Raw genomic sequence first — 288358 nt, forward strand, 5'->3', positions numbered from 1 at the left:
AAGGCACCTATTGTTCAGCCTTGATTGCCTCTGCAGGCCTACAGCAAGGGGAAAAAAAATCCTTGAAGGATATGGGAGTCTAAGTAAACTGCACACATAGGGGAAAAAATAAAAATGAAGCCAAACTCCAACAGAGCTTCCATTTATCATCTACTAAGTGATCAGGGATTACAGAGTAAAAACCATTTATGATTCTGCATTCTTTTTAATGTAATTTTCTGTGCTCCTTTTTATGGTACCTATGTTCTCATAGATGTTGATAAAGCTGAAATTTTAATTTGCCCTACCTCACTATCAACAAATTCACAGAGTGATTACAATTAAATGTGTCTTCAATAATATAAAATACTTTAGACCAAGAGCTTATACTAACAACAATAAGAGAAATAATAGCTTTCATTTTTTCCTTCATTTAGACATGTCCCACATTTAGATTTTTTGTTCCTATCTTGCTTCTGCAAGTTCTTTTCTTTTGCCTTGGAGGAATATGCTGATTTTTATTTTATTCCTAACTCAATTTTATTCCTAACTCAATTTCTCTTTGCAAGAAAAGATTTAGTCACACACAAAAAAGTATTAAAACTTTCAAAGTCTGAATATAGAACATACTGAATCCTTCAGGAGAAAATAAACATGGTGTCTTTTTTTTTTCCTAAAATAGTTCTCATCTAACCTGTTTACCAGCTGAGAAATAAAAGATCTTGGTATTTAAACTTGAAAGTTTTTCATTTCTTTATCCCATCACTTTTTCATCTTTATAAACAGAAGTCTATAATTACTATACTAACAAAGAATACAGCTGAACTATATACAGGTTAAACCATTCTAAATAAAGTAGAGAATAATAAATAATAGAATAGTCAAAGGAGCTAGCATAATAAACACATAAAGAGCAACACCACATCCTAATGTAAGATGTGTCCCATTTCTAAGTCTTTTAAACTTTCTGAGTAAAAAAGACCATAAAGAGCATAAGCTAACAACCTATTTTCATGGAAACTAGAGAGATCAGATAGTCCAGTCTCTCAGCTAAATTTAAAATCTCCATGAATCACAATAATGACAGTGGTGGAGACAGTAGTTGTCTTCGTAGCATCAACAATAACCATTCATCAAACGATTTACAATGTGCCAGGCACAATGCTGACTGCCATACGCAAGCACCTTATCACATCTAATCCACACGACAGTGTGGACGAATGATTATTATCCCCACTACAAATGAACGAACAGGTACATTTCTGGCTGGTGGTGGGCAAGCGTCTGCTAGAGCATTTTTACTATTAGAACCTGATATGGCAGCCTTTTCTGTTTTAAAACATTTCTGATTGAAAACTTTTACCTCGTGTGGAGCCCAGCTGGTGTCATGAAGCCTCCAGTCATTCATCTTAGTGCTATTTTATGAAAATAAATAAGTCCAATATTTCCTCCAAGTGACAACTCTTCAGATCTTTTAACACTGCCACCATGATGTCATTTGCACTAACTGATCTGGTTTGGTGTCACTGCAGCTAGATTTATTACCAAAGTTAGTCTAACCAACTTAGCCCTCTCTTGAAAACAGTTTTGAGCCAAATTCAGCGACAAAACTAGCGTCTAACCAGGAGAACTATAGAGAATGCTGCAGCCCTTACCCTTCATTACAGCCAATTATCTCTAATGCTGGTCTTTTTCCAGTTTATGACTCTGGTCCTTATGACAAACCCCATCTTAATTTTGTTCCACTCTGAATCTTTGAGTGATCTCTAATAAGAAATGTAAGGCATTAGCAAATGCTCGAAAGCAAATAACTTAAGGTATCATTCTTGTACCCTTTAAATAGTATCTTGCTGGCATTACTCACTGTATTCTAAAATAATTAGAACTGAAGGTACAAATAATTAATATTTATTAACATTATTAGATAGTGAGCCTTGGCTGGTGTGGCTCAGCGAGTGCTGGCCTGCAAACCAGAGGGTCGCAGTTGGATTCCCATTCTAGGGCACATTCCTGGGTCGTGGGCCGGGTCATGAGAGGCAACCACATATTGATGTTTCTCACCGTCCTGTACCCTCTCTAAAAATAAATAAAATAAAATCTAAAAAAAGAAGAAAAGAATAGTGAGCCATGCACTTCACTTATATTAACTCTCTTAATTCTGGCAACAATCCTATGATATGAGTATGGTTATTATCACCATTTTAATAATGAAGAAACTGAGGCACAGAAAGAAGTTGGCTAATTTGCCCCAAATCCTATGCAGTTCTGTAGGAGCTGGAAGACAAATCCAAGAAATCTGGTTTTAGAACTTTTCATCACTACATCATGCCGCTTTCCAGTAGATACTGAACTCTTCCTGGGCTGGGGTCTAGGTGTTTTCTATAGCATGGCGCGTTTCAGCAATTTGCCAGAGAAAAGATCTATCTGGTGCAGCCAAGTGCTTTTCCTGGGCCACACCACTCTCTCTTTTGTGAACTCCCACATCTGTGTATTGTGCTTGTAAGGGTGGCCACGAGGTGAGCTGGGAGCAAGGAGACTTTGACTCAGTGTTCAGAAATAAGGAACATCGGCTGACCAACAAAAGACTCAGCATGAATCAGGCCTTCATGAGAAGTGAACAAAGGGAGATGCCACTGCTTGTAGTGGAGGCGAAGGTGAAGGTTATGATATATGCTACTGTGGCCACCACTGCCACATACACCAATGCTCTGAAATGAAGACCCCATTGGTCAGCTGTATCTGTATTAGGTTCAATCAGTATCTTTTCAGGTCTATTTGCTGTCAGTTCTACTCAGGAGATTAGGTCTGCTTTGTGGACTCGTTGTCCTGGATATGAAAATACAAAAAGCCAGTTTTGCTTGGAGTGGAGCCCACTTGAGCTCTAGAGCCAAGTTCCAAGCCCACAACTAGAGCTAGTAGAGTTGTATAAACTAGACACGTTTAACCTTATGGCCTTTCTTATCTAATCTGTGAGGAAAGAATATGAGAAGATGAAATCTGCCTTTCACATTCAACACAGTTATGGAACTTAAAGAAAAATGACTCTTTACAAGGATTTTTCTATTCACTATAGATTGAAAAATGAAAAATACAGCCACTTTTAAGATATCTCACCTTCAAGTGCAATTTTATTCACACTCAATTGTCACAAATTGTAATAACAATCTGTCTGAATAGTTATAACTCAAATAAAGAACGCTATCTATTTTGACCAACATAATTATAACTGGATGAGTGGTTCAGTCATCTCAATGGAAAGTTTATAGTGAGCTTTCCCACATACAGGCAATTTTAATATAAACCATTTTCTCAACTTAACTAAGCAGTGGAGGTACTTATTTCAGGATGGAATGAATCTTCCAGGTCTTGGCCCTGTCTTTCTTCGTTGGCTCCCTCGTAACTATTTGCAGCCTTGTGTTGGTTGCCTTTCCCCCACTCCCACACAACCCAACTCCTGCAATACAAATCTTTCTTCTACATCAGACTCCATCTGGCAAGCTAGACCACTGATTCAGGCTTCTTTTCCTGACTTAAAAACATCATTTCTCAGTCTTTCTGTCCCTAACTCCCTATGCCGTGATAGGGAAACATGAGGAACGTTTATCCTCCCATTATTTTTTTTAAAGCAAAACATGTCTAACTATCATGCACACACATGCACACACCCTAAATCCCACAATCTTTTCAAGTTTCCAACAGGATAATTTCTGTTTTGAAACAATACAAATAAATCTTCATTTTGGAAAGAGATGGGAACAATTTATCCACATATATCTTTGCTGCTGGTAAAAGAAGATAAAGCATACTGAGAAGTCACAAACATTTTCCATCCTTGTCATGTAATAACTCCAAGTAGGCCCAAAAAAGAGGCATTTTCACCAAACACATCGATGATGTAGCCTGGGCTACATGTGATCTTGTGATATTTTTTCATTCAATATATTATTTTTCCAAATAGCACCTCTCCACAAATTTTAGCAGCCAAGGGCCCACAAAATATTCCTAAGCATTTCAGTAGTTGGTTTCTTACCCAATATATACAAAGCTTATTTGTTAGCATTTCACCATCTGAAAAAAACAGAATAGAACAAATTCTCTGACCTGTGGGAAAGAATTAGGTTCATGAAAACGTGTTAAAATAAATCCACAAGCTTCTATGGGAGAAGGCACGCAGTAGTGGAAAATGCCGACATTCACCTTGGCTTCTCCCTTCTCTGTTGTATGCAACTTTCTTTGGAAATGGAACCTGCTCTGTTCAGTTATCCAGAAACAGTGTTTTGACCCTTTTCCAAAGTACAGAGGAATGATGGAGGTACTAACTAAGAAAACCATCTGCCATTGCTACATAATCTTGAGACAAAGCAGGACATCTGCCTAATGCTGTGCAGATCGTGCACAAAAGTAGCCAGCCAAGGGAGCAAGTAGTGCTAAAATCTACCTTTTCTTTTTTCAAGTAAACCAGCCCTTTGTTAGCATTGAGACTGCACCATAACAGTTTCCAGTAAATGTGCTGAACTGCAATGAAATGACAGAAGAAGGTGAGGTTCAGGTACGTGAATGGCAGGTTCTTATTTCTTCCACTAATTCTTGTAGTCCCACTTGGCAGAGAAGGCCTGGATCTGGCTGACCTTCAGGTCCAGCATCCTCCTGGTCTGCTTGGCCACCCACTCCTCCTCATAGGTGTGTGGGATGGGGCCACACACGGAGCGCTTTTCCCAGATCAGAATGAGGGCAGTGGAGCCCCTGAAAAGCACGGCAGCACTCACAACTGTCACTCATTCCTTCTCCTGTTCATTTCAGCGAAGCTCTCGTTGAACTTGATGTGATACAATTCAGCCTTTCCATTAATCCATAGACTGCTCCAAGGGTTCGTTCTCCTCTTTCCAGGATTTCTGGCTGACAGAAAGGGTTCTTGACGTGGGCCACATCAGGTAAGGGACAGTTGCGTCGATCCATGGAGAGTCAAGTCCTCACTCCTCACAATACTCCCGTGTGCTCGTATACACACCGAGGTGGAAGTTGCTCACTTGCCAATTAGGCCACACACTCTGGTAGTTGACATTCTGCCACGGCTGCGGACGCCCCCACTGCAGTCTGCAGTGCGCACCACGACTGCCCTCTATACGCTGGCGCTAAAACCAATTTTAATTCAGCTGGACAAACCCTTTACATTCAGGTTGTGACTGCTGAAAGGAGGGGCCTTTTACCAATTTGTGCAGAGCCACTCATGGGCTAGTGCTTACTCTAGAGACAAGGACCATACCTGCCTCATCCACCGCCACATCCTCAGCATTTTCAATACACAACAGCAACATAATAATTATTGGGGGAATGAATGGAGAGGAGAAAAAGAAAGAATTCTCTATGTGAAGTACCAATAAGTGTAACACTCTAGCAGATAATCTGAGAGTATTCCTTTCTTTGGTGTTACAATGTGCACTGTTGGACCTGGAAAGTCAGAGAGAAAACAAAAATGAGAGTCATACATTACTTTGGGGGTTTTATTTGTAGATCAAAAAAAATCATGACAAACGCAAATTGTATTGAAGTAAATTAATATATAACTTAATTTTTATCATCCTGACACCTTACCAGCCTAGCCAAAAATATTTTACTCCAAGAATATATGACTCTTAATAATTAAAAACGGAGAACATTTTAATATAGCGACCTATCACATAAACTTGTAAGACTGCAGTGCGCTCCATCGAAGTACCACTGCGTGATTTCTACCTGTAACCCAGTACTGAGAGAAGTAGTATGATTTCTCAGTTGGGGAGAAAAACACAACTTCTGTAAACCTATACTTACTGTATTAGTTTCCTGTGGCTGTTGCAAAAAATTACCACAAACTTAGTGGTTTAAAATAACATAAATTTATTCTCTCAAAGATCCAGAGGCCAGAAGTCCAAATTCAAGGTGCCAGAGGACCACACTGTCATTGGGGGCTCTGAAAAGAATCCATTCCCTACCTCTTTCAGCTTTGGGGCGAGGTTGGCATTTTGGCGTATGGCTGGGTCTCTCTCTGGTCTGCCTTCACATTGCCTTGTCCTCGGTGTGCGCATCTTCACCTCTGTCTGTTTTCAGTCTCCCTGCACCTCTCTCTTGTGTGATTGCATTCAGGCCCACTGGATAATTTAGGATAAACTCAAGATCCTTACCTTAATCACAACCTTTTGCCATATAATGTAACATTCAAGCATTTGGGGATTATGATGTAAATTTATGTTTGGGGATGCCATTTTTCTGCCTACTATTTTATCTGAATAGTGCTTATATTCTTAGTTTGTGTGGTTATATAAATAGAGTACAGTAGTTTCAGGAACTCTCTTGAAACAGCAAAGATTCCTTACTTAAAACACTAGAATTTGCCCTGGCTGGTGTGGCTCAGTGGACTGAGTGCTGACCTGGGAACCAAGGGCTCACTATTTCAATTCCCAGTCAGGGCACATGCCTGGGTTGCCAGCCAAGGTCCCCAGTGTGGGGTGTGTGACAGGCAACCACACATTGATGTTTCTCTCCCTCTTTGTCTCCCTCCCTTTCCCTTTCTCTAAAATAAATAAAATATTTTAATTAATTAATTAAAACACCAGAATTTTTTCATTCAAAATCTGAATCCTAATTCAATTACAATGCTTAAAAAAGATGCTTCACTTACATATAGTATAGTGAATCTCCTATACAAATTCTGAACTAGATAATTTTTTTACAATTCTAAAATATTTTCTTTATAGATATTATGATAAACTACTGTATTACATAATTATTTTTCAGCCGATGATGACAAAATACTAGGTAAATACACATCTGACAAACCACCCCTTGCTAGTTGTCAAATTCAGCTCACATCTCAGAAAAGTTTAATGAACTAAACCAACTAGTACTTTGCTACTGCCAAAATGGTATATCCGATTACAGTTTTATCAAATAACAGTGATGGTAAAATCTAGTCACTATATTGACAACTACAGTGTAATGCTTTAACAGGGGTGTCAAACTCATTTTCACTGGGGGCCTATCAGCCTTGGGGATGCCTTCAAATGGGCCGAATGTAATTTAGGACTGTATAAAAGTAACTACTCCTTAACTAGGGGCAAGGAGCTCGGCGCTGCCACCAGGTAGAAACAAGGTGCCAGGAGGGATAAAACAAGGTAGAGGGACACATTTGGCCCGAGTGCCTTGTGTTTGCCAGCTGTGCTTTAGAATGTCTAGAATAAAGTTAAGTGAGATATTAGGGATAAAACGAAAGGAGATGTGTTAGCTATCCACACAGGTTTAAAAGGAGCTAATCACGTAATATCTATATCTTCACACCCTGCAAGGTCATTGTTCATTGTTTTCAGTGCACCCAGAGTTGAATAGGTTCCCGAGTGCCGATCTTGGCGAGCTGAACTCACCAGAGGCTGACTCGTGAATGAAGCAATACGTTTACTAACAATATGAAATACTATGCATTTTCAAGTGACCATACATTCATTAACAATATGAAATACTATGTATTTTCATGGACCAGATTTATTATTCAGGGGTTGAGATTTTCCAAATCAAAATATCTAGAAGACTGACATAATGAGAAAGTAGCTTTGTAAGAAAGCAATGCAAAGCGAGTTTGGAATGGTATTTTATCTAAATCATGGATGATGTCATGCACACAATAACAGTTTCCACAGATGGCTAATCTCCTGTGACTTGAGTTTTACTTGCTTTACATTCAGAAAGTGGCCTTATTTCCAAGTTTTAGGGGCTTCTCACTTTGCTCCAGTGTACTGACTGTACATTGATTAGTTGGGTTGCAGTTGAATAACTGGGTTGGGGCTCTCTCATGCAAGTGTTGTGGCAGCTTTAACAGTAATTCTTGAGTGGCTACAGCAAGTAAGCAGATTCCACTTAAAGTTGACATGAAAGCTAAAATCACCCCCAGCTAATCCCAATAAATAGCGTTGATGTAAAGTAAATCTCTTACCTTAACATTGATTCCTTCCATCAATACAATCTTTAAAAAAAATGAGGCTAAATCTATACTGACAACAAATATCTTTGTTGAGGTGCAGGAAATGTGTAGACAATGCAGTAAGGAGTCCTCATGCTGAACCAGACATAAATCAAAAGATTCCCAAATGGAAGAAAGAATTATTTGTTTGTTTGTTTGTTTTCAAAAGGAATTACAAAATTCTGTGGTTGACTTTTGTAAGAATAAGAATAAAGAGGCTATCCTTGTCATATGGTCTTAGTTCAGTTCACAGAATTGTTCTTGCTCCACTTTCCTTTCTCACTGGACATAATATAGTTTTCCTTTTCATGATTTTAAAAAATATCTTTAGGACATTGGGCTAATGCTAGTCCAACGAAAGACAGACATTGTCCAATGGCATAGAGGCCATTCTCTTACTTGTTCACAAAATATTTTTAAATGGAATTAAATTTAAAAAATACAAAGTATTATTTCCCACTGGTACTGTAACTTTGAAATTTTAAGAAAAAAATAATTCCAGAATCTAGCAAAAAGACACACATGCTGAGTTCATTCATTCATTCATTCATTAAGCAAATATTTATTGTGTGCTAGGCAATTTGCTAGGTCGTAGGGATATAATAATATATAAAAATATATAGCCCCTGCCTTCATGAAGTTTATATTGTAATAAAGCACTAAATTCAAATTCTAGCAGATAAAAATATATGTCCTAGTCATATTTTGAGACTGTTTTTACAATAAATAGCACAGTGTCAATGAATGTTACCTGTAAGTAGCCTGGATCTTGGTATATGACATAGAGAAGGCAAGATGAAGTAAATATTTGAGGACTGTCATGTAGAAGTAGATTATTTGCTAAAGGCAGAAATAGATAGATTGCAAAATGTTACATTTTGACTCCCCATAAAATAATTAAAAACTAGAATTGCTCAAGAGCAGAGATCTCCAAGTAAAAGATAGACCATCTATGAAAAAACTCCAGAAAAACTGAGTGTGTTGGATGGAAGACTGCCTCATTGATTGACAAAGTATTTTCTAGTTTCACCACACTAGGGTTGGTTTTGTGAATAAAACAACAAAAGAAAACAGTTACTTAAGAAAACCCTTCATTTTTCAGATTGACTGTCTACAATATAAACATATATCATCTATCAGAAAATACCTTAACTCCACTTTCCATAGATTAATACAGTGTGCATTAACTCAGTGTTAAGGCTTTTAAAAATGGTTTCAAAATGCTTTTCAGGCTCAGGTTTCTGCATGAATTAATCTTCAACAAAGAATTGTTTAAATCAAAGAGGAAGAATTTTTCTTAATGTACCATTTCACTAAAATACTGAAATTCAACTTAATTCGATTTTCATTTATCACCAACCTATTCTTCACCATATATTATTTTTAGTAATAAATTGAAATATTTTTCCAAAAAGAACATGCAGACCTTGTTTTCCATGGCCACACAACCCTTATGTCTCAAGGCTTAAGATTATATTTCAGTAAAAGTATTTTCATTCTCTGACAGTTTTGGTTCAATATTCTGTCACATTCCATAATTGTCAACATATTCCTAATGGTCATTCCTACTGTTCTATGTTTAAGCAAAGGTGATTTACATCACTGAGCAGGGCTGACCTCGGTGACTAACATTATATTGCAGATGAGTATTGCAGCTTCCAGCCTAGGTTCTTCAATCACTCGTCAGGGAGCCAGCCATCATGTCCGGAGAGCACTCACCCAGCCCTGTGGATGTACAGGTGGGAAAGAACTGAGGCCTCCTACTGACGATTAGAACTAACGTGTCAGCCTCTTGACTGAGTCACCTGGGAAGTGAATGTGCCAGCCCTAATGAATGCTTCAGATGCCTGCATGCTAGCTGACATATTGACCACAATCTGAATGACAGAGCCAGAGCCAAAATCCTGAAACTGAGCCACTATTGACTTCTTGTCTGGGAAAAACTTTAGGAGACAAATAAATGTTTGTTGTTATTTTAAGTCACTAACTTTTGGGGAGATTTGTCCTATAGCAATATAGAACTGATACACGGCCTAGCCTATATCCCACATATATTTATGCCATCATTATTATTGAGAACATATATGCGGTCTGTCCAGAAAAAGTCCAACCATTGGTAATATAGCAAAACTGGAATGCACATGCATGAACAATGATGACTTCACTGTACTAGTCAGGTGGGGGTAGTAGATACCTTTGAGTGAGCATGTGTACTGGGTGGCTGTCACATTCAAAATGACTGAGCAAGTAGAGCAACAAATCTGTGTCAAATTTTGTGTAAAGCTTGAACATTCCTCCGTGGAAACTATTCAGATGATTCAGAAGGCTGTGGCTATGGGCAACTGGTGATTGGCAGCAGCATCACAACACACCCCCTCATGCATCACTTCTCGTGTAGAGTTTTTTGGAGAAACATCTAATCACCCAGGTGACTCAGCTCCCCCTACAGGCCAGATTTGGTGCGCTGCAATTTCTGGCTTTGCCCAAAACTAAAATCACCTTTGAAAGGAAAGAGCATCAATGAGATTCAGGAAAATATGACAGGCAGCTGATTGTGATTGGGAAAATTGTGTGAGGTCCCAAGGTACCCACTTTGAAGGGGAATGAGACATCATTGTCCTACGTACAATGTTTCTTGTATCTTGTATTTTCTTCAATAACTGCCTCAATTTTTCATATTACTTGGCTGAATATTTTTGGACAGAAATATTTCTGGACAGAACTCATTGTATTGCTCACTTTTTAAAGTTTAGTTTATGGTGTTTTTGTTCCAGTTATTGATTTTACTTTTTTATTTACTTTTTTCTTATGAAATCTAAATATTTTGAGGATTAATTGCCTAAGACAATGTTCATGATACAATGAACAAACTCTCAATACAATATGAATTACTCCATAACATGAATGTTAAGTTATGTCAAAGTGGTGGGATAGTACATCATTTTCTTATATATATAACAGTTAATTATTGCTGAATAACAAACACCCCCTAATTCAGTGCTGAAAACTATACAACTGTTTAACTGCTAACAGTTCTGCAGTATGGACTGGGCACAGTTGGGAAGCTACTGTCTGCTCCGTATGGTATTAACTGAGCTCACACATGCATAGGCTGTCCGCTTAAAGCTTGACAGGGGCTGAAGGATCCAATGTGGTTCCATCCGTATGTCGCAGGCCTATGCTGATACAGCTAGAATGGCGCAGGTCAGGCTGACTTTCTCTCTTTGTAGTCTTTCTAAGAAGGACCTCTCTTTCCATAAGACTTCTCATTCTCAAATAAATGAATCAGCATTCCTTATTTGGTGTCTCAGAGCAGAAAGAAAATGCTGCAAGGCTTCTTAAAGTCTAGACCTAAAACCTACACAACCCCATTTTCATCACATTCTATTAGACCAAACAAATCATAAAGTCAGCCCAGATTCAGCGAGAGAAGGCTACACAGGACTTGAACTCATGTACACATGGTTCACTGGTGACGTTTTGTAATGAATTACCACACATAATGTCTGTATTTTCCAATACTATATTTAAAAATAAAAATACAGAATTTTTATTTTAATAAAATAATAACTTTAAAATTCTGATAAATTTTTCTAAATTAATAACTATGCCTTTAAATTAATTTCTTAATAGAGAGTCAGTTGTAAACCTGGTTTCAAGGGAAATGTCTCTGACCTTCACTGTCTCATCTGGGAGCATAGGTTGATAAATGCTTTGGGTTAATGGAAACATTTAATTATTGTTCTTACAACAATCATGTTTAATAGGTATACATGATGCCTATTTTAATTTTTTTAATCCTGACCCAAGGACATTGTTTCATTGCTTTTAGAGACACAGGAAAGCAGAGAGGACGTGTGCATGAGAGAGGGGGAGGGGGAGAGCAACACGGATTGGATGCCTTCTTCTACACACCCTAACCAGGGATTGAACCTTCGACCTAGACAAGTGCCCTGACCAAGAATTGAACCCATAATCTTTCAGTCTAAGGGATGATTCTCCAACCAACTAAGCATACCAGCCAGGGCATGATGCCTATTTTAAGAACTTCCAGGAATAGAAGTCTTCAATCACTATTTTTATAGACTTCATTTTGTCTGCAATATTTACAAATGGTTACAAGCACAGTGGTTAGGGTAGGAATCTTAATTTTGAAGTAATACACACTGTTATATTTCAAGAAAGAGAGATGAAAGAAAGAAGAAAGAAGGAAAGGAAGGGAGGAAGGGAGGAAGGAAGGGAGAGAGGGAGGGAGGGGGGAGCCTCATGAAAAGTACAAGTCTTCAGGGGAAATAGGGATTTTTAAATCAATTAACTTTTATTTGAAAACTTATAAGGCAACACCCTAACTTAGGCACCATGAGGAATGCAAACAATAATCAGAAAGAGCTGATGAGTCCTAAAAGATTGCCACATAATAGCTTTGTAAAACATTTTGTTGACATAAAAATTATAAATATAACAATCAAATTTAGCAAATTCTGTTCTTCTTAAATAATAAGACTAGTGGACCCATGAGACATGGCCTTGGCAACAAAAAAATATGCTGGTCCCACCAGTTGTAATGGATATAATAATAGTACCAACTCTTGGAACAGCAGTGAGACTCACGAGCTGCCCTCTTCTCTTTTCCTTTCCTAGCAACAGGCCATTAACACTGTGCCTTTCCTGTGGACCAGAAGCAGCAATCCGAGTTGTAAATTTGGTTTCAGTAGGATAAGTATCCCAGAAAGCCAGCATAGTAAACGAGCACAACAACATCCAGCTTCAAGTCTGTTCACTTACCCTACACCATACACCAACCTACCACAAGATGACTGAAGTCAGCATGATATAATCAAGAAAGAGTCCTAGCAGAACTTTACATCAGAAATGAAGCATAAGGAGTTTATACTTTTTTTTCATTATAGAATGGTAGGAATTAAAAAGCTTAGAATAAAGTAATTATTATAAATGTTATAACAACAATGGTAGCCACATTTATTGAATTCCTGTATGTATCATTTATTGTACTAGGCACTATAACTACATTATCAGTAAGAATTCTGTGAGAAGCAACTTATTATTACAACACATGCTGCTTTATATATGAGGCTACGATATGTATAACTTGCCCAAGGTCGTACAGATTGTAAGTTGTAGAGTTGGGATTCTAACCCAGTTTGCCTGAGACGAAATCTCTTTCCCTTTATGCTATATAATGCCTTCTTAATTTAAATAGATAAGTCTCTTCTTTTCGTTTTCATTACAGTTTACATTCAATATTAGTTTGTATTAGTTTTGGGTATACAGCATAGTGCTTAGATAATCATACACTTTACAAAGTGTTCCTCCCAATATTTCTAGTACCCACCTGACACCATACATAGTTATTACAATATTATTGACTACATTTCCCTATGCTGTACTTTACACCCCACAACTATTCTGTAACTATCAATTTGTACTTCTTAATCCCTTCACCTTTTTCACCCAGTCCCCCAACACCCCTCCCCTCTGGTAACTGTCAGTCTCTTCTCTGTATCTTTGATTCAGTTTCAATTTGTTTATTTTGTTCTTTACATCCTATATAGTAATTCACTTGATACAAAGGACTATTCTAAACATTATTAGAATGTCAGTGACTCAAACTGACATTCTAACTTATTTTACTGGTTTCTTGGGCATATATACATTGCTTTTGTCAACCTGAAAACTTCACTACATTTTAGAGAGGTTACAACAGAAACTAGTTACCTAAATGTTTTCTATCTCCTATTTCTTGGTCATCATCAGTATTGTGTTTTATAACAACTGCTCTTATAAGACAAAAGAGTTCAATTAATATTTATTTATTGCATAAATTCTATCTTCAGATTTTTAGTAAAAAGTATCAACTTAAAGTACCATGTAAATATTAGTGATCATTACAATTACTTCAGTTAAAAAGTATCAAATAATTATGAGGTTTCGTGAGGTGCAAAAAAATTTTTTTTCACATCTAAAGATTTTTGAACCTTAATTTCAAGCCTGTTACAAATAATTTTGAGTTGCACATTGCAGGGGTTTATCTATACATTATCCTTCTATCTTTTTAATAAAATTACAAGAATCAAATATATTCAAACCCCAAATACATTTGAAATTATCAGCTTATAATGTTTTCTTATTGTATTTAAACTGTCTTTTTCTTAAACTGCTTTAATTATAGATTTACATATCTTATTGACTGGGTCTGAGGAGTAGTGAGTTCAGGAGATAAACCTGCTAGAAATTACCTTTAAAATTACTAAAACCTGGTGAAGGAGTAACTACAAGGACAAATTTCCAGGTCACAGAATTGATTTGACTGAAATGTTAGAGGACATCTACTCCTAGGTATCCAATTAATTAAATAAATGTAAAGACTAGCACTTGATATGTCAAGGGCACAAAGTTGAGGGGTGCAGTAGTAGCCTGTAGGGGCTGAGTCCTCTTTTTTTCTAGCCCCCTTTATTTCTGGGAGTCCATTACATCCCAGTTTTTTTTTCTGAGTTTGTCTCAGTTTTCTTCATTCAGCATATGCGTATTTCCAAGTCTTTTCTTGATAATGATTTTATTTCCCCGTCTCCCTTCTCTTGGCAACAGCTGACCTGGCTGCCAGCCCAAAACATGGTAAATGACAAATCACTACCAGATGAATCTGCAAGTTTTACACAGAGTACTTCCTCCAGGTTTGCAACAGTTTGAGGCCCAATGAAATTACTGGAATGACTCCGAATCACAGCGAGATCCATTTTTTCGTGGAAATCCTTGGTTCTGCTAGAAAACAAAGCACTAATGAAGAGTCCCATTAACTTTCAAAATAAGAAAATAGAAAATAAGTTGTGACAGGCCATTAAAAATTGTAACAGTGGCTAGAAAAAGTTATTAAATAATATCATGATAAATTCTTAGCTTTTAAATTATTTTTCTAGCAGTTTGTTCTTAATTTAAAAATTATTATTAAAAATTATGTGTGGTAATTTTTTATTGAAATATTAGGAATTAAACTCCTTGAAGGAAAAAAATTATACAATCTCATCACTGAAATGTTTAACTATGTCTCTTTTTTTAGTTTTGTTAAAGTTTTAATATTTCTCACCATACAGTATTGGTATATGATATGTTAATCAACAAATAATAATGTTTTACTGCTTAAAACTTCACTATTGGGTTTATAGACAGGTTTTTGAGAGTATGCTTGCAATAGCTTTTCTAGGATCTAATGAATTGAAATATAAACAAAAACAAAAAAATTTAGTCTACCACTGAATCTACACATTTAAATCACAAAAAGAAAAATCTTAGTAACTTTTCTGGATATTTATAATATGTAATGTTTCATCTCTTGGGAGACTTAAGAATCTATCTTTTTCAGTCTCCAACTGTAATTATCAAATTTAAAAATCTTACTGTATCCCACATGCTACATGGCCTGTTCTGAACAACAGTTGGAAAACCACTCCCTCGATATTTGTTGTAGAATGTGGGGGGAATAGTTTAGGCATATTGGATGGTTATAAACACAAGTAAAAATGTACAATGTCTATCAAATTAAAACTGAAGATTGGTAAAATGCTTTGTAAAAGAATGTTTTAAAGTTATAAATTAAATTGTTGGGCTTTAAAATAATGCCTAATTTGCCCTGTACTTTGCAGATCTCATTTATTCTCAGATTTAATGATGCTTACACAGGCTTAGCCTTCGGCAAATCTCAAGAAACCAAATTTCTCTGTAATTCCCTTCCCACTGAAGTATCCTCATTTAATTTTGGTGCAGTGAGATCTTGCAATCAGAATACTTAGGCTTTAAATTCTTTGACCTCTACTAACTATGCAAATTTAAGAATGTTACTAAGCAGGACCCTTAGTTTGCATACCTGGAAAAGTGAAGATTTGGTAATAGTCTTTTGATGATGGCTTATCTAAGGAGGATTATTTTAGGATCAAAGCAAAGCAAAATTATATATAGATAAAATGTTCTTTTAAACTATGGAACACTCCATAAGACAAGAAGTGTTTTTCTAAGACTGCGGTCTCTGGCCTAGCAATATTGATGCTGCGTCCTCTCTTCCATTTTCATTTCCCTTTGATGGGAATCTGTCCAAAATACCATCCTCCTAAGTCTGAGGATTCAATTCAATTATGTGATAAGAAACCTAGAGCACTACCTGAGAAATATAAGTGCATTTCCTGGGCTTTCTAAGAGCAATGTTCCCACTACATTGTCTAACTTATTAGTAAGTTTCCCCCTTGGAAGTAAGGCTTTGGAAGGGGAATGGTAAAGCACTACTTACAGAAGTTTTTTGCAAACTGACCACTTCCACACTTTCCCGGAAACTGCAACCCAGACAAGGCAGATGTGAATTTGAAGAGAACACCTTTTTCCCACAGCAGAAACACATGCAGGGTAATTACTGACATTAAAAGTAAGCAAATAAAATAAATAAAAAGTTACATAAAGTGAAACTATAAAGGTTATCCTTTTATCAGTAGAAGAAAGAAATCTAAAATTACTATGCAACATCCATTCTACCCACATCTCCCCTATCCTCCCCCAAAAGTACTGTTTGGCTGTGACACTGACTTCTCAAAGTTATTTGTTTTCTAGGTAAAAGTCTAAAGGAGTTTCAGGGTTTATCAAGGTTACCATTTCTTTAATGTTTACTTTTGATGAACAAGCCAAGTACTATGCTAACGATGGAAACATTAACCCCTTATCCACAATCTTCTGTATCCATTGGAGGGAGTGGGGTACATTGGGGGGATGAGCATTTTTTCTAAAATGGCAAACTTTCTCTTTTTTTGGAACTTTGCCCAACATACTAGTGTCAAGAGAATTTAACTATATTGTTTTATGGGGTTCATAAGAAAAAAATAAAAGTAAAACAATGCGAGCATTTTAAATTAGTTAGGAAGCTGGCTAGAGCACCATTCTTTTCTGTCATTATTGATTACTACCAGTTTTAAACTGCAAATTTGCAATGAATGCCCTGGTCCTCACAAATGCATGACGGAGATACACTCCCTTGGACCTTCCCAATTTGCAGAGTTGTCTTTGCAGCTTCTCCCTGTCTTCCCCTGTGTCCTGAAGCCACAGCTTGGGTAAGCGCCACCCAAAGCTCACACTGAATTCCAGGCAAAATGTCATAACCAGCCCAACTTCCCCTCTAGTACAGAGTACTACAGTAAATGGGTATAATAAAGCAGCATTGTCCACAGGCTCTGAGAGTTTAAGGTTGATGACCTCACAAAACAAAATCTCAGTGAGTTGAAGATGGAAGTAAAAGTAACTTCAAAGGGTCACATCTAAACGACACCTTCCTGTCTCGGGGAATTGCTTGATGCAGATGAGAGACAAGGAAAGCTTGTCAAACCTCATTGACCGTAGGTAATGGTACAGGGTAATTTCTTCTGATAATGTCACCCAAAAAGGAAATCCTACAGACTAAACCGATTAAGGCCTCAAGGGAAAGATCATATGAACAAAATTAATTTTTTTTGTTTTGTTTTCTGCTTTTGGGGGTCATGGAGAGGAGGAAGGGGTTGTGGATGGCATTTCTTAAATTGATTCTGGACTTTTTTTTTTAGAGAGACAAAGAAAATGCAACTAAATTTGAAAAAAAATTGCTGTGATATGTAACAACAGATGTGTCTTCTGCATGTTCCCGCATTAGATGTTTATGAACTCTTAAATCCTCAGTTCCCCACATCAGAGACCACGTCACTTTTCAAAAAGAATGGTTAGTTCTTTAAAAAGAAACAAAGTTGATATTGGTAACTTTACGGTTGTTTAAATCCTATTATACAGTTTTGAGATGAGATAGGAAGATATGGCTCGGTATCAGCTGACCTAATTTTATGTGAATATATATTTAATAGGAAGACATGTTTATAGCATGCATTTATTCATCTATAAACAGTGACTATAAAAAGAAATAAGCAGGAACATTTAATTCTAGTACTTTCAAATTAATATGCCTGATGTGAGTAAATGTCTTATATTTTTTATGGTATTGTATTTTTTAATATATCCTCATACATATTTTTATTTAAAATGGATGTTTTAAATGAAGACAAAAAGTTTTTAAATTATTTTATTTCCTCCTTTTGTTCAATTTTCCATTTTAAATGAATTTTTTTAAAAGCATGAGCATTTTAGTTTTTTATAATGACCACTGATGTATTTTGAAATACATGTGTATATTAATGGAATGTGCTTGACATCCCAAGATAATAACTTCTGATGATTCTAGCCACAGGGAGGTGAACAGGCTGTGAAATGTCGATCTTGCCAGCCATCCATGGTATGTTATACGGGTATTCTTTGTTAGAACATCTAAATTTTTCATGCTGTAACTAGTTAGCTAGTTACTAGGTAGCTAGTGGGTCAGGTGAGTCTATCTTCCTATTTACCACATTATCCTGCATTGTTTAAAAATAGGCTTGGCTATACCTTTTTTCTCACTCACTTTGACCCTACTGTAAGCACCACCGCTAATATCCCCAGGTGCTTTCTGAGGGCAGTGGAACAGCTACCTTCTACACCTTCCCCCATGAGACTGCACTTTTCTGCAAAATCAGACTCATGTATAACAGGCATGACTATTCCAAAAGTTATCCATGATGCTCTGGAACTTTGATTTACCGAGAAGCATGGAACCACGCAGTCAAGCACTTGCTAGCTTTCATGATTTGGTTTCCCACTTTCTTTTGAGTATATTTTTGAACAGTTTGACTCAGGTATCAAAATTCTAGTTGACCACTGATTATTTGTTACTAAAGAAATTACATGCTTTTATAAGAAAACCTCCCTAATTTAGGTTAAGAGAATAAATTTCTCTCCACTGCTAAACGGCTGGTTTGGAACTAAAAGTGGTTATTACTTTAAATTATTACTTTTCACACAGTGGAATACCACTTGGTCATAAAAAAAGAAGAAAATTCTACCCTTTGCGACAGTATGGATGGAACTGGAGGACATTATGCTAAGTGAAATAAGCCAGTCAGAGAAAGACAAATTCCATGTAATTTCACTCATATGGAATCTAATGCACAAACTGAACTAACAAGGGAAATGGGGACAGATTCACAGATGGAGAGCAGGATGACAGCTAGTGCGGGGGTGAGGGGGTGGAGGGATGGAGCAAAATGGAAAAAGGGCTCATGGACACAGACAACAGGGTGGTGACTGCTGCTGGGGAGAGAGTATAAGGGGACTAAAGATAATGGAAAAATACAGTAAAGATTAAATAAAAAATAAAACAAAAAATTATTGTCAAGTTATTACTTAAGTTATAAGTAATATATATTATTATTTAAGTAATTATTTTAAGGCTAACAAATTTCACCAAGAAGATATTTTTAAAATTTTGCTTATTAAAAATTCCAACTACTATGCTTGTTTCCCTGATTGAAAAAACAATTTGAGAAACATGTTGAAAATTTTTGGAAAAAGTAAAATCATTTAAAGAAGAAAAAAATCACCAACATTCTACACATTTCAATTCCAGTTTTCTCTCCTTATATTATTTTGCATATAGTTGAGATCACATGTTTATTTAATTATGATATATCATAAATTTCTTTCATTTGAAAATCTCTTCATAAAAATAACTTCATTACTATGTAATATTCTATTCTAGAAATATATTATATCTTTTTTGATATATTTATTGATTATGCTATTACAGTTGTCCCATTTCCACCCCTTCACTCAATTCCATCCTGCCCACCCCCTCCCTCCCACATTCCCCCCCTATAGTTCATGTCCATGGGTCATACTTAGAAGTTCTTTGGCTTCTACATTTCCTACACTATTCTTACCTTCCCCCTGTCTATTTTCCACCTATCATTTATGCTGTTTATTCTCTGTACCTTTCCCCCCTCTCTCCCCCTCCCAATCCCCTATTGATAACCCTCCATGTGATCTCCATTTCTGTGGTTCTGTTTCTGTTCTAGTTGTTTGCTTAGTTTTCTTTTGTTTTGGTTTTAGGTGTGGTTGTTAATAACTGTGAATTTGCTGTCATTTTTACCGTTCATATTTTTTATCTTCTTTTTCTTAGATAAGTCCCTTTAACATTTCATATAATAAGGGCTTGGTGATGATGAACTCCTTTAATTTGACCTTATCTGAGAAGCACCTTATCTGCCCTTCCATTCTAAATGATAGCTTTGCTGGATACAGTAATCTTGGATGTAGGCCCTTGCCTTTCATGACTTGGAGTACTTCTTGCCAGTCCCTTCTTGCCTGTAAGGTCTTTTTTGAGAAATCAGCTGACAGTCTTATGGGAACCCCTTTGTAGGTAACTATGTCCTTTTCTCTCGCTGCTTTTAAAATTCTCTCCTTCTGTTTAATCTTGGGTAATGTAATGATGATGTACCTTGGTGTGTTCCTCCTTGGGCCCAGCTTCTTTGGGACTCTCTGAGCTTCCTGGACTTCCCGGAAGTCTATTTCCTTTGCCACACTGGGGAAGTTCTTCATTATTTGTTCAAATAAGTTTTCAATTTTTTGTTCTTCCTCTTCTCCTTCTGGCACCCCTATAATTCGGATGTTGGAATGTTTCAAGATGTCCTGGAGGTTCCTAAGCCTCTCCTCATTTTTCCAAATTCTTGTTTCTTCATTCTTTTCTGGTTGGATGTTTCTTTCTTCCTTCTGGTCCACACCGTTGATTTGAGTCCCAGTTTCCTTCCCATCACTATTGGTTCCCTGTACATTTTCCTTTGTTTCTCTAATTTGCCTATTTTGGATATCCTGGCTCACTCCAAATAGCTTACTATTAAAACCAACAGAAAAGTTTGCAGTCCTTTGCATAAATTTGGGTGAACATTTAAGATTATTTCCTCAGGGTAGATCTCTGGACTTGTCGTTTCTGAGGCAAAGTGTATGGATGTTTTTTTAAGGCTGCACTTCTCTAATTTAAAAGTAAGATAATGCTCTTTGATCAGTAGAAGTAAATTAGAAAGCAGTAAGAAAAAATACCCATACCTTTTGTCCTTGTGCAACCACTTTCTGTCACACTTCCTTCGAGTCTTTTCTCTTTCATTGTAACATATATGAAATTATTCTGTATGTATACTTTTGTATCCAGTCCTTCTCATCTAGGATATCAGGAGCATTTTCATATGGCATTAAGAAAATTTATACTTATTATTAATGACTGCATTAAGTTCTATCATTTGAGCAAAGCATAGTTTATCTAACTCTATTCCTAAGAATTTAGATCGTTTACAACTTTTCTTGGTTTAAAAAAAAAGCTATGTCAAACATCTCTGAGTACAAATCTTAGTGAGAATTTTATATTATTTCCTTTGCATAGATTACAAAAAAAGGAGGGAGGCTATTGGATTAAAAACACTTTATAATACTTCTTGCTACATATCGTTAAAAGCTGAACAACTTGTTACTCCTAGCAAGAGTATAGATGACTTTTGCCCTCACCAGCATTATATATCTTTTAGGGTTTGCTAATCTGACTTGAGTATGAGTAATCTCATTAGCCTATTATTTGTATTTTTTCAGAGACTATTGAGGTTGACACTTTTCATGTTTTTTAACCATTTGTAGTTTCCATTTTATGAAATAGTCATGTTTTTTGTCCATTTACTTTTGGGATTTTGTATATTTTTTACTGAATTGTATGAGCCTTTATAAAACAAATTTGTGATTTGTCACACTTATTGAAAATTTATTTCATCCTATTGGATAATTTTTTGTTTAAATAATACACAAAACAAATTTTATTTAACATATTATATTTTATATGTAAATGGTACATCAAAACATTCCCTGAAATATTTTAAATGTTACTAAAATAATATGTGAATTATTCATGAGTATTCTCACTTAAGGAAGGCTAACTTCCATTTACATGATCATCAACTCTAAATTAGCAGGGTTTAAATTAATGAGGCTGTTCTGAAAGCAGACTCAGTGCACTACCTATCTTTTGTCATTCAAAGGCCTAGAGGTGATTAGAAAATGATAATGGTAATTTACGTGGGCTTTCCCACACAGGGAAGCCTGTCAATGCACAAAGACACCACCAGATCCAGACACTCCTGCAGGGATTTCTCCTGCAGCTATCCAACCCCAGAGTGTTTCTGGAACACATGAAACAGTGTGTAACATCACCTTCAGGTCCTCCATGGCAGCCTCAACTATGCAAGAATGAAATAAGTAAATAAATTTTCACATAATGTCTTTTCTTAAGTGGAGAAAAATCCAAACAAATTCGAAAAATTCATTTGTTATTGCATTAATAGTAAGAAATAGATTTTAGAAAATACTATTGAATTCATTCAAGATTATAAAAGAAAGTTATTGTTTTAATCATAATATTAAGACAATATATAGGCATTTGTCATGATTCAACAGAATTTCCAGTGGCAGATTGTCTTACTAATTCCACAAAGTCTTTTTGAATACTTTTATTTAATTACATTATATATATTTTAAATTATTTTGTAAATTATGAAAAGTTAATCAAATTAAACTTTATTCATGGTATATTTGAAGGTATAGAAAATTTTGAGTAAAAAACACATTTTAAAATCTACTTGGGAAGAGTTCACATCATTCATTTTATAAATTAAATGTACTGATTTCAATTTATTAGAAACCAAGGTGGCCAATGAAGAATAAAAAGTTCTACATAAGCAGCTCCACTACCCCCAAATGTTTTTCTCTTGAAGTTGAACCAAGCATAACATTAGAATGCATTAGGTAAAACCTTGTCAAAACAATCCAGATTATTTTCAGAAATAAAATAATTCAAAATTATTTAGATCATTTTCCTGGTTGAAAAAATATGATGCAAATTGAAGTTAATTCAGATATTCTCTATCAATAATAAATTGGAGGTAAGGGAGTGGGAAAGGTCACACACATGTAATCTAGTTTCAAGATGTGGCTCTTCCTAATTTCTGCATAAAAAAATTGAAAAATCTTCCATGACGTTCTTCACAAACATGCTCATACATTAACATTTTACTGGCTGAAAGCAGAGCCATTTTTCATTAACAATGAAATTAACAATATACATTTTAAGAACCTACATTTTTTCCATAGAATCTAACAAAGTGAAGAAACAACCTTTAATCATTCAAAATATAGCCCAGTCTGCATGTGAGATATTGTGTGGGCTATTTTATTTGTATGTTTAATATTTTAATTTTACAATGAACATATATACCAATTTGTAGTTAAAAAAATAGAAAAATTGTAATTAGCCTCAAGACATTTTTCTGATTTACCTTCATGGGGAAAAAAGTTTGCTTACCATAGCACTAGATATTTATACTTACTAGGGAGGAGAATGTTAGTAGTCTTAAAAATAATGCCATGAGGTTATCATATGTACTATTAAAATTAATCAAATCAAACAGTATATAAATAGCACATATTCTGGTTCACAAATGTACTTTTTTTAAAAGAACAATTACTATAAGTAGATGTCCGTGCACGGCTTTCTTCTCAAGCATTTCTGCATCCCCTAAGTACTTCACAATCACTCCTGTTCTTTTGTTATATAAGTCAGACTGAAAAAATCCACCTCGATTCACATACATACACTGAGCTTTGTGTCAAATGGTTTGGACATCAGGAAACTGCTAGAACCATGCCTTTGACGAAACAGATGGAATGCAGCTAAGAAAATAAAAAGTAAAGTTTCCAACTCTGAATGCACTGTTACTTTGTCTAAACATACCTCATTATCTCAAATTATAAAATGTAAAAATATATCTAGTGCTGGCATACCTTATGAAATGCAAAAGAAAACAAAATAACCGATGTTCTTCATTGTAGTGTCTTTGTAGTTTGATTGAACACATCAATTATTTCGAAATGCCTTTGTCAAATTTTTGGTATGTTTTTTTTTTTTCTTTGACATTGGCTTTGAACATTTTGGAGCAGATTCATTTTTCATTTGTGGTCAAACAGAGGAATTCATATAAAATTAATGCTTAAATTGTAACCCTAAATTTTAATGCCAAGGTATTTATAATAACCTGTAATTATAATTAATGAATATGCATTTTAATATTCTGTTAACCAGACACAAATATAATTAACGAAGGATTATAAATATTAACTATATTTATTATTCCCCCATATTTAAATATTGTGTAATATTACACAATTTAAGGATAATTATTTAAGTATGTTGGTTATGAGGTATGAAACTGCCTATTCTAATAGTGTTTACAATATAAACTAGTATATTAATATTTATTTTACTCTAAGAAAAGTTTAAATTTAGAAGCATTATTTTCTTAATACAAAAACCATTTAATATGTAATTTATCAGGACAAAAATAAACTTATAATTCTACAAAGTCTTTGTTTCTTTTTTAAATTTCATTTTAATAATAATTTCAACAGTCTATACAGAAAACACCGAAAGAAGTATGTCAAAATTTTTAAAGTGGTTGTTTTAATATCATTTTTCCCAGAAAACATTTTCCTTTGCTAATTTGGTAACAGAAGTTAATCTTTGCTGCTTTACTACTGTATTTCCCTTAACCATAATAGCAGCTTAACATGGAGAATCACTATGCTAGTAAAACAACAAAAAAACCTGAAATTCCTTGATATTTTACCTTGAATAAAGTCTCACTTTCCAAAGTCTTTATCAAAAATAAAGAATAAAATTGTACTTAGAACTAAGAGTCTTTTAAAGTCCACCTTATTTACATTCTAATTCTGATTACTTTTATACACTCATGGATAATAAGTTCAAGATATTACTGACCAATCTTCTTAAAACATATTTGCCTCAAAGCGGTTGTTTCCAAATCATTTCTCCCAAATTGAATAAATATCAACTCTATTTGTATAATTTACAAATGAAATTTTGGTTATTCCCCCTGTCATTTTACTCATTCATAAATCTTTACTTGGCATACCTCTTTGATAATTTAAGGCAATATGTTTTATCAACAGTATTATTTCAAACATTTTATTGTTTTCCAAGGATAAGAGTAAGAAAGAAATGCCCTAAAATTAGAGATAGTTTACTTGCAATTTAAATCTTGATTTGACTTTTGGTTTGGTGTTCTCCTAAAACAAAAATAAGGCACATGTACAATAGATAAATAGTAAAGCAGCTAAAAATAAGTGATGTTTGAATATTAAGGGTATTTTAATTTTATTTATTTTTATTTCTTTAATTTTTATATATATTATTGATTGTGCTGTTACAGTAGTCTCAATTTTCTCCCCTTTGCCCCCCTCCACCCAGTACACCCTAAACCCTCCAGCAATCACCCGATGTCCATGGATCATGCATATAAGTTCTTTGGCTTCTCCATTTCCTATACTGTTCCTAGCATCCCCCTGACTATTCTGTACCTAGCAATTTATACTTCTTAATCCTTGTACCTTTTCCCCCATATTCCCCCTTCTCACTCCCAGATGATAATCCTCCAAATGATCTCCATATCTCTGATTCTGTTTCTGTTCTGCCTGTTTGCTTAGTTTGTTTCTTAGATTCAGTTGTTGATAGTTGTGAAATTATTTCCATTTTAATGTTCATCATTTTGATCTTTTTCTTTTTCTTAAATAAATCCCTTTAACATTTCATATAATGGCCTGGTAACAATAAACTCCTTTAGCTTTACCTTGTCTGGAAAGCACTTTATCTGCCCTTCCATTCTAAATGATGGTTTTGCTGAATAGAGTAATCTAGGTTGTAGGTCCTTGCTTTTCACCACCTTGAAAACTTCTTGCCAGCCCCTCCTAGCCTGCAAAGTTTATTTTGAGAAATTGCTGACAATCTTATGGAAACTCCTCTGTAGGTTACTCTCTGCTTTTCTCTCGCTGATTTTAAGATTCTCTCTTTATCTCTAACCTGTGGCATTTTCATTATGACGTGTCTCGGTGTGGTCCTCTTTGTGCCCATCTTGTTTCAGACTCTCTTTGCTTCCTGGACTTGTGTGTCTATTTCCTCTACCAAATTCAGGAAGTTTTTTTTTTTCATTATATTTTTTAAGAAGTTTGCAATTTCTTGCTCTTTCTCTTCTCCTTCTAGCACCCTTATGATTCAAATGTTGGTACATTTGAAGTTGTCCCAGAAGCTCCTTAGCCTATCCTTATTTTTTGGGATTCTTTTTCCTTTGTGCTGTTGTGGTTGAATGCTTTTTTCTTCCTTATGTTCCAAATTATTGATCTGATTCTCAGCTTCATCCACTCCTCTGTTGATTCCCTGTAAATTTTTCTTTATTTCACTTTGTGTAACCTTCATTTTTGTCTGGGTCTTTTTTTATGTTGTTGAAGTACCCAATGAGTTCCTTGAGCATCCTAATAACCTGTGTTTTAAACTCTGTGTCTGATAGGTTCCTTATCTCCATTTTTGTTTAGTTCTTTTTCTGGAGTTTTGTTCTGTTCTTTCATTTGGGCCATATCTCTGTCTCCTTGTTTTTGGCAGCCTCCCTGTGTTCGTTTCTATGTATCAGGTAAAGCTGCTTTGACTCCCTTAGTAGTATGGCCTATTGTAGAAAAGTGCACCTGTGAGTTGGGATAGGGCAGAGCCTTAGGTAATCACTAGGTCAGGACAACCTGTGTGAACCAGGTTGACAGAGTCTCAGATATAGTGTCACTGCTCCATGCCTCTTATAAGGCAGGGCTGAGAAAAGGGACTAAGGCCATTGCCTGGCCTCTGGGGTTTTGTCCAGGAGGAAGCTGTCCCCTGACACTCACCCTGATGCCAGACACTTCAGTTTTTCCCCATGTGCCACTGGTGCCGTTCCAGCTGAGGACCTGGTGCTGGAGCCCAGAGGGAGTAAGTCTGTGTAAGTCCTTAGTCCATTGCAGGCCCTTTAAAAGAAGACACCTGAGAACCCTCCAGTTTCTTCTTTGCCCCAACCCCCACTGGTTTTTACAGCCAGATGTTATAGGTACTTATCTTCCTGACACTGGAATCCAGGGCTGGGTGGTCTGGTGTGGGACTGGGATCCTTTGCTCCCAAGATATCCCTCCCGATTTTTTTCCACCACATGTAGGCATAGGACCACCTGTTTTGTGTATCTGTGTTTCTGCCCCTCTTACCTGTCTGGATGAATGTGACTTCTTTAATTCTTTGGTTGTGGAACTTCCATACAGTTTGATTTTTCTGATGATTCTAGGTGGTAGTGGTTTTGTATTTTAGTTGAAATTTTTGCTATTGTTGTGTGAGGAGGTGAGCCACATTTACTTAAGTCTCCATCTTGACCAGAAGTTATATTTTTATTTTTGAAAAGATTTTATTTACTTTTAGAGAGAGAGGAAGGGAGGGAGAAAGAAAAGTAGAGAAACATTAATGTGTTGATCACATCAATTGGTTGCTGACCACATGCCCCCTACTGGGGACCTGGCCCACAACCTAGGCATGTGCCCTGCCTGGGAATTGAACTGGTGACCTTTCGGTTCACTCAATCCACTGAGCCACCCCAGCCAGGGCAAGGGTATTTTTATTTTATCTGCCCTGTCTCCCAGATGCCAAGAAATTTTTACCAAAGACAAAATGCTGATTAAACTATAATACTCTAGGTGGATCTAACAGTACCATTGGCTGAATGACACTTTACCCATTATATTTCCATTGAATCTAAAAGGAATGGACTAGTTAGTTAACTGTGAACATTTAAGATGTGTCAAATATAGTATTTAATTATAAATTGCTAGATTTGTAATAAAGCATTATCCTATACTTAAAGTTTTACTAGAAGGAAACAGGAAAAGATACTAGAGATCTAACCTAAAAGGATCAGCAATGGACATGTTTAACATTGCACATGCTACGTTTTAACAGCTTTCTTTAAAAACCACCAGTATTCTGGAAAGTCTCTGGAATTACCTACATATATGCCTTTGTTCAGTTACCTATTGCCAGCACAAAGGCTGACCGTCAGAGGGCCTAAGAGGCTGCCAACTGGTCAACCTTATTGAGCAAATTGTGAAAAGAAATTGAGTACCCATGCCCCCCCCCCAAGTGCCATGTAAGCCCAGGAGAGCCCTGCCCTGTAACTTGTGTGCTCTAGAACTCAGTTCCCATGCCGGAGAAATACAGACTCTCCCACTTAATCTCACCATCAAAAACTTTTTTAAATGAATGAATGCATCAGAGTGATATTGGTTAATAAAATTATATGGGTTTCAGGAGTGTAATTCTGTAATACATCATCTGTATATTACATTGTGTGTTCACCACCCCAAGCCAAGTCTCCTTCCATCACCATTTAACCCTGTACCCTCTCCTACCTCCCCTCGCCCTCCTTTTCCTCTGGTCATCACCACACTGCTGTCTCTCTATGAGATTACAAACTTGTAAAACCAGAGTCGAAGCCAAAGAGAGGCAAACACCTGAAGATAGACATTCATTTTAAAGTTTTAAAAATGTACCCTCCCACAATGACCAAAACAGTGAGAAAAGTCTAGATTAGGGATGAATGGAATATGCATATATAATAGAAAGTTTCAACTAGCAGAGTTGAAACATGACTTATTCTAATTTTCTGACTGACAGGTATTAGCAATATATATATACCCTGGATTTCATCATTTCCAAAAGCTCTCAACTTGAGGTTTTTAATTCCCTCTTGGTTCTAGATAGGGAAGGTGTATATTTTAAGGAGCATTAACAGAAATAACCAGGAATTGAACTGGCAGCCTTTTGCTTTGCAGGGCAGTGCCCAATCAGCTGAACCACAGCGGCCAGGGTTCTTTTGCTTTTCCATAATCTGATTTGCTTACTTTGAGATTTTGGAGAATTCACCTCTGTCTACTTTCAGGGTTGAATTAAATTCTATATCCTTAACTACCAAACTTAGGGACCTTGAAGAAAAGAAGCAATGAAGTACTCTAAAGTTTATTTTGAAGGATGTAAAAAATTCGTTTGGAGAGAAAAGTTGAAAGAGTTATATTATGCTACATTAGAGAACTAGTTCATAAATATTTTTACACTGATATCTATTCCCATCTATGAGAAAAATTATTTGTAGAATACGTTTTTTAATGTCTTTGTCAGCCGTCTGCCGGTAAGAATCAAGGGATCGGGAAGGGCTGCGTCTGTTCTGTCCATCAGTGTGTCCCCAGTGCCCGTCACAGCACTCGGCACAGAGCTGGGGCTCAGTAAGTATCTCTTTAGTGAATATCCACAGGCTATCTTTTCCATTCTCTTGCTGTCGGAAGAAAGAGTGTACTGCTGCTCTGCTTTTCACGTAGGTTTTCTACACTCTATGTGTTTTTAAAAATTAGTTCTATCTACTGACTCTCCTTGGGAGAAGAAGAACCTTAGTGCCATAGCTGTTTCCTTCCCACAGAAGGCTTTCGGACTTTACCTTCCTAAAGACCTGGCTGTCAGAGAAGAGCAACAGTTGGGGCAAATTTAGGGGGAGAAATGTAACTAACATCTGCAGGAATGTAATAGTTCAGGCAGTGCCTGTCCCATTTGCCATTCCACCAGGACTTCCCAATGTGGTTTCTCTTAGGAAGTCTTTTTAGAGATCATATTATGGTATACACTCTTTAGAAAGTCCCCAGCAGTTCTGAATCCCTAGGCTGCACACTATCTACCAAAGTCAAGTCATTTGACTTTAGATATGAATTATGATGGAAGCCACTATGAGACTTCCTCATTATGGTCCCAAAGTGCTTATGAGCCTGTATCACTGTGGCTTCTTGTTTGTTTAAATGTTTGTTAGTTTGCATTAAGAATGTTTCCTACAATTCATGCTTTCAGAATTCATCTGGTTACCTAAGATTGTTTCTATTGCTTTACATTTTAAAAGCATCTCTGATGCTTTATCTCATTTGATCGTCACGACTCTCCACGTTAATCAAAGAGGCATTATCTTCATTTTCTAAACTTTAAACCAGCAAGCACAGAATGGCCACAAGGCCAGTAAGTAGCAGGCTTTTAACTCTAAGCTCAGTTTTTTGTTGTTTCTTCTTTTTAAGAAGAAGACAATGTTGGGATCTCAAACTGACAATCTTTATTAGTGTCTTGACACTCAAGTTTTGAAAACCAAAATTAATTTGAATGTGCATAAGCAAGGTGTGTCACAGGCCTACCACTCTCTGCTGTATTTTATCGGGCCCCTTGCCACATTCTTATCGTTATTATTTTCATCGAGATCCCATCAAAAACGACAGCAACTCATGCATGCATGAGTTCATTCATTTGTTCATTAAACACAGTGCAGCCAGTATTTGAGACACTAGGAATCTCAAGCTGCATGAGACATGGTCACTGCTCCCAAAAAGGGTCTAAGCTAGCGAGGAAGTCAGGTAAGTCCTTCAGGACAGCCAGGTAGCAGACAGAGGGTGTACAGAGTGCCAGCCAAATACTAAGGTTAAGTATGTACATCAGAATGAGGGATCAGCGCACGGAGATCATCGTTGTTGGGCTATTATGTCTCTATTACTCTTCTCACTCTGGTTTTCAAATGGCCTTCCAGAGTGCAGCTTTCAGGGTTTTAATTCTGAGTTCTTACTGACATTCTGTAATATGGAATAAAAACTATAACTTAGCTTCAGGGTAAGCTCAAATCATTACAAATTTGTGTTAAAATTGGTATTCATGTTTTGGAGGAGAGCCTAAGGCTACAATTCTACAACAGATTTAATATTTTTTTCAATTAGATCTTCAATATATAATGAAAACATAGATTAGAGAGATACCTAATTTTGATCAATAAAGAAAATTACAGCCTGTATTACAACTAGATTCAAGCCACTTCAGAGTTTTATTTATGTATACCATGCGTTGTAAGGAAACATGCTCTTATATCAAATGCAGGGAAGGCAAAAAGCTACATAACCAAAATTTACCTAAAAGGAACATATCTAGTTTTCTATGTATTATCAAATACTTACTAAGCCTCTGGATCTAGAAAACCAGAATTATATTTTTTAATTATTTGCTGATTTGTTAAAGGGGCTCTGGCTCAACTACAACATGAAAACAGCTTAGATTTCACAAGTCTTGGAGTTTTTACCAAAAACCCTAATTCAGTCAAAGGTTGTAGTCATGTGGTAGTTTTGTATTCGAGTCCTTACAGCATTAGCTTCAAGAATCAGTAGGTACAGGAAAAGAGCTAATAAATGTGCTCATTGTTCTTTGTTATACACCTTAACCCACTCTCATGATATCATTTAGGGCGCTCTTGGTTGAACCAAAAAAATCTAATTCCAGATATTTTAAGCCGCAGAGTTAAGGTAGAGCTACAAGTTAACACAGAGGCTGTTTCTCACTAATTTTCTCAGCTTTGCCCTCCGCCCCCTCCATCCTCCATGTTTCCGTCTCACTCGTGGGCGTTTTCTTCCTGGCCACAGCCGGATATATTTGCCACGTGCTCCCTAGGTTATATCTAGAGAAAAGAGGGTCTCTACAGCATTCTGAGGATCAAACAAAATTCCCAAAAGTCATTTTGATCAGACAATCTTGCCTCATCCATTCTTTGAACTACTATTTATTGATCACCTACTATGTGTCAGGCACATTCTTTGCACTGGAAACACAGCCATGAACAAAATGGATTCCCTATCTTTGTGGAGCTTAAGTTCCTGTGACCACCCCTCAGTCAATCACAGCGAGGACCGGTTTACCCTCATTAGTTTGCCACTCCCGGAGCGAGGGCTAGGGTCAATCCTAAGCAAACAGCATGGCTAGTGCACCATGGTGTAAGGAAGAGAATAGACGTCAGAAAGGCAACTGCATTATTTATCACTCTCACCACATAATATTAATAATCAATTAGATCAATTCATACACAATTCTATGTGAGTTGAATAAAAGATATATATACAGAATTATTGTGTGCAGAAATAATAAATATCTTGCAGTGAATGGACATAATTCCTTTCGGCTGTTAAATGGGCTGCAGATCCTAGCCAGGCAGGATGACAAAACTTCCGTTCTGCCCAGCTGCTATTGAGATGTTGACCACCAAAGGCAAAACAAACAAACAAACAAAAAACATGCCATGCCAAAGTTTTTACCATCATAATTAATGTCAGGAAATTCGTTGGATAACTTTTTTTAAGAAACATATATTTATTGAAAGTAAAGTATCACCACGCTCCAGATGAAGCTACAGTCTTACTTTCCCTTAACCTCTTCCACGCCCACAGTTTCATCTTTGCCTTTAGTCCACTGCCCTGCAAGTATCCACTAAGGAGACCTGAATAGAGAGGATGACCATTTCATTCCAAATTCCTTATGACTACCAGAAAAAACAGCATGGTATACTCATGATGGGAGATGAGTCTTCCTGAGGTAAAGTATCAACAGAATATGTTGAGTTTATTAACAAATGACCTATTAGATCCTGTTACCAGTTTCTGGCACTGCCTCATCGGCATCGGGGTTCATTTAACACCAAACTCCAAGGTTCAATCACTGAAAATAAGATGCCAGAGCAATAGCATAGGAGGCTCACTATCAGGTGTGAGCCTGATAGTGCAGTAGGTGGTAACCAATTAACCTAGCAACTGCCCAACTCAGTAAATATGGTTTCTCAAAGGAACAGAAATCACCTCTCGCCTGAATGAAAATGCTCAAGGGCAAGGCAGCGTTTCAGCTAGCTTGAAATGTTGAGGGAGAAGTGGAAGAATCAGGAAGCTTATTTGGGAATTTCTCACTTTGTTTGACTTGGATTCATACTGTGGACTGGAGTCAGACTTCACTTCTCTTAAGATGATTTTGTCTAGCTTTGGAGAAGGAACTGCTGCTGAATAGAGACCAGAGTTAAGCCTCAACTTGAGTTAAGCACATGAAACTATGACGTGGAAGTACTATTAACAGGGATATAACCTGAAGAAAAATTTCCTTTGGAAGGACTGTCATAACTAAGATTTCAAAGCTGGTTTGAGAAAAGCTCTTGAAAATCTATGAGTAGTGCTTTACCATTAAAAGCTAGGTAGATCTTTAATTATAACTTATTCCGATGACCTTTATCTCCCTCCACCAAAATGGAGAAACTGGGACTCAGAAAGTGATATGATTTCCCCCCAAGATCACCATGCAGGTGAAAATTAAATGCACTGAAACTGAAATACAGGTTAGCAGACTCCAACTGTAAGAACTTTCACTTCAACATTCTGCCATTCTACAAAGCAAGGGGTTAAGGAAAATGGAGAGTGTCAGAACTGAAATGTGTGCCCTGGCTGGTGTAGCCCAATGGACTGAGTGCCGGCCTGCAAACCAAAGGGTTACTGGTTCTATTCCCAATCAGGGCACATGCCTGGGGGACAGGCCTGGTCCCCAGTAGGGGGTGTGAGAAAAGCAACCACACACTGAGGCTTCTCTCCCTCTCTTTCTCTGTCCCTTCCTTCTGTCTAAAAATGAATAAATAAACTTTTCTTAAAAAAACTGAAATGTGTGACAATAGTCAGAAGGAATCAATTGATCACATAAACTGATATCTGATTATGCATAACATAGACTTGATCAAAAAACACAATTAAACAGAAGAAATTAAAATGCAATGTTTCCTCAAGGGTAAAAGATATTCAATGAATTCAAATTCCTCCTTTCTCTCCTGATATTTTTCATCAATGTATCTAAACAAAGAAAAGTATCCTTCAACCTCTAAAACTATTAGAAACTAATTAAATTTAACTTGCCTGTAATTCTTGATAATGCTAAAGAAACTTTACATCTACATTTTTTTTTAATTTAAATTCCCAACAAAACTTTCCACAAACAAAAACATTCAACTTTTTAAAAAAAATCTGCTAAACAATCCCCAATTTGTTTGTATGAAAAATAAACTCAGCCTTGTAGTTTGGGGATGATTAATTCCCAAAGCTAGCAAATATATGTTGGGAAAATAGCAAATACTGACTCCATTCATCCATTGTCTTCAATAGACAATAGTCTTTGTAGAATCCTCCTCTTTCAATAATCTATAAAAGTGTTCAGTCATAAAAATATAAAATTGTTTTGTAGGAGAGAGGGAGAAGGCAAGAGGAAAAGATTAGCTTAAGATTTTAGAACTAAACAAACCTCAAAAATTTTCTAGCTCTACTACAGCACCTCATCACTACTCTTTCAACAGATTCTACAACAGACCAAAGTAATAATTGTGATGCAAGATTCAAAAGAATTGAGCAGATGTTTCAGAAACTGCATGGTAATGCTGTCCCCTTCCCACAACTGGACAGGTACAGAAAGTGGAGGTTATCTCAGGAGCCTTGCAGCCTTCCAGGGGTAGTTCACTTTTGTTCCACACAAATGACAGCCTTTAAAATGTTAAAAACATATAGAAAGTATTGTGATGAGTTCATCTGATACTTTACTGATTCAAAGCCCAAAGAGTAGAACAAAATCATTATGGAATTGCAGTGATGAGCTAGTTGTACTTCTGCCAGTCTCCTTATTGAATTGGGAATTTTCTGAGAGCAAAGACCACCCATATCTTACTCTTCTTTGTATCCTCAGCACCTGGGATGTTGTAGGTGCTGGATGAATTGAACTCACAAAACATATGTAGTTTTCTTTCAGTAATCACTGACACTCATTTTGAGACTATCTCCCTTTTATACTGATATAAACTATGAAATGTTTTCTAAGAAAATGCATCTAGTTAATTATTCTCCTAATCCCAGGTTTTACATGAGTATATCTATGAACTAAACATGGGTAGGACACGGCATGAAACCTGAAAGAGGCACATGTAAAGCTGGAGCAGAACTCCAGATTGTCTAAATCAGGTTTGTTATTTTATCCATTAGTCTAAGCAGATTAATTGGAACCAGACATGTGAAGATTCATAAGGTTTGCTTTTTTTGTACCATCAGTTATTAAAAGAGAAATTTATAGGTTATCTTTAAGCACGTCTAAATTAACAGTGTGAGGAAAATATAGATCTTGATAAATAATTTTTTAGAGGTATATGTAAGCAGAAATGTTATGACAGGTTTCCTTTCTACAACCAGATTTGTCTCCCACTAAAAAGGTACTGTACTACATTCCAACTGTCTTGAATAAATATTAAATTACCCACATTACCATGGATACATTTATTTAGAAATTAAATACACTAAAACAAAGATTTGTTTTCCTAAAGAAACTAAGAGAAAAAGACTGTACACCCCCAAGTAGTTATCTGGTGGCCACACTTTTAATTACAGCATCTGCCATAAACGCCGGGTGCCTGCCGAGGTAACCAGTGAAAGAGTGGGGCAACTTGCTGTTGGCAGAACTCATTCAATGGAAACTACTTTGTCAACTGAAGAATACTGATTTCTGGGAATGAGTGTTAGAAGCTTATTAACCCATGTCAAGGTTTATATTTCTGGGCTTATAACTACAATAGTATGCAAAATTATTGTTTTAAGGCTTTATACTGGAGTGCACACATAGCACGGAAGCACAACAGGTCAATAGATGAACAGGAGCGCTGTGTTCTAGAAAAGAGGTTGGAAATCGTACAGCCAGTGTTCACTTTTTCAAGCCAATCCCAGCCTGTAGTGACGCCACTATCAGAAATGTACGCTCGGGTATCACATATAGACTCTCGAATAGTTTTTGAATTGTCACATGTAGCTCTACTTCCGAAGAGTTCAGAAGTAGGAAGCATTGCCTGAAGTTAGCTTCTGATAATACAGTGCAAACCCTTTATGAGTGGCTGCAAGATAATTTAGTTAGTTAGGTTCAATAATTAAGTTCATCTGTACGTTTTACGTTTAATATATACTTGATATAGTTACATTATGATGTTATTCTACTTTATTATTTTTTATAACCAGTTGTTACACCCTTGGGAATGATGTCAAAAGTATAAATTCCTAAGTTTAATAAATATAATGAAGAAATACATAAATCATCAGAACTATGAATTAACTCCCACTAGCCACATCCAAATTTCTGTGTGTGGGTGGGGGAGTGTGAAGGGGAGGGAGTGTGAAGGGGAGGGAGGATGTTTATAGCAGCTGTTTATTTGGGTAATTATTTGACTTTAATTTAACAGTTTGGTTTCCAAATATTTTTCTTTTTTTTTTAACATCTTTACAATTTTAATATTGTTCCTCCTATCCAACATTTGGCTAGTCTGCTATTGACCTGGGCAAATGTGTTGCTGATGTCTGTCAGCAAGTATAAAAGCATAATTTCATTAAAGTGTATTATATATGCTCAGGACTGAGAGAACATTATAAAATGAAGTTTGGCTAAAGTTCAACTGGGCATCAAATAGCACTGGCAGGAATTTCCTTAAACAGATGGTGTAAAATCTCGCTAACACAATAGTGTGTGCTTCAACACAGGAACAATATAAGAAGCAGATGTGCTACAAATGACCAAAGTACCAAACAGCAACAATAAACATGGGATATACATTAAAAATGACGCCCTTGCCAACTGAAAAAAAAAGAAGGAAAAGGAAGAAAGAAAGAGACTGAACAAATGCATTTCCTTGTCACATAAGAAACGCTACTGATATTTTTCCAGACCAAGGTTTGGCATCCAAGTGTTTTTCCTGAGGCTTTCTCTTATACATTGGTATTAACACTTTATCGGGGTGGCCAAAATCAAGAACATAATTTTTATGCACGTTAAAAAGAACTAATCATATAAAAGGAAAATAAGTCCTCGATTTAGAAATTTAGGGGATCTAAGGGCCCCTATGCATTATTTGGAACTGAAAATATTCTCATCAGCCCAGAAAAATCTTTCTCTCTCTCTCTCACACACACACAAACACACACTCATTTAAAAGAGCTGCATGCAAGTACCTGGTCAGTTACAAGCATTTACCCAAGTACTGCACACCTGCATTAAAAGCACCAAGGGCCAAAAGACTGTGGCTGGCAGAGAAGGTAAGGCCCAGTAAAAGACACTGGCATCCTAGGAGGGGCCCTCGCTGAGGCTCAGGCCGGACGCCCCCAGGCCCGAGCTGTCCGGCCCCGCCCGCGGCGTGGACGCTGCGTACGGGAAGGGGCTCTCGGGGCGCACGTGTCCCGCGCGGGCCTTCATTCCCGATGCTGGCACACCGAGCCTGTCCACTTAACGACGCAGCTCAGGTGCCCGGTCAGGCCCTCCCGCAGAGCCGCGGTTGCCCCGGGCTTGGGCTTGCGGTTCTTCGCTCTGAGACTTCTGAAGGCTTGAGCGAGAATTACCGACCTAGAAACGGCTGCGGGGGAGGAAGGGCTTGGGCGTCGGGCCTCCCTCAAAGCGCTTACTTTCTCGGGAAAGGGAGTCTGGACAGGCTCTGGAAGCCCATCTGATTCCAGAAGCCAAAAGTTCGCATTGAAGCCTCAGCCTCCGCCCTAGCGTCGCCCACGGAAAACACGAGAGGAGGGCGGTGGTCAAGCTCAGCCCGCCTGAGAGCCTGGCCTGGGGTGGGTGGGCGTCCGATCTTTCGGGCGCTGGGCGCGCCGGGCGCCCTCGTCCTCGAGTTTGGATTAGTGGTGTGCGGGGTCGCGCAGGGTCTCCCGCCTGCTTTCGAGCCACAGCACGTTTCCAGGGCGTGGGCCCTCGTGCCCCCTTTGGCACCAAGCGCCTCGGCGCCCAGAAGAAAGGCACAGTGCGCGCGGGGGTCGCCGCCGGCCTGCTCCGGGGCCGCGGGAGGGCGCGCCTCCAGGACCTCCAACGGCGGGCGCGCTCCGAGCCAGCCCAGGCCGCGGCCGGCGGGCAAGGGTCTCAGTCCCCGCGGGATGCAGCCTGCCCGCCTCCGCCTGGGGCTTGCGGGTTACCAAGGAAATGCAACAATATTTATGACCAGCGCGAGATGAGAAAATGTTCGCCCAGCACGCGGTCTACGTCCCTGCCCCTGGCAGCGTCCCATCTCTCTAGGCCAGCTCCTCCTCCGGCCCCACACGTGCGTCCGGCCCCTACAAAACCGACTGCGCGGTCAAGTCCCTCAAGCCTTCCCTTCCCCTCCCCCCTCTCCTGCCGCCCCCACTCTGACCTCCTGAGAGAATTCTCGCCTCTGGGACCTTCATGAGAAAGGAAGGAGCCACTCGTCCAGCCAGCGAGGGGCTGGGGTGGGAGGAGGGCGGGGAGGGCTGACGGGATACACACAATTCCCTTCTTACCCTGCGGCCCGGGTCACAAAATATCCTTTCTTTATAGCACAATGATTTAGACCTTGTAATGGGTTTGCATTCAGACTGTCAGTAAATTTGCCATGAGAACTTGGGCCTCGTCTGTGAGCCCTGTATTCCCCACCTGTGCATTGGACAGAATATTATTTAGGTCATAGGTGATTGTGAAAAAAATAGACGACATTTGAAATCAGGGGGATGCTAAACCATAAATGGCATCTCATATTAAAAGGTAACTACGTACACATACACATTCATCTCTAAAAGCACAAAAAGCCTTTTTAGAATAAAAAAGAAAAGGAAAGGTATACCAGGTTTGGGGGAGCAGTGGAAAGAATCAGGAATTTTGGCTCAGTTTACCGACTATTTTTTTCCACCCCGACCTTTAAAAGACTGCTTTGCACAGACTGATCCAAATATTTTTTAATATGAGAGGTCCCCCCACAACATTGCTAAAATTAATCATTGAAGCAGGGCAGAAGTATTTTGAAAGGAAGCAACTTTGAAAAGGTATTGTATGTATTAAAAGCTTCACAGGAGACTGTAGTCTATGGTTCCTGGAGACTTTGAAACTCAAAACAGTAATAAATGCAAACTGTAAAGCACGGAGCCAAGTCAAGGCGTCATTCCTGAAGGGCAGCAGAATATGAAGGTACCCTTTTAAAAACCCCTCCAGTCCCTCCAGAGGAAGGGGCGGCTATTCGAAGGGACCTGGTGATATTAAACACTTTTAAAACGAGTTTTGCCCCCTTGTATGCCTGCAGCAGCTGAGTTTGCAAACCTCCCTACTGCATCTGCCAAGAGACCCATGTCTTCAACATAAAGCCTAGTTCTTTCCCCCTTTACTGTCCAGGTAAATTCAACACCACAAGGGACGGTACAACTATTCCAGGTCGAGTGACCTCTTTCAGCCTTTTTCCAGGACCTTGGTCAGAGTCCCATGGCTACTGTTCTTGATTGAGACCTACTCCTGCTCAGGATGGACTGGGTCTGGATGGAACCACAGAGACACCCAGGACACATGGTTACGACCTGGCACAGAGCAAGGGATCTGTCCAGATGGAGACTTGATCTACACCTTTGTGTCTTCTCTGTGTTCCTCTGCTGCTTTGCAGACTATAAATAGTGATGCATCTGCTTTAGGCCACGGAGACCTGAGAACACCAGCATCTACCTCTGAGTGACCTCTGCTCCCATCCTGAGTGTCCCCCCATTCTTGGCCTGGGGCAGGTCAAAACTTATGTTAACTTATGTCTGGCCAACACACACAGCATTTCAACATGTGTAGCCAGAGTAGTCCATGGAGGCTTAGTCAGACTTCTGGGATCCAACACCTTTCTGCTCTGATTCCCAGTAGCCTCCCCCTCTATAACTGAGGTCTCTTAGAGTGGGTTTCCAGTTTAACTGCAAGCACTGGGGGCTGAAGAATTCTTCAGAGGGGCTGAAAAGAACTATTGGGCCTGAGGATTCATTGGAGGTTACAAGTCCTTTATCCTAGAAGAAAAATGGAGCCTGGGAATTTCCACTGGGATTTAAACTGTCAGAATCTCAGTACCCTTCTTGCCTCGCTCTTTCTAGATCTTAAAGCTTTGGTCCCCAGCAAGAAGGTGTCAATGTACAAAAGTAGGAAGCTAGAACAAAAAATACAGAGAAAGGTGTGAAACCCTGTGTACCCTGAAAGCACATTCTTTCATTCAAAAAGTCATCCTTTATTGCTCGATGCCAGGCACTGAACTAGGTTCCAGAGAATCAGAACAGCCGGATGTTCACAGCCTGAAGGTGCAGGAAGATCTGTTGGGGCCAGCTTGATTCACCTGTTTGTATTGGATAAACTATTCTAAAGATTTCTCTGTGGTTTGAATAGAGGGTACAGGGAGATAACCTGCAAACTGCCCACGCTGGGCACCAACCACTGCTTCTTCAGACTCCAAGCAGTAACCGAAATTCTGTTGCCAAAACGGAAGTTCCAGAAGTGAGTGTAGATCTTTGCACCACAAGAGGTATGGAGAGAGGTGGTCACTTGTTCAATCCAAGCTTTGATCCACTCACTGATGATTAGTCAGTGGATTCTGTAATTTGCAAAGAAAAGGAGGGGGAGAAAGATTTTTACTGCTGGTTTAAATGCTTGATTCCTTTTTCCCCTTTGTGGCTGTTTTATTTGACATGCCAAACCATTCTGTGTTCTTTGAAGTCCGCATAGCAAGAGTGGAGGTGGGAAGGGGGAGCTCTTTCCCTCTGGATATCAGATGCCTGCAGCTGGGACTGAAGCTGGCACAGGCAAGAGGCTGGCAGGTGGACCACCTGTGCTTGAGTCACAACCCAGGCCAACCAGACTATGTAAAGAACCATCCTGAGTTGGAGTAAATGAATCTATTAATTGAAAGTGTCTGTTTCTGAACTCACTGCAAAGAGGGCAACATAATGGAGTGGTTAAAAGGTGGACCTTTACAAAAGAAGGATGGGTCTGGGCATATTTGGACCCAGACTGGTAAGATGGCCTCAGGGAAGTTACTGAAGTAGGGTTATGCACTTCCATGCCAGTGGGGCTTTTGACAAATCATTGATAAATAAGCAAACAGCTATGATTACTGCCACTTTCACAATATTCGGATATTTGCACAAACAGAAGTCAGGGTATTAGGCTTTTAAGTGTGCCAGATTAACTCCCAAAGAAACCAGTGACAAAAGAAGAAAGTTGTCCATCCCAGGTGCTTGCACCAAGATGCCCTGGTAGAGGTGGCTCCCTGCTGCGCTGTCTCCTCCAGGGCTTCTGCAGCCCTGAGAGGCTCTTCTGGAATTGGAGACCAGAACGGGTGAGCTCCTACAAACAGCCAACTGGAGTTTTAAGGTCCATACTGAGGGCCACGGGCCTGTCCCCTTTTGTGATGCCTCTGCATCCTGACCTCTCTAGGGCAACAAAGAGAACACAGGAGGAGTTGAAGAAGATTGCATTCACTGAGAACCTGCTATATGTATGTTTGAACACATTGCAACATCATTTTGTTGATCTTGAAAACCATCTCCATTTTGTGGATGAAATCCGAAGTGTTAAGTTGTTAAATAAAAAAAAAAAAATCCATTCCAGGTTTGACTAACTTCAAATCCTATACTCTTACTGTAATAACACCTCTTACACCCTGAGCTTCCCCGATGGAAGGAAGGCAAGCAGGGAAGGGGGAAAGGAAGAAGGGAGAGAAGGGAGGAGAGAAAGGAAAGGAAGAAAAAACCACCATGGCTACCAGAACCAGTCTCCTATAGCAGAAATCCATATAAAAGTTCTTTAACTTCTAAAAGTTATGTCTCAAGATTATTTCGCAGACAAAAAGCATCATTTCATTAAATACATTGGATAAGCAACAACTGTTGCAAGGGAGAAACCCCAGCTCTGAGGTTGTGGGCGGGACAACTCGGGCTTGTGTGGGAAGCACTCACACTGGCTGCCAAGAGGAGCTGCGTGTTCCCTTATCAAAACCAAACTGAAGCCTGCAAACAGGAGGCCCACACAGCTAGCTCCATGCCACCACCACCCCTCCCCACTCCACCCAAGAAACACAGTCTGGTGCCCATGTTTTTGCATTCAGATCAAGTTTGGCTTCCTTGCTTCCCTGGCTGGGTTTTAGTTGACTCTCAGAGATCCCTGGGGAAGAGGGGGCTGGAGGAGGGGAAGCATTCAAGACTTGGGTTAATGTCCTCTTTCTAGATTAATGAGCTCCAGGCTAAATCCACCCAGAGAGCCTAGGACGCACAGGAAAACTCCCCGCAGGGGAAAAGAGGGTTACAGAGCCGCTGGGATTTTCTTTTCGGTTTTTCGTTGTGGGGGTTTCTTTTTGTTGTTGTTTTTCCCCTCTCCACCTCGTCGTTTGGCTTTTACAGAGTTGTGTGGGCAGAGATCTGTAGAAAGAGGTTAGAATCAGTTTTCTGCTGGTCCTGCCGTGTTGCTCATTCTGAACGATAAAATGCCATAAAATCAGCAGCTTCAAACCACAGGCGTGCTTAAGGAGGGAGTGTCGGCCTGGAAATGTCACAATGAGTAAACGGTGTAACGGACTTCCACGCTTTGAGAAGTGGCGTTTAGCCCAGGAGCGTCCCTGACTGCCCCCTGCCTAACTTTGGCCTCTGCACGCCTCTTCTTTTCCCACTATCACCCGTCCGGTCAGGAGAGAAATCCTTAGCTCTGTCCTTCCTCGGCTGCTTCCTGAGCGGGCCTGGCGAATTTTCTTCGGCTCTGGGGCGGCGCAGGGGGGAGGGGGCAGCAAGGGCACTGGCTGAAAAGAAACACCGAGTCCACTCCTAGATCTTCTCTAGAGCAGAACTTGGTTTTCTGTTTCGGGGTCTCCGGAACCGCTGGAGACAAAGGTCCCCAGCGGGCGCATCTGACAGCAGTTAGCGAAACAAAAGTCCGAGGCGGGGACAGAGAGCCCAGGCCGGGTCTGCGCGTCGCTGGGTTTCCCCAGCCCGGGGACCTGCTCGCTAGCCTCGCCGGGACACCCATCCAACCAGGGCCTTGGTGCACAGTGGGAGCGAGACAGTGGGTCCCAGACGAAGGCCCTCGACTCCTATGTCTGGGCGATCTCAATTGGCAGGAAAAAAAAGCGCGCCTTCCCTTCCCTCGGAAACTGGGTGACAAGGTATGAGAAGGACCCTGGGTCCTGGAAGTCCCAAGGTGAGCGCGTTTCCCGCTCCGCCAGCACTGAAGCGTGACGAGGGTTCTGGGCTGCGCAAGTTTGTGCAGCAAATTTCTGGGAGCTACCCCTTTCACTCACTTTCCCACCAATATTTAGTAATGGTTAGAAGGGGTGGGCAAAAGTCCAAGGACACTCTCTCCTATCCCCAAACCAAGTGTGCCCGCAGCAATTTTGGAGTGCGCTCTGCTCTGAGTTTTTACTTCCACAGGTAAAGAAGTCGCCCCAAGAATCAGCCAGTAGCTGCACCTTCTGACCAGCGCAGAGGTCTCCCCTCAACTCCATCTTCTGACAGTCCTCTGGCGCGGATACCTGGGGGGGGCGGGCGGGCAGTAAGTGAGGACCTTCAGCCCAGGAAAGCGCAGGGCCGCAAAGGCTGGTGCTGACCGAGTGCCGTCGGGCCCGGGAGTCCTGGACGCATCTCTCGTGGGGCCAAGTTTTCCAGGCCGCAGCGGTGCCTAACCCAGGTCTGCACAAGTCCGAGCCAGGCGCGTGCCCGAGGGCTGTTGGAGAGGGCTGGGAGCAGGTTAGGAATCGACATTTCAGAGGTTGCTTGAGTACCGCGGAAACTCCAGGTTGAGTTCCCTCAAACCTGTGGTTACTCACTGCGAGGAGCTCGGAGGCAAAGTGTTCAATAGTTAAGTTGGTGGGGACTTTCCCTACTTAAGTAATAATTTGCTAATTCGGATCTATTGCTTTTAAATATCGAGTTGCAGAGACCTCTGTCAATGCAGGCTTAATTTCATCCCACTGATGAAGGATGTTTATAAACGGCTCCTGTGGTGCAAGCCGAGTGTGAAAACATCACTTTTATGCCTTTTGATAAGAATTACCGAGGTGGAAGGCTTATTAGGCGATTACAAATTTCGCAGCTGCTCGCAGCCCAATTAGGCAGCTCTTCGAGGTGAGTGGAAACTGTGGGGGTCAGGGCGGGCTGGTGTTCCCGCTCTCCAGCCCCGGACCTCTAATCCAGGCCTCGGCTCTCGGGGACCCAGACTCCTTTCCGACCCCCTCGGGCTTTAGGGAGACACACACACAGCGCCTCCCAACTGGCCTGGGAGCCATGCAGTCGGGACAGGATGCACTCGGGACAGGATGCACTCTTAAGTCTCTCGGGCTGTAGTAACCTCGGCTTTGCAAAGAGCCCTGCCGTCCAGAGGTGCTGGTTGTCCCGCCTGGATGGACGTGCGATCTCCCACTTTCCCTTAAGAGAGAGGTGGTCATCTAGAAATTTCCAGTTAGGAGGTAAGAATGACCTCAAAGCAGGATAGCCCTCTACCTCCTGCAGACACGTAAGATGATGTTTTATGATTTGTCCTCTTGCTACCCAAATTGTTCTCAGTTGGAGTTTGGGCTAAACCCCCCCCCCACTATAATGTTTACAAAAAGAGTCCTGATTTTCAGCACAAGCACCTAACATAGGAAGAGGTAATGTGCAAAGCAGCAGTAGAACTTCCTTTGCCAGAGCCAGCGGAGGAGGTGCGTGTGTAAAAGGAGTGACACTACCTCCAAGAACCCGGGCAACTGAGCGGGAGAAATCCCCAGCTCCTGTGTTGGCCCCAGCCAAGTAGTCAGGAGGTCGTCGGGCCCAGGACCCGCTGGGCGCTCAGCCCCAACATTCAGAGCAGATACCTGCACATTCTCCTCCTCCCACCTCCACACATGGCCCCCAACCGAAGGCTTACACACCGCCAGGGACTCATAAATAAACTCACCGCCCAGAGGCCTACAGAGCAAGGCAAGGTGCGCGCAGTTACCCGGCGGGAAAGGTCCGCGTCTGGCCGGGCTCCGGGAGTAAAGCGGTCGCCAGACTGGCTTTTAGATCTTCTTTTTCTGTCTGACGACCATTCTTCTTTCCTAAGCCCAGAAGCCTCTAAAAATGAATCATTGCCTCCACTTATGCACTGATAGGAGCTCTTAGATCAAGATTAGTATTTTGAAAAACTGATTGAGAGCCGCCTGATTAGACGAGGGTGGGTGGAAAGTCCGCATAAACACGCGCGCCCCCGCCCCACTTCCCAAAACAGCTCCAGCGTTCTCTATCTCCAAATGACCCACGCGATTAATTCGCCCCTTAGTAACCAAGCAGTACCCCAAGTTCATTTTGAAAACCCCAACCAATAGAAACGGTAACTAAGTCTCCCAACTGGCTCTTTAATTCCACTTTCAATCCTGGATACACAGCCTGACAGAGCCCACGTTCTGCACGACCGTCTTTCCATTCGCAGGAGCCATCACAAGACGGGTGCTATTGTATGGAAAATGCATTGTGTGGATTTTGCCACAGAATACTGATTTTTGCACTTGATGAAAAAACAAGCCTCTCTGTTCTCCACGCACAGGTTAGCTTTTCGAGAACTCGGTCCTCCGCAAGCCCTCAATTCTGTAAGAGGGCACAGATTAGGCAGAGCCCTCCCCTCCCCCCCCCCCCCCCCCCCCCGCCAAATTTGAGCAAGATTTCCCAGAGAGGACCCGCAGGGGGTGGCTAATCTTAACGAGTGAGAGCTACGCAAAAAAGAAAACAATGGCGATGGGAAAATGCTCTAAGGACCCTCGTTTGTTTGAGAGAAAAATGTAATTGGGGAAAAAGTGGACTTGCAATCTTTGGTTAGATCGGCTCACTTCACGGGAAAGTTTACTTCTCTACTCACTGCCCCTCCTCTCGCCTGCTGCTGACTGGTTTGGACCAGAGTGCACCTCCCTCGCTCCCTTCTGCACAGATAAGGCATAGAGATAAGACATGTGTATTAACTGTACATCCGTCTAATTGGAGCAACCTCACAAGATTTTGTGAAAGGCCTTTAGGGAGCAGACTAAGTATTCTTATATTACTTATGGTTCCGAAGTTTGCTTTGTTTTGTTTCTTATAAAGGGAAAGCTGGAAATAAAAATTTTTGTTAAATAGTCTCTTACCAAATTCCCCTTCATACACTAAGTGATGAAGTAAAGTTTACACTATAAAGAAGCTATTTAAACAAACACATCCCCCAATCCTAATCATAATTAAGGTATTCTGAAGACCAGCCCCTCCCTCCGCAAACCCTCAGCCAAAAATTGAGGCAGAACCTGACCGCAGGAGGGCTTAAATTTTGTCTAGGTCAAGATGAAAGAGCAATACTTTTTGCCTTGTCGCCTTAGTTTCAAGTCTATTCGTAATCAGTAGCTTTCGCGCTGCTCAAAAGTTCCCTATTTCAATGAGAAAACTTTGCAAAAGGAGCGCCTACCGCTGGCCCAGGCAGCCCCCAGGCAGCCCCGGAGCGTTCGCGTTCCTCCGCTAGCCCGGAGCGCTGCGCGTTTCAGCAGAACGGCCAAAAGGTTCGAGTCACCCAGACCTCGGCTTCCCCTTAGGCTCGCTGCGAAACGAGATGTAACCTGAATCTTTGTTTAGGTTTTGGTTGGGAAGCGAGAATTAAAAAGCCACGGCAAATGCAGAGAGCAGGTTTTTTTTTTAAAGGGCCTTTCCCAATAGGTTTTTTGTTGTTGTTTTTGTTTAATACTAAATCAGGAGCAAGTTGGCTAGTCCTGATAAAGATCTTCACAGGTAGAGAAGGCGGGTTTTCCTGAAGGAGGTGAGATTATTCCTCCAGGAAAAGACTCCCGCCCCCCCCTACCCTTCTCTCCCTTTATGTAAGGTTCCACCCTCTGGAAAACAAACTTCTCCCCCCCCCCTTTTCTTTTCCTGGAGGGATAGGCCTCAGCGAAGTTGGGGGGTGGGCGGGAAATCTTAAGAAGAGTCCACCCGAGAACGGGTACGGCCACAGCGGCCTCTTTGGACGGAGAGTTACTTGTAGCATCCGTCCTCTTCCCGGCGTCACTTTTATTAGAGCGCTGCGGAGGGGGTGGGGGAGATCGGCCGGCGCGGGCGGCCTCTGACCCTCCGGAGCTGGTATGAGATAAGCAGCCCTCGCAGTGCCATGTATTGGAAAAGCGCTCAGATGTTTGTGTGTAAACTGGAAGAAAAGGACGTGCCGGAGCTGGCGGTTCCCCCCGAGAAGGTGAGCGAGCCGACGCCTGGCCAGACCCGCTGAATCGCAGTTTCCTTTGATCGCAAGCTGTTTGGGCTCCTAAACGGGGTTCAGAAATTACCTGTAACAGCCTCATCTTCAGACCTGGCTTTTTTTCTTTTTTTTTTTTTTTGTTACGTAGTAGCGTTAGTCGGTAATCATTGCCTCCCTCCCCACAAGCTCACTTAACCTGAGGCATGGATTTGGAGACTGTAATTTGGGAGCCGAAGCCTCGAGCCTAAGGCGCTCTCGGGTACATGTGAGTCGTGTTTTTGTTCTATTTGCCGAGGTGAGCGTGGCGGTCGGGGAGAGAGAGGGTCGGGAGGTCCGGAGGGCTGTCGGGTGGGACCGAACCGTGGCGCAGCTCCCGGCGCCGGCGGGCGGCGGGCGCTAGCGGGCCTCCGGCAGCAGGGCGGGCGGGCCCAGCGCGCAAACCGAAAGATGCGTGGCTTCGCGAAGGCCTCCGGACATCCCGGGGCGGCCGGGAGCGCTATTTTACTTAAAATTCCGAAAGAAGCAAACCCCGGGATACGAGTCACACCATGGGTCGAGGAAGTGGGGGAAACGGACAAGCACTCATCTCTCTCTGGAATTAGGACCCAGGAGTGTCTCGCATTTTAAGTTTGAAAATCAACTGGAGCCTGCTTGTGCTCCTCAACGGGACGCGCATCGGGTACCGCTGACTGTGACTTTGCTCCGACGCCGGCAAGGATTACCCGGCGAGCACGGGGCCTTTCTGCGTAAACTCTGTGTGCGCGAGGACTCGGCCTCCGCGGCTGCGCGGGGCTCCGCGTGGGGAGCGCCCCGAGGGTCCCGGCGGAGGGCCCGGGCACTGCGGCGTTGGAGCGGATCTCGCCTGGGGCTGCCAGAGGGAGGGACTGTGCGAGCCCAGGTGTCAGTGACGCAGAGGTGTGGGCCGCTGGAGCCCACCCGCCGGCCTCCCACCCGGCACCACGGTCGGAGTTTTTGTAAAAGAAGGCAGAAAACGCCCAGAGAGGCTGCGCTTTCGTTTAAGAACAAAACTCCAGCAAAGGCTTGCAAACACTTGAGTAATGCGCGTTGTTGCTTTAAAACATTTTGACCGAGGTTGGGTGAGATTTTTTTTAATGGCACAAATTAAATTCAGCTGGATATTTTCCATTATTCGATACGCTTTTTGCGCTGGTTAAAAATAATCCTTTAGTAGCTCAAATGTTGACTTACTGAGCAATAAGTGGCAATTTACACCTTAAAGAAACGAGTGTAAATCACTCGCAGCTCTAATTGCTGCAAGTTTACGAAAGAGCTGCTGGCTCGATTTAATCTGAAGCATTTTCATTCAAATTGTCATCGGAACAAGCACCAGGCTTCTTAAATCCCGCTGTAATTAGCTTTCAAGTATCCTATTAAACCTCTTCACCTTTCGGGCTATCCAATTCAAAAAGCCCCCTTAAAAAAATGTCTTGCTCTTTTAATTGAGGTTATTAAAGAAATCAAGTTTCTTCCCCCATCCCCTCCTCAGTCCTCTTTTCTTCTCTCCCACCCTGCCTCTTCCCCCTCGTGCACCCCCTTTGGCCCCGCGATCCCCGCACCGCCGTGATTGACGTCTAGAAAGAAAATGCTTTGTGCCGGGATGATTGTTATTAACTTGTTATCCCCGGCAGGGGGGCGGGGAGCCGACGTCCTCCGGTGAGAGCTGGGGAGCCGGAGCCCCGAGAGCTCCGCCGCGCGCCGGGTGAGCCCTCGGCTCTCGGGTGGCCGCCTGGGTTCGCGACGCCGGGGCCCGGCAGCCCTGACGGGTGCACGCGCGGCCTGCGCGCTGGGGCCTTCATTAGCCCGCCCTGCGTGCGGGGAAGCCGAGGCTCTCGGCCGCGGGTGCGGGTTCGGGACTCCTGGTCTGTTTCTCCCCACTCCCCCCGCAGTGCCTGGGGCTCATGTCGGAAGAGTGCGGGCGGACTGCTGCCCTGGCGGCCGGGAGGACTCGGAAAGGCGCCGGGGAAGAGGGACTGGTAAGTGGGGAGGGACGCGGGTGCGGACGAGACTGGCCGTGCGTGGGCGGCGGCCCGGGAAGAGGGGCCGCGGTCCGTGCTCCTTCCCGGCCCAGCTGGCTCTCGCGGAGCGGGTGGAGAGAGGGTCTGGGGCGGGGCAGCGCCGAAAGCTCCGCTAGCCTGGCGAGCTGGGCAGGGTTTAAGGGGTCCTGGAGGTCAGGGGTCGCAGCCCCAGTGGGCGGTGCCTGGAGCTTGGACTCTGGACTCGGGGTGACGGCGAGAAGAGAGACCTCACCAACTGGGCGGGAAGGGGTGCTGCTGCTGGAGAAAGGGCGGGGAGTCGGTGGGGGCGCCCCGGGGGATCCGTGGGATGGGAGCAGGAGGGATCTAGAACCGCCTGCGACCTCGCCTCTTGGCTTCCTGCAGGTGAGCCCCGAGGGAGCGGGGGACGAGGACTCGTGCTCCTCCTCTGCCCCGCTGTCCCCGTCGTCCTCGCCCCGGTCCATGGCCTCGGGCTCCGTCTGTCCCCCTGGCAAGTGTGTGTGCAACAGCTGCGGCCTGGAGATAGTGGACAAGTACCTTCTCAAGGTAGGGAGCAGCCGCGAGGCCCAGGGGGAGCGGGCTACCCTAGGAGCGCTGGGAAAAGAGAAAAGTTTCTTTCCCCCTCTTTTCCACTCAAGTTCTCGCTGGAGGTTGTAGGCTTTCAAAGCAAAACAGACCAATCAAGGGCAACTCCTGCGGTGGGGAAGAGGAAGGGAAGAAATCTTACAATCTCCCGAGTTTCTGCAAAACAGCTCTTGTGTGACAGGTCTGGAAGTGCCCATACCCCGCCTGGGTGCACTGGAGTCAGCCGCCACCTCGTAGAGGAACGGAAGTGGAGAAACCCTTTTACCCCTTCTGAAGTACAGTCCTGCCTGATTCTTTCCACCGAGCCCCGGGCTAGGTAGCGCCTCTCCACCCCCAGTAGCACCCACACGCCGGGCCTGCTCCGGAGAGTCCCGGGCCGGTGTATGTGCACTGATTCCCCTTTGCAGTGTCTCTTTTGGGTGAGAACCACTAAGTGCTGTAACGGCTCTTTTTGGCCAGAATTTTAATATGGTCTTCTGTTTATTTACCTGAGGCTTTTCCAAAGTAAAAGTCCCTAGGAGCATTTAAATACAAATCATTTCAGTATCTTGCTCCTCTCATTAAGGTTTAATACTTCAAGGCCATCCAGTGCTTTTTTTTTTTTTTTTTAAATGTTATCTCCAGTGCTTGGGGGGAAATGGGAATTGATGTAAATTTACGAAGATAAGAAAGAAGCCTGGTACGAAGTGCTTCCAATGGTGGCGGGAGAGTAGATTGTCTTAATTTGTTTTACTTCTCTTAAAATATTGTGGGGGAGTTTTGGAGTGTAAATTCCGGCAGGCCACAGTTCTTCCTGTCATTGCCTGCAGGAGCGTGGTCCCATGTGTCTTAATCCTAATGCTCTGGGTTTGCAACTTCAATACCGCCTTAAAGCTACTATTTAAACTAATAATCTCTCCTACACTGAATTAGTAGCAAACCAGTTCACTTTCTATTCCCTCTCCACCAACCCTTCAAGCATTCCAGTTTTTCAAAAGAATTAATTATGGAGTGTATGAGTTCAAAAAGCAGGTTAGTGGGGTTCTTTAAATTTCTACCTCAGTGTACAAAGCTGCTTCATCTGTAAAGTGGAAATGATACCCTACAGATAAAACTGAGATAAAGCACCAAAAGATGTTTTGGTAAAAACATTAAAAAGTGACTTGAGTTAATCTTTATTGATTAGTAATTCTTAAAGTTGACAAATTAACTGGCTTTCTCATCAAATCTACGTTCTAAGATTCTCCTTTCAATGCTTCTAGACCTGGGCCTTTTTGGATATTTGAAAATCATCTTTTGGATCAAAAGTAGCTTATTTTCAGCACTTCCTCTCAATAATTAGCATAATGCTTAAGAATGTTTCTGAAGGGATCAATAAAGTCTTTAACACTTCATAGCAGAGAGGATATAGAAAAACTTTATTATAAAATGACTTTTAACACACCCTCTGAAATAAAGTAGTTTCTAATATTCATCTTGTATATGTTAAAATATGTTTATATATTTGTATGACATGGAATATGTAAGTTATTTAAGCTTTCCTTAGTAATAGGACTGGAGTCCTCCCAGGGAAGTCTTCTACTTTAGTCATATCCTACTTTCTCATACATATTAGTACATTAGCTCTAACAAAAGGTTATTACCATATGATTATATAAAAATTCTAAATTCTTAACTTTTTTTCCATTTTGATTCTTTATCCATCCAGATAAGTTTGAACGCACAGCACTGGGGGGGGGGGAAATTGTTAGACCTAGTACAGTATTTGAGGTTATAATTTTTTTAATATAGAAAATGCCATATCATGAGGCAATTAAAATGGAGTTAGAACAACAAAAAAAAGCACAAGATGAGGTAGATGTATCTATTGCCCCATCCAACACTTTAGTGCCCGAATGTTTGGGTGGCTTTCTGGCCTAGCCTTACATACACATACATATACAGATTGAATCACTTCCAGCCATCAGGGAAGGTTTTAATTCTTCAGAATTTTCTCTCTTCACCTTACTTTCCTCCCTGGAAAAGAAATGAAAGATGGAAGAGGTTTTTTATTGTTGTTGTTCGTTTTGTTTGTTTCTAGTAAACTTTGAGGAAATGTGAAAAATCAGGCATTCCATCTGGCTTTAGAGAGTTAGAGGGTGATCATATAACTCTGCCCTGAAGCCTGAATCTACCTTTGCTTCCAAAAGATAAAAATAAAAAATAAAGTAAAAACAGGTTAGATAAGATGGAAATGCATAAGAAGGCCCTAAACAGTGGAATATGAAAGACCATACTTAGAAGACCATACTTCTAATCTTCAACTTAACTGGACTCATTTTAGGAGAAAATAGAAGGGAAATATATCTATTTTCAGGACAGTATTCCCCATTGTTAATATTTTCTATTGCTTCTTTGCTATTTTACATGTTTTCTTGTATAGTAAACATGTACATCTTTTGTAACAAAAGCAAAATTTTTTAAATTTTACCAAAAGAAGTACATAACTGTGATTGGAGGCCAGTGAAACTTTTTTCCCAGCTTCGAAGTACCTTTTATCTGTGATGAACAGTAGTGCTAATCTGACAGAATCTTTGGATGGATGATCTTTGTTACAAAATAATGTAGCAAAGGGTATATTTAATAATTTCCCATTTTCCCAAGTTATCTAATTCTTATTTTAGGCATTTAGATCCATTTGTAGTGCGTAACTTTTGTTTTTGCATAACATCAATTTCAAATATCACTGCTGTTCTTTTACATGAAATTTAACTACGCATAAGCTTCATTCTTGAGTCAGTGTAATAAGAGCAAACTTGAGGAGTCTGCATTACAGGCAAGTTCAATCCAATACACGTCTGTTTGTGAAGGCTGAGATTGTGGGGCGTATACTATGATGGCCACCATTTAAGGTGAGGGTAGTTATGATTTGTTCCCTGAACTGATAATGATATTTTATATTCCTACTTAGAATATATAAAGTGCTGTGATGTATTAAAGCACTATTTTCTGCCTCATTTCTTGAAGTATAAATGACAAACAGGGCTTGGGTGCCTTTTTAGAACTACTTATAATTAGATTTACTTTTTTCTCCAGTAGCCAAATCATTAAGTAGGGTTAGCAATACTTTACCCCCTTGATCCTATTATTTAATTTTAAAAGGGAGCTGGGGCTTCTGCCACATCAACATTTAAATCTGCCTTAGCATTTCTATTTTGTCAGCAAAATGGATTGTCTGACTTCTTTACAATGTAAGTATCTTTAAAAACTTCATTTTCACTGTCTTTCTCTCTCATTCTAACTGGTGCACAATTTATAATAATTTGGCCAAAAATTAGATTGTGAAGTTATGTGGTTTCACTTCTTTAGCTAACATGTTTTATGGTGGGAAGAACTTGGTAAAAGAAAAAATAAACCAGTATATATAGAACTTCAAAGTGTTCAGGAATTTGCCCTGTGTTCATAGAAGTTCCATTTTTAAAAAAATGTTTTCAAAGAAATAAAATAACCTTTTTTAACACAAAATGTCCAATTTGTTACCGTGATTTTTCTGGTTGGGTCTAAGAGAATATGTCTACACACATACTTATGTAAATGACAGCTTTTCGATGGAAACAGAGTGTGTATTAAAATAGTAAGGGGCCAGCTTTGTGAATTGTGTAATCCACAAAGCCAGTGGATATCCTCTGAAGTCGTAGAGTGATTTCTCATCCCGCCTCTTTTCCCTTCACAGGTGAATGACCTGTGCTGGCACGTCCGGTGTCTCTCCTGCAGTGTCTGCAGAACCTCCTTAGGAAGGCATACCAGCTGTTACATTAAAGACAAAGACATTTTCTGCAAGCTTGACTATTTCAGGTACCTTGTGACATTTTGTTTTAGTACATGGATATTCCAAGAAATTATTACACAAAGAGAATTTTGTAAATAGGCTTTCTTTTCCAGTTTTATTTATTGAAGCTCAGATTTTCTTATATATTTCAAAATAAGAATGCTTTATATTTTTGAGGTATAATATGTATTAAACCAAAACAAAATAAGCCTGCTTATCTGTTTTAGGAATTCAGTGTACAAAACTAATTTTAAATAATTATTCCCACTTTGGCAAATGAAAGTTTTAGGTATTAAAAACAGGGATACCTCTTTGCTGTGCATAGGTATAAAGTATGGAATATAAAATGACTTATTGTAACAAAGCCCCTTGTTTGGGGGAAGGGTAAGCTGAAATAAGTATGGAGGGGGGAAATCCAAGTTCTGTTTAAGCTTTTACCCATTTACTGTAGAGTGGTCCCTACTCACACACCTATAAAATGCCTGCAGATTGGAGACTGATAAACCAAATTAATCAGAATTGACTATTGCAGTATAAGAAATATACCAAATCTAATTATTCTGCCTAAAAATCCTGCTTCTTTTGTCTGTTCTTTGACCTTTATTTTGTCAAATTATATTTGCCTAAGATATTAAATGCAACATTTTCTGTGTGATCTCTTTGTAATTATTGAAATGTACAGGGTTTTTTAAGTATAATTCAATTCTTAATGGATAGCTCTCTAGAAATTAAAATTGAAAGTCATTTGAAAGCATGACTTTAAAAAATTACCATATTTTTTCTTATTTGTATTTCCAGATAAAGAAGAATGTTCATTGTGAAATTGGGAAGTTAATATTATATAATGAAGTTTGTAATACTAATTGTGTTGTTTATACTCAATTTGAAAACTGATTTCAGAGAGTTTAGTGATTGATTTGAATAAATTGCTAGGTAATTTAAAGCACTTCATGAAATCCAGAGTCCTTTATTTTATAAAGTTACAGAATTTTATAATTACCAAAAATGTATATTTCTCATCAGATATACGCTTCATTTCCTCAAAAATAGTAGCAATGTGCCTTGTCTTTCACTTAGGATATATTAAACTTAACTTTACGTAATTGAAAGATTTTGTTTCAGAGACTTATTGAAGGTCTAGTTCCTCAGGACCTGTTTATACTTCATATTTTATCATGTTCTGAAATATTTTTAGGATTAAGTTTTTCAGAATTGTTTTTTAAAATGGTAATAGCTCTAGAGAAATATTCACGAATAGACACTGACACATACACTTCCCCAGACTGGTGTGGATGTATGCCGAGCCATGACAAGGTTGTGAAAGGGGCTATGACAAAGAGTGCCCAGTCACTGGGACTGAGGGAAAAAAGATACTATTTGTATCTGGCATTTTGTTATACAACTCATCTGCATTTAATGTTCAGAGGTGTCTTCAGAAGTTTTAGGTAACATTCCCTCCCCCTCTTCTGTGGTTAGCAGTGCAACAGTTTACTCACCAAAGGAAATAATCTGGTTTTTCTGCCTTTCCTTGTTCCCAGTGTGAATAAGCTCTGTTTCTCTGATTCTTCGATAATATCAATTTCACATGTTTAAAGTTGAAATTGTTTTAACTTTAAAAATGATATTTAAAGCATTTTCTAATTATCTCAACTTGGTTTTAAAAAGTCATTTACATCTTCAGTGGTATGCTTTTGCGTTTTTGGGTTTCAATCTGTAGTGTGTGGGCATTTGTATTGTATCTTTTGTCTCGGGTAATTTGAAATGCACTGATATTTGTTCCAGGAGAGATACTGAAACATATTTCATTTATTTTAAAAGGAAAGAATCCAATCTTTCTTTAAAGTAACAATGAGAAGTTTTTGTTCTATAAATTGGTTTGAATTATGACCATATCTTATCTTGATTGCTTTTTAGAAAAATAATTGATTCCTGTTTTATTTCAAAAGATTTAAATACTTAGCTCAGTCCAATGAGTAATATAATGTATTGGTTTAATCTCAAACTGATGAATATCTCACCAAGCATTCAAATTCTTACCTCCTGCCCTTCTATTTATGCAGAAGGTATGGAACTCGCTGCTCTCGATGTGGGAGGCACATCCATTCTACTGACTGGGTCCGGAGGGCCAAGGGCAATGTCTATCACTTGGCGTGCTTTGCCTGCTTTTCTTGCAAAAGGCAACTTTCCACGGGAGAGGAGTTTGCTTTGGTGGAAGAGAAAGTCCTGTGCAGAGTACATTATGATTGCATGCTGGATAATTTAAAAAGAGAAGTGGAAAATGGTAAATATATACTTAAAATACTTTTGAGTCTTTTGGAACAGTGAATACAGGACTAAAAACCATTTTTCCTTCAGGTCATTTGAATGCATTATTTTGTGCAGTGTAATTGTGGTAAAGCTCATTAAGCACTTTGCTGTTTGTGATGGTGTCCATCTGTTTATTTGCAGGGAAGGCCACGCCGTGTGTGTTAGCTTTGTGCCATATTTTTAGTCAACAGCCTTGAGTTTAGGATCTGGTTTTGCTTTTTGTAACTGGCCATTTCCCTGTCTTTGCCTTCTTAAGGATGAGCTTTAGATGTGTACTTACAACTTTTTGTACTTGTGACTAAGCATTCAAACCTACAAATGGAATATTCTACAGTTTTTTTCTAGTGTGTTTAAACACTTAATTCAAGGGGTTTGGCAATCTAGAAGATGTATACAATTTCACTCCAAGCCAAAAGATGTAAGAAGCCTGTTATTGTATGACTGGTAGACCCATCTGAGTTACAAACATGTGTGGTGTGTTTTTTAAATATAGGTAATGGGATTAGTGTTGAAGGCGCCCTCCTCACAGAGCAAGATGTTAATCATCCAAAACCAGCAAAAAGGGCTCGGACCAGCTTTACAGCAGATCAGCTCCAGGTAGACATGACAATGAATTTATAATTTTTGAAGCCCCTACCTACCAAAACGAACCAACCAAGCCAACCAACCAACCAACCAATCTCTATGCTGTCTAAAATCATTTTTATGTTTTCAAAAAGGCTAATCTGTGCTTTTTCTGAGAAATATGTTGGTGAATGTATGAAATATACTTTGTGCCCTAAAATATTGATCAATATTCCCAGAGTTATATGTACAAACCAGTCATTCAAGCTTTGTTTTCTGGGTTCTCTTGGCATTGACATCAAAGTGGAACCAAAATGGTTGTCTTTCCTGACTTCCTGATAAAATCACCTTAATCCCAGCACTGGCATTACTACATATAATTGTGACAGAAGACAAAATATTTTGGGACTCAACAGAGAGAGTCATACAATATGGTTGTGGGTCTATGAGACACTAATGTGTGAATCTTTTTAAAAAACTGCAATGAGTCTTTTAATGGAAAAGATTCTACATTTTCTGAGAAGGTTGATTATGTTCCCTGAAAAGGGAGGGATTATTTTCAGTTTAGTTGCCCTAAATATAATTGTCATAGGTTTGATTTATGTAATTGTCAAGAAAATTATTAAATAATTATTCCTTGCATTATATTAAAATCTACACATATAATGGTTCTTTCTGGCATTTTTTTAAGATAAAAAAGTCATGTTTTCTAAAAGATTAATGTGGCTGAGGTATTTTTTGTTAAGGTCAAGTGACATTTATTAAGCACCTACCATCCACTGCTGGGTGCTTTATACATTGTATCCATCTTAGCTCAGACTTTAAAGGACATTTATACAATGTTAACAAATAAGTGCAAGTAATTTTTGAAAAATCACATATAATATTCTAAGACCTGCCAGTATTTATGATGAATACAACTGTCTCAAGAAGAGAATTTTTATTTTGAGAATGATTAAGAAAGAAATCTTGATGGGACACAAATATTCCAAGGCAACTTACTATTCCAAGGTATTGGAAAGCAATCTAGAATTAAAACCTAAAGCCATTCTGAAAATTTTTCAAATGACTATTTTAAATTTCTTAACTTAGGAATGGAATAAATGGTCAATAAGTAATAAATGAAAGTTAAGGCATTGGAAAGAAATATCTCTGTTTGGGCCTTGCTTTTCTGGGTGCTTTATGGGAAGATCACATAAAGCCCTAAATCAGAAGATATGAGTACCTGTGAGAGACCTGGCAGAAAATGCCCAGTAGCTAAAAGATGTGTGAGAATAAATAAAGGTGCATATAAACAGAATCTTTAATTAAAAAAATATATTTTTGAAAAATTTTTTATTTAGAGAGAGGGAAAGGAGAAAGAGAGACATCAATCTGTTGTTCCACTTATTGATGCACTCATTGGTTGTTTCTTGATTGATTCTTGTATGTGCTCTGACTGGGGATCAAACCAGCAAACTTGGTGTATCAGGATGATGCTCTAATCACCTGAGCCACCCAGCCAGGACCACTTACTTTTTTTAAAAATAGGCCATTCCCATAAGGGCTGGCTATAGTTTTAATTATAAAACAGATCTAATATAAAAATTTATTATTACAATTATAATTATGAAAATTTGAAGCCACATTAGGTATATAGACAATCTCATATAAGAAGATAAATACTAATTAATAAAAAGGGAATAATATATGTGGTGGACTTTGTGTGCCAAGCCATATGATAGGCATTTTCTCTACATTATCTCTTTTAACCTTTACAACAATTCCTTGTTGTAGGTAGCCTCACCCAAGAGGTGCAGGAACTTTCCTCAGGGTAGATAGCCAAAGGAATGCAAGAGAAGAGATTTGGACCTTCCCTCCAAACCTCTGGTCTTTTCATTTTGCGTGGCCTCCAGAGAGACCATGAGTCTGTGCCTAGCAACCTTCCACTCAATGGTAGTAGCAACCGCTAGAACGGAAGAGTGAGACTCTGAATCCTGTAGATAGCCTTAATGTTTTAATTGCAGATGTGCACACACTATTTATTTAACCATGCTTTATTAAATGGAAATGTGCTGTGAATCATGTTTTTAAAAAAACTTGGAATCATAAGCTTTGAAAAATGAAGGCAGAAAGGATGTTTTCAGAGCATGTTCTCACTTACTCAATATTTATTACTGCGGGTTGACTGAAACAAATGGGACACCACCCGTGTCCTCGAATGGTTCTTTATAATTTTGGAATCTGGGATAGCTGTAGATTTTTTTAAAATTTGAGTAATTATATTTTGCCAGAACCTCTAATAAATCAAGTGATGTGCCCTCATTTTCAAATTGTCCTGCCTTCAATAAAATAATAAAATATGGTAGGTGATCAGTAAGTCAAGACTATTCATGAAGCACCTGCTTTAAAGAGCAGAGTTCAAATGGGAGGGAATAAACAAGATAATTTAAAAAAATTCTTCTTTGGAAACCTATGGAAGAAAAAGTGGTTTCTTTTTCTTCAAAGATTTTATTTATTTATTTATTTTTAGAGAGAGGGGGAGGGAGAGAGAAAGAGAGGGCAAGAAGCATCGATGTGTGAGAGGTTTGGTTTCCTCTCTCACGCCCCCCAGCTGGGGACCTGGCCCTTGACCCAGGCGTATGCCCTGACTGAATCTACCGGGCAACCTTTCCATTCACAGGCCAGCACTCAATCTACTGCGCCACTCCAACAAAGGCAAGAAAAAGTAGATTCATACTTACAAAATAAAATACTGCTTTGTGTTGGCATAAACATTTCAAATGCTGTCTCATTTGTAGAAATATTTAAGAAATTTCAGCCAATATTAATGGTTCCCTTACTGTATTTGGATGCATTTGCTCAATGACTATTATGTGCTAAGGTTAGCACGTACTGGAGTCCACTTTCAGGATGAGTTGGTTGGTCAGCTGCTACTGTGCAGAATCATGACGTTTCTGGCAGAATTTCTGGCCTTAAAATGATGAGTGTCTCTAGAGGCTTACTCCTTGACCATTTTAAAAGAGCTCAGAACAGGAGTAGGTTGGGTTTTGACATCATTAGTGATTGGAGAATAATAAAACTAAGTTAAAATTAGAAGCGTTTTTATTGTTTTTGATGTATTAAACATTGATAAGTACATCTTTTCCTTTAGCACAGTCCAATCCTAAACCATAAGTGTTGATTCAAGTTTTGCTTTATTTTTTGATGAGAAACTACCTTATCAAATGTAATTTGGTTTCATTATTAAACTTGTGAATTTGAAATACATTTTTGAAAAGCATGCTGTTTTTATTCTGTAAATTATCAATAGTGGATCTGAAAGCAAATGCTTTTCTTCTTCAAAATTAAAAAACAAAGACAGTCTGCTCATTCTTTTTTCTCCTTGAGATTTCCATGCTCAGGATTCTATAAACACAACTGTATTTGCATGTGAAATAATAACATGTGTGAAGCAGGAAAGGAAGAATGACGTGAACTAAGTGAAATTACAAAATTTTAGGTTGATTCTATCCATTTCTTAAAGCAAAAATACATGTGCTATTTACAGAGAGTGTGTGGACACAGTTGGACAGGAAGCCAGGAATACCTTATCCTAGAAGAGTCACTCATCAGAGAGAACTTACCTGAAAAACGTATAATTTGTAAACCTCATAAGTTTTCCTGGGACAACTTCGGTGTTTTTTCACCACACTGTCTTCAGATTTTCTTCACATCGTCAAGTTCATTATGTCACAAACACTATTGACAAGAAGGGGGATATGAAGACTGAGACATTCCCTTTGGCCTCAAGAAACTCACTCTGCTAAGGAGAGCTAGACTCACCAAAGAATTATTTAGCTCTCCTGCCAGCAGTGCAGCGGCAGAAGATAGTGTTACAGGAGGATCATAGTGGAGAATGGCATTGATATCACCTGCTGCAAGTGGTGTCTGGACTAGCAGAGCTGAAGGTCTTTAGTTAGGTTGGTGGCACCACCTCGGCCCCACGCCCACGGACATGCAAAATCAAGTTGAATGCCAGACTCCCTCTCTTATTCTTTATAACACTCTCTCCATATTTTATTATACTTCCCTCAGCTGACTGACTTTTAACTAATAAAATACAAATATCCTACTTGATGCCTATGGTTAACCTTTTCTGAAAGAATCCAAAAACCTTAGCTTGCGCTTTGTATTCTGATGCTCCCTCCCTCTCTTCATGCCTCTCTCTTAACCTTGTATGGTCAGTAGTTATTGGCATATCTGTATCTTTTTCCTGGGAAGTTGAAATCAGGGACAGTTTTTCATGGGTCACTATCTCAGAGTACGTACTTAGCACAGTGGCTCCAATCCAAAGGTTCACATCAGAATCACCTGGGGACTTTTTCAATATACAAATGTTTGGATTCCAGGGAATTCTCATTCAGTGAGCTGCTGGGTGTCTCTTTTAGATCCCAGACATTCCTTTGCACAGAGCAAGTACTCAAAACAGTGAATGAAGGAATGGTTACGGTTCCATGGAATACATTCGTTGTACTGTGTGCCATTTGCAGACTAATAAAAATGTAGGGGCCTTAAATCTGTTCAGCTCAGTAGAGGCTGAAGATAATTGTGATGTGATTTTTGTATTTTAAAAAGTTTTCTAATGCTAGCACTTTTTAACAGAATGGGAAAAAAACAGTAAATAGACTTAATACTATTTATGCATTTTATTTGTGAGTTGTAAGAATGGAACGAAAGAAAAGTTGAGACACAAGCTTTCTATATTGCAATTGATGATTTTTTAAAGTTCTTAACATAGCAACTTGAATGTAAATTTACAAAACATGCGTTCTTTTCCTTTATACATATTTCCCTATATTGATTTTCAATTAATAAAATACAAGTATCCAGTTTTCTTGCATGTCTTCTCTCTAGTCATGAAAATGCAGAAAATTGATTTCTTTTGGCCACTCACTACTCACGTTTTTTAAACAACAGGTTATGCAAGCACAATTTGCTCAGGACAACAACCCAGACGCACAGACCCTCCAGAAACTGGCCGAAAGGACAGGCTTGAGCAGGCGTGTGATACAGGTGACTATTTTAAACATTAATCAAGAGATACTAAAATTTCTATTGTAGGTCTTTATGAGTGTACATTGTTTTGTGAAGACTTGTCAAAATGTTAGCCTCTCATTATAGTTTTCTTCACACTCTAAATTTAAAAAAAAAAAAACAAAAAAACCCTGATAATTAGCCTGCTTGGCCTGGGCTATCATTTGTTAAATGACTTATTATACAAGTTACTTCATTCAGTGCTCATAGTGACCCTGAAAAGTTGGCTAAAAAAGACAACTGCGGTTCCAAGCTAGATCTGGTTCTGAGGTCAGTATTTTTTCTGCTTCGCTATGATTGTGTGTGTGAGTGACTCTGTGTGTGTGTGTGTGTGTGTGTGTGAGAGAGAGAGAGAGAGAGTGTGAGGGGTGTTGGTGGTCTTTGTTAAAGGTCCAGGTAGAAGGAGCAACCTGAACAAAGCTAGGGAGGGATGAGTAAAAGCAGATTTGTGTTTGCAGAGTGTGGAAGCAGAAGCTGTCGGAGCTGAGTGTGGAGAGGCCTGTAAAGGTAGAGTTCTTTCCTAAGCAGGGGAAAGCCATAGTATGTAGTTTTAGGAAGGAAAGTGTGGTGACAGTGCATGGGAAGAAGTGGAGTTGGGAGAGGACAGATGGAGTTAGACAGAGTAGTTCGGATGTCCAGGAAAGTTCTAATTTTGAAACAAAAACTAAGTGGTGCCGTGGCCTGGAATTCGAGGACCATTCTGTGACTGCAGTGAGGGCAGGTGCTGGATGCCAGAGAGCCAAGGAAAGGACCAGACACTGTAAGCGGGAAGCAGAGAGAAGTCAAAGTCCTCAAGGAAATGGTGCTACGAACAGGAAGAGTAAGGTCAAAAGAAAGCTGGTTTTGTAGCTTGGAGGGAGATGATTTCCACTTCTCTCTGCCAATTACACAATGATGGTGCCATTGACAAATAAATGGGTATTCTCAAGGATGGACAGAACTCACGCAAAAAGGTCTAATGCTATGAAACTGGGTAAGACCCTTTAGAAAAAGATTATAGACAGTAAAAAGTGAAGAACCGATCTTAGGGAGAGAGCAGGGTAGGAGGTGCTGCTGGAGTGAGACACAGGAGCAGCCGGTGTGAATGGGTGAGTGAGGGAGGAGCATCTTGCGGGCTGGAGGAGTGAGCTGGGCTGAGGACGGAGATGGTCAACTGTGACAGGTTCTTCTGGGGGGATCAGGGAAATAGAAAATAATTTTAAACAGCATTCAAAGCTCAAAAAATTAAGGAATTAAAGCAAGCAGGATCTCGTCTCTGCAAGGCGATGCAGAAAAAGATAGGTTTCACTCATGACATAGAACTTTCTCAGTAGGAAAGCCTACAAAAATGTCATGGTCTTCCACTGAAGGCAGCGAGTTTCCTATGCCTGGGAGAGAAGCTTCCTTCTTTGCTGCGGTCGGTCAGACACAATGGGCCGAGGCTTCCTTATAATCTGAGACTCTGCAGCAGCTGTCAGATTCATGACTAGTTTTGTGAGACCTCTTCTGATTCTCTGAAGAAGTAAGGACCTCAGCCAGACATCTCTCATGTAGTATCCATGTATTTCAGTCACCAGTACTATGAGCAAGTCAACTTGATTCCACGCACTACAACTTGGAGAACATATTTATTGTTGGATGGTGGCTTTTAATATGTGAGGATTGAAGGAGGTGGGCAGAGGTGGAGGAGGGTACAGGGGGAATACACGTGATGGAAGGAAACCTGACTTGAGGTGGTGAACACACAATGTAGTGTACAAATGATGTGTTGTGGAATTGTGCGCTTGAAGCCTGCGTAATTTTGTTAACCAGTGTCACCCCAGTACATTCAATAAAAAGGAAAAAATACACGAGGACTGGATTTAAGTATTTCTGATAAGACAGCAAAGGAAGGAATACCAGCATGCAAATATGTGTACACTGGGTGAGCACAGAAGTTTGACAGTTTTTTGTATGGAAAATAATACAATAATGATATATAACATAAGAATAAGCTGTGTTTTGCATACTCACAAATATAAGCCTACATTTTCCTCACCCTGTGTATTATTTGTATATATACAGGTGTGTATATAACTTAAATATATAGTTCTTCACAGTATTTTTGAAGAAGTAAGTGGTAATCATGACCTACTCGCCCAGCCTACTTCCTAGCTTTCGAGGACTTAAAGAAAAGAGTTTTAATTACTAGGCCTTGATTCTAAGATGCAAACTAGGTTATATGCAAAGATTAGGTAGAAACAATGGCCCGATACACAGAGACGATCTCACCTTCACTAGCTGAGTCTACTTAGACATTACTACAGAGCAGATTGTCATTGTACTAAGATCATAGAATAAAATGGGTGATTTTACTTGTAACACTCCTCACCTGGATAAAACCGCTATTCACATACCCTTTCAGGTAGGCGAATGTGTAAGTTGTGTACCTGCAGATAAAGGGTAAGACAGGGCTATTTCTTTCAGCCACTGTTCTGGGAATACCTTTTCATACGAAGAGCTACATCATTTGTACTGCTGTACATATTAAGGGTAGAATAATTTATTTAGTTTATTTCCAGATTTTTATCATATAAATGCTTCAGTGACCAACATTGTGTATATACTTTGCATGCTTGTTCAATTGTTTTGATAGGATAAATTTATAGAAGTGGGATTGTTGAGTGAAAAATGAAACATTTTTAGGGCCTTTAACCGAAAGCACAGAAATCACTTTCAGAAAGTTTCTATCAGTTTATTCTGCCAGGAGCTATTTCTGAGAGTTCCTCTTCCCCAACCCTGTGAATCCCGAGTGCTGTCATTCTTTAACATCCCTTCTGGTTTGATAGTGAGAAAATGTCCTTGTTTTTATATTTTTTCATTATCAGGGAACTTTAACCAATTTGCTTATTTTGTTTTACAAGTTGTTTTTTTGGCCCACTTTTCTATTGATTTGTTTCTTTTCTCACCATCTTTCTCTTACTAATTTTTATTTTCCATGTTAAATTTTTATAGTTTATCAATTTTCTTTTTATTTTTCCCCACAGGGAACTGTTTATATTTTTATGTATTCAGACTTTTCAATATGTTTTCTCATAGCTTTGGCCTTTTCCATAAACATGATTTCAGTTATTTACACCTGCACTTTATCTGGAATTGACTATTGGTTACACACTGGGTAGGGATTTTTCTGTATTTTTCCTCCCAAATAATTACCTAGCTTTCTTATTTTTCTATTTTTTTAATTTATTGATTTTTTTAAATTGTTCTTCCACTTACTTATACATTCATTGGTTGATTCTTGTATGTGCCCTGACCAGGGATCGAACCTGCAACCTTGGCGTATTGGGGCAATGCTCTGATCAACTAACCTACCCAGCCAGGTCTACCCAGCTTTCTTAAATCAGTATTCTGCTTCCCCAATAATTTAAAATTCTATCTTTTCATACACCAAATTTTTATATTTGGCTTTTTGGAGTTTCAAAGAGATTCATTTTATGCATTAGTCTTTTCTTTTGCAGATTGTCTACATGACCTGCTTTTAGCTTATATAGTTTATAATATAGAACTCAAAGCATGTGAAGTATATCGCCTGGAAGAAATTTTAACTCTTGTTAAAGATTTGCAAAGCAGAAGGGAGAACTTTTGTCAGTGAGGAGAGTCAGTGGGCTTGTGTTTGAATTCTGAAGCTAGGTAGTCCTCACGTCGGAAGTTAGTTTCTGAAGTCTGGTGTCCTTAGCTATATTTTACTGCACAAATTACATGACACTGTGTGTTTACAAACCTCTCTCTGCTGATTGATTCCCTGTTGATCATCTTTCCAAGGAGCTCTTTGAATCAGCATTAAGGGAGTGATTCTGCTGTTTATGTCATGCCTTCTTTATGTTTACTTCTAAAGCCTGGGATTTTTTAAAAACAACTGAGTAGGCCCCACCCAGTATATAATCTACTGGAGACGTAAGATGCTTTCGAGAAACTCTGGGAACCACAGTGTTACGTGTGTTAGGTCGTATGTAGTTCTCTGGGTGTGTGTCTTCTAGATACTGCCCAGGAACAGGCAGGTGGCAGCAGGCTTCTTTTATCAGTTGGAGAATGTGTGAGTGTATCTCCTTGTCTGGGTGGGTGACAGTAGTGGCAGAAGGAGCCTGTGGAGAGGGCTGTGACTGAAGACTTTGGGTATGGTCTCTATATGGGTGTCCACATTCCAGAAGAGGGAGAAGGCTGTGACTTCCACCCCTTTTCTTTGATATGTGCCTACGTCTTGCTCCTGGAACATTCCTTGGTGCTTCCTTTCAGCCACCTGCTCAGAGCTGCACACCCCATTCATTACATTTTTCATTTTTTTATGACTTTATTTATTTATTTTTAGAGAACGGAAGGGAAGGAGAGAGGGAGAGAAACATCAGTGCCTCTCACGTGCCTCTCACGTGCCTCTCACATGCCCCCTACTGGGGACCTGGTCCACAACTCAGGCACATGCCCTGACTGGGAATCGAACCAGCAACCCTTTGGTTTGCAGGCCAGCACAGGATCCACTGAGCCACACTGGTCAGGACCATTATTCATTTTTATTTCTTTAGTTTTAAACCTTTCAGTTTATATTTTACCAGCCCTCTATTTTTGGATCCCCAGGGCAGGGTGTGTCTTAGAAATCAAGCCAAATTTTTCATATAAATGTTTTTGCAGCTTCCTTCATTTCCACATTATTTAGACTCGATTCTCTTGTCCCCAGCCCAGGGCAAGGACTTATGCCCCCAGCCTTTCCTTGGCCTTTACCTGAAACCCCAATTTTCTTATCTTAATTTCCTTAAAGTTTTTATCCCTCCACTTCTCATTCTCCTTGGGACAGAATTGTTAGGTATGATGGCATGGAAACGCTATATTATTTTAGTAGAGTAACACTCTACAGTTAAGTTTTATCTTACGGCAGGGAGTTGAAACACAGGCGGGTGTGCTGCTAGACGCATTCTGGGCAGTCTAATCTTACCTGCCTGACCTGGATGTAAAACTGCTTGTCCTGAATTTGCTTCCTTTGTTTCTGTGGAAGAGTGGACAAGAAGGTGGTTAGCTCTTTACATTTTGTGAACTGTTTCACCATTGTTTGTATTTTATTCTACTTAAATATAACTGCCCCCCCCCATTATAAGCCTGACCTTAACATGCTTCCTAGGGAACAGACTATGTATACACCAGGAGAAATTGAAGCCAGCAGGTTAAAATATGCCTGGAATAACTGAATAAAGGGGCCTGTAGAAAGCTTTAAGTTCTCAGTAGGGATTTTAGTCATTCGAAAAAAAGATTTGAAATAAGTCCGGCAGGTGTCTAAGAATACATTTAGTAGTGTATTTTTTTTTTCTTTTGAAGTTCAGCTTAAAAGGCTCTTTCTGTTTCTTTTTTTGTCCCAAACACCAGTAGTAAAATCAAAGAAACTTTTTTGGAATTCTTGAGGACCCTTCCTCTTTTTATTTTGGAAGATGCTGATTTAGTATAGAATTGGTTTTTAAGTAAATCTTCAAATAGTTATTATTTGAGTGAGGAAATGGCCATTGGTATTTTTGTGAAATTATTTCTTTTCTGTCTACAGACCTTTTCAAAAGCTTACTTAGACTTATACTATGCTTGTACGGGAGAGTCGTGGAGGTTGCATCCCCTTTTAAACTGAGTTGTAATGTACTCAGAAGCTGATATGTGACGTGGCTACATTGCTTTTCTCCCTCAGGTGTGGTTTCAGAATTGTAGAGCGCGCCACAAGAAACACGTCAGTCCTAACCACTCCTCCTCTGCCCCAGTCTCTTCTGTCCCGCCCTCCAGGCTGTCTCCGCCCATGTTAGAAGAAATGGCTTATTCTGCCTACGTGCCCCAAGATGGGACGATGTTAACTGCGCTGCATAGTTATATGGATGGTAGGTATCCTAACATTTAACAGCTGTCTCCCAAGCGGTCAATAGCTGACAACCTCTAGTATTAGATCACTGATGAGATTCACTTTTTGAAATATTACCTCAGTAGTAGCTGTAAAACATTGTGCGAGGTTTAGTAGGGAACAAAACTACCCAAACGTTCTTATTTCTGTGACTGTATTTTAACACTCACTTGACAGCAAAAATACAAATATTGATATTGACTCTCAGTGCTTGATTTCTACTTAGGAAAAAATGTTTTGTTTGGTTTTTCACCTGATAAATATTTAAATAATTTATTTTCCTATGGTCAGAGAAAGTATTCACACTCAGATTTTTAGACTGGAGTCGACTTAGTTTTGTTAAAGAAACTTTTTTATTGAAATAAACACACATATAGTAAACTGCACACATAATAAATACACATGATAAATTAATAGAATGGACATATCCATGTAAATACTACCCAGACGAAGTAGCAGACCACAACTAGCACCCCGAAAGCCTCTCTTATGTCCCCTCCCAATCATTACCTTTTTCCTCCAAAGCAACATTGCCTTGACTTCTAAAATCATGTTGTAGTTTTGCCTTTTTGTGAGCTTTGTACAAATTGAAACGTACAGAATGTATCCTTCTGTGTCGTACTTCTTTCAACTACATTGTTTACGAGATTCATTTGTATTGTTGCAAGAACCAGTGATTTGTTTGCTTTCGTTGTTACGTGGGATTCTGCTGTAGGAATACAGCACAGTTTATCCACTCTCTGGGATAGACATGTGTGCTCTTTCCACTTGGGGCTTTTATGAAATGCTGCTATGGACTTTATCGTGATGGCCTTTTGGTGCACAGTAATTCACACTTCTATTTGGTATGTACCTGAGAATGGAACATAGGGTCATAGGCTACACATATGTTTAAATTTTAGTTGATTCTGCCAAACTGTTTCCCATAGTGATTGAAGCAGTGTTCACTTGGACCAACATATGAGAGTTCAAGGTGTTCTACATCCCAGCACTTGACATAGTGTGACTTCTTAATTCTAGCCAATTGATGGTGTGTACTGCCATCTCATTATTTTTAATTCGCATTTCTCTCAGTGACTGACGAAACTGAGCATTTTTCATTGGGCATCTTTATATCTTTTTTTGTAAAGAGCCTATTTATATCATTTTTCTGTTGATCTATTGGCTTATCTTTTTTTTTCTTGATTGGTTTCGATTCTTGTTATATTCCGCATATAAAGGGTTTTTTTTGAATGATTATATGTGTTGCAAATGGCCCCTCCTGTCCAGTGGCTTGCCTTTTTCTGCTCTGTTAAGGGGATGTTCTGTGGAGCGCCAGTTCCCGATTTTAATGTTGTTCATTTCATCAGTTTTTTCCTTCGTGGGCAGTGCTTGTCTGTACCCTGTTCAAGAAATTGTTCTTACTCAACAGTAATGATGATATTCCTGCAGTATCTTCTAGAAGCTTTTGGCATTTAGGTTTACAGTCCATCTAGGATGGAATTTTGTCTGTGATGTGAAATAGGGAGCAAAGTTTATTGTTATGTTGTCAAAAATACTAATGTCCCAGCCGCTTTGTGGCACCGTATTTGCTATACATCAAAGGTCCGTATGTGTCAGTTTCATTGGTGTACTTATTATATTAATACCTGATTGCTTTAATTATGCTAGGCCTGTAATCCTTGATATCCTGTAGTGTAAGTCTTCCTATTTCATTGTTACTCACATTTGTGTTGCGTATCCTCTACCCTGAATTTTACCGGCTGTCAATTTCTACCCCTCAAAAAGGAAAACAGTTGAGATTTTCTGCAGTCTATTGTAGGAAACTAGCATCCTAAATAGTTCCTAAATAGTTCCCAAAGCTATTGCAGGAAAGACTGGGTAACAATGTCTTTCATATCATGAACACTGTACGTTTATTAAGGTCATCCGCAAATGTTCTCACATAGTCTAGTAGTTTTGTACATCTTCTGTTACGTTTATTGATGAGTCTTTGTTCTGATGCACTTGTTACTGGTATTTCCTCTGTATGTGGGAATCTAGGTTGGCAGCTATCTTTTTCATCACTTTGAAGAAATGAGAACATTTTTTTCTGGCTTCCAGTGTTTCTGTTGTTTAAACTGTGCTTAGTTAATTAACCTGAAACCACTTCTTGGTAAAGTCAGCTGTTGCTCTTACTCTTGCTTCTTTGAAAGTAGATGCCTTTTTTTCCTCAGCATTTCTCTTTGTGTTCACTTTTCAGTTTTATTATAATGTGCTGTACTAGAGATGCTTCTTGAATATCTAGTTCGATATGTTCCTGCCCTTATGAAAAAATTTCATATTGTCCAGCCTTTCAATCTTCCATGCTTTAGTCTAGATGTTCCCTTCTAACCTATCTTCCAGTTCACTAATTCACTCTCTGATATGATGTAAAACTCGTCCATCAAGTTCTTAATTTTAGTTCTTGTAACTGCAGCTTTAGAATTTGTATTCCATTCTTTTATACAATTTCAACTTCCAAGCTGAAATAGTCTATTTTGTCATTTTGTTCCTTAATAAAATTGTTTCATTAATTATCATTATAATAATGTCCATGTCTGATAATTCCAATATCTGGATTTTGGGGGGTCTGTTCTACTGTTTTTGTTCTTTCCTCTTTGTTTCCAGTAGAGCCATGTTTTCTTATTTGCCTTGTTATTTTTTTGTTGTACTTCAGATATTGGATATGAAAAACTAGAAATAATTTGAGTTTCTGGGTAATGACCTTCCACCAGAGAGGATTTAGTTTCGCCTTTGGCAGGGAGTGCGCTAGGGGAAGATCAGTTTAACCCAACCAGGCATCCATCCTCAGGGGGGTGGTGTGTTTCTGGGTTGCCACGACTTAGATTTGGACTGTTCAGATCCCAAACAAAGCCTGTGTTGTTTATTTTATTTCTGTCGCTTTTAACTATGGCATCTCGTCAGTGCTCCCTGATCTTTCATATTTGTTTTCCACCACCCTGCCAAAGTCTAACTCCTGAAAACTCTGCTATACATCTCAGCCTCTCATGCATTTATTTAAAAATTGTCACTAGGGGAAAAGTAGCCTCATTTTATCTCTCTCCTCTTCTTGGAGTTGACTACGTTGGTCTCCTTCATATGCCTTCAGACAGATTTTTAAAAAATTTTGTCCAGCTTTCCTGGTTGCTCTCAGAGGGAGGTTATGTTTGAAGCAATGTAGACCTTGCTGAGGGTGGAATCTTCATTTTACGTTTGGTTAAGTAGAAAATCAGAACCTGTGTCATTGCAATCACTTACTTAATGCTAGCACCGACATTGGATGTGCTCGCATGAACAACTGTTGTGTTGCCTGAGTCCAGAGTGTTTGATCTCTGTGTAGGGAGGAGGCAGTTAAGCATTCACAAACGAGAATTTGGGAGGTCATCTTATCTACAGACACCTCCATATGAAAGCTAGAGACCTATCTGCAGACAAAGCACGTGTGTCTTTCTAGGGACAGGGTAAAGTGCAGTGAATGGGGTATGGATGGAGGGCAATAAAGTGGCAGAAGCTGGGGCATAAAATAAAGATTTAGGGGTGAACCATTCCTAGCTTCCCATTTAATAATATGCTCATGATGTTGAACAAGTTCGTTCTCCTGCTGAGGGCAGTGGAATGAGTGTAGCTTGGCGCCCGCAGCTATGAGTAATGAAAGCACATTGCCTTGGATTGTTTTTGTTTGTTTTGTTTTTAAATCAGTTTTACTCACCCTGCAAAACTGATCCACAAATTTCTTTCTATTTTATAGCTCATTCACCAACAACTCTTGGACTCCAGCCCTTGTTACCCCATTCAATGACACAACTGCCAATAAGTCATACCTAATTTCTTTTTTCAGGGATAGAAAGGATTAAGGATATAAACTTGTCATTTATTATGTGTAAAATGCCATTGAAAAGATTAGTGCTGATTTTTTATTTAACGCCCAAAGCACTTCTGACATCATCTTGCTGCCCAGGTACGTATCTACACTTGGCCTGCAAGACACTTTTATTGATTTTTCATTTTTCGTAAAACTTATGTTTACAAGAAGAAAACAAATCAAAACTTTTTTTTTGTATTGTCTGGAAATAGTTCACTCTAGTGTGTATCTGTTAATTTATTTGTCATCAAAAGAGCACTTTGCCTAAAAGAAAGGACTGACAAGTGTGCAAAATGTTTACAATCCTTTGTGAAATTGTAGTTTATCATTAGTTTGTATCTGTAAGTTATTGTTATAAATATTATCTGTATTTTTTTGTTACATACAACTTTATACTTTGAGGCTTGTATCTGTGAATTTGCAACTGAAATTTATTTTGCCAATGTTTTCCGATGAACTGAATAAAGCTTCTGTTGTAGCATGCCATGCAAACACATTATTGTGTTTGTGGTTGATGAGTTATGGCTGTAAATAACACTATAGTTTAAAAGCCCACCATTCTAAGTTTATTAAACATTTTCCATTATCGTGAAAGTTTCAGTCAATGTGTCCTTTTGGTGTGTGTTTTCAGCAGTAAGTTGACTTTAATGTCTTTCAAATATAACAACTCTTAATTTAAAAAAATTTCATTTTGTTTTGAGCTGTGTTGGGAGTACATTTTAATAGGAAACTTATTTGTTGATCATTGCACTTACTCAACAAAAGAACACATGAAAACATCTAATTTGGCAAATTGTCTCTTTCAGACTCACTAATAAAATTAATGTGAAAGAAAAGGCAGAGCACTTTTCAAAACGATCTTTTGGGGTATCCCATGTCAGAAATGAAAAATGGGCCGTCAGCATGTATTTCTGCAGGGGTGACAAAGGAGGCCGAGAAGTCTTTGGAGTTTCTGAGCAACGTTTCTGGAGCAGAGACTCTGCTTTTTCCTCCTGGTGAACACTCTGTAGGGTTGTGACTCAGAGCCGAGACCGAGTTCAGCGCTTTATCCTAAGTCACAGCGGATGCTTGTCTCGGAATTAGAGAAGGAAGTAGTGCACCTTCACTCATTTATGCATTTAAAGAACTTAATCAGCACTCACTTCTTGTCTTTCATATACCAGTCAGGAAAAATAAAAAGGTAATGAGGAAAAAATCTTAAGAATCTTAAGTTTTTAAGTCTTTGTTTAACTTAACAGATTTACATCTGGCTGAGGACTGGAAGTAATAGTGGAGTATTTGTAATTCTATTCTGGTAATCATAAATGCAACCAGAAAGCACTCATGTGGACGTAAGTAACTTACTATCTGCCTCAGACCAGAAGCAACAAAACCACGTTTTACAAAGAGAGAATGAGGGGGGGAAAATGTTTTGTTTTTTTTAACCTGCTACTCGGCCAAAAACAAAGAGTGAATGTTGACTGTAGTCACTCTGTCTAATCTGGTGAAATTGATGCTAATCACTTTGGTTTTAGTCTACCTGTCCCAGGCACGAAGTGGTGCGGTCAGCTTTACCTTTACCAGATGTCCAGGAAAGCCCTTGTAGTCTAGCCAAGCTCTGCACTGTTAGCGGCTTATAGCCTTTCCCAGCTGGATATAATTGGCATCATTTAGCTCAGGAGGTGCTTGATTGTGAGTGCTCGTTCTCCTCTCTCTTTTGTCTTTTCCCTGGGCTCACCACCCTCTGACTGTTCAGAAAGTTTTTACAAACCACATCACTGCCCTTTCTAGCTCCAAAGATGAATGCCCAAAGTTGAGGCAAATCTTCCATAACAGAGAGGTTCAGAGCTGCCAAAATGAGGTTTATTTATCCTGCATCTAAAGTTGTTAATATTAATAATGAAATGAAAGTACTAAAAATTTATGTGATACAAACATATGACTATGTTTTAATTTCAATTGGTGGAACACAGAGGTCCTAATTTTATAACTTGAAATTAGGAAAGAATTGAAGTATTTCCATATTACTAATGGTCAATGTAACCATGTAGGCAACAGTGTTTATTTGCTTAAAATTGGGGGTGATCAAGCAATTTTTATGAGTATTGTAGGTAGACTTTTGTTGGCCTAGCAGAGCCCTGGATAACAAGTAGTTACCTCTTAGGCATTCAGAGATTCATGAGCTGAAAGAGGGTAAAATAACAGGTTTGCTACGCAAATCAATTGAATCACCAGTTCAAACATTAACACTGAAGTTACACTAAGTCAATACCTTGAATGATTCTTGTTACTAAGTAGCATAAACACTTAGCAGTAATTTCACATTATGCAAACGTCATTCTTATAAGGCCACATTACTTTTTCAAATGATAAGTACATCTGTTTTCAGTATCTCATAATAAACATGGTTAGAATCATAGTTCATGCTTTTAAAAATTGTTGCAGGCATTTGAAAGCTGATAGCCATAGTATTTCTTGAGTTGGTAAATTATGCATGTAATTACTCTAGTAGCATTGTGAGAGTAGATGGAATCTTGGGACTTTGTTATGGCATGGAGGGTTTTACCTGGTAGTTCAAGAAATGCTTATATTTAATAAAACAACGTAGAACAGGAGTCATTTGAATTTTCCTGAGCCATTAGCTCAGATAAAATTTTCAATGACTGCCCCCCCCCGTAAATAAAGGAATTGAAATTGACACTATTTGATTTTTGCTCTTTTGAAAGGGAAATTCGTTTGAGTTCAAAATAAGTTCAAGTTCACTAAATAATGTCTAAGAAACATCCGCTTGAATTCAATCACATAGTAAATACAATTTTATAGTCTGCTTTGCCCCTTTAATATAATAAACATTTTTTCAGGTGAAATATTTATCTGTAACACCATTTGAATTGATATATAGCACTAAATTGCTGAGAAAAAATAATATTAGATACGTAGGTTTTTTTCTAATCTTTCACTGTAATAATCTAACAGTGTGAGCACTTTAAGTATGCCCTCTCTGAGTGTCTTAGATGTATTTTGTTAAATATGTACAGCCACCTTATGAAACAAATTCTATTATGATCACCATTATTTTACAAATGTGGAAATTAAAAAGTAATATGTCCAGGGTCTCAGTGAGAATTACCAAAGCCTATATTTGAACCTCACAGCTCAGTGACCCCAGAGACCACGCCCTTGTGTACTTTAAGCATTCTCTGTTTTAGGTAATATCACAGGGAGCCTTTTCACAGCTACCTTTTTATTCACATTCTATATCCCACATACAAATTCTTAGAAGTGGAATGGATTTGCATGCATAGTTTTAAGATTCTTGAAAGTCACTAATTGCTCCCAGAATTCTGCACTAATTTGCGTCTCCACCAAAAGTGTCTGAGGTGTTTTCCAGAGTACTTGTCCATCTTGCCTCCAGTGGAATTAATAGAATCTTAATTGCTTTTCCAATTTGATGGTCAAAAAGATAACTTTTAAAGCTTTACATTTCATTTGTTACCTGATATGAAATTTTAATTTACATTTCAGAAAAATAATTTCTTGGTAAAAACTTATAGAAACACAAGCTACCACTTTTGTGATCTTTCTTCCTTCAGTTATTCTGCATTAGTGGCTAAGTGAACATTCTCTAGGATTTGTTCAGCTAAGGTGTCATTCACGTGATATCAGATATTTTACTTCTGTACCTGGCACTCAATATCGTCATATTTTATTAGCTTTGTTGATTGTATTGGTACCTTTATGTATTTACACGGCCCTTCACACATTTCAGATGCACTTCTGTATATCATCTTGTCTCCATTCAATGTATGAGGGGACTAAAATTCAAAAACCTTTGATTAACATAATTAAGCTTTTGGTTTTCACATACAAGAGTTCTCCATTGCACCAGATTATCTTTATAAATTTGTAGAGATCTCAGGAGTATAGGTTCATGAGTGTTTCCCAATTGCTTGGGTTTTATAAGCAGCTCTAAAAAAGAGACTCCCACGTGCTCAGAGGACGTGAAGACCCCTGCAGGAAACACCCTCCTCCTCCTCTGCACTGTGCCCACACGTGCAGTACTCAGCAAGAACTTACCAAGGACCTGTAGTTGGTGCGATCTGAGAGCAGCGCTTAGGTGCGGACGGTGTATGTGTGCGAGGAGGGGGGTATCACAGGACAAAAGGAGGCTGCTAAAAAAATAAGAGAAGAAACAGTCCTGGAAATAGCTTGCTTTCCATTACATTCCACAGTGCAGTGTGGTAAACACTGTTAGGTGAATGAGGTTGATAGGAAAATGATCAGAATAATGCTCATGCTTGAGCACCCTAGGATCACTTCAAATTCCCAAAGAGTTCTCCTTAAATTCTCAAAATATTATTTCTCCCTTCAGCAAATATCTTTTATATGCCTGTGGCATTTCGTTTAGCATGAGATTCAGGACACCTGGATTTTTAGCACATTCTCTGACACCACTGAACTGTGCAGCAAGGACACTTGGCCTCCCTGAATGCCAGCTTTCTTAATATTAAAAGGAAGACTCTGTTACGAAACTAAAGTGAGACAATGGAAGAAAAAGACACGATGAAAACATAAGCTATTAATGTAGGAGGATAGTAGCAGGAGACGAGGCAAGCTGAGGCTGGGCCATTGAAGCACCAGGAGTTAGGCAAGCCCAGTCCTGCCCCAGGAAACCCGGGAGGACAGCGCTTTGTCCATTTCTATAAATAAGTCAGAGGTTGCAGCATCTATGCTGGTAATGAGTTCCATGTTCTCAAATGAAGTTCTTTCCTTATCCCAACCTCAAAACAAATGGAAAACATGTATTTGCTGTCTACAGACTCCCATTTGGTCTTAAAGCGTTTTTCAGGCAAGTGGTGGTGTCAATCTTCTGTAATTTGGGTGTAGAAAAATCTCTCAGTTTGCAGAGGTGATTTGAATGTTGGCAAAAATAATTTTCTAATCCAAAAGATTTGAAAGGAAATGATTGTTATAAATTTAATTTTAAAATATTTACTTCTGGGAAACAAGGTGAAGTCCCTGGAGAACCAATACTAGTTATTAGCTCATTTCTTTCAGATGCACTAGGATGAATCTGCTGCTTTGCCAGTATGGTTCTGAACCATAAAATTTCATCTTTGGTTGAAACTCCTCCAAGCAAGGCCATGTGCAATTCTCCTAGTTATTATTCATCCTTTAGAACATGGACCGGTACAATTCATGAAATGATTAAAACATGTCTTGGGAATTTTGGTACATAAAGCTAGCTCCTCATCAGGGCTTGGAACTTGCAGAAGATCAGTAATAGAAGGAAGATGGAAGAAGGATAAGGAAAATTCTAACAAAGACATGGATCCCCCCCTCTGACAGGCTTGTGCTAATGTTAGGGTAGAAGAACAGAGACCAAGGTGAAGTGCATGCGGCCAGAGTCTGCAGGGAATTCTTGGGTTCTGCGGAGTGCTCTGAGCTCACACAGGTCTGGGGACAAGGTGCCAAGCACCAAAGAGGGCAGAGTTGGGGTGTTTCTGAGCTGGCCCAGGAGCAGGCCGGTCAGAGGCGGAGTTGCCACCTCTATGTGTGATTCACTCACTAGACCACTACTCTGAGAGCAGGCTTCTGGCTCTGAGAAGCACGACATCGTTCCGATCTGTTGTGGGTGCATATGGAAACTGTGGTGGCTCCAGGGCTACTGAAGCTGCATCACAGACAAAACCGAGATGAGGAGAAGCATCACAGGCTTTGAAATCATGTAGTTTGAATTCCTGGTTTTGCTACACCCCACTGGGGTGACTGTGGGCAGACTACTGAACTGTTCTTGTGCCTCAGTTTACTCATACACATAACGGAATAATAATAGCACCATTCCCAAACAGTTACTGTGACAATGCAGTAAGATAATGTCTAGAAAGTGCTTAGTAAGGTGTCTGGTACATAGTAAAGCCTGAATATTATCTATTAATTATTATTCTTTGGTAAACTTACTCTTCCCACCAGAGGGGGAAAACGCTACAGGCTTTCACATAGCCTTTCTTCTCCCTTCCTCATCTCTCTTTTCCTGGTGAATAACTGCTCATCTTCTAGGACCCACCTCAGGCACCACCTTCCTCCAGGAAGTCTTCCTCATCTGTTCCCCACTTCTCACCCCAGCCCAGTGTGGCTCAGTTGCCACCTTTGTGTCCCATCATTTCTTCAAAGGATATCTCTACTTCACACATTTTATTATAATTTATTGTTTCTCAAGTTTGTCTTCAGGTTAGTCTTTCAGAGACATCAGAATAATGACTGTTTATCTGACAGTCATTGACAGAGCAGGCTATTACCAAGGGTAACTGTGTCATGCCTGCTTGAACGCAGACCCCTGGGGGCAGCCTTTCCCCTGCTGGCTCCTCAGTCTGGGCTCCACCGTGGCCCATGGAGGGTCTCCAACTCAGACCTGTTTCTAGTTCTCTTCAACTAAGCAAAACAGACAGTTAGGCTATTACCGAGTAATACAGGCAAGAGAAGCAGCCAAGGCACATGTTTGTATCTGAGTTACCCAAATTGGCTGACACCCCAGCTTGCAGTTTCTGGGTAATTGCTCAATCTTCCACTTGGCTTTTGCATGTGTAAATGTGGCTGCAGAGTCCTTCATTTCTGTTGAGTGGCTCCTCCCATCGTCTACCTAACACAGCTTAAAACGTAAAATTTACCTCTCGCTATGTCCACAGTAGCACTTCCAGGCTGTCAGCTGACCTCGCTCCATTAGTATTCTGAGTGGGCTGAAATATTTGGATAGGAGGGTAATTTTCAATTGCCTTGAAGACCTGCATTCTGATTAATCTGCTGTGAACTCTTTTGGTTTGAGAGGGGAAGAGGCCACAGACATACGCATGCACACACACGCGCACACAAAGTCAGTCATAAGTTCACATGCTGCAGACTTTCTATACTTTGGCCCCAGGTTCAGGAAATCCCTTTCTCAGTGACTTGTCACCGTGGCTCACTGTAGTTAGGGAGTAAGCAGAGGGTTTGGTCTCAGATAGTAAGAGCCTCGTGCCAAGCCCAGCCTAGTCCAACCGTACTACCTATGTGACCTTGGGCTATTACTTACAATTCATTACATGCCATTTGTTTTACCCTTGAAATGTCTGTAGAATCCACCTACTTCCCCACAGCTTTCCCACTAACACCTAGTGCAAGCTGCCACCTCTCATCTGGACTATTAAAACAGCTCCACAACTGTTATCCTGGCTTCTACCCCTTCTCTCCCAAAATGTATTCACACAGCTCTATTTAAAACCCAGGACAGTGCTTCTCTGCTCAAAACTCCTCAGTGGCTTCCCCTCACATTCAGAAGAAAATTCAACATCCCGCATGGCCTTGAAGGGCACTTGTCATGAGGTTCCCACCCCCACCCCCACCTCATTACTTTTGACCTCATCTTCTGCTCTTGCCCACACTCACTCGCTTGCTCACTTCCAACCATACCAGCCTCCTGGTCTACAGGGAAGTGGGCAAGATAAACAGTGCTTAGAGATTTAGAACAAGACACATAGAGTCTGCCACTTCTGTATAACCCCCAGGAAAGCGGCTCAATCTCATGGAGCCGGTTTTCTCTTCTAAAGTGAACACACCACTACCTACGTGGCAGCGTCATCCTAAGGATTAAGTAAATATAAAGGAAATATAAATATATTCCTTTATATAAAGCAGTCAGCCCAGGAACTGGAATACTATTGGCCCTAAATCAGGAAGTGGTGGCTACTGGAGTGAGGGGTAAGGCAAGGACTTGGTGGAAGGGAGCAGGTGGTCTGAAGCGGGAAAGCAGCGTAGGAGTGTTCCCTAAAACACTGAAACAGAATAACACCCTTCCTCACAACCAGGTCTTCAATTTCAAGCCTAATTTCTGCTGAAGTTCAGCCCAAGCCATTTCTTTTGATGCTCTTTGCAGAAATATTTATACTCCTTCCTATCACTTAGCCATCTGAATGCACTGTTAATCTCGCCTGCACAGCCCACAGCTCTATTGCTCTGGCCTAACGGAGGCCAATCCCTGGAAGAATTTATTCTCTGAAGCCCGATTCATCTTGATTGCCTCTCATGCCCCGACTCCAAGTTCTTCATATCACTACTCAGCCGTGGGTTCCATTTAATAAAGGCTCCACTCATGCTGAGGGGGAGCTCTCAGTCTTTGCCAGTGAAATTGGCTCACTTATTTTTCAGGCTTCATGGAATCTGCCTGGTTTCACTGTTAAATGAACAATGGTAGCCTGGCGGCTCTGCCAAGTCTGTTTTTTGCTCTTTGAGCAGACACCGCATGGCCACACTTTTCCATTGCCAAGGAGGTGGCCAGGGTTTGCTGTTCAGACTCTCACCTTTCTTCTTACACAGATACACACTAGCCCAGGTCTGGTGCCTGCTAAATATTTTTCTTTGTTCAGCTGTAGGTTCAAGACTTCAGTGTTCCTGGGTCAAGAGTTTATTTTGAGCTACGGAGTCTCAGAATAAGTAGATGTTGGACCAGAATCTTCTAGAGTAGTTGGAATTTTATTAAGCTAAATGTGCAAATAATGTAAAATAATGTTTAATAGCTCAGCGAATTGGGTGAGTGCTGCCCATTGGACTTAAATAACAGCACTGAATTTGTTGGCCAGCAAGTCAAGGAAAAATATAAAGATAGCTTCCCTGTGAGCTCTCTTGACTGGCTTCGTAAATGTCCCTACACTGACCAGATTGTTTAATCTCCCAGAGGCTCTGTGGACCTCAGGAGTCAGGAACTGCAGAGAGTGCTTTAAACTAATTGACACATATGACCCATCTTCGAATATTTCTTTATACAGAAATGACTCAAAAAAGTAATGTTTTAATGAGCCCTCTAATTCAGTGGTTCTGTAATTTTAAGATACTCAAGAGTTATCCCGAGACTAGGGAGATGTTAGAAGCTCTGATTCCTGGAGATCCTGATTTGCCACATCCGAGATGGAGACCAGAAATCCGTCTCTTATAAGCACTCTGAGGGATTCTGCAGCAAATGCTTAGAAATTCCACTTTCGAAAAACTCGGGGACAGTGGGAGGAAATTGAAACAGTTTCATAATGAATGATTCCACCACTTCAGGTGCTAATTCACATAATGTTTGCCTCCATTTAGCTACTGTTCATTTATCAAGGTTTTCTGTGAGCAGAGGGCTGAAAGAACATTATGTTTACTCCTCACAACAACACCACAGGGTGACTTATTCTCCTTCCCACTTTGCAGATGATACGATTGAGGTTCAGGGTAGCAAAAAAAGTTTTCTAGTAGCCTGGAATTTGAACCGAAGTCTTAGATTTTTTTTTTCTTTTCCTAAACTAGCCTTGATGGTTCAAAACATTATAACAAACATTTGGGTCTATTTTGTTTATACCAAAAATTCGTTTTTGCTGAATTTTTTGAATTCCATGAAAAACTTTCACTGAGATGCTATTTGGCACTACATGGTTGCCAGAACGTGAGTCAGTCCCCCCGGTGCGAGCACTCGGTGCCCTGCACCCGCCTCTTCTCACGAGTTCAGACAGTTTGGCTAGTCACAGAGACACTGGCTGGAGCCTCGTTCTCCAATTTTTAGGTAGGAAATCTGAGTCACCAAGAGACAGGGCCAATTTTATTTTTTGGATGGGGGAATATATTTTCTCCACCTGGTATTGTAACCTGCCTGAATGTAACCACTTTTTCCAAAAATGATAAGGACCCAACATACTTGGTGTTGTGCGAGGTCATTATCATATGAGAATCTCTTTCCCAAAGCAGCTGACAGCGGGAAATACAGGGAGTTGGTGTTAACAGACCAGTCCTCTGTGCCTAAAAAAAAGGCCCAAGTTAGAGCCACAACATGAATGCTTTGATTTTCTTTTTTAATTAATTAATTTATTTTTATTCAGTTACAATGTTGCTGTGCTTTTAAGGTAGTGAAGCTGGGTATGAGCAGGAAGACAGCTCTAGCAGAAGACTGCTGTCTTGTCTCAGATTTCTGCTGATGTCTTATGTAATTTCTCTTCCCTTCCCTTCTTCTTGCCGCTGAAGAATGATAAGCAGGGTGACAAAAGCCATCTTAGAGTCTGAATGGCTGAGAGAGAAGGAACATGGTGACTCTGAGGCTTTACTGACGGACTAATAGATTAGCTTCAGCCCCTACATTGAATATTGAGCCAACATCTTGGCAGAATGATTGGTGTTTGTGTAGGACAAGAGATGCTGGACTAGAAACTTCAGGGATGCTTTGGGAGAATAATAGCAGAGATTTATACAGCAGCTGCTTGTCTCATCCTTGGACTTTTCAAAGCTTCCCCCATCTTTCATCTCTTGAAGCACAAGAATTCCTCTCGTGTAACAATACTTTAATTCCATTTTAATATCCTTATCCATCAAAGAGAGTTTTACAGTTTAATTTTATGGCCTTAGAGCACACTCATACTACATATTGCAACTATTTGAACTGCTTCATAGAGACATATGGGGCCATTACATTAGCCCTGAGATTTCCAGACAGTCACATGAATATAATTCATAAATTATTTTACCCTTGTAAGTCTGGGCCTAATAACCATTGATCAAACAGGAGATTTCAAAAGAGAGTAGGGATAATTTGATCGTAGCCACCGTTGAGCTTGTTCATCCAAATCCTTTTAAAGCTTCCTTTGACAAAACATAACTTCTAGCCACGGGGAAATGAGGAGAAACTGGCTGGATAGAGAAGCTTATCTCTCTGCCAGTGTAAGATTTTCCCCCAACCTCATGGACTTCATCTTATTTTCCAAACTCTGGGTATGAAACACATCATTTCCCTTTCCAGGGTATTTTGAGGCTCAGCAGGAATTTGGTTGGGACATATTTTCCTGAGCATCTGCCTGCATTCTCCTGCCTTAAATATTTAAAATCTCTCTTCTTTTAGTCACGCTCACAGCCTGAGCGCCTTGCAGAATGCTGGAACGGTCTTTAGAGATCACCTCATCCAATACCCTCATTTTAATCTCTGAATCCAAGTTTCCCTCTCTTCTAGCGGCTCTTTAGAAATGAAAACAAAAGGAATATAGTTTCAGCCCCTGGCCTGAATCTCCGAGAAACACCCTGGGCCCTGCCAAATGATTTGCCTGCCAGCAGCGACTCTGTGGCATCACCGAGCTGCTCCCCAGTCTTCATGACACTACCAGCTAGTACCTTAAAATAACTCGTAGCTGGAAACCTGAACGTCAGACTCTGAATTCCGGCTTTCTATTTCTTTTCAGCTCAGTCTTTTTCTTTTGTGAAAGAGCTCCATCACTAAGACTTGAGTGTGCGCATGCTCAGCCCCCTTCTCTAGGGGGCCCAGAGAAAACGAGGTGATGGTGCTACCTGGCAGTTAGTGAGCACTCGCTGTGTGCCAGGCGCTCTGCCGAGTACTTACACGTGTTGGCTTTCTGTAACCCTCCTCAGATCCCATGAGTTAGTTATTACCACTCCTGTTTCTCATTTGAGGGACTGAGAGTAGGTCACAAAGCTTTGTGAGGGGTACAGCCAGGATTTTAATCCATACAGTTTAGCTCCAGAATATACAGAGGTGGGCAAAAGTAGGTTAAGTTACCAGCCATCATTATCTAAAAGATCTGTCCTAAACAAGGATGTGAAATAACAATAATAAGAAGAAAAATAATACAAATAAGTAATATTGTACTGTAATTAATAAATTAATAAGTAAATATTGCCAGAATAACATTGTTTTATACGCACAACTGTAAACATACTTTTTCCAACCTCTGTATACTCTTTCTTTTTTTTGTCCTCACCCGAAGACCTTTTTTCATTGATTTTAGAGCGAGAGGAAAGAGAGAGAGAGACACTGATATGTAAAAGAAACATGACTTGGTTGCCTTCTTGTATGCACCCCAACCGGGGGTCAAACCTGCAACCTGGGTATGTGCCCTGACGGGGAATTGAACCTGTGAGCTTTCAGTCCACAGGACAATGCTCCAACCAACTGAGTCACACCAGCCAAGGCTACTCCTGTATATTCTTAATTGTCATTCTATTCTGTCTCCAAAAAAAGAAGGTGTAAACAAGAAATCATCTCACATTACCAACTTGGGTAGTTAAAAAGGAGCTGATTATTTTATATATGCCACTGAAATAACTGAGACCTTATCCTAAGCACAAGTCTGTCCTTCCTGCTTCCTATCATGCTAGCTTCTAGAATCTTAATTATATATCCTCAGTCCAGGAAGCACTTTGTTTGTATGGCCCTAAAGAGAGAACACTGGTTGTCTGTTGAAGATTACCATTCTTTTGGCTGCGGTGCTACATGGTTTCACTGAAACATTGGCAGACTAAAGGCTTGGTCACGAACCCCACCCAGCAGCCTGGTGGTCCTGGAGCCTGATACAATCCCTGCCCCTTAAGAAGGGTGGTGATATCAGGCTCCTGCTCCTGTCCTGGGGCAGCCGGGGGTTCTCCAGGTGTAGAAGCGAAGAGAGTGCCTCTTTTCAGATCTCCTATTCTGGGTGTACTCACCTACAGAATCTCCCTACCTCCATAAACTCAAGTTCACAGTCATTTGCATGCATGGTTGGTTCTATAGCTTCTCTGTTTTATACACATGCCCACATACACACCCGCCATAGCCATTTCCCCCCAGACACTTCTGCAAGGGCCTGGAGCCTAGAACCAGCCCCTCCTCCTAACTCGGCACTCTAGCCCTGAAATCTCAGCCTCAAAATCCATCCTATTTCCTGTTTCAGGATAAATGACATTTCCTCAAAAGAAATCCCCCCAACCCCTCCCTCACAACTCCTCATTCAAGGTAGGACATGATAACATGCTACAATGGTAGCAGATGGAATATGTCTTTGCCACTCCTGGTTTTCACGAGAAGGAACTTCCTTTAAACACTCTGGCTGATCTCCCCACCCCTTACTCTTCCCTACAGACATAGAGCTAGTAGGTGAGTTAGGTCAGGAGGAGTGCTGGAACCTTATTCCTCACTCCTCTTTCAGCTGACAGCCAGCTGCCCTTAGGAACAGGCATTCTGCTCTGCTGTTATTAGAGAACTTGGCTTACGCGTGTAAGCTTCCTACTAATGGGCCCAGAATTAGACAAATTGAGCCCTCAGTCACAGGCAATGCTGGAAAGCTTCAGCTTCTCACCAATGTGTGTTGCTCCTGCACAATTACTACATGGGGGCAGCAACAGCTAGAGTTGTCATTCGCCAGAAGTGTCCGCAAGACCTGTGCACTATCTTGTCCAACCCTCAAAATATCACTATGAAGAAAATTGGACTTTAGATTAGCCAAGTGATTTACCAAGTTCATACCATGAGTGTCTTAGCTCAGGTCTTTACAAAACAACACTTGGACAAAACTCACATACCAATACTTTATTGGGATCTGTGTGTGTGAGCAATTCCAGGGAGTTATAAATGAAGGAAAAGGAGAAGTGAGGCAAGGAAGGAAGGAAAGCAGATTCTAAATGGTGCTTTACTGCGAGCTTTTCTCCGCAGCTGTGTGCTTGGTTGCATGGGGTTCTCTGGAGAGTCTGAACATCCACGTGGAATGCTGCATCCGAGAATAACCCGCCGCAGGGAGTGTGGCACGCAGTTGCTCTGCAGGCCTCTTCCTATGTCCCATCTTTCTTTTGTTGTCTGTCCCACGTGGTGGTAATTTTCCGGCACTTTCAGCTTGTGTCACCTGTCCCCTCTTGGCAAACATTTTGGGAGGGCAGAGCCTCATGGATCCTGTCAGCTGGTCTTAGGTGCAGAAGTCACTGTGACTTCTGCTACAAAGGGCTCAATGAGGGGAGAGACCACTGGCAGCGTCACAGGGAAAGACCTGGACTTTCTGCGGCTGACTTGCCACGAAGCCTCCTGGGCTGAGCATAACAGGTGAGCCTAGGACAGGCAGTAAGTGGTGGAGCAGAGTCTAACCCATGACAGTGCTTTTCTAGATAGAGCCCAGTCTTGTGGCCACTTGTGCTATAGTCCATGTTCAAGGAATAACCAACCTCACCCAAGAAAAGTCAGTTCAACACTGTGCTGGTTATCGGGAGAAGGGCCAAGATGGGATCTTTATCAGGTAGGGCTCTCCAGAGAAATGACCAATAGGATAGATGTGGAGAGAGAGATAACTTTATTTTAAGGGATTGGCACATGTAACTATGGGGCTGCAAGTCTGAAATCTGTAGGAGAGGCCAGCAGCCTGGAAATTCAAGTAAGAGTTGATGTTGCAGTCTTGAGTCTGAAACAGGCAGGGTTCTATGTTGCAGTTTTGAGACCAAATTCTATCTTCTCAGCTTTTGCTCTTCAGGCCTTCAAATGATTGGATGAGGCAGCAAGACCAAAACCCAACAGCTGGGTACCATAGCCTAGTCAAGTTGGCACACAGAATTAACTATCACAGGATCCATCCTTCATCTGGAATTAGACAAGATTAAGAATTGATCCTTGGGGGGGACTGAGAGAACTTAGAAGTTAGTAGACCGAGGAAACCGCAGTTTCCAAGCAGAGTCTATCACAGTTGTTACTTCCTTTATCTTAATAAAGCATCCTTCCAATGCCTTGTGGCTGCTCTGCATTCAAGCTGGGGAAGACATTTCTAGGCTCTCCAGTAACGCAGTCTCTGGTCAGGTGTCTGCCCAGAGGGGCTCTTCGTGCCTATATTCATGATAAACGACTCTAAGGAAACTCTCTGAGAGGTTTAACTCGCTCACATAAAGAGTAGGAGAAGGAAATATTTCCCTCTATGGTGTTCCCTCGGCACAGGCACCATCAGAGCAAAGTCCTTCAAACTGATGGCATAGTAGACATGGTTCCTGGGAAAGAGGCAGCTTTGAATGGCCAGATAGTGATTCCCTGAGTACTGACAATGGCTACGACTTCAGGGTAGGCACTCAAGACAGGATTCAAACCCGTACTGCAAGATGGATATTTACCAGATGAGAAAATTGAAATACACAGAATTTAATTAACTCATCCAGCTTTACTGAGTGAGAAATGGCTGATCTAAAAGGAGCTATTTTTCACTGTAATTGGAATTGGAAACTGCCAATTAATTATGATAGCAGTTCTGAACACCTAAGGATTGGGGTGAGCCTGCTGAGACTGGTATCCTACTTAGAGTAGGCAGATGGGGGAATGGGCTTCAGACAAGATGTTTTCACTGGGTAAGCAGCCTTTTATTTGACAGCATGACCCCATTCACTGAAATCTTGTACAACTCCAGTTGATGAAGGATGGAGGAGCCTGGGCACCACCTGAGACACCCCTCCTGTCTCCGCCAACAGCCTCCGAGGCACTGTCATAAAATTGCAAAACAAGGTCAAAGTTTGGAAACTGCCACCTGCCCCCAGCCCTCAACTCAGCATGATCAGTGGTGTACTCTCTAAAAGCGTCCTCCCTTGGGTAGTAAGGTGTTAACATGAAACTCTTCTTATTTCAGTTTCTGTTCACAGTAAATGCCAAATTCCAAAATAAATTGTGAGGCAGACTGCTATGGCTTGTCTACATCATTTTGGGTACAAAAGGGCCAAATTGTTAGAGACTGGAAATGATCTCGTGTAGAAAAGTTTAGAAAGTCCCTTCCCTACCATCATCTCACTTCAAGGGAAAGCAACTTCAATGGGTTCACTTGGAGAGCTGGACACCTGCAACCTCTGATTGGCAGGCACAGGGAACCGAGGGAAGATGAAGTGAGGAAGGCTCGGCCCACTGCTTTGCCAGTGAAGCAGAGGAGAAATGCAGCATTGGGAAGGAACTGCACTTTCAGACTGCTTGTGTGTAAAAGTAAACCATGGTGGGGTTTTTTAAAAGATCTTCTTTATTTTTTTTTGGAGTTTTATTTATTTTTTAAAATTAATTAATTTATTTTTATTCAGTTACAATTGTCTGCATTTTCTCCCCTTCCCTCCACCCCACCCCAGCCAGTCCCACCTCCCTCCCCAACCTCTACCCTCCCCCTTGATTTTGTCCTTGTGTCCTTTATAGTAGCTCCTATAGACCCCTCTGCCCACTAATGGCCACCCAAAGGGCACTAAAGCCTCAGCAGAAGAGAAACTGGAGGAAGATTCATAAGGGCAGAGGCGACAGAGGCAACCATCAGACTAGAATGCATTTCCCCTCGATGGAGGGAATGTGGGCATAAGTCCATTTGCTGCAAATCAGCCAGCACAGCCTTTCTTGCCCCCCTATTCCATTTCCATTCCTTTGTTTCTCCTGGAAGGGTGAGAAGAGGCAGCGATGGAGCTGGAGGAGGAGAAGCAGCAAGAGGCAGTGGAACTGAGAAGGGCCACACCCCTTTGACATCCCTGGCGAGACTTAAGGCTGTGTTTTTGACTTTAAGTAGCTGCAGAACTTTCTTTTACATAAACAGATAGTCCTGGGCTTGTCCAAATTTCAACCAGGGTAGGGAAATACTACTACTCTCAAAGACCAGATTTAAAGAGAGAGTGTGGGATCAAAATCTACTTTTATTTGTCTGTACTCACACATTCTGTTTATTTAACACACTAGTTTTGTTATGTGATGAATTGTAGACTCTATGACTTCTTCCTACGTATTCTAACCTAACCTTCAAGAACTCACGGATCAAAACTTTCTGTATAACAGTTCTTGGAACATTTGACAAAAGCTTCTTCTGTCTCTCCTGAACTTCTCACCATGCTCGTTTCTGTGGACCATGGCTTCGCAGTTCCCTCGCCCCTGGGCTCCCTCCTCCATCCCTGCTGCCCTTGGTCTTGCCTCTCACCCATATGGAGCCCAAGTCTGTGTCTACCACTCCAACTGTGGAGGCTCTGTTCTCTTTGGTGACTGCGAGAAGAATTCTTAATGGTCTTCAATGGTAAAATGACCTTACTCTGAGCCTGTGAGGACTTCTGACCTTTGCTTTCTCTTCCCTCAGTCATCAAGCTCAAGTCCATAAGCTCTGCTACAAAAACATCTGCCAAGATCTGGGTACCAGTGACTGTGGCCACAGCTTTCAACTTTCTGTCCCATTACCAGCCAGTTTCACCAATCCCCCTCTCAACATTGCTTGCTTTTAACCGTCTCCTGAACCATTTTCTCCTCCTTCAAAGAGGATTTAATATTACTCTCTACTTATTTTGCATTGACTTTGGCATGTATCAGTGTTAACCGTTCTTGACATTTTGGCCTGTTCTTTAGAAAAACCCTTGTACAACATTTCAACAGGAACTACCCCCTAGAAATGGTATCAGATAGCATCTGCCATCATAGACAGCAACAGTGCTGTTTCCCAAGATATCTTTATGAGAAACAGCTGGCCCCTGCCTGCACCATCTGACAGATAAACGGCACTATCGAAACCTAAGTGGGCTTCTTTTTTCTTGGGATGGGGGAAAACAAAACACTAGTGAGTAAACAGAAAATTATGACACTTTCTTTTCTCTTGTTTTCTTTTACTTAATCAAATCATTTTCTAAAGAGAAGGTTTACCAACAAAATTTGAATGATTCGAATGCAAGTTAGTAGATGAGCTAAGCAAACCATTAATTCAAATTAAAAATCATTATAAATATAATTCAAGCCTTAAACTGCAGAGAAAGGGCCTAGCAGCCTATTCTAGTGATTTCAGTACACGCGGCACATGCAGCTGGTGTGCATGAAATGATTTATGGACTGGGTATCAAAAGGCAAGTTGTCAGTGTCAAGGCCATCGGCCCCCAAACTTCCAGAGATGATCGTATTTCACCGGAATCTGTAGAGTAACTGGTATTAGGTTGATACAGTAGTTTTATTTTTTCAAATACGTTCATGTAAGTTTAATTTAGTGCCAAATTCCAGAATGTAACAAAAATAGAAGTTAAATTCTTTTTGATGATTAGAACTTGTGTTACCCTCCCTGCATTAGCAAGCGCCACCCTGAGGGGCCTACCTTCCCTACTGAATGGTCTGTTCAAAGGCCACCATTTACCCAAGGTTGCTGACAGCATCAGTGCTGAGACTATTATGTGAGGCACTCTCAAGATGAAGGCTTCTTACAGCCTTGAAGAAAAATTATAGTTCCCTCTGAGTGTATCTGCAGTAGGGATTCCCAACTGTAATCGGGCAGTCCCTTCAGCTGTGGGCACTGTGTACCCTGTGGATCATGTCAAGAGGAATCTCAAAATTCTCCTACAAAAACTTGAAGAACTAAAATAAAAAAAAATAAATGTCACTTGGATCTCTTCTCTCCCGTTCCCTTCTCCCATATAAATTGCCATTGAACAAGCAATAATGAGCAGGAAAATCTAGAATCAAACTCAGCATCCTCTCTCTACAAAGTAGCTCTTCTTCCTCGATTTTGAGTTTATATTCATTGTTCCAGCATGTCTAACGTAGGAGGTGCTCAGTAATTGCGTCTTTGCTTGAATTGGATAACCTGTCTAATATTTGCAACATTATTGTATTTTAAAATTTATTAGCTTTTACATTTATTATTTAGGCCTCACAACATCCCTGAGGCCCTGAATACTGAGAAGAGAGAGATTTGTTAACATTTCAGGACATGGAATTGCTTAGTGGCGGAACTGGAGTCAGAATCATTGTCTCCTAACTTGAACTCATTTGTTCTCTTTCCCAGATTCCATTAATATCATATATGTATAAATACCTAAATATTTATATGTGGTAACAGTAACTCAACTAAGAAAACTCAAGAAATAAAAACATGTATTTTCTCCTTCTGTTGATGCCATATCTAGGAGCCCTTTGCTGGAACGAAAATGTCATCAGAGCAATGTTGAATGTTTCTAGTATCATAAAAATAATAAAAAATATATAACTGACTCGATTTAAAATGTGTTCTATCAATCAAGAAAAAAAACACCTTCACTAAGATTGATGTGACATATAATGCTCTTCTTCCTCACCAGACTGTAAGCTCTGTGAGGGCAAAGGCCAAAGCAACGTGCTCGTCATTGTCCTCCCCGCACCTCGCTGTGCCTAACTAACACTGTCACCCGAGAGAGTATGAACAGTGGCTGTTTAATCAACTGCTCAGTGATATTTGTTATTCATTTCTCATTTATAAAGAAGTGGATTCTTTACCCCTCTGTCAAAACAAGGGGGAATAAGACATGGCCTCTTCCTCAAGGAGTTCACAGCCCAACAAGGAAGAGAGGCTTATAAACAGATGTTTGTGCCACAAAACAGTCAGTGATCTAGGAGAGGTTTGAGCTGAACACGGATGAGAGGGTGTCTAACTCCACCCTTGGAAATCAGAAAAGCTTTTCTTTCTTTTTTTTTCCTGTTTGGAATTCTTTTTTTTTTAAATTGTCTTTTTTTTTTTTAATTGTTGTTCAAGTACGGTTGTCTCTATTTTTCCCCCACCCCAGCCATCCCCACTTCCCACCCTTGATCCTACCACCCTGTGGTTTTGTCTATGGGTCCTTCCTACGTGTTCCTGAAAACCCTTCCCCCTTTTCCCCTCATTATCCCCTCCCACCTCCCCTGTAAATGAGTGGATCAAAAAACTGCGGAACATTTGCATATTGGAATACTATGCAGCAGAAAGAAAGAAGGAGCTCCTACCCTTCGTGACAGCATGGATGGAACTGGAGAGCATTATGCTAAGTGAAATAAGCCAGGTGGCGAAAAACGAATACCATATGATCTCACCTATAAGTGGAACCTAATCAGAAAAGCTTTTCAGGGAAGAATTCCTTTTAGCTGGTTCTTGGAGTGTGAGAGGTCAGAGAGAGACACGGTGGAGTACACAAAGACTCCTCAATAAAGAAATCTGAGAAAAAGAATATTTTCTCTCAGGAACTTAAAAGTTATTATTATCTAAATGGACTCTTTGGGCTTTTGTTTTGTTTTGACATTTAGAATCATACAAATTATTCTCCATTAATCAAATTTTTCCCCTCCCTGTATTTTTTGGCTCCAAATACCAAGCTGCAGACCAATTGTTCCCCTTAGCTACATTCTCACGTGATGATTACTTTTTCCTAAATCTGAAAATTGTGATTTGAAGTGATAGTCAGCCTTGACTACATTTGTGTTCTTCTGCTTGTTTCATTTTCACAACATCGTTTTCCACATTGTAAGACGTAAATACCATTTATCAGCCGGTATCATTTATTTATCTTCTCCTAAATAAGTAACCACTCAAATGAAGAAATAAAACCAAGATTCTTTAAAACAAACAATCAAAACATCATTTATACTAGTCTGAAGGGAAAAAAGAAATTTAAAAGTACACTTGGTAAAATCAATTGTATTAGACCATGAAAATGTTGATCTTGTTCATTTATATCTGTGTATTCAAGAACTAGAAGTTCCTCTTTGAGATAAACAAAACATTGCCATGTTTAAAATGTCTTAATGAATAACATAATCCTTTTTGGGGGAAAACACCACCAAGTCTTGTGCTAATAATAGTTATGAGATGTTGTGTGAGCATTAGCATGTTTACTTAATATTTTGTTCAAAGGATCAGAGTTAAAGAAAAAGAACTGATTACGATGCTGGTTACATGACTGTATACATTTGTTATAATTCATAGAATCATACATTTAAAAGGTTAATTTTATTAGATATAAATTTAAAAAAATAAAATAATTTAAATTTTTAAAGAAAAGAGATGAGAGTGAGGGAGCAAACTTACAGTTTTATCATTTGGAGAAAATTAAACTCTGAGTTCTTCCCCTGACACTGCTCTGGACTCCTTTCCAGAAGGCAAACACTAGGTACATTTCAAGCAGAAAAATTAAAACCAATTACCCACACAGCCAGGCCAAGAATGAAGAGCAGAAAACTTGGGATTTGACAAGAAGGAAAGAGATCCAAGACAGGAAATTGACTTGGTCAGACGCGTGGAAAATCAAGGCAACCCACAAGGTCATTAATGGAGGTCCCCATAAGACAGCCTCTGCCTCTGCACCCCGCCCTGAGCCCTGGCGCTCTCCAGCTGGGAGGATTTATTTCAGAGGAGCTGTGCCAGCACCTTTCAAGGGAAACACAGTCGGAGCACGTTTTACCGAGCGATACTGCAAAGGAGGCACAGGTGGCATGCTGGAAGCGTCTTCCTTGGGAAGGAAAGAAGGAGGCAACCACAGCCAGTGCCCCCGATCTCGGTCTAAGGAAACTCAACTCCACTGAACAGATATTGCAGGCCCAAAGCTGAGCAAGGGAAAGCCCAGTTAAGAAGGCTTCGTTCTTTGAGAAAAATAGAAGCAGTGTCTTTTCCTGTCTCCCATTACTGAAACACAGTGAGAGGCAAACACATTAAGATGGTCATTAGAAATGACCTAACGATAATGGGACTGAAAAGCGTTAAAAAGGATATGGAAGTGGATTAACATCATTGGATAGAAGCCAGTGTTAGATCAAGCCTGCACAAGGATTAGCCAAAGAGGTTATGGATGAATGCATAACCCTAAGCCAAGCACTTCTGTGAGCCCAACAGTCTGTGCCCGGTTAGAACTGATCCTCAGAGAAAATGCTGTAGTTTTACATGAAAAAGAGGAAAAATACATATAGCCAATCTTCCAAGACAAAAATTAAAAATTGCTGCATGTTTGCACCCTATATTCCTATATATTTACTAGTGGCAAGATCTTAGGAGGTTATTTTTTTATTCGTGCCTCAGTTTCTCTATCTGTAAAATGGGTGAGAACGTTGTTGTATTGAGTGATAATATACGTAAGGCACTTTAAACTGTGCCTGGCACATAGTGAGTGCTATATAAATGTTAGTTAATGTGGTTGTCATACAATAAACATTCTAGATAAGAGTTGGTTTCTGTATGCCAGTTTTAAGATGTAAATATCATTTATCAGCCGAGTGTATTCTAAAATAACCCTAAAGCTGACCAAGGTCTGTGAACCATACAGAAGTTTATTTATAAAATTCCTGGAGTTTTCTTGCTGAGCCTTTTACTAAGACTTCCATTGGTTCTTTTGAGATTTTTGGTCCTGTCTCCTTTGAACCCAATTCCAGTATTGCTAGTTACCCAAACCCTTATTACTAGAATACCAGTCAAGTGGGATAAATCCTGGGCTGGCAGTCCGATTGCTCCATATCTAATTATTTGTCTGGGTCACCTGTCAGTCACTTCCCTTTCCCGATCACATGACTCCTCCCATCACAGAAGAGGACTGGATGAGGGTAACATCCGTGCTTTCTGTGAGTTGTGACATTTTCTTATTCAATTACACCATTTTAGGTGATTTTTACATTTTTCATTTGAATATCCTTGTTGCTGAGATGAAGTACAAGAGGACTTTGCTTGTGATTCTGATATGCTTCCGCAAGTGTCTTCTGGATGTCTTTACCTGGGTACTTATTCCCTTCAGGGCTCCTCCACCTCTGTTGTGAAAGCAGATCTTCGCCTTTCCTATCATCCCATGCACCCTACACCATTTCCCTCCTGAGATTCCTGAGAGTAACCCACTGTTCTCTTAGTGCCCAGTGCAAAGCTTCGGATGCCCCTCATCTTCATTGTCTCTACATCTCCCTTGTCCATCTCCTCTCTGTCATCTTTAAGCAGCCACCCACGTTTGGCCTTTTAAAAAAGAACTTTAGACAGAGGGGAACAGAGAAAGAGAGGGAGAGAAACATCCATCAGCTGCCTCCTGTGTCCTGACCGGGGATGAAACCAGCAACCTTTCACTTTTCGGGATGATGCCCAGCCAACTGAGGCACACCAGTCAGGGCTGTGGTCAGCCTCTTCCAGGTCTCTTTGACTAGTGCTTCTTACAGGTTAATGTGCATTTGAATCACCTGGGGGGCCTTTTCAAATGCAAATTCTGATTCTGCAGGTCGGGGACAGGCAGAGTTTCCATATTTCAACTAGCTCCCAGATGGTGACAAAATTGCCGGACCCCCACCACACTCTCTCGAGCAAGGCACATCTTCTAGTGAGAACCCCAGAATCCAGATGTTTTCTGTTTTAATCCAATTTTCAGGTTAGTGTTGCTAAGCTTTGATCTTGTTCTTCCTCCACCCCAAATGTTATGGCTTACATAATTCAATAGTAAATAAAATCTCTTCACAATAAAACTTCAACCTGTGTTTCTGTCACCTTAACATTTACAATCCCTAGCCTACATGTAATCTAATTTTTCTAACTAGCCTACATGTAATCTAACTGGTGGCTTTCAGCCTCTATCCTTGCTCAGGCTTGAAATGCCATCTTTCTCTTTTTATTTGTTGTTCAAAATTTTATAACTCCTTATATATACAAATACCACTCAGTTTCTCACAACATTTTTATTTCCTGGAATTCATCATCTATTTTAAAGGCCCATGGTGCTTTGTTTACTTTCTTTATGATAATCAGCATTCTGCTTTGTAATTTTATATATTTATGCATTTGCCACCTCTCCCATCAGACACAGGGCTTTTTAAGAGGATGCTTCAAAGCAGGAAACAACTGTTTAGAGCAAGTGGTTGGAAATACTCCATCACTAATTATCCAAACTCATACAGGCTGAAATATGAAACAAATTTTTAAAAAGGGCATAGACAGCTTCATAAGGCTTTGTACTATTAGCCATTATTGAGGGTGACTAGGTTAGGGGGCATGCCTCCTACTTTGCATTTATTTACCCTATATTTCTGAGTGCAGCCCCTACAGCAGACCCCATGCTGAGGGCTGTGCCAGGACCCAAAGGGTAAGGCCAATATCTTAAAGGCCCTTGCTGTCCGGTGGGAGCGACAGCGAGGGGGTACCGCTGAGGACTTCCACCATGAGGCACTTGGGCCCCTGCCTGAGGCAGGGTTCTGTACAGGAGGAGCAGGGAGTGTGGTCCCTGAAATAACTATTTTGTTCTGAACACCTATGGCTCTGGAGACAGCATACTTATTAAGCAAACGCCGTGAGGGTTTGTCTAGAAATATGTTTTCAATGTAATTCTGTCTCTGCATCTGACAGCCTCCCTTTCCAATGTTTATAGCCACCACCTGTGCTTCCATTTTTCACGCCAGTGTCTCCGTCTGAGGCTGACACACTTCACTTTACAGTAACGCAAAGGGAACAGGGAGTGTCTCTCGTGAGCCTCAGCCCCCTACTCACCCATGAGTGACTCTCCAGAGAATTGAGTCTCATGGGCACATCAGCTGCCTGTGTGAGGAAGAAGAGCAGTGTTGTCCTCAAGCTTATTGATGAGGCCAAGTGAAGACTAGTTCGCTAGTTCGTTCACGACTTCCGCCTCTCCTACAAGATCACATTGTTAAAAACCATAAATGTGTGATTCCCAAGCATTCCTTCTTATACTAAGACAATTAAAAGAATTTTAGAGATTGAAGGTAGTTTAGAGTGAGGCAAGTTCATTCCCTCATGTTTTTCCTCGGCGAGGAAACTGAGGTCCATGATTACACATTAGTTTAGTGACAGAGTGAAACCTTAAACTTAAGTCTTCTGAGACTAGGGCTATGTGGCTAAGTAGGAAGGGAGAATAATATAGATAAATAGGTAGATAGGTGATAGAGACAGAGTGGCTAAGTGGGAGGCAGGAAACCATATAACTTTACCATTTAGCTATCTCGCTAGCTATCTTGCTAGCCAACTTACTTACGTATTTCTATGTGTGTATCTTCTCTACATGTCAGGTATTGTGTGTTTAGTGCTTTAGATGCTTTATCACATTAAATCTTGATGATATTACCCCAATTTTAAGGGACAGGTATCACCCCAATTCTGCAGATGTGAAATCTGAGCTTCAGAGAGGTGAGGGGATTGCCAAGAGCAAGTGTATGGATGATGCGCCATGCTCCCAAGCCCGTGCTCAAGGGAAGACTTTACCTGGTGGCTAAAAGCAAGGGGCCCTGCCAGCTGATGGTATGAGAGGGGCAAAAAGGAAACAGTCTTTATCCTTAGATGATAAGGATATCCTTATTCCACCTTTTGCGTTACTCTTTCTTCTTTTTTCTGAATCTTAGGGCTCAGCCTGTGAGGACTCCACACCAAGAGGCTTCTCCAGCTCTTGTGCCTCCTTGCCTCTGGCCTCCTGGCTCACCTCCTCCGGGATGACACCCACTCCAGGACCTCCACCGTCCTCCTGCCTCAAACGCTTGCCATGTTATATAGCAACTCCTTGAATACCGTCATTTTGTTCAATGTAGTTTCATTATCACGTTGACGAGTTACTGTAGGAACTTAACTCTTGTTTATATCAATTAACCTATGATAAAATGGGTTTCATTCTATGTCATCCTGCTTGACGTTGCAGATCCTATCGATGGCTTTGTGAGGATTTAAGTATTTTCAAGCTGCAGCCCATTTTCCCAGCTGTAGGCACTCATCAGCAGTTGCCTGCTAGCACAAACTGATTTGTAGAATATGGGACTCACTTCTCTCCTACTCCACCTCCCTTTTAGAGTTTCCATTCCTTTAATATATTTCTTTCTTTGATATCTTATATTTTCCTTCACTATGCTTCCGAAGACAATGCTAATCCTACCTTCTCCATGAAGTCTTCCTCCCCCAGTTGATTCACTTATTAGAGACACGTTTGATGAGCACTTACCATATGACAGGCCCACACAGTGGAAAGTAAGACAAATGCAGTCTGTGCCCTCACGGAGCGCACAGTCTAGTGGGAGCTGTACATAAGTGACTGAGCTCTTGTAATGCTGCTCTGAAAGAAAAGCACAGGGCGGGGACAACAGACTTTTAAATCTTCCACATTGCCTCCCGTTATGAAAAACTTTAGAGCCCTGGACACAGAGCTCAGTTGGTTGGAGAGCCAGTCTGTGCCCTGAAGGGTTGCTGGTGTGATCCCCGGTCAGGGCACATGCCTAGGTTGTGGGTTCAGTCCCCAGAGGCAACTGATTAATGTCTCACTCTGTCTCCCCCTTCCTCTCTCTCTAGTATTGATGGAAACATGTCCTCTGAGAGACCAGGTGGCGGGATCTATTAACATGCATTTGCATCTGGGTCCTGTCTCGTTGCCAGTACTCTGGGATTTTGTGGACTAGGACTCCTCCTAGGTGGTTGATAATCAAGTGGTCAGTCCCAGGTGGGAAAAATTCTTGGAGCAGTTCTGCATGGATATATGAGTACATACAGCTTGGATCAAGGAGCTGCTTCTTTGGGGGCTGTCTGGATGGTATTGGCAGAAACTGTAATTTTCTGGAACTTGAATGAAATATACATAGTATACTTTAATATGAACTCAGCTAAAACCTGGCTGGGGGACAAATGACAGCCACGTAGCTTGCACCGCCGTGGTTGTGAATCTTCGCTTTGGAGATTGCCTCAGCGGGGCTTTTCCCTCCCATGTCACCCTGTGATGAACCTGGTGAGGGTCCTCCGTGGTTCGAGGATATATGGCAGAACAAACTGGGTAACACTTTAGACCAGCTGTTATCTCCGTTCTTAATATTAAGGTAATTTTGGTATCTGGCTGAGTTTCTTGTACAGAGATGAGAGATTGTATTTAGTATTTCTGGGGTAGTAGCAACAGATGAGGGTTACTCACCTACTCCCCCTGTGTGCTGGACCTACATAGCATACCACCTTCCTAACACACACACTTTTGCACATCTCATGCTCACATAGCCACAAGTACTGCAGGCACAGTGCTCTGAGGAAGGGGAGGGGGAGGAGGAGGGGGGGGGAGGCAGAAGAGGAGGAGGGAAATAGTAAGAAAGTATGAGAAGAGCTGAAATCTTGGTGAAGTTCCCTTTTGCTACTCAAAAAAGGGTGTCATCACTGACCCAAGAATTCAAGCTTTGTTAAATCTTATGTGGGATTTGGAACAAAGTTCCAGGGAAGAAGAGCCACCCATGCTCTGAAAACATTTACTCTGGCCTGGGTGCAGCGGTGGGTGGGAGGATGCTCCCAGTGCTTTGCTGCCTTTTACTAGCTTCTCAGAGAGGCCCAAATAAGATTGCTTCTGGGATAGGAGGGGGTGGTAACATCAAATCATCAAGGGTACCAAAAACCCTCAGTTAAGACAACGTCACCATGCACGAATATCAGATATGGGTGTCTCCACGTACCAGGCCCTCCAGACACAGGCACGATGCGCATGCTTCCCTGTCGTGTTCCCAGTAGTATTGTGAGGAAAGGGTTGGCTTTAGTTTTCAGCTAACAAAGCCTCTGAGAAATTAAATACCTTGCCCACGGTCACATAGTAACAGGGTGATTTGGAATCAATTTACCTGGCCTGGTTCTAAAGCCCATCCTAAGGGCCACTATTCTGTACTGTTGGGCTCCGTCATCTGCCTTTTCTGATGCCCAGGTGTTGCTCAGAACTCACACCTGAACATGCCACTTGATAGTACCACACAAGCTGCTAGTTGAAGCCATTGCCATTCTTCCTTTTCCTCTACCATCTCCATTTCCATCCAAAGATGTTATTAGTGCATATGGTATAATACTCTATACAGAAAACCCTAAAGATTCCACCAGAAAAACTACTAGAACTGATAAAAGAATTCAGTAAAGTAGCAGCACACAAAATAGATATATAGAACTCAGTTGCATGTTAACACACCAATAATAAACTATCAGAAAGAGAAGCTAAGAAAGCAATCTTATTTATAATTACATCAAAAAATACCAAGGAATAAATTTAACCAAGGGTATAAAAGACCTGTTCTCAGAAAATTATAAGACACTGAAGAGAGAAATTGAAGAAGATACAAATAAGTGGGAGCACATACCGTGCTCCTTGATAGGAAGACGTAACATTAAAATGTCTATACAACCCAAAGCAATATATAGATTCAGCACAATTCCTATCAAGATACCAAGGGCATATTTCTCAGAATTAGAACTAGAACTGGAACCACAAAAGATCCCAAATAACCACATCAATTATGAGAAAAAAGGACTAAGTTGGAAGAACCTGATATCAAACCATATTGCAAGGCCATAGTAATCAAAACAGCATTGTACTCATATAAAAACAGACAGATAGGTCAATGGAATAGAATAGAGAGACCAGAAATAAACCCACATCTTTATGGTCAATTAATATTTGACAAAGGAGGCAAAAACATACAATGGAATAAAGACAGTCTAATCAATAAATGGGGTTGGAAAAGTTGTACAGATTGTGCCAAAAAATGACACTAGACCACCTTCTTACACCACACACAAGAATAAACTCAAAATTGATTAAAGACTTAGATGTTAGACTCAAAACCCTAAAAATCATAGAAGAAAACACAGGCAGTAAAATCTCGGACATTTCTCATAGCAATATTTTTTCTGATATATCTCCTTGGGCAAGGGAAACAAAAATAAATAAATCAGACTATATCAAACTACAAAGTTTTGCACAGAAAATGAAACCATCAATAAAATGAAAAGACAATCCACTGAATGGGAGCACATAATTACCAATGATATATCTGATGAGGGGGTAATTCCAAAATTTATAAAGAACTTACAAGAGTCACCATCAAAATAAATAAACAAACTAACTAACAATCCAATTTTAAAAAATGGGCGAAGGACCTGAATAGACACGTCTCCAAAGAGGACACACAGATGGCCAATAGATATATGAGAAGATGCTAAATGTCACTAATCTTCAGAGAAACACAAATTAAAATCACAATGCAATATCACCTCACACCTGTCAGAATATCATCAGTAAATGAACAAAGAAGTGTTGACGAAGAGTGGAGAAAGGACACCCTTGTCACTGTTGGTGGGAATGCAGATTGGTGCAGACACCTTGGAAAGCAATAAGGAGATACCTCAAAAAATTAAATATGGATCTACATTTTGACCCAGTGATTCTACTTCTGGGAATATATCTGAAGAAACCTGAAAAAGTAATTTGAAAGAATATATGCACCGCTATGTTCATTTCAGTGTTATTTACAATAGCCAAGATTTGGAAACAGTGCAAGTGTTTACATCAGTGGATGAGTGGATAAAAAAGCAGCGGTACATTTACATAATGGAATACTACTTGGCCGTGTAAAAAGGACGAAATCTTATCCTTTGTGACAGCATACATAGACCTTAGAGAGTATTATCTAAGTGAAACAAGCCCGTCAAAGAAAGATGAGTGTCATATGATTTCACTCATATGTGGAATCTAGTGAACAAAATAAAACAAACAAACAAAATAGAAGCAGACTCATAGACACTGAGAACAGACTGACAGCTGTCGGAGGGTGGGGTGTCGGAGTGCTGGGTGCAAAATGTAAAGGGATTAAGCAAAGAAAAAAACCTCATAGACACAAAAAACAGTATGATAATTACCAAAGGGAAAGGGGGCTGGGGACAGGTAGTAGAGAGAAAAAGGGGGATGAAAGGTGATGGAAGGAGACTCGACTCAGGTGGTGAACACACAATGCAATATACAGATGATGTGTTATAGAACTGTACGCCTGAAACCTACATTATTTTATTAACCAATATCATCCCAATAAATTCAATTAAAATTAAAATTTTAAAAATCCTTATTATATGAGCATCAGTTTCTTACAGGCAAGGGAAAACGAAATAAAGGAGATTTTACCCCCATTTTTTTAATGGGGTAAAGGAAGTGAGAAAGTCTGAAAGGGAACCCAACCTGTCTTCACATTGAGAGGAAAAGGAGAAATACAATAGCTCATCGTGACAGCCAAGTTTTGGTTTTCATGCACAAGCAACGAGAAAAAAAGGCAGATGTTTTTAAATTCCTTAATCATAAATCATGTTGGGGCATTATTCTTTTCAGTTTGTTTGGGCTAAACACATCTATGTGATTAATTTTATTGTAACCTTCTGCCTCAATGTTGTTTATTGGAAGACTGAAAAATATTTTTGTTTAATTACTGGCTTCTAACTTGTTGAGTTTCTTGTTCTATAGATTTATGAGTCGCTTTCAGAAAGCGCCCTACTTTCTGTAATGTTGACCTCTAGGATCCTGCTAGAGATTCAAAACAAAATATTCTGAGCTTTTTCTGTTCTGTTCTTGGACACCACTGCTTTCCTGGCATCTTACCTTCATTTTCTCCTCTCCGTGTCCCGCAGACACACGTGCGGCAGTATAAATCCATCTGGCGGGAGGAATGTGGCGATTCCAAGGTCAATCTCGCAGCGAATCAAGTTCAGGCTCACTTTAATCGATATGCAAAACGGAAACATCTTTTTGTGTGATAAGCTTCTCCAGTTCTTGTTCACACACTGCGACGGCAGAGGGCCAGAATGTAAAGACGCCCCTGTGTGAGGGGCAGCCATGGAAGGGCATGGATTGTTCTTTCCCCTTGTTTAAGCTATTCTGAATCATACAGTATATGTAAAGAATTGGAAGACCCAAGGCATTAAAAAAAAAAAAAAGCTAGGGACCTCTAATAGTAAGATTGAATTGATTGCTTTGAAATGTGTCACATTGTCCCCATTCTTCTCAGCACAGAAGCCATTAGAGAAAATATTGCCAGGTTCTATATTGTTTTTTTTCTGTTTTCATAAATGAATGATTTCACGTTTGTTTTAATGGGTGTTGGCTTTGTTTTCTGGGTGATGACAGATTCACTGTGGACCAGAAGTAACTGAGCTAGGTCCTGAGAGAAGTCTCCAAAACCCATTTTAACCCCAAGACTAAAACCATGGTATATGGAAAATATCTTTGGAAAAGTAATTTACTCCTGCTATATTGGTAATATATTTCTTTTTATCGGTGATTTATTGAATTGTATTCTTATAATATAAAGCTGTATTAAAAAAAAACATTTGCAAATATCTAAGGAAGATTTGCAAGAAAATGGAAGAGATATCAGATGCTATTTCGTAGACCATGGTCTGCAATAATGATTTCAGTTCAGTTTTGTCCCATATCTTATGCCAACAAAGACTGATTCATAAAGCATGTTCCACAGTCCAGAACCAGATAATACTGGAGATAATTACCATGCCTGGTTAGAGTTCAAGAGCAATTTCCTGAGGCACCACTTGTAAAAGTGAAATAACATACATTGGAATGAGTGCTGGTCAGCTATATAGTAAAAAAAAAAAAAAAAAAGGAAAGAATCATTGCACAGAGTGTGTTTTTCAATATTAGCTTAAACATGAACTGCGTCCTGACTGATGAGCCCATGGAACCTTTCACAGTGTGATTTCACCGTGTGGATCCACAGACCCTTTTTAAGCTTTCTGGGCACACAGAAAAATCAAATCGAGCACAGTCCACATGCAAACAATTTATGCACAAGTATAGTCAGTGCTTTATCATTTAAAACTAAGAGTTATTAATATCTAGAGTAGACTTTGGGTTTCTTCTGGAAACCAAACTCTATTTTTATTTTAAGTAATAAAGGAATCATTAGGTATATTAGCCAACATCTTATTAGAGTTAAAACATCTCAACAGAAGACTGAAAACTGCATGAACATTGTTTTATGTTTTTATTTAAAGAAATCCATTAAATTGTTTTAAAAATTAAGTTTGAAGATATACTATATAATTCAATGTAAAAATAGATTCACACAGTAAGGTATCTCTGAACCTAAGAACCTAAGTGAACCAGGTTAAGTTAACCTGGTTTACTTTAAGCTTAAAATGTGGTACATTTAATCTTGTCTTGGAGAACTATTATTGATTAGGGTTCACATTTTTTAGGTTCTGTAACTTTATCCCTGCTTTTACAATGATGAGATTTGCTTCAAATGAATATTGGAAAAACCTAATGAGGGACTGAGTAAACCTGTGGCAAATTAAATCAAAGACCAACTAACCAATTTAGACTGTTGTTTGGATTTTTAAAAATCTATCCCTTATCCATTTAGCTTTGATTTATTTATTTTTTATAAATTATCATTTTCAGTTATTTGATTTGGCAATCAAATCACAGCTAGAGAAAAATGGATTTTTTTAAAAAAAGAGATACACTTTGTTGTTAAAAAAAAAAAAAAACCCTAGATATTTGATACAGAGAAGATCCTGTCATAGTATAGTGGGTTTTGAAAACTAAAGCTTTTTTCCCTTTCTAACTTCAAGAAATAAGCAGGCAGACAGTTTTTTCTTATCTAAATCTTTATTAGAAGAAAAAACAAACAGAATTAAAACAATGAGTAACAACAAATTTCATTAAAGATTAAATATTTTAGTTATCAAAGATATTTAGACAACATGGTCCTAATATTTCTGCACAGCAGAAACACATTGATCATAGAGCTCAGACTGCCACGTGCTCTTGTGAGTTTGCTTTTGACATAAAAGAATATCTAAAGTCCCGTGTAAACAAGTGCAAAAATAGAGAAACTGATAGCAACTTATTGTTGATTCTCGAAGCTGTCACAAATTATCATGTGTGACTGACATCCCTTTGGGAGAATGCTTTATGGATTCTTCCTATAACAAACTGAGTTCATTTTCTTTAGAGTTAGGAGTACTAGTAAAGTTAGTTAAAATTGAATTAGAAATTGTGTTCCTGTTTAGATTAGCACAGTAAAAATTAACATATGGTAAGTAAACTGATTATCAAAAGTTGGACAATGAAATAACATACATGGAACACTCCTTGATGGCAATAACAATCATTTAAAATGGAGCTATGCAGTCCAGGACATCCGGGAGCACCCTTTCTCAGGGTGAAGTTTTCCTTCATAATTTCTCAAAGTTTCCCTTCCACATCTGTGTAAAACACTGAGAAATGTAGTCTCATACCTATCGTATTTTCAAAGCTCTACTATAGAAAAGAGTACATTTTTAAACTTCTCACTTTTAGTAAAAAAAGAAGTCCGACCAGTGACCTCACAGCGCGTAGCACACATTCAAGAATGTCCAGGAGGCGCAAAGGAATTTGTTTATGCTGCAAACTGCACTCGACGTAGCGAGGGTATCAGACACACTGAAATGACAAATGTTTCCAACCAGTGAGCTAAGAGGAAAACAAATGCAAGAAGACTTGTTTTAATCACTAACATTGCAGGTATTTTTTTTTAAACAATGTTTGTAAACTTGCCCACAAAAGCTGGGTAATATTAAACAGCCAGTAAGGCACTTTGTCAGAGAGGACGAAGTAGTAAAGGCTGGATGATTGGCAATTTGCTTAATAGGAAACATTCTATACTTAGAGCAAAATCTGGAGCCGGGCGGTCTTTTACCAATTTACTGTCAAACAGGAGTGGGAAAAACTTTAAAATGTTCTGCTTTGCTTTGTGTACCAATTTTCCCTGCAGAAGTTTTTTTTAGTTGTAATTTTAAAAATCTATTAGGAGCTATCAATTTCAATAATGTATCGTTTTTCTATCTAATATTTAAAAGAATATTGACATATTCACCAGTATTTTTGAAACATCCAAGCCACTCTATTTAAAAATGAATTACAAAACAAAAGACCCTAGTATAAAAATGTTCCATGTTATTAACAATTCCCTTGTGACTTCTGATGGCTTCACATATTACAGTATAAGCTTTGGTATAAAACATGCAAACAAAGCCAACAAGGGCGTGAGTACAGTGTCCCAAACACAAAGCACTTATGAAACGAGTGTGGCGCAAACACAGCAGATGAGGAAAAGGTAACAAACACACAGCTGCAGATGATCAGAGTTTGCACTTCTACTGCTTCTCAGTTCGTGTGCCTTGCGCCTTCAAAATCTTCAGCAGGGAGTGATTCATGTAATAGGGTCTTTCAGTAGAACCATCGTTCCTTTCTAAATCTTCCACTAGGAGGAAGAACGGCACAGAATAAATATCAAAGCAAAACTGTAAGAGAAGTAACACCGCCACCTGCTGCATTCTTGCTTTACAGCAGTTAAAAATTTCTTTTTGAAACAGCATAGTTTGGCATCTACATTATTGTAAACATAACTATGAGAAAACAATCAGCCCTTGTTAGTATGTCAATAGGTATTATCTCACTCTGCGTACCAGGTCGGGTTCTGCCAATAGTTTACGCCTCTCAGCTGCGTGATTGAGGTAATAATGTTTACCCTTTTTTGGACAGCAAACTTAATTACAAAAAACCTAAAAGATTCAACGGGAATCTCTAAATTCACCTTCCAATTCCTTAGAAGTACTATGTTTGCAGTTTGCTTTCTAAACGGTCATATTTGTTCAAAATTTCTTTCGTTTGGCCGTACACAATTCAGATAGCATAGTTTTTAAAAATAAGATTTATAAATTTTAGTATATTGCAAATCCTTAAACTGCAGATTTTAAGAAATATTGCTATTTTTCAGTTATTAGCTTTTCTTTGTAAAAAAAAGTAGCTTCTAATTTTTTTCCTCAAAATCAATGCTTATTTTTACTCTAATACATTTCAATTACACAAAGAAGCTATTAATGGAGAATATTTTGCTGACTAGAAATAAACCCATAATATAGTTAAAACTTAAAGGAAAGAATTAGTTTTTTCCTTTAAGTTGTAAAGAAATTACTTAGAAATATTGAACAAAATTGCATTTCTTTTCCTATGATTTTGTGCCCAAGTGTTACATCCTTAAAATATAGCCAAGTTTAGAATGTACCTCCATATAGTTCAGTAAAAGCTTTTACTCTAGACAATTTTCTGGTCTAATCAGTAGATACAATGTTAAACATATACTACATTGGCCGCATCTGGCACCATGAATCTAAAACATCAAAGAAGCTACAATTGTTAGAAGTCTCCAAATTATTCTCAGTTTTCTTTCTCAATTTTCTACCTCTTAAAACAGCCATGAATATAAGGAGAAAATAGGCAAGTAGTTTTATATTTTGATTTATATTTCAATCAAGCGATTTTCCAACTTTTATATGTATCAGAATCAACTAGAAAACTTTATAATAATTCACAAGGTGCCCCACACCCAAACACAATGTATCAGAATCTCTTAGGGTGAGGCACAAGCATTTATATTTTTAACAAGTTCTCAGAGTGATTCTGATACACACAAAAATTAAAAATTGTTCTGATTCCTCATTATGAACTTTTTGGCTACTCTTTATCATTTTCAGCACTTAAGATGGAGGTAACTACGTCACTAGATGTCGCAATCCCTGTATTGCTGAATAGTAAAATAAGAGTAATAACCATCTAGAAAGACAGGTTGTCACTCTTCTCTGAATTATACTTCAAGGGGAATGAAAATGAAGAAGGCCCATTGTCAAACTGTGAAGCCAATCAACACTTCTGACAATCTCAGGAAAGTGAGCCAAGAACAAGATGGTGGCTGTTAGAAGGGCGAATTTTTTGAATATCTTCCCTATGCATTGGCTTCTTGCTTTACCTGCGATGGAGTCAACCGCAATCTAGGTTTTCACACTTTAGGATCATTAAATAAATTAGTATTTGCACTGATTCGTAACACAACGATCCAATTCTGGCTCTCTTCTTGGACACATGGATCACGTTCAGATCACAATGTCAGACCAGCATGTTCTTTTCTGTCAATACATACATAACCCTTATATGCAAGCTTAGTGTAAAAGCCAAAAGGATACTACTTGAGTCAATACTCCTTTGGGGGTACATTTTTACGTCGTTAGCTGTATCATATGCACTCGCACACAGGATGGGGAAGCAAAGTGTGAAAGGCTCACGCATGGCTGCCAGAACCCGGCTCCTTGGTCTGGCCAGCAGGCGGAACACGGCAATAACCGTCCTAAAGCCTCAAGGGATGGATTTTCTAACCCACAGTATGCCCCCAGGAGGTGTTTAGGGAGGACTGCGAGTACATTTCCTCGGGGTAAAATCCAAAGTGTCGTATCTTTTCTCTTTCCTCACTGAAAGTTGGGCTAAAATCAAGCCCTTTGTAGAACACAGCCAGTCTCTTTAATCTAGAAAACCAGGTATGGTATTCTCATGGAAAAATACAGTCACTCTTTCAAAAGAAATCCATACCAACTTCCTGCATGGTGGGAATAGGAACATAGGAATCTGTCTCTCTTTGGGTTGAGACAAAAGTCATGAGTTATGTGGACATTTCAGTTCTGTTTAGAATACTTTTATGGTGGCCAGGCATTCATATTATTAACAACAACATCGCAGAACTCAGATTCAACTTCACCGTAAATATATCACTAAAACAAAACGGGCTGTGAAGATTCCACAGTAATTCACCTAGCCCTGCTCTCTATGGACCCTGTAAGACATTGACATCTATATGTTTGTTATAAACTTGAATCACTTACTGAAATATACTTCCTAGGGAATCGTTAATACAAGTTTCATCACAGTTGAGCGAGTTGTCCACTGGCTTGAGCAGTACAAGCATGACCATAGCACCATATTTACAAACTTAGTACCATATGCTGGTTAACTATAAATCAGTCGTTTTATGGCTAATCCATTATACAGTTATAGCACTTTCAGAAATTGCCTGAATATCCTTTACAAATATACAAGTATAAAAAGAAAGGCTATCAAATTGCTGCGATGAGCAACAGCACGCCGAGTTATAAAAGTTTTTCAAATTCATTCGGCTACAGACTTTAAAAAAATGTGGGACATTTACAACGTGCCCTCCAGCTGGGGCTGCAGCTGGTCTATGGAGCACCCTGGTTCACAGAGACTACTGGTAACAGATGCCTCAGGTGGCACCAGGTTCTGGCTTTTGAGGAACAAGCGCAGAGATTTCACGTTACTCAAAAGCATCATTTTCAAGTTACAAATGACCTAATTTACAAAACTTCCACTTAAAAACGAGTGGCACTGTTTGAAGCTTTTCTACTCTTTCTGCTTCTGGGGAACTAGTTGCTTCTTGTTCAGCATCCCGTGCAGGGTAGGGGCTATGAAGTAGGGTTTTTCTGTAGATCCATCATTTCTTTCCAGATCTTCACCTGTGTATGCAGCAGCCAAAGCAGGCAAAAGCAGCGAGCAGCGGCAGAACAATTACATGCATTTTTATACATTGGAGAGTCGAACAGGGAGAAATCAGAGAAATCAGTGTTAGAAAGTCAAGTATAAGACAAATCAGTGCAGTTTAGTTCCGACGTTGGACAAAGCAAGGGGCTTCAACCTCTGCCAGGGAGCACTGAAATTTCCTAAATCCCACCCACTCCAAAGAGGTTTATTTTGATTGTTTAAAGGTAAATGAATCTTTCATGTGCTTTCAAAAGTGTTATCTTTAAGTTCTGTCACTATTTATTTCAGAAAGGTAAATTGCCACATCTTCTGAGACAAAGCTGAATAAAAAGGGTATTCTTCTTGTGATAAATGAAGAATAATTGAACTCCAAAGATCAAAGCCCCTTTTAATGGTATACCATACCTTAACAGTACATGTGAAAAAACTGAGACCCAGAAGTGTAAGATGATTCTCCTGAAGTCAGAAGGTCTCGGGCCCTCAGGGTTAGGAGTACCCAGTCTCTTGACATCTAGTTTGGTTCCGGTCCTGCTTAACGCTAGGACATTCTGTCCTGAATCCTTGCAGTCGTCTGCGATTACATTCTAAAGCTAATACCAGTGTTTCCTAACTTTCTAATTTACCTTCCTGCTTTGTCTAGGCTTATAATAAAATGTTGGGGTGTTCACTGTTGGGTGTAGGGCGGAAGTAGCAAAATGATGCTGAGAATTAAGTTTCCTGCAGATACATACAATTCACAGCAGATAATATCTATTAATAAATACATAAATGCAATTTCATCCTAAGTTTTGGCTAGCACATTTAAAAAGATTTGTTACTTACAGCCTTTATTTATTATAAAATAAAGGATAAAAATGTTACATAAAACCATATAATCATAGTTTGCGAAAAAAGTAATTTTCCATCACAGTCTTTGGAAATGGTTAGATTATTTGTTTAGTAGAGTTTTGTATCATTATGTCTCATAGTGACTTTCCTCACACAGAACATGAAAAGCTAAGGAGGAAAACACGACAGACACCTAACATTTTTGTTATTTCTTCCTGAAATTGCATACCCCATATCGCATATCACATGTCATACAGCGATGTCACTACCACCCTTGGGGTGTTGGTAGAAGACCTGGTACGGATCACATCAATAATCATCAGCAACTGTTGTTTTTTCCCATCCTGGGACCAAAACTCTCAGTGCCCTGGAATGATAAAAAGATGCTGTTTTCCTATAAATAAAGTGTTTGCAAATGGTTTGCATTTTTAAAAACGCCAGTTTTTCCAGCAGTCAAGATTTTAGGTATAAAAAGGTATATAAAAAATAAAAGGTACAGTTCCACACAGTCATAATTTGGCTTAGAGTATCACTTAAGAAGAATGTTTTCCAAAGTAAGGTGTTGCCCATAGTAACAGGTGAGAAGGGTAAAGAAATACAGTTTGGTTTCCCTTATTCTCTGTGCCTGAAGGGAAGAGAGGAGAGTCCCGGAAAGGAAACTATTCATGTTCAATACACAATGATTTGAATCAAAGACAAGAGTCCCTGAAAGGAGACTATTTGTGTTCAATACACAATGTATTGAATAAAGCTGAAATTACAGCTGGTTTCCAAGTTGGCCATTATTAATATGGAAGGGTGAAAAACACTTACTGCTCAAATTTTAAATCCTCTGTAAAATTTAAATTGCTCAAAATTTACCAAAGTTTCCAAAGACTGGGAACTAGTAGGTTCTGGACATTTCCTAAGATACACTTTGGGAAAATTTTTAAGTTTATGAGAATGGGGACTATCCCAGTGGAATCTCCCAGAATTGTTCCCATGACTAGTGTCCGAGGTGAGAGAAGAGATCTGGGAACGTTTGAGAGTTCTCTACTGTGTGGTAGGCACTGCCTTACTCCCATGCTTCTGATTCCAGCTCAGGTATGAGATTGGTTCAGTGGTATTTTAGTAGGTGGCTTTTCCTAGCAAAGCACTGAGGCACTAAGAAAAGATTAAACATTTCGGTTCCATTTACAGCCAGAGGAAGAGCTAAGTAGTACACAAAGTTCTGCTGACTTCTTTAACCAGTGACTGGAAATGGATTTTTAAATTTCAGGAAGAAAAAACAAAAATAAGGTCAAACCATTTTTCTAGGAGGTTTGCCTTGCATATTTCTCCCTATCGTTTTCATCTTCTCTCCTGACCCCAGCATGAAGTTCGTGCTGTGGGTTATGCTAAAAACACAAACTTAGTTTTGTATGGATGGAGTGGATCGCTCAGCAATGCCCTGTTATAGAATGTTTCCTTTATTTCTCTTAAGAGCAATATGCCGGAGAAATAATCTCTCAGAGGGTAGAGTTGTAGGGCTAACAAGTTCCATTCTTTCACCAGCCGACCTTACTTTCTCCAGGTTGAAGGTGAGAGAAGGATCAAACTCTTGAGGGCACTAAGTTCTCCAGGACTTTTAAGATGAAGTGCTAACAGAAAACATTCATTTTGTGTATGCAAGTTATACACGTCACACAGGGGCACCATGAATAAGCCAGTGTGCAAGCTCTAAGGCAGTGAATATTTTTACTCTAAACATTGGAATTGATCTAGCCATTTCCTAGACGTGCTCTTCTATGAATCCTTTCCATTTGTCCCATTTGTCATTGTGTTACCTAATGTGAATTCGTCCCTGTGTGTCTTTGAAACCAGTGTCAGCTTGGCTTTATCAGAATCTATAAAGGCTCTCTTCAAAGAGTTTCCAAAGCCCAGTTATGTCCTCAGTTCTGTTAATAAAGTACTACAGCAGCCAATCATAATAAATTCAAAAACATGGGGAAAGAAAAAAATCATTTCATGTTAACTCCATGCCATGAAGCTGGAGGTTCATTTCAATAGCTGACTCTCTGGTGCTTTGCAAACTCCATTCTCTCAGCCATTAAGTTTTAAAGAGCACCTACTAAACAAATTTGTCTCTTTATAAATAAACACTGTTTTGTGATTTCAGCCAGGTCATAGCAAATTCACAAGTCAGCTATGGACATGGGTCTTAATCTCATCTTTCGGTTTTCCACTGAAGAGGGCAAACACGTATTCCGGAAACTTACAGAAGCAGATGAAAAGTGTGTCGATACACATGGCATAGACGCTGAAGAACCCATGCGCAACTAGGTAAGACCCAACCACGACTGTCTGTGAGGAGAAAGGAAGAGAATGATGAGGTCATTACGTTGTCTAAAAGAACTATAGTTCAGCTTTGTAGGAAGGTCGGGATGAGAAAGCTTGGAAGTACTCTGTGTTGAAAAAGATCTCAATATAGAGAAAAAAACCTTTTCAATATAATGTTTTTCAGTGCTCTGTAGTGGGATTTAAACAAAATGTACTGGATAATTGGCCAATTTTCTTACCACTACTCCCAATCCCTACCAAATATATGCTGTATTTAGGATTCCGCACACGGAGGCAGTAGCATAGGAGTTCAGGGCACACACTGCTAAGGTTTCAATCACAGCCCAGGCTTTCACTCAACAAGTGTTGGTGGGAGAGGGGAGAACATGAATCACAATAATAGTATTTGTGACACACGGAATGAGTGAGTTAACATATGGTAGTAGACACCACAGGACTCCATCCAAGTCCTCCTCCAGTTCTGGGGAATGCAGGCTGCTTCCCTCGTACAGATTGCCCTCCAGGCGGGGAACTGCCTCAGCCTAGCTTACGCCCCATCCAGAGGGCAACCTGGCCAATGGCCGCTTCACATGGCATACGAAGGCTCAGCCCCCTAGTCAGAACTTCCTATAATTTATGTCTGAGGCTTCAGCTTTAACTGCAACACGGGTCAGCTTCTTCCTTTGCCCGGACCTGCCCCCTTAGCTTCTTTAAAAGTGTATCTCAGAAGACTTTCTAATAAACCTTTTGCATTCAATCCTCTGTCTCAGAGACTGTTTCTAAGGAACCCAGTCTTTCAAACGGAATGAGGCTTGGCACAAAGTAACACTGGTAACATTAGCTATCATTATTTCTCTTATTTCTTTTTTTTAAGTTTGCCATCTCTGATAAATCAGAGTAGATACTATGGAATGAATTGTGTCCCCTCTCAATTCGTATGTTGAAATCTAATCCCCAATGTGATTGTATTTGGAGGTGGGGGCCTTTGAGAAGTAATTAGGTTGTAAGGGTAGAGCCCTCAAGAATAGGATTAGTGTCCTTGCAAGAAGAGGCAGGAGAGATAATACCTCTCTCCACCATGTTAGGACACAGCAAAGAGGTGTCCCTTTGCAAACCAGGAAGAGAGTCATCACCAGGAACCAAATCTGTGGGCACCTTGCTCTCGGACTTCTCAGCCTTCAGTATATGAAAAATAAATTCCTGTTGTTTAAGCCACCCAATCTGTGGCATTTTGTTATAGCAGCCTGGACTAAGACACCAGCTCTTACCAGCAAAGGTACCCAGTAGTAATTTAAAGATGTTGGTCCTTCTATAATGATTGAGATTCTCTGTGTGAAGAGTAAAAAGGCCAGGACACCTACAGTGAAAAGACAGAACATATATGTTATGCATTAGTAAAGGACTATAGCTTTTTTGTAGTAAAGGAGTTTTCCTAAGCACCTCGTAAACTTTTATTATTATTACTTACCTATACACCCAGCAACGAGAAGTTTCCCCAGGACTAGTACAAAGTCTGTAACTTTATCCATAACGGCAACTCTAAGAATCAGAAAAAACAAAGCATGATTTCGTGTTTAAATGACAAGTGTTACTTGAAATTTATGAGAACCAATAATTCATCACTTCATTTTGATGGGTTTCGCTGCAACTTGATTTGGCATTGGTTAAATACAAGAACTGAAGTTCTGGGATGAGTTTCTGACATTTTCGATGACGTAAACAGAAGAAGGCGCTGCGGAGCTGTCCGGAACAGTGAGTGCTGTCAGCCCCTCCCTCTCTCCTGTTTGTGGCCTACAGACACCCCGGCCCCTAAGGACGCTGCATGTGTTCCCTGACTTTACTCATGGAGGCCCTGTCAGTGTGGAGGGGGGAAAGGTCAGAGACATGATGATAATGTTCCTGTGAGCGATTTCTTGAGCAGAGTGGATAATACAAATAAATAAATGCCAGTGGATATAAAGACATCAGTGGATGACAGAAGCAACGTTTCTAAGATATAAAAAATGATTGATGGGACAGAGAAGGCTTAAATCTATCAACTTAAAAGACGATATTCAAGTCCCAAATGACCACCACCACTTCAAAAACAACACGCGAAGCGTCTGATGCTCAAGGCTCACCAAATCTTCTATGGAGAGGTCCACCCGGTTTACTTACTTTAACACATTTCTGAGCAGCAGATCAAAAGCATCTCTTGCTGACCTGCAGAAATTTTTGCCATAGATTGCAATCTGGGGAAGACAGTTATTATTCCAGAGTCAGTAACATACTCTTACAAGAGCAAGAGACGATCCTATGACGGGAAGATGAATTCATTCTGTCACCTATACAGATACTCTCATTTCTCTTTCTGACATTTGGGTTTGTGGGAGGCCTGGGGGCTCGGTGTCCTCAACTCTGCACCGCACTCAGAGTCGTTGGCAATAAGGTCTGCTTCAGATGCTGTGTTCCCTTAAACTCTGAGGGGATTAGAGAACTTCAGACGGCAGGATTTTTCTCAAATCTCAGGACATGGTTTCTGTCTTTGAAATGTTTGACTAGGGTTTGTTGCCGAATGGGTTAAATGTTAGAGTTCATATTAAAAATTACTCTCCGGAAATCCACTGCCTTTCGATACACTTGATTTACTGGTTCCAAGACTCAGTACAGTGTTCTCGGTGGAAGTAAATCAGCGACGACTTGAACCTCCACCACTGTTTGAGTCACTGCTGCAGACCCCGTGTCACTGTGATAATAAGCAAGTGTAGTTGCTAAATTTTAGAGGACTTATATTTTTGGTTCCCCTATGTTTAAAAATTTCTTTAGAAGCCTCCGTATTCCCACAGAAAATAAGAAACAAATTTCATTAGGTACTCCCTTTAAAATTCATAAATCTCAGAAAGATATTTTCTTCTCAGAGTGAAACATAGACCAAGTAAGCTGTCCTTCCAATAACCTATGTCAAAGACACACAAAACCATTTTCAATCTAGCATATTTAAACACTTCGAAGGTAAGTCCTGGCTGCTGTGGCTCAGTGGATTGAGCGCTGGCCTGTGAACCAAAAGGTCACTGGTTTGATTTCCATTCAGGGCACATGCCTGGGTTGCAGGCCAGGTCCCCAGTAGGGGGTGCAGGAGAGGCAACCACACATTGATGTTTCTCTCCCTGTCTTTTTCCCTCCCTTTCCCCTCTCTAAAAATCAATAAATAAAATCTTAAAAAAAAAACTTCTAAGGTAAATAAATATTTTCCCTCTCCAAAGAGATACTGAAAGTCATACTGAAGTACAGTTGATATGCTGTCTCAACTAGGAAAGCAGAGCCCCGGATTATGCAGTGGATTTACAAATCCTTACATCCACATGGTGGGGGATTCAACTGCATGATGTGGAAGTGCTTTGAGATGGAAATGTAGACATGGGGCTTGAGTTGGCAAAGAAGTTTAATACATAAAAAACAATCTTCTTACCATAACATAGGCATTTCTGTTCAAAAACTTTACCACTTTCTCCAAACACCAAAAACAGCATTTCAGGCAGTGTTGCAGAAATTTAGATATGTTGTTCTGGGTATCTATGAGAAGACATTTAAATCTATTAATGATTTGAAACTAAACTCTATGAATCAAAAAATAAATTTAAAAAATTTTAGATGCCTTTTAAATTTAAAAAGTGAATTAAAATGTACACAGAATTTCCCATTTTAACTATTTTAAGTGTACAACCCAATAGCACTGAGTACATTCATAATGCTGTGCGTCATCACCATCCATTTCCAGGACTTTTCATCATCTCACATCCAAACTCTGTACCCACTAAAAAAGTAACTCCTCAGTCTCCCCTTCTCCCAGCCCCTGGTTAACTCTCTTATACTTCCGGTCTATATAAATTTACTTCTTCCAGGTACCTCATAGGAGCGAAATTATACAGTATTTGTCCTTTTGTGTCTTGCTTATTACATTTAACATAAAGGTTTTAAGGTTATCATTTCATTCCTTTTTAGAGCTGAATAATATTCCATTGTATGTATATGTCACATTGTGTTTATCCTTTATCTGTTAATGAAATTGGGTTGTTTCTACCTTTTGACTATTATGAATAATGCTGCGATGAACATTGGTGTTCAAATATCTGTTTGAGTCCCTGCTTCTGAGTATATCTAGAAGACTAATTATTGAGCATATGACAATCCTATTTTACTTTTTGAGAAATCGCCATACTGTTTTCCATGGTGGTAACACCATTTTACATTTCCACCAGCAATATACAAGGATTCCAATTATCTTCACCCTACAAACACTTGTTATATTCCATTTTTTATGGTAGCCATTCTAACGGATGTGAAGAGGTACCTCATTATGGTTTTGATTTGCATTTTCAGAAAGACTAATATTGAGCATCTTTTCATGTGCTTATTAACCATCCAGATATCTTGTTTGGAGCGATGTACATGCAAATCCTTTGTGGGAAAGCAAGATGATGACACAGGAGGCCCCCGAACTTCCCTCCGTCCACAGATGCACTGAATGTATAGCTACAACTGGAGTAATCTCCTTTGAGAGAAATCCAAAACTAGCTCAGTGACTCATACACATCAGGCAACCAAGAAAATACCCACGCGGAAATGGGAGGAAGTGTTGGGGTGCACCACCCCATAAACCCTACCCCCTGCACAACACCATACATTTGGGACGATATATTCAATTCTCAGCTTCTTCCCTCTGAAGAATGAAGGGTTTGGACAGCACACCTAGAATTTCAACTTTTAAGACTCCCACCCAAGGGAAAAGTCCTCAAAACACTTAACTCCGAAAGCCATGAAAGCCAGCAGAGTTTGCGTTCACAAGTCCCGTAGGACTTTAGAAAACAAAGCAGCAGCTATGCACAGGCACATGTGCTAGCACTCGCTGTGGCTGTCCTCCCAGGGCTTAGCACACTGAGAGCAGCTAACACAGCCATTCTCCAGTCTTTCTAAGGAAGGGTCTGGCTGCATACTTTATAACCCGCTGCCCGAGGGTCTAATTTGTATGCATCTAGAAGCTAACTATGGTGCTTCAGGGACCCGGGGAAGCTGGTGAGCACTTCCACCACCTCCTGTCTCTAGCTCACTGCATTTATACCACTAGGTCACCAACATCTCTTTGGAAGGAGCTTGTACACATGCCTGGTGCCACAGCACTCGCGGCTGCTGCTTGAGGGATGATCCCCATTTCTTCTGGCCCTGATAGCCAACAGGTCTTGCATTCAGGTCTCCTCAGGACTATGGCAAACAAAGAAGCAGTTTTTAAATGGTGCAGGGGCACACTCCCCACTCCCGCCACAAATAGCTATATACCCTGTCTCTGTGCAGAGGGAGCAGGCAAAAACACCCACCTCCCAGCTTCTCCCTGAAAAGGGCTAAACTACATGTTTTCCTAGCTACTGTCTGAGTGCCTGGCATCTAATCAGCCTGCATCTAGGCTTTGCCTGTGATGCTCCCCTTTGAGACACTGACAGGTCTTGGCACACCTTCAGTTATTGGGAGCCACCAAGAATAACGAAGCCACCAAGAATAACGACGGTGGCTAGGATAGTAAGAAAATTTTAAGAAAAGCAGAAGCTTGGACTGGGCTGATTGATGATGTTCATCTCCTGTATGAGACCAATCTGACATACTAGGAGAGGTGGTTTTTTTATTTAATGTACATTAACCAACACAGAGAGTCAAGGAAAAAAAAGAAACAAGGAAATAAGTTTCAAAGAAAAAATAACAGGATAAATCTCAGAAATTGATCTTAATGAAAGAGATAATGATCATACAATTGCTCACCAAGGTCAGGGGAGCAATGCACGCACAAAATGAGAATTTCAACAGAGATAGAAAACGCAAAAAAAAAAAAAATCAAAATAATTCATAGAACTGAAGAGTATAAAAATTGAACTAAAAATGCATAGAGGGGTTCAATATCAGACTAGATTAAGAAAAAAAAAATCAACAAATGCAAAGATAAGGCAGTGGGATTCATCCAGTCAGAGGAGCAAAAAGAAACAAAAGGTTGAAAACAGTTATCTATAATATCTAGTGGGGTACCATCAAGCAGACCAATATATATGTACTAGAGATCCCAAAAGGAGGAGAAAGAGGCAGAAAACTTACTCAAAGAAATAATGGCTGAGAACTTGCCCAACCTAGGGACACAGACACCTATATTCAGAAAGCCTAAAGAAAGCCAGAAAAAAATGAATCTAAAGAGACTCATACTGAGACACATAAAATTAAATGTTCAAAAGTTAAAAGGAAATTAAAGACAACAGAACAAAAGCAACTTGTTAGTTATAAGGGAACACCCATAAGAACATAAACAGATTATCTACAGAAACCTTAAGGCAAGAATGAAGTAGAATTATATATTTAAAGTGTTGAAAGAAAAAAAACTGCCTACCAAGAAAACTCATGCCATTGTTTGTCCTTCAGAACTGAGAGACAGAGAATTTCAGACAAACAAAAAGTGAGAGTTCATCACTATTAGGCCAGCCTAACAACAATTGTTAAAGGGAATTCTTTAAGATGAAACAAAAGGATGCTAATTAGTAACATGGAAATATATGAAAGTGTAAAACTCACTGGTAAAAGAAAATGTATAGTTAAATTCAGAATACTCTAAAATTGTACTGGTGGTGGGTAAGTTACTTACAACTCTAGCATGAAGGTGGAAGGGAAAACCATTAAAAATAACTCTAATGACAATAGCCTGTTGATACACAATATAAACATATGTAAATTGTGACATCAAAAACATTGTAGCCTGTGATGTGGGGGTGAGTATGAAAATGTAGAGCTTTTCATGTGTTTAAAGTTAAGTTGTTATTAGCTTAAAATAGATTGTTATAACTATAACATGTTTCATGTAAGTCTCATGATAACCACAAAGCCCAAAACCAACAGTAGATACAAAAACATAAAGAGAAAGTGACCAAAGCATTCCACTGCAGAAAAGTAACCAGATTACAAGAGAGGAAGAGAAAAACACACATCTCCACAACGGCCAAAAAACAATTAGCAAAGTGGTAACAGTAAGTTCATAGGTATCAAGAATTACACTTTATATAAATGGATTAAATTTTCCAATCAAAAAATACAGAGTGGCTGAATGAATTAAAAAAAAAAGCCTCAACTATCTGCTACCTACAAGAGCTTTACTTCACCTTTAAACACACACACAGACTGAAAGTGAAGTATTGGAGAAAGATTTTTCATGCAAATGGAAACAAAAGTAAAGCAGGTAGCCCTGGCCAGATAGCTCAGTTGGTTACAGCATCTTCCTGATATACCAAGGTTGTGGGTTTGATCCCAGTTCAGGGCACATACAAGAAGCAACCAGGCGATGCATAAATACATAGAACAAAAAATGGATATTTCTCTCTCTCTTTAAAAAAAATCAATAAAAATAAGTAAAGCTGGCATATTTATCCTTATATCAGACAAAAAAGTCTTTAGGTCAAAAACTATAATAAGAGACAAAGGTCATTATACAATAATAAGGGGTCTATTCATTAAGAGGATATAAAACTGTAAATATTTATGCAGCCAGCATTGGAGCACATAAATGTATAAAGCAAATATAAACTGTTATGAAGGGAGAAATAAACAGCAACATAATCGCAGTGAGGCATTTTAATACCCCACTTTCAACAATGGGTAGATCATCCAGACTGATAATCAAAAGGGAAGCACTAATCTTAAATTACACAATAGACCAGAAGAACTTAACAGACATTTACATTACATTCTATCCTACTACAGCTGAATACATTCTTCTCAAGCACACATGGAATATTCTCCAGGATAGCCTCAATAAATATAAAAAGACTGAAATCATATTAAGCATTTTTGCTGACCACTGGTATGAAACAAGAAGAAAATTGGAAAATTCACAAATATGTGGAAATTAAACAACATGCTACAGAACAAGTAATCAGTCAAAGGAAAAAATCAAAAGGGAAGTCAAAGAGTGTATTAAGACAAATGAAAATGGAAACGCAACATATCCAAAATATGGAAAGCAGCAAAGCAGTTTTAAGAGGGACATAATTGTTCGTAGCCATGATCGCCTATGTTAAGAAAATCTCAAACAATCTAACTATACACTTCTGGAAACTAGAAAAAGAACAAACTGAGCACAAAGTAGAAGAAAGAAAATAGTGAAGATCAGAGATTTTTAAAAAGATAAGTGATATTTATAAACCCTTAGCCAGACTAGTGAAGAAAAGAAAAAACAAAAACAGAAATGAAAGAGGAAATGTTACAACTAATACCACAGACATACAAAGAATCGTGAGATTACTATGAAAAATTTTACACCAACAAATTAGATAACTTAGAAGACACAGATAAACTTCTATAGACATGCAATCTACCAAGACTGAATCATAATAAAATAGAATTTCACCTGAATTAGTAATCAAAAATCTCCCAACAAAGAAAAGACATAGATGGCTTCACTCATGAATTTTACCAAACTTTTAAAGAAGAATTAATCTTCTCAAACTCTTCCAAAAAAATATAAGTACAGCAAGGTCAGCATTATACTGATACCAAAGGTAGGAATGACCCCCTCTCTTCCCTTGTATTCAGCATAGTACTGAAAAACTTAGCCAGAACAATAAGGCAAGTAAAAAAAAAAAAAAAGGCATTCAAATCAAAAAGGAAAAATTAAATTTCTCTTTGTTTGCAGATTACATGACATTATATATATATATATATTAAAAAACCTGCTGTCTTCACCAAAAAACTAGTAGGACAAATTCAGTAAAGTGTCAGAAAACAAAATCAATATACAAAGATCGGTTGCATTTCTATATGTTGACAACTAACTATTGGAGAGAGAAATTAAGAGAACAATTCCATTGGCAATTCCATCAAAAACAATACTGAGAATTAAATTATTAAATTCAAATGATGAGGTGGAAGACCTATGCACTGAAAACTGTAAACCATTAATGAAAAAAAATGAAGAAGACACAAATAAATATAAAAAAATTAAATGTTCATGGAATAGAATTAACATTTTTAAAATGGTCATATTATACAAAACAATTTACAAATTCAATGCAACCCCTATCAAAATTCCAATAGTATGTTTCAAAGAAACTTAAAACAATTCTGAAATTTGAATGAAAACACAAGGGTACAAATAGCCAAAGCAATTGAGAAATAAAAAAGCTGAAGTCATTGTACTTATTGCTTTCAAGCTATATTCCAAAGTTATAGTAATCAAAACAGTGTGGTAGTGATATAAAAATTGACCCATACGTGAATGAAACAGTAGAGAGAGCAGAAATACACTCATGAACATACAAAGTCTGTCTGGAAAAAGTCCAACCATTGTTAATAGAATAACAGTTTGTGCAACATCCATGTAACCTGGCAGCCCAGGAGAGTGGACTGGCATGTGCATGCATGACCAATGATGACTTCACTGTACTACAGCACGGACAGTAGATGCAGTTGAGTGAGCATGTGTGCTGTGTGGCTGTTGCATTCCTAATGACTGAGTGAGTAGAGCAACGAGTCTACATCGAATTTTGTATTAAGCTTGAATATTCCTCCATAGAAACTATTCCTATGATTCAGAAGTCTGCGGCTATGGGCAACTGTGATGGGCAGCTTCATAATGACAATGTGCCTACTCATGAATCATGTCTCGTGCAGAGTTTTGGTGAAACCCAGGTGACTCAGCCCCCCTACAGCCCAGATTTGGCATTCTGTGACTTCTGGCTTTTTCCCAAACTAAAATCACCTTTGAAAGAAAAGAGATTTCAGACCATTGATGACATTCAGGAAAATATGAGGGGCAGCTGATGGTGATTGGGAGAACTGTGTGAGGTCCCAAGATGCCTACTTTGAAGGGGATCAAGGTGTCATTGTCCTGTGTATGATGTTTCTTGTATCTTGTATCTTCAATAAATGTCTCTATTTTTCCTATTACATGGCTGGATACCTTCTGGACAGACCCTGTATGGTCAATTAATTTTTGACAAAGGAGCTAAACATACAATGTAGAAAAGATGGTATCTTCAATAAATAAAGCTAGGAAAAGTGGATATCTATACACAAAAGAATAAAATTAGACCCTTATCTTACACCATGTCCAATAATCAACTCAAAATGGATTAAAGACTTGAAATTAATCCTGAAACCATAAAACTAAAAGAAAACATAGGGGTAACCTCTTTGACATTGGTATTGGCAATGATTTTTTATTTTATTTTATTTTTATTTTTTAAGTATTTTTATTGGTTATGCTATTACAGTTTTTCCAATTTCCCCCCCTTGTCCCCCTTCCCCCTGCCCACCCCAACCCTCCAACATCCCTCCCACTTAGTTCATGTCCATGGGTTGTACGTATAAATTCTTCGAGTCCTCTGTTTTCTATACCATTTTTATCTCTCCCCATCTATTTTATGTCTACTAACCATGCTTCTTCTTCCTTGTACCTTTTCCCCCCATTCCTCCTCCCCCACCTTGAAATATCTCCTTGTGATGTCCATTTCTCTGATTCTGTTCCTGTTCTGGTTGTTTGTTTAGTTTTTGTTTTCTTTGTTTTTATTTTCTTTTAGGTTCATTTGTTGATAGTTGTGAGTTTGTTGTCATTTTACTGTTCATATTTTTGACCTTCTTTTTCTTAGACAAGTCCCTTTAATGTTTCTTTTAATAATGGCTTGGTGATGATGAACTCCTTTAACTTGACCTTATCTGGGAAGCACTTTATCTGCCCTTCCATTTTAAACGAAAGCTTTGCTGGATAGAATAATCTTGGATGTAGGTCCTTGCCTTTCATGACTTCAAATACTTCTTTGCAGCCCTTTCTTGCCTGGAAGGTTCCTTTTGAGAAATCAGCTGATAATCTTATGGGCACTCCGTTGTAGGTAACTGTCTCTTTTTCTCTTGTTGCTTTTTGGATTCTCTCCCTATCTATAATCTTGGGTAACTTAATGATGATATGCCTCGGTGTGTTCCTCTTTGGGTCCAACTTCTTTGGGACTCTCTGGGCTTCCTGGACTTCCTGGAAGTCTATTTCCTTTGCCAGATTGGGGAAGTTTTCCTTCATTATTTGTTCAGATAAGTTTTAAATTTTTTGCTGTTGTTCCTCTCCTTCTGGCACCCCCTTAATTCAGATGTTGGAACATTTCAGGTTGTCCCAGAGGTTCTTAAGTCTCTCTTTATTTTTTTGAATTTTTGTTTCTTCCTTTTCTTCTGGATGGATGTTTATTTCTTTCTTTTGTTCCAAATCATTGCTTTCAGTACTGGGAGTTTCTCCTGCTAGGGCAACCGCCGTAGTCCACAGCCACCTCTGAGTCTCAGTTTTCCCCATAAGTCAGCCCCTCCAGCACAGCCTGCCCACAGAGCTGGACAGCTAGCCCCGCCCCCATGGTCTGCCATGGTTTAGAGGTTTTTCTGAGTCAGCCTATGCTGGTCTGCTGCCTTACCGGTCTGGTTGTTCTGGTTGATTTTTTCTTTAATTCCTTGGTTGTCAGAGTTCCATGCATTTTGATTTTCTGGTGCTTTTGATTGTTTATTGATTTTATATTGGTTGTTATGCTCCATTTGGTTGTGCGTGGAAATGACGAGTTTCTACCTACGCCTCCGCCTTGGCTGGAACTCTGGCAATGATTTTTTAAACGCAAAGTCAACAAAAGCAAAAATAAACAAGTGGAACTACATCAAACTAAGAAGCTTATGCACAGCATAGGAAACTATCAATAAAATGAACAGTGAACCTATGGAACGGAAAATAATATTTGAAAACCATAAATGTGATAAGAAGTTAATACCTAAAATATACAAGGTCTCAGAATTCAACAGCAAAAACAAAAGAAAACAAAACCCCAAATAATATAATTTAAAAAAAGTAGGCAAAGAACCTGAGTAGACATTTTTCCAAAGAAGAAATACAAAAGGCCAATAGTTGTACTGAAAGGTAATCATCATCAATAATCATCAGAGAAATGAAAGTCAAAACCACAATGAGATATCACCTCTCACCTGTCAGGATGTCTACAGCAAAAAGACAAGAGATAAGTGTTGGTGAGGATGTGGAGAAAAGGGAACCCTGTACACTGATGATGAGAATGTAAATTGATGTGTCTGCTGTGGGAAACAGTATGGATTTTCCTCAAGAAATTAAAAACAGAACTACCACATGATCTAGCAACTCCACTTCTGGGTATGTGTATGAAAGACATGAAGCCACTGTCTCAGAGAGGTGTCTGTACTCCCGTGCTCACCGCAGCATTGTTCCCAATGTCCGATGTATGGAAACTTCCTACATTTCATTTGATGGATCAGTGGATAAAGGAAATATGGTATAGATACACAATGGAATATTATTCAGTTCTAAAAAAGAAGGAAATACTGCTTTTTCAACAACAGAAATGGACCTGGAGGGCATTACGCTAAGTGAAATAAGCTAGGTGAAAGACAAATATGCATGGTATCATTTATATGTGGAATAAAAAAGAAAGTTGGACTCATCTAGACAGAAAACAATGGAGGTAGCTGCAGGCTGAGGGATGAGGAAATAGGGAGAAGGTGGTAAAAGGGTACAAACTTTTGTAATAAGATAAGTAAGGTCTTAGGATCTAAGGTATAACATGGTGAATATAGTGATAATTCTATATTACATAACTGAAATTTGCTAAGAGAATAGAATGTAAGTGTTTGTACCGAAAAAAGGAAGAAGAAAAATAAAGGTAATATGTGAGGTGATGTGATGGGTGTGTTCATTACCTCAAATGTGAGAAGCCTTCTACAATCTATATGTGTACCCCCAAAAATCATCATGTTGTACACTTTCAACGTATTGCAATTTCATTTGTCAAGTATACATCTCAATAAAGCTGAAAAAATTTGATGGCATTAAAAAATCCTTTGCCCATGTTGAATTGGGTTTATTGTTGAGTTGCAGAAGTTCTTTATTTATTCTAAATAGTGGCCACTTCTCTATCATACAATTTGCAAATATTTTCTCCCATTCTGTGAGATGTCTTTTCACTCTCTTGACAGTGTCCTTAGATAATTATTTTCTATTATTTTGATGAAGTCTAGTTTTTGTTTTGTCTTTTGTTGTCATGTCTAAGAAATCATCATATCTAATGTCATGAAGATGTCTTCCTATGCTTTCTTCTAATAGTTTTATATTTTCAGCTTTAATGTTTAAGCCTATAATCCATTTTGAAATAATTTATGTATATGATGTAAGGTAAGGGTCCAAATTCATTATTTTGCATATAGAAACCCAGTTTTACTAGTAACATTAGTTGAAGAAACTGTCCGTTCCCCACTGAATGGGCTTATAATGAGCTATTATTTGCGGATTCTCTGTTCTATCCTACATCCATGTGTCTGTCCTTATGCCAGAGCCACACTGTTTTGATGACCGTATCTCTGTATTGTTTTAAAATCAGGAAATATCAATGTTCCAAATTTGTTGTTCTGTTTCAGGATTGTTTGGCAATTAATAATATTTTAAAGTGCATTCTAAACAGACTTTATATGTTTATAAACTACCTGTCATGTATGAAGATTTATGCCAATGATGCTGATATTTATATATTAAGCCTGACCTGTCCCGAGCCCTAGACTTGAAACTTCCAGACAACGCCAGCATGCTTCTCAATACCAAAATGTCAAAAAAAATTTTAATCTCTTCTTTGAAATTTACTTCTCTTGGTTTTTACGTTTTAGGAGATAGACTCACATGCTTATTCTCCCTTATTCTTTTTTATTTTATTTTATTTTTTTAAAAAGATTTTATTCATTTATTTTTAGAGAGAGGGAAAGGGAAGGAGAAAGGGAGGGAGAGAAATATCAATGTGCAATTGCCTCTCACACGCCCTCACCTGGGGACTTGGCCCACAAAGCCAGGCTTGTGCCCTGACCGGGAATCAAATCAGCAACTCTTTGGTTTGCAGGCCCACGCTCAATCCACTGAGCCACACCAGCCAAAGTATTCTCCCTTATTCTTCACCGCTACTTCTCTTCCCTGTCCCCTTCCATATTGAATCCTCCACCAAGTCCTATTGGCTTTTCCTTCCAAATATACCCCCGATCTGACCACCTCTGCTCTTGTTACCCCTGTTACAATCATCGTTTCCTGCAACCACTTGCCCCGCTCTGCTCTCTTCCCAGAGCTCAGGAAGTCTGAGAAAACATGAATTCTGGAATCTTACCTTTAAGACGTCTGTCCAAGTATTCTAGTGCTATTCTAAACATTTGAATTAATGCAAGAATTAAAGATCCAAATGCTAGGGATCCCGTGTGATATCTGGGCAAAGATAAAGTGAGAGTGAGAGTTAAAATATCTTTACTATTAACTAAAAGGATGTTAGTTAAACATGTTTTATAGATAAAAGGGATGTACAGGAGGACCAATAGCAGACTCCTTCTCAAATTGATAAAGGTCTAGAGATTTTTAAACCATACATACATATTTTGTCCTTCAGCTATCGAATTAACACTAATAGTCTGTCAGCATAAAATAGGATGTCAGAGCTGAGCAATGGTGTGGCAGAGCCAAGTTAATCCTTAATCATTAATGTGGTGCTTTCCCCTATCTCTTATCTCTAGTGACCTAGATAATGGTTTTTAGAAGAATACTAGCCTGGGTAGAGAGTGTAAAATTGTGGCTATAAAACCAGACAGAGCCAACGAACATCCGTGACTGTTGAATCATACCTTTGAGCTCATATATAGTTTGCCACTTGACTGAAAAGCACAAGATAGAGTTATAAGCACACTAAGCAGGACTTGGGAAACAGGTATAGGGTTGAACGTGGAACTTACCGTATGGCTCGTCCAAATGCAGTAAAAAGTGGATGTGGTGGGATGTCGTCAGGCTTCTTCAAGGCCCAGTAATAAGAAGCAAAGGCACCAGCAAGGGCACACTGGCCCAATGCAATGACAAAGTTTATAAGCCAGAGAAAGACAAATAGATTGAATATCTGGAAGGTAGTGATGTATTGATGGTACAGGCTGTTTCCACCATAGAAGGCAAAGTTACACTGAGCACCAGGGCAAGCTTTGGAAATTCCAGTTGTGTTAAAAATCTGCACTCAGAAAAAAACAACATGGATAATATTGTATTAAATGCTATTCCAAGATAACACCCTCCTTGCCTTCTCCTTTTATGTAGCCCCCCCAATTGCACGCCCTGTGCTTTTTCCATGAGCTTCTGCTATTTCCGATCACAGCACTTTATATAATTCTTTAATGAGCTCTGGAAAGTATACTGTCTCTTGTTTTCCATCCTGGGTTCATCCCTCTTCACCCCCTTCAGCTTCACATTTATTAGTGCTGTTGTTGACGATGCCTGCTTCTTGGGTACATGATAAGACAAATGAGCTCAGGAAATAATAGAGCGTTCTCTCTATTCTCCCACCATGTTCTGTGTTTTCCTACTAACACCTGACCAACTCTCCTTCTCTAGGGTGGTCCCTGTCCACACACAGGGCCTCTATTTCAGATGACTCCTGCAGCTTCTAGAGGAGATGTAGTGCAGCTCTGTATTGAAGTAAGTGAAAGAGAGTTCCTTTTACTTACCTCTGGGTTACAGGTTCTATTTTCATGTTTACACTGTCCATCCGGGGTTACGATTTTGTATATGGGTACCCCTGATGTAGCCAAGTAACTGAGTAAACTCTATTAAGGATAAATTATTTGCTGGTAAGTTTAAAATACATAGACATGAAAATAATGCAAATAACTTAAAATTCCTTTGAGAGATTAACTTCCAAAAACTTCTAATCTTTTAATAATTTATCCATTTTTCAGGCCCAAGGTAATACAACATGGGTCAGCTGCACTGAGAAGCCTCTTTAAAAACAGTAAAATATATTGAAGCTTTTTAAGGTTATCATGGGGGAGAGGTACCATATGTGAAGACAAAATAAAACTAATTCTACCAAATAATCTAGACAAGGGGAAATTTAATTAGTACATTGAAACTTTTTTTAGAGCTTAGTGGGAAAAAAAATCATCTGTTTCTTCAGGACGTTCCTAATCTCCCCAGGACGGAAAACACTGCAGTCCGGGGTCTGGACCAGTGCCGGGAACCTGAGGTTCAAGGAAGGAAGTGCTGAAGGATACACTGCTGTCACCACCCAGTAGCAAATACAGATCGAGAAGAAAAAGAACGTTAAAACTGGATAAATTAATGTACTGGGAACATATCCAATGGCTCTGAAATAAAACAAAGTGTTGAAATTCAAAATGATCCAGTGTTATAACTTCTCAATTAAAGTTTTATTTGTTTGAACTAGAACTGAGTCTTAGACTGAATTAATTCGAAGAACAGTGGTAATAACCATAGACTCTTTTTTGCTGATGATGCTGGTATATTCTTAGTCATTAAATTTTATTTATTGTAAGTTAGAGACATTATTTCAATGCTCACGTTTGGTTCCTGCCCAGATTTCCCCAAGCTCTCCCCTTTGCTTATTCTGACTCATAAATATTTGATATATTGTAATAATATTTCTTCCTTTTGTTTAGATTCTTAGACTTTAAAATTGGAAGAGATCTTGACAGTTATCTCATCAAATGTGAGAATCCTTCCCTAATTCAGGAATCTTCTGCACTGTCTTCAAAATATGCTCATAAGGCCCTGGTGGCCACATTTTTAGGACTTTTTAGAAGACACAGTTTATTCTATTTCTTACCAACATGTTAGAAATTTCTTTCTTATCTGCCTGCCTGTAGTTCACATCCACTACCTTCTGGAAAAGAAATGACCACCTTTTCAACACAGCAACCCTTCAAAGTAACTCATTCTTCTATTCTGCAGGATAATCATTCTTTTAATATTTCCTCATAAGACATGGTTTCTGAAATGGTCACCATCCTAGTTGCCCTGTCCCTAAACTACTTTCAAATGTTCTTTTTAGCATATGACACTGGATTAAATCCCATACTCTCTGATATAGACACTGAGAACTCTCTGATGGAACTATTCCACTCCTAAGGAGTGGACACATCTCAGATTCCTTTTGAAGTTGTTACCTTCTTCACTTCACTGAGCTATGCTGTTGTCTCCTTTCTCCAGACACTGCTGTTAAGTGAATTATTGAGCTTCCCACTGTTTACCTTGTATTCTCGCACCCGCGTACTTCAATTCTTATTTTCCCCGAAGCACACTATCAACCTGTCACAGCTGCTTTGGCCCTTTGTACGTGCACATACACACACACATGCGTGCATGCCCTCATACACATATTTAGAGGCATAGCAGTGGGGCACGTGACAGTGAAAAGCACAATATCATATTACTTTAACAATCCAGCAAATCAGTAGTTTTCCGTGGCTAATGATAGGGCTTCAGTTATTGTGGGAAGGACAGAGAGTTTAATTCAACAAACTGCTCGTTAGCCATTTAAACCATGGGCTTTGGTAACACTGTTATATTATAAATTATAATTTTCTTACAATAATCCTTAAAGACTATTTAAAGTAATTTGGTCATTAACAACTTAGTTTCTGTCATTCTAAATGGAGAGCGTGATCTGTTGTCTTTATAGTAATGCTTCCTTCGTTTTTTCCGTGCATTATTCAAAAATGTAAAGTGTTATCCTGGGGTGACCTTTTGGAATAGTCTGGAAACTGTAGTTGTTCCTGTCTCCCAGCATGAGTTTATGAAAAATTTAGTGTTTATTTTATAGTATTTTAAATAAAAATGGCTCAGGGTATAAAGTGTTTCTGAATTAAGAGGTGCACATACAAAATATATAGTCCGGGGCTGCTAGGATCAATTCTTCTTTCTATTGGCAAATTTTGTCATTCATATAGAAATTGTAATAATATGCAACTGACTTCATAGAATTATGGTGCTTTAAAGTTCTGTAAATGATCTCAACCATTAATATTAACATATGACTCAGTATGGGAATAATAAAACATGTAATATAACTTCATTACTTACTTTCACATACATTATTCTCCTAACATACATTTCATGTTTTAAAAAGTGCTGATATGTAGACAGACAGGTTTTAACCTTCCTTTACCCAATGATCACTGAGGTTTTAGGGATACTGAAGGACATGTTAGCATGACCTTTCTAATAACTGGCAATTTAAACGTGAACAAGTCTTGTTGAATAGAAAGCAGGTTTCTTTAACAAGTCTTCTTAAAGGGAAAGCAGTCTGGGGCATCTACACAACAGGCAGGGGCTGACCGGACTAACATACACACTCAGTGAGTTTTCCCGTCGGGGCCTTACTTGCTCCCTTCCTTCAGCAGGGCAATGGAGATGCGGATCCGGTCCCTAAGGAAAATCAGCATGAGGATGACAAGCACTTCCAGGATGCAGAGCATTACCACTTCAAACAGAAAAGAAAAAAATAGTGTGTGATACAAATCAATCCAAAAAACAAACTTTCTCTGCAGAAGTTATGAATGAACTTCATGATTATTGCTGCCAATTCTGACACCTGACGGTTTTAGCCAGTCTTTGAAATTTACTTTCAGAACCTTCAAGAAATGCTAGGGAATCTTGATTAAAACCTTTAGCTAATGTTTGACCACCTCAGGTGGACGGACAGGCTTTGTCTGTGGAAACATTTCAGGCCATCCGTAGAAATGGGAAAACAGGCAAGGAAGGAGGAAGGGCTGCTTTAGGCAGCTCTTAAATGTTTCACTTTTTCTTCAGTGAGTAAGAGAATTGTTACAGAAGAAAGTTTTTGTCTGCCCTGCTCACAATGCCGCTTAATGAACTGACCTCTCAGCGGGGCCTTGGCTGCCCACGTTTTCCTTTTGTGACTCCACACTCATGGCCACTGACGATGGATGGCATCAGGGTTTAAATACAGCCCAAGTTGTCTAATAGAAGTCTCAGAATTAGAACTCAGGTATTCTAGGTCAGTTTTGAGTTTATACACTTTTTATAAAGAAGTTTATACACTTCTTGAACTAAGAGTTAGACAAACTTAATAAACTGCATCAAGATTATCTTCAGGAGGAGTAAATAAATCCACAAAGACAGGATAAAGTTTATGTGTGAAGAAAGAGAGAGAGCAAGGAGAGGAAATCTTGGGTTCTGTTTGCCTTTTGTTTCCTGGATTTGGGTACACTTTGAAAGTCCAGCTGCTTTCCTGTTTTATTTTTGAGTTTCGTGAGACACTTCTATATTCTAATCAAAATACCTCTGCCTTGGCCCCAGCTTGCTCCAATTTTCTTTTCTTTTCAGCTAGCTCGAATTAGTTTCTTTTTACTTGAAGCCAAACAGTCCTAATTACTGTATTTCCTCAATTTTAAAACATACCTTTAACTTAGTAGTATCTGTTTAGGAAAAATAAAGAAATCCTTCATTAAATAGCTATTCATTAATTATAAGATGCATCCTGACTTCAGAGATGTTCACAAGTAAAAAGGAATGATCTGGAAATTAAGGAAATATACCACTGCTAATAACAATCTAAAATTACAAAAGAACTTAATGGAGAGTTAATTAAATTTCCACCGGTGAAAGAATCCATTCCACAGCCTGCTTCCAGGATAGTTATCCTGCTGATGCGTGAACACTTCCACTGCTAACTGCTAGGGTGTGCACCAATTCATCCTATCGTTACACCGCCGAGACCCGATGTTGCGTCACATGTCATTTAAGGTTTCCAAGTAAGCAGAAGTCAGTTAGCCCAGAGATGTGGGAGGATTTCAGCAATGTGCCATTTTGCTACTCTATCTACTTTTAGTTAAACTGTGCATGTATGTTTTCCTGCACATTCGATTCCCTTAAAACATAAAATTGAGCCCCAAATCATGGAGTATATAGTCATATTAAGCTAAAATCATTATCTTTTTTGGATGAACCTAAGAATATGAGATATACTAGATTTGCTTTATATTCTGAAATTGCATTGATAAGAATATTGCATATCAATCTTCTATCTTTATAAAATTACAAGTTCAAAATGGTAGTATTAGAGAAATGTAAATGCCTTTTGAATTTACATATTATATTCCTTCTTTGTGTTTGAATAAAAACAAACAATAGAATTTTTTTAGGACCTTCAAGAGAAGCTGGTATACCTACAGCTTCACATAGGAGGAGACGGGGATAATTAATAACAGAAATAAGAATAGGCCTGTCTCTTAACACAATCCAAGACTCATAAAAATGATATCAATGTATACATGTAACTCTGCTTATTTTTGGTGTTTCTGTCAATTAATGTAATCACATGTATGCACTTGTCTTGGGAGCCTAGAATTTGGTCCAAACGGTGCAAGTAATCAATTCATGTCTGATAAATGGGTTGTAAATATAGGAGACCGTTCTGCGTGGTGTGGGCTCAGCTCCCACTCAGAAAGGCCAGTGGGGAGTGAGGTCCAACACACAGCACCCAAGCCCAAGGATAGGTTCTCCTGTGGGGAATCAGGCCCTCATTGTACCTAGGCTGCTTTGAGACTTGCTTTTTGCTAAAACTCACTCACCCTGAATTGAGACAGCAAACTTTACTGCATATCTTTAAAGTAACTTCCTAAAATCTCTGCTAAACCTTCCAAGGACCAGCATAACCAACTTAACCACTTTTCCCTTTACATTTGCAAATATCCTTCCTCTTTGATGCAATCAGCAACACCCTCTCCTTTGTTTTCTGTAAGAATCTGTGCATAGTAAATGAGGACCATCCTCAATGTAATGTGCCCAGAAAAGCAATAAAAGCCTGTCAAGGCAAGGGTTGGAGCGCTCTCCCCTTGAGAGAGTGGCCACGGCGTCCCTTTTCCTCCACAGGACTCGGTAGTCCGCGTGAATTTGTCTCTTGCCACAACACAGGATCCTGCTGGCCAGGATCTGTGTCATGTAAAAGCTGAGGCTCATTTGAGAAAAAATTAGTATTTCTAGACTTTAAAATAAAAGCAAGCTCTGTATTTTCCTCAAAGCACATCTCTTAATTTTCCCATAGCTGATTATCTCCATGATTTGGGGGTGAAGCTCCTTAAGAGACAGCAGTGGATGACCACAGAACCTGTAACCGAGATTCCTCAGAGAGTAAACGAGAGGTCACAATGCATCTTGGATGGGATTTGTCATCTTTAGAAATGATAGCTAACAGTAAGTGGATTGCTGAGGAGATAAGAAATCACTTCCAATTCAGGAAAAGTGATTACCTGAGGATGCCAGTTCCAAGATGTCTGATTTTTAGAGTTAAAAATGGCTGTAAATGAAATAATTCTTCTGCAACGTATTTGAAAAAATAATGTGTTTGTTATGTGAAGAGAACTAGTCTGACGGGAGCAAGGATTGGGTGTTCTGATCCAGTACTATCCAAGGAAAAGAGAACAACTGAATTCTGTAAACAAGGGCATCTGGTGGGGCATCTGTGCAGAAGGCCCAGGTCAGCAAGCTTGGCACGAGCCTGAAGAAAACATCCCTCAAAACTCTCTGAGGCCCTCTGTGGAAAAGGCTCCTCCTCATTAGCAACCTTGTGCCTCACATGCTTTGATCCCAGGAAAGCAGTGTCCTGCTTGGGATACGTCTGCATTCTGGTCAGGGAGAGTGTAAAGCAAATAGTGTACCCAATGGCGTAAAACTGATAGTGTAAACCAATAAAATGGCACTCCGGTGACATAATGTGAGCCTGTACCTGAAAATCTGGTGACTTTTGGGTGAAGTGACAAAATCAAGTTTTCAAATTCATGGGGATGGAACCCATCCCTGGAATCACGATGCCCCCCAAGATATCCATGTCTGTGCGGCTCTGCTGGACTCCTGCGCCAGGCTTCCCTGAACATGTCTCACCTGGCTCTCAAACTTCAACAATATGGAGGTGAATTTTCTTTCAAAGCAACATGTAATTAGAGATTATTTTTTAAACTTGATTAGAGAACATGAATCTCTGTGAATTGCATGGAATATTAAAATAAAACCATTCTAGGAATATAGGTTTAAAACCATCTCTGAAATCATCTTGCTTTAAACATTTTGTAAATATTACCCTTAATTAACTTGATAATCTGAATAAAGAGTTCAAAATACAAATTTATTTTTAGGGACTTATTATCCAATTCCTATAATAAATAATTTAAAATTCCTGTTATAAAAATTGTTTCTTATTTTTTCCTTTTTCTTTTTTATAAAACAAGTTGAAATATTAAGCATTGTTTCCTTTTAAAACACCTTTCTTGGATAACAGTTTAATGGCTATCAACATCCCCACCCAAAATATTTTAATTTAAAAGCAAAAAGTTTGAAATCATTGTAAAATAATGTTTTCTGAGATTATATAATAAATTCCACGCAATGACTTTTCCACTTACTAGCAGGATTATGAACACATTTACTTTAAGGATATTAGCGATGAGTGTGCTTGACAGGTTACAGCAACCCAAGCTTTCCTTCAGACAAAAGGATGCTTTCTCCTTATTACAATTTTAACAAAACCAGTGTTGGAAAGCCACTCACTAAATGCGAACCATGTTTGTTTCAGTTGGAAGTACGCGCTTATGTTGGTCCGAATCCCAATGTCGTAAACAGTTAGGTGAGAATTTGGGTGCTCCCGAAGGTTGCTGTACTCCTGGTGACAGTGCCATATTCCTTGAAAAGGAGAGAAAAACAAACTAATATTAAATGTTGTTTTCTGAAATACAAGCTGTGCCCTTATCACGTGTATCTACATGTACTTGATCAGCATGGTCATTTCTACAACGGCAAGATTCCTACTTACATAGGAAATATTTTATGCTGATCGATAACAGCCTTAAATGTGCTACTGTATTCAATATAAATGTTTTCAATATTTGTCTGGACGCCTGTGGCAACACTTGGCTTTAAGCGTCCTTTTGACTAGAAACCACCTTAATGTCCACCCCTAGGGACTGGTTAAATGCTCGTGCAGTGGAATGCTATATTTCCACATAAGAAGGAAAAAGACTAGTGATATTAAATAATTTATACGATATTTTGTTAAGTAAAAAACGCAAGGTACAAAATGACAAATAAGTATGCTGTAATTTGTATAATAAGAACAATCTTTGTGTATATTTTCTTGTACACTCATAAAGTATTTCTGTAAGGAAACAAATATAATATTTTGTGCTTTCAGGGATGGAAACTTAGTGACCTGGGAACACAATGAGAAGGAAAATTTTAACTGCACAAACTTCATACCTTTTGAAATTTGAAGCACATGAATGTACAACCAACTTAAAAAGCAAATTTAAAAATTCATTTATATCGCTAAAAAGCCATTTTCCATTTTTTTATGGTGAAGTCATGTATTGGTAGAATTACCCAAAGCCTATTCTTATCAAAGTTTGTGTCTAGGCAAGGCAAATATGGACCAGTTGCATTTTGCCCCAAACTCTCTATTTCAGACTACATAATGCCTTTTTACACAGTCTTCAAGGTAGTAGTAAAAATTACAGTTAAGAGGTCTATCCATTTTAATGACCAGTGGGTCTGGATTAGGTCTACTGGAAATGTTCCAGTTTTTTAAACTGATAGGGTTTTGTTTGGTTGGTTGGTTGTTTTTTTTTTTTTTTTAGACATAAGGTGAGGATGAGGCCTATGGAGAGAGAGACAAGGCTAGACTGGAAAAGACATTTCAAAAGCATATTACAAATCTCTGTCTTTCAGCCCCTGCTTTCCCAGTGTATTTTAAAATTTTCCTTTAAAAATACTTTATGAAATATTTGATACATAAAAATTATATGTAATACAGAAGTAGGTTTAAAGCATAAAGTAAAATGAATACATATGAATGCATCACTTAGCTGAAGATTTTATCATCTCAATTTTGCTTTAATTAAACAAATTAAAATTTGTTATTCTACTCTATGTCCTATCATACCTATTTGCCTCTTCCTGCCACAAAGCAATTATTCTGAATTTTGTGCTTATTATTCTACTTTAATAGAAAATTGTGTTGAAATTTCCCCCTAAGGGAGATTTATATCTCATACAGATTTGTTATTTATTGGCTTAATTATTTATTCTTGTAGTACTATGAAATTTGAGGATATTTCTTTAGATGTTTACATATTTAGAATTGGCATATCTTTTTAGTAAATCAGATCCTTTTTATAACTAATAATGCTTTTTATTCTAAAATCTATTTTGTGTGATATTATTATGGCCACTGCAGGTTTATTTTTTTAATGATTGCTAGTATATTTTTATCCATGTCTTGATTGTCGAATTCTTTATGTGTTGTATAACTTTTGCAAATAACATACAGCTCCAACTTGTATGTATATATTTTAATCTGACTTGAAAATCTCTGTATTCTAATTGGTGAGTTTAATACATTTTTATTTGATGTATTGTTATATTTATTTTTGTTACTACCTACTTTTTGCTTTTCCTGTTCTACTTTGTGCCTACATTTCTTTTCTTCCAATTTTTTCTTTTAAAAATGGGTAAGTTTTCATTTGTCTGTCTGTTTGTTTATTTATTTACTTATATTCTACTTCTCTACTGGTTTGGAAATATCTACCGTATCTTTAGAATAGATTACTCTTGAAAATTTGCTATGTGCTCTTAATAACCAAGTTTGAAGTCAGTATCTTAACAAGAAAATATAAGGACCTTAGAAAACTTAATAATCACCTCACTATGATTATTATCCTGTATTTTGGTTATGTATATTTAGACCTCAAAGAAGTGGGTATTATTACTATTTTACACAAAGCTTATTTAAATTTACCTACACATTTGCCACTTCATTTTCTTTGCTGATAATTTTTTTAAGATAAGATTTTATTTATTTTTAGACAAAGGTGAAGGGAGGGAAACAATGTGTGGTTGCCTCTCATGTGCCTTGACTGGGAATCAACTGGCTACCCTTTGGTTCAACCCTCCATCCACTGAGCCACAGCAGCCAGGGTATAATTCTTTCTTTTATGTCATATCTTTTTGTGTAATCATTTTCTTTAGTTTTGAAATACATCCTTTAGGATTTTTTTTAGTATATGTCTATTAGTAAATTCTAGTTTTTTGCTTACCTTAAAATATTCTTATATTACTCTCCTTATTGAAAGATAGCTTTGCTAGGTGTATAGTTATAGGTTGACAGTTATCTTTTCTTAGCTCTTTGAAGTATTATTTCACTTCTTTTGCTGCTGTTGAAAAGACTGCTTCAGCCTAGTTGTTTATTTGTATGTGATCTGTCTTTTCTCTACTTTTTTTTTTTAATCTTTTGGTTATTGGTATTCTGAAGCTTCATAACAATTTCTTCCCTGCATCATTAATTTCTTGTTCTCTGGTATATAAACATTCCAAAAAGCATATAAACATGTTGTTCTTTCTCCCATCTTAAAGAATAAAACAAAAGAAATTCTACTTTTGATCTTTCCCCCCTCATTGAATTTCTTGTTCACCATTAAAACCAAACTCTCCAAAGTAACCATTTATATTTTTTGTCTACAATTTCTCTCCTCCAACCCTTCCTCAAAATCTCCCCTAAACAGGTTTCCCACTCTCATTATTTTGTCAGAACTGCCCTCATCAGATCACCAGGCACCTTTCTGCATTTCTAAACCAGTGCCAACTCTCAATTTTCATCTTTCCTGACCTATCGGCCATATTTGACATGCCTGATCACTCCCTTCTTTTTTCACTTGGCTTCAAAAACATCACCTGCTTTTGGTTTAAAAAAAAAAACAACCCAAAAACCAAAAACCTGTTCTTCTTAATTATCTTTGCTGGTCCCTTCTCTCTCCCCGACCTTGTAAGATTGGAGGGCCTCAGAGCTCAGTTCCACATCTCCATCGACATTTTTCAGTGATCTCTTGGTGATCTCAGCCCGTCTCATAGCTCTACTGCTCCTGACTCCTAAATGTGTCTCTCTAGGCTAGTACACACACTCTCTCTCTAATTCCAGGCTAAATATCCAATGCTTATTTGACATCTCCACTTTAATGCCTAATAAACATCTCAAACCCAACATGCTCAAAATTAAAGTTCTGATCAATTCCCTTTTTACATCAGGCTTGCTATTCTCAAACATCCCCTATCTTAGTTGATAGCAACTCTTTTTCAGTTGCTGAAGTGGAAACTTCATTCTTGACCTCCTACTTTTTCTCATGAGCTGCATTCAATTCTTCAAGAAATTCAGCTGTTTCTATGCTAGAAATGTGATCTGAGCTTCCCTAATTTGGCACATGGATTACCAAAGTAGTCACCCCACTGGTCTTGTTGCATCTTCCCTTTCCTCATGACAGTCTCTTCTCAACTCAGGGACTGGAGCAATTGTCACTTCACATCCCCTTCTCTGCTCAACACTCTACAATGCCTCCCCATTTCATGCAAGTAAAAGGCAAGATTTTACAATAATCTATAAGTCTCTTGCTATCCCTCCAAAAATTCTATGACTTCATCTCCTACTATTCTCCCCTTTACTCAGTATACCCACCCACACCAGCCTTCTAGCCATGTCTTCAACACACTCCTATCTTTGGGCATTTCCTCTAGCTGTACTCACTATCTGGAACTTTCCTCTTATCTCCAATGGCGAATTCCATTGCCTTTGTAAAGTGTCTTCTCAGATCTCTCCTCAAAAAAGTCCACCCTACTAATATTGCCCTATCATGATACACTCAATCCCCTTTTACCTGTTCTGCTTTTTATTTTTACCAGAGAAAATATAATTTTCTCATAGATAATTTGCTGAAGCTGTCAGCATCGGGATAGCAAGGACATTTGTCTGATTATTGTTTTATCTCAAAAGCCTAGAATAGTGCCCGTACACTGTAGCTGCTCGATTCCTATTTGGCAAATGAACAAATAAAAGAATACGTGACTGGACACGGATGCTTTTTCCCTTGTTCTCGCTGGTATAATCAGAGCTTCTTGAATCTCTGAGTTCATATCTTTCATCAGTTCTAGAAAAATCTCACCCAATACATTTCAAATGTGACTGATATATGTTAGGCCCTACTCAAGCTACTCTTTCTCTTAACCACAAGGTCGTATTCATCCTCTTGCAACATTCTGCTGTAACTTGGGTAACTCACATTATCTTTCAGTTCATTTTTCTCTAATTTGCAATGTAACTTAACAATCTTATTTTAATTTAACAATTTTTTTTTTATTTTGAGCACTTCTATTTGGTTCATCTTCATGTATGCCTGAACATTTTTGATAATTTCTGATTTTTAAATATTCTATCCTTAATTCTTAAACATTTTATAGTTATTTCATGTTTTATATCTACCAATTCCCACATCTAATTTCTTGAAGACTGCAATGTGATGTGTATGATTTTTTTTCTCACAAAAGATCATTTCCTTGCATGTTTGGTAATCTTTGATTGCGACTCGTGCTTTGTCCATAGTGATCTGTGGAAACCTGGTGATCTGAATCGAAGATGAATTCTTGTACAGGAGAACTGTGTTTGTGTCTGGCAGCAGCCAACAGGCACGACCAGACTGGGGTCACTTCGGGTGATTGCCAGGATCTCAGCCTTACTCAAGCAGTTTCAGCTCTGCCCCGCTGCCCTGCTGCTGGCTCTGCTCTCAGGCCCCTGCTGGCAGCACTCACACAGGCTGCTTAGCATTGCTCGTGCGCCTCCTGCTCACTGCCCCACTTTCTTAGCTCACGGGTTTAATTGTTGTTTCTGTAGGGAGAGTGTCCTCATTTCCTGAAATCTCATCAAAACGATGCACTATATAATACAATACGATATTATTTTTATGCCATTATTAGCAAGCGAGTCCTTCAGACTATTTAGTTCCTTCATGATGGTGGGTGTGAAAGTCTCAGCAGTGTTTCCCTATTTCTTTTGATACTGTTTTATTGCTTTGTTTCCGTCTCTCTCTATATGATTCCTGGGCTTCAACTCCTCCTTCCTCAATAATATTCATGAATAACAACAACAGATATATTTACTGAACAATTACCATGTGGTACGCAGTTTTCTAAGTACTTTATGTACATTATTTCTTGTAATACAGATTCTTACTATATAGTTGAGGAAGCTAAAAATTCAAGAACCTATGTACTTGCAGAGGATCACATCATTAACATGTAATCAACCTGTAATTGTGCCTCTTTCAATCTCCAAGCCAGTGTTTGCAGCCGTATGGCCTCTCCTGTGGAACTCCTAACTTACTCTGGCCGTGGAGAATCGTCCCACTGCTGTTCATGGGCATTTGCCCAACAATAGCCTGACTTTTTCTCTGGTCAGTGTGACACATCCACACTGTTCTCTGCCCTAGTAAATAGGCTGCTGTCGGTAGGAAATGGCTGGTTTCCCATGATATATCACTGGTCAGTTTTCTAAGACAGCAACAGATGTCAGGTACACACAGTATCACTTACTTACCCTTCCCATTCTAGTTGGATATTTCTCCACCCAATGAATAGCTTCAAGCTTACTTGCCACACCATGAATTGCTGAGTTAGCACTATGTGGAAAGTCAATAGGAAGCTAAAATTCGTTGCTTTACCTGCACTTTTTAGATATTCATCGTCTTTCTCCCTTTTGCCATTGTCAAAGTTGGACTGTAGGCAGATTCCTCTTGCTCGTTAAGACAAGTCAGTGAAATCAATAGCAGACTTTACTGCCCTTCCCTTCCTGATAATAATAGAGTGATTGAGTCACATGCTCGGGCTCTATGTTGGCAAACAGCAGAGGTGATTTTGAGCTCCAAGCAGAAACACACACACACAAAAGGCTTTTAAACAAAGAGGTTTCTTGAGAGTTTCTGATTAAGGGACAGCAGTTCTTCCAATAGACCGGCCCACCTCTTTGCCAGCAGCCGCACAGCAGGAGCAGATGAGGAACACCTGAGAGACCAGACTGATTGTCTAGAAACGCAGTAACCCGGTACCCAGAGTGCTTACTGTGTTCCAGGCCTGTCCTAAGAGCTTTATACTTATTGTTTCATTTAATCCTCACAGTCTTGTGAGATAGAGATGTTATTGCAGTGATATTATAGATAAGGAAACTCGGTTTTACAATCATTAAGAAACTTTCCCAAAGTTCCCCAGTTACACATATGGAGCCAGCTGGGATTAGAATTTAGGCTAACTACAGAACCTGGGGATGCAACTGCATTCTTTTTTTTCAGTTACAGTGGACATTCAATATTATTTCACGTTCATTTCAGGTGTACAGCATGGTGGTGAGACATTTATATATTTTACAAAATGATCCCCCCCAGTAAGTCTAGTACCCACCTGGCACCACACACAGTTATTATAATATTATTGCCTATATTCTCTATTCTGCACTTTATATCCCCGTGTTTTGTAACTACTAATTGGTACTTCTTAATCCCTTCCCCTTTTTTCACCCAGCTCTCCAAACCCCCTCCCCTCTAGACACTATCAGTTTATCTATGAGTCTGTTTCTGTTTTTGTTGTTGTTCATTTACTTTATTCTTTCGATTCCACATATAAATGAAATTATATGATATTTTTCCTCTGTATAATTTATTTCACTTAGCATAATACCCTCTAGGTCCATCTATGTGGTCGCAAATGGTTTGATTTCATTCTTTTTACAACTGAGTAATATTCCACTGTATTTTTTTTATCCAATCTTTTATTGATAGGCATTTGGGTTGCTTCCATATCTTGGCTATTATAAATAATGCTGTAATGAACACAGGGGTGTTTATATTTATTCAAATTCATGTTTTGGGTTTCTTTGGATAAATACCCAGAAGTTGAATTGCTGGGTCATAAGGTTCAACTGCATTCTTATGCTGATATGTGTAAAGCTCTTCTTTGAGTGACAGAAACAGGAAATTGTTATTTTTGTTTATTTAATTATATTTTACCAATTATGCTATCACAGTAGTCCCTTTGTCCCCTCCCCTGCACCTAGCACCCCCTACACCCTCAGGCCATCCTAGCCCCATTGTTCATGTCCATGGTCATGCATTTAAGTTCTTTGGCTACTCCATTTCCTATACTGTACTTTATATCCCCATGGCTATTCTGTAACTACCAATTTATAATTCTTAGTCCCCTCACCTCCTCATCCATTCTCTCATACTCCCTCCCATCTGGCAACCATCAAAATGCTCTCCATATCCATGATTCTGTCTCTGTTCTTGTTTGCTTAGTGAGATTTTTCGATTCAATCGTTGATAGATATGTATTTTTTACAATTTTGTTCATATTTTGATCTTCTTTTTCTTAAATAAGTTCCTTTAACATTTCATATAATAATGATTTAGTGATGGTGAACTCCTTTAGTTTTTTCTCATCTGGGAAGCACTTTATCTGCCCTTCAATTCTAAATGATAGCTTTGCTGGGTAGAGCAATCTTGGCTGTAGGACCCTGCTTGTCATGACTTTGAATATTTCTTGCCAATCCTTCTAGCCTGCAAAGTTTCTGTTGAGAAATCAACTGACAGCTTTTAGGAACTCCCCTGTAGGTAACTAACTTCTTTTCTCTTGCTGCTTTTAAGATTCTCTCTTTGTCTTTAACCTTTGACATTTTAATTATGATGTGTCTTGGAGTGGTCCTCTTTGCATCCATCTTGTTTGGGACTTTGCTTTCTTGACTTGCATGTCTATTTCCTTCACCAAATTAGGGAAGTTCTCTTTCATTATTTTTTCAAATGCATTTCCAATTTCTTGCTCTATCTCTTCTTCTGGCACTCCTATGAAGTGAACGTTGGATTGTTTAAAGTTGTTTCACAGACTGCTTACACTATCCTCATTTTTTTGGATGCTCTTTTCTTTTTGTTCTGAAAGGAAGCTGTCCTAAGTACTATACTGTTTCTTGGGAAAGACTTTAGTTCCTTTTTTAGGGTTCACATTGTACTAGTATTGTTTTTGGGGGGGATTGAGTTAGTGATTGGAGTTCAGCCTTGAAATAAAGTTAACTGCATCTAATAAGCGTAATTCAGAATGCTTGCCTCTAGAGGGTGATGTGTCATTATGAAGCATGGCCTAATTATTACCGTGAGTGACAGTACCTGGATTAAAGGTACTTATTTGAAAGAGAAAAATAGATCACACTTCTGTAACTGTGCAGACATGGCCTTCAATCAAATAAAAAGTTAAGGGAATAAAAGAAGTTGTCTGAAATGTTTTCCATTAACCTAAAAAGGATTGTTTTTACTTCTGTCTTAGTATCCATGAAACACGACACCAAAGGTTGCTGGTGAAAAAGTAGAATATATTGAAAGCACTTTTTTCATGATAAAGAAGAAACAAGTTATACAAACAATGTGTGCAAAATTAAATAATTGTTCTAAATTTAACCCTTTTTGTGGGAGCAAAGAAAAATTAAATTTGCTGCAAGAAAATGTTTTCTGCTCATTGATAATGGCAACTGAAAAGAAAAAGGCAATTTTGACATTTGGCAATTTTAAGAGGGGTAATACCTACCATAACCTATAATTCCAATAACACCCAAAACAAAGACCCAGAAGAGTAATCCAGCTGTGAACCTCAGGAGCAGCAGAAACATCCAACTGAGGAGCATGGCGATTGTCAGGCCGCTGGTGGAAAAACACAAGACGAACACAGGGTCAGGTGTGCTAACATACCATAATGAGAAAGCAAGACGATGCTCTTTTTCTCTTAAAAATAATTCTCAGATTATTTTATTTTACCTAGCTATAGAAACACTTATAACATTAAAAAGTACAAACAATGGTTTCTGTTAAGACTTTGTGTGGAAGAGTAGGACCAACAGGGAATTTATACATGCCTCATCTTCACGTGCCAAGCGAAAGGGAAGGCCAGTGCCAATCACTGTTCAAGGAGAGATACAATTTCTCCAAGCTACAGTGTTGGCCTATCTGCTATAGTTGCCATGTTCTGTTTTTTCCCTCACGCCTATCCAGTAACTGTTAAATTGCAAAACCTATCTATGATGAATGTGTGTTCTACCTACCTGGGGACTAATGGAAGCCTGAAGTTCAAAATAACTGTCTAGCAGTAAGAGAAGATTCATAGGAGAGAAAGACAAAAAAAAAAAAAAAAAAAGGATCTATCCCACACAGATCTTGAACTCAGGATTTTTATAGTAATTTTTTAGACCCTTTCACTACGAACTAATTATCTCTAATAGTTTGTACTATCTGACATCACCAGATATCTATTTCAGGTTCCCACTGATCTGGAGACCACCATTTGGAACCATGATAAGGCTTCTGTGTCTCCTGGCCCATGTGACTTTATCAGGCAAGTAACAGCATGACTATTTTCCTCCTGTTTTAATTTCTTCCTGGAGTTTGAGTGAGCTAGTAGAGATACTTCTTTTACCCCACTATACCCAAGTTAAAGTTATATTGGATTTCTTTTGGTAATTTTATCAAAGAGAACTCATTAAGACTGGAAATTTGGCTGATGCTTCTTTAAGAATGGATACCTCTGGTGCTACCCACAAGTTTCCAGACATAGTAACAGATAGAGCCTGGTAGTTTATTGGCTTTATTGCCTTCAATGTTATCTTTACAAACAAAATTAATCAGTTTTTCTTTCTTTCTCCTTTCTTTTCTTTCTTTCTCCTTCCTTCCTTCCTTCCTTCCTTCCTTCCTTCCTTCCTTCCTTCCTTCCTTCCTTCCTTCCTTCCTTCCTTCCTTATTTTTGTCTCTTACACTATTACAGATGTCCACCCACCCCCACCCCCTCCCTTGGACCATCGCCACACTGCTGTCTGTGTCTATGAGTCGTGCATATGTGCTCCTTGCTAGTCCCTTCAGCTTCACAAACAAACCGAATCTTAGTACTTTCTGTCACCTCACCGATAACAGCGTGGTATCAAAGCAGCTTCTTAGGGCGTAGTCTTGCACAACCTTTGGTTTTAACTTCCTAAGCCATTTCCTTTTAAAAATCACAAATACTTTAATGTTTAAATATTCAATATGGTTGAAAGATTATCCTATGGTGTAGTCCTAGAGGCATATTTAAAAAGATCAGAGGGGGGAATATATAGATGTTTATTCTGTGTATTTTAAATTCTTACATAAAACTAACTGAATAAACTAAGTCACAGCATTCAGGCTTTTGCTTTATATTCATTAAGTAGACAAGAGCAGAGAGTTGAAAATAAAGGAAGGTGCTTATGTACTAGTGGTGTGAGTGGGGCTGGGGTGGTGAGGAGGGTTCCAGTGTGTGTGCTGGGAGGGAGGTGGGCAAGAGAGTCCATCATAATGTATGACTCTTCAGACAAGAGTGGAGAAGCCAAGGTAAAAGAAGAAACATGGAAATTATCTAGTGATATTTGGGTCCTACAGCAGCAGGTCAACCAGTTGACTATCAAGCATAGACTATAATCTCTTCTGTGGTGATATATTCCAAAATCCTGATGTGTACTGACAATAATTATTGCAATTATTTAAGACAAGCATTAAAATCTCATAAAACTAATTTTGCAGATCTAAAAATTACTCCCTAGTATTTTACACAAAATTTGACTTTATTGAACACCTAAAAGTTGTGTAAATCTATCTTGTTCCCCTAGTGGTTTTATAAATTTTGCTTGACCTCACATTTTCAATGCATTTTCTATGTTCCAAGAACCATAATAGGAGTTAGGAAAATAAAGGTGACTTATACATAATTACCATGGTAAAAAGTTCAGTTTATCAGAGGGAAAGAGCCAAGGGAATAAAACACAAAATGGCCGGTGCTATGTAGAAGACAGGTATGTACGTGAATGTGGGTACAGGTATGTGAACATATGCCACCACGGGTATGAGGAACACGGAGGGGGGAATAACTAATTATATCAGCAGAAGTCAAGTAGGACTTCCTAAGTGACATGGAAGCGGATTTTAAATAATGAGATGAAGTTGCACAGGGCACAAGGAACAACAATGCTAGGAAAGAGAACAGAATGTGCAAAACCATGGGCATGCTATTTAATGTGTTTAGAATATAGGGTTAATCAAAAAACCTGGGTGGAGATGAACCTGGAAACTTAGGTTGGGCTGGGTTGTAAATGGCCTTGCAGGTATCTAAAGAAGTTTTCACTTTATTCTTTGACCAGTAGGAAACCATAGATGCTTTTAAGACCTGAGAAGGTGACACAAGAGCCAGATAGCAGTGACATCCTTGGATAAATCAGACCCGTGTACCTCTCCAGCAGTGTGACTACATTTTCAGGACTGCAAATCTTATGTTTGAAAAATTTTAACTTCCTCCTCTCTTTATATGTTTTTTCATAAGTGACCTTTGTGGATGATAACAATAAACATTATGTGGAAGGGACATATTAACAAAATAAGAATAATCTCTTGGAAGCCAACGGAGAACAAATGGGAGAACAGACCAGAGAAATAACACTGCATCAACTAAAACATGCGATGGGAAGCAAACATATCACAGATGCTGCCTCCACGTAACCTGAAGAATATGTTTGTAAGAGTATTTTAAGGAATACAATGAAAATTTATAGTCATAATTTTCTGTTAACACTGGACGTATTTCTAAATTTCTTTGTCCCATTTTTATTCTATATGAAAAAGAAAATGGCAGGAACTGGGATCTGAGCCAACCTTGAATTCATGATTACATAGGAAATTTGAAGCAAGAGTTCTACAAAGACCAAATCAGAACAGGGCTGGGGAAAACCATCTATGTTCTCACTTACATGAGAATCCAATACCAAGTTGTCGTATAGTCTTCAAACACTCTCATTCCAATTGCCTTTGCATCGAGGATTTTATTCATATTACTGAATTCGAAGAAGAGAAAAATCAATCATTTTTCAAGTACCACTAAACAGACATGTTCCTGTTAGGATAAAAAGAATGTTGCAAGCTGCTGCCCAAAGCATATTTGGAGAAACCATTTATCAGCCTGACTCTTTTCCTAGACACAGCAGCTCATGAGATGTCACTTCAGTAAACCTACAAAGGTGGCTGTATCTACACACATTAGAGAGCCTGGCTTTCAAAACGGTGAACAGATTCTTTTCTCACATAGGGGCATGCCTTCAATGTTGCAGAGGGCTCACTCTATGAAATGAATTTAAACGGAAAGATCAGTTTTTAACTCACAAAATCCAGAGAGTCAAGAATGAACACCATCACTAATTCACCTTCCTAAACCTCGTATGACTCTGTGGCAGGGAGGCTCGTGGGGCACAAACAGAGGAGTGAATGCATCCTCAGCGTCCGGTTTGACGAATGTCAAAGTGAACACACTTTTGTAACTACGGCTACGTCATCCCTTTTCCAACGTGCTCCAATTACAATACCTCCCTTTCCCCAAAAGGAATCACATCCCAACTTTTGTGATAATAATTTCCTAGTTTTTTTAAATTAGTTTTAACTTTTATATATGCACCACAGGATAATTTAACCTAGTGGCGCTTACTTTTAAATTTTATTAATGGAATTGTATTACTTCACACAGCTTTATAATTGTGAAGTTTGTCCATGTTGCTATTATATTTTAAATATGCAGAAACTTCACTGTTCTATTTGGACTGCTAAAGTCTTTCAAGAAGGAGAAATTATGCTTTAGGATATCTTTATATTGCATTTTTAATTCAACGACTGAGCAATGCAATGATATTCCGTGTGTCTGGCTTGTGCACACGAGTGTACGCACCCTGGGAATCACATTTCCCAGTGACATGGAATGCCGGGATGTGTGCAGCCAGTGGGAACAGTGAATTCACTTCATTGCAGTTAGTGTGTGGAAATTTGGTCCAGCACTGAAACGGCACTGCCACGGTCGTCTCGCCTTCCTTAAGGCCCTTTCCCTTAAAACATCAGGCAGTTTCATTATTTCAGTAATATTTTTTCAATGCTACTTTAAAAAGCATAGTTTTTTCTTAAAATTATGTTTATTCAAAAAGTAAATTATATGATGACCTTTTAGTACATTTCCTGACGTCTCATTCTATACCTAATGATAGTGAAAGATTTAACCACTTTGATAAACATGGTTGTTCTTTGTAATTGTTCTGATTTCTCCTCTCGATGTTTTATGAACATATACCAAGCTCTCCAATCCACAGGGACATGTATATCTCATAATACATAATTCTTCCTGTACGGCAACCTAATGGAAGCTGTAGTCTTGGGTTCAATAACAGGATGCATCAAAAATGGGAACGGGAATGTGAACACACGTACTTGGCAGCTGCCCTGAGTTCCATAGCGTTTCTTGTCCTTCCCCTCCCATCTTCGAATGTTGTCTTATTTCCTATTGTTAAAGTGCCATTTCTAGTTGAGAAGTCAGGGAAACATCTCCGGAGAACTGTAAAAATAAAATGGTGGTAATCGCTTTTCTACTCTTTCCTACATGATGTCTTCCCTTTGTTAAGCTTTCAGTTACTGAAAACCAAGTTCTTGTTAGACAGTGTATTCAGTGCTCGGTATGAATAATTGCCCATTGTTTGACGATCAGAAAAGTGTCTGTTCTAAGACTGACATAGAAAGCAAATATGATGACAATCTGAAGTTACATTTTAAACTTGATTGTTCTGTACATTCATAAAGTCAGAAACACAGGTGGTTAAAGGATACTGACAGTGTATCTCTCATGGTAAAAACATTGTTTTCAAAGGCTCCATTTACTCGTATGAGTGGATGAGTGTAGCTTTGTTATTAAAAAAAATCTTCGGTACTTCTTGAGTGAATCCTTGAAAATTAGACATTAGTGAATAATTTCTTGGGAAATAAAAAACAGCTCAAACTTTAGGTTCTTGTAAGACAACAACATTTTTATTTGTAAAGCCTCAATAGTTTGCCTTCCTTCCACCTTTCTCACTTGCATGTTTTTAGAGTACGGAAATGGGGATACTGAGGCTATGAAAATGGCCCACACTTTGTACACTAGCCCAGTTTCGGAGAAGAGTTAACTCACTGGCCAGCCTTCTATTTTGATTAAATAGAATCCTTACCCTTTTACAAATCTGCATTACTAAAAATATTTTAAACCCCAATTTTACATAAAGTGAGAAAAGAAATCAGAAATAGATCATTTTTATATTTTTTCTTACAAGAAGCATGTTGGTTCATAAGCCTGGCTGGGAGCTTCCTGGGTATAAATCTAAAATGAGCCCCCAAATGTGGAGGGCAAGGAGAGACTGAAGGAAAAGGCAGATCACTCCAGATTGGAAGATGACAGGTTTAATAAGCAAGGGGGTTTATGAGGCTTGTTTTGGGCAGCTGCAAGATGAGTAGATTTTTGTACCACCTGCCAAATAGATATATATAAATATAACACTTATAAATATATAACATATTTTATACATTGCCAGGTAAGAACCAGAGGAGCTACCTCCATGCTAGTGAAACCGCCTGCTGACTCCTTAGGGCTCAGTGCAAAAGAGGAGACCATCATAGCCACCAGGGGTGGAATGCTGGGGAAGGATATCAAAAATATGTGACCCTTGGTTTGAACCACTGGCTGCCCCCAGGCAATTAGAGTCTCCTCACTCTGTCTCTGTGCTTGAAGCGTGCTCTCTGCTTGCCTTTTCCAAGCTTGAAGCTGCCCCAGGACATAACCTTGAGCTAGAAATATGGTGATGAGAGGATCTGGACTAAACCCTGTTAAGACCTCCTGTGACTGGCTGACCCCAGTGAATGTCTATAAGTAAACTTTTACATTTTGGCGGGTGGGAGCAGAGAACTCATCTTGAAGTTGTCGAAGATATGCCTGCTAAGTAATATCCCTTGCTTATTAAATCTAAATTTCCTTCAGTCTCTCTCTGTCCTCTGTACATGGGAATTGGTTTCAGATTTCACTTGGGACTTTTCCCAGGAGGTGGTGACCCAATAAAACATTACAGATTTGCAAGGGTTCATATAGAGTTTAGACCTGAACATACTAAAGCAGTTGATGCAGGAAAGGAAGAAATATGTGTCTATAAAGCTTTCCCTGACTATCTTGGCTGAAAGCAATCTTTTGTCTCCCCACTTCCATCTTCCGTAGCACTTTCACTAACCTCTCTTTCTTTCCCCTCCCACTCCCTGGCATAATTGGCATTGTGGTCTCTACCAGCTGCTTCTATTCCCTCTTACCCCAATCATGTTTCTGTTCCCCAGCACCAAGTGGAAATTATCTTCCCAGTGATCCCAAAGACTTCTTAATTGCCAAAACCTACCATATTTTTTAGTCTTCATCCTATGTGGAACTCAGTGAGTATTTGCTGTTGAATGAGTTAACTTCCCTGAGTTTTTGACACGGTAGACAACCCATGTCTTTCAGAACTCTCCTTTCTTGCCCAGATTCTTGCCCCGATTCTCTCCCACCCTCCCTCGCCCTTTCTCTACACTCTTTCCCTTCCTGCTCTTTAAACAGGACTGTTCCCACCTACAGTGTTCCCCAGGTTTGTCCTAAATATTATTCCAGGCAATAACTCATCTGATCTGTTAGCTTCAATCACTAAATATGCTCATTATATATTTGGAAAATAGAGAAAATATGAAGGAAGATACAAAACTACACTAGTTCTAGCACCCACAAGGAACTATATTTTGGTGAATTTCCTTTCAGTCTTTCTCCAACGGGAAATTTTTCTTCTTGAGTTATAACCATACATTACTTGCAGTGTTTTCCCTTTTTTTATTTTTTCTTTTACTATTGCTCATTTCCTTATATAAACCCTTTAGTGAGTAAGTTTTATTAGCTGCCTACTATTCTATTAAGTAACTATACTTAATCCTATACTAGGGGGAATCCACATTGATTGCAATGTATACCTTAATGTCTCCTTCACTGGCCTGTGATGGACTAAGCTTTTTCCATTTCTGTATCACCAACGTGCATTTTATATTGTGAGATTTAACCAAATGGTACTTGTAAGGGCAGGGACTATGTCTTACACTTCTATACCTATTATATCTTCAGTGACTAATGAGTCATTTTTACCTTTTTGTGTAAAAATTTATACTACTACTCCTGCTTACAGACACTTGCTGCCTAGGGCTCCCTGGTAAAATGTAAATGCCTGCAAAACCGAGGTCTTTGTTTGAGTCTTTGACAACCTGGAGGAGAGTGACGGGGTCTGTAAGACACTGTGTTTGGTGGTAGCTGCTTCAGTTTGTGCCCGACTTCCCGCTCAAACCTCATGAATGAATACTGACTTTCTTCCATTTTAAAAGACATACACACTCATTGTGGAAAAATGGAGAAATAAAAAAAGAAGAAAGACAAGGGAAAATACCCAGTGTTTTGCCATCTCCAAAACAACCACTTAATATTTTGGCATATTTCTTTCCAATCTTTTTTTTTGAATATTTTTTAAGAGTTTATTTATTCACTTTTAGAGGGAGGGGAAAGAGGGAGAAGGAGAGAGAGAGAAACATCAATGTGTGGTTGTCTCTTGTACACCACCAACTGGGGACCTGTCCTGCAACCCAGGAATGTGCTCTAACTGGGAATCGAACCGGCAACCCTTTGGTTTGCAGGCTGGCATTCAATCCACTGAGCCACACCAGCCAGGGCTGAATATTTTTTTCTTTATTTTAATTTACACATGCTTGTCATTCTAATGCATATAGAATTTTGCATTTTATTTAACATTATAATATAATATTTATAGTTAATAATTCTAAAATATTTCACTTGAATATATCATAAATTATTTTAGCATTCTCTTGCTCTTTGGCATTACTGTATTTCCTTTTTCTTTCTTTTTTTGAGGGAGTCCTATTGGATAACATTGTGGTGAACATCTTTATGTAAAGTTTTTCTCTATAGTTGGAATTATATCCATAAGAAGAAAAATGAGCGATTATTACATTTTCTTCTAAACATAGTTAAATAAAGTTTATAAATTTTAAAGATATAAAATATTGATTCTTTCAGGAAGCACACAAATATCTCAAACTTCAAATCTGAAATATTTGAAATAAAGACAAGTGTATGTTCTACCCTCACTCCCCAAACAATTTCTGAACACTTTGTCTGAATTCTGGGGTCGGTGATAAGGGTATGTCTTTTGGGGTGCACTTATGTGAGTTCATAGAGCACCAGGTAATTGATCTGATTGGGCTTTGAAAAATCAATTTTCAGTCTTTTTTTATGTGTATTATGCAGCAAAACCCCCGAATGCACGCAAGTCCAGTGGAAATATCCCTGGCCAGTGTCAGGGCATTGGGCTTTAGCTTTGGCTTCCTTCCTAATTACCTCTGGGATCGTGGGCCAGTCACAGCACGATTCTTGGCCCCAGTTTCATCCATTGTGAAATGAGGAAATTGAATTAAATAACTCCTTCACAGATTCTTTGTTTCTAAGGTAAAACAATAATCACTTACAAGGTTTGCTTGGGAAGATCGCCGTTGGACAGTCATCATCCATCACTATTTGTGAGAGAGACTGAAATGGAAGGAAGAGTACGTTAGCGTTTCAAAGGCTATGTGATGACAACTTTTACCCTCAATATAGAAATTTTGTCCTTTAAAAATTCAGTTGCACAATAATCTCATTATTCAAATTACTCCCCTAATAAAAATAACTGCAAGATTATCTCACTCACATACAAATGCTCTCAGATGCCCTAAGTGCAATTAAGTCAAATCAACAATAATAAAACCGGACCCTCTGCAACCAGGGCACACCGTAGAAAGTGTGTATTTTTATCTTGGTCACATCCTGAGTCTCTAATCCTTAAATTTTCTTCTGGAAAAACAGCTCTTCTCTAATTTGGAAGCCATTAATACTAATTTATATAATAAAGCTTCAGAATTCCCTTATAAATCTTAACCTAAGTAGGATTTGGGGATTTTTTTAATGAATAAGTATGAACTGGAGTTGGAAGTAAAATTATACTTGTTACTAAGTAGTCATTGGGCTTCATCACTGCATTAATGAAATGGTGACTGAAAATGACATTAGCTATTAACTCTTTTCTTTAACTGAATTTATTGGGGTGACATTGGTTAACAAAATTATGTAGGTTTCATGTATACAATTCTTTATACATCATCTGTATATTGTATTGTGTATGCACCACCCCAAGCCAAGTCTCCTTCCATCACATTTATTCCCCCTTTACCCTCTCTCTCCTACCTCCCCCCACCCGCATTTCCCTCTGGTAATCACCATACTGTTTTCTGTCTAAGCTCTTAGCTCTTGACAGCAAAAACATCCATCCAAGTAGAAAATTTGTTGATGTCATCGAAGAGTTAAAGCTAATTTACCAGACTTAATCATCTTGCATAACCCCTCAAGTCTACAAAATGATATACTGTAAATTGCATGTGTGTTTTTGTATGTATACATGCCTTTGTGCATGTTTTATCAGAATGGTTCATTTAGTAATCATTTCCTACATTTGGGAGCTTTTTCCAGTTACAAATGTTCATGTGACACTTGAGGTTAAAACAAAAATTAATTTTTTTCTAGATTTATAAACTTAAACACACGTACCTTTGCAGGATGAGTAATAGGGGACTTGCAGAACTGGCTATAATATTTCTGGGAGTTTTTGTTTCTTTTGTATGGAAATTGCATTTCCACGTAAGTTAAAAATTTTTCTGGGCACTTGGAGACGCAGATCTGTGAAGGAAAGGAACACAATGGTAGGAAATGAGTCGAACAATCCAAGGAATTATCTATAAGATTAGCCTTCTAAATCATCCACCATGATAAAGAGCAAGCACGATTTTCCATCTAAGAAACCAAATCAACTTTCTAATCTTATTGTAAAAAATGAAATTTCATATACTAGTTATCAGTCTATAGTCCTTGCCCTTTCATACTGATGTTCTGTTAAAACAATAAGATGTTTAAAAAAAACAATAAGATGTTATACAATGATAGACTTACACATATTTTTAACTTCTGACTTTCAGATAATTGTAGGTCTACATGCAGCTGTGAGAAATAACAGATTCCACATACCTTTCACCCAGTTTTGCCAGACAGTAATAATTTGCATAACTATAGTACAATATCACCACCAGGAATTTGATTATGTTACAATCCATTAGCCGTATTCAGATTTCACTAATTTTTGCCTGTGAGTGTATGCATTTTCAGGGTTAGAATCTTGCTTCCTTTCCTATATTTGAATAAAATGGCGATTTAAAAACTTCTGAACATTAGTAATTTATGTATGCCATTAATAACTATTAGTTTCAGTGAATTCTCAACAATTCTCAAAACATAATTGGGGTTTTATTACCATAAGAAACTAACAAAATGAGGGCCATTGGTGGCAATCAATCATTATTACAGTCTTTTAGCAACACCAGTCCAGTGTGGGCAGAGAGGTCACCGATGCAATTACTTCGCATTAACGAACTTTGGAGACCTATTAATGCCAAACCAGATCCCTTTGCTGGTCCACAGGGCCATTCTGCAGTGGCTGAAATCCAATTAGTAACTCCACAGAGAGAAAGCAGATTCAGAAAAGATGCATTCTATGGGTTTTGCTTTTGTTTGAAAAAAAATCGTATTAAGTCATAAGAGTTGCAGTCGATTCTTGTACATTCTTCTCTCCACCTTTGGTTCCTGCTTGTGAAAGTGCCCTCCGCTCTGACTTGCTCCATCTGCCGGGTGTGCAGTTTGCTGAAGATTCTTACTGGCCAGATTCTAGCTCAACCTCCGTTGGCAGTTAGGTAGCAACACTGCTGCTGAGCTCACATCGCATTCCCATCTTCGGGTCATGTTTCTGCTGTACCCAAGAACATTTGGTGTTGACCTTGAAACTAAGGCAGAAGGTGGGTAACTAAATGAACAGCTTTGACAGTTTACTAACTGACTTTGAAAGACAACTAAACTAGTTCCCCTACTGGATACATTGAAATAGATTAAAAGTAAATACTGAAAATACTGATGTTTCTCAGTCTTTAAAGATGGTAGGAACTACTGAGTTGGGACCATGATGATTCTATATTTACAAATATATACACATACAAGGTACACTCTACATATAAAACCCCTGTGTAAATAACACATAAAAGAATAATTAAAATGGCATGCAAGTAAAAGTGGTTTGTGAAAAACAAGGACATCAAATTTCATTCCAGACACAAAATGAGCTGTTAAAATCCAACATAGCAACTGCTCTTTACTCTCTCCTTCTATCAGCCCAATTTGTTCACTTCAAATAGGATGCTGATTAGTAGCAATCAACATATGATTAGCCAAAAATGAAGGCCACATTGAGGCTGGGCATCCTAATTGATCACACTCTGTCCTGTAAATGTGTGCGACATGTGTCTGGACCACGCTGACAGTAAACAAAAAACATAACACATACAAATACGGCTTGGAGCACATAGATAAACTGTCGCCTGGCAAACTAAAGTCAGTCTGCACTTCTGGCAGCTAAAATATGTTCTGACTCAATTCTGCTTCTTTGAGTAACCACAAAGGAGCACTTGATGTAGTTTATCATGAGCATTTTTATTACATTTTCAATTCATATAGGTTTAACATTCTAGTGCAAATTAGAATTTGGTGAGTGGAAGCGAGAGTTATATTGAAGGTTAAAACGCTACATTTGTTATAACGAAAGAATGATCTAGTAAATAATTTATGGAACAACAAAAAACATAATGTACAAGGATTTATTTCATTGTTTCATAGTGGGGCTTCCTGATAGATTTGTATAATAGAGCAGAAAAATTCTAAGACTGGGAGTAGGAAGATATGCCTTCCTTCCTTCCTTTCTTCAACAAACATTTGCCCATCCCCTATTCTGAGCCTGTTCTAGCGGCTGGGGATACAACAGTGAAAAAAAGAAAAGATAAAAATCCTTGCCCTCAAGCAGTTTACCCTCTAGTAAGGGGAGACAGGTAACAACAAATAAAGTTGTTTGTTATAAGATGGTAATAAATGCTATGAAAAAAATACAACTAGAAAGGAGGTTGGAGGACAAAAGCTGTGTGGGATTCTGATTTTGAATAGGCAGCCAAGGAAGGCCTCACTAAAACGCTAAGATTGGAAGAAGACTAGTGATCAAGCCATAGTCACCTGAAGAAAGACGACTGCAGACAGGGAGAAGACTGCAGACAGGGAGAACTGCAAAATCTACGGCTGTGAGGTAGGTGCTTTCCTGGGGCCTTTGAAGATGATAGACAGCCAGCAGGATCCCAGTGCAGTGACCAGAAGGAGAGTAACAGCCTATGTGGTCAGAGAGTCTGGCAGCCAGTGAATGATCTTGTAGGTCCTTGTTAGAATTTTGGCTTTTAATCTGAGCAACTTGGGAAGCTATGGGGTGGCAGTCAGCAAAGGAGAGACATCATGACATATTAACAGGATCATACCGGCTGCAGGATAGAAAAAAGACTGTAAGAGGTTGGGGTGTGGGGGTCAAGGACAGAGGCAGGAGACCAGCCAAGAGGTCACTGAACTAATCTCAAAAAATAATTATGGTTCCTTGAAAAAAAGATGAGGTAGTGAAAAGTAGTTTGGTCCAGGTGAAGGGGTGTTCAACCCATTGCCCAGAGGCTGCAGGGGGCCCAGGATGGATGTGAATGTGGCCTGACACAAAATTGTAAATTCACTTAAACCTTTTTTTTGCTCATCAGTTTTCGTTAGTATTTGTGTATTTAATGTGCGGCCCAAGACAACTCCTTCTTCCAGTGTGGCCCAGAGATGCCAAAGGGTTGGACACCCCTAGTCCAGGGTATGTTTTCAGTGGAGACCAGAGGAATTGGCTGGCAGCTCAAACTTGAGCGTGAAAGAAAAAGGAACCAAAAATCTTCCATGGTATTGGGAGTTGTTCTTAATTGAAATAGGAAAGACTATTGAGGTGTGGAAACAATTTTAAGAATAAAGTGAAAGCTTAGGAATTGAGTTTTGGACATGTTAATTTGAGATGCTAACTAAATGTTCAGGTGCAGACATTGCTCAGGTGGTTGGATATAATGATTGACCAGCCTTTCAGGTGGCTGGAAGAAATAACAGCGTGTTTGCTTGTATAGGTCAGGGAACAGACTTATTTGGATATATAAATTAGGGAAAGCAGCATACAGTGGTGTTAAAACCACAGGACTAGGTGGTTTTAATGAAAAGAGTAACACTTTTAACACTAGATGGTTTAGATAACCAAAAGAGTAAATGTAGATTTCAAAGAGGAATGAGTTTGGTGGAAGAGAGAATGCCACTGCTTAGAAGATGTTGGAAAGATGATGAGAAACCAGCAAAGAAGACTAATAGGGAGCGACCAGAGAGTTGGGAGGAAACATAAAAGACTGCTGTGCACTGGAAGCCAAGTGAACAAGTATTTTAAGGAGGAAGGGTTGGTTAAACCATGCTGTTAGATCAAGTAAATAGGAGTTGAGAATTGACCACTGGTTTAATAATATGGAGGTCAATGGTTTCATCTGGAGGAAACTGGAGTAGCAGCAAAAGCCTGAATGGGAGTGAGAAGGATTTAGACATATACTTTTGACAAGTTTTAGGGGGTAAAAAAGGAGGCACAAAGATAAAGAGCAGTAGATGGAGAAAGATGTGAGATCGAGGAGATCATTTTTAAGATAGAAGAAATAACAGCATGTTTGTATACTGATGGGAATGATTTAGTAGAGAAGGAAATTGGTAATAAAAAGAAAAAACCAGGAAATTTCTGGAGTGGTGTGCTTGAGTGTGTAAGAAAGATAATTTCTAAGGCACACGTGGATGTCAGTGTGGGAGTTTTCAAAAGTCATCCTCTGAATGTTCACACTTTCTCAGTGAGAAGGGAGACTGAGGCAGAGTCTGCCGCAAATACTGGCAAGGTCTTGGAGGTTCGAAGTGAAAGGAAAAGGTGTGAAATTGCTTTCTAAGGCAGTAGGCTAGCAAATGGACAAGGGGTCTCTAGTGTGGTTGTGGGACAGCAATGAGGATGCCCTCGAGCTCAGTGGTCCTGAGTTTAAAGGACTGTTGTGTGTATTTTCCACAAGAAAACATGGCTGCCTGGGTTCAGGCATGGAATAGGCAGAGAGCTGCATTTAGCCAGGAATGAGGTTTTGCCAGGGAAGTACAACTAAGTAACTAAGTGAGGGGGACCAAAAAATTGAAGATTTACACAAGGAGTGATTTTCAAGAGGGACCATGGAGTAAGGTGAAGAGAGAGATGAAAGCCTGTGGGAACTGAGGGACACTGTGGAGGGGTTAGGATCGGGGTTTGTAGGTCCTAGTGAGGTAGATGAGTCTTTGGAATGTTATAGAGGAACTGACATGATGAGACAGTGGGATGGTTAAAAGAGATTACAAAGGGTGGTAACTTTTGGTACTGACAAGATCGAGGATTTGACCTTGGCAATGAGGGGCTCTAGAAGAAAACAAGGTCTGTTGTAGAGGTGGAGGTCACAGAACTAAGATGTCAATATCCAAAGTTGGTTTTAGTCTCAGCAGGAAATAAGATATCAAAAATTTCTGAAGGAGATGAAGGGGGGGGAGAGAGGTAAAGGGAGGAAGGGAGGGAGGGAGGGAGAGAGGGAAGAAGGAACACAAAAAGAAGTGGAGGAAAGGAGGGAGAAAGGAAGGAAGGAAGGAAGGAAGGAAGGAAGGAAGGAAGGAAGGAAGGAAGGAAGGAAGGAAGAAAGGAAGGAAGGAAGGAAGGAAAGAGAGAGAGAAAGAATTACAAACATATTCTAGGAAAGATCTCTGGGTGTGGTTTACTATCACATGGAACCAACAAGAGGCAAGTCAGTAGCTTCGAAGTTTTTGAGGTAGTTGTACTGCCAAAGAGTTCATGAGTTAACCTTAAAAGACCTTTGACAAAATGTTTGAGGTGTTAAACCTTGCACAACAGGAAGAGAGCTTCAAAGCTATATGGTCCCCAAGAAGGCAAATTTCCAGTGCTCAGCAATGGTGTGGCCTTGAGACTAATAAGCAGGAAATAACCTTTCAGGTAGTCGAGTGAAGGACAATTGGTTGGAATAGATGAGAAAGTTCCTCTTGAAGAACACAGTCCAGATCGAATAAAGGGCTCTTCTCCAGTGCCACGCACCACACTGCTGTGTATTCATCACTCCTCCCTTTCTGAGTGGGTGTTTGTACTCTAATTGTCTTAACCCCAATCCCCATTGTGCATTAAGTGTTAAGACCTGACAGAGAGACAACACATCACCCATAGACCATGGACTTGGGCAAAAGACAGTGCCACATGGGACTCCTGTTGTCTCCCTTGGGAAGATGGATGTTCTGGACAACAGCGGGTTAGACTCTGGAAGACACTACTAACTGCCATTGAAATCTGTGCCTCTCCTTCCATTTGTTCCGTGGCACAGAGGAGGCTGTTCAGCCCACAACTACCTTGCTTGACTCCTTTTCTTTTGCATCTAGACATGAACATATATGTCTCATGTGCCGATGGCATATGAATAGAAATGCAATGGGTGACACTTCTGATCCGAGGTTTTCAAGAGCGGGGGTGCTTCGATCATCCTCTTTGTTTCCTTCTGGCAGCTGGATGCAGATACTGGAGAGAACGGGATGGCAGAGCCACCAGATGAAAGGAGCTGCAGGACAGTCCCCACTGACCACAATGCCTTATACTGTTCAATGGCCGAAAAGAAACTTTATTGTGTGAAGTCAGTGAAAACCTGAGGTTTATTACTTACAGTAGCCAGCTTTACTTCTTGTAATACTAACCTGGAGAAAAATACCTCCACTTCTCTGGGCAGTAGTTTGCTCATTTATCAAATTAGGTACTTGGACAAGGTAATCACAACGGTCTTTAGTGATGCTAAATGGATTAGTCATTGTTTCCTTTTGACTGTATATGAACCAAGATGAGCTCATATTCATGTCTTCCCACTTCCTATTAGTTCATCTTCAACAACCCACAGACACAACGCAAAAGAAATTTCTAAATTCTTTCATTGAGAAATAATTTAGTGGTCAAAGTGGCTGACAACACCAGCGAGACATTGTTTTTTGCCTTACCTGTGTAGTAGGGCACTGTAGGTTTATCAAAACGGAGGGACTGGTGCAGCTGAAAATGTTAAAGTAAAACAAAATGCTCTTGTTCCTGTTAAGAAAACAACATAAAATAATCTTTTCAGTGAGTGTGGAAATGTTCCATATTGTTTCAGACCCTGTACACTGTTATGTAATATGACCTTTTAAAAATTGGCCTCGTTTTCTTTAGGTAGCTGCAGCATACTTTGCAACTTCCCTTTAAACTGCCTAACATTTACAGTAACATTTGGTAATAGGAAAAAGTTGAAAAAAAATCAAATAGTCCATCAAGGGGATTGGCGAAGTAAAAATTTTACTGCCATAAAATGCAAGACTGCATTGTCACTGTAAATAGTGTTGAAGAAAATGTTAAATGGATGGAGAAGTTCCCAACATATTAATTTTAGGAAGCATGTTACTAAAGAGTATTAGGATATGACTTTATTTTAACTTTGCAAAAATAGGTATAACATGATATATAGAAACAAGTTATTATATCTGAATGGTGGAATAATGTTTGTTTAGTTAATTTTTTTGTACTTCTATGGATCTCCTGAAATAAACACATATTATTTTGGTAATCTGAGAAAAGATAAGTAAATTGAGTAACATTTCCACCGTGTTCCAAATTATGGGTAGTGGCGTAGTTATAGGACAGGTTGACATTCACTAGCACTGAGAGACACGTTGACTCTGCTGTTTGGCAAGCAATGGTTCACTTTCGAACTTCGATTTCCTCAGCAGTGTACGGGAACAATACCAGCCTGGCCCCATTCGCAGTGCTGTTGGTAGGACATAGAATAGCCTGTTGTGAAGTCAGGACAAGTGCTTGTCCAACTTTAGTATGTGTCAGTGAAATGTGTAGTGTTTGTTGAAAATCGTGATTCCTGACTCGTTCACAACCCTTGAGAGCCCACATCTCTGGGCAGGCCGCGTAGGAATTGAGATTTTCCCCCCTATGCTCCCCAGTAGATTCAGATACAGGTGGCATATAAACCATACCTTGGGAGAAGCCCTAAACATTTGAGAAGAATGTTCCCAGCACCTTGTCAAGTCCTCAATTAATTAATGTGACTACATACATAACCAAATATATTATAGGTTGTTTGATAATACCTTTTCTACTTAGAATCACCAAGTAGGATCCAAATCTAAGGGCAAAGAAAGCTCCCCACAAAAAATGTGGGCCAAACCCTTGTATTACTTCTCCCCCATTCTTGCACAGGTACATAAGCAAAATATGGGGAGAATGCGGTGGGTTGGAGATGGTGGGGTTGGCAGGATACCATGATCACAGTTGAGAGGGTTTTCCATCCCTTTCTCATTGAAAGGGTGATTGTTTCCTCCAAACGCCAAATCACAGAGGGCTCTGAGAGAATCTCTCATAAAGACTGGGGGTACTTGTAAAAAGGGCAGCCCAGAGTCTCATTTTCCAAGTAGACCCCTCTTAGGTGGGAGCCTTATTAGTCAGCCCTCTGTGCCCATTTTAGCAGGGAGAAATGAGACCCAGAGACCACAGAGACTTGAAAAAGCCAATGGGGCAGGGAAAGTGAAGTGTTGAAGCAGCCTGTTATGGGAAGATATGAGTGGGCTTGCGTAACCCTGGTGGCACCTCATCTGACAATAAGAGGATGGAGGTGAATCACCAGAGATGAAACTGAAGGGGTTGGGAGGAGGGCAAGCTAAGCTGATCTCTCAAATCACAGAACTATTCAGTGAGGACTTCCCCCAGAGAATTTCCACTTGGACACCATGAGAGAACCAGGCTTTGGATACTATCCCAAAGAGAATGATTGATGGCTAGTTAGTTGTATCTTAGCTGCAGGAGCAACACCATGTGGCCAAAAAAGTGACAGACAATCCTTCTCTTTCCATCCCTCACAACACAAAGAAAGAGCTAGAACCAGAAGAGAGGGAAGAACAGGGATATAGTAGACCAGGCCCTTTCTTCCACTGTACATTCCCTTACAGAGTTAAAACCTGAGCCAGGAGATTAAAAGATATGAGATTCAAATTTTAGTGTAGACTACATTGAATTTGCTAACAACACAGAGTGTCCAGAAAGCACTGGAATCTACCTGAGATGCCAGAGTGAGAAGAGAGATTTGAAACAACATTGTTAAAGGCAATGACGGGGGAAATAAACACATTTCATATTTGTAATCCTATCACGTCCACATGGCTCAAGATCTGCTTATAAATTAGGACAAAATCCACACAAGGCTACTTCAGGGTTCCACAAGAGTCAGCTTGGCTCTTTCGCCACCCAAGCAGCTGTATCATCCACATAGTCTCATGGTGCATGAGATTCAAATTTGCACCTGAGCAAATGAATAAATTAACGCATGTCATCGATCACTGGAGTCTCTTAGGAGTGGTTAAAACTGTGAATGGTAAATAAGTGTCAAGAGTCCCCTAGGGTAACATTGATTTATAACCTGCAAATGCTACATAAACTAAAGTTATTCACTAGATTATGTTATTCTTAAGGGTAAGGTTTGTATGTTATTCATCTTTATACCCCTACCTTACTAACACCGCCTGGTACTTGGCCCTTTCTAGGTATTTATCAAATGTAGAATGAATGAAACAAATTCCACAAGTTTTTCCAAAATCTTAGAATCCTTAAAATCCATAGTTTTTCAGCACAAATTCATTATCATTTTATTGTAGTCTGACTGATATCCTTAAACATCAGTGGACCTCGGATTCCTTAGGTACAAAGTAGATGGTGATGGTTGGAGCTGAGTCATTCTGTGGAGTGACTGAGAAAGTAGTTCATTGTTTAACTTGAATTATTTGCCACCCAGGAACAACAAAATAGAAGCAGCTGCAAACTACTCATTTAAAATAACCTGCCATGCACCTCAGCCCATCTTTCTTCTTTCCTGAGACTTACGAAAATATAAGAATAAAATTTTAAGGAATAAACTTCACTAGTCCAGCTGAGGATGTGTGTGTGTGTGTGTGTGTGTGTGTGTGTGTGTGTGTGTGGCGGGGGGGTGGTTCTGCTCACAATTACACAAGAGAGTTCAACAAGTTTGGAAAGATGGAGAGCATCTGAGAGTGTGTTGGGTGATGGAGGCACCTGACCACAAAAAGGGAGGGACATGCTTTTGCCTGTTAGGAATCATGAGATATTTTGGACTTAGAGTTAATAGAAATCTGACCAAAAATGAGAAGATTAATTGAACATTTATATACAGATCTATGGTGCAAATCAGCATCTCTGTGCTTCTCCTATACATGTGCAGTTAGAATTCTAGCATCCAGGAAAAGCAGGCAAAAGAGAGACTTCTTTTGTTGAATTAACTTTCTGGGGATAGCGAGGGCTTCTACACCATTTTGAAAGCTGACGCCCGGCAGCCAGTTTCCCACCAGCTCATGCTGTAGTGAAATCTGATGGCCAGCACGGCCCATCACCCTGAACAGGACAGTCCTCCCTACACAACTGACTTCCCCACATAGCAGCAGAGAAAATTCCCGCAAGACCTGGCTCATCTTTCCTTGTAAGACTGGAAGTGTTGCTTCACTTAGCTGCCAAACTGATGCAAAACCTAAATGGAAGAGCTTTGCTCTCTTCATCTTTCCTGTTTCTCTATCTGAAAAGCTCCTACTGGGTAATTGTGCTGCCTTACACAATGTTCAGATGTTTTAACACAATCTTTAAGTTGAAATTTTTGTAGCAGCCAGAAGGTGGCATCAAAATCAATCAAACTCACTTTTTAAAGGAAATCCCAAAGAAAAGGACCATACCCAAGGATCATGAATAACTTCCCTGAAACTCAAAATGCAGAAAAAAGTCACACGTCAACAAAGCACCCCATTTTCTCTTGAGAGCTCTGTTTTATCTATTTTGTCATTTTAGAAAACTCCCAGTACTTCTAAAATCTCCCAGTTCTTTAGTTAGGCATGGATAAACAAAGCAAAACACGGCCAAACTCTGATCCCCAATCCTACAACACCATCTCCAAACATGAGATTTAAGCTCAGCTACGAATGCCTTTGAGAGCTGAGAGTTAGAGGGTCACCTTAATTACATCATGGTACTAACAAGCACAAATACTCCAATTGTTACAGTCTCGCAACTATTTCCTGGATTAAATCTTTTGGGGTGCCTAAATTGCTTACACATCCTGACAAAATACATTTCATTTTGGTCTGCGAACACACACTCATTTATTTATTTACTGTATTTTGTCGTGTATAATGAACACTTTTGCCCAAATTTTTGAGGGAAAAATAAGGATGTACATTATACATGGGCAGTACTGATGCTGTATCTATATAAATGTTTTAAATTTTTTCATTTATGCTTGTGCATTAAAAGTGTAACTCTAGAAAGCAATAATGATATCCATGTGAAAATAATACCCTGGAATGCAGTAATCTATTTTGTTTCTAAATATAAATAAATAAATAATTGAATTAAAAAATTAAAACAAAAGATTTTTTTCCTGGAAGTTTGGGCTAAAATCATGGGTGCACATTATATATGGCAAAATACAGTATTTTTACTTAATGACACTTTTCACCAGTTTACATTCAAGATCTTTAGGACTGGATTAAACATGCAACATGGAAAACTGATTTCGCTGCAATTCTATCAATGCGTGGTCTACAGAGCACAGGATTTGGGGTTAGAATGTGCTACTTTGGCCACTTAGTAGTCTGTTAAACCTGAAGAAGTACTTTAACCTTTGTGAATTTCAGTTTCCTAATTTTCTACATGAGAGTAATAATAATGATACCCACTAAGCAGTGTTACGAGAATTTGATTAGGTTTGTACACCGACCTCCTCCGCGGGACCAAATCACTCTCTTCCATGTGCTATCCCTTTAGTCTCATTCAGTTAACAATGAATTTACTGAACACCCACTACAATGCCAGTGTTGTAGAGGCTGAGGACGTAAAGAACAGAAAAGACAGAGAAAGTCCGTGATCTCTAGAAAGGTTGTCTCTAGTAGGGGGAGATAAACAAGCTAACAAATTTATAATCAGGATAATTGAGGCAGTGGGTAAATAGCAAGACAATAAATCAGAGTCTTGTGCCAGAAAGTGACTAGGGAAAGAGATAGTGGGGGCGAGTGAAATGCTTCAGGCGGGACTGTCAGCAACACGCTTTATTCTTAAAGTAGCACACTGCACCAAACACACTGGATTGAAATCCATGATTTCTCTTGTTATTGTCTAGTTCCTAATTTAATTTTTCCAGTTGTATTGAGATGCAACTGACATATGACATTGCATTAGTTTAAGATGTATAACATAATGATTTGATATAGATCTACAGCAAATGATTACCACAATAAGTTTAGTTAACATTTGTCACTTCATATAACTACAATTTATTATGATGATGAGAACTTTTAACATCTACTCTCTTAGCAACTTTCAAACATAAAAAAAAAAGTATCATTAATTATAGTCACCATGCTGTACATGACAGCCCCAACACTTAGAGCTGAAAGGTTTTTTCTTTTGCTCACCTACATCTATTAACCACATGCCTCACTCCTGCATCTGGCAGTTACCAATCTATTCTCTATCCCTACGGGTTCAGTTCTTTCAGATCATACCGACAAGTGAGATAACAGTATTTGTCTTTCTCTGACTAATTTCACTTAGCATAATGCAATTAAGGTCCATCCACGTTGTCACAAATGGAAGGATTTCCTTACTTTTTGTGGCTAAATAACATTCCATTATATATCATATTTGCTTTATTCACCTATCTGTGGATGGACACTTAGGTTGTTTCTTGACGACTTTAAATAATGGCGCAGTGAACATGGAGGTGCAGATATCTCTTCAAGATAATGACTTCAATTTGTTTGGATTTAGAGCCAGATGTGGAAATACTAGGTCATATGTTAGTTCTGTTTTTAACTTTTTAAAAATATTTTTTGTTTTTAGAGAGGGGGGCAGGGAGGGAGAAAAGAGAGGGACAAAAACATTAATGTGTGGTTGCCTCTTGAGCGCCTTCTACTGGGGACCTGGCCTGCAGCCCAGGCATGTGCCCTGACTGGGAATCAAACCGGCAGCCCTTTGGTTCACAGGCCAGCACTCAGTCTACTGAGCCACACCAGCCAGAGCCTGTTTTTAACTTTTATAGGAACTTCCATATTGTTTCCATAGTGGCTGCACCAGTTTACGTTACCAGCAACAGCGCACAAGGGTTCTCTTCTGTTCGCATCCTTGCCAATACTTGTCTTTTTGGTGATAGCTATTCTAATAAGTGTGAGGTGATACCTCATTATGGTTTTGATTCCCTTTCTATGACAATTAGTGATTTTGAGTACCGGTTCTGGCACTTGTTGGTCATCTGCATGTCTTTACAAACATGTTTATTCAGTTCTACTGACCATTTTTAATCAGATTGTTTTGTTTTAATTTTGTTACTGAGTTGTATGAGTTTTTGTACATTTTTATATTGCCCACTCATAAGATACATAGTCTGCAAATACTTTCATTCACTATGTTGCCTTTTAATTTTGTTAATGGTTTCCATTGCTGTGCAGAGCTTTTCAAGTTGATGTAGTCCCACTTGTTTATTTTCGCTTTTGCCTGTGCTTTGGGTGTCACGCCAGAGCCCAGACCAATGCCAAGGAACTTCCCACCTGTGTTCTCTTCTAGGAGATTTAGGGTTTCAGGCCTTCAATCGTTCATAGTAGTCTTTTATGATCCTTTGTATTTTCATGACAAGCAGTAATGTCTCTTTTCTCTCTCTGTTTTGATAAGTCTAGGTTTGTATAGGGGATGGTTCCACCTGGCATGGGGAATGTAGCTCAGCCCCTGATTCAGAAAACCGACGGGGAGCTAAGTCAGCAAATAGGACCCATGCCCACAGATAGGTTCTCCCATGGGGAATCAGGCCTACATGGTACGTAGGCTGCTTTGATGCTTGCTTTTGCTAAAACTCCCTTACCCTGAATTGAGGCAGCAAATGTTTACTGCATATCTTTAAAGTAACTTCCTAAAGTCTATGCTAAACCTCCCAAGTATGGAGTGTAACCAGTTCAACCACTTTTCCCCTTGATTTGAAGCCTTCTTCTCTTTGAAGTAATTAGCAACATTCTTTCCTTTGTTATCTGTAAAAGGTAACCACCTACAGCGAATGAACCTGTGTGTAGTAAATGAGGACCATCCTGATGTAATGTGCCCAGAAAAGCTATAAAAGCCTGTACAGGCAGGGGTCGGGGCCCTCTCTCTTACTCAGACAGGGGTCATGCTGTCCCTTTTTCTCCACAGGACTTCTGTAGTCCGTGTGAATTTGTTCATCTCAGCCACAACACACAGACCCTGAAGGCTGGAGTCTGTATCAGGTTTGTCTATTTTTTTTTTTTTTCCAAAAACCCAGCTTGTGGTTTCATTGATCTTTTCCATTTTCTTTTAGTCTCTATTTCATCTACCTCCACTCTGATCTTTGCTATTTCCTTTCTTCTAATAAATTCAGGATTAGTTTGTTCTAGTTTTCTAGCTTCCTGAGGTGTAAAGTTAGGTTATGTATTTACTATCTTTCTTGTTTCTTGGGATAAGCATTTATCGCTATGAATTTTTCCTTAGAACTTCTTTGCTGTATCCCAGAAGTTTTGATATGTTGTATTTCCATTTTTTTAGATGTTATTTATTTATAGAGAGAGGGGAATGAAAGGAGAAAGAGAGGGAGAGAAACATCAATGTGTGGTTGCCTCTTACACGCAACCCAGGCATGTGCCCTCACTGGGAATCAAACCGGCAACCCTTGGGTTCATAAGCCTGCGCTCAATCCACTGAGCTACACCAGCCAGGGTTACATTTTTAATAAATATATAAAACTCTTTTAAAAACACTCTTTGATTTCCCTTTTGATTTCTTCTTTGACCCATGGGTTGTTCAGTAGCATGCTTTTTTCATCTTTACATATTGGTGAATTTTAAAATTTTCTTCCAGTAATGAATTTCTAGTTTCATACCATTATGGTAAAAAAATGGTGTGTGATATGATTTCAATTTTTCCGAAATGTATTAAAACTTGTTTTGTTGACTAGCATGTGACCTACCTGGAAAATGTTTTGTGTGTGCTTGAGAAGCGTGTGTACTCTGCCATTCTGCTGCTGTTGGGAGGAACTTGTATACGGGCCTGTTAGGTACCTGCTCTGATGGGTTAAGTCCAGTGTTTTCCTGGTGAGTTTCTGTCTGGATGATCTCTCCACTGGTGTCATATAGAAGAGATTTCTTCACTCTGCAAGTCTGTAAATATACCCCTGCATTTTCTTCTGTTACTTTTATTTGGTCATATATTTTATATACAAAGTCTTCAGTGTTTTAGTATGCATTGGTTGCAATGTATGAGGTAAATCTCTAATTTTATTTTATATTCATAAATAGCATTTCAGTTAATTCAATACCATTGGTTTAATAATACATCTTTTGGTTACTGACTTAAAATCCTATCTTCATCACATTTAGAATTTACAATGAGATTTATTTATTCCTTCCCAGTTCTATTATAGTTCCACGCTGTTTTGATGACTGAAATTGATTTTTTATAAATATTTTCCCTTACTATTAAAAACTCTAAGCATAATTTAAAGTAACTTTTGTGTTAAAATTTCAAATTAGCCCTGGCTGGTATAGCTCAGTGGATTGAGCATGGGCTGCAAACCAAAGAGTCGCTGGTTCAATTCCCAGTCAGGGCACATGCCTGGTTTGCAGGCCAGGTTCCCAGTGGGAGCCACATGATCAATGTGTGATGTTTCTCTCCCTCTCTTTCTCCCTCCCTCCCCCTCTATCTAAAAATAAATAAATAAAATCTTTTAAAAAGTTTTAAATAAATATACTTTTACTTTAAGAATTAAAACAATTGATAGTTTAAAGTATATATCATAATAGCATAGAAGGCTCACAAATGAATACAATCTATAAATTTATAATATGGTAATTGTGGTATCAGAAATCAGGGGGTAGGGAAAAGTATATTATTTATCAAACTATTCTGAGAAAATTGATTCTATAACTGGAAAAAATGAAAGTGTTACTCCTACTTTTTTCCATATACAGAAACAAATTCCAAATGGATTAGAAATATAACTATAAAAAATGAAACCATAAAAAAAAGTAGAAAAATATGGGTGAGTGTAGTTTTCAGGATTTTAAAAAAAAGACCAATATGATCATAATACAAAATTGAGAAACTGTGAAGGAAAATCAACAGAATCAACTCTTGATAATATAAAAATAATTTTTAAGAGCTCCCTTATATTCCATTAAACAGGCCTTAATTTACTATTGTCACATATTTTTATTACATGTAATGTTTTAATGAGCATGTTTGCTTTATGCTAGGATTATCTTTAAATGATTTTTATGAACTGATGTTATGGTATGTTTGTTGGAAATAAGTGGGTCATTGGCTTAGGACTGGAAAATTTATTGTTATGGGGCCTTTTAAAAAATAACCTATTTTAAAGAACTACAGACTTAGAGATCTGTATGATTTTTCACCACCTGGTGCTCTATTTGTCCTTCAAAATGTAGATTTTGCTGTCAATGTCTAGATTTTTTAGTTACTGAGGTTAAAGTAAAAATTACCACTCTAGGTCAGAATTTAGTCCAGTTGTCTCTAACAGGCAACCGGGACCTTTTGTAGAAGACAGTCTGTCCATTATAAAGTCAACCTGACCTGATGAGGGTTTCTCCCCCACCCAGACTTTGTTCTCTCTTGATTGCCTGTAAAAATTCTACATCATGAATTGTGTTAACCACTTCCTGAATCTATTTTTTAAATCAGTGTATCTCAAATAAGAAGCTCCACAGTTATGGGCGGGCATCACAGGACCAAATCCAGTGTTCTCAGCCTTCGTGGCTGCTGTGGGTAATGGTAAGGGCTGTTGAGGCTTTGGCTAACACCCACTCAGTGCCAGCTTTTACAGAAGCTGAATTGGTCACAAAGAACCAGATCTAGTAACAACCCCAAGTACTGACAAAAGAAATGGGTTAGTGAGAAAGAAGGGAAATTTTTCTTACACTGTAAGATATATATATTTTTTAAAGTAAAGAAATAAAAACCTTGTTTTCAGAAATGGAAGCTTCTGTTATGATTAACATTAGAAAGGAATTTGATGGAGCCTTTGTCCTTGTTTGTTTCAGCCAATGGGCCCGAGTCCACTTGTGTGCAGAAGCTGAGTTGCCCTGAAAAGTCTCCCACACACTGAAGACTTTCTGGGTGTGTTCCTCGCGCTGGAAGGTGGAGTGATTTATCAGAGTGATTTACCTGTGGCGAACCCAAGTCTCACGACTGCCACATCTAGCTTTTTAGCAGCTGCTCAGAACTCAGCCTTCCACAGCCATTTCATAAGACATTTTAAAATATGGCTTCTGATAAGATCACTGGGTCTATTCATCTGTTATATTTTCATTAATCAGTATCTTCATGCAATCTAATAAAATGCTGCATGACAATAATATCTTGTCTTAAGTCATAGAGCGTGAAATTCTCCAACTGCTTATAAACTGTTTCTAGGAAAAGGAGAGGGAAGGCCTTCCTTAAGAATTTCATTCTTTTTTTAAAAATATATTTTATTGATTATGCTATTACAGTTGTCCCATTTTTTTCTCCCCTTTATTTACGAAGTCCAGTAAGATTAAGGTAAAAGTGCTTTCTAGGTTCTAGCTTAACCAGTAAAGTCAGACAAAGCAAAGGTGGCCATACTCACTCATTGGGGGTGCCCTTCTGGCCACAAAAGTGGCCCTTGCTGTCTGTAGGATAAGCCACTCTTCTGGGGTCGCCATGTACCCAGGCTGCAGAAGCAAGAAAGGACAAGAACTCCATCAGCTGGCTGAAAGCAGTCTGAGTTGAGAAATTAGAATGCACCACTGCAACACACTAACCTCTCCCCTCAGTCACAGAAGATTATTGATTTTCTCCAAAGAGTAATTTCTTAATGAAAAGTAAAATAAAATATGGATGAATCGGTCAGAAGGCACATTTCTCTTATTCTCTCAGCGTTCGTCTGGGTTAAAGCCAAAACATGAGGTAATGTACTTAGAAAACGACATTTATTAAAATGTGAATCAGAGGGCACTCTACAAAAGCTTGCTGGGCTAGGAGTCATTTTTCCTAGGGCTCAAAACTAAATGACTTCATAGTAGAGCTAATAAATTTACAGTAAATAACATGATGTAATGTTTTTGGGTTATGCGTAAGTTAATATCCCTAAAAATTCAAAGAAATGAAACTATAATGCCCAATGCAAGTTGACTGCTTCTTTTTATGATTCCATGTGACATTAAAAAAGGTAAACAGTAGAGACTTCAGAGGCAATATAACAATAAATATTTACTGTACATTTTGTCTGATAATCTCAAAGCTTACTAAAAATATCAACTGTCCACAAACTTCATGAAAACCTAAGGCTCAGTTCTATTTTCTCTGAAGACACTCAGCTCAATCTCACACAAACTCATCACTCTAATTTCCAAAGATTATAAACTTCACAGCTAGACTACCTAACCACAGAACGCAACATGCATTAACTAAATTGGGGAAAACTCCCTAATTCTAACTGAGTGCTTCAAACTGCTTCAGTTTGACTAATGTAGATTCTAAAAATCCAAGAGATGCATGGCCATCTAATACTTCTGCATGGAAAACATATCTCTTTGTCCTTTGTCCCTGTAACATTTACTCAGCTATCTCCTTACCCACATTTATTGGATTTGACAGTTCATGTTATAATTCAATAACCCTTACATAAATGGACAGTGGGACTTGGAAAGATAAAAAATCAATTCTCAATGAGAATTTTAATATGGTAGAGAAATTTTTCTCTATAATTTTTCTCATCCATCCAATACTTTCCTTTTAGTATCTAAGTACCCAGGAAAGTCCCCTTTGTCTAATTCTTTCTTAAATGTCATAGAGGCCAAATTGGCTTCATCTTCTAATACCTTCTTATACAATCTGACTCATTCACAGCTCTCCACTGCCATATCTTCCCATTTTTATTTCCCAGAATAAAGAAAGTGGACTATAAATAAGTCATTTAAATGACATCTAAGCATTTAACATCTATGTCTCCTGACACTATTTTATTACATTCTGTTTTAAATCTTAGTTTATCACATTTTGGCTAAACCAAAGAAAGAGATCTAATTTTACCTGACTTCACTTCTTCTATTATGTTTAACTTTACCTTGAAATGTTCTGTTGCTTTTCCATATAATTATTAATTTAGAAATAGGCCCTTAAGCATTTGGATTGCTAGGTTTGCTACTTAATATATTTATGACCCTGAACAAGCCCCTCAATTGTTTTGAGTCTTGGCTTTATCATTTGTTATAAATTATGGAAATTGGGTAAAAGAATGCCGAGCCTCATAAGAATGTTGAGAATATGGAAGAAGAGAGTGAAAACAGAATGCCTGACATACAACGTGAACTCGGTAATGTTAGTTCCTGTCTTATCTGGGTTGGACCAAAACCAAACACCGAGACAAGGATTTTGATGAAGGTAGTTAATTTAGGAAGTGACTCCAGGAAGCTTCAGTGGGAATGAGGAAAGGGAGCCAGAGAAGGGGCGAGGCCAATAAAGGACATGCTAATGAGGAGGGTGCTGCTGTGGGCAGCACTGGCTCCACCCTGCTGGGACCTGCCAAGGAACCGGGTACAACATGCTTGTCAGTGAGAAGGTACAACTGTCTGCCATAGCCGCCAGCCAACTCAGAGGGGCTGGGGGGGAGGCATCAGCGGCACCTGCTATTGTTTTATTTTCCCTTTGCATCATCCACCCGTTAATCAAAGAACTTGACATGACAGGCATGTATCCTGTACTAGAAGTCAATCCCAGAGGAGTTACCTCAAAGTTCTCAAGAAACACATAAAAAGGAAAGAATAAAGTTTGTAGAAGGCTTAGAGAAGAAGTGGGATCTGAGAAATACTGAAAAAATGCCTAGGATTTAGACAGGTGTCCGGGAGTAGGGCAGAATTATAGATTGAGGAAATAGTACACTAGTAAAAGCTTCAATTTATTTAATTGCCCACAATGTGTCAAGTACCATGCTAAATGTATTAAATCCATTGTCTCACTGGAGTCTCACAATAACTCTAAAGCAGTCTCACAATAACCCTATGGGGTAGATAACTACATTTTATAGGTAAGTGCAGCTCAGAGTTGTATTTACTTCCCAAGATCACACAGCTTTTAAGTGGCATAAAGAGAGCTTAAAGTCAGGTTTGTTGCTCTCTAAGGCCCGTGCTTGAATCACGAGACTCCAGTAGCTCTAATGCTGCCCACTAAAGGATAAACTAGGACTGAGCTTGTTAACAGTGGGAAACGACAAGGATATCAGCTACATGAGGATCAGCAGTATGTTGGACACATATGCTAGGAAAGGAGATGCCACAGGTACTCTAGGAGCCTTTGTCATTTGAAAAGAAGAGCTTTGCACTTAGCTGGAGAGGGAGAGTGATTAGGAGGGATAGGATGCCTGGGAACACAGGAGAAGGAGACAAAGATAGAAGTGTCGAAGGAGGAATGATCCTTCTTAATTTTGCAGTTTTGAACCGTGGCAGGTGGCTGTGTTTACTAGCTGCCGCTGCACCTCTCCACACAGCCTCTGGCAGAGAAGTCGTACTGCAGATGGCCTGTGTCTGAACTGGAACGCCGAGTCTCTGATCTGAAAGCTGCATGGGCCAGATCGGCCACGTCCCCCAGTCACGGGTATGCGGTTTGCTTTCTCTGCTCCATCAAGTCTACATCTCATCCACCTCCACTGGAGGAACATGGCAGGAGGAAAAAAAGATGTGCCATAAGAGTTATTATGTCCATTAGTAAACTATGGGGCTTTCCACATGAATCTAAAGGACCTCTTACATTTTACTGCCTTTCTTCGAAAGTTCCTTTCACGAAACTTCTAGAACTGTGTTGTCTAGTAAGGTAGCCACTAGCCACGCATGTCTACTGAACACATACATGTGGCTTAGCTGAACTTAGACCTGCTGTCACTACAAAATGCACATCAGATTTTAAAGACAGCATGAACAAAAAATGAATGAAAATATCTCAATAGTTCTTTCTATTTATTACATTTAAAATGATAGTTATAGCTACTTAAATAAAATATATTATTAAAGTTAATTTCATCTTTTAAAAATTGTCCTTCAAAAGAGCTACTAGAAAATTTAACTTACATGTGTAAGGCACATTATGCTTTTCCTGGACAGAGCTGTTCCAGAATATTTCCCCCCACACGTCGAGGTCTCTCACATGCGGTGATTAATAGCATCATAACATCGTGAGTTTGTCCGTCAGCCCTTCTCCACCCCCACCATGTGCCACAAATATTTTTATAACAAATATTAACAATGCTCCTTTTATAATCTTGAAATAGTATGCACATATACCATAAGCCATCCATACACATAATTTCTTTTTAAAAATCAACAAACTGCCGTAACTATAATGCAAATAAGAAATAAGAAGGGAATAATGTTTAATTAAGCAGTATGCATATAAATATGTAAATGCTCACTTGTGATTAATCTAGAAGACAGGGAAACGAGTCGGGTGTTCGCACCTCCCGATAGAATCACTGAGTGTGGCGGCTGTCATTGCGGGGGGTGCAGGGGTAGAGTGTGGGAGACTCAAATAATACAAGTGCTGTTGTCAACAATATCATTTTCTAAAGCGACACATTTTAATAAATTCTAACAAAATGTACAATCTTTCTTCATATTATTTTGATATTTATCAAAACTATGCAAAAATAACATTTCTAATTTTAACACAGAAGTTCTAGATTTAAATATTTAAAAACACGTCACCTACATGAGTGGAACATGAGACATTCAGGCAGGAAGGTCAGCAATTCTCGGCTGTGCAGAACAGTCCCAGGTTCTGCAAGACATCTGCCTTCCCTGGCTTCCCTCCACTGAGTGCCAGTAGTGCCCCAAACATTGTGAGAATCAAAAAGTCACCTCAAGTTTTCTGAAAAGGCCTCCTGGGCAGTGATATTGCTTCAGTTGAGAGCCACTGGCTTATTCATACTCTTAAAGCTGTCAAAAAATACACAGTTTTTTATACAGACAAAATATTGTCTTGTCTTGTCTCCCTGATTTTTTTGGAGTATTCAAAAAAAGTGTTCTTTATTGTATTTTAATCCAATTTAGTATTATTGAGCTTATCACCATTGTTGGCAAATATGTCCATAAGTGATCTGCCATTTTTCCTTCAAAAGATGGTGCTTAAGTCCCTGTCCTTTGAGTTTGGACTAGACTTAGTGACTTGCTTCTAATGAGTAGAATGTGGCAGAAATGACATCGGGTGACTTCTCAGGGTAGGTCACGTACAGCATTGCAGCTTCTTCGTCTTCCCGTCTAGATCACTAGCTCTGGGGGAAGCCGTCTGATGTGAGACAAGACAGTCCCGCAGAAAAGCCCACGTGATTGTCAGCAGTCAGTGAGAACTGAAGTTTCCCGCCAACATCCGTGCCAGGGAGCCCTCTTGATTGCGGGCCTGAGGCGAGCCTTCAGTGGGCGGCAGCCTTGCTTTACCTCCGCCTGCAACCTCATGAAGAACTCGGGGCCAGCGCCAGCAGGTAGGCTGTCCCCAGGTTCTGAGCACACACACCGACGTAACACGTTTCTTTCGCACTGCCAAATTTCGGGGTAACCTGCTGTGCAACAACAGACAGCTAATCAACCCATAGTTTTTAAAACATCTTTTAGGTACTGGAGGGAAGCAGTTGAATCATCTCTTTTCAGTATAAATATTCATAAATTTATTTGTTTGTTTTACAGGATTGTACTGTATTTATTGATACCCTAAGTTTACACCACCTGTTTATAAGCTGGATGGTCTATCAGAGCCTATATCAGTATTATCTTACATGATACAAAATGCTGTAGATTTGTAAAAAAATATTCATAATATTTAAATCCTCTTTTTCTCTTTGTTTTATGTTTTAACTTATAGCTATAATTGTTGAATTTTAGTAATTTTTGCTTCTTCACTGTATAATTTAATATGTATTGCCCTTGTCTTGATTTAAAATACTCCTTAGGGCCTAACCAATTACAGAGTACCTGATACCTATATACCTTAATTCTTAAAGTTAACACTAAAGCATTATCTTACAGTACCAGTGTAGAATACGGTCAAGTTCCTAGTCATTCATACTGACTTGTTCATCATCATCGTCCTATTCGTGGCCTTTCACTCACTAGGCCTTCCCTGTGATAGATACACAGAGACTCTGAGGATGTAGAGATGACCACATCAGTATTTAGTATAAAAACTATTCTGTAATTAGCACATTCTCCCCCAGGGAACTATATTATCCTGCTGGTTGGTCAGTGCCAAGGGCAATGGTTTCTGAAGAATGATAGTGAGTTCCCTCAAGCTTAACCAAGCCACGACCTTAATTTTAGCTGCTTTTTAAGTTACAGTCTCTGTATAAAACAAATAAAAGCAGCCTCTGCCACCTTGGATACAGCAGATTATCTAACAAAAACTCAGCCCTTCCCAATAAACAGAAAACACCAGGGGCATTTACTTCACCTGGCAGGGAGAGTACGCATCCTTACTATCTTCCCTCAACTTTGTACGACCTCCCAGCTCTTTGCCACAATTTAGTCTGCAGAGGTTAATAATAGCCCTACTCCACGGGATACCACACAGATTCTTTACACGGACGGCATCGTGTAGATAAGATCTGGAGACCGCTGGAGAGCACGTAATCTTCACACCTTAGACAAGCCATGTATGTTACTGGGTGAAAAGTGAATCTCATGAAAATACAAGGGTCTTCCAATAAAGACCTGAGGAGCCCAGTGGTGGTATCACCTCCAAAGTAAATAGTAAGTTGCTGCACCTTTATTTGCTGCTATTAAGAAAGAGGCACAATACTTATTGCCTGCCTGATTGGAGCAGGACCCAGAGAAATAAAATGCTTTTCAGATAATACTGTACAAGCAGTTCTGCCACTAGGTCTATATGGCAGAATGGACTCAATGGTGCTTAAAATATCTATCAGAGAGCAGAATGCTGTATGGGGCCTGTGGTAAATGCCTATTACAGAATCACAGTTGGCGGTCCCTGGGATTTTGGAGAAAACCCATGTTCTTTCAGCAAATAACTGTTCTTTTGAGAAGCAGCTCCTGGACCCTGAGTGATCACCCAATGACATAAGAAGCCCATCGTGAACTGAACTGAGTGTTATCTGATCCATCAGTCCTGAAGTCAGTGGCTCCCAGCAGCACATCAGTATTGAGCCAACGTGGTATATTCATTCAGTGCTTGTGAAGGTCAAAAAGGCACCAGTAGTTTTCATTAGGAGACTGCTCACAATAACAGTGTGTTGATTCCGAGGCACTGCTTTAACACAGCCCTATGGCTCACGGAAAGGCCCCAGATTTATAGGTGGCTAAGGAGGATCTGTTAGCACTGATCGGGGGACATTTTTCTAGTTACTTACTTTGACGGGAAGAAGAGATTACCTGAATCGCTTATCTGTTCATTGACAGAGGCCAATTGGTGGGCCACATTATCATAGACCAGAAAAGAAAAATATTAAGTAATGAATGGAAAGAAAATTTGCTGAAAAACTAGAAGGACTAACCTCAAAATGACCCCAGAATATGAAGACACTGATGTCTCATGTGGTCGCTTATTAAAGACCCTTCTATAGAGGCATCTTAGTCACCAGATGGAAAAGTACTTGTTCAATAATTTTATGAAAAAGTAATTGTGACCGCAGGAATGAGATTATGACTGGGTTTTAATAACATGGACTTTTACTCACAAAGGCTGACCTGGCTCCTGACAAGGCTTGCATGACAAATTGGCAGAAGTGGAGGGCCAACACTGACCCCGACCCCCAGAAGCAGCCAGCTTTGTGGGACAGGAGAACTCCACATGAAGACCTAGTTAAAGCACTACTTAGGCAGCAATACCTTTGGAGGACAGGTGGCTCTTGTCTAGAATACAGCAAGGTCGTGGCAGGAAACACATGTTGTTTGCCATGCATAATAATTAAAGAGAGTTTAATAGAGAAATATTTACAAAGATATGGGTAGAGTTTGGGGACACACAGCAGAGCTGTGCAGAGGCTAGCGACAATGGGGAGCCATTTTCAGGCCTGAAGGGGTGAGGGAGGAAGGAGGTGTCTGTATCCAGGGAGACGGGCCAAATGGAAAGAGCCAGCTGACAGGACTTGGAGCCCTAGGTAGGAGGGTGTACCGGCAAAAGTCAGGTGAATAAACTCCACAGACTCATTCTCTCACCCTTCCATCTATTGTCGATACCTCTCATGGATCAAAACAAATTAGAAGCCACAGGACAAGAGAACCTGTCATGTAATCCTTATAAATTATATGCCAGTTTCTCAGGGGACAGAGCAGGGTAAAGAGAGGGTAGAGAGAGATGGGGGAGGTAATGAAAAATGCTCAGCCTATATTCTGAACAAGAGGCCAGCTTATTCAAGGGTAGAATTTTAAATATGTTCAGCAAGACATATAGGACTTTATTAAAACAATAAACAAACATAAAATAACTAGAGATATAGGATTTTCAGATTCTTTTTTCTCATGATTTACTGTCACATAGGATAGCAAAAAAAAGAGCAGAAAGATACACATTCTAAATTTTGGAGTCTGTGAAATAGAAGGCAAAATATGGGACAATGTATATTTTTAAAACAGATTAATAAAAAATAGACATAGAATTAAAAGGAAATGGGCAAATAATCAAATAAACCAAGAAAATAAATTAGGCTTTTTATATCTTTGTTATTTTATTACAAGACTGATTCTATGGTGATTATTTTAATATACTTCTTTTTTTTAAAGATTTTATTTATTTTTAGGGTTTTCGGGAGAGGGGAAGGGAGGGAGAAAAAAAGGGAGAGAAACATCAGTGTGTCGTTGCCTCTAGTGCACCGCCTACTGGGGATATGGCCTGCAACCCAGGCATGTGCCCTGACTGGGAACTGAACCGGTGATGGTGATGCTTTGCTTCGCAGGCCCACGCTCAATCCACTGAGCTATACCAGCCAGGGCTGATTACTTTAATATACTTCTTATTCCAGTTATTCTAAGTTGATATTAGTCTCTCTCTATTCACAACCTGTTCAAGCTTTTATTCACGTTAGAAGATAGTATTTTTAGGGTAAACAGGTGTTTGGAAATAATGACAGAAATGTATTCATTCTTTTCTTCATTCATTCTACAAATATTTTTGAGTCCCCACTATGTGTCAGCATCATGCTAGACACTGTGTATATAAAGGTCCTTGCTCTCCCAGAGCTTACAGCTTATTGGGGGAATTGATTTTAATGAATTATTTGCACAAATGTGAAATTACAATTTTGACAAGCACTACAAAGGAGCTATATATACACAGTGCAATGAGGCAAAGGACCAAATGAGAGAGGTCAGGGATGATGTCCCTAAAGAAGTAATGCAGGAGCAAGGGCCTGACAAATAAACGGAGGCACGACGAGGCTTCCATCGGAAGGGCTGTTGGACAAAGGCCTTGTGAGGGGTGGAGGATGATGGGCACTGGGGATGGAAAGGAAACCCGTGTGGTGCATGCGCAGGCTGCAGGACGGCTCCAGGTGCAGATGGAGAGGCAGTATCTTAGGTATTTTCTTAATGAGCTACAGGAAGATTGTTTTAGCATAACGTTGTTGTCAGTGCCAGCCGTGCAATCCACGGAAAACGTTTTGTTCAGGTAGGTCCTTCTCTGTCTATTCAAATTTTCCTTGAAAAACTCAAGGTCATCACACATCCTGTGTCACTCATCTTAGTGTTTATTTGCTTCATTGTAGCTCTAGACTTGGCAACACTTCCTTGATTTAAATGAAAAAAGAACTCTCATCATTCCTAAAAATGGATGTAATTTATTATATCTGAAAATGCTACGTGCAATATTCATTAGTAATATCTACTAGTAAACACACCCTTTTTAAAAAATGATCCATAAAATCCTTTGAAATCTTCCTGGCCAAGAAAAGCCCAAAGGAGCTACTATCTGACCTAATTTTGTTTATTCTATAGTAGAAACACTAACTGAAGGAAGCACTAAACCAGTATTAGTAGGTGTGGATTATCACACAGGATGTGCTCTTCTCTTTAGTGGGTACATAATACAGGCTAATTCTGCAAACAATTACTGAGTGTAAACGACACACACGTACACACGTGGGGCCGAAACTGCAGCTATCAGATTGTTTATGATTTTTGCTTGCAAAAGAACACCTGCTCCTCACCTACACCCCTTGTGCCATTTTTTGACACTTGCTGCTTTAAGCCAACTCTGTGTGGAATTGGGGGTAGAGGGAGTAAAAGGAGGGAGAGAAAAGTATTAGCCCCATATCAGGGGGTTCTGGTCTGCGTGTTCTCAGTGACTTTCGTTACTTAAAGAATCCCCATTCATCTTCTTTAGTAAATAGAGGCAGGTTGCACAGGGGTTAAGAGCACAGGCTCTGGAGTTAAACTGCCTGGGTTACTGGTGAGTAAAACCAAATGGACAAAGTTGTGCAGCAGTCAGAGCCAGTAAGGACTGATCATTTTATCCCTTTAATTTTCGCACTGTCTTAGAAATAACTTGAAGAGAACACTTAAACTGAAGTGTGTAAGAATGAAAGAAAAGAGAAATGATTGGTAAAACACTCCTATTTGGGTAATCATAGCATATAAGCAAAGATTGGGGAGAGATGGGTAAAAACTTTACTCAGGCAAATCTTCCTCTTGCTCTTATCAAGGAAATGGACATCACTGAAGTACCAGGAGCAAGTATCATTATCTAGTATTATCTCTCATTTTCAAACACTTGCAGAGCATGTTCCTGTTGTGCTCTGGGGCCAAGTCGGAAGTTGGAGCCATTAAAAGGCCCTCTGTCAAGGAGAAAACGTGATTGGACCAACTGCGTGCACTGACACTTAAAAATTAACTGGAAATCTGTTTGGGGCAGCTAAGGCATTCCCTAAACACTTGCTGGCTGGGAATGTTGGCTTTCAAATCATTATTTTGTATCCCTTAAAGGTACATTTTAACTGTTTTAATATGTGAGGAACAGGCCTGCCAAATTGTGCTTATGGCTTTTTAACACACGCAATTTACAAATGCAATGAAGCAGATAATAGGACACACGATAGCGAAGTTGAAAATCTGTGTTGATGACCCTGCTGCTGTAGAAGCATTTTTGGAAGCAGCGCTGTACCCGGTTGCCTGGATAAGAAAAATGGTGTTTATCACTTCACAGGTGGCCTCTGCCACCCAATGGTGAGGTTAGGGTCGTGTCCTTGAGCACAAATCCATCTCTCTCATGCTAGCAATATTCCACTTGAAATCATCTGGACTGCATGTATTCAGCAAAATACAACTAACAGTAAAAATCTCACTCAGCACTGAAAGAAATCTGTCGAAGCAACAGTCAAAACAAAGTGCTTCCTTTTTACAATGAAGACTTCCAAACTCAAAAGAAGTGTAGATATGTAGTTTAATTTGTAAGCAATTATATATTTGGAAAGAAGGCAAAAGGACATTTAATACTGGCTCCATTATCTACAAATATAATAAATTATTCAAGACGTTGGCTAGAGCAATTTAAAAAATGATGGAACCAAAGTTCTTTAAATTTCTTACTTTTTTATTGGGAGAAATTATTTTACTTTGCTAAGTCAATGTTTCCAAGCTGGAATCCAACAGGTAGGCTCATGTTATAGTCCCTAAGCAGACTAGAAGCATAGTGTGCCCTGATTGGTGTGGCTTGGTGGGTTGGGCATTGTCCTGCACAGCCTGGGGTCACCAGTTTGATTCCTGGTCAAGGAACATGCCTGGGCTGTCAGCCAGGTCCCTGGTTCAGGTCTTGGGAGAAACAGACAGCTGATGTTTCTCTCCCACATTGATGTCTCTTTTTTTAAACATTGCTTTTTTCCTTTTTTAAAAAAATATTTTATTTATTTATTTTTAGAGAGGGGAAGGGAGGGAGAAAGAGAGGGAAAGAAACATCAATGTGTGGTTGCCTCTTGCGCACCTGCTACTGGCACCTGGCCTACAACCCAGGCATGTGCCCTGCCTGGGAATCAAACCAACAACCTTTGGGTTCACAGACCGGCACTCAGTCTACTGAGCCACACCAGCCAGGGCTGATGTTTCTCTCCCTCTCTTCCTCCCTCACTTCCCCTCTGTCTAAAAAATAAATAAAACCTTAAAAATAAATAAATAAAAGCACAGTGTGTGACTTCCCACCATAGTCACTCTCCATCACCACAAACTACATTTAAAGTGACATTTAGAATCATAACACCAGGCTCACAAACTACAACAACACGATGCTTGGTGAAGCACAAATTAATTTTTAAAATTATATTCATTTGTTTATTACAGAAACCTGTTAACTGCTTCTCTGTATAGACAGAATCAAAAAGTCATCTTGGAGTTATCTGTGTCCTTCAAAAGATCATCTTTACGAAAGTATGGTTTGTCCCATTCTCATATCCCTTGAGATGGGGAAAACCAATTTGCTCTGAGAAGGAAAATATAAGAACCCTAACTTTTCTCTCTGAGATTTCAATTTAGGACAGAACAGACTGACCCTGAACTAGAGCAGTAGGCCAAATGAAATACAAAAGCCTAAAAGGGAAGTTGCCTTGAAGGCAGAGACGGGGCTGGGACCCTGGCTTCACATCAGGGCCAGAGAGTAGGGGCTGCCTAGCCAACACTAGAAACGCTTTAGGGAGTGCTCGCCAAGCTTAGTGCGAGGACGTAAAAAGTTACCGGCTTGGATCCTAGTGTAGAAGCCACTGCAGTGGTGGAACGATCCTGATGAGGAATCAACTAAGAAATGATACCAATGGCATCAACTAAAGTGTCAGAGCTCCAGTAGACTAGAAGGTCTCTCTCCCCACCTAGAACTGGAAATAAGACTGTTCTCTCCTTAGTGTTTTGGGGCAACTTACATCAGGGAGGAGAATGAAATGCTGGGTTTCATTAAGCAATAAATGGAAAAGTAGACATGTGACTGTATTATTACCCCCAAAACAATGAACATAGTCTTTAATACCAGAAATGACAAGGTCAAGTCTGACCACATTTGATTACCATTTTAACTATTTTCTTTATTCTCCCTCATTTCATGAAGTATTTAAGACTGAATTATGTAAATTTACTTCTTTCCGTACTTGGTACTTTCAGTCGTACTATTTCCAGCTGCCCACGATGGCCTTCTTTAGTTCTTCACACTGATCTATAAATTACCTGCATGTCAAGGACCTTTACTGGTCTGCTTTGTTTTGGCTCATTTCTCTTTTGGGGAAGCAATCCCAAGCCTTACCAGATTCAAGGGGAAGGGGCGCAGACCCCACTTCTCAAAGGAAGGAACAGGAGAGAATTTGCAGCCATGTGTTAACATTACCAGAGTCCAGCTCCTGACTAGAAGTGTTTTGCATCCCCGTCACAATCCAACACACTATGCTGACACCCTCCCAAGATCCTCGGGAGTCAGGCTCAAGGTCTGGGTCTCATCGCCTCACCTAAGTCAGGTCTGGTACAGATGAAGCCCCTCAGGCTCCGTTCCTCTCCTAAAAATGATCTCATCAGCTAGATCGCTGAATTCATTAGGTACATTTCTTATTTCCCACATTACCATTGGCAACAGTGTGCCAAACATTTTACAAATATGTAGCAAGATGCCCTTCCCTCCTGCTTCCAATCCCATTTTCCTCCCTTTCCTTTAAATTCTCTCAACAGTCTCCTCACAACCCAATGGGCTTTCAAACCTGGTTTCAAAACCATGCCTATGTTTAAGTTTTGTTAAACCAGGTACTAAATTTTTGCTTATCTATTGTCCAATAGATAAGCTGTTCTGCTTATCTATTGTTGCTGCATACCAACCCCCCCACCCTGCCCACCGCCGCTGACACCCAATCTACTGGTTTAATACAACAATTCTATTTTGCTCATGGTCTTGGGAGTTGGACATTTGGGGAAGCCTCAGGTGGGCCCCTTGGGATCTCTCATGCAACCAGAAGTTCACTGAGGCTTCAATCGTTCAAAACCCTACAGGGCTGATAATGATTATCTACCCCTGGGAGCTCAGAGGAGCGTGTTGACCAAGACCCCTACACATGGCTTCTTCAGGTGTCTTGGGCTTCTCATAGTATGACGACAGAGTTCTAATCTAGTCTGCACTGATTTGCTTTTTTGTTAACTTCCTGGTGTCTCAACTAATAGTGATAATTATTCCTAAGGAAAATTAAAAAACAAAAACAAACTTTGGACCTGAACTCCAAGTGCTTCCTAAGTAAATACAACAAGGAAATAACTCACTCAACTGGAAATTCATTTGAAAAGAAAAAAGAATTATTGCATGTTAAAATTGTGCTATTATTGTATACATAATGTTAGCACAAGGATAGCAAGGAACAATTTGCATAAGAAATACTCCTATTCTTTTTTTCTAGTTAGCGAATAATTGAATAGCAACCATCAGTGAAGCAGGACAAAAAGGGCTATTATTATAAATGTTTGTTAGATCTTTCAAGGAGATTTGATTACCTTCTACCCATAATCCACTTCACTCACTTGAATAGAGGTTCTGCTTTTCATCAGTCAAATGTCAAGTGCCTTTGTTGCATGCTAGCTAGCCATATTCCACAAGAAGGGCAAAAGCCAGTTTTTCCTCAGCAGAATTTGTGAGAAACATAGCTGTTTTAAGGTAAAACAGGGACTCAAGATAAGCCTAAGAAGGTCCTGATCTAACAAAATGGCTAAAGATGCCAAACAACTTATAACACCAGTGAAACTGACTTAGCATCATCTTTCCTGAGGTAAAGGTATATGTTCCTTCATGTTAAAAAATTCTTTATACTCCTGGTGACCTCTGCCAGTTGTTCTCCTTCATTCTTCTTTTAGTCCAACATTGGACATAGCCAAACAGCTAAATTCATCTTAGGAACAGTCTTGTAAGGCTATTTGCATTTCAGATAAACAAAGTATATATATATATATGTAGTAAACTGGGTGAGCCACTCACTTTCATCAGTGGCCTCAGGATTAATTTGGGGGAATCACTAAATTAATTCAGTGTGGACCACAGCTTTGCTTTGAGAAACACTTATCCTCTAATTTCCTTGTGTGAGTTAGGCATTTACAGATCAAATCTGGGGACGTTAAAGAGAAAGGGGCATTTCTTATCTTGTTCCAGAGGGGATAATGGTAGCACTCCCAGCCCTTCCCTCCCCTGTCTCCACAGGACACAGAGTGGCAATGGCTTTCCCGGCTCTTGCAAGGGCAGAAGGAATTTCTCCGTGGATTAGAGCAGACCGGCTCTGAGATAGAGAGGAGACACTTATTTGATTATGGCATAAAGCCTCCTAATGAAAAGATTCTGGGAACAGTATGAGATCCTTATGAAGTTCCTGTGTGCATTCAAACTATAATAACCAAAATTATGGGTTGCCATAGAAACAATAGAGTAAATTACATTTAAAGGCAATTTATTAAAATTCAGAACCACACGGTAGCAAAGGTACTGTCTAGTACTATTATGTAGCATTATTGGCGTACCTGAATATTATTTCATTTACTTCTCACAATAGCTCTGCAAAGTAGGTAGTGTTTCTACATTTCACAGATAACAAATCTGAGGTGAAGAAAGTAGCCCAAGTCTGCCAACTAATCTGAGGAAACCCTGCATCTGCCTGACTCCAAATCTTCTTTTTCTCATGCAACTGATTTCAATTCTATGGCAAAAAGTAAAAACAAACGAAAAAATTACATTGACAAGAAAGATGTGTCCCAAAGTTAAAGAAGCTAAAATTCCATTAGTTGCATAATAAGAAATTTCATTTTATTAGAACATTCAATTTATGGATGGTGTATTATGCTAAAACTACATTGCTGTTTAGACATTAAAATAGTTTAAAGAAATATCAAAGGAACCTTCTAAAGGCCTTAGAGTACATTAGTTTTGTGATTTATGTTCCTTTAGTCTTCTCTCCCTCCTTATCTTCCTGCCGCGCTTTTTTAATTCTCCAATTCAGAGGAGTTTTTGCATTGTATTACTGAGATGATCTTCTGGAAATTACTTTCAATTGCTGTTCCCAAAGAACTTCTCTTATTGGAAGATAGGACTGGAAAAGCAGGAAAGAGTATTTGCCATTGTTCCCTAGGTAGGCACAGCCTTCTTTCTGCTAATACATTTTATCCACATTAAGTCCAGGCATTAGTTATTGGTATTAGAAGCTATTATCTGACTTTTATAGCTCCCACCCTAATAATAATATATTCAAATTTCCTAGGTCAACTTCCAAAGGAAAGAACTTAGGGTCTCTGGGGGAAAATGTAATAAATTCATATGCACTTGCAAAAAACTTTTCATAGAAAATATTCATACGGTTCCTTTGGCAATTTAAAAAAAATCCAAGTAAAGAATCTCTTTAATTTTTCCTTTTTATTTTTACTTTCATAGGAAAATCTTTAACCTAACAAAAAACACCAGGATATCTCTTTCTGGTAGGCCAAGGCAATAGGATTTCTCACCTGTCAATACATTATCTGATGAAGTTCTTTTTTTTCTTTCTGCTTTTTTATGCTGCTACATGACCTTTAGATTTATTTCATCATATCACAAAATATTTCTCTTTGAAAGAAGACTGAAATTACATTAAACATCTTTATCACTATTTCTTTACATTTCAGACTCCCCTTTCTATTACCGTTATCATAATACAGCCCTCCCTCCACATCCCCGGGGGATTATCTGCAGGACCTCCACGCACGAGAAAACCCACGGACGCTCAAGTCCCATGTACAAAGTGGGGTATTACTTGCATATAACCTATGAATATTCTCTCAGAGTCTGGTAAAACTCTTAATAACTTCCTTTTAATTTTCCTACAAAAAAGTTTATCTATTACCTCAAATGATCTAGGCCCTAGTTCTTATTAGTAAATAGTAACATGAACACAGTTAGCTGCTTAATAGCATTTCAAAAGTAAAAATGATTTAAAAGAAACCATAGCTCTTCCTTCATTCTTTATCATTGTATTTACTTAACTAAGTTGAGCTTTCCTTGGAAAAACTACTTTGTGATTCTTTTTCACTGCATCTGCTACGCAGTGAGTCCTGGTGAGCCACATTCTCTCTAGAAAAGATAACAGTTAACAATAAGATGGCTTTAGGAAGAAAATGGTTAATGGTAAAAGTATGACACTGACTTAGTTATTCCATTGGCAAAGGTTAAAAATCTTCTATACCTGTATTGACTCACCTATCAGTCCTAAAAGAATGTAGCCAATGATGAACAGTATGAAGATTATGCAGCACAGAACATCTGTACAACCCCTAAAGACAAAGAAAGGATAAAGAATTAAAAGGCGTCCATGATGAATTCTTGTTTACTGCACAAAATATAACAATATGCCATTTTATATCCAATAATTCCGAAAGGTAGATCGCAATGTATTCCTGCGAGCAAAGACTCCACAGCAATTCAGGGGTCATAATTTCGTGACTAAAGAAGCTCCCCCAGAATTCTTAGTATTTGTTCTCTTGGTTTTTATTTGTAAAAATGTTTTTAAAGATAAGATTATACCAACATCAAGCAATGATCTTTTACCTGAAGCTGAAATGTAAACTATTTGATGTCATGATTTTCCTCTTCATGCCTCCCCAACACATGGTATGTATATAAAATGATAGCTCTTTTCCATTCCTCCCTGTCTCTATGTTTTCCTACATACACACTTAAGGACACTATTATTAAATTAAGGACTAACTACATAAACTTTCTATGGGAAGTAAAGTGACAACTATTCTTATGACTCAAAACTGTAATTTTCACAGCTGTCCTGTAAGCTAGATATCAACAAGTTAGGTATACAGAACATTTGGCTCATAGACATTCGGTGATCTGCCAGGATCCAGCAGGGATACTTGAGGTTTTCAACAGAAGTATTTCCTATTCCCAAATTATAGCTTGTTCAGCTTTTAAGTGGGCTGGAAGGTAAAAGGTATGTCCTGAAAGTGAGAAGCTATGCTACAATTCTGTATTTGAAACTTAATGAAGGATCTATTAGTAAAGAAAAAAAACCCCAACCTATTTGACAGGATTAAAAACTGCACTTGAGAACTCTCATAGCAAAAGCTGGCTCTTCAGGGCGAATGGATACGCTCTACTAATTTAGCACAAGCAGGTTGAAGTTACGTACTATTTTTAGCGGTGTAGTACTAATAATAAATAATAACTACACAGTAACAGACATGGTGATATCTGACATTGATAAAGCCCTGTTATACCTTTGCTGCGTTCACTGTAAATTTTCTAAGAATACCGCCAGGTTGTTCATGGCAGTAAAGTGAGTTAACTTACCTAAGGTCCGAGAGAGGTAGTTACAGAGGCAGGCAACTGTCTAGGTCTCCAATGCCAAACCTTTTTCATTTAGTCGTTATGATTAAAATTTTTTGTAAAGATTCAAGTTAGCCATAGCTGAAAGTCCACACACATCCCTACTACCCCAAAATAGGAAATGCACCTTTCACAGAGAAAGGTATTTCTGTCCAGTGCATACACAAACTATCATTTGTTTAAATCCAGCTTCGACCCAGGAATCTGGGTTGGATTTAAAAATTATAAGAATAGTAATAAAATGAGAAGAAAACAGAGCTCCAGTGAGGGTTTTTGTTGTTGTTGTTGTTGTTGTTAACAACTGCCGAAAGCAAAAATCTGCACGGGGATGAAAAAGGTATCTCTGGTTCACGTGCGTTCTGACACATCCTAACCAAGACCAGGTTCTCGCCCTGTCAGAACAGTTGTTAAACAGCTCGGTACCTAATAAGAAACGCCTGCGGGTGAGGAGCTAAGGAGAGAAAACTAGAACACCGGAGTGCTTTAATTAGAAGTCTTCTTGTTGCCAAGGCCCTTGTGTGTGATCATAACGACCAGGAAGGGGGAGAGAGGGATGAGACCAGACACGCCAGCCAGGTTATGTATCCGCATGTTCACAGTTGTATACTTACATTATGTGTAATATACACTGCAATGCGTATTCGTAATGACCTAATTTTACATAGTATTGTAATGTTATATATGTGTAATGTCATTCTGTATTAAGCACAGGAAGAGGTAAACATGCATACTAGGAAGATAAATGAAAGAAACTTCGCCAATTTTGGAAGACTGAGCACCAGGAAAGCAGCAGGGCCCAAAAGAAAGTTGATACAAAATAAAACCCACACTCCCCCACCACAGGCACTGATGGATGGGCCCTATTTGCAGCTTTGGTTCCATACAGGGTATCACACTACTATTTCTACCTCTTTTTGGTGCCAAGGACGCAGTACAGTACCTGGACTCCTGGGCGCCTACACTACCTTTCCCCCCAGCAGTCTCTCACAATGGTGGGATAGCATCTCTCAATAATTCACACACGGAGGTGTCTGAGATTCTGTTATGGGGCCAGGGAGGATGATGTGTTCAAGTCTGTTTTGCTTTTCAGGCGCACTGCTTTGGAAAAACAGCAGACCATACCCCATGGCCAGACTGGTTCATTTTATTTTATTTATACAAAGAAGAATGTTCAGCAAAGTGAAATTATAAATACAAAATTCAAGTGTCTCAAAAATCAGAAAGGCTTTTCTAGATAAAACATTTGTGTTTCTTATTTTGTTCCTCTAGTGATTTGATTCCCTTTGTTACTTTAGAATTTTCCTTTTGAAAGTAGGTGTGTGTGTGTGTGTTTACTTTCAGGTCATTACCATTAGTGGCCATTTTCTCCATTAATTCATCTGTTCCTCCCCCTTCCCATGGACATATACCCTTCAGAAATTTTTTTTTGCTTAGAATATTGAATTTGAACAAAATCTAAAAAGTAGCTTAGGCACCATTTTGTGAGTCGGGAACATAGCAGAAGCTTAATTCAAGTTTTTAGAACTTGTGGCACCTTATCATTGTTCCCTTCCTTTGATTTCAGGGCATCTGTAACAATCCTGTGTGTTCTGTAAGAAACGGGTTATTTTTTAAAAACAAGAATTTAATTTGGTTAAATTTTCAAGTCTCTCAAGACAGCTGTTGAGGCAACTGAGGGATACCCAGCACCTGCTTGAAAATAATTCAGAATCATATCCAGCTAGAGGCTTGTCGTTGTTTTACCTTTTCCTCAGGTAGACTCATTTTTCCTTTCATAGCAGGCACTAAGAACCATTGTACCAAGCTAAAAGTGGGTTACTGCCTTCTGGGTCCCAGAAAGAAGACAGAAAGAGTAAGTTGTAGAGAAATATGCCCTGAAACCCCTCCCTCTCCCTCCAAATCAAAGTCCACTTTTTTCACAATAAGCTGCTCACTCCCTATTAAAAACTTTTATTCATATTAAGCTGCCCTGGCATAAAAGCATTTGTAAAGTCAAACTGTAAAACTACCATTATTACCTTATATTTATTTTTCCAAATTACACTAAGAATAGGATCACAATTACGTATTCATTTGCATACTTCCCTTCCCCTCCTCTTTCTAACCCACAAATATAGAATGCCTTTAGTCACCTCAAAGTAAAATCTTCGGAGCTTCCTTTGACTTTCCCTTTTTTAGCTTATCTTTTATATTCAATTGACAAGTTCTTTTGACTCCTCTTTGATGTGTCTTCCATTCATCCCTTCTTTTCTCTTCCTACTGCCTGGACTCAGTCCAGATTCTCTTATCCTCTCTTCAAACTCCTGCCACAGTCTCTTAATTGGGCTCCAGCGTACAGTCTCTGCCTGAGCCAAGCCATTCTGCACATCACGGACACACCGATATGGATGGCGTCACTTCATTGGTTAAAAACCGCTGTGTCTCTTCACTGCCTATTGAAAAATCTCCAAATGTCTTAGCTTTCTGTTTAAGAACCTACAAGTTCAATTCCACTTCCAGTTCCAGGCTATCTTTCTAGCTTCATCTCCCTCTATTCTTCTCAATATATTTCAACCAACTTGAACTTTTTATTCATTGAATACACCATAAACTCTCCTGTGATGGCACTCAGGACTCTCTGCTCCTGGCCCCTTCAGATTCTGCCTCTGGAATAACCATAAGTTCCAATTTCTTTTTTTTTTTTAAGATTTAATTTATTCTTAGAAAAAATGGAAGCAAGGGAGACAGAGAGGGAGAAAAACATCAGTGTGAGAGGGAAACAATCATCAGTTGCCTCCCTCATGCCCTGACCAGGGAGGGGGGTCCACAGCCCAGGCGTGTGCCCTCACTGGGTATTGAACTGGGACCTCTCGCTTTGTGGGTTGACGCCCAGCCAGCTGAGCCACCCTGGCCAGCGCCATGTGTCCCCATTTCTAAGGGACAGCCAGGGTTTACACTATTGTCCTGCTGTAATCATGAACAAGGAGCCCTTTTACTCTCAAAAGCGCCCCAGTGTGGATGTCCACCCCATCTACTAAAATCCCATTCTTCATGTGGTAGGATTCCCTTCTTTTTTAGGGCTCATACCCCACTGTATGTATATGCCACATTTTTAAACCCATTTATTTGTCAATGGACACTTAAGCTGCTTCCATATCTTGGCTATTACAAATAATGCTTTAATGGCTGTGGGAGTGCAGATATTTGTCTGAGATCCTGACTTCAATTATTTTGCATGCGACGACATGGATAAATCTGGAGGACATTAAGCTGAGGGAAATAAGTCAATCATGGAAGGACAAATACTGCATGATTCCACATACTTAAAATAACTAAAATAGTGAAGCTCAAAAAATAAAATAAAACAGTCACATTCATAGAAACAGAGAGTAGAATGGTAGATGCCAACGGCTGGAGGAGGAGCAAATGGGGAGCTAATGTTCAATGGGTATAAGTTCCAGTTACACCAGATGAGTAAGTTCTGGAGGTCTGTAATACAACATGGTGCCTACACTTAACAAAACTGTATTGAGTGCAGAAAATCTGGGTGAGAGGGCAGGCCTCATATTAGGTGTCCTCACCACAATAAAAAAATACACACAGCTTGATAAACATAATAAACTGTTCAATGTCACATGTTATATGAATTTAAAATTGTGGGTATCAAATAAGTGAATGTAAATATTTTAAAAAGTGTAAAAATTAAAAAAAAATTAAAATACCATCCTTTAACCAATTCAAATGACACCTCCTACATTAAGGTTCCAACTAAAAGAGATCCCTCTCCTCTCTGTAGACTTACAGAAATTCACTTGTACATGCTGAAGGCAATGATCTTCCATCTATTGTAACCCAAAGGCAATTAGCTTTTATTTATTATAATCTGGACTAGCAAGTGGCAAACTGCGGCCCATGGGCCAAATCTGGCCTGCTGCTGGTTTTTGTATAGCTTGACAGCTAAAAATGAATTTCACATTTTTAAGTGCTTTTAAAAAACAAAAGAATATTTTTGACACGGGAATTATACAAAATCCAAATTTCAGTGTCCATAAATGACATTTTTTGAAAAGAGCCACACTCATCCATGTAGAAAACATGTGGCTACTTTGGTGCTACAGCAGCTGTTTTCAGCGGTTGTGATACAAACCGTCCGGCCACAAAGCCTGAAACATGTACTACCTGGGCCTTTAGAGAAACGTTTGCTGATCTCTGACCTAAGCCATAGAGTGCCCTATGGCAGCATGTAGCACAGAGCCTTACATGCTAAGGTCATACAGACATCTAAGTCCCATGAGTTATTAGTAAGCACACCTCTAGCTGATCGGCTAATGCATCATAAACAGATCCTGCTGAAATTCACAGTGCTGTGTTTCAAATTGCAGATTTGGGGGGAAGAGAGGCCTTATATGGTAAGTGTTTTCTCCAGGGAATTCAGTTTTTGGTCAAGCTTAAACCTGCCATCTGGACTTTACTATCTCCAGTAAAATCACCAAAAGAAAAAAAAAGAAAGAAAAAAGAAAAGCCATCCGGTTCAATTCAGAGGTGGTAAGAGCGTTTTCTCTGTTAAGTACATGATTCAGTTCCACATTAGTTCTTATTCTCCAGCAACTGTCATTCTGCTTCCTTTCAGGGACAGCTTTTTACCTTCATTCAGAAATTGATTCATTTACTGGTTTTCTTTCTTTTTGGCAGATGAAATTCGAATGATATCAACCTTCCTGAAAGGTCATTAATATCAAGCATTAGGGCAAGAATAGCCAAGTCCTAAAAGTCATTATCCCTGACAGAACATCCATTCTGCCTAATGAGTCACTTTAGGAACTGTCCACTGCTAGTGATTCTAGCGGAACAATCTCCTCTCATTTGGAAGTTCTTGGTGTCACCTGGGCGCACCTGTCTACAATACGGCAGCATTTATAATCCACAGTCTAGAAGAATCGTTCCTCTGTGGTTTTCTGCTGGCACCTGCCTGATGCCATTGAGTCATTTGTTGCTGCTCAGGTTCTTAAGGCAAAAGTCTGCTCCAGCATGTGGAATGATTGCTTCACTTCCCAGAGGCTTCATGAGAGGACAGTGCACCGTGGGGCCCTCTTCCAATCTTCACCGAAATACACTTGGCAAACTAGAGTGTGCCTTGAATTGGACAGATTACCTGAGCTGATGCTAATTAGTCAGCAGACTAATTAGACGAAAGTAGACTAAGTAGACTAATTAGACTAATCAGACTGAAAATGTTTGGGGGATGTTTGAGGGTAAAGTTCTATGTAAGTTTAGAAAATACTGAAGCTCTATTCTATGGACTAGTAGTGTGGACAATCTGGTGATTTTGTGACGTTCTCTAAGAGCTTGTATTTGAAGGGTTAATTGTATCCCTTCTTGTTGTCTCCAGCTTCTCTTCTCCTTCTCAGATACACTGTCTAAAAGTACCCAGGCCCTGGCTGGGTAGCTCAGTTGGTTAGAGCATCATCCTGATAGGCCAAGGTTGTGGGTTCCATCCCCAGTCAGGGCACATACGAGAGGAACCAGGGAATGCATAAATAAGTGCAATAACAAATTGATCTCTCTATGTCTAATCAATAAAAAAAACACAAAAATTTAAAAGTTCTCTATTGTTCTGTTTCCACAGATTTAGATTAGGCCACGTAGCACTGTTGTGTCTGTGGAATCTGAGGTTTTAGAAATAAGTAAGTTACACAGGCTATTTCCACAAGTTTAATAAGAGGTTAAAGATTACCTTGAAGAATTTCGCTGTAACTAGAATCAGAAACTTAATAAGACAGCACAAATGAGCTTTTGATAACATGACCTTGTATTTCCAAGTGTTCAATATTAATGCAGGTTTTCCAAGTCTCTTAAAAAATTTGAAGGATGACTTCAAGGTTGCATGTACCTTAGAAGATGACTCTGGCATTCAATCATTGAGAAAGAAGTGTTAGTTTTGTGGAATTATTGATTTTTAGCATATTTAAACTGGTGCTGAGAAATAAAATATACCAAATAACTCCATACCCTAAAAATTATAGGATGTTAACGTTATTCAGATTGATTAGGTCATATAATGATATGTGAGTATTGTACCTGTGTTATTAAGCTTTTCTGAGTAATTGGACTTTTAAAGCTTCTCTACCCTCCATGGTTATTTTTTTCTTCTATCCTGTTTGCATTTGGGTTTCCATTGCCTTGAGAAAGTAGGGGTTGTGATTTATGTTTTCTATTTATAAAGGGGAAAGACAACCTCATTTTTTTTACATAGAGAAGTTTAAGTGATAGCCATACAAATGTCTCTTTTGTTTAAAACGAGACTAGGTCAAACAAAATCAGGCTTACTATGTTATTCATCATCTTTGTAAAATGTGCACAGTATTCAAGAACCTAGCAGTGGGTGGACACTACTCTGTCTATTGCTAGGAAAGTGAGAGCTGGGTCACAGTTTTTACCCAAATCACACCTGCATCAAATTATAGGAGAGGTGCTGGGAGATCCAGCTTAGAACAGTGTTGGGACATCAGTCCAAAGTTACTAAGTTTGCAGGGAATGCAGATCAACTTAGAGTGCTCTTCGAACTTCTTGGAATAGATTAGAATTCTTTCTACATAGAAACATGGAGTAGGTGCTCAAAAATATTTGTTGCAATAATGAAGTTCTAAAAATTGTCATGTCTGGGATGGCTTTTGAATTTCAGCTGTTAAAATTAAAATACTCATGTCTCCTAATAATCATATGATAAAGAGTTAATATCTTTACTAATCAAAGGTATCCATATTAAAGTGAGAAAATTACTATTTGTTACACAAAATTTTTAAATAAAAAATGTTTCCAACTTACAATAAGAGACTTAGAAAGCCACATGTCATGTGTTGTAGTAATTTCTAGTAATTTACACCATGAAAACATGTAGAGATGTAGCAAGAATTTATAAGAATTTTAAAAACTGTACTGCTTATAACAAAAGTTGTAAACAATTTTGAGAATAATTATATAAAAACATGTTCATGATAGAGTAAAAAATATATTGAACATATTATAATATGATCATGTGTTCATAATGTATGTAAATTATTAACAAGATAAAAGAATATACACAAATATTAGTGGTCATTAACTCTGGGTAGTATGATTTCATATGATTGTTTTTCATCTTTTATTTTTTCTGTTTTTTCAAAACTTCCACAATGGATAGTAATTGCAATTATAAGAAGAACAAAAATCTAAGACAGATGACATTTAACAACTACAAATAGATGGCTGAGTTTTCTCAATATATTAATTTCTTTCTGATACCCTCAAAATATAAGTTAAGAATTGATCTTCTAGAAATACTTATATCAGAAAAAAACATACTTTAAAACAAAAGCTATAACAAGAGACAAAGAAGGACCCAGTAATTCTCCCTCTGGGTATTTATCCAAAGAAACCCAAAACACTAATTCTAAAAAAGACAGATGCCTCCCTATGTTCATTTACAAAAGCCAAGATATGGAAGCAACTTAAGTGTCCACCACACATGAATAGATAAAGATGAATGGGCATATGTATATTATCCAGCCATAAAAAATAATGAAATCTTGCCACCTGCAACAACGTGGATGGACCTGGAGAGCATTATGCTAAGTGAAATAAGTCAAACAGAGAAAGGGGATCAGGAAAACTGAGTGTGGCTTTAGAGCTTCTGTAACAGAACAGGCAAGAGAAAGATAGCGGGCAATGAATGTTCAGGGAGACAAATTACAGAGTACATCACAGCCATTAGTGAGATTTATTTAAACAATCATGAAAAATAACATTTTCCTGTTCTAATAATTTCTAGTCAGCCCAAATGGATTATGCCAAAGAATGAGTGTTTTTCTCTGTAGCTATTATTATTAAACATTAAACATTTTATAAGATTGAAATAGAAAAACTAAATGTTGTATTTTTTTACAGAATTTAAGGCAAGCTGAGATTCATTTCCCAGAGAAAGATATTCCAGAACAAATATAAATAACGGTGAAGTAGCAAGTTGTTAGGCCTTATATCTGAATAATTTTATATTTCATATTCAATCTACTAAATCATTCTTGCCATTATTTTTCAGTGGCATGGAGTTTGAAGTTTAAATGTAGCTTTATAAATATATACAATTGCAGTTGTCCTAAGCTGAATAGTGAAATATAAGTAATTCTTAAGTTAATATAAATCTTTGTAAAATCATTAGACATAAAAAATATCACAAAATATGACAGTAAGTCTCTTTCATTTTAACACAAGATACTCAGACTAACATTTTATTTTTATTTTTAAAGATTTTATTTATTTTATTTTTAGACAGAGGGGAAGGGAGGGAGAAAGAGAGGGAGAGAAACATCAATGTGTGGTTGCCTCTCACACGCCCCCCGCTGGGGACCTGGTCTACAACCCAGGCATGTGCCCTGACAGGGAATTGAACCAGCAACTCTTTGGTTCTCAGGCCAGCACTGAGTCCACTGAGCCACACCAGCCAAGGCCAGAATAACATTTTAATAGTTAATCTGGGAGTCATTAGGCCATCATATAATTTCATCCAAGAATGGTCCCAGATTTTTTTAATAACTAAGCACTGCAATGTAATACACACAATGAGTCCCAGTTCCTGACATTGTGCTCTTTCCTGCCATTCTGAGATGTAAGTTCATGTGGAGCCCATGTTTTCCAAGGCTCACCTAGATGTAATTTTCTCCTTCCAAGGGTCTCACAAAACTTCTTTAGCAATTTCTCCCATGGTTAGGTGTGTACTATTTGCTACTATGGTAAGCTGTATGCATATAAAAGAGGGAGAGGGAAGGAGGGAGAGAGAGAGAAGAGGAAGATGAACCAAATCAAGACTGAAGGGCATATAAAGCATAAAACCCAAATACTCTAATTTCTAAATCAGAAAAAGAGAAATGCTCTTAAAATGCTAACGTTAAAAAAATAAGTTTAAAATGTAGAGGTAAAAATAAGTACCATGGGTAGGAAGGATTTAGATAGTTAGAGTGGAGAAAGTTCAGTGTGAGTTGGAGTATGTGAGACACTTTGTAAGAAGTGGGTTAAAGTTCTGAATCATGGAGAAGATTGGCGGAGAAGAGAGGTCCGTTCTAGGCAAAAGGCAGCACAAGAACAAAGGTGCAAAATTAAATATGGCTGATGGGAAAGAGAGACAGGGAGGTTGGCTAAAATTCTTATTGGGTAGAAACTATAAAACAGATAATATTAGCATTGTGGAACCAAAATTTCAACTCATTTTCTATTTACATAATATTTATTTGGTCCCCATTCTGTGCCAAGTATTGTGGTACATTCTATACAAACAGTGGTGAACCAGACAGACAATATGCCTATTCTCGTGAGCCTGCAACTTCGTGTGGCAAACAGAAGATAAGTGAGTAAAGATAAACAAATACAGTGATGACAAGTCGTACAATAACTGCTGGGAAGGAAGCTCATATGATACTATGAAGGAGACTAACAAGGATAGGGCACGTAGTGAAGGGCTCTCTAAAGAGGTGGAGAGTACCTTACTGTTTTGATTCAAATTCATAATGTTAAAAGTAGAACTATATAATCCAGCAATCCCATTTCTGGGTGTAAATCCCAAGAAAATGAAACAGGATATTGGAGAGATGTCTGCATCCCTTGTTCTTTGCAGCATTATTCACAATAGCCAAGATATAAAATAACCTAAGAATCTGTCAACAGATAAGTGGAAGAAGATGCATATATATAAAACAATACAATATATATTACATTATATTGTATATAAACATTATATAATAAATATTATATACTGAATATAATGTGTTCTATTACGTATAAAACTCAGCCATCAGAAAGAAGGAAATCCTGACATTTCTGATAACACGATTAGACCTTGAGGACATCACGCTAAAAGAAATGTCAGATAAAGACCGATAGTGTATGGTATCCTTTACGTGTGGAACCTAAAAACGCCAAATTCATGGAAAGTAAACAGAGTAGGGGTTAGGAAGGGCTGGTGGTGGGGGACCTAGAGATGCTGTTCAGTGGGAAGGGGAATAAGTCTGGAGAGCTAATGTACCACATAGTGATTACAGGAAACCATACTGTATTACATACTTCAAGTTTCTAAGAGACTAGATCTCAAATGTTCTCACCACCAGTAAGAAATTGCAATTATGTGATTGGCTAACACTACAGTGGTCATCATTTTGCAATACATGTGTATCAAATTAACATGTTCACCTTAAACATATGAAATGTTGTATGTCAATTGTCCTAATAAAGCTGGAGAAAGAAAGAAAAATAAGGGGGTGGTGAAGGTTGTGTTTCAGATAAAAAACAACGACAATGCAAAGTTCTGAGGACAGAGGAGATTCGAGGTGCCCTAGGAACCAACAGGTGGTCAGCGTGAACAAAGCGGAGGTGAAAGGAAGACAGCAGCGCCAGGGGAGGTTGGTGGACGGAATGCCTGCGCGGTCCTCAGTTCGGCCGTGCCTGTCAGGGAGGTCCACAGTTCCACTATTCTATACTTTAAAGGACTGCACAGTGCGCGACTCTCGCCGACGTATATCATCATCCCATTTGTGGGAAATCCTGCCAACTCTGTGCAGTTGATACAAAAGCTGTCACTAGCAAATCATTTTGCAAATTAGGTAACTCCTGACCGCAATTTCAGCTCATTTGCTACTGAAAGTTCTTGAACAGAGGAGTAATCTATCAAAAGCAGCATTTTAATTAAATTTATTGGGCACTGTGATGGAGAACAACGTGGGACGAAGTGTGTGGTGAGTGCAGACAGATGAGAGTGAGGGAATGAGGGCTGAACCAGGATGCTGACAGGGGAGAAGAGAGTGAAACCAGCGCCAGTTCCGCTTCAGCAGTGCCCCGGTGCGCGTCCGTTCTCCTGGGGTGCCAGGAAGTCGTGCAGATAAATGTCACAGAACCGAGAGAGTTTACAGCTCCACAGAGATAGCTCGTGGACTGGAATGAATGTGATGAATTTCTCTTCAATGGTTTTAAACACGGAGGGGAAAGGGGACACGCCCCTATCATCTGAGCACCAAATTTTGTATTTATCTCCCCTACAGCCTTCAGAGCACTCTGTTCCACTTTTTTTATTACATCAACTTGATAAAAAATATTTTTTCTCTGAGCTTTTGGAGATCAAAGATCCTATTTTTCAGTTTTCTGTGATGAGCGTGGTTAGCCGACATCTGTCTTTTCTGTAATGGACATGAAGGGTTGCTCCGTTGTTGGTTTCAATCCTCAAGGGACACATCAAAAGAGAGCCAGCCTGGAATCCGCCTGGATGTAGACTGTCTATTATTAACAATGTACATGACAAGTCATTGAATGGTGCTGTTTCCAGCTCTCGTCAGCTGCACAGAAGTGGGCAAAGGCAGGGTAAAGGACAGGAAGGGGAAGAGAAAAGTGGCAAAAGAAGGCAAGCCAAAACCCAGAGAGATATTAGCTGAAAAGAGATTTAAAGAAGAAAACACTGAGAGGAAGAAGTAGGGGTCCTGATGAAAATCCGATGTAGTATGGTGAAGGTTGAGAAGGAAAAAGACAAAAGAGAAGACATCAGAGAAAGAAGATCAAGAAAAATGCAGAGAAAGAACCATTGATGGAGATAAGAAAAAGAAAACAGAGGCCATAATGGAAAGCTTACTGAAATCTGTTCAGGTTTGGAGAAAATCTAAAGGCAAATACTCGCATTCAATTATAAAAGTAGTATTTATAAGTTTGTCAAAGGACATAAGGTGGGTGATAGTTATTAAATAACTTAGTTTCTCTACTTGTAGTTTATAGTTTAAGTGATTCTAACAGTCAAATAACAAAGGCTGTACACTAGAGCAAAGTCCAAGGGCATCTGACCTCTGTAACTTAGTGTTCCCCTCCTTAAACATTCATAGTTAATTTCCATCTAGTACAACTATTGTTTGCCAGCTACCAAAAAGTCACTCAACAGGCCCATGTATCTCTCTCTCTGTCTCTCCCGGTAACACCGCACTTGGAGAATCTACCCAGATTTCATGTCCCTGGAGCCTGTTCCCAGAAGGGGCCTGATCAGGGCTACCTTCAGTCGAGTGCTGACTCATGCTGGGCAACAGGAAACGTGCCAGTATTATCTTTCACACTGTGATGCAAAAACGATGTGAGTTCAGTAGCAGTTTTGTACTAAAAGCTGGAAGATTTGCAGACCTTTACCCTTGCTTTATCTTTTAGTTATTGGATTAACATGCCAAATTGTGGGGAAGAGCAGCCTGCCTTTAGATTTAGCTGGCTCTGGGGTGGCAATAGCAGCGATAACAAGAGCTAACATACTGTCTACAGACTGGAGGAGAGTCAAAGTGAAATATGCTGGGTACAGAAAAGACATGAGTTTACCTTCATAAATGCAAATATTTGGAAAGGCAGCCGGGACTCTTAAGACTCTCTTCTCAACCACCAAGTGACTAGGAACCATCAGTCAAGGAACTAGGAGCCATCCCTAACGCTCGGTCATCATTTCTGCAGATCTCAGTGGTAGCTTTACAGAGTCTTGACCCATTAAATTGCATCTTAAATTTAGACAGAAAATTAATATGATTGCTCCATCTCAGGTTGTGTTCACTAAGAGTTTTCCCGGAAGAATAGTTTTAATTTTAAGTAGTTAAACTGCAGCTTTTAGTCACTCTTCTCTGCCTCACCATGCTGTAAACGGAGGTGAAGATACTCAAAATATAGTGTCTTCTCAGTCTGGGCTTTCTCCTTGAGACTAAAGATTGCCTTGAGAGTCACAGTCTGGGAATTTAGGTTCTATCCATAGTTAACACCTGGTAAGTCTCTTAACACCACTTTACCTTTGGTTTACAGCACAAAGGTACTGTTTTATCCCAAACACAGAGTTGAGCGATAGAAGATGAATTAGGAAACATCTGTAAAGCAGATGGAACTCCCCATAGAAAAGGGTGAGTTAGAAGTGTGTGTTTCTGAATGTATATTTAGAAAAGCACAAAAGAAACTGAAAACTTGGAACTCTGGCATAGACTGAACTGTAAATTATCACCACTATTAAATATATATCCATTTACAGAAACTTAAATAAAAAGCATTAGGGCTGGAAAGAGTCTGTAGTGTGAAACATCCTTTTTCTAACATCTGAGGTCTGAAATCTCCCATTGACAGTTAATAGTGATTCTCATTTTACTAGGCAGAAGACTCCAACAACTGATTACTTTCAATTAACCCCAAACATGAATTGCCCAGGAGATCATAATTATCGGCCACTCCATCCTTGAAATTCTCTATCTGGTCTTGCAGAAAAATCCTCTCATATGCACACCCCTTTCATCTCTTCTGCTTCTTCTCAGTCTTCTTTATGGACTGTTCGTTTTCTGCCTGCACCTTAATGTTGGTTCTCGTCAGGGTTCTCATCTGACTCACCTCATCTTCCAACTTTACCTGCCAGTATGAGCTGATCTCATCTATATCATGGTTTCCACAGCTTCAGTCATGAACAGCCTAACCTTTTGCCTCAATGTCAGCCCCTTATTTTTACACTCAAATGTGCATAATTTAACTCACAACCTATTGCTCCCAGAAGTCCAAAAATGTACTCTTTTCCTTGTCTATTTCCACCCACCACCCACTCCCTTACCCAACCTAAAAATGCTGTCATTCTTGATTCCTCACTCGTCCTTCACATCCAGTTGATTGATTCCTGCTGATTCTCCATCCTGCAATGTTCTCTTCCTTTCTCTCCAATCCCTCTGCCACTGACTAGGTTGCAGCCTCATCAATCTCCTATCTGTACTGACACCACAGCCTCCAAACAGCCTTTTGTTCTCTCTGACACATCATCCACACGTTGCAAAATACATAACTTGACATATAAATCCCTTGGTCAAAACTTTTAAATTCTCAATTGCTTACAAAATAAAACCCAAACTTCTTAGTCTGGCTCTTACCAAGCTGCTCAAAATTACTTTCTAACCTCTATCCACCCTTACAAACAACTTACGCTCTTCTAAATCTTCATGGCTTTGCATTCAGTGGAACCATCTGAAATTGCTCATATTTAACTGCTTTTGACCTTAAATATGGAAATATCATAAGGCTCAATTAATAATGCTTTTCTGTCCACCTTGAATGTCTTTTCACCCTTGCAACCAGTGAAAAGATCAAGACCCAGCTTAAACTTAGCCCTTCCATGAGGCAGGCATCAGGCACACTCGGGTAAGGACCAGGTCCCCCCTCTGTGCCCTTCCTGTGTTGTCACACTTCTGCCACAGCACTGTGTTTTCATGACTTCTCTCTGCCACTAGAATAGGAGAAACTAAGGGGAGAACCTGGGACTTCATTGTCTTTATAACTTTACTTCTACTACAATGTCTACTTAAGAGCTAATAAGTATTTGTTGAATGAATGTGTGGACTTCCTTCTGAACTTTAAAAACAAAAGAGCTGGTAAATTTCTTTGGTTAAAAATAGGAGGAGGATGAACACTCCGATTTAGTATATTGGAGAATACCTCTTTCCTCTTTTTGTGTCTCCTTCCCTTTTCTGTTTCTTACTGGCGAATGTATTACCAGGTAGATTTAATGTGGCTATGAAAGAAATGATTATATGCTATATATACTACCAGAGTACATCCTTGCATTGAGCCCTGTAATGTGTATATAACCCTGTTATGTGTACATAACATCTATAAAAGTAGGCGTATGAAATTCAAACAGCAAAACTCCAGGAAGCAACAAGCAGACATAGGAAGCAGCAATAAGGTAAATGAGTCTTGAGCTATCTTAAGACTGCTTCTGGTAACATTAAAACCAAAATTGTTTTCTACCCACCGAAAGCCATGGGGATCAATGAAACCCCCCCCTAAAAATGCATGAGGACAGTCACAGGCATTGTGAAGTGTGCAGGAGACATTTCAGAGCAGACATTTTTGCAGAGCCTATTTCTGTTGAAAGCAGTGGCACCTCTAGCATTTTACAAATTTGTGGAATTAGTGATTCAGCAAAGAAAATCGCAAGAGCAATAAGAATAGAAGAGGTAAAGTCTGGACTTCACATATATCTGGAATATTAGATTGTCTCAGTTAGAACTTAGAATATTACATATTCAAAATATGATTTTAGGCTGAGGGACTTGAATGCTCTGTTGTTTCCAATCATCTGTGATAGCGAAAAGGTAGCACTTAGCTTGAATGGGTGCAGGTGCAGGTACAGGACAAAGCAGATCCAGGGAAGACCCCGGAAGGACCAGGACCACAGCAAGATTTGGGCCTAGAGTGGACTTCATCCAGAAGCAGGACAGAGACCCTTTCCCAGCCAGGCTCCCCAAATATTAGAGAAAAGGAATTGGAAGTTCAAACCAGAATCACAGTGCTCTGATGCCTATGTATAAGCAGTTGCTGAAATGGATAAGATTAGTTAGAAATTGTATATAGCAAATTCCTTACTTGGGTTCAGTCACTTACTCTCAATTAATGTTTGTTTCGATGGTTGTCACAAAACCCTTTTTACACACAATTAAAATAGATTCCTAAACAAGCGGGATGTACACGTCATTTAAAAACACCATTCTGGTGGGTAGAACAAGCAGTCAGGTGTCTCAATCAACTCAGGTGCTACAACAAAATGCCACAGACAGGGTGTCTAAAGCAATCAATAATTATTCCTCCGAGTTTCAGGGGTTGGGAAGTCTGACATCAGGGTGCCAGCATTGTTTGCTTCGGGAGAAAACTCTCTTCTGACAAGCAGACAGCTGCCTCCTTGCTGTATCCTCATAGCCCAGAGACGGGAGAGAGAGAGCTGGCCTCGGGACACTTTTTTTAGGGCACTAACCCTATCACAAAGAACTTACCCTAATGACCTCCTCTGAAACTCATTACCTGCGAAAGCTCCATCTCGAAATACCATTGGGGGCCAGGGCTTCAACACACACATTTTTAAAAAATATGTTTTATTGATTATGCTATTACAGTTGTCCAATTTTTTCTCCCCTTTATTCACCTCTGCCCTGTAACCCCTCCCTCCAGCATTCCCCCCCATTGGTTCATGTCCATGGGTCATACATACAAGTTCTTTGGCTTCTCCATTTCCCATACTTAACCTCCCCCTCAACATACATATTTTGAGGGACACAAACATTCAGTCCATAACATCAGGTAGATAGCATCTCTCATAATGTGATGCTAGAATAGAGCCTATTCCAGTTTGGGTGTGCTGTGCGGTTTTATATATTAAAACCTCTTTCTAAAAATATAGTAGAAAGAGGCCATTTAAATCTGCCACACAAACTAAAAGTAAAATACATGTTTAAACATTTGAATTTTGTGGATATATATTTAATTTTAAGCAAGATAATCCAGTAGGTTTTATGTGAAAGCACGGGTAACTATGTCATATTAAAATGGAGCTCCATGACATGCATATATAGGTTTTGTACAGTGACATGAGGCTGCACGCCCTTGACTAGCAGAATTAATGAAATCCTGGAGGAGACAAAGCTCTGGCAGATCCAAACGCCAGGTTAACCCGTATTGTCCTCTGGCTTTCAATGCAGAAGCATCACCCTTGGCTAGCTCTTGAATATTTTACTCTAAGCTTTTCATTTTGGGCCCAGAGCTTTAGCCAGCATCAGTCTCTTGGCTCCCCTGTTGCACAGTCTCCTCGGTATCCTGGGCAGCTGTCTTACATGGATAGGTGAGCACTAGAATACAGTGAAGGGCAAAAGCCTGCTTCCTGTTCTTCAGTGCCAGTATTCAAAGTTAATCTAGCCTTCTTCATTCTAAATACACAGTCCAAATCTCACTCCCCAACTCACACCTCCCCATACCACATTTTTTAGGCCTTTCTGGATCTGTAAATCTGCAGACCTTTACAGATGCATGCTTAGTTGACAAAAGCACATCAAGACTATCAAATAAGAAGGCCCTCACAAAAGCTAGCAGAGCTGACATTTAGATGCTAGGCTGGTAAACAGTACATTATGTTGATTTTTACAATATTTAGCTCTATATGATTCTGTAGAGACTTCTGTCTGCTTTGGGAAACATTAATATTTGTACAAAAGAGAAAAGTAATCTTTCCTTTCTCTTCCTACCCCCAATCCCTGGACAAACACATCTCTGAATATGAATTACTGACAGGACATAGCATTTTTTCTAGATGCCATGTCAACCCAGTTGATAAGAAAAATTGTATACATCATCCCAGACTGATAGGTTTCAGGAAAATGTTATAAAGCCTTCTTAGTTTGATTTTATTTGTAGCTGGAGTCTCAATAGTGCCTCTCAATCCACTCCTTCTCAGAGATGATACTAACATATGAAGAAAATTCTCAACTTTATTAAAATATTTTTATTATAGATGTATTGAAATCATTATCAATTCTTTTAAAACAGTTAATGGAAAGGATATTAGGTCCAAGACCCAAGACCCACCCTTTAGTCTCTGGAATTTTATTCCATAGACCCCAAAAGACGTAAGCATACACGCGCATTCCTGCCTCCCTGCTGCCACCCCTCTGGCGAGGAGGGTGCACAGTTAACTCTCACAGTGGCTTCAGTCTGAACTGTCTTGGATGATGCATGGCCCAGCTTTCTCACACTAGCATGGATTACAGGGAATAGAAGGTAGAATAGATTATGCATTACAGAAGGCTTCCAAAATATAGTGGGTAAAATAACAATGTATCCTAGAAAAGGAAAGATATCTTTAATAAAGGAGACACATGATAAAATAAATTACTTAAATTTAGAAAACACTTTAAAGCTTTCTCATGCCATCTTCCTTGTAAGTTTGTTAAAAGTGTGGCTTTTGCATCTGCGTTGGGAAACCTACTCCCTTCTGTTTCCCAAGTCCCCTTCTCTGTAGCATTTTTTCTCTGGTCCTTTTCAAGGGTTTTTGACTCTTCTAGCCAAGAGAAGAGATATTACTTATAAACAGAAGAAGAAAATTAATTATTTGCCATTTAAATATTCTGGAAACTCAAAAATGTATGGCATCTAAATCCCAAGTACTATAGAGTTTACAGAGAAGTTTATATTTACTTCAGTAAAAGCTGCCTACCAATAGCAGCAAAGAGAAATAGATGTTTGAAAACATAATAGAGAATGCTGCCAAGCTATATTTGATGAGGGAAAAAATCCATAAGAGTGATCAAAGGAATTCATAGAAAAGAAAATAACAATAAATGACAGGGGAATTCTTCATGCAAAACCTAGAAATGATATTTTAAAAGCATGATTTTATAATTCATTTGCCCTGTAGCAAATATCAATATTATGTGAGAAGTCTTTAGGGACATCACATTAATTTGTATGGAATGAAATACCCATATTTTGTGCTCCAAAACACTATGCCAAAGAAAAATCCAAAAATATATTCATTTTTTCCCTGGTAAGTTGAGGGAGGTCAAATCCATTCTATATGCCTAAAAACATAAGTTTATGTTTAAGTTATAGCCCAAAGGCTAAATATTAATAGTTGCTACCTTTCCCTAATGCGAGAAATATTTTGAATGACAAACTGATATTCATTAAACACTATGGATCATTTAATTATATGTGTGTCTTCCTATCTGCTTAATATTAGAGAAGTGTGTGACTTAAATAATGGTTTTGGGTAGGTGACCTTGTACTTAAGTGTCTCTTTCTGTCCAATTACTAGGCAAGCTTTTTATCAGGCATTCAAAGATTTAATTCACAAATCCCTTAAGAGCCTTCTAGTATGAGGTCAGGGCAGCACCAATAAGCTAGTGGCACGTGACCTTGTTTCAGAAAATCAGCCTGGGATTCTAAGTGATTATTCTTATTTGTCATTGTTCAGTTGCTACAGGAAAGCAAAAAAAAAAACATGTGTATATATTTATCATAAATATATAGGATAAAAGGCAAATTAGAATTTAGCATTATATGATAATAAGATGCTTATTTTTATCTTTATGACATGACAGAAAGCCTTTATTTCTCAGAAAGGTCACTTGCTTTATTTACTGGCATTTTGTCCCTAGTCAATACATGTTTCATTCTTCATAAGTTTACTTTTTCCATTTCATCATCTTGAGACTAACAAATCCTATCTTTCTTCAAGTACTAATTTGATAATTGGATTATCTCACAGGAAAAAGTTAGAGAGAAAGTACTATATAACTAATACTCTAGCTATAAATGTATGACAGTCTTCCATCTTCCCAGTGAGAGGATTTAAAAAGGGAGGGGGATTCAATAGAAATATGATAAAGTGGATAAAATAATCAAAGATGCACTTTTAGTATTTGACTTACAGGTTTATTTACACATGCATTTGTAAAATCATACATTATATTATACATGATATATTAATTTGGTAATAATGACTTTTTCCTTTTAAATTGTACCAAAAAGTTATTTATTTCATCTTAAACATCCCCACCTTTGTCATCACTGGATTTCTTAGTTACTTGGTCTGGTTGTCTGGACCACACCATCTTTACTTTTAAATTGTGTAAGATACAGACTTTTTGAATCCATTGATGATGCTTCCATAGGAAATTTATTTCAAATTTCCCATTTGTGATCACAACATAACTACTTGCTGTAATATTTTTTTAAATTGATCTTTAAAGGGTTCTTTTTTCTTTACCATAATGTCCAGTATCTCACACAGCCAAGGGTAACAAATCTGATTCTTGACTCCTCTCTTGTTCTGCTCACATTTCATCAGGCGGTCTCTCTCACAATCCCACGTTCGCACAGTGATTGTTACTTGCTGATGCGTCTTTCCCCAATAGTACCTAACTCTTCTAAGGGAAGTAATTGAGAAAGTACTCAGTAAGTAGAAAACATTCTTAGTACCCCAAAAGAATTCAGCACCAGGAAAGAAAGTAGGAATTTGGGCCATTTTTGAGGCAAATCTGGATTTAGAACCATCTTCTTAGTCAGATGAACTGCTTTTATGAAGAGTATGTTGAGGCCGCGAGACTCCCTCTGAAGTGAATTGTAGCTGCTGCTGAGGAAAGACCCCCCTGCTGGACAATGCAGGAACCCTGTTACACGGAGTTCCAGTTTTCTTCATGGTTTCTTAGAAGAGCAACAGTATTTTTAACTCCTAATGAAGTCTTGATCTGCATAGCTTGCTTTTATCAGGGCTCTATCTATGAGATTTTGAAGACCAAGGCTATTCAGACAGGCCATGACTTTGGAGCCAGAGCCACAGCTTCCCCATGAATGAGCTGTGTGCCCTTGGACAGCGACTTGCTGTGGGCAAGTCTAAGCTCCAATCTATAGATGGCAGTTAGAAATAAGTACTTCGTACGTTGTCCTGAGATTAAACTGTCCCGCAGATCAAGTACCTCATACGTACCCTTTGCAAAGAAGTAGTCACCTTATATTTGATTTGAGTCCCAACAGATTTCAACAGATGTATTGTGCATGTATCATAGGCCAGACAATGTACCTGATATGACGTACGTAAAGATGTGACAGGGAACAGGACAGACCCGTGGCTCCCTCCTGTAGAGCTTATAGTTTAAGCAGAAGCTTAGTGAAATATCAAAAGCAGGTATGTGTGACAGTCCTGCCACTGGCAGCCTGGGCTCTTGTCCCCACCCACCCAGAGGTCATCCTCAGCATTTGAGTCACAGCCGTCAAAGTGGATCCAGCTCCACAACAGTGCCAAGGAGCAGGTGTTTGCCCAAGGGGTCATGGGGATGCAGAGAAGAGGACGTGCACTGTACAGGACAGGCCAGAAACACAGGAGGCTCTCCAATATATGTTTTGGTTCTTCCCCAAAAGTTCTTCCACATTCTCAGTCACTCTCAACTCTTGATCCTCTGCCTCCATCTATTGCTTAGATATGGTTTTCCTCTCGCCCCCAGGTTGCTGCCTCACTCATCCAAAAGAAAAACAAACAAAATACACCTATGAAACTAAAACTGACAGATTTACTGAAAACTGGTCTCAGAGGATTACAGAAGAAAGAACTCCATATATGTACCCTGGAGAGCTGGACTCAAACCCCAACTTCGTCACCAAATTATCCAGTGATCTTGGCTAAGCCTTTTCACTTTTCCAGGCCTCTGTTACCCTCCCCAAAAGAGAATGCTGAACCAAATAAACATGGCTGTTTTTTTTCAAAGTAAAGGGGTAATCATTATGCTCCTGTTTCAATAAAAGTACTACCTAATACTAAACCTTCTAAATTCTATCATCAAATTCAAGGGATAATGAGATATAGTTAGATAGTTCTTCCTACTCCTATTCCTGCTCCCTTAGGTTTGGCTCATATTTTAGTTGCTTAACATATTAATATCTATGTTTATCTGTAAGCTTTAGTCTTTCTACAAAATCAGCTAATCTTACTTTGGGTAAAAAAAAATGGCTATTGAATGTGTTCCACATGCTAATATTTAAAAAAAAAAAATAACAACTACCCTAAACTGCCACTTCCATTGTCTATTTTTCATGTTAGGCTAAGAACAGTGAAATTTACTGATGTTTCCCTAAGCCAAGCTTCCCTACTGTGCAAATAAACAGTGAAGCAGAACATTGCAAGAACAGTTTCATTTCTGACTCTAGCTGTACACACTTCCCGCCCCGGCGACACAGAAGGATGCGCACTTAAAGACAATGCATTTGTTAGGGGCTGTGTACGTCTTTTGACTAGAAAAAGAGATAACAATCATCTGCAGTACTTTAAATAGCAAACATCTGTTTTCCCTAACATATTTCAAATACTTTGAATTTCCTGATTAGTTGTGATATGAGAACTGTATTTCTGCAAAACATAATGAGGCGGTTTAAAGACAAGTCTTAAATGATCTTCAAAGCACACTGAAGAAAAATGCTCATGCTCTGGGAAAGGGTGGTTAAAGCAGACCCACAAGCTCCGTAATGTGAACAAATAAAAATAATTCTTTCAACTATTTGCATTTACACCAAAGTTCTATTAAATAATGCAAGCGAAGGAGAATGATATAAACGAGCAGAGCAGAGATTAATGAAAACATAGCACTGTAATTTTATAGCATGGCAGCAAAATCCATGGTGCTATTAAAGTGGGCTTTGCTTGACTAAGACAAACACGAAGTTCTAAGTAATGAGATGAAGAATCTTTGTGAGCACTGCGCAAGTGCATACATATATCATGGAGCGGGTTCCAGAAGTGCGCATGCGAACACAGATACAGGCGATTGCTCTGCAGGCAAGTACTCCAGGTCGGACGTTGCAAATTTATTTTGGCCATGTCGGCCTTCCCTCGGCCATTTGTAACATAAAATGAGGAGGGGATTATTTATTTTTATCATAAGAGTTTATAAAAAGGTGCATTGTATAAATATTTCCAATGGCTTATGTGTTTAATTATTTCATCCACAATTATTTTTCTCCTCCATGGTTGAAAAAAGTTACTGTTGGGGAGATAAGGATTTCAAGCCAAATACCAAAGAATAACAAAAACAAGAAAAAAATTGTAGACTTTATAAATAGTAAAGGTTAATGAACTCACATTGTTTTTTAAAATCAGGCAACTGTGTTTTCAGCACCTATTATATACCAAACTCTCTACTATGGAATAAGAATCCAGAGAAAGAAAGCTTCCAGGAAGTCACAATCTATTCATGGATTAGACAAATAAATAAGGGAAAAAAACCCTCAGTATGAAAAAGGTCATAAATGGAGTATGTATAAAGTATTAGAGAACACAGACAAGGGAGCAATTAATACTGTCAAAGAGTAGCCAGCACTGAGAGTTTGAAGACAGACATGTGGGCTTGACCTGTGCATGTGAGTAGAAGACAGAGAAGGGTGTTTAGGGCATTATTTCTTAAAATTGTATGAAGAATAATAAACTTTTGCAAGTCTAATATATTTCCTTCCAGACTTCTCCTCAAACTCCTATGATTGTATATGATGATGAATTGATTTCCCAGATACATTGTTAGGTTTAAAAAAAGTGTAGAATGCTATGATAGCGTGGTTTTATTTATATAAAGAAATGACTGTCCAGATCTATAGATCTATATGCATATATGCACACACAAATGTACACTTTTATTTTTCTTTAACTATATAGGTCTCAAGTGTATAATTCCATAAAACAAACATATACTTTTTAAGTTCATACATTTATTTGAAAGGATATACAAGCTATTGATAAGTCTTGCTCTCTCTGAGGCAGGATTTTGTAGTTCTGGGAACTCTATGCCTTTTCAGTACTTTTTGCATCATTTACTCAATGTATTACCTAATTAAATAAATAAATAGATTCCTTAAAACAAAATCCTCTCTAGGACTGTTTCATCTAATAAATAGCACAATCTCATTTCACTCTGAACATTCCCACATGTGCAAAAACCATTCAGCATGTGTTACACTGACTTCTGATTTTCAAGGAAGTTAAAATTTAAGTCTCAGACCATAAGATTGTGGCCAAAGGACTTCTGACAGTTTGGCACACTCAGGCAACAAAAGTTAATTAGAGATATTGAGAGAAAATGCCATGCTACTCATTAAGCATGCTGCGACTATGTCAACTCGATATCAAGACAGTTAGTCAATATGGTTAATCCAATGAAAGACTGGGCAAGTTCAAAGCAGGTACAACTCAGTCAAGCAAGTTGTTTCATCAATAATTGGGCCCAGCTCCTAACACAAACCAATGTCCCTCTCTCTCTCCTTCTCTCCCTCTCCCTCCCTTTCTCTCTCTCTTTTCTCTCTCTCTCTCCCTCTCTCTTTATCCCCATACACACACACACACATATACATCAGGAAGCTTACTAGAGATGAAGCCCTGTCTGCAGGACTGTATTACATGTGCTGAAAGAAGACTCCTTGCCTTTATTACTGTTGCTTTCTAAACTCAGATTATTTGGTCCTTTTCTTACTCATTTTACCCATCTTTCCAGGCTCCATTCAAAAGCTGTCTCCTGCATTGAATCTGATCTTTAGCACTTAATTCAGCTCTCTCTTCTATAACTGGAAATCCTATTGCTCTTCTAATCCGCCACCTAGTTTAGTGTATACCAGTCTCTGAAGTTTATGTGTGTCAATTTAATTCCCCAATAGAACTGTAAATGATACACACGGCACGTAAGGTTAGGGAAGTAGATGTGGTTTACTAATCCAAAATAGAGGACAGAGTCAAATAAACAGCACACCAACACTGTCATAAGCTAGTTTAGGGAAACCAAGAGCATTGAGTAAACTGATAAATGCAACACAAATATTATGCACAAACATCAAAGCCAGGGCTTTAGAGAAGAAGGTGATGACAATATGACAGGAAATCAAACCTCTTCCAGGAAGGAAGAGATGGAGTGTCACTCCTTCTTTTATTGAACAGGAGACGATTTCATCGTGGATAACGCACAGATGGACTAGGTGGTTGTAATTTCGGTACCCCAGATCTGAGGAAACAAGTTGGAATATCAAATGTACGACTGGAAAATAACAGTACCTTCTCCACTTACTGCACAGGACAAACTTTCCCTTCTAGGCAAGAGGGGCCTATAAAGCACAAATATTAGGTAGCAGCTAGGACTGAGTGGCCGGGGGGAAATGAAGCAGGGTCCCCACCCAGTGCAATCTAACAAAGAACTTAAAACAGGAGACTAGAATCAAAAGGGAGACATGTCTTACCTGTTGATTCAGCAGTCCTGAGCCCAGTCCAATAAGGTAGCCCGGCATTCTGAATATCACAAGTAAAACTATAATAGCCAAAACTATGATCACACAGGAGGAGGAGAGCCCTTGAAATTCTGTGTGTGTCATTTCCACTAGATGGGAAAGAAAGCCCTTAAAACTGTGTATTGATCCCAAGGTCTGGAAGGGAAGGAGGAAGGGAACCTCGAAGCTGACTAGAGTATATGACCCCTGAACCCCAATAGTCACCACACGCATATGAGCTGAGTGCCCACTTGTATGGAACAAACTTACTAACAACTTTATTTCCTCTATACGTGGGGCATTCTGACTAGCTGGGTGCCCGTCCGTAGTTTCACGCTCAAATGTATTTCATACATAAACTTGCCATCTCGTTTCCACTACTTGTGCTGTCTCTCGTCTGAATTCTTCCCTGTGAGCAAGGCAAGAACAGAGGAGGGAGAGTCCCTACCTTGGGTCTCCCCAGTAACATTAATTCCCATGACAAAAGAGTGTTTTGGGGAAGGAAATATTAAAAAGTAAGGCCCATGGAGACCATTGATTCTAGTGTGATATTTTTTTTTTTACTTCAAATTTTTAGCAGACCTTACTTATTTTCTTTTAATGTTCAGAATGGATCTTAAGCTTTGTGTTTTGACTGTAACAGAAAGGACCCTGTGAAGAATAGACAACAAATTACAAAAACCATGAAATAAGTAATAATTCACAGGGCTGCAACTTTGCCAACATGAAGGAACTGTTCTTGACGACATTCGCCAAATAAGTAGGAGACTTCCGGGATGAAATGACTTCATAATGACCTAAGTTCAAAAGTCCAGAGCACATACCGTGACGCCGATGGTTGTAAATCATGAAACACAACGACCTCGCAGATAAATTTTCAACAAGTAACTGAAATCGAAATGACAACATAATATGTATTGGGAAGTTTTTGTCCAATTTGATCACGTCCAGAGTTTTAAAATGTAAGGCTGTGAAGTTTGTTGTCACTTTCTCCATTTGGACTTACAAGGCTGACAGCACTAAATGGCTCCTTCACTCCGAGACCCTGCACTGGGGGTGCGGGCTGTGCCTGGGTGCTGGCGCTCCATGGTCAGAACAGAAAGGCACCTCAAGTGTCGCACCCACTACTCATATAATGATTCTTTATTGAACTAACCAGGCAAAATAATCATTTAAAAACTAATATGCAATTTGGAAAAGATCTAAATTAAATACCAGTACTCAGATAAAATATGATATAGTTCTTCTCTAAGTTTTCCTCACAGGCTAACCAGAAAACAGCCTTGACATCAAAACGCTGCACAGTCATCACATTAGGAAAAGCAACTAAAGTGGTTTTGCTGGTGAGCGAAGCAAATACTTCCAGGCCTTGCCTTTCTGGTTTCTGTCATGCTCTCTGTGCTCTCGAATCCTCTGTGGTTCGATTTAGGCTCCGCAACCTGGCTCCACACTGCTGCTTTCTGAATGACTTAGAAATCCAATAACGGGATGCTGCTACTCGGATTGCCCCCAGAGTCCTCATTTCAGACTTTACAGCCCGGTCACAAAGTGAGCGCGGCACCCCAGGGCACGAGCCGTGGAAACGCCCGCTGCCTCCCACCCCTGTGCGCTTTCCAACTGTGCCACTTACTAGTCCCCTGTTCCATCTGAACGCAGACGACCTGTACTTTCTAAATACAAAGAAAAAGTCTCCCTTCCCATTCCCACACCTAAAGAATTCACATTTAAATTATATATAGTTATTAATTTAGAGCAAGTAAAAACCAAATCCATTAATAGCAGAACAGACTGAGCATAACAATACTGGAAGAATATATGGTAACGTATTCTTTTGACACAGTTATGGTTTTGTTTTTGTTTTTTTTTTAACAGGTATATGGTAACGAGCATAAGTATTAGCTTCTCCAAAAAAGAGAGGATATGGGTCTCTTAGAGACATTTTAGTTGTTGTCATAGTAAAGGTGAAGGGTCAGATGTCTGTGCTGGATGAACCATGAAAGACAGTGTTAGCCAAGAATAAGAGACCCAAACAAAAATGGACACAATGTAATGTATGGTTTATCTCCTCCCCTCGCCCCACCAAATTCATTAAGTATCAATTGCTGCAAAGAGGTTTTGCTGCCCCAGGTTCACTGCCTGGAGTTCTCCCCTGAAAGCAGAGTACCAGATGATCCTATAGCCCTACTTAAATCCCTTAACAAGTCTCTTAACAGGAAAAAAAAAAAAAAGCCCCAGATACTTACTATGCCTTTCAAGCCATAATTTCAAACGATCTCTTTGGCTTCATGCCCAAAGTTTCTTTGCTCCAGTCTCTGTTCCAGCCCCTCTGAAGTTTGATGGGACATGCCTTGCACTCACACGCTACAGTCCACACAGGGATATGCACAGGGATATCCAACTACGGTGTGTGTGGTCACTGACAGCCACTAGCCACATACATCTTCAGGATCTGCCCCAGTTGCTCCCCCCTGGGTCATGGCCTGCAGGACAGCTGACAAACCAGGGGCTGAGCCAGGTGGGTTCATACAGGTGTGGCCCTTTCAGAGTTACCCCAGACCCCTGGGTAAGGCAGTACTCACTCCAGGCTCCCTGCAGCGTGGGCTGACGCGCTGTGTGGTCTGGTATCAGACATCTCCCTCTGTAATCCCACTTCCTTGCCCTTCTTTTCACAAGTGTTGATCCCTAATAAAGAGTTTGTACCCCAGACTCCATCTCAGCATCTGCTTCTGGGGAAGCCAATCAGTAACATGCCTCAGAGAATCTGATTCTCTTCCTCATTCTCTATGCAATTCATTCTCCCCCTCCAAGGTCCAGCTCAAATAATACCTTCAAGAAATAGTTCTTGATCCTTCGAATCAGGAATAACTATTCATTTTACTCATTTTACTCTGTCCCCCAAATGATGCTTGCATCTCTATTCAGCAAGCCATTCATTTTTTATATTAGTCAGTGGCTTAAATTTTAAGTTTATCGACAGCATAGTCTGTCTTAATCATTTCAGTATGCCCACGTCCATAACAGATAAGAGTTATGAATGAAGGAATAAACTATGATCTGGAATCCGTCTACACCTCTTTCCCTTCTCTATTATAACTGAAACAAAGTCATGCCAATATTTCATACGCCTGCTCAGCCCCCTTTCCTCTCAGCGATATGTTGGTTCTAGCCTCTGCCTTCCAATCTAGCTAAGCAAATCTGCCTGGCTTGGTAGATGCTTGTCTTGTCTTTATGTCGCCACATAAGAGACAGCAAAATCCTTCCTTCTTAAAGAGTGTTCAGGGTCCTTCTACTGTGTGCAATGCCCAGGGTATTGCCACCCAACTCTAGCTACCTCAGAATCTTCTGGTTCACTTAATTTAGGTATCTAATTTGTGTCTAAAAATCATTATGCTCCATCAGAACAGTGGCCAGTTTTTAGGTTCCCTTAGGTCTCTTTAAGACTAGAATAATATTTTTATATAGGAAATATGTAATGTATATATTCTAGATTAATAATATATTTATGTTCACTTCCTCACTTTCCATACTGATTGCTTAATACCTTCTCCTCTTAGTCCGCATACACCTGGGCCGCCCACCACTTCCACCACTTGCCACCCTTATCTGACAACCTGACCTCATAATTCATTGAGAAATTAAAAGAAAGCCATAAGAGCCTGTCTTGTCATCACGAGAACTATTGATACTCAGCACCTCTATCCTATTTCCTGCTTACCGCCTCGCAGCACGGACTAGGGGTCCTTGTTCCTGCCAAAGCCCAGACTGTCTGACTATGTTTTGCATTCCATCGTCAGGATTTTGTTTCTTTCTTGTTGTTGTTACTTTATTACTTTTTTAAAATTTTTATTTGTTATTGTTGTTTGAATACAGTGTCTCCATTTTCCCACCACCACTTTCCCCCACCCCACCCACTCCCCCCTCCCCCCTTCAACCCTACCTCCCTTTGGCTTTGTCCCTAGGTCCTTTATACATGTTCCTAGATGCGTTACCCCCTTTCTCTTGCATCATCAATGCATCATCTCCAGCACCACTCACTACCATGTTCTAGTACCTTCTTTCTTCAGAAAACTATTTTGATCCCAGATCCTCCTGATCCTCTAACAGAACTTACTGGCCACCTCCAGGTGCCCACTTTGTCGCTGAGATGGCTTTGGATGAGGTCACTGATGACTTTCATGTTGCCAGATCCAGTTGTCACTTCTCAGTTTTTATCTTGCTTGACTTCTTAAAGTAGTCAACACAGTTTTAAACAATACAACTGTGAAGATAAATAAATAAAAAAAGAGCTCTTCTTGTAACACGCCTTTCAGCTTCCACAACCTTTCATTCTTCAGATCTTTCTCCAAACTCACTGGGTGTGCCTTCAGTTTCCTTGGCTGGCTCCTCCACCTCTGCTTGACTCCAAGTGTTGTCAAATCCCGAGTTTTGTCCTTGGCCGCATCTCCACACTCCTACGTGGTCTCCTCCAGACACTTGGCCTCATACGTTATGTATATGCCGAAGACCCCCAACCCTCGATCTCCGTCCCTCACCTTGGTCTTCACTGAGCTTAGGACTGATGTATATAGCATCGCCACAAACATACCATTCGACATCTCAAACTCAACATGGACAAAACAGAAGTCTGCACCCAAAAATATGCTTTTCCCCCAGCCTCTTCATTCTTCTCATAGAGGATGATCATCTGCTCAGGCGTTCAAGTCATAAACCTAACAGTTGTCTTTGGCTCCTTTCTTTCTCACACCTCTTATATCAGTAAGTGCTGAGACCTCTACCACCACAGCATATCCGAATCTATCCGCATCTCTCCATCTCCACCACCATCACCCTGGTCCAGGCCACTCCTTCCCTTAGTTGACTGCAAATGTTTCCTGCTCCTGCATTTGACTCTTAAAAAACATGCTCCACCCAGCAGTTAGGGTGAGTCTTTAAAACATGTATTAGATTAACTCACTGCCCTACTAAAACCTTCCCATGGCTTTTTAAAATCACACTTACTATAATGTGCTCACAGGGATCTCCCAACAACCCACTCCCCCCGCCCCTTCCCCATCCATCAGGCTACACACACACTGTCCTTTCTTTTATAAAAGTTCTCTCCCAAGGATATATTTACTGATTTTAGAGAGAGAAGAAGGGAGAGAGTGAGAGAGAGGGAAAAAAACATCAGTGTGAAGCAGAAATATAAGATTGGTTGCCCCCATGCATGCCCCAACTTGGGGTCAAACCCAGAACCTTTTGGTGCATGGGAATTGTCCTCTAACCAACTGAGCCATCCAGCCAGGGCCACACTGTCCTTCTTTCTGCTCCTTGAGCATACTAAGCTTGTTTCTGTCTTAGAGACTTCACATTTTGCTGTCCCCCTATTTGAAAAGCTCAATCTTTTCATGGCTGGCTCCTCTTAATCATTTGAGTTTGATTTCCATTCTCACCTCCATAGAGACGTCTTCCATCACCACCAAATCTGAATTAATGCTCTCACACAAACACCCAGCTAGACACTATCACCTCACCTTGTTTTATTTTTTCCCTTTGTACTTATGAAACTGGCCTGTTCATTTCTCAGATGTCGTCTGCCCTGTCTCTTCGCTCTTCCAAGAAAACATACCTTCTCTATCTTGCTCCTCACTGTGTCTCTAATGCCCAGAGGGGACAGGGCAGGTACTACATGGTCAACAAATATTTGTTGAATGAGGATAAATGACTGTTAATCTTCGGAATGGCTGCCACATCCACTGCTGAGAGCAAACCCTTTGTTCTCTCTCCCATGCCTATCCCTCCCTTACCGAGCTGGAAAGTCTCTTCAGTTGTCTGTCTCTCCTATTATTTATTCATTCCTGGAGGAAAAGGATATTCTACCAGGGATATTGTATTATTACCAACTGGCATAACATGGTATAGAGTAAGGTGTACCATAAATATTTTCTCAAGGAATAAAGGAAAACAAGGATGAGGAGGAAGGAGTGTGACATAACCTATGAATACATACAAGAGTGACCCTCAAAAGAGGCTGTATAATGGCCATAGCACTAGCATATTGGAGGCAAAAGAGTGACCACATATAAGTGAAGCTTCACTGACAGGTTTGAACTCTAGAACTTTAAAATTGTTATTTAAAGCTCTTGCTGAGGTGTTACCCAAATCCTGTACCATTTTCAGATGACATCCGTGTCATATGAGCATTCCAAACCCCAAACGTGATGCTCAGCTAATAGGAAAGCAGTACCCGCGTTGTCTGAACTATTTGCATTGCTAGGGCTTACGGAATGCACCTCATACTATTTTTCAATCCAAGTGTCCCCAGAGGGCAGGATGCTGTACGCAGTGTGGAGCCGAGTATGCTGTGTCCAAGCAGGTCGAAGACTTGCAGATCCCAGTTCAAAAAGTTCTGCTTATTCTGTTTACCTCATTCTCTCCATGTCAGGGCAGTCATTACAGTGCCATGGCCATTTATTTGCTTGACCCGAGATCCAAGTCTGGGAAAATGAGGTTCAAATTGCTACAACTGGCACCCTGTGATAAAGGCCACGCATTATCTTCTCGGGACATGGAAATGGCATGCATTTGTTTATTTAATTTTTTAATAGAAAAACTCGCCTGAAAGAAGAGGCAAATAAAAAGTATCTTGACATTTTAAAGCACATCCACAGGGAACAAAACCCATTCTCTACAAACAGAACGCCATCCCAGGAGTACGTGCCCTAACTAGTGGTGCACTGATAGGGGAAAGAAGCCCGCCTTCACCGTTAAGTACGCACACATACACCGAATGCTGATCTCTGTCCTCCAAGGGGATTACAAAGCAGATGACAAGACAGTACACGAGTACCAAAAGCCAGAAGGAAATCGCAAGTAGCATGTACTGTATACCATCCACAGCAAAAGCTGCAGGAATTGAGGGAGGGAAGGCACTCTGAGGCTAGAGTAGGGGAGATGTAGATGCTGAGCAGGAGCCTGGAGCAAGGAAGACTACCATTTCGTGTGACGGTAAGGTGCTTCCCCAGAACTTAGAGAACGGAAAGTGTTACTGCTTTCTGAGGGTTCCACTGTGACATCAACACATAATTAACGCAGAGATGTATATAGCCACCTCGCAGAGACTAGGAGCTTTCTAGTCCAGTAAGCCTTGACTTTAAACTTCTTGAATTAATTAAATGTAAAGAGAAGTGCAAATGATGATCAAGCCTCCACGCTCTCTGCCATCCAAGCTTTCTCTAGATTGGGCCTCAAGTCAAATTACTGTGAGGATCCTGCTCTGTTAATAGATAGAACAGGCTAGCAAAACCTGATGCCATTAGACATGCCACTCAGGTAATCTCCTTCTCACTATACACTCATCCAGCAACATTTTGATAATTAGATTTCTTGTATAGTTTGCCCAAAGGGAGCAATGTGCTTGTCGGGCCAACAAGAACACTAGGCCTTCTCAACAATTAAATTTCTCAATGTAAATGATCGCATTGGCATTCCAGTTTTATACATCATCCTCTTGTGAGCTTTGTTAGTGCCAGTCGTCACCCTTGAGTTGGAGTAATTCTAGGGCACTGACAAAATCAATTTTCAGACCCTACAAAAATGTGCATGGCTAGTTTGGCTGAACAGAGTTCATTCAAGGTTTAGCAACCCCAGAGAGAAAGAGCCATTGAGGCAGATGTTGTTAAGACAATTTGTGTAGGGATTTTATCATATTAAGGCATTTGGAGTTCATTTTCAGGCAGTGGGAACTCATTGGTGAAATATGAATGGGGCTGTGATATGATCAGGACTGCTACTCATGGGTCTAGTATGCGCTGCTCTGTGTAGCAGGGCTCATGGTTTAATTAAGGAGCCAGCCGAGCAAACAGTGAATTACCACACACTATTATAAGTGCGGAGAGCGCTCTGGGGGCACAAAAGAAGGTACCTACAGTTTACTCCAGAGATGATCAGAGAGCATTTCTCAGAAAAGAACACTTACATATTTTAAAATTAGACTTCAATATTGCTTCAGGTTTCCCTTCATTTGGATACTTTTTTGGTCAAAAGAAATATATCAAAATTTCAAAGAGCTTCAGAAGTGTATTTCTGCCTTTCTATTAAATATTCCTACTTAGATATGCCATAAGCATCCCAAGAGATTTAAAATCTAAACTGGTGATATTCTCTGCCCTTCTTAACCATTCCTGACATTCCCCATGTGCGCCTACCTTGGTGAATGTAACCATAATCCATGTAATTATTAGACACAGTTATGCCGAATTTTCCCTTCTGCCCCCAACATACAATCAGTCCTAAAGCCTTGTAAATTTTTGTCTTATTACCTCCTCAATTTCTTCTCTCCCAGGGCCACTGCCTTAGTCCAGGCTTTAATCATTTTTCTGATGGATTAGTGAAATAGTTTCCTACATGGCATCCTTCCTCCCTTCCAACTGGCTCCTGTAGTTTCCAGTGTATTCCTGTTTTGAAGCTGGGATGATAGTTCATTTAGTCATTCAAAAAAGGCATATTACATGTCAGGAACATTTCTAGACCCAGGGGATACACTGATGAACAAAACAGACAAAGATCTCATTTCTCATAGGACATTATGTAATTAAGTAAGCAGAGAAATAAATCACTCAGTTTTCAATATCGGTAATACTTCAAAGTGAATAAAATTAAACAATGTGATAGAGAGTGACCGGGCATCCGGGCTGTCATAAAAGGGTTTTGGGCAACGACAGTCAAGAGCTGGAAGATAAGAGGGAACCAGCCACGCAAAGGACTGGGGAAGAGCATTTCAGACAGAGAAAAACAGTCGCCAAGATGGACCCAAGTTCAGAAAGTCCAAGAAATGGAGAGAAGGCAAGTATGGCTACGACAGCAGCGCAAGAGAGAGAGATAGTAGGGGATGTGGTCAGTGACTTACACAGAGGGCGTTTCTGTAGGACCTGGTTTGAGTTTGAGTTTTAATCTGAGTGCAATGGGAAGTTATTGAAAATATGTAAGTAGAATAGTTCAAGATTTAATTTATGATCTGAAAGCTCACTTAGGGTGTTGTGTGAAAAGTGGATTCAAGAAAACCAGGAGTAAAAGAAGAAAGATTGTTCTGGAGTCCAGTGCAAAACTACAGCTAGGACATATGGTTCCATGGAGGAGGGTGGCAGCAGGAAAGGAGAAGCGGTTGGCTTGGGGGTACATTTCACAGCTGCCGAGAAGATGCTCATTGCTGCTGGATCTGCTGGAATGTATGTGGGAGATGAGAGAAAAGCAGAAAGTAAGGATCTGTAACCTGAATAAAATAGAGTGGATATTGGTCCCATTTACTTTTCTGATAGAAAAGACTGTGGGGGAAGTTTTAGAGCTCTGGGTGGGAGTAGAAATCAAGACTTCTGTTTGGCCAAATTAAGTTTGAATAAGTATTATGAATTCAAATAGTGACATCAAATAGGTAGTTGAATACAGAAATACAGAGGTCAATGGAAAGGTCACTGGTAGCAATGTAAGCTTGAGAGTCACTGACATATAAATAGTGTTAAAAGTCACTGGCCTAGTCTAAAAGGAGACTAGAGAAAGAGAAGAGTGGAAGGCCAAGAGCCAAGTCCTGTAGCACTCCAACATTTGAAGATCCTGCAGCGGTTGAGTGGCCAGAAAAGGAGATTGAAAAAGAGAAGGAATGAGGTGGGAGGAGCTCCAGGTGAGTAGGATGTCAAGGGAGCCCAGAGAACAAAAGCATTTAAAAAAGAAGAGGGTGGTCACTTTTTTCAGTTGCTACTGCAAGATTAAAGCAAAAAATGTCACCCACTGAACTGGACCAGAGGAGAGCCGTTGGTGACTTTCTCAACATCAGTTTGAGGAGAGTGGTGGCGACTAAATCTTTGCTGCAGAGAAGGTGAAAAGAAAAAGGAGAAATAGGGGCACAACTGGAGCAAATGCACCCATATTTTGCCGTGTATAATGAGCATTCTTTTGCCCAAATTTTTGAGGGAAAAGTAAGGATGTACATTATACATGGGTAGTACCTGAAATACTTTGTATCTGTTCTTGCGTTTTGTAATTATTTGCTACATAAAATTTCTTTAACACAATATGTTAAAAATAAATCCTAAAATTCCTTTATAATATAAAAATAAGTATCTAAATATAAATAAGTAAAAAAATTGAATTAAAAAATTAAAATGAAAGATTTTTTCCCTGAAAGTTTGGGCCAAAAATGTGAGTGCACATTATACATGGTAAAATATGGTTACTAACCCCCCCCAATTGAAAGTCGAAAAAAGGGCTCAGCATTCATTTGAAGCCCTTTAGAATAAATTCAAAGTCCTTACCTTGGGATACAATGCTAGCATTGTGGGATACAATGCTCACTAACTGGGTTCTTGCTAAGGAACTTTACCCCCCAACATCACCCTTACAGGCACTGGTGGTACTCTACATGAGTCAAGCAGAACCTCTTCCTCCCAACGTCACCTCTCTCTGGGTTACTCTTTGCTCCTTCCTACATGAAGCAAAACTCTTACAGGTTCTTCAAAGCATTATCATATCAGGCAAGCAGAACCATCTCCTTGCCACATAGTTTACGCTCCTCCCAGGGTTGCCATTGCAGCCTGCATCCCTACATAGTGTTTACCTCACTACATCGCAGTCTTTGGTTTCACTGCAACACTGCCCTCCCTCCCTCCTCCCACACATGCATACACATCAGGACAAGGGCAAATTTTTAAGCTTGGGATCCTGTCTAGGGGGCATGTGTCCTTGGTTCTTGCCATAAGATCTTGTACATAGTGTTCTCTCAGTGCTTGCTAAGCAAAAGTTTCTAAAATGCGAAACTGATTCTGTCAGTTTCTTACTTAAAATTCTGTAATGTCTCCTCAGAGTCTACAGAATAAAATACCAAACACGTTGCTGTGTTGTATAAGGCCCTGGTTGTTGTGCCTGTTCTCACCTCTCCCGCACCACTTCCCCCGACCTGAGACTTATCCACATGCCTCCTACTGCTCTCGCAGGCGCACACTGGGTGTTTGGCTTACACCAAACCACTGCCAGGACGATTGTTCTCAGGCCTCTGTACTCTGATGCACACTGCTGACGATTCTTGGAACGTCTTTAAAAACCAGCTCGAGGGTCACCTCTGTCTGGTCTGAAGTTTTTTCATATTCCTCTTTCCCCACTCATAGCAATGCTAAACACATTCTTCTTTGTTACAAGAGCTCCTATCAATAATTCTATTATTGCACTTACCACATTAATCCCTTTATTATCCCCTTTTCCTATTGGACTGCAAGTTCCATTGGGCAGGAACGTTGCTTAGTTCATCTTTGTACTCCTAGCACCTAGCACAGTGCCGGGCACACAAGAAACACTCAGTTAATGAATATTTTTCTTTAAATCCTTTGATTTAAAGGGCTTAAAGTTTAAAATATTATTTTTAAACCTTGTATCATTATTTTCATCACTATTACAAATAGTTTAAAGGTGATGACTTTTTAAAGTGCAACAACATAGAAGAAGAGCAAGTTCACATATTGAGGAATATAGGGACAGGCTACAAATTTTAAAGATGTGTGTTTTTCTACATCTCCCTGTGAAAAGGAGTCATGCTGCTAAATAATTGATTACATTAGTTTGGCCATTTATTCCATTCAGAATGAGGTGAGTAATTGCCAGGTTTAGAGCATATATTTTCAGTTCACATTTGCATTGCAAAGAATTAGCCATTGAGGCAATTATTTTTTTTATTTTTCTCAATTCCCTCCATACTTTGAGACTACTTAAAAGTTTTCAAAAGAAGGCCTATAAATATAGGTTTCTTATGTCAAATCATTTTATAAGTCAAAATGATTTGTAGCCCCTCCCAGACATTTTTACATCATAGGATCTGCATTTTTTCTTGAACTTTGCATGCTTTTTCCTATAACCTTTTCCTCATATTTTCCCACAATAACAGGCCTCATCTTTAGATATTTAAGTCTTCTCTACAATGACAAGAAGCATATTAATTACTTCAGCAGGAAGCAAATAGGAGAACAGCATAAACTTAGGAGACAGCATTGTGTCCTCAATAATCTGAGATGTCCCCGTGACAGGGACACTTGAGGACTCACAAGAGCATGTGGTGGGCATCAGCACAGTGCTCTATGCGTGTCACTAGGTCAGAAGCTGAACTCTCCCTCCTGTGCTTTGGTATTAAAAGTTGAATCTCAAAGTCATGGAATTTCAAGGTTCAAAAGCACACAGAGGTCATTTAGTCTAGCTCCTTTATGCGACTGAATGCCCTCTACAACACTCCTAATACATGCCTCTTCATTTTCTCCTTGAACCTCTTCATGTCCGTGACTTCCCACCTCCCCCGAAAGCTCCAGGTAAAAATAAATGCACCTGGTTACACTCTAGACAGATTTCCCATCTTCTGTAACAATAGTTATTTCCATCACTGTGAAACATACCAATGTGTTAGTGTGAGTTATATGTCTTCCATCGATTTTGTATAAGGAAAGGGAAAAAGGCAATTATGAAATAAGCAAGGCTTTCATTTCTATTCACCTGTCTACCTACATGCTGCCTCTTTCTAGAAAATATCTTAAATGAAATGACTTAAAACACCTGGATGCAACAGAGTTATTAAAATAGAAATAGAAACCCAAAGTCCTGAAAAGAAATTCTTGACTCAAAGGCTAATGCAGTTGCTGGCATTGAAATTAAATTTATCCATGGGCTTCCTACAAGTCAATATAAAAGGAGAAATATAGTGGATTGCACAGGAGAAAGTATACTTATCTGACAGAAAAAAAGTATACTAATACGTGAAAATTTTTCTGAGGATCAAGTAACAAGAGGAATTTCTCATGTAGCATCTTATAGAGATTTATTTCTTAGTTTTCTATGTGCATTTATTTTGCACTCTAATGAAAGACTGCTCATAATAGTGCTAAATAGTCCCTTAAACAATTAAAAACATACTACCTCAACCCAATATTGACCAATGCTTTAAAAAATTCTGTTAAATATAGGAAACAAAGCATGAGCACTGGATAACTACTTTTCCAAAAAGGGCTGGAAAAATACTTAAACTATCACAATCCCCCCCTTTTTTGGTCAGCATTATGGGGCAATAGTTCCATAGGCCCAGTTTTTAGTATAAGAGAACAAATGAGAAACTGAGTTCACCTGTCCCGTGGCATAACCATCATCCCTTCACCTCTCTTGGAAACGACTACAGTCGGGTGATCATCACGCACAAAATGATGTCCTTGTACGCTTAGAGAGGTGTGGAAAACATGGTGGGTGGCAAGCGGAGAGTGCAGGGAGGGTCTGCCTGAACATCTGATAAGATTTGGATCTCTTAGAAGGAAACTGATATTATGTAAGCAAAAGGTGTTACTAAGGCTGGCCTTACTGATGGAGGTTATAGGAAAAATCTGGAGTTTCTCACTTGCTCCTTAAACACCCCAATTTTCTCCCGGGAAGGACAGTATAGAACCCTGTAGCCTGAAAAGTGAGCATCTTCTGTAGTTAAGCCCTGTGGTTTTACAGTACTTTCCCCTGCTCTTGCAGTGAGGAGTGTGGGAGGAATGGCCACAGATTGACCGTTTCACCTCGGAAGGCCTTTGTGGTGCCTAGCATCACAAAAGGCCCCAGATAAAAGTAAATTACTCTCCTCACAGTGATGATCACAATTGTCTAGACTTTACCTGGGCTACCTCGTTCCATCATTAAGTTCTAAATATCTGAAGACAGAGAACGCTCACCTCCTGGCCCATACGTGAAGCCAGCCAGGCCTAACTCTGTTTCCTTCTCTTTGTTTAGAAAAGGCACATATGTGACCTGTATTTCACTGGTCCAAATGTGGCAGCTCATTTCTTCTTCTTCTTCTTTCTCCTCCTGCTAATCCTATTATTTATATTGTTGTCATTACTGCTGTTGAAGAATCTGGATTCCATCTAGAGATCCCTTGTGGCCAATAAGCTATATTCCATTATCACCCATTAGTTATTGTACAATGAATGCAAGCACAGTAGAAGTAACTTTCACATTTAATGAGGCTATTTGTATACTGGACAACAAAATGTATACATGGTGTTACCATGGAGAGAATGAGAGAGATTTCAGACTTATTGGAAAGAAGGCATAGGAACAGCTTTAAATGAATAACCCAAATCAAATGACCTGGGTTTTTACAGAATTAGAATACACTGAATACACATTTGTTTAAAGCTGGGATGGCATAGGGACATAACAGTACATGCTACTGCACATGCTGATGGTTGGCAAATGCAAATAAGCATGCTGATCATTATTTCACATCTCAGTTTATTATGACATGTAGCTGCCAGAAATCAATGTCAGAGCCAAGCAAAACCCAGCTACCAACAGCGTAATTTTCTCTTCATTTTTAGCTATTCTATCCTACAACCCCCATTTTGATTAGCAAGAAGCCTGGGAATAGAGGATAAATAAAAATAAAAGAGGCCCTTGAGTTATTATATAATTTTTAAATGCCGTGCAACCTTGAGGGAGAATCATCAGTTAAGTACGTATTTCCCTAAGGGATTTTAAATGACCCTAAAGCATGCATGATGCCTTGGTGAATGGTTGTGTCTAAGAAAGAGCTTTGCTTTTGGAAACCAAGTAGCACAAATACCTGGCGTGCAAGAAGTTGGCGTAGCAACTCTGCATTTGGTGAATCACAGAGTAAACAGGTACATAAAACTACTACTCAAATGTGTTTACTTCTCCACAAAGTGGTTAAATCTTATAAAGCATTTTTTGGCTTCTCTTTTTTGAAAATATGAACTCTTTGCTCTCATAACTTAAAGCAGCTTGTTTGCTGAACAGGAGAGGATACGCATGACTCATGGAAAGATTTATTCTCTGTACTTTCCCTGAATAAATAAGGTGACATTTAGGCTAAAATTTCCTCCTCACAGTAGACATAATTCTCCATTCACTGGCAAACAGTACTAAAAAACAAGCTTTTCTTTGTTTGTTAAAAGAACATATTTCCAGGAAAAAAATTGCTTACCTGTTGGCAATAGGTCCCTTGAAATCTGGATCAAATGTTGAATCACCTGCATTTAAAACAAAGAGATTCTTAAGCATATAAACCAATGAAATGGCAAATAAATACAGAAAATATTAGTAAAGGAAAATCTACTCCTTGGCTAGTCCACTGCTCAGTGCAGTGTTGAATTCATTCCTCGGTCCACTGAGACTATGGTTATGCCTTGGCTATAGCTGTCAATCTGTCTCCCTCCTTCCAGCTAGAAGCAAGACTAAACAGAGTGGCGGAGGACCGTATTCTGTGCTCCCTGTACTCATATCCTCTCACTGTTCTGAGTAGCAATATTATAGAGTGCATACTGAGCAGTGAAATTTGAAGCCCTTCCAGACTGCAAAGTCGTTTTACCATCTGTCATCGCCAAGGGTTGCTGAGTACTTGTGAGGTGCACAGTATAACAGAGATGCCTGCTTATCCCAGTTCTCCCTGTCTTCTCGGGAGATTAGGCTTTGCTTCAAGAAGCTGGAATATTCATCACTGTTGTTCTTTGTCATGTTGACTGCATGGCACATACAAATCATTATTATAATACATAAATGTCATTTTTATTGCTTTTTTAAGATCTACTACCAGACTTCATGCCATTGGGAATATGCCTTAGTCATTGATTGTTGCATCACAATTGCTGTACATCACCCTCGTCTTTAAACAGCACGAGGTACTCAGGGAATTCCCCCAACCCCCACCGCACATATACAGCATGGGCAAACCCAGAAATAACTTCTATCAGATAATTTCTGGCCAAAGGTCTGCATTTTGCAACCCCCAATTCATGACTCTTCGCCCCCACCCTAAGCACTGTTACCCCTTTCTCTAAGACTTTGTCCCTATGTGAAGGCCTGGCACTGAATTAAGGATGGAAATTCGAAAGGGACTGGAAAAAAGGACCCCCCATGCCCTCCCCCAATGTCAGTAACCTAACTTTGCCTGTACCCTATGGGGACAATAGGCCAAGGACTCAGAGGCTCTTTAATGAAATCAGGTTGATGGGAAAACACCGGGGAGGAAAGGACAGACTTGCAACGTAAATCTAACAGCCAGCCAGTCATCAAGTCTTCACAAAGAAGCTCTGAGGGTTACAGAAGGCAGATCAGGCACAGTCCCTGTCTTAGAGACCTGGCAACTGGTGGGCAAGATCCACATATTGATTCAGTCAGCAAATATTGTTTGAGAATATTTACCTACCAGGCCTTGTGTTATAATACATGAACAATGAGTATACCATATGAAACACTTAATAAAGTACTAAATTGCATGGTATTGGCCTTCGGTATTACAAGAGCTCTGAGAAAGTAGGTTTCATCAAAGACTAGAGGAGTCAAGAGGGCTTCATTCCAAAAAGGAGATTTTATTTTTTGGAAAACACTGGAATGAAACAAAAAAGACAGGAGAAACATTCTGAGTGCGTGAAACTAGAACTCTGTTAACTTCAGTAACTCTTCACTGATCACCTGTTGTGTGCTCTACACGCTGTGACGCACTGCAGGGGGTGAGGGTCTGGGGAAACACTCTGTCTTCAGCAAGCTAACAAACTGGGGAGCACAGAGAAGAATAAAAAGTACACAAATCACTATAATACAATGGTAAGAGGGGTACAAAAAAGGTGTTAGGAGTGTTCTAAGGAAGGAAAGGTCCCATTCAGTTGAGATCAGTCAGGAAGGGTTCCTGGAGCCACAATATTTTGAGACAGGTGAAGTTCAGGCCTGTAGAGATGAATGAAGTCACAGGAATGCACAGCACATTTGTGGGGATGGGGAAAAGATCAGCCTGCCTGGGGTACCGGACAATGGGATAGGAGGAGGAAAAATAAAGCTGAGTGGATAGTATGGGATCAGACTACAACGAGCCTAAGACCAGGGCTGGAAATTATTTTACACATTTTAGGCTCTAGGGAGCCAGAGGAGGCTTTGGATAAAGGGATGACATGGTAGAAGCAGTGCTTGAGGAAGAGCCAGCTCGAAGCAGTATGCAAGTTGTATTACAAAGTGCAAAGTCAAGGAGGCCAGCTAGAAGCGCACTGCAGTAACAGGTGAATTAATGTGAGCTGCTGTCCAGTGGTGGTGGAAGTAATAGGAAGAAAGACTCTCGGTTCATCACAGAGTGGGCATGTGGCTTAGGGACCAGGAGTAAAGGCATTAGAGTCAGGCTATCTGTTCTCTGTCACTTACCATCAGAGTGACCCTAGACAGACCATTTTACTTCTCTGAGTCTCAGTTTCCATATTTGAAAATGGGGATTATAATAGTGCCTATGTCATAAAGTTGTTGTGAAGATTAAATGAATGATACCTGTAAAAGTGCTTAAAAACAGTGGCCGGTACTTAGTATGCTGCCAATATTAATTATAAGTCATATAATTACATATAAACAGAACTAGATGAATATTAAGATGTGGGGTTTAAAAGACAGAAGTCAAAGATGGTTTCAAATCAAGGGACCACAAACCTAGAAATTTTGTTTGTCGATAACTTCTGGCATTTTACCTTGGTTTAAGGAAAGGTCGATGCTATTAAAACAGTTGGGAATCTTAATGGGTGGAAGAAATTATAAAACTGTTCTAAGAAGAAAGAGCATGAGATTGATTTTGCTCTTTTTAAGTTTGAAGTGTCATCTAATTGAAAAGTCCAGCATTCAACTGCAATTAAGAAACTGGAGCCTTGGGTCAAGCCTTGAGAGAAATATTTGGAAGTCAGTAAGTTTGTATCGTAAAAAGTGATGAGCTCTGTAAAGAAGAACTTTGAGCCCTGACCAGTGTGGCTCAGTTGGTTGAGCATATCACCCGGCAAAACGAAAGGTCACCAGTTTGATTCCCCAGTCAGGGTGCATGCCTGGGTTGCAGGCCAGTCCCTTGTTGGGGCGTGTGCGAGAGGCAATCTATCAATGTTTCTTTCACACATCGATATTTCTTTTAACACAATAATCTTATTACATAGGTGGATTGGAAACTATCATTAGCCTCATTTTACATATGTAAAAAACAAGGCATAGAGAGGCTAAGGAATATGCGCACAGTCTCACAGTTGATAAATGGCCCACCTGCAATCCACACCACCCAGGCTCGCTGCAGCACAGCAGATCCCGTTAGTCGTGCCCTGTAAAGCCAACATTGGTTCCTACTCCAAGGGGAAGTGTGTAAATTGTTTCCTGTGTGAGACAGTCCTTATATACTTCAGTGTCGAGTTCTCTGACACACTGTCAGCTTCTCTTTTAGTGACTGCTTTTCTGATTCCGCTTCCCAGCAACAAATACACTTCAGGGTGTCTAACCCCCCTTTCTGTGGGAACTGACCTCCTCTCTAATGCACAGGAGGGAGTCTCTATCTGCCAAGTTTCTCTCACATGCCTGTTCCCTGACAATCAGCGACTGGATCTGGTTTGGACACGAGACTCAAGCTGGGCCAGTCACTCCTGGCCCAGGAATTTACAATTAGAAGGGACAGTGAGTTGGTTAGTAGAAGATTGGAAGTGCAAAATATAAAGCTTGAAGATCAGAGAAGCAGAGAAAGCTGGCTTTCAGAAAGAAATTACTGAAGCAAATATACAAACAGAAGCAGAGAAGATAGTCCTGGTGGACTTCAGCTTCTGGTTTCAGTCCCTACCTGAGGCCAAGGGTTCAGCTTAATGAGATTACCTGTATCCTTTTACTAAAGTTCCCTTCCTTGATTTTTTTTTTTTTTTGCTAGTTATGTCAGTTATGGGCATCCGAAAAGTCCTACTAATAGACTCACTCTCTCAGCTCAACTTGGGTTTCAATAATTCATTTTAACAGCATTCATTGTATTCTTGCAATAAACAGGTGGGGGGTATTCAGGTGGGGGGTATTCAAGGATGAATTCTTGAGATGAAGCTGGCTTTCACGAATCTCACAGTTGAACAAGAAATACAAACTCAAGACTAATTCCTACACCATGTGGTTGCCATGACAGAGACATGCGGAGGGTGTCACACATGGGGCACGGAGAGACTCATAAACGGATAGGTGTCTCTAGTTCCTGACTGACACTGGACGTGGACTTCACTCTGACTTGCCTCTTCCACTCTGGTGTGGACCACTAGTGCTGGTATTCTTGCTGGTCCAGATTTCAGTTCCCCAAACTAGCTGAACAGCTAAAATATCTCAAAATTTTTTTTGGTGGGGGGAGTACAAGTTTATAGGCCCTCCACACCAAATACTACATTTCTGTAGGTCTGGGGTACACCTGAAAATGTGTATTTTTAAGATTTCCATCAGATAATTCTGATGCACAGTTGGACTTAGTACTAGGCTACCTGATTTATTCTGAATTTCACTCTTAACCTCTTAGTTCATACATAGTCTTTAAATCTAGCTTCGATTCATAACAGAGCAAACCTGGCAGAATAGAGAAAAGCTGGTCATGAAGATGTGTGTGAGCTTTGGGGAACACCGCGATTAAAGGTAGGAGGTAAAATGGAACAGTTATAGGAAAAGAAATAGAAAAGTGACATTCAAGAAAGCCAAAGAATTTCAAGAAAGAAGGAAGATTGTAAGTTCCCCAGAAAAAACAAGGAATAGTAAGTGAATGCTTTCTTGTACCAGGGTCTGCTGGGAGTGCTTTATACACAGGTAAGCCATTTTGCACCATCCCACACAGAACAATGTGAGTTATCCCCCCTCGAACTGGGTGGTGCAAGAGCAGTGGCCTATTCATGTTATGTAATGCTCCCAATAATTCTGTGATGCATATAATTACTATCATCCCATTTTACAGGTGAGGATGTTGAGGCGCAGAGAGGTAAGCAAATTTGCCCCAGCTCACTCGGTTAACAAGAGGCGGACGTAGAATTGGAAGGCAGACGATCTGGACCCCAAAGCCTGCGTTGAACCATGTGGCAGTAAATTTCTCTTTAGTGATCTTAGAGAAATTCCTCAGATGAGTGGGGAGAGAAGGTATGTTGAAAGGGGTTAGAAACTTTTACTGATCCTGTAATTATTTGCTTTTCACATGAAAGATAGGCAAAGCTGGTTTAAAAGTATCTAGGCTGGCTCTCCATTTTGGTGTGATTTGCAGGCCACCAAGTGCAAAAGCAGACTGCAGTGTAAATAACATGCTATTGTCAAGTCTGTCCGAAAGGCGGACACGTTCTGACTGTAAATCCTGGCTGCCTTGTATTTCAGTTAAAAATACGCTAAAGCCACAGTCAAATGGTAAGATTTAGCTGATTCCATAGAGTAATGACAGCTGGAAAGTGATGACTTCAGCCTGCCCCATATGCTAGCAGAATTTGTGTTGTTATGCCAAGTCTTATCTCCTCAAGTCAATACAGAGCGTCACTTTGTCAGAGCCCTCATGTGCTCCAATCGCAACTCTGGATACCAGAATGAGCGGCCAGCCAAGTGAAAAAAGCCACAATGCTTCACTGTCATAAAGCTTAGCTAGTTGAATATAATTCCTATTTCTCATTTAAAAAAAAAAGAAAATACAAAATTAGGTAATTATATTAAAAGCTTCTTAAGTTCATGTGACTCTTTGATCACCAAAATTCTGTCTTTAGAATCACTAAAAAATATTCATATGAGACAGTGACCCATTTGTTATTGGAGTGAAAAGTTTGTATTGCACGCAGGTGATGTAATTATTCTTACCAGAAGTAACTCATGGAGATTAAGGACCGTAGTCCAGGTAACTAATTCAATTCATGGTGCGGTTCATGACTCTGTTGGGTGCAAAAGGCAAGAGAAAGCAGCCAGTCATGCTTGAAAGACTCTTCTCTTTGAGAGCAATCTGTTTCTCAAAGAAAATGACAATGTAACCACCACTGATTTTTTTACAAAAAGCAGAAATCTGAAACATTTAATTTTATTCCTTTAATATATTCTCCTTCAGAGAATCTAATGTGATTTGAAGAGTCAAAGGAGAACTAAGGTGGAGCAAACAAGTATTTTAGTGCTCAGAACTATTATGAGCCAGCAAGTCAGATAACTTCCACCGAGCATGGGAAAATGGTGTATTACAACATTACATCTTAACAACAGCCACTGGAGAATTGAGAATAATTAAATACTTGTTTGACTTTGTTTTTCAAATGTGTTTATGACTTTGCGTCTATAAAAGAGGCACTGCCACTTCATCCAAGGACAGGTTTCCTTTTCTCCCGTCTCAACTAAGAATAAGAAGCCATGTTCTCTGCCTTTTCTTATAGAATAGTGTTCCTACTTCTCAGCCAGGCACACAAGGCCTTTCATGATCTGGCCTCTCACCAGCCTCATCTCCTACCACCCCTCACTTCAAATTTGATCTGCCAGCAGTCCTGTACTGCGTTTCCCCTCCAAAATCAGATGTGTCACACTGTGCCCTCTGAATTATATGATTTTTTCATCTGGTTGCCTTGGCAATGGCTAAAATAAGCTTACCATTCTCCTTACAAATTCCCTGCTCATCCTTGAGGGAAGAATAAGGACCAAGACATCTCACTAGCCACTGTGCCAGTGGGTGGAGCCTACTTGATTGGAGACCAACATTGAGAACTTTCATGTAACCCATCCCAAAGCAGCTAATTCCATTGCTCTCAGAGATATTTATACTTCTAGTATTTGCACTGTTGCACTTAGTGTCACAAGGCCTTTTTACATGCTGTGGTAGAAAGATATCCATATGCTAATCCCTCAAATTTGGGAATATTCTACCTTACATAGCAAAATAGACATTGCAGATGTAATTAAATCGAGGGCCATGAGACAGGGACATTATCCTGGATACCTGAGTGAGCCCAGTGCAATTACCAGAGTCCTTAAATGGAGAAGAGGAAGACAGAATAGTCAAAGGACGGTATGTGGTCACAGAAACAAGGTCAGAATAAAACAACCCAAGAAAACCTCAACTGGCCATTGCTGGCTTTGAAGATGGAAGAGGGTCATGAGCCGAGAAATGTGACTGGCTGCCTGTCAAACTCCTTTCCACTGGGGGCCACATCAGCCTCAAGGTTGCCTTCATAGGACCGAATGTCACTTCAACTCCTTAACAGTTAAGGAGTAGTTACATTTATACAGTCCTAAAATTATTTTGGACCTTTGAAGGCAACCGTGAGGCTGATGTGGTCCCCGGTGAAAATGAGTTTGACACCCCTGCTCTAGAGGCTGGGAAATAAGTGAATTCTGTTCCCCTAGAGTCTCTAGAAGGGAACGCACCACGGCAGACTCCTTGATTTCAGCCTGTTGAGATGTATTTTGAAGTTCTGACCTCCAGAATCATCAGATAATAAATCTGTGTCATTTAAAGCCTCTGTATTTGTGATAATTCATTGTAGCAGCAAGAGGAAACTAATACATGTTACTATTTCTCCTACTGAAACAATAGCTCCTTTAGAGTAGGAACTAGACCTTGGTTATTCTACTGCTATTGCCTACTTTGCTACTGGTGTATACTTGACAGGTACGGAATAAATGTTTATAAAGTTAACTCAAAAAAATGTCAGTGTAATTTTGAATTCTTATATCTTTAATTTAAGTTATGAAAATACAAATAGAAGATCAATTTTGACAATTACCGGGTAATTATTTTAGATAGATTTCAACCTGGATTAAAGGCAAGTTAGTAGACTCCTAGAATTGCATTGATGTGAAAAATAGTTAGGGTAAGAAACCAACCCTAATTCAGCAGCCATTTATAATGTCCAGATAAGTAAGAGTAAACAAAGGAAATAAGAAAGACAGTATGCCATACTGGTAAATTAAAATTGGATATTAAATTACCCTGTATTAAATGTCATCTCTGCCACCTACAAGCTCTATAATCCAAGGCAAGTTACTTTTTTTCTCTCTGAAATTCCATTTTATCATCTACAAAATGGTAGATACTACTGTAGGGGTTCAGAACAAGTTGCCTTAAAATGTACCTCTCTGTATGTGGATTATTTTGAGCTCAAGGCAACTGAGACCCTTTGGGCTCAAGAGAAACTTCTGGCCTGCCCCCTCACCCCCATCCTAGAAGAATTTAAAATAGGGGCCTTGCCCATAATAAGAGATCATCAGAGATAACTGATTTGGCCTATCTACCTGGCAGGCCAACTACTAAGTACTGAACATCTGTCCTTCTTACTGTCCTGCAAGGACCTTCCTTCCCTCCAAAACCCCAAGGCACCTGATCTCATCCTCAGCTCAGGGTGCCATATCTACCTCATTCTAACTTTCTGCCCCCGAACTTCTCATGTATGTGAGAGGTCTGATCTCTCCTATATGTGGGGTTCCCATATGTACATATATAATTAAATGTGGTTATTTTTTCTTATGAATCTATCTTATATAGATTTAATTATTGGAGTAGCCAAAAGAACTTGAAGGGTAGAGAAAAATTTCTTCCTTCCCTACAGTAGCAAAAAATAAAAATGGAAAAAAGGGGGAACCAATTTCTGCTTTCAGACTGACCATGAGAAATAGCAATATATATGTAAATTACCATCATATCCAAAGTAAATCAGTGTAGAACCAATGCAATCCACCTTTAGCTGAATTGTCACATTGGTTATGGGTGACACCGATAAATCAGAAAGGTTTCAATAACTAAGCTTGGCATGGCATTTATGGAATAATTTTTTGAAGGAGAGAAATTTTGAAGATGCTTCAAGGAAAGAATGTGCCTCATGAGAAATCACATGGTTAGCCACAGCAAAGGCTACACCTAGGGCAGGAGGTATGAGAGAAGTTAGGAGAATGGCGCACATTATTGGGAGGTAGAATAAGACTTACAAAGCCCCTCAGGTCTTCTGCGGAAGTACCACAATTTTCACAAGTCTGTTTCCGTTTGATACAGAGGAAATAGAAGAGTTAAAGGCAAAGAACCAACAATAAAATTGTCGTAATTCAGACATGAGATGGTAGGTTCCTGACTGAAGCTGTAGAAAGGATGAGGCACTTCCAGAAGCATCTCAGAGGTATACTATAGGAGACCGTTCTGGGTGGCATGGGCCCAGCTCCCACTCAGAAAGGCCAGTGGGGACTGAGGTCCAGCACACAGGACCCACTCCCATGGATAGGTTCTCCCATGGGGAATCAGGCCTGCACTGTGCCTAGACCACTATGAGGCTTGTTTTTGCTAAAACTCCCCGACCCTGAATTGAGACAGCAAAAGTTTGCTGCATATCTTTAAAGTAACTTCCTAAAATCTATGCTAAACCTTCCTAGGATGGGTGTAACCAGTTCAAACAGTTTTCCCTTTACATTTGCAAATATCCTTCCTCTTTTATGTAATTAGCAACACCTTCTCCTTTGTTTTCTGTAACCGCCTAAAGGGAAACTGTGCATAGTAAACAAGGATCATCCTCAATGTAATGGGCCCAGAAAAGCAAAAAAGCCTGTCCAGGCAAGGGTCGGGGTGCTCTCCTCTTGAGAGACTGGCCTTGCTGTCCCTTTTCCTCCACAGGACTCAGTAGTCCGTGTGAATTTGTCTCATCTCAGCCACAACACACGGATCCCGTGGGCCGGGATCGGCATCAGTATACATTCATTCAGTGGGGGTGAAAGGAAGGGCACCGTGCTATGCTTCATCACTTGACGGCAGCAATTCCTCAAGCAGAAAATGATGTGCATTCCAGAACTCATCTTTGGCAGAAACATGACCCCCCATTGGACATGACAAGATTAATGAAAATGCGAGACTCTTTCAGCACTGATTGAAATCAAACAATACAGTGGTATCATGACCATATGATGGTTGTTTTTCTCCCCATTTGAGTAACTTCTAAACATATGGGAATGATAAATCACTCTGTTACATCAAGAATGTCAAATCTGCTTTAAGAACAATTTTTTTCTAATCACAGGGTTGTTTTCTAAAGAGTTTGCATCATTATTTGAAATACTCCACCATATACCAACACAAACCACTAACATTTAGTTAGAATGTCAACCTTAGAAGTAATACCTTGAAAGAAGCAAGCTCAACTTCTGAACAGATGAAAGAAAACATACATAAAGCGCTCGGGGTGCTTCTTAATAGACTGATTTTATAGGCAATGCTGAAAGATGCATGTTTACGGGGCACTGGAGATGAACTTCTAAAAAGATGATTTTTCTTGACTACTGTGACAAAGCAGTGAATTTGTGCTTTAGAACAGCCATGAATTATTAGGTAATCACACATGCTCAGAATAAAAATTCTGAATCAATATTGATTCAAAAAGAGAGTCTGGAAGCAAACGAGAACACAAGTCAAGTTTGAAGGTTATCAGTGTGGGTTTCCTAATACTATTTTCTAAAAGACCTGTGACATACTCTAATCACATTGAAGAGGCTCCTTGTTTTTTCCAGTTTCATAGATTATGCATTTCACTGTCATGCTAGTCCCTATTCCCTCACCCCCTAAAAAATATAAGTACAATTTCACAACCAGACATAGAAAATGAAGAGCGTAGTTACACACCCTAAGTGTAAAAAAGTGACTCATCTTGCTTTTCCATCCGCATATTTCAGGCAATAGCGCAGTAAGTGAATAAAGGTTAGGGAAAATGGTACTTTTGAAAATGACCATTACATGAATACAAAAATTAACTTTTGTAAATAAAGAACAGATTGTTTTTAAAGTTATAGTTGAGTAAATCACTTTCCATTCAACTTAAGAATAAATACTACTAAAGAAAAATACCAGGAATGTGTCAGTTTATCACAAGTGCATAAAATAGTTTGGTAGCTAGTGATAACATCTCTCCTACTTCCTTGTATTGCCCACCAGTTATTAATGAGAACAAAATTAAACTGCTTATCAACTCTGACTTTTGCCACAACTCAAGAAGGTGAATCATAACAATCACTGGGGAAAAAAACCCTACTCATGGGTCTGAAGTGTAGAAGAGAAAACAATTTTAGTGCATACTTTTTACCCACAAGGCATCATGATCAAACACATAAAAACTGCAGGGGCAGTACACTATTAGCATCTATATTACAGGTACGGCCTTTCACCAATGGTTCAGACTAGTTACTTAGAATGAGAAATGGGAGAATAACAGACAGCAGGGATACACACAACTTACGGCATGACCCACCCTAAACAGTTATTTCAATCTGGAGAGAGAGAAAACGAGAGAGAATGAGATTCTTTCTTCTTTTTTAGGGCTGGGGGGGGGAGGTGGGGAATGAGTGGGCTCTTGTTACAGAACAAGATAATCTCTTGGAATGGATGCCTGAAGTTTTGCCTCAGCTCCTCCAGGAGTCCTGTGTCGTTGGATCAAGTCAAGGATAAAATAACTTGTAAATTCTATGAAGCTAGCCTATGTGAGGGAGAAATGCTGATACATTTTTTCTTCTCACAAAACGGATTTTTCACAATGAGATTCAACATGGTAAGTTCATTGTAAAAAAAAGAAAAACCTTTGGGTTTATTTCTTTTACATTCTGCATAGATATAAAGGAGTGAATGAAAGACTAGGAAAGGGAAATCTAGCACTCAAGGCAAGAGTTTGCCTCACAGTCTTCCATAATGGTAATAACATAAAACTGTGAAGATAAATCTGTAAGTAAAAGTTTACCTGTAAATCCAATTCCAAAAATGTGAGAGGTGCACATCTCTCTCTCTCTCTCTCTCTCTCTCTCTCTCTCTCTCCCCCACTCTGTGTGTGTGTGTGTGTGTGTGTCTCTTTCCAAAAACAACTAAAAATTCTGGATACCTAGCTTAAAGAACATCTTCTTAAAATCACTGAATATTTGACAAACCAGAAAAAAATGCCAGGTCACTCTAACTGTGAGTAAGAACTCAGAGAAGAAGATACCACTGAAGGTGCAAATTAACCAATTTAGTATTATCAAGGAGCAAGGGGGACAGAGGCCCCACCCCAGAGGCTGCTCAGAAGTGAAATAGGAAGCCTCCCTACATAAAGTTGAAACTCCAAAGGGCTATACCTCAGAATGAAACCCACCTCCCCCTTAAGAAAGCCACCTTCACACTGAGCAGAAAGATGGAAGAAACACCTTCATTTGAACTTTCAGTGTGTGACAAGTAATCTAAAGTGGAGTCAATCCATAGGTGCTGCTGGGAAAGGGACAGATAAACAACAACAGGCTCCTGCTGAAATGATCTATATTCTAAAAATAATCAAACATAATTTTCCCCCCAAAACGTGCATCTTACAAATAGAAATTTACATAAGGAAACAAGACAGTATAAAAAATTAGGTAATCAATGGACAAAAATAGACTCTCATAGTCTTCAGATATTTAAATGATTAGCCCTAGATTATAAAACAACTATGCAACTATGCTTACTGTTTTTCAAAAATAAAAGAAAACTTAAAAATAAATGTGAAGGATTATTAAAAATTACCTAGAAACTTCAAAAATGAAGAAAATTTCACCTGGAAGTGAAAAAACACAATAAATGAAAAATGCACCTTAGTAAGTTTGATCCCACATGAGACACAGCTAATGAGACAACTGGCAAACTAGAAAGTAGGTCAATATAAACTTTCCGGAATGCAGCACAGATAAGCTAAGAGTGAAAAATATTAAATAATAGTAGTACACTGGGTATAGAGTGAGAAGTTTTAATTTAGCAAATCAGATTTCCAGAAAGAGAGGGCAGTGATGAGGGAGAGAAGCAGTGAAAGAAAAACACTGCCAGTGTAAAATCCTATATTTAGTGATGATATGTTCACAAAAAAGAGGTGAAATTAAGACAATTTTAGGCAAACAAAACAAAAAAAGAGAATCTGTCACTGACAGGGTCTCATTAGAATATATTAAGTAAGTAGTACATATTCCTGAGAGAAGAAAAGTGAACCAGATGGAAGGTCTTTGATGAAAGAAGAAATACAGAGTAAAGAAAGAGAGGAAGGGAATGATCACCCGCTCTATAAAGCAACAATAATAAAGTCTTATGGGGTTAAATAAAACCAGAGAAAATTACGACAGTAACAGAATATAATCCAAGAGTTGAAGCAGTGTAGGTTTTTTGTATTGTGTAGGAAATGGTGGAATATTAATGAATTTTAAACTTTTACAAGTATGCAGGCTGTGATTTTAAAAGAATAGATCAGCATATATTATTTCAAAAATATTATAGTAAGGAAAATGGAATAAGAATAATTAGCCAATCCAAAATCAGGTACGAAAAAGAAGAAAAATAAACAAACAGTCAGGGGGATGAAAAAGCACGGATGAAGTGATGTGTATTATTATGAACTGAGTATTTATGTCCTCCCCAAATGCATACGTTGAAGTCCTGACTCCCACTGTGATGGTATTTGGAGGTAGAGCCTTTGGAACTAATTAGGTTCAGATGAGGTCATGAGGGTGGGACCTCCATGATGGTATGAGGGCCCTCACAAGGGGAGGAAGGAAGAGTCCAGGGCTAGCTCCGTGCGCTCTGTGAGGACACATGGAGACGGCCTCCTCGGGAGCAACTTTACAGAAAGGTCAGCACCACTGTGTACAGGTAAGTGCATCAGGCATTCTGAACATAACTCAGGTAACAGCCCGACCAATTATTCCCAAGGCTTTGTGATTGATGGGATACCTGACTGAATGAAGGTAGCTAGAAGAGCTTACAAAATCAAATGATCAGCTGGTGGTCAAACTAACTTGAGTTCTTAACTAAAGCCTCCTAGGTTTTCTCATTTCTCCAGAAATTCTCCATTCATTTTTGACTCAGATCTATCAGGCAGCCCTATGTTCTCAAGTAAAAAGGAGCTCTGGGTGTTTCTTCCCAGTCCCGATGACACCAACCCAAGGAGAACCCACTTCCATTTAGGCCAACATCAAATCAGTAGAAGACTGGCCAACACTTCTCCATTCCTGCTGAAATTTACTTCTATTTCTTGTTGTCCATGTTTCCCTACTCTGTGATCAGAGCCACAAACGAGGGGTTAGCAAGATGGGCTTATTTATACAGTAATACCCATTTCATCAAAACTTTTAAATCACGGTGTTCTGTGTTTAATGAGGAAAATTTTTCCACTCACATTCTACTTCATGAAAGTTTCACAACAAAATAGAAGTGTTGATGCACACGAAGAAATAAGAAGTTCTTGACAATAATGGAATGTATTATTACAGTCTATTGAGTTGGCCAAAAAGTCTGCTTAGGTTTTTTCTATAAAATAAAAGACACATTTTTCATTTTCACCAATAACTTTATTGATCTGGATATTTTGAGAATGTTGGCTGTCTCCTGCTATTGGCGGGTAGAGGCCAAAGGTGCTGCTAAACATCTTCCAATGCATAAGACAGCCCCACAGCAAAGAATTATTTGACCACAATGTCAATAGCACCAAGAAACTTCCCAAACCACTTTTGACACGTTCAATCAGTCACAGCACCTCCTCCACACACTGCACACATTGTTTTGTGTGTGTTTCAGTTGTGTTTTTGCCTTTCTTGAAATAGCAAAGCATAATATGCCAAAAATGTTGCTTATTTCCTTCCATCTTCAAGATTAAAATGCCTACACAAAAATTCACCAAATTTAATGTTTTTTTAATGCACACTGATATGACAGCTGTCACAATACAATGTAACAAAATTATTTCAAATGAGGCTAGGGACAACTAAGTGTTACTGGAACCATGGTGAGGAAAAAGCCAAATGAGCTTTTTGTCCAACCCAATATTATTAATGTATGTAAAATGTACATTAATGTGTATATTAATGTACATAGATGTAATAATATGTTACAGATATGATAAAATAATACAGGGTCCAACAGGAGTAATGCCTGCTGGAGTGTGGTTGGTAGGGTAATAAATAACAATTCACAGTTTTAATTTGAATATTTCACATAAAATGTTATATGGTGTACTTGAGTGTTACTGTTATGTTACAGAATTACATGCTTTGACTTTGTAATAAAAAATTTTGTAATAAAAAGGGGCGTTATTTGTGCTGGACGCTGCCTATTACATTCAATGTAATATTGTTGGGTTTATAACACATAAATATGTTGTAGAAAGGGAGCTGAACAAGTAATAGAAAGCTTATATTTGAGTCCTACTTATTAATTCAACATGTAACCTTGAACAAATTACTTTACCTTCTTATTTCTTAGTTTTTGTTAAAGAAAGGGTATGATCCATACACTATGTCAGAGCTAGAACATCAAATGAGATCATAATATAAAATCATTTATAACATTCATGAAATATTTCCATAAATGTGAGGACGTATTATGTTAAATAACATGTGAAATATTTGACACATCATAGGTTCTCAATAAAAAGTGTTCTTTTTTCCTTCCCCATTCTCACCAGCTCACTTCTTTTATTTTGCTAGTGAGAACTGAGAGAAAGCAAAGGATCAGCTTTACCTCTTCCTGCCTCGGCTTCAGCCTCTGGTGCCTTTCCAGCCTCTACAATGACCAAAAGTGCGTTCACATATCTCATCTCCAAAAGCTCTGGAACTCAGAGGCTCAGGCAACCTGTGATACTGTTCACCGACAGAGAGCCCTTGAAATATGAACATGTCCTGAGCAAAGACTTCTCATTAGGTTAACTTCAACCTCCAAACCGTTTTCTGAGTATCGAATAGGACTGATTACATTTCACCAAGCACGTACACTGTGAGACGCCAGCAAGAACACAAAGATGAATAAGAAACCACGCCTGTCGGGATGGAAATCTCAGTGTAGGAGTGGGAATGCGCAAATACTGTAACAGAAAGAACTCCGGGATGCTCAGGGGAAGCATAACAAAGTCCTTGGGAAATGTGAGAAAACAATTTCACATTCAGCAGAACAAACCAGGAAAACTTTCAAATTAAAAAGGTGGCCTGTGAACTAGACTTCGGAAGATGGGTAGAAACTGGGCCTAGCACGTGAAGAAAGGAAAACTTAGGATGGAGAAATTCAGTGGGTCGAGGAAATAGTGAATCACACCAGAGAAATATAGGTAGATATGGTCACAATTAAAGACTTGTTCAGATCGGCTAGTTTTATCTTTCTTACTAATTTGAATTCAACCTTGTTCTCAAATCTCATCAGTAGAGCCAATAAGTATGATTCAATTATAATATGTCACGCATTGCTTCCAGAAAACCCATGCCAGAACTGCACAAGTTTGGAAAAACAACTTGCCAAAAAATTTAATATAGCTTTTGCACTAATCTTTCCTCAGTCCTGTGCTTCTACAATGTCACTTAAAAAAATTCTGTCCTATTTCTTAGGAAATATTATTACTCCATAAGCTGCTACATTTCGTATTAGGAACTATACCTGATTCAGAGTGTAAGTACTTAGCAACATACAAAAAGCAGAACAGAAAACAAACACGAGTTGGAGCAGTCAAGTTTCTCCAGCAGATACTTTAGAAAATAATGCTTGAAGTGATGTCAATCAAGATGTAGTTAATATGCGAAGCACAAGGGAAACTGTTACGAATTGCAGAAGTTTGACACGCATGCAGGTCATATCTGGTATATTTAACTTACTGTTAGCAGCTGTGGTACTAATGCTATACTTTGTATATTTAAGACTAAGGGTGGGTGCATTACATAAAAAGCCAAGTTTTGGCAGTGCATTCTTACATTATATTTCTTATGCTTAAAGAATACATTGGTTTGTAATTTTGCAAAAGAACATTTAGCTAGGCTTATAAAAGTTTAACAAATAACTCACAATTTTTTGGTCAATATTTACTTAGGCTGGTGTCACATCTCTAAGGCAGGTATTGGCATAAAATTCCAATATTATCAAGAAATTTTGCTTTAACTAGAATTATTCAACAGAGAAATCAATGAAGAAATGCCCCCTGCTAAGTACCACACTTAGTAAGACCATCTGACCACTTAGGACAAGGTGCTTATCACGACCACTGACTCGGGTAATTATTCGTTCTACAGACCCTAACAGGGCTCTGACTTAGGTGGCATCGACTCAGTCTTCCTGGAAGATAAGTTTGTAGAGACTAACTGGGTACTTTGATATCATAAAAAAATCTACTGCGGTTCCCTCTTTGCACACACACATGCATATACACACAACATACCCACAAATTCAAAACAAATTGGTATTTTGAATGCTTAAAATCAAACACCGGTGTCCTGAAAATGTATTTTCCAAGAAATGCTTATTACCATCAAAGGGAGTTGTGCTTCCTGAGGCATATGCAAATATGAGAATATTCTGTGTGTTTACACACTCTGCCTCACCTACTTGAAAACATAGAGGCTTTTTTATGGAACATTAACACACAAACTAGTCAAATACATATTAAAATTTGTCAGCAATACTAAACTACAGTCCAATAAAAATTTTCCCTGCAGGCATACATCTCTCTTACTCTTATGGCTCTATGGGAATACACCCAAAGATAGCAAAAGTGATTCATTCCTTCCTAACATACTTACACGCTTTGATGTAAAGCAAATACTCTGCTAAGTATTAAGTCAGAAAAATTTTTAAATAATGTTAATTTCATATTCTGAATTTTAAGGATAATTAAAATGTGCAGGGGCTCCCGACATAAAGAGAAGAAACACTAGTGTGCAAGAGCTCTTTCCAACGCAGCAACTCAAACTGTGATGGTCACGGTGAGTCAGAGAGAGAATCTGCCGTGAGAGAACTTTCTCTTCTGCAGGGATATTATTGTTTTGTTTTTGAAAACAATTTAAATCAGTCTCCAAGTAGAGGTTAATTTTTAATTTCATAATAATAGGTTGGCACATAGTTAATTATTTAAAATAAAGTCAGAATTTATTCATCCTTTTTTGACATTTCCAATGAAATGTAGTCCTGTTGTTTCATCAATATAAAAATCGAAGAGTTTTCCTTCTCAGTAACTGCAGAAGTTAGCTAAGCTTGTAAAGAGAGGAAAAGTAAAACTTCACCAGAAGAATAAATAGTAAAGGGGAACCGAGTTATCTACCAGGTTTTTGGTTTCGTGCTGCTTTGCCACGTAACTGCTTCCAGCTCAGACTCTCAAGCCCCAGTTACAGCTTCCCATGCAAACAAGCCACTTTCTCAGTGGGCTCTGAGCTGCCAAGATACTATTTATCTATATTTAAAAATAAAATTGAAGAATTTAGGGTTTTTTTTCCCTGTAAGGGTGATTCTGACTAAATGAAGGGCTTTCTTCAAAGAATAGAAAACATATTCTTCAATGCTCCACACCCTGCCTTAGAGCCAGGCCTGGTAATCTGGCAAAGAATGTCAACCTCCTAAAATTAACATTGTAGACTTTCCTTTAGTTCCAGGAGGAAAGAAAGAATTTCTGGGCTCTTTGTAGTCATAGACCACTAACATATACCTCTCCACATCTGAAATAACTATTGTAGCAAGAAGAATATCACTTTAATGATTTGTTTATCAGAATTTCTTTCACTTAAAACAATTCCACTCATTTGTAATTCCTTCATCTCTCCAACTACTGGAACTACTCAGGCTTTGGTAGCATATTGATCAGAATATTCCCAAGTATGATCTTCTATTGAGAAAATGGCCAAGTAGGTGTGTGCATATTCACGCCTAATGGGGACCTCTTCCATGCAGCTTGTATAGACTAAATATTCCTGGCCTCTTGCCCTTGCGCTAAAGTGTTCTGCTCCCTCCTTTCCCCATGGGAGCAAACTACACTGTGATGAAATGTAAATATGTAGCCGCAGAAGCAGAAAGAGGCAGGCGGATGGAGACTTGTTACTACGCAAACATATGTCATGAATCTCTGATTGGAAATGTAAGGCAGGAATCTGGGTCCATTTTGCACAAGGCATCCTTGTTCTTAGGTTACAAAAGCTAAGGGACACTTGTTAACATTTGAGACTTTTAGGGTAAATTGAAGAATATTATAAATGCCTGGGTACAACCAAAACTTCAAAAGTGTAACAAAGCATGGTGTTGATGGAGCACCGATTCTAAGATCTCGGTCTACTCCAGGCCCAGCGTTGACAAACTGAGTGACCTGGGCAGATCCTTTAACCCTTCTGAGCTTTAAGTATAAAATGAGGTGACTGAGGTGATCCCCATGGCTCCTGAACAGCTGACATGTGATCAGTCCTGCATACATGCTCGTTGAATAAAATGCCGACCACTGCTGGAGACTGCAGCGTACAGCCTGCCCAGACTGCTCTGATACCAAGTGGAGAGAGTGAAGAGCCACCAGGGAACTTCAGAGTAGGTGTTATGGGCTAGAGACAGGGGGCAGAAGCAATAAAATTTCTGAAGCAGAAAGCAGAGCAACCTCAGCAGAAATTATTATATACAAGCTGTGCTAATAACATTCAACCAAAATTTGAAGGTGTACCTTGGTTTCCTGCAGAGATTAAACAGGAAGCTGAGCACCACCCAACAGAGAAGCTTTGGTATAAGGTCAGAGTGGGAATAGGGCAGGCTAGTGAGAAAAATCAGTGCTGACAGAGAAAAGTAAGAACGAGGGGGAAGAAGTATAATTTCCCCTGTTCAAGTAATAGAAAACCTCGCATTTAATAAATCTCAGCTGAGTGCAGCTTGTCCTAACAAACAGTATGACCAGTTTTGTTGTTATGTGAAATAACATGCATGTGCCAAAGGAAAGAACCAAACTCAGATGCACGTGAGGAAAGAGGAGTGAGCAGAATGGGGGTGTGGTCTCAGTCTGATGTGGAGAAAGCACTTCAGGTTTCCTGTTGGATTTGGTAGCCACCAAACACGCCGAGGGGCTGAATCCAGTTTTAGCAAACACTTCGAAGTTCATTCTCTATCTGTTGATGCACAGAAAGGATATATAATTGGGAAATTAGAGGTTCACCCCATTTCCTAAGGTGAGATATCAAAAACTGGCTTTCAATTATAAACAAAGTACAAAGTCTTTTTAAAAATAGAAAATTATGCAATTGTGTCAGATCCTCACTGGACTTGTTCAGGTTAGATAACCACTCTATGCCTCAGTTTTCTCATCTATAAAATGGGAAAATGGAAACAACCGCAAAGAGCTGTTGGATAGATCGAGTAAATTAGCATACTTAAAGCATTAGAATAGTTCCCAGCAGATAGTGTTACATAAATAACTACTTTATTGTTGTTGTTGCAGTTGTCACAACACATCCACAGAACCGGATAGCTTCCTGTGGTGCATAACATTTAGCCTTCCTGATTCTCAAAAATAATAAGAGATAAAATAAAATGGGAAATAAAACCAACTCCAGTCAAGAGAGCCAAATTTATCTGTTGTGACTAATTTTAAAGAGTAGTCAGGCAAGGTCCAAACCACTTCAAGAATCGGTACTGAAATCTACACACATTCCTTCCAGTCACTTACACCAAGCTACCAAAACCCAAAATGTGTCCGATTTAACACGGTGTCCTACTTAACACAGTGGAATATTTGATTGTGATGTTCCATTCCAAGAGGCAGTCACTGCTGGAGAGAGACAGACAGACAGACAGACAGACAGACAGCTGGCTTGGATTGCCAGGGCAGGTAAGAGCTACTAGGAAGGCAAGAGGCCTTTCCTAGGGAATAAGGAGTCAACTTTATATAACATGGTTTACCTGAACAACAAAAAAAAATCATTTTTCTCCTTAAATTTACATTTTCTGCCCAAAAATGTTTCTAGGCTTTTTGGAATTTCTCTTTGGAGTCCAACCTGTTTTCACAGTAATTTTGAATGGCTACAGCTCTAACTAACATTGATATCATGATGAAGAGAAAAAATAAGGAGCAATTAAAATTAGAGCAGAATATTTTAACCCTGGCATTTTACAAAATACAATTTGACCCAAAGAAAAATTAGATTGATAACAAATTATTACGGCAGAATAAATCTAACAATGGTAAAGATGTGCTGATATACATATATATACACATACATATGAAGTGTTCTTTTCCCTTTCTGCAATAAGAAAAAACAGACTGAAAAACACATATTGTTAGTAACTTTAAAAACTACAAAAAATAACCTTGGAAAAAATTAAGCTTTTAGAGAAATCATTTATAGACAATAGAATTGACAATAGCTAAAAATTCTCCTGTTAGGAATTTATTGACCAAAAATTGATAAAAGAATGATGTTGTCTAGCAAAATTTGATATAGGAACACCGGGTGGGCAAAAATAATGACCACAAAAATATTCAATGAAATTAATGAATCTTAACATAGACAAAACAATCAATGAATCAAATCTTTACTTTAAAATTGACACAGAAAATGTTGTAGTCTGAGTTAAATAAATTTAGTAGAATAAAAAAGAGCAAAATTATCAACAGTTTAACACTGCTATAAAAAAATGAAATCAAGTTAATATTATTTATTATCCCCTACCCCCAAAACACTATATTGACTCAAATTTATTGTTGTTGGTATAAATCTGATTTATATGTTGGGATTTAGAAACCATCAAAATACACTCAGGTTTAAATTGGGTCAAAATGAAAAATCAAAATGTGGGGGTCACATTAAGATCAGGAACAAGACAAGGATGCCCTCTCTCATCACTCCTATTCAACATAGTACTGGAAGTCCTAGCCACAGCAATCAGAGAAGAAAAAGAAATAAAAGGCATCCAAATTGGAAAGGAGGAAATGAAACTGTCACTGTTTGCAGATGACATGATAGTGTACATGGAAAATCCTATAGACTCCACCAAAAAACTACTTGACCTAATAAATGAATTTGGCAAAACAGCTGGATACAAAGTCAATACTCAGAAATCAAAGGCATTCCTGTACACCAACAATGATACTGCAGAAACAGAAATCAGGAAAAAAGTCCCATTTGATATAGCAACAAGAAAAATAAAGCACCTAGGAATAAACCTAACCAAGGAGGTAAAAGACCTGTACTCAGAAAACTACACAACACTGAAGAAAGAAATTAAGGAAGACACAAACAAATGGAAGCATGAACCATGCTCATGGATTGGAAGAATTAACATCATCAAAATGGCCATACACTACCCAAAGCAATCTATAGATTCAATGCAATCCCTATTAGAGTACCCATGACATATTTCAGATATAGAACAAACATTTCAGAAATTCATATGGAACCATAAATGACCCCGAATAGCTGCAGCAATTTTGAGAAAGAAGAACAAAGCAGGAGGGATCACAATACCTGATATCAAACTGTATTACAAGGCCACTGTAATCAAAACAGCCTGGTACTGGCATAAGAACAGATACGTAGACCAATGGAACAGAACAGAGAGCCAAGAAATAAACTCAAGCCTTTACGGTCAATTAATATTTGACAAAGGAGGCAGGAGCATAAAATGGAGCAAAAACAACCTCTTCAACAAATGGTGTTGGGAGATCTGGACAGCTACGTGCAAAAAAAATGAAACTCGATCACCAACTTACTCCATACACAAAAATAAACTCAAGATGGATAAAAGACTTAAATATAAGTCATAACACAATAAAAATCCTCAAGGAAAACATTGGCAGGAAAATCTCAGACATTCCATGCAGCAACATCCTCACAGACATGTCCCCTAAAGCAAGGGACATAAAGGAAAGAATAAACAAATGGGACCTCATCAAAATAAAAAGCTTCTGCATGGCTAAAGAAAACAGCACCAAATTACAAAGAGAACCAACAGTATGGGAAAACATATTTGCTAATGATACCTCAGACAAGGGCCTGATCTCCAAAATATATAAAGAACTCACATGACTCCACTCCAGGAAGACAAACAACCCAATTAAAAAATGGGCAAAGGACTTGAACAGACACTTCTCCAAGGAAGACATACAGAGGGCCCAGAGACATATGAAAAGATGCTCAGCATCACTAACCATCAGAGAGATGCAAATTAAAACCACAATGAGGTACCATCTCACACCAGTCAGAGTGGCCAACATAAACAAATCCACAAACAGATGTTGGAGAGGATGTGGAGAAAAGGGAACCCTAGTGCACTGTTGGTGGGAATGCAGACTGGTGAGGCCACTGTGGAAAACAGTGTGGAATTTCCTTAGAAAACTAAAAATGGAATTGCCCTTTGACCCAGCAATTCCGCTGCTGGGATTATACCCTAAGAACCCTGAAACACTAATCCAAAAGAACCTGTGCACCCCAATGTTCATAGCAGCACAATTTACAATAGCCAAGTACTGGAAGCAATCTAAGTGCCCATCAGCAAACGAGTGGATCCAAAAACTATGGCATATTTACGCAATGGAATTCTATACAGCAGAGAGAAAGAAGGAGCTTATACCCTTTGTGGCAGCATGGATGGAACTGGAGAGCATTATGCTAAGTGAAATAAGCCAGGTGGTGAGGGTCAAATACCATATGATCTCACCTTTAACTGGAACATAATCAATAGAAGAAAAAAGCAAATAAAATATAACCAGAGACATTGAAGTTAAGAACAATCTAACAATAGCCAGGGGGGAGTGGGGTGGGGACAGTGGGGAGAGGGGATTATAGGAACTACTATAAAGGACACATGGACAAAATCAAGGGGGAGGGTGGTAGGGGGGGAGGGAGGTGGGTTCAGCAGGGGTGGGGTGGAAGGATGGGGAGAAAAGGCGTACAACTGTAACTGAATAGCAATAAAAATTTTTTTAAAAAATGTGGGGGTCACAAGAGTGAGGTCAACCTAGCCAATATCCCAACTAGCACACCGACCACCAGGCTAATCTACTACTTGTTCTTGTGACGTGTCCTACGTTTATGTGCAATTTTAGACAAACTAAAATTGACTAAATTAGTACATTAAATAAAGCGAGGTGATAGGGAAAAAAGTACTACTAAATCATCAGTATCTGTGCTTCGAAAATTTAAATAGCAGTTTGTTTTTTGCTTAGTGCACTACTTGATTTCGGGAATAGAAGTTGATATAAACGGATTCCTCTGTGGAGGATGACTTATGTTAAAGAAAGCTTAACTGTGTTTAGGGCAATAGCTAAAGCATAAAAGCAAGTTAAGTGGCTATTTTGAAGAAGAACAGTAGCTTGAATGGAGTGATGCAGTGGAGATGAAGAGACTAGAGCCCTTCTCAGAAATGAGAAGAGAGGGAGACAGGAGCAGATTTGGTGGCATATAAATTGCGTAAAGAAGCCTGAAGCGGGACAGAGCGATCAGGGTCAGAGATAAACATTTAGGAGTTAACAGCATGTTTATGCTCTTTTTAAAACTATGGGGCTGGATGAAATTACCTAGGAGAGTGCAGAAAGAGAAAACGCATCCTGGGGCAATCCAGCCTTCAGACTCTAACTGTTAAAAGACTGGGCAGAAGAGGAGGCGAGAGACACCCCAGAGACAGGGGGCAAACAAGTGGAGACCGGTATCATAAAAGCAGCAGAAGAAAGTATTTCAGAAAGGAGAGGAGGTAAATGTGCTCAGAGCTGCTGAAGGAGAACAAGGGGAGAAAAAGAATAATTCTCCAGTGGGTGAGCAGGATGTAAGTTTTGGGAAACTGGGATCAAAAGCTGTTTCATAAAGTAGTGTAGATACAATTCCATTTGGTGTGGGGAAATAGGAGGAGAGCAGGGAAGAAATTGGAGTCAGTGCCTACAGACAACTCTTTTGATGAGTTTTATATGAAAGCAAGCAAAGAAATAGGGTGGTTGGAAAATGATGAGGAGATCAATGAAGGCTTTTGAAGAATTCAGAGCCTGAGATTAAAGTATGTTTACATGTAGATGGGAATGGTGCAGGAGGAGAGGGGATGATTTCATAGCAAGGTCCTTGAGGAGCTACCAGCCTCAGAGGGGACAAGGATTCTCCTTCCCTGTTGGAGCAGAGGAGGTGGAGCACGTGGGATCCAGTCACCAGCTTTCCTGGGCCTCAGCTTTTCTGGAACAGGAAGCTGTTGAAGAATGCTTTTCTAATGGACTAACCTCAACAATACTCCCCTTCTCCCAAGCTCACCCACATTGTTAACAGTTAAGCGTTCTTTAACATAGGACTCTTAAAAAGAAGTATGAATGTTGAGTGATGGGACCAAAGACAAAAATGGCACCAAATCCACCTGCAACACCTTCGGCCCATTTACCCCTCACTCCTGAGTGTAACACTCTTAGGACCTGGGAGTGTTTCCCCCAGTATAAATGCATTTTCAGGGGAGGCAAAACCAACAGTCCTTCCTGGGCCATGGTTCTGCTGTGAATTTTGCTGTATATACCTTCTCTTGGAGAAAGGAAGTTACACAGGGTCTCAAGGTAAGTGTGACAAGGTTGGACTGTTTCCCTTTGGGTGACTCCTGTCCATCTCAGCGGAAGCAGTGCTCAGTGGCTGCTCGCCCCACAGGCTACAATATCAAAAATGGAGTGCTTATCCTTCAGTGGCTCACTTCTCTCAAAAATCTTGTCTGAAAGGTGAGGATTTCTTATAGGCCTAATTGCTTCATCCTAACTAAGTAGACAAGGTTTATGAATGAAAATATAATTGATCATATTGAGCAATAAAACATGATTTTGAGTCATGGTACATTTTGAGTTAGATAGCCCAAAAAGGTTTGGCTTCTACTTTTTTCTCAAGATAGGAAAAAAAAAAAAAAAAACCCCTGCTGATAACATTTTTCATTCCTAATGTTAGAAAATCACAAATAGAAATTTACGAAATAACTTCTACACAACATTATATTACCTACCTTGTTACCTTATAGGGTCATATGTTATCAAATAAAATCTATGTGAAGGAACTTTGAAAACTACAAAATGCTGTATAATATAAGAACAAATCACAGAATCTACATAGGTACCATTAACACAAGAGTCTACAAATGAGTTTTGAGAACAGAGGCGGGAAAGTACATACATAATTTTAGTTGAGGATTTGGGATCCAAGTAATATAGGAAGTCACAGCAGAAAAACACTTACTTATATATCCCAGGAGCAAAGAAAGTGCATAAAGGAAAAACAATTCTTTTTATTTCTCTTCTATTTTTTTATTTCTTACAGCCTTATTGAGGTGTAACTGATACAGAAAAACTGCATGTATGTAATGTATATACGATGTGATGAATTCGGGCAGAAGCATACACCCATGGTACCATCAGCGCAATCACGGTAATAAACAGATCCATCAGCTCCACAAATCTCCTTGTGTCCTTCTGTTTTCGAGCTTTTTCAAAATTTTTAATTCAGGGTAAAATTAGTATATAACATTATATAACTTTCAGGTTTGCAACCTTATGATTTGATATCTGTATACACTACAAAGTGATTACTACTAAAGTCTAGTTACCACCCTTTAGCATATATTTGACCTCTTCACTTATTTTGTACCCCCCCCCAAACCCCTACCTCTGACTAATACCAATCTGTTCTCTGTATCTATGAGTTTGGTTTCAGTTTTTATTTTTAGATTCCACATATAACTGAGATCATACAATAGTTGTCTTTCTCTGCCTGACTTATTTCATTTAACATAATGCCCTGGAAGTCCATCCATGCTGTTGCAAATGGCAAGAGTTAATTCTTTTTTATTAGCTGAATAATATATATGATATACAACACAGTATATGATACATATTATATCATATATTATATACAATATAGTAACATCAAGTCAACACAATATATATTATAATATATAATTATAATATGTTATAACAAATATATTATGATATATAACATATATAATATAATCATATTTATATATAGCATATCATACACATATATGTATCACACATACCATACATATATCATATGTGATATATCTCTCCTCTCTCACAATTTCTTTATCTATATACCCAATGATAGACACTTAGGTTGTGTCCATAACCTGGCTATTGTAAATGATGCTGCAATGAACATGGAGGTGCAGATACCTTTTTGACATAGTGTTTTCATTTTCCTCAGTTAATACACAGAAGTGGAATAGCTGGATCACATGATTGTTCTATTTTTAATTTTTGGAGAAATCTCCATACTGTTTCCATAGCAGCTGCACCAATTTACATTTCCATCAACAGTGTACGAAGGTTCCCTTTTCCCCACATCTTCTCCATCACTTGTTTCTTGTCTTTTTGATAACAGCCATTCTGACATGCATGAGATGACACCTAACGTAGTTTTGATTGCATTTTTCTAATAATTAGTGATGTTAAGCCTCTTTCACGTACCTGTTGGCCATCCATATGTCTTCCTTGAAAAATATGTTCAGATCCTCTGCCTATTTTTTAATTAGTTTAATTATTTTTTAATTAGGGTTGTTTGTTTTTGAGTTCTGTGAGGTTTTTTTACATATTTTGGATATTAACCTCTTGTTGGATGTATGATTTACAAAAAATCTTTTCCCATTCAGTAACTTTCCTTTTCGTTTTGATGATTGTTTTCTTTACTGTGCAGAAGCTTTTTAGTTGGATGTAAACCCATTTGGTTATTTTTGCTTTGTTTTCCTTGCCTTTTGCATCGAACCCACAAAACATTGGTAAAACCAGTGTTAAGGAGATTATCACTTACATTCAAGTCTTCAGTCCATTCTGATAGCTGGGTTTGTTTGTCTGTTTGTTTTTTGGCATAAAGCGTAAAGTGGTACACTTTTTGGTAAACCACTTTTTGGTAAAGTGGTTTAGTTTTATCCTTTTGCATGTGGCTGTTCAGTTTTCCCAACACCACTATTGAAGACACTGCTCTTTCCCCATTGTATGTTCTTGACTCTTTGTCATAAATTAATTGTCCACATATGTGTGGATTTGTTTCTGGTTCTCAATTATATTCAATTGATCTGTAAGTCTGTTTTCATGTTAATATGATACTGTTTTTGATTATTACAGCTTTACGGTATAGTTTGAAATCAGGGAGATAATATCTCCAGGTTTGTTCTTTCTCGGCATTGCTTTGGTTACTTGAGTTTTTGTGGTTCCATACAAATTTTAGAATTTTTTGTTTTAATTCTATAGATAAAATGACATTGGAATTTTGATATGGATCACACTGAATCTATAGATTGCTTGGGTAGTATGGACATTAAAACAATATTAATCTCTTCAATCCATGAACATAGAATATCTTTACATTTATTTGTATCTTGAATTTCTTTTATCAGTGTCTTATAATTTTCAGTGTACAGGTCTTTTACTTTACCTCCTTGGTTAAATTTATTCTTAGGTATTTTTTGATGCAATTGTAAATGGATTCGCTTTCTTGATTTCTCTTTCTGGTATTGTTATGAGTGCATAGAAACACCGCAGATTCTCTATATTGAATTTACATCCTGCAACTTACTGAATTTGCTTGTTCGTTCTAACAGTTTTCGCTGGAGTCTTTAGGGTTTTCTGTATATAGTGCCATGCCATCTGCATCATCTGCAAGTAGTGACAGTTTTACTTCTTCCTTTCTGATTTGCATGCATATTGTTATTATTATTATTATCCAGGAAGAACAATTATTAAAGCCAGCACATGACTTTCATTTCAAACTTTCATTTGCACATGAATCACTTGAGGATTTTAAGCAAATGCAGATTTTGATTCAGTAAATCTGATACAGGGCCTGAGATTCTGCATTTCTAACAGGCCCTTGGTGATGTCCATACTACTGGTCCAGAGATCACACTTTGAGTAGCAAGACTCAACTATATGGAACTAACTGAGGAGCAAGCCAGGTGTCACAAAAAGAAGGGGATTGGACAAGATACTCATTGTTTGAAACAACCAAGAAGCCTGACAGTGGAGAACTTTATCAGAAAGAAAAAAAATTGAGTAAGACACATGTGTCAAGGTCATTGGTGAGATGAAAGGATAGGAACAAAACAAGATGTTTGGGGTGAACTGGGGTAATGACATATTGATAGCTATATGATGTTTCTCCTGGGGGATTCTTTTATAACTTTAAAGAAGGAGAAATAAGCCAGTTGACAGTAGGTGGGAAAAATCAGCCACTTGAAAGAAGGACCCAAGAAAGACTTCATCAGCAATTCGTCTTTACTAACCAAACATTTAGGCATTCCTAGACTTTGAAAGATCATGTATTTTTTAATAGACTGTAGGAAGGTTTCTTAGACTAAGTTAGCACTTAATACTCAGACTATGATATACCATATTTATTGTCCTTTAAGTAGGAGCCAGGTGGTTCTTCTAGGAAAAAATCACGAAGCCAACATCTTTATTTGTAGAGGTTGTTGACTCTGGGGTTCCATACCCATCCCTCCCCTTCCTAAAAATCTTAGTCCTTACATTAGAACATGGAATAATATAAGGTCAATTGGACTGACTGAACTGATACTTAATATCCAAAGTTACTGATACTGAGCATTTACTCTTAAGAAGTTAAAAAATTGCATGAAGGTGCTGGAAGTAAGAGGTTTGGGTGTGGGGGAATGAAGCTATTCACTCTTCCATTTTTACCCACACCCTGCACAATGCAGAAAATATGCACAGTCATGAAAAATTCAGCACCAAGAAATGAAGCACTTCGTTTACTTTCACTTTGTGTTATTGAATAGGCCTCGTAAAACCCCTTAATTATGAAAAACTTTATATGCATTAACTACCTTTAATTACATGCAGAATAGCCAGTGTAGATTAGAGAAAAGAGATGTAGTTTGAATTCAGCAGCCACCATGCAACTACACATTACGTGTGGACTTTTGTTTAACAGAAGCTCCCACATGATAGTTGTTAAAATAGCCTATTCAATTTGGAAGACATTATTTATGTTTATTTTGGGTGGGGGAAGGTGGCAAGCTCCATAGTGATAGCACCTTAAAGACTTAAGGTCAAATAATCCCTACACATGTGAAACAAAAATATTAATACTTCCTGTGAACACGCTTTATTAGACTCATCAACCCATTAATGAAAGCTGCTGAGGAGAATTCCAACTATAGACCTGATGGGTAGAAATTACACCACTAGGCATCACCGCTTCTCATCAATCTAACAATGGTAAATCATTGAGTCAGAGTTGGAGTAAAAGTTCTAGGGAAAGTGAACATTTGTAAACTGTGTTCCCTTGGGAAAAATAATAATGATAACTAAAATAGCAATTTGAACACTTACTATGTATTTGGTGTCATGTTTCACTTTCATTATTTCATTTAATACTCACAAAAGCCCTTGCCATAGTCACCATAATCAATTCTCTTCTGAAAATGAGCAGCTGAGGTTTCCAGAGGCAATGTGAACTTTAGGGTCTAATCTTTGCTTGCAGTGGCTCTGCTAATAAGTGGGGGATTGGGCTTCAAACTTAGGTCTGTGTGGCTCTAAACTTGACTCATAACCAGTACAACTACTGGCATCTAGAACTATCAATTTCATGACAAAAATAAAGATTATTCATAACATTTTCCAGGATGTCCCTGTCCCCTTTAGAATAGCAGTGCTGGATCGCCTTCATTGGGATGCTAAACACTATGTGACTTCCCAGCTCTTTGATTGGGGACAGATAGGTTATAGACTTAACATCTGGAAAGCCAACTAAAGCCCCTCAAATGTCATAAGATTGACCATCTCTCATTGTTTTATTAGACTATGGGCATGTATGTGCAAGGCTTCGTGTCTGAAAGATACAATAAAATGTCAGGATCCAGTTCTCACTGCTTCATTCCTGTTCCTGGGCTCTTAGTGACTAGACTTACCTTTAATATCCAAATGTACTAAAAAAACAACAAAATTTGAGGTTTGTGGTCATATTAAAAAATGACATGTCACAGTGCTTTTTATAAAAAGCTCTACGGTGTGCCATTCTTATCAAATGCTAGCTTATACAATAAGAGTGGGTCATCCTGTCCCAAGCCCCTACTCTGTCTGACCTTCCCCAGTTTCCCACCCACACCTCCTGCCCAGTTTGATATACTAATGAACTCTATCCATAAGCCCCAGCCCATCAGGAATTAGTGCTGGGCAGAGTAGAATGCAGAGTAGCAACCCCAGCCCTAGCAAATGAGGGAGAAGGGAAGTGGGTACTCACTGTAATAGAGGTGTTTTACAGACATAGTTTGGTCCTCACAACAACCATACACTGTGTCATTATCCTCATTTAAAGATGGGGAATATGGAAACTCAGAGGCATGAAAGTACTTGACCAAGCTTTAATGTTTAACAAAACAAAGCAAAAAAATAAAGCGGGACCTAGGTGCTGGTTTCTTATTTCCAAAACTAAGTATTATGCAATATAATTTTGACTCTGTCATCCCAGATTTTGCACAGTGAATGAAAAAAAATCAAGGTTCTTTTTTGGTGTGATCAATTGAAGCTTATTTCTTTTATTGAAAGCTGCTGTGAGAATATTCATATCTTATTCAAGCTGCCTTGTGGTACATACAGACATCAAAGCCAAGTGACACTGACCCTGGCAGCAGCTGCAAAGACTGGAATCTAAAGTGAAATAAGCTTCTGCATATGCATTCTGCCTACTTGCATCTAGTTAGTAGGAAAAATATGCAGTTAAAGATGGGAGCGGTGGGCTCCCTTTCTGAGTCCAATGCTGTGCTGTTCTGCTACTTTTATTCCCATTTTCTTTCTTGCTTGAAAGGTGCTTAGGGGGATGCTGACTGGTTGGAGATAGGGGCAGAGGAGGGAATAGGAGGGCAAATGGACAACTGTGACTGTCACATAAAAGGCTCAGATTGTTCCCCACCTAGAGGCCCTTATAGAAATACATGCTCGAGCACCTACGGTCTGAGATGGACCTGAGGCTGCTGAGTATCATCTGTAAACTTCTACGTTCTCCCCACAAAATCGCTGGAATTGCTGCTGAGTCCAAAAAGGTAACAGTATTCTGGGCATCACGGTCGGGTCCGAGAAACGAAACAAAATTCATTATCCCATGCATCAGTAAACTTTTTTTTTTTTTTGCAGTTCAAGTAAACACAATTTTAAGAAAAAAATATATAGTGGAGTTAGAGAAGGTCCAGAGGAAGTTAAGAGAGAAAGGGCCAGAAAACATGGTCCATACATAGAGTGCTTCACACAGGGAAAAGTATGTGGTGGTAAAAATGGCCCAAGTCTATGAAACCCAAAGCTACATAATGGTTGCAAGGAAGAGGAAGTTGAACACTACACTTCAGTAATCAGAAATGGTGTATGTTTTATGGAATATAGAAGGTTTGAAAACTTATGGCCTGAAAAAAAATAGGCTTCAGACAGATGAGATTGAATTCTGCCTCCTACATGGCTAAGATGGAGTCAGAGAGCCTTGGCCAGGCACTGTCCCCCACTCCCTCTGTGACCTGGGGCAAGTCTACTGTGTCTGTTTCCTCATCTGCAAAGTGGGCGAGGCTCTCTCAGGGCTGCTGTAGGAGTAAATGAGAGGATATGACATGCTCACCACAGCATCTGTCATATGATACTCAGTGAGTGCTAATGCCCTTCCTTATAGAACACAGAGGAACTCCAAAAGATGCTGCCACAAGAAAATAAGAGATGACCGATAAAGAAAAGATTGTTTTTTAAATTAGTGGTATTTTGTAAAATAGCTTGAATTATAAAGAAACATGTGCACCCCAAAATAGACCCAATGGTAGCCTTCCAAAACCACATTACATTAGATGGTCATTACTATGTATGTACAGCAGGAGTCTCCCAACACTCCTGTAAGCAGCGTTGGCTCAAGGCTGTTTCAATATTTACCCACTCGATTGTTTAAGTGCTGCTGCCACTATGGTGAACGTCCTCCTACACGTAAATGCGTGCATGCACCCATTAGCCACATAGGTTGTATATACTTTTCCCAGAAGTCTTAAACTCATTTTCTTCACCTGTCCCTCCCCTTAAATGCTTTCACCAGTTAACTCATCCTTGTTCCAGATATTCAGAAAGATGCAATGTGTCCCACTCAAAATCCTCTTGTAACAGATACCTTTAATGTTGTACTGTGAATTAGTGTAATATGCTACATATTTTAGGATTAAATTGTATAATTTCTCCATATGTATAATAACTGCATTTTAAAAGATGTCCCAAAGGAGAGAAACCTAAAGCACAAATTCCTTGCATAACCGGTGGCACCCAGGTAATGGATGGCAGACAAGAAGAGGTAAAGCAAAGAACAGATATGGCAGTAAAATGGTGTCATTTCTGAATTCTTCATGTAATTAATTACCTGTTACACTTATTTATGAGGCAAGTCACATTTCTCAACATATGCTTTCTATTTGTGGTTAAGGAAAAGTCATTCTCTCTGTGTCCCTCCCTGAAGGCCAAGTGTTCATTGAATGAAGAAGATTCATATGATATCTCAAGTGATGTCATCCTAAAGATCCATGCCTGTAGGATTCACCTCCATTTTCCAGGTTAGCATAATCCTTCAAATACGGAACGTTGCCATCTCTTTCCACATCAGCCTCTATTTTATGTCATAATGATATACGGTGGGGCAGGTAAGGAAAGAAAACGTAGAAATTGAGTAGAAAACAGAACCTAAAAGCTACACACAGAATCACAAACGTAAAAAGGATTCTCAACAATTTGTGGAAAACTGACATCATTGGTTTTGCTAATTCCTGTATGATGTTCTGGAGGAGGGAGGTTGTAGAAATGGTGCCTGTTACATTTATGTACTATTTTAAATTAAAATTGGTTTGTATTGTTCTTGTTCATTCAACCGAAATTGCTTGAGCACTTGCTTCTCGCTAATAGTGTGGCACTAGAGCCAGAACGAAATAGCAAGACCCTGTTTTTCTCTTGAATAATTTGCAGTCCAGGAAGAATAAGAATTTTACCATGTTTTTTGAAGCAACGACAGTATATAGGGGTGTCACCATTATAAGACATGGGTGAGATGTTTGAAATACGGAGTATGGAAGTTACCAACTTTCAGGATTCAAGTTTAACTGCTGACATAATGGTATATAGCCCATTTTCAAATGTCAGAGCATAGTCAATGTCAGAGTTTTACCCAGGTCCATGAGACTAGAAAGCTGGTTCAAATTTTTTTTTTAAATGGTGCTCAACAATCCTAACTCATCCCATTCCATTATCTTAAGCATCTTTAAGATAAGATGCTTATCTTAAAGGGGATGGACAGAAGAGGAAGAAGGTCCCAAGTGCACTGAGGTTAAGTAGGGCCCATGAAGTAGGTCAGGCAAAATTTGTCTGGTGCTTAGACACTTGTCAATTTCCTAACCTTCAAGAGGCATCTGAAGGTTAGTCTAATGATCACGTCACATAGATTCATTCATCTGCCTTTGGAGAATGTCCAACGAGGTTTATACCTCTAAAGATCAGGAGCAAGACAATTGCCATAGTTTAGTCCAGATAGTGGATAAAGAGAAGAAAAACAGTGCAAGCTAAATGAGCGTAGGTTACCAAGTCTGTGATGTACTAAAGATCAGAAAAGGATTAAACAGTCACAAAATGGGAAAGTGAGGGCTTCTCTCTTTCACAGTCACTGATGCCACCGCACCCAGTCACCACATACAAAGAGAACAAGAGGATGATCCTCATGAGAGCAAGAAAACTAGTCTGACCAGTGGGGCCAGGGGGGTTGGCAGTGAGGGAAGAAGAGGAAAGAGGAAAATAAAAGCAAAGCAGTACAGAGAGATCGTTACATACGCACAGACACACTCTAAATACAACAGTTTTTCTGGACTACTTTCTGCTTCATTCTGAACAGCTGCCAACCACAACGATGTATTTCACAGTTGTGCTGCTGCTGCTGTGGGGGTTTGGAATGTGTGCCAAAGTATCAGTGTTAGTTCAGTGTAGCCCATATGCTAAAATGAATATTCCCTGTTGGATGACAATTCACTACGATTTGTAAATTTTTAAAGATTTTTTTTTCATCTTGGAATCCAAATGAGTCAAGGATGACAGTTTTCAGCCTACCTTCAGTATCAATTAAATTGAGCAGATTTTATTCTCTATGATTTGATAAAGAAAAAACAGAAATAAAAGGTAACATTTCACAATACTGTTCAAACAGAGAGGCACGGCATTTTTTAAATGCAATAACTTTGTAATTTTATTTTACTCGAATGTAAGTTCTTTAAGTACAAGGTTTATACACTTTTATCTTTATATCTCCAGTGTTTAGCATAATGCACACATCTAACCATTCAATAATTGCCTGCTGAATCGATGAATAAAATAATCTATTTCAATGAGCTGTGGGGGTAAGTTCTGTTACCAATTTGCAACATGAGAGCTTCCATGACGAATTCCTGGACCTGTGTCAAACACTTCAATCACAGTACTCTACACCTTAAGCCGAGACACAGCCTCAGAAGGTTTTTCAGCGCAGAACTCCAGACAGGTACATCTTATTAAATCATAGTTGGCATTTAGATTGAAATCTATCCCTTTCCCTGCAATAGAAATCTCTGTCATGCAAACCATAAGCAGGGGAGGTTTTTCCTAAATTTCTCCTCTGGTATCAACGTGCATAAACAAGGCTAATAATTATTACATCCATGACCATATGTACTTGTTGTCTCTTACTCTGTCTTCTTCTTCTCTTACAGGTTACTGTGTGCATCCATACATTTTGAGCAGACCACCAATCCAGCACAAGACAGCCTTTGCTGATATCCTTTTTGTAAGTAAAATTAATTTGTGCACTTAGATTATTATTGATATTTATAAAATTTGACATCTTTTTTGTTATCTGAGGTGCATATTTATTTATTGATATCTGTCTAGATCACTATGGAATCACTAATGCCTGGCACATATGATGTGCTCTATAAATAATTATCAACTTAATTATAAAACTTTCAGGTCCTACAACTTTCTTTCTCTCTACTGTAGATACCTACCCTGCTATGCATGACGATCTGGGACAGTATCTGCCTGTCCTGAATGCCGCAGAATAGCCCACAAGAAAATCTGCTACCCACAAATTACAAATTTCACTCCAGGAAGGTCTCTGGTTTAATGTGACCCGAATCCAGTGGTAAATTTTTTAGAAATCTCTTTTCCTCTAGCAAGGCAACAGGTTGGTTCTGAGAATACTCTGTTGCCCTAAACCAATAAGCCATATAGCTAGGAATAAACAGAGTCCCAGGCACCCTACATGAACTGAGAACTACACGGTCCTTAGCTTTCCACCATATATGGCCAGTTTTACTTTTCTTCCCTTATCTGTTATCTTAGCATCTGCTTTGTGTCCACGTCAATGCCACCCACTTTGAACATGATTAGTGGAGCACAGCAATCAGAAGGAAATCCTGATTCTTTTATCTTTATTCTATCAGCTGATTTTCTTCCAGGGTTAGATCCTGATTCATTACTCCATCAACCTCCTGGCTTTTAACCAAAACTCAGAGTTGTCAAAAGCATCCTGTGCACAGAATGTCTTTGCTTCACCCAATTGTCCTTGATCCTCTCTACTCTCTTCCAAAACACACTCTCATTGACCACTGACTTGGTCAATATCAGGTTTGAATTAGTTATACCGGCTTGGGTGTTTGGTTTCACACTGCATATTCCTCTCTGTGAAGGCAAGACTACACCAGTAATCCTTTCAAAGAATTTTTTACTCCAAAAACACTTACTAAGTACCCACTGTATTCATAACACTGTACTAAACCCCAGAACTAACAAGGAATAAGATAGACACATCCTTGCTACCATGGATCTTATATTCTAGTAAGAAAATGATATAACCAGCTAATTTACAATAAATTATTGAGTTACAATTGTGTTGAGGTGCCATAAAGAAGAAGTATAAGGTGCTATAAAAGCATAAAACAAGGAAACCTGGCTTGTTTCAAGAGTTAAGGAAGGCTTGTGTTAAGTGTTGAAAGACAGGCCAGAATTAAATAGGTAAAAGTTTAGGAGGAGGAGCGTTCAAATCAGAGGGAACAGCACATATGAAGCTTACTAGGAAGAAGAAAGCTTGCACATGAGTGGACCTGGTAAAAGTCTAACATAATTGGAAAGAAGAAATGAGCAAAAGAAACAGTGGTAAGAGAGAAGGCAGGAACAATAGCTAGAAGGCTTTATGTGGGTCCTTGTAGGTTAGGATTTTCATCTGTACTGAGACATCAGTGGGAAGCCATTGAAGAGTTCTAGGTAGGGGAATAATGTGTATCTTTAAAAGATGAGTCTGGCTGCAGTGTGGAGAATGAAGGGAGGAAAAAACAAGTCATTCCAAGAGACCAGTCAGGATACTGAAGCAAGAGATGACTGCAGCTCAGATTAAGAAAATGAAATGCCAGTGGAGATGGAGAGAAACATATTGATACAGTAGGTATTAGATCAGTAAAAGTGATAGAATTTGATCACAGTTATGAGGAGTGGAAAGAGGAGCTCAGGATAATGTCTGGATTGAACAACTAGGCAGATGATTGTACCAGCCACTGGGATTGAACACAACAGGAATGGAATGAGTTTGGAAGACTGGTGATGAGTTTGTCTCTGGATATAAGTCAGATCTCTAAGTAGAGGTGTAATGTTGGTATTAGATATATGTGGCTGGGGTCCACAGAAAACAAGAATTATAACTATACATTTGAAAGAGAAGCTGTGGACAAAGGTAAAGAGGGCTAAGGAAAGAGACCCAAGAGAAGGGGAAAAAGCCAAGGCTAAAATCTTTTTTTTTTTCAGTGTACATCAATAAAGTTTTATTTTTTTTAAATTGTTGAGTACAATTCTCTCCATATTCCTCCCACCACTACCCCCATCCCAGCTCTCTCCACTTCCCACCCTTGATTCTACCCCCTTTGGTTTTGTCCATGTGTCCTTTATAGATGTTCCTGAAAACCCTTCTCCCTTCCTCTCCCATTATCCACCCCCACCTCGACTCTAGTTACTGTCAGTTTGTTTTTAATTTCAGTGTCTCTGGTTATATTTTGCTCGCTTTTTTTTGTTGTTGTTGATTAGGTTCCAGTTAAAGGTGAGATCATATAGTATTTGTCTTTCACTGCCTGGCTTATTTTACTTAGCATAATGCTCTCCGGTTTCATCCATGCTGTTTGTTGCAAAGCGTAGGAGCTCCTTATTTCTCTCTGCTGTGTACAATTCCATTGTGTAAATGTACCATAGGTTTTGGATCCACTCATTTACTGATGGGCACTTAGTTTGCTTCTAGCACTTGGCTATTATAAATTGTGCTGCTATGAATATTGGGGTGCATAGGTTCTTTTGGATTGGTGTTTCAGGATTCTTAGGGTATCCCAGCAGTGGAATTGCTGGGTCAAAAGGCAGTTCCATTTTTAGTTTTCTGAAGAAATTCCATACTGTTTTCCACAGTGGCTGCACCAGTCTGCATTCCCACGAACAGTGCACTAGGGTTCCCTTTTCTCCACATTCTCCAACACTTGTTGTTTGTTGTTTATGATGGCCATTCTCACCAGTGTGAAGTGGTACCTCATTGTGGTTTTAATTTGCATCTCTCTAATGGCTAGCGTTGTTGAGCATCTTTTCATATGTCTCTGGGCCCTCTGTATGTCCTCCTTGGAGAAGTGTCTGTTCAAGTCTTTTGCCCATTTTTTAATTGGGTTGTTTGTCTTCCTGGAGTGGAGTCATGTGAATTCTTTATATATTTTGGAGATCAAACCCTTGTCCTAGGTGCCATTGACAAATATGTTTTCCCATACAGTTGATTTTCTTTTCATTTTAATGCTGTTTTCTTAAGCCATGAAGAAGCTTTTTGTTTTGATGAAGTCCCATTTGTTTATTCTTTCCTTTATGTCCCTTGTTCTGGAGGTCATATTGGTAAAAATATTGCTGCATGGAATATCTGAGATTTTCCTGCATATGTTCTCCTGAAGGACTTTTATGGTGTCACGACTTATATTTAAGTCTTTTATCCACCTTGAATTTGTTTGTGTATGGTGTAAGTTGGTGATCAAGGTTTTTTTTTTTTTGCATGTAGCTGTCCAGCTCCCCCAACACCACTTTTTGAAGAGGCTATTTTTACTCCATTTTATGCTTCTGCCCCCTTTGTCAAATATTGACCATAGAAACTTGGGTTTATTTCTGGACTCCCTGTTTTGTTCCATTGGTCTATGTATTTGCTCTTATGCCAGTACCAGGCTGTTTTGATTACAGTGACATGTAATACAGTTTGATATCAGGCCGTGTGATCCCTCCTACTTTGTTCTTCTTTCTCAAAACTGCTGCAGCTATTTGGGGTCATTTATGGTTCCATATTAATTTCTGAAATGTTTGTTCTGTATCTGTGAAATATGTCATGGGTACTTGAATAGATAGGGATTGCATTGAATTGATAAATTGTTTTGGGTAGTATGGACATTTTGATGATGTTAATTCTTCCAATCCACGATCATGGTACATGCTTCCATTTGTTTGTGTCTTCCTTAATTTCTTTCTTCAATGTTGTATAGTTTTCTGAGTACAGGTGCTTTACCTCCTTGATTAGGTTTATTCCTAGGTACTTCATGTTTCTTGTTGCTATATCAAATGGGAATTTTTTCCTGATTTCTCTTTCTGATATTTCATTGTTGGTACACAAAAATGCCTTTGATTCCTGAATGTTGACTTTGTATCCTACTGTTTTGCCACATTCACTTATCAGGTCGAGTAGTTTTTTCGTGGAGTCTATAGGGTTTTCTATGTACACTATCATGTCATCTGCAAACAATGACAGTTTTGCTTCCTCCTTTCCAATTTGGATGCCTTTTATTTCTTTTTCTTGTCTGATTGCTATGGCTAGGACTTCCAATACTATGTTGAATAGAAGTGGTGAAAGCGGACATCCTTGTCTTGTTCCTGATCTTAGTGGGAAAGCTCTAAGTTTTTGCCCATTGAGTTTGATGTTGGCTGTAGGTCTTTCATATATGACCTTTATTATGTTGAGGAATGCTTCCTCTATTCCCACTTTGCTGAGTGTTTTTATCATAAATGGGTGCTATACCTTATCAAATGCTTTTTCTGCATCTATTAATATGATCATGTGATTTGTGTCTTTCCTTTTGTTTATGTGATGTATTACATTTATTGATTTGCAAATATTGTACCAAATATTGTACCATTTATTGATTTGCAAATATTGTACCAAATATTGTACCATTACAAATATTGTACCATTATTAGCCCCACTTGATCATGGTTTATGATCTCTTTAATGTATTGCTGGATGTTGTTTGCCAATATTTAGTTGAGGATTTTAGCGTCTATTTTCATTAGCAATATTGGCCTGAAGTTTTCTTTCTTCTTCACGTCTTTATCTGGTTTTGGAATTAGGATGATGCTGGTTTCATAACAAGAGTTTGGGAGACTTCCAAGGCTAAAATCTTAAGCCCACACTGAAAAGGATTGGAAGAGGGTAATGAACCAACAAAGGAGACTAATATATACCAGAAAAACTTTTTTTCATTTTCTAAATATTATTTTTTCTTGCCCAATTTGAAATATTATTTCTTTTTATTTTTTATTCTATTACAGTTGTCCCAATTTTTTCCCTTCCCCCCTCCACCCAGCCCACCCCTCTCACACACAGTCAATGCCCTCTCTATTATCCATATCCATGAGTCATTCAGACATGTTTTTTGACTACACCCTTCCCCTTCCTTCCACTATCCTCACCCCCTCCTACAACTACCAATGTGTTCTATTTCTGTTTTTCTCATTAGTTTATTTTGTTCATTAGATTCCAGTTATAAGTGAGGTCATAGGTATTTTCTTTCACCGACTGGCTTATTTCATTCAGCATAAATAATTGTCTATGCTGTCACAAAAGGTAAGACTTCTTTCTTTCTACTGCACAGTATGCAAATTTAATTAAAATTTCATATAATAAATAAAATCAGTCATCATTATTTTAAAGAAAATGAATCAGAACATTCATGGCAGGTCTTAATTGCCATATTTCTAAAACAATAGATGCTGGGGGGAGGGCGTATAAGGGGACTGAATGATAATGAAAAAATACAATAAAGATTAAATAAAATAAAACAATGGAACTATAGCAACTAATAGTGATAAGCACAGACAACATAACAGTACCAGAAAGTGACATTTTCTTTTGCTTTTATCCCTTACATCTATCTTCATGTGGCACTGAAAATACAGTAAAGTAAAGGTGTCTTCTTGGACCTGTACTTTTTCCTATTAGTAATGCTTGTTCCTTATCTCATGACCTGTGAGGTGAAGAATTCCCCATTAACCAGCTTGTACCACAGTCTGTCAACAAATATCTATTGCATGCCTACTATGTGCGAGAGCTTAGGATGCAGGACGTACAAATAGCCATAGTCCTTGACATCTTGGAGCTTACATTCTACCAAGTAGATGGACAACTGAAAACAAGTGCACAAATAAAAAGATAACTACAAATTATGTTCATTGCTGTAAAGGAAAACTACAAGATGCTTTGACAGAATGTAACATGAAAACCTAATCTTTTTTTGCATGTGGGTGGTGAGGGCTCAGGGAAAAGAATCACTCTAAGTGGCATTCAAGCCTATGTATAAAAAACGAGTTAGAGGTACCCAAGAAATGGTCAGGGGAAGCACAGCAGGCAGAAGCAAGAACATGCATGGACCTCTCGGGAATACAAGGATTGAACCAGTACCATGGGAAGGTTTGAGTGGAGGGAAGGGCAGGAGATTGTGCACCTACAATGGAAAGCAGAGGCTGATCATGCAGGACCTTTAAGCCAAGGAAGAGAATCAGGATTTCATTCTAAATGCAATAAATTTTTCAATAAGATTCATATATTCTAATTTATATTTTGAAAAGATCAGTTATTTAAATAATTTTATGAATTAAAAATAAAGCAGGGGGAACTTCTGTCCATGAAGGATTAACTGCTATGGGAATTACCTTGCTGCCATAAATTACTAGAAGATATATATATCTCAGTGGATTTCAGAGCATAAGACTGTGATCTTTATGGAAAGGGAAATAAACCAGGTGAGCCCTCTGATTGCCCCAGAAGACTGTCTGAAACTACTGTCCAGGACACAGCTCAGAGAAGGAAACCTAAACAGAGTCCAGTGATTTCACTGGTTATAGGAGACAAGCAATCAGAGTCTGAAAGGGCAGAGATGCCTAAAGTTTATGGGCAGAATATCAAAGGACACCATAATATCAAGTGGTCTGATACGTATCTAATTATAGAGTTCCAGAAAGGGGGTGAAGGGTTAGAAAAAAATACTTAAAGAAATAATGGATGAAATTTTCCCATATTTAATGAGAACCATAAACCTACAGAGCCAAGAATCTCAACAAACCACAAGCAAAATAAACATTAAAAATTATATCAGAGACCATCCTAATCAAATTAATGGAAAAAAGCAAAATGGAAAATAATACCTTAAAAGCAGTCAAAGAAAAACAATACATTTACAAAAAAAGAAAGATAAGAATGAGTGACTGTATACTTTTTATCAAAGATCTAAGACAATGAGTTTTAAAGTGCTAAAGTAAAAAGCAAGTACTGTTGGAATAAATTCTATATCCAGAAATAAAACCTTTCAAAAATGAAGATAAAATACTTTTTTTCAGACCAGCAAAAGGTGAGAGAATTCATAGGCAAAAGATTTGTATTTATGTTAAAGGAAGATCTTTAGCTTAGAAGGAAAATGATAGCAGATAAAATGTTGAATCTGCACAGAAGAATAAAAAGAAATAGAATTTTCAAAGTACAGGTCTTTTACATCCTTGGTTAAATTTATTTCTAGGTATTTTATTATTTTTTGAAGTGATTGTGGATGGATTGTTTTCTTAGTCTCCCTTTTTGATAGTTCATTATTGGCATATAAAAATTCAATTGATTTCTGGATATTTATTTTGTATCCTGTTACTTTACTGAATTCATTTATGCATTCCAGTAGTTTTTTTTGGTGGAATGTTTAGGGTTCTCTATATACAATATTACATCATCTGCAAATAATGACAGTTTTACTTCTTCATTTCCAATTTGAATGCCTTTTATTTCTTCTTCTTGTCTGATTGCTATGGCTAGGACTTCCAGAACTATGTTGAATAAGGGTGGTGAAAGTGGACATCCCTGTCTTGATCCCAATCTTAAGGAAAATGCTTATATTTTTTGTCCATTGAATATGATGTTGTGGGTTTGTCACATATGGACTTTATTACATGGAGGTATGTTTCCTCGATTCCCACTTTGCTGAGTTTTTATCATAAATGGGTGCTGGATTTTATCAAATGATTTTTCTGCATATATTGATATGATCGTGTGGTTTTTATCCTTCATTTTTTGTGTGGTGTATCACGTATATTGATTTGTGGATATTGTACCAACTCTGCATCCCAGAATAAATCCCAGTGGATCATGGTGTATAATATGTTTAATGTATTACTGGATCCAGTTTCCTAATATTTTGTTGAGAATTTTAGCATCTGTGTTCATCAGGGATGTTGGTCTATAATTTTCTCTTTTTGTAATGTCTTTATTTGGTTTTGGAATTAGGATAACGCCAGCCTCATAAAATTAGCTTGGGAGTCTTCGCTCCTCTTGAATTTTTGGGAATAGTTTGAGGAGTTTAGGTGTTCTTCTTTGAATGCTTAGTAAAATTCACTCTAGAGGGGTGCAAGCTAGAGTCCAGCGGTTAAGGCCATTGATTTTGCCCAGGCTGATGCCATAGGGAGTGAAGTGCTTCACTCAAGAAGAAGGCATCAAGAATGACTCAGCACAGGGATGCTGGTAGCTGTTGCTGCAGCTCCCCAGAGCCACTAACCCCAGATTGTCTTCACACAACTCTAGTTTGTTCTTCCCTCTCTCTGCTGGAGCACACAGTGAGTGGCTGCAAACAAAATTTTGTGTTGGCCCTTTACGAGGGTGCCTGTGTCTCTAGAGGACTCCTGTCTTTTCCTGGTAGACAGAAACCCTGATGATAGACAGAAAGCCGGATGTTATGTGGGTGCCTCTTCCCTGCTCTGGTGCTCTGGGCTGGGGGCCTGACTTGGGGTTTATATCCCTTTTCAGGAGGAACCTCCCACAGTTAAGCTATCCCTCTGGAACCTCAGCCACTGCCCATGGAGCAGGGCCAGCCCTTTTCATATCTCTGCCCTTCCTACCAGTCTCAATGTGGTTTCTTCAGTAAATCCTTGGCTATAAGGCTTCTCTCCAGCTAGTCTTTAGTTGGTTATTCAGGACAATTTTTCTATAATTTAGTTGTAATTTCAGTTTGGTCCTGGAAGGAAGTGAATTTAGCTTCCACCTACTCTACCATCATCTGGGACCTTCCCCGAGACTGTGGATTTAAATAAATAAAAAAACAAATCTCAACTACCTACTATCCATCGAAACATAAATTCTGGGTTTGACTAATTTTTCAATAAGGTTCCTCAATTTCTTAGTCTTTGAGTGCTTTGAATAGAATCTGTATGTTTTTGGATTATTGTGATGTATAGAATTTTCCTCTCTTAATGAAAGGAAATACTATCTGTTGCTAAATCAAACATATTTTTTTCTCAATAATTGTACAGACTAGTTTAGGCAGGAATTACAAAATACAAGCATACCCAAGGCTAAGATTTCTATTCCCATGCTTTGCTTTCATCTATCACTCTCTATCAAATGGAAGACTTCATGGCCCATTGCTGTAGGATTACTCTCAAAATACCAATGCCTTAGAATTTTCTTCACTGACTCTTGCCTGTTATAAACCATAGTTGATAAAGACTATAGAATAAATTTATGCATTTTATAAACATAAAAATGGCAAGTATTTTATCATCCAAGAAATGGTCTCACTGGAATTTAATATAGTTTGTCTGTTTCAGAGGGAGAATTGTATTATTTTACTCACAGGACCAAACATAGTATGGTCCACTTCAAATCTTGCCCTTTCAAAACACAACAATTATTTACCATGAAATAGCTTAAAAAATGGGAATCATATGCTGTCAGTATAAACATATACCTATGTGTTTTAAAATCGTTTTCTATCATTTGAATTAGCATAGACTGGATGTGATAAGAATAGTGACCCTGCAGGTCCCTACAGCAGCCACTGTCATCTTGAAGACATCCTATTTGGCAAACGCACTGCAGACTTGAGGAGGAAGCAAAGGGCCTGCTTCTCATACCATACTGCATAGAGAACGGTACGGGCTGGTCAGAGGCTCCAGTACAGGCCACTAGCCATGTGTGCAAACAGTTAATGAGTGACAGACCTAGTTATTCTTCTCATTTCAATTTTTCTTTCATCAGGAAAGGATCGCCAAGGGCACACTGCACTGTAGTGAGCTGTGGTTCTTTTTGCTGACTACATGTAAACATTGTTTCAAAATTATACTCAATGGTGCCCTTGTGGTCTGAGAAATTTACTAAGGCTTTCTTCTTCTTTCATTAAGATCACCATTTTGCATATAGCTCTTGAAGGGCCAATTACTGATTATTCATTTTATATATGTCATCAGTTCATTGCTGCATAGCTAAGGGGGATCAAAACATTATTAGAGGAAAGGAAATGTAGATGAAAAAAAGCTTTTGTTGTGTAAACTTTGTCTGCAACTCATAAACTCATATAAGAAGGCAAACCTTTTATTCTCCAGAAATCCTCTTTAGAAGAAAACTTATTTGCTTGGAGAAAGTACTTGGGTGAGCCCCTGGGGGTGTGGAGTCTACTGTGTATCCAGGATGTCATAAAACGGCCACCCATGTGATAAGGAGAGGAATTTGAGAAGAAAGCTGTGAATATACAATGTGGTCATACTCTGTGACCCCCTGAAGTATCCAATAAAATCACTAGACTCAGGAAATGTTTGGTGAAAGAGAACTCGGTGTGTGTGTGTTTTACAAAAGAAGCAAGACTTTTTACCCAGAGAGATATGCAAAATTTGCATAGCATGTGCGGAAAGGTGAATGCCCTTTCTGGAGTGAATGCTGCTGTGAGCTGATGCTTCCACATTTGAGTGTCCTTCTGAGAGCTATGCTGCAATCAGGGTCAGCTATGGAGCACTGAACCCTCCACCGGGCCGTCAGCTCGCTGAGGGCCAGGAGAGTCTTCATGTCCTCATCCAGCTGTCCGCAGTGCAGACAAAGTGTCCTGTGCTTATTAGCAGGCCTTTAGTAAATGGTTGTGCAACAAACAAATGAAAACAAGCTCACTGTGTTGTACCTTAAACATTTTGTGTACGGACAAATCCAAAGGGGGTAGGTTCGAGGGTGGGAGGCGGGGATGGGTGGGCCACGGGGGACAGGGTGGGGTAAAATGGAGACAGATGTACTTGAACAACAATGAAAAAATATTTGTGTAGACAAAAAGTTAGTAAAATTTAATTTCTTTAGTTTAGGCAAATAAAGAGTATCCCAAGCCAATGGATGCCATACAAAACAGTTGTGGTTAGAGATGCGTTGGCTGGGGGAAATGTCAATGTCACTAACAGAAATAGGGAAGTCAAAACCAGAGATATTGAGTGTGGATCAAGTTTTACATGTTAAGAAGCTATTAAAATATTTGGCAGCTGTATAACATCCTGAGTGTATAAGGGAAGGCTTATTTGTTCCATTTGCTGGCAAGTGCTGTTAGAATCTCTCCATGAAGCCCAATGGTTAGTGGCCAGACTGGATCTTGGTCCTACATTTTGACTCCAGGTACAGTGCTCTTACCATTACCCTCAGTGGCTATCTGCTATATACTCGGACTTAACAGACACTGGCCCTCCTACATTTCTGCTGCCTTTATGTGCTAATCAAAAACAAACAACAAATAAGTAAAACCTTCATTCCATTTTCTCTGTTCCAAGAATTCCCAAGGTTCAAGCTATTTTTATTCATTGACATTAAAACCTGATTCTTTCCTCAAATGTATCTTTTGCAAGGAATGGGAAAAAAAGTATTCTCTGGACTGGGCTGCATTATTCTGAAATCAGAAATCAGAAAGAAATCAGAAAGCTATGTACTCTCTGTAGAATGAACACACCTGTAGCAATTTCTCATGCACACAGCAATTTCATATATGCAATTTCATGGATATGATGCTTATTAATCTGCTTTGTAAGATCACACCTTTTCAGCACACAATGAAATACAAACATCTACTGCAGTTTCCTATGGCCAGTAGAAATAAAATAGATGGCTGTCTGCTTGGTATATGAATCTTCTACCAATTCAGTTGTTGCCACCAGAAATATTGATCTAACACAGAGCAAGGAAGCTAATATCTTTAAATTATTGCTTGGCCCTTGATTATTTCCCTTAAAACTTTTTTTAAAGAATTTATTTCTTTTGTAAAATGTGTGTTGTATTTTTCCTGTTACTTTTAGTCCCCTTATACCTCCCTCACCGCTGCAGTCACCACACTGTTGTTGTGTCCATGAGTCCTTTTTCCTTTTTACTCAGTCCTTCCACTCCCTAGCCCCCCTAATTTATTTCTAACTCAATTCCTAACTAAAGTCTATGAGTTTGAACTCTAAGAAATGATGCTTTTGCATCATGTTTTGCTATGTTACTAATATTCCCTTAAAGAACGGAGAAGCAGAAAAGTTCCATGTTTGCTGTGTTAATATGTTCCTGACTCTGTTTGACCTGCCTTTTTTGGAAATTGCTTCTGGCTCGACTCCACACTCCCTGCTCCCAGGACACCCTTATCTGTTTACTAGCTGTCAAAGTAAATTTATAGGACTGAGTGACACCGCTAGAAAGCTTAAAAGAGGGCTTGCTGAGCACACACAGGTAGACTTGCATACATGTCAAGTTGAAATTTTGCCAAGAACCTATTAACCAATCCTAATGAACTGCTGTTTTCTATTTAAAACACCATTAGTTTCCTATGGTTTGTTGCTCAGGGTATAAGCAGCAAAGACTCCATCAAGTGGTGAGAAAAGGTGCTGCTTTACGGGAAGCACGTATGTCCTCGGAGAATTTGAAATTGGCTTTGGTATGACCCACTTTCTTTCCACTCCTGGAAGTAATCAGGCATTCCAAGTGTTTAGGACCCCAGAATAGAGAGGGATTTTTTAACACATCTCATTGCTTAAAGGTTCGGGGTAATTCATTTTGCTGCCTGCTGTGCAGGGGCGTTTTGCTTCTAAAGATTGTTATATAACACTGATTATATTGACAACTCTCAATCTGTAACTCCACATTAATAGACTAACAGGGTCCCTCCTCTGTGTTTCTGAAGTTCTTCCCTAAAATGGTTTTAAATATTTAATGATTGTCACACTCTTTAATGGCAAAGTCCTTTGTAATAAGAATCAGGGTTCTACCGATAATGAAAACAGCAAGTCAGTACAAAAAAAGGTTTCTGGATTTGTGAAGCTCGCTTTGGGTTTGAATATCTAAGATGAAAAAAGAAATGGTAAAATGTCAAGAAAAATTTTTTTTGTTTTATTTCATTCTCTGTAGCACATTGCAAGGAATGTGAATTTTTAAGTTACAGTATATCACTATAGTGTCTTTCTTGGAAAGAAGATGCAAGTTAGTAATTTAGGGAGCCAATTGTACCCCTCAATTCAGCAGACAACAAAAACATATAAATATGATTCATTTGAAAAGTACAAGCAACTTAAGAAATACTAAATACATTTCTCAACAATAGGAAACATTTGTTGGTAGGTAGCATTAAAAATAATAGCACTCTTCCATTAAGTTTATTTTTTCATATGATCTCAGCTTACTTTCCAAGTTAAAACTTTTATCTTTATTATATTAAAGCTCTTTAAGCACAACTTGTCTTAAAGATGAGACAAGAATCATAAACCTAATTGTACCGACCAGGTGAAAGGTGAGAAGAAAGCCAACACAGACCAAGAAGTATAAATAGGTAATTACAAAATAGTCCCAAAGATATAAGGTACAGCGTAGGGAATGTAGGCAGTAATATCATAGTAATTACTATATGGAGCCAGGTGGATACTGGAAATATCAGAGAGATCATTTTGTAAATTACATAAATAGCTACCCCCAATGCTGTACACCTGAAACTACTACAAAATAAGATTGAATGTCAACTGTAATTGGAAAATAAAATTTAAAGTTAGGTGGAGGGGAAGAAGCTGCTGTGCTCTCCAAATATTTCCAGCGCTCTGTGAGGCACTCAGTAGGAACATCAGTAAGCATTTGGTGGTTGATCAGTTGCATAATAAAAGACTGATAAATAGTAAAGAACTTTGTAAACTAGAACAATTAAAATCAGAAATCAAGGGCAAAACTAACTGTGTGAAAGGGACAGATGGTCGGCAAAGTCGTGGAGACCGGAAGTCTATGAGCTTGCAGGGGCACCATCTTTTCAAGGAACGCTGTCAGCAATCAAGGGGCCCAGACCTAGCAGAACAAACAGAGGCTGCACAGATGGTTATCTTCTCAGGAACCCAACGGTTGTCAACCAGACAGGCCAACTTAAGAAACTTGTTTTAGACCTGCACAGTCTGGCCTCGCCATTCTTCCGGAGCAGCAGCCCCCGCGTGGAAGGATTCCACCAGCAGTAACAGTGCTGTCTGCTGAATGGTCTGAACAGGCCAAGCTATTGGTCCTTCTCAGTCTCAGGCCTCACGGTTCTACCAGCACTGAGGAACACGAGCAGCACCTTGAGTAAAAACACCGGAGCAAGGACAGGTCTCACTGCCAGCACTCTCAGACCCAGCCAGCCTTCCCTTTCCTGTCCCTCTTCTGTTTCCTCCAGGGGCGTTATCTCATGCTTTCTCCTCTAATTTCATTAGTCTTTAAGAACTGACCTGTGGCCCTTAGCAAGCAGGGAAGGTGTCTGGGTGGCCGATACACTTAACTTCCTCCTGACACACCTCAGCAGAAAGGAGAAAGGCTGGTGGATGAACAATACAGGATTGTGGGACTCAGATGATTTAGCCAGGTACATTGAGGAAGAGATGGACTGGACGCACTCCTTCTGGTAAGCCTTAGCAGGCAAGATAAACTGTAGGAGGATTTAGTTGATTGAGGTGACTATGAAAGTCACCCATGTGTGGATTGATTTTGCTTTCATTTCTCTTAAGTGTTTATCTTAATTTTCTCATATATTTATTTAATTTTCATTTTACTTATTTTTGTAGTTGTTGAAGTTCATTAGCAGCTTGAATAGCAAGAAAAAAACTATTGGCTACTGGTGAAAAGACTCATTTAAATGTTAGTTCTACCTACTATTTTTCTAATCTCCAGTTTCTTAATATTTAAAGTGATAGCAATACTTTCTCTCAAAGTTGTGGTAAAGGTTGGAAATAGGCATGAAAAAGGTTTGACACGTGATAGGCAGTCAAATAATGTTAACAATTTGTTACTATTTTAGAAAAAAAATCCCAATATTACTTCAGAAGTACTAGTGAAAAAGGTCATTTTTTACAGCTAGACCGGGATAGCAAGATCCAGAAAGGAGTTGATAGCACCCTGAAGTGGGCATCAGGAAAGGGCCGGTCCCACTTGCTAATCTCTCTCAAGAACTGGATGTATATGGCTCTTGTTAGGAACCTCTTTCTAATTTTAGTGACCACATACAAAACAATCACTTCCTTAAGTATAATAGGTGTACTATTTCTCACATGCATTCCTTTCCCTATTCTCAGTGCTACTGATTTCTTTGAGGGCCTTGATATCTTTGTCCTGGATTATATGATATCTCAAATAATTTCTCTGATTCTAGTTTTCTTTTGTATCTATTCATTTTATGTATTATTGCTAAATTGATTTTTCTAAGTCACAGTAGAATTTTTGTCACTCCCTCTGCTCAAAAACCCTCAATAGCTCCCTAGTACCTATAAACTAAAACTCAAACTTCAGTCAGTAATCCCAAAACATCCATGATCTAAGTGTGATGCATCTTTTCTGCCTTTCCTCCATGGCCCTCAACCAAACAACTTGTTCTCTAAATAGTCACACTTTCTTTTCTGGTCTTTTCCTCCATAAGAAAGGTCTGTCCATCTCTGCATGTCTACTTATCTGCTCGAACCCCCTTTCCTGTTGAAGGCTTTTCTTGTCAGTCTCTGTTCATCCTAAATTTAGATACCACTTCCTTACCCCTCCACAATTCAGTCTGAGCAATAATGAGACAGGGTACGTTTTTGTAACTCAGTGCCTAGAAAAAGGCTTCCTGTGTTATAGGGAACCAATAATTATTTTTAACTCACTATATAAAGGACCTTAAATCTCTAGTTATACATCTCTGTGAAAGAACGCAACAAAATGGACAAGGGAACAAGGATAAATTTTTCTGATAAATCATATAAAAAGATAATGCAAAAAGTCAAACCCAGCGAGTTATAGTGGACATTTATCCTCCCCTCGCCCTTTTCTTCCCTACTGGCTGCTCAGCATCTGAGCCCCCTTTCTCTGTTTGGAGAATGCCCCACATATGAAGAAGGAAGAGTCTTCCACCCACTCCACAACTTCAAAGGAGACTGACTTTCCTGCTGTCTCTGACAACGAGAGCATAGCACCTGGCCTAGGCCAGGCCAAACAGCCGAAGCCTCTTAGGACTTTGAATGTGGAGCAGTTGGCACAAAGAAGAAGGGATGGAGGAGAATCCACTCTGGTGGCTCTGATGGCAGCAGCAATGCCGAGTTTCCAGGTATAGCAGTGGCACCCATGCCAGCAGGACAAGCTGTAGCATTCAATCCTCAGCACTGGTGGCAGTGATGCCTTTACAGGACTGGTGCTCACGACATTGGCTGCATTTCTAGGGATTAGCTCCTCTTCGTTCTGCCTCTTTCCTGGGGCTGGTTATCCATCCAGCATTCCCAGCAGCTCTGCCAGCTATGCCGATTCCATTCAATAACTCCATTTCCTGCTTATGTCAACCAGGGTCCGGTCCTGATGCTTGCGCCCCTCCCCCTTGCCAGATGCACCATGCTTGCAAGGCTGTTGGTGGACCCTGCGACAGCACAGCAAGATTTTTCCAGCTCTGTTTGCATCCTCATTATTCTCATCATTTAAAGTTAACAGCCCTACGTGTTACCTTCACTAATTTTTAGGCAAATGTGTTTTAAAGTTAGATTGCACGTTGATCTCTATAAATAAGCTATCATTTATTTCTTCTAAACAAATCTGTCTAAATTAGAGTTTGCCATCAGGATACCAGTCATGCTTTGAAATTCCAAAGTATACCAAAATAGAAAACTGTTTCCTATAATAAATGCTCTTGGGCCTGGACCACTTCTGTTTTTGTGAACTTACAAAATACTAGCAACAGTTAGATTTTACACTTCTGAAATGCCTACAAATTCTGAATTTCCGTAGCACATGTGTCATTAATTAATCATGTCGCAAGAAAACCACATTATTTATAAATAATCCAGATATAGGACATGGTTTTGTGGTTAACAGCATGGACTCTCCTGCCTGAGATCAAATCTCACACTGCAGTGGGATCTTGGACAAGTTACAATTAAGTCCCGTATGCCTCAGTTTTCTCATCTTTCAAATGGGAATGACAAAAGGGTTGTTGTGAGGATTAACGAAGACATCATGCACACAAAGTGATTAAAATGGTACCTGACTCCTAGTAAATATCATTGAAATATCTGCCTTTTATTATATTCTAGAATTCTGCCTGCACAGGGAAGTTATTAGAATGCAGGACAGTCATTTGTGCTATTAATCAAACAAAATTCCCGTTCTCTGAGCTCATGGCACTCCTTCCCTCCCTCATGGTGGGAAGGGGCCATGTCTCTGTCTCTGGCCAATGAACCAGTTGAACACACTAGAGTATTTAAATGGCAGTATGATATTCTCCAGAGCATTCTCTTCCCTTGGCATTGTAACTGGGAATGTTTGGTATGGTGGAGCCTGGAGGACTAGAGTAATTAAAGTGAGCAGAGCCTCTCTACTGCCCTGAGATGAATGTGTTACATGAGTAAAATATGAACGTTTGTTGTTTGAAGCCACTGGCATTTTGGGGTGTTCTTTATACAGAATAATCTTGACTGCCCTAAGTGATGCAGAAAGCAAGGTGATCATCTGGAAATTTCAAGTAAATACAGTATTCTCTATTCAAGTGGATGGCCTCCTCAGGATAACCCAGAGTGGGGTCATTCCAGTAAAGAATATTCTGAAGAATGCTGCCTAGGTCTATCACGTCCCCAATGCCTGCTTGTCTCAGACTTTCCTTCGGGGCCTGAAATTTCATCCTGAAGATATTTGGGGAGTCACTGTCAAGCCGCTTCTTTAAATAAGGCAAAGAAAAAACCTCTTTACATAAATAATAACATCTTTATGCATCAAGTGAATGTATTTATTCAGTCCATCTCCAGGAAGAATCGGGCAGCATAGATTATGCTGGAAGATAAACTTGGAAGGTCTGTCTTCCTGATATATAATTTAAAAAAGAACTATATGTGTGGGGGGAAATCATGGATGCTGTTTAATTACGGAAACAATTATCTGAGATCCATGCTCACTTTATGTTAAGTCAGACCCAGCCAACTGCAGGATGTACTGCTAAGTACAGACTCAGTGACCTGCTCAAGGCCATTTGATAAGTTATTGCAAAGGTCTTGTCTCACTCCTGTGTCGGGAGTTTAACCACTCTCCTGCTGTGATGTTGACAGTTCTAAGGCAAGGAGCCAAGAATAGTTGAAGAAAGACTCAACAAAGACATACAGAAAAGAGAAGAAATAAGGAGCAGAGAGAGGGAGAGCGGCTCCCTGCCAGAAGTCCAATCCCAGTACTGTCAATGGGTCACATGAGAGAGCCCTGTGTCCTTTCTTTTGTTTAAGCATTTTATTTAGGTGTATACCTTTTACTTACCATCAGGAGGCTCCTAACTAATTTATATGCTTAATTCCTAGATTCACCATGTACTAGCTATTTGAAATGGGGCAATTTACTAAACATCTGTGTGCCTTGGGTTTCTTCTCTGTAAAATTACAATAAGGGATTACTGTTACAATTAACTAGGACAATGAATGCCAAGTGCTTAGCTCGGTGCCTAGTATGCAGCATGCACACAGCAAATGTTAGCTGCTGTCATTATTTTTGTCGTCTCATTTTCAATCCAAATGAAGTCTCTTTGCCAGGGCACCCCACAGGCACTGGCAGCTTTGTGTCCAAGAGTGGGTAAAAATTAGTCATGGAAGATTTTTCAAGTTAAGGGGAGCAAGTCTCCATGCTTCCTACAGTTTTGTTGGAATGCCAAGGTAACAGAGCAGTGGCTCACCTAAGCGGTTGCTAGATTTTTAGATCTTCCATATAGTTAACCTGACACTAGGTTAGTCCAATCTTCAAATAACAGATTGAAGGCTGGACTTGAGCTGGGTGCGGTGCAGAGGAGTATCTTAGCAGGTTTTCAGTGCGTCTAGAAAACCTGGGTTATTTTCCTTTCTGCATAAACCACTTCAGTGCATACTTAGAAAGCCACTACTTCCCACTCATATGGCCCAGTACCTACATCTCCATGATTTCCAACTGTAAGATGCAATGAAATGAATGTTTCTCCAAATCTTTCTTTTCCTTGTGTATTCTAAAATCCACTTCCAGTCACAGCTACTTCTCAATGACCAATCTTTCTTGAAAAACAAACTGACCTATGTAGTCTCTATTCTTCAGACTCCTAGGGCTGGATTACTATTAGATCTGGCTGTACCTGGAGGAAAGACCTTGAAATATAGTGACCTCAGGTAAAAATGAGAAAATTAAAAGTCACCAGTTTTCCATTATGGGCAATCACCTTGTTTACACCCTCCCTATTTCTGCATTATTCTTCTTAGTAACTCAAGGACAGGCAGTACATCACATGATACTCTTTATATCTCAGAACTCAGCACAGTGCATGATGTACCAGTTGGAACTCAGGAAATGTTTGCTAACCCAAATTAAGCTTTAGAGTATAAAATGTGATTCCATCAGATGTTCTCACTGTGGCAGTTGCTAATCCATGTGACTTTGGAAGCTAAATTAGCTTATCCAAGAAGGTACTATTTAGCATAATAAACTAAACCTGACAGGCATTCCCAGTGCAAGCACCAATTTAGAATGATTTATTTAGGAAAAAATAAATGACAGCTGCCACAAGGTACATATACCACCTGTGTGTGCAATGCTGCTATTCCAGCCTCTGATTTTATCTTGGTTTATAATTATAAGGGTATGAAACTGTACAGTTGTCAGGAATCTGAGAGATTATCTACCCAACACCCTGCTTTAAAGATAACAGAATTAAAGCCCATGAGTAATAAATAATTGGCCACCAGCACAAAGTGAGTCACTGCCAGAGGTAAAACTTAGTTTTCCTGGTTTTCCCACAATACCAAATAGTTTACAGAACATACACATAATCCATAATCACAGAAGACATTATTTTGCATGCAGTGTAAGTAGTGGTTCAACCCTGGTTGAACATCAGAGTCTGCTCTGCAGCTTTTAAAGGGAATGCATATCTGGGCACCATCCTTAGGGGCTCTGACAGTGGAGAGGGGGCGTGGTGACAAGTCATATTCCCTGCCAATTTCAGTGATAACCATTACTGATATTTCTAAAATAACCACTTCTACAAGAATGTCCAGAATTTTTTGTTGTTGTTAGGCGGTGGTTCTTGTTCAAGGAATATACCCTAACAAACCAAGGAACAGGCTCCAGGGTCAGTATACCTGGATCCTGACTGCACAACCTAACTTTGTGTTAAAACCACATCCAAACAAAACAGCAGAAGATGGTTCCATCCTTCTTAGGCAAATGAGTATTATGATGTCTAAGCACTGACGCACCTAAACATTCACTGAGCAACTACTGGGTGCTGGCACTATGCCAACCACTAAGAATACAACTGTGAAAATACAGTGTCATAGTCCTTACGGAGCTTACTGCTTTTGCAGAACTCCCTGATGCAAAGGGACCTACAAGAATTGTCAGGTGAGCAATTCTGGGCAAAGTCACATACAAAGACAGAGGATCTTGAAATAGCATGATGTGGAGAGAAATGCAGGCCTTTCCCTTCTGATCAATGTTAGCGTGTGGGAGTGGCAAGAGATGAGAGACAGCACTTCAGGAGGGTTTCTGTTTTTGCTGTGTGTCAGGATCTCAGAGGTCAGGTTCTCAGACTTCATAAAGTCCTGAATCCTGTTAGAAATGCAGATTTGCAGACATGTCCAGAGAATTTGACTCAATCGGTTGGAATAGGGCCCTTGGATCTGCCTTTTTAATAAGCACACCAGGAAATCTCAAACAGGTGGTGAGAAACTCTGCTGCAGAGGAAACAAGATAGTCTCAGGGGCAGCTACACGTTTTAGAAAGATTACTTGGTCTTGAGTTCAGTTCTATGCTCCAGCCGGATTCAACTACTGCTCTCCTATTCCGCATCACTCCTCCTGTAAGTCTTGTTCAAGCACCGAGTTCCATTCCAACACCCAGAACTCACGCCGGCAGCGGCAGCAGTGGCAGCAGCAAAGAAATGAGAGGAATCATTACCAGTAATTAAGAAGTGGTTTTGTCTACACTACACAGTCAAGTCAGGGGAGGACGGGGGCATCACTGAAGAATTCCATGGGAAAAACTCAAACCTATTTTATTAAATTGGAACATCTCTCCAGTGAAAAGAGTCAATCCTACAACCTTATGTAAGCACTGGCTTAAAAATAATACACACACACACACATATATACATACTGCAATTGAGTACATAAATTTCTGTGGCTTAACATACTATCAAGGAAGAAATGAAGCAAATGCTTGGAGCATCAATAAAGCCATTAAAAGTGCTGGTCACTTCTGTAAACCCTTAGTGGTTCGGTTCTTTTTTGCCCCCCCCCCCCCCCCCCCCCGCTCTCATGCTTGCTATCCAGAGCAATGAGCCGTGTTCCTACCACTAGAGGAGCCGCCAGCCTACCATGGCACGCTGTGTTGTGGGATTGACTGGGTTACAATATTTTAAAAGAATGTGAGGTACCAAGTCATTATTTTGATATTGTTTAAAAATTAATTAGAACTTTTCAGAATTGTTTTAGAATGTCAAGGTTTAATTAACTTATTTATATAATAGACCCTTAATGTGACCCTCTTTGCAGAAAGCCTGTGGATTTTTCAGTATTTAGTAGTCTGGTAGGGAGGACGAAGAGGGGATTTTTGTTTTTATTGGAGAACTGAAATCCACTCATTGTCTTCTTTATCACTTTAATAGTTCTTTGTGTTGCAGGTAAAGCATTATTAATTCATGTCCAATGAGAAATACATAAGATTTCTGATGATGTAGCAAGAACTAAACAATAAAAATGGCCGTATGAAGAGAAGGAGATGAATGGGTCAGTACTTTAGATGAAAACATATAATTCAAGTACAATAAATGGTCAAAAGTATAGCTTGTTTATTTCTTTTCTCTTTTTTATTACAGAAGAAAAAGAAGGGCCCATGAAGCTTAGGAGAAAGTGAGGCAAAGAAAACGCACCTGGGGGAAGGTGAGGGGGAAGGGCAGGGGCATGTGAGGGGTGGGTGGAGAGAGAGAGAGAGAGAGAGAGAGAAATATTTTTTTTCTTTTTTTATCCCCACCCAAAGAAATGTTTTTTTATTGATTTTTAGAGAGAGAGAGGAAGGGGAAGAGAGAGAAAGAGAAAAACATTGATGTGAAACAGACCTCAGTCAGCTGCCTCACACATGCACTGGGACCAGGGATAGAACCCACAGGCTAGGTATGTGCTCTGACCAGGGATTGAACCTGCAACCTACTGTGTTGGGAACTGTCCTGCCTGGTTTCAAAGGCTGTAACCCCCATGGTTAAGGCTGAGTCAGAGTTGGGACCATAAGCCATGAAGGAGACAAAGCTTATCTCCCTGGCAGGTGTACCACCTCTGCCCACTTCACCCTGCTTGGCCCTGAGCTTGGCCAGTTAGCCAATGACGGGTAAGAATCCTCAAGGGAGGATCAACCTAAGACAGGCTCTGGTCACCAGGAATAAACTCGCAGGGAAGGACTCGGGGGGCTGTGGCAAAAGAGGGTAATGGACGTCCACCTCGCCCCTCGGCTTTGAAATAGCCTGAGTCCTCATTCAGTCTGCAAGAAGTCTCCTAATCTCTTGGCTGCTTTACTTCCCTTGCCTGATTTAAGCCTGAAGCAATAACAGAGGGCAGTGCAGTCCTGTGCTGGGAGGGGCGGATTCCCTGGGGAATCAGGCCTAAGAAAAATACGTACATTCCTGTGAAACCTACTTAATTTGTACCCTCAGCTTAAAAGATAAGGGTCCAGACCTGAGATGAGTCTGGCGCCTAAAGTTTTATGGCCCTCTAACTAATTGGCTGTAACTCAGAATAAGCCCTCAAGGTTCTCTGTAAATCCTGTATTGTTTAACCCTTACTGGCTGACAATGATTGATGAGCTTTATCTGCATTCCTATGCGAATGAACCTAATAAAAGCCCATGGAGGGAAAGGATCTGGGCCCTTCTCCTTTGAGAGATCGGCCACCTCTCCCCCCCAAGCAGATCATGACTTGGTAGACGTATTCTTCATCCGTGGCAGATGGGGGGGGGGGGGCTTCGTTAAAGCCCCCCCGACACTTCTAATGTACAGGATGACACTCCAACTAACTGAGCCACCTGGCCAAAGCTTGTTTATTTCTTAATAGTCAAAAAGGAATGTGTCTGTTTCAAATTATATTCCTCTTTGGGGGAAATGGTTTCACAATATAGAATTTCTGGAGTATTTTGTTTTTATTTTATTCTTGCCTATGTGTAGACAGTTATTGTTTGGGATGTGAATGTCAAACCAGTTCTTGGCAGTAATGGGAACAGGATTTCCTCTCAACCCATCCCCGTTCATGTTAGCAAGCGACGTCTATAGCACATTAAATCGAGGCTAAGTTTTCTTGTCCATTCTGCTCTGTCCTTTGCTCTAACCCCTCTCAGGAACCCGTTTCTCGTGCTGCTTGATGACTCTTCCTGAAATGATTACTTATGAAATAACACCTTACTAGCAAAAGCAATCATGATGCAAAATGAGTCAAAGTGGACATATTCTCTACAATACACCCAGCTTCTTTTCATCCCACTCCCAACTAATCCCCTGCAAGCACGTTCCACAGCCACCCGGGAAAACAGTCACCCTTGCCTCAAGGTGTAAACAAAGGGAAACTCCTCTTGTGCGAGGCTATTCAATACTCCAAACGTCTCACTGGTTTATGAATAAAAACATAGATCATTCCTTATGCTCTCGAAAATGTTGGAATATTATGTATATCATTACACATTCAGAAGCTGACGCCACCATTATTTTCCATGACTGCCAATGGGCCCCAACAGCAGTCATTTCCGGAGAAGGGCCATTATGATCTGCATAGCAAGTAAATTATTGCCTGAGAGATGGTTTCTGTGTGGCTGCACGCCTGGAAATTATACCCAGCTCTATTTTGTAAGACTGACTTAAATGACTAGGTGGAGCCCTAATAACACTGAACCCCTAGTAGTATTTCAACTGCTGTCCAAAAAGCTCCATTCACCTGAAAAATGTGATGATACACCCCTGAAGAAAAATACTACTGTTATGCCATTTCACAAACATTATCACAAACAATAACAGCTGCAGAGACAGCAATTGTTAGTGTGGATTAAAATTGAGAGCTCTGAATGTCACTTTTCCCCACCCACCTGAACACTCCACCCTAGGCCCAAGTAAATCTCTCCACATGTGCTATGAGCTCCTCTCCTCCTCTCGGCTTTAATATTTCTTCCTTATCGTTTAACCTTGGTCTCTCCTCCTGCACTGCCTCTTCTCCTTAGCTAGAGGCCTTCCCATTAAAAAATAATCTTCCTTTGACCCTGATTTCCCTTTAAATAACTATCCCATCTCTCCTCATGCCCTCACTTCACAAATGAGAGGCAAATGTTCAATAAATATTTATGGAATGAGTGGGTGAAAAGAAATCTATTTCCCTGTAGCTTCATCTCACATTTACTCGTCGTTTCACTGCAATCTAATGAAACTACTGAGCCACCCCTCTATTAAAACCATTCTCCAGAGGTGGCCAGTAACTTCCTAATTTGAAAAATCCATGAGCTTTCCTTACCCTTCATTCTACTTGACCTCCACACTGCATTCTACATTGCTAAGCAACCCTTATTGTTAATACTCTCTTTCTCAAGTTTTCTTTCAATATCCTGTCTCCTCTTATAGCACTAATCCTCCCACCACTCATGGATGACCCATGTTTTTCTAAGCCTCTCCTCTTTTGACTCTAGTCTTCTGTAGTCTTCCAACAGAAGATCTCAGTCACTGACAAGTTCAACCACCTCCTCGGTCAGCATCTTTCCAACTATAATTCTGGTTCTCATTTCTTGTACCTCTCAGACTTGCCTTTCTAAATTCCTTTGGTACCTCTCTTCATAGATGTCCCATTGACACCCCAAACTGAGTAGATCCAAACAAGATCTCAATCTGCCCTCCCATCCCTAAGCCTGCTTATCTTCCTACCTTAATGGAGAGAAGAGCCATCCTCTCTCTTCATTACCTAGTTAGAAACTTTAGAGTGCTTTCTGAGACAATCTACTCCCTTACCTGCAACTTCTCCTCGCTTATGTCCTGTTCATACTTCCCTGAAATGTCTCTTGATTCTGCCCCATACTTTCCATTCCCCGTGCTATTGTCCTACTGTAAAATGTTGTCTCTCAGTGAAACTGTTATGGAAGCCTGTAAGCTGATCTCTCTGCTGCCAGTCTCATCCTTCTCCAATCCATATTTTTTCCAAAACACTAGATCAAGTTCTCTGAGAGGAGGATGGCCTTGTCATCTTTATATTCTCCTCACAAGCACTCAACACATGTTTGTGGAACTGAGGTCTCGCTGCCAACAGTTATTTTCCTGAAACACAGATCTGGTCCAATAAATTCACTGCCCCCAAATCTTCAATGACTCCTGCTACTGAATAAAAGGAAAAACTCCTTAGTGTGACTTTCTGAGTCCTCTGTGGCCACTCTGAACCTACTACTTTGTCTCATCTCCCACCATATGTCTCCCATATGCCTGCCACTCTAGCACAAACACCATTCACTGTTTCTGCTTCTTTCTAGAATCTCTTCACTGTTACCTGCATCTACAATTTGGGATACCTGTTTTCTACGTTTGCCTTCTGAAATCCTACTTAACTTTTAAGGGCAAACTAAAATTCCACCTCTTCAATAAATTTTTCTCCAATTCTTCCTGTAAGGAATAATTGCTTCCTGCTCAGTGAACCCTAGCACACTGCACTTTCTTCTGGCACACAGGGCACTATCCCCTGCACTATGGGTATGGACTCAAAGGCGTTTCCCCACCAGAGTGAAGCGAGCTCTCAAGGACATCATAAATCCCCTGCTACGCTAGGCCAGTGCCTCACAATAGAGAGCATTCAATGTAAGAAATGCTGAAGTGAACTAGGTCACCCTTCTTTCTGTTATTTGATTTTCCAGGAGCCCAGTTTAATAATTTCAGTACTGTCTTCTCTGCTACTGGCACATTCGATCCAAAATAGTTAAATGTATTCTGTCCACCCATGCAACCTGCATCCCCCCAAAGCATGGCTAATACAAGGTCCTAGAATTTTAAATAATTGAAATACATATGTCAGTTAACTATTTTAATATATTAACCAAAATTTCTATGTAAACCAAAGATATACATGTAGTTCTAACATGGAAATTAAGAATCTTGTCGAGAATCTGTTTTTGAAGCATTAGTCATTTACATTAGTATCACTCTTGGCGCTTGGAAGGAAAAGGAGCCTCCTTTTCTAAGGTTTCCATTCCAAAGCACCTACCATGAGCTCTGATTCCAGTTTCTAATACACCAAAAGGATATCACAAGGGTGGCTGTTACCCATGCTTCATGCAGTGAATGATCCTACCTCTTTCTACACAACAAAGAGTGTTTCCTAACCAAGAAAACTAGAAAAGTTCTCAAAATTCTATTAATTAATCTCTTATCTTTGCATTAACATCTAACTATAACACCTATATTCTCACCACATAGAGGCCTGGGGACAAGTGAGGTAGGGTACAGCTATCGGTGACTCATTTGCATTTTAGACATGGCCTACAAACTATGCTGGCCTTCATGTTCCCCCTATGTAACAATAGAAAAAAACACCTACTTCACTCCTCTGTTGGGTAAATACACAAGCTTCCTTTCTTCAAGAAACTGCTTCATACCTAGCATTGAAATAACTGGATTCTATACTGCTTACTTAACACAATACAATAAAATAACTAGCAATGTTTCTCAGCCTTCTTTCAAAAGATGCGTCTTTGTATTTTATCTTCCTTCCCCCCAACTTACACTTGTACACACACACCTGCTCACAGAAATACCGCAACCTGATCTGGCCTTAACCTCAAAGATTTAAACTTTTTGAAAGCAAGAAGATAAAATGCTAAAATCATAATCACAGATAAGAGTGCTATTTAAAATTAAGTGTCTTACAGCATGTTTTAGGTTATCTGTTACTCGTTTTCTACAAGAAGGAAAAAGTAGATTTCCTATATCAGTTTTCATTCTGTATCACAATCTTAAAGGAATTCAAAAACGTAAATGGAGATATGCTATATTTTACAAAATTATGTTTGAACATGATACTGACTTTTAACAAATTTCTCTGACTATAAAATATCTAATTATCATGATAAAAATAGT

At 39.2% G+C, this 288358-nt stretch overlaps 2 protein-coding genes and 1 pseudogene across 3 annotated transcripts; 1 reads left to right on the top strand and 2 right to left on the bottom strand.

Annotated features, from left to right (window-relative positions):
- Positions 1-4547: 4547 nt before the first annotated feature.
- On the bottom strand, positions 4548-5041 carry LOC112309055 (cytochrome c oxidase subunit 4 isoform 1, mitochondrial pseudogene; annotated as a pseudogene).
- Positions 5042-46512: 41471 nt separating this feature from the next.
- Positions 46513-71332, top strand: LHX8 (LIM homeobox 8). 2 transcript variants are annotated; one of them, XM_071220801.1, is made up of 10 exons: positions 46513-46673; positions 46825-46941; positions 48584-48670; positions 49076-49237; positions 52968-53089; positions 55124-55344; positions 55864-55967; positions 60873-60968; positions 66667-66850; positions 70619-71332. In XM_071220801.1, exons 3-10 carry the CDS (start codon positions 48596-48598, stop codon positions 70693-70695), a joined length of 1041 nt encoding a protein of 346 aa, XP_071076902.1. In that variant the 5' UTR covers positions 46513-46673; positions 46825-46941; positions 48584-48595; the 3' UTR covers positions 70696-71332. The 2 variants fall into 2 exon arrangements, with proteins under 2 accessions (XP_071076902.1, XP_024421351.1); XM_024565583.3 differs by having other exon boundaries at positions 46863-46941.
- A 31412-nt stretch (positions 71333-102744) lies between these two features.
- On the bottom strand, positions 102745-226559 carry SLC44A5 (solute carrier family 44 member 5). The gene is made up of 22 exons (XM_024565344.3): positions 226472-226559; positions 226166-226211; positions 185464-185537; positions 168905-168989; positions 158193-158277; positions 151737-151865; positions 150623-150683; positions 146492-146615; positions 144997-145080; positions 141783-141895; positions 132897-133028; positions 128712-128811; positions 126584-126676; positions 126038-126125; positions 125282-125544; positions 124669-124763; positions 113928-114031; positions 112637-112710; positions 111948-112018; positions 111748-111836; positions 110419-110503; positions 102745-104231 (listed from the first exon to the last, which is right to left on the bottom strand). The coding sequence occupies exons 1-22, from the start codon at positions 226557-226559 to the stop codon at positions 104125-104127; spliced, it is 2190 nt and encodes a 729-aa protein (XP_024421112.2). The 3' UTR covers positions 102745-104124.
- Between the last annotated feature and the right edge of the window lie 61799 nt (positions 226560-288358).

Source organism: Desmodus rotundus, chromosome 3, assembly GCF_022682495.2.
Source record: "Desmodus rotundus isolate HL8 chromosome 3, HLdesRot8A.1, whole genome shotgun sequence".
Classification (NCBI taxonomy): Eukaryota; Metazoa; Chordata; class Mammalia; order Chiroptera; family Phyllostomidae; genus Desmodus; species Desmodus rotundus.

Bases quoted from the DNA above. Each gene is read 5' to 3' on its own strand.
- LHX8 (XM_071220801.1), top strand. From the start codon at position 48,596: ATGTCGGAAGAGTGCGGGCGGACTGCTGCCCTGGCGGCCGGGAGGACT. The intron at 49,238-52,967 runs GTAGGGAGCAGC...TTCCCTTCACAG, and splicing joins TGGACAAGTACCTTCTCAAG to GTGAATGACCTGTGCTGGCA. The intron at 55,345-55,863 runs GTAAATATATAC...TTTTAAATATAG, and splicing joins AAAAAGAGAAGTGGAAAATG to GTAATGGGATTAGTGTTGAA.
- SLC44A5 (XM_024565344.3), bottom strand. From the start codon at position 226,559: ATGACAGATGGTAAAACGACTTTGCAGTCTGGAAGGGCTTCAAATTTC. The intron at 226,212-226,471 runs GTGAGAGGATAT...TTTTAAATGCAG, and splicing joins TAATATTGCTACTCAGAACA to GTGATTCAACATTTGATCCA. The intron at 104,232-110,418 runs GTAAGTTTCCGG...TCTTCCTCCTAG, and splicing joins CACACTTTTCATCTGCTTCT to TGGAAGATTTAGAAAGGAAC.